This window comes from Canis lupus, chromosome 6 (assembly GCF_011100685.1).
Source record: "Canis lupus familiaris isolate Mischka breed German Shepherd chromosome 6, alternate assembly UU_Cfam_GSD_1.0, whole genome shotgun sequence".
Classification (NCBI taxonomy): Eukaryota; Metazoa; Chordata; class Mammalia; order Carnivora; family Canidae; genus Canis; species Canis lupus.
This window is the reverse complement of record NC_049227.1, coordinates 64,284,637-64,572,994: the sequence shown is the minus strand read 5'-3', so window position 1 is coordinate 64,572,994 and position 288,358 is coordinate 64,284,637. Positions and strand designations below refer to the sequence as shown.

The 288,358-nt window shown below is 37.5% G+C and overlaps 1 protein-coding gene and 1 pseudogene across 5 annotated transcripts; both read right to left on the bottom strand.

The window, feature by feature from the left end:
• Nucleotides 1-102,337: 102,337 nt before the first annotated feature.
• TTLL7 (tubulin tyrosine ligase like 7) lies at nucleotides 102,338-256,303 on the bottom strand. Of its 5 annotated transcripts, none has more exons than XM_038541576.1 (22): nucleotides 256,167-256,303; nucleotides 246,719-246,888; nucleotides 199,563-199,758; nucleotides 199,227-199,358; nucleotides 194,686-194,807; nucleotides 193,772-193,839; nucleotides 191,381-191,539; nucleotides 186,258-186,474; nucleotides 181,254-181,418; nucleotides 176,324-176,482; nucleotides 171,205-171,299; nucleotides 168,915-169,062; nucleotides 168,756-168,829; nucleotides 167,606-167,741; nucleotides 160,688-160,774; nucleotides 155,939-156,137; nucleotides 151,996-152,201; nucleotides 150,879-151,013; nucleotides 148,433-148,513; nucleotides 133,785-133,945; nucleotides 118,824-118,997; nucleotides 102,338-107,135 (listed from the first exon to the last, which is right to left on the bottom strand). In XM_038541576.1, the coding sequence occupies exons 3-22, from the start codon at nucleotides 199,585-199,587 to the stop codon at nucleotides 107,018-107,020; spliced, it is 2,661 nt and encodes an 886-aa protein (XP_038397504.1). In that variant the 5' UTR covers nucleotides 199,588-199,758; nucleotides 246,719-246,888; nucleotides 256,167-256,303; the 3' UTR covers nucleotides 102,338-107,017. The 5 variants fall into 5 exon arrangements, 4 of the variants coding, with proteins under 4 accessions (XP_038397504.1, XP_038397503.1, XP_038397505.1 ...); XR_005361349.1 differs by lacking the exons at nucleotides 246,719-246,888; nucleotides 256,167-256,303 and adding exons at nucleotides 118,614-118,728; nucleotides 245,815-245,960 and having other exon boundaries at nucleotides 107,005-107,135; XM_038541575.1 differs by lacking the exons at nucleotides 246,719-246,888; nucleotides 256,167-256,303 and adding an exon at nucleotides 245,815-245,960.
• Nucleotides 256,304-267,271: 10,968 nt separating this feature from the next.
• Nucleotides 267,272-268,693, bottom strand: LOC100684020 (annotated as a pseudogene).
• Between the last annotated feature and the right edge of the window lie 19,665 nt (nucleotides 268,694-288,358).

Here is a 288,358-nt window from a genome sequence, read left to right as displayed (position 1 = left end):
TTGTGACGGAGCCATATATACTGACCTACACCTTACACCCCGATGCCTCCTAGGTAACCTTCTTTTCTATCACATCCCCACAACACCTCCACCCCCCATTACCCTCACTCCAATGTCCCAACTAGACCACCATCACTCTTCTATCCGAGCAGTAGGGACAGGGGCTGCGTAAAGAGTCCACTTAAAACATAATATATAAGGATCCAGGTTTATAATGTAGTATGGAGTGTGGAATTCAAATAAAACCATGGGGGATATTTCTTTTATGATGCTGGGTATGATGTGGAACTGTTACTATCAGCGGGCGATGAACTTCAGCATGTATCGTATGTAATGAGAGTCAGCATTGAGACCGTGTTTATTGTGTGTCAGGCACTGTTCTAGGCAGTTTACATCCATGAGCCTATTTGACCCTTTCCCCCATTCCGGTCGGCAGGTATCGCTATTGTCCCCACCTGATAGCTAATAAAACTAAGATGCAAGAAAGTGACTTGCCCATGTCATGCAGCTGGAATGGCTGTGCTAGATTCAAACTCAAGGAGTCTAGGCATAGAGCCCAGCTATTCCTCACTCTGCCTCTGTAAACTACATTGTACTGAGATTAAAACTGTCTGAACGATTAGTGCTCACTGGGGCCCCTCCTATGGATTACACCTGTTCCACCCATAGGCTCTAAGTAAGCAGGGTATCTCTGGTTTCCTTAATCTTAAATTTAGGAAGGGAAATGAATCCTCTCACCCTCAATCAGTACTTCTCCTTCCAATTCCACTGCTTTTAGATAAAAGCAGTAAAATAAATAAATAAATAAATAAATAAATAAATAAATAAATAAATAAATAAAATAAAAATGTATAATTGGTGTCTTTAACACAAAGCTGAAAGGAACACAGGAGCAGCCCAGGAGCCTCTGATGTCCCCGTTCTTATGGTCCTTGTGAGTTTAGGATAAAGCCCAGAAGATAAAGGACTTGAAAAGCAGGGGATCATTGCCCAAAATTTTAAAAGGGACCTTCCCCTTGAGGTTGCCAGAGCCCAGATAGAAGGCTTGGTGAGAAGGCTCACCGTCTTGGGGGGCGCCCAGGTGGCTCAGTGGTTGAGCGTCTGCCTTTGGCTCAGGTCGTGGTCCTGGGGTCCTGGGATCAAGTCCCTCATCGGGCTCCCCACGCAGGGAGCCTGCTTCTCCCTCTTCCTATCTCTCTGCCTCTCTCTCTGTGTCTCTCATAAATAAATAAAATATATTTTTAAAAAGGCTCACCATTTTCACTGAGCATCCTATACAGGGTTGGGCTGGTCCAAGGTGGAAGAAAACATACGGGTCCCTGGAACCTGGCCCAGGGAACCCTGATGACAAAAGCACACATTTCAGGAATGGAGAACTTTGTTTCTCCCAAAGCCGGGACACCTAATCTGCTCACCAAGATAATGGCAGCCCCAGGGGCTGAGGTTGGGGAAGAGTTTAACCAGGTATACAAAACGTATCAAAGCTGACCCATAAAATTGCAAGCCTCTGTTTCTCCCAAAATGTCTTGTCTCCATCATAAGGCCAGGTATTGGTTCTGAGCAGACTGCATAGAGGGCAGCGCCGAGTCATTTCTTGAATTGCAACTCACGTGTTCACATTAGATTTTTGACCACTGTGGCTCCTCATATTCAGTCATATATTGTCCACTAGGCGTTCTGGAACTGGTTTCTACAAGCAGGCCACCAGAAGCTATAGGCACATTTGAAAAAAAATAAATAAATAAGGTAACATTTGGTGATAGAAATACCATATATCTTTGTTTAGAAGTAGTGGCTTCTATTAAATTTAATTACTTCCCCTGTGGCTTTAAATCAAGGGCAGCTTCTGTTAAATTTAATTACTTTCCCCTGCGGTTTACATGGCAAAGGTGTCAGTGCTACTTGCCGAGTGCTTCTGGCCAAAGTAAAAGCGTGGGTATGATTTACTCCATTATACCAATGCCTTCCCTCATAATTTTACTTTCTCCCTCTATCCGACATTTTTTGGACATTTTATTCATGAAATCTGCCTTTGGTATCATGAAAGTTATTCAATTAGTAGCATGTGATTGACAGCCGAAGTCTGAAGAAAAAAAGAAATTCTAGTAAATTTCAACCCAAACCTAGCCTGGATTTATTTTGCCACTTTTTTTGTACAAACGTTTAGCATTTGTCGCACGCCAGCACATTAAAAGTACTAGGCAGGATCTGCATAAGGGTGCACTTCCTTAAACTCTCTGAAGAAGGCGGTTACTATGGCCTTTATTTTTTTAGTTGCATGCCCGAGCTAACAATTTTTTTACTACTGATTATGTCAACACCAATTCCAATTGCTCTTCTGCCCCCTAATTGTCAAAGTGCACATGCAATTGTAGTTACCTAGGAACGTTGCCCTGTATTGAATTGCCATTGGAATGATTCAACAGAAGTGAATTCCTAAAAGTTTGCTTCTCCCAAGATGAAGTGGATCTTCATTAACATTCTGAAAATGAAATGCAGCTTCATAAAAAAATAAGGCAGCTTTCAGACCATTTTAGAATTTCAGAGAAATTTTGCATTATCTTTCCCATGATTCTATGCTGATGTCAGGCTGTATTTCAACTGAAATGACAATGAAATCATTTCAATTCCATGCAATGTGCAAAAAAACAGTCAATTTTTCACTTGGCAAGCTGAAGTCTAAAGTAATTAAGCACTGCTGTGTGGGAGGCAGCTTCCTGCTCTGAAGTCAGCCTGAGATAATTACCATATTAAAGTCAAAACATCATGTGCCGCACTGATAGATAGATAGATGGAGAGATTGGGCATCTATTAAATGATCCATTTTGTTATGCTTCCTGGGAAATGTGCCATTGATGCCAATTAAGAAATATATATTCCAAGTGAGTATTTCTAAGTGACAAAACTTCTATCCGGTAAATTGAATTTATTATTTACTGATCATGAAGTACTTAAAGTCATAAAATCTAGATAGAGAGCAACCTATGAGGAGAATTACATGCTCTGCCTCGGTTTACAAACCCCTCATTACCCAATTGCCACGTTAGCATAAAGTTCTTCGCGGTAACATTTCTAGCCAAGGTACTGAGTTATTTCTGTCAGGAAAACTCAAACTGGAATAATAATAACAGGATATTGCAGATAAAGGGTAAGCACTCAGAAATTTCAAAGGCACAAACAAGTTAAGTGTTTATGTTTTATATGTTTTAAGAAAGGTAAATGAAATACACTTTAAAGAGTAATCTTTCTTAGATATCTTTAAATTTCTGCTCTTGGCATTGAAAAATGAAATGACCCCCCTCGACACTGAGGTTGGAGAGTAATCAATTAACACAGTACAGCTGAATGCACCACAGCAAGATTAAATTATGTCAAAATTCTTAGCACTCTCATTTATTAAAAGTTAATAATTTATTAATATTCTTTCTCCAGTGACCAAACATGTGGTATTACTTATGCCTTTATAATGGTACTAGGTTAAGAATATACTTCATAAAGCCGTTTGGTCTGTGATTTAAATCTGCCCCTTCTTTATCACAGTTCGAATGTCCATGATAGACGACAATAAAAGACAGTTTATTTTCGTGTAAATATTAGCAAAAGAAGAGAAGAATGTGTTGGATCTCTGAAAGAAGAGGGCATCTCCAAGTCAGGATCTTTTTTTTTTTTTTAGTAAAAAAGAATAGGCACCTCTATGTCTGCAGTGAAGGTTATGTTTGATCTTCTCTAACTACTTTCTATGGGATTTATTCGCCACCATTTCCACTGGCTTATTGATACCATAAAGGATGGAGAACTAAAGCAATAGCCCTTGAAAATCAGAGACAAGAACTTTGAGGATCAAAACTAATATTTCTCTTGTTGACAAAAAAAAAAAAAGTAGACTTTAAAATACAAAAATCCACCCATATAAAGATTAAATGATAATTATTTTCCCAAGGAGGCAATCTAAAGAATCAATAGGCTGCCTTAATATCAGATTCCTTCCATGCCCTGGGCACATCACTTGATCATGGGGTCCCAGTGAGTCGGGCAGTCATTTGAGCAAGGTTGGCATCGCTCAATTTCAGGCTGTTCTGATACAGTTTCAGGCCTTTGCTGTGTGCTTCAACAGAAATCCTAAAAATGAATGCAATTTTAAATTACCTTGTGTGGGGCAGAAGGAAAAAGGAAGTTTTTATTAGGGCTGGTTTCTGTGCCCTGGAATTCAACAGGGAAGTTCACTACCTGACTTATTGTCGTCTTCCTCCTGGCATTTTTAGCAACAGCATTCTCTTCACCTATAGATGGCTAGAAAAATTGAGAGAAAGTATAAGGGAGACAAGAGTAAAGATTTCCTTTGATTCTGTGTATGTGTGTCTATGTATTTGTGTTTATAAAGACAGATGCATGCACATACACACATGCATAGATGCAGTAAAAGCTTTCCATGTTAAACCAAAAAAGGGAAAGTGTCCGATTTAATTAAAAAGGAAAATCAGTATGTTTTATTTTGTCCTTAACAGGAGTTATTTCCTAGTGAACTATGAAATTTTATTTTATTTCTACTTTGTTTCTACTTTCAAAATTTTCTTAAATGAAGACATATAGTCGAAAAGATAGATTCCACTTCTCAAAGTTGGTTTTTTTTCTTTTCTTTTTTTTTTCTTAGCAAGAAATATTTAGTCATTTTATAATACAGTCCAAAACAAAGGGAAGCATATAGGCTTCAGGGTGGGGGAGCCGGCTCTGCATCAGACAGTCCTGAAAGAAGAAAACAGAAGATGGTGCGAGGTCTCCTCCAAAGCAGTCAGGGGTGGGAAGCCAGCCCAGCCAGGGGAAGAGCGCTTATTGAGCGTGGGGGGGGGGGGGGGCTTGTGTTGCATTTTGCAGATGCAAATCAACTAATGCATTTAGAATGCACCAGAGAGAATGGATTTGGTTCAGTGATGAGAGCTGTAGTCTGGGAATCCTGGGAATCGGAAGATATCCAGGTTTCTGTGTCTAACCCTGCCACTGAATCACTTTGTAAATTGGGACGGTTTAGAACTCCACTCTTCTTTTTCTCCGTCTGTAAAATGGAGGCAGGACTGGGCCCGGCTTACCCCTTAGCAAAGCAGCATTAGCAAACTGAGAAAGAGCATGTGCACATTCAGAGCATGATTCGTTCTGAGAGAATTTCGGTTCTTCATTGTGAATTCTAGCATCGTTTTCAGCTGCCAAAATCCAGGTGCTATTTAGAGAATTCAACCTCAAACATTGCATTTATTTTCTGCCCTTTAAATGTCCATGGTTTTGAGGGTTCTCTCACCATATTAACTGCAACAGTGAAATTAGATTGTTCAGCTTCAGTTTATAGCCCATTTCATTCTTTAATTTCTGTGTTCAGAGATGATGAGTTTTGGTTTGCATTCACACTGTTTCAGAAAAAAAATAACAGATAAAATGGGTTTTCATTGAAAACATTTAAACTTCATGAAAAAAAAAAATCTGGCTTTCCCTGCTGCACTGGAGTATTGTGAATAGAAGCAGAATAATACACGTGAAAGCAGTTTAGGCTTTTCTCAGAACAGAGTCCCCGGCTCTCATCCCTGCCTCCCAGCACACACTTTTGTACAACCAACACCGAGTTAAAGCTACCTTCCGGAGTCTATTTTGATATATTTTGGTTATGTATGGGAAAGCGTGCTTTTAAGATAGTTCTCCTAACATGCTAAAAAATGAAATAGATTAATTCCATCTCAAACTCCTAAATCAAATAAACAAGACATCAATGCATGTAACCTTTCATTCACACTCCATCCACCACCTCATCCTTTACTCTGCTGCCCTTCACCCACGGTAATCTTCCGTCTCTCAACAAATGTCATATCCAGTAACTCAATCATACATCTTCATCAAAAGCAATAAGTGCAGCACCCGACATGAAAGAGCGCCTACAGAAGCATAGTCTTTTGTGCCTTCAAGTCTCTCTCCTACTGACACTGTTAACACAAGACAGCACTTCTCATCACTAGAAACACGCCCCTGAATCCGTTAAGTGTTCAACACCTCCTCTGACATCATGGAACGCCAGCCAGCCGTGGTGTCATCTGATGTTAAAGCCAGCCTGGCACTAAAGCAGTTTAGGCTTCGGAATTAGGAAGAGATAAGGGAGTGTTTCTTTCAATACCAAGATCGTTCCCCAAGTTACTAGAATAATGACCTGACCCTCACATACTCTTTTTATGTATAATTTGTCCAATCACTCCCGGTGACTAAAGCGATCACAGGGATTGTCTTCTGCCTTCAAATTTCAAACCAAGGCAAAGAAACAAGATTTTTTTTTTTTTGAAGGGATGTGCTACCGGATTTTCATCAGATGGAGTTTCCTGCCATTTTCATGCACGCCGTCACCTTGGAAAGTATGACCATTTTCACCTGGGTGGAGTAAGAAATGCGGTCATTCTCTTCCTTCTTGTATTTTTACAACTTGATTAGCCTTCTAATACTGGGGTGACATCGCCTTAATAGTCAAGAGGATACAGACAGAAGGAAGGACACTAGGATCTCTGGAGCCTCTTGCACAGAGTAGTGCCCTGCTGGGTGCCTTCAAGCATCTCAGGACAATTCTCACAACAACTCTGTTAGGCCAATCTTGTTTCTCTACATTTTTCACAACAAAGAAAGAAAAGCATTAAGCAAACTTAGAGGGAAGCAAGCAGGTCACAAGCTGGAAAGTGGGAGCACCGGGCTGAATTAGGTACAGTATATTCCAGGTCCAGGAATATCTGTTAGTCTGCGTAGGAATCCATACCCAAACACGTTCTGCTGCTCAGCACTGTGCTTTTTCGCTTCAGTGTGCAGTGCCCTACCCCATTACCTTACACCACCTAGAAGTTTAAGATGATTTACCCCCATTGTACAGGTGAGGAAATTAAAGTTCAGAGAAACTGAACTAGTCACCCAGCTAGTTAATGTCAATACCAGGGTCACACTTGGGTTGCCTCTTCGATGGATGATCTCATCCACGAATATTTATGGAGAAAAACAGACATGGTACCGCCGACCAATAAATTTAGCACTGGAGAGAAAAGTGATGTCTGTAATGAATCCATTTGATATTTTTTTCCAATCTGCATCTCTCATAGGCATGATTATTGACTCGAGCAGACTGAATGTAAGGTCAAGAGATTTGGTTCTAGTCCTGACTGTGCCATTTATTGCAGATACTCGGTTTTCTTGTATAGAAATGGAAAGTAAAGTGTCTCCTTCCACTTTGGCTATCGTACATTCCAGGCATTAGTACTGGAATAAAGCAAGTCCACAACCAATGATTATTGAATAAATACATTAAATAATTACTTCACAGGCAGCTACACAAACAGTGCTTGCTCTAAGTAGAGTTGAGGGTTCATAACCCCACATCTCTCAGCCTTGGGTTTTTGTTTTGGGTTTTTTTTTTTCCCATTGAAAATTCGAGTTCCTAAATATTTATTTATAGAAAGCAGCTGCCTTTCAAAGTTACCCAAGACTGCATATTTGTATAATTTATCTTTTGATAGTTCATTTGGCCTGATTTTTACATTAGTCTTTATTATACTTTAAGCCAGTAATTGTCTTCTTACTAAAGTCAATGCAAAGATTTAGGTCAGGGGTTGACAAATTTTTTCTGTAAATGGCCAGATAATAAATATTTGAGTCCTGTATGCCATATGGTCTCTGTTAAAACTACTCAGCTCAGCCACTGGAGCACAAAATCAGCCAGACGATATGTTGACAAGTGAATGGGCTGAGTTGGGTGCCAATAAAATTTATTTTTAAAAATAGATGGCAGGCCAGATTTGGGGCTGTGTAGTTTGCCAACCCCTGATCTAGTGTCTCAGTGACCACCAGAGAGCAGCGTGTCATCATTACCATGTTGTCTCAGGTGCTTTATAGGTAGGTAGAGCTCAGTACTACTTTGAGGAACTAAAACAAATTTTGAGCTGTGCTAGGCACCATGTTGTGCACAGAACATAAAGGAAAAAGATGATGGCCTCGATTTCTTATGTCTGATGGCACATCTGAGGAAAGAGATTATCAAGAAACACACCCAGGAAGGCTCATTGATCCACACAGTCCCTTCCTTGATAATGTTAACACAGGCACCCGAAAGTGTTATAATCGGGTGTTCCTTTTAGGCCTGAGGGCACATTCGTTAATCTACAATATATTCAAGTTTCTGCAATAATAAACTATGAGTTATATTATCCCACCAATGACAAAATGAGAAGCACACCTGAGTGATCTTTGTCAAGTCGAACACATCAGGAAAAGCTTTTAAGCAGGAGCTGATTTTAGAGCTGTTTTTGAGAGCAGAGTATGTAGAGGGGAAGCGGAAAAGAAAAGGCATCCCAGGTGGGAGGGGAAACATATGCAAAGCCATAGAACAAAGCAAAGTATAAGACAAGTAGATTAGCTTACATGAAACGGTTGGTAAATAACTAAACAGTATCAAGGATTTGCACAAGACCTTCCTCACTCAAAGTTCCTCTTCTTTGTATACATTATTTAACTAGAGAACTGGAACTATAGTCTAACAAAAAGTTCTAAGAAGCTAGCCAGTGCAGAATGAGATGATTTGTGGAAATGGTTCTACCTGAGCGCATCTGCCGCAGGTGAATTTTTTAGATGGTGGGGAGTAGACTAATGGCAACAAAGGAGTGACACTCATAAAGAAATCTCCTGCTGCTACACTAGCTTTAACCAATCAAAGTTCCACCAAGTAAAATTCTACACAAGCAGAGGGTATCCCAACTTTAAAACCCAAGCACAACAAGAATTTCCTGGACGTGCCAGCGATGCTGAATGACCGCCAAGCTATAGAACATGCATGGCATAGTAGAAGGTGCCCCCTGGACAGTCTTGAACTGACAGTACTTGCAACAGGCAACAGCTATCAAAAGGCAGCTGGCTTTAGTGGGCAGATAAGCCTCAGTAGCCAAATTTCTTTTTTTTTTTTTTTTATTTTCACTTTCATAGAAAGCAAAGTTAGTTTTTAACGCAAGGGGCAAAAGAGTCCACCCATTTGCTCCCCACTTGGAAAAGCCTCCTGTTTGCCCTGGGGTTAGAGCTTTGGCCTTTCCTCACGAAAAGCTGTTCTCAAGGCTGAGAGTATTCAAACGTCTCTCAGGTCAAGGCAAAACATATGGCTGGGAGATGGGATCTCTCTTCACCATTCATTCTGGAAAAACAAGTGTTAGGGTAGAATGTGGGAAGAGGCCTCAGTCCATAGACTCATTTAAGAGTTTATTAGCTTTTTTTTTTTTTAAGACTTTTTTAGGTAAAAGAAAATTTTGGTGCCTGGAGAGTGCCTCGTAAAATACACATTTCATTTTCCTAGCAACTCAAGTTGGCCAGATTTCTAGTTTTGTAAAGTCTCCGACTTTGCGTAATTCAAATGAGAAAATGAAAGAAACCTAATCAGTGAAAATTAGAATAAAGAAAAAGCTGAGCAAAGAAAAGCAAAACCAAATGGACAATAAATAAGCCATGTCATTGTAAGGGCAATGGATTATCTCCAAGATTCCTCTCCGGCCCTGTCATCTCCCACCCACTGCAGCTTTATAAACCAGAGTCATCCCATTCCCTGGGATGCTTGAACAGGTGGACTGGAAACACTTCTCGGATGGACATTAATTACGATTAGTAAATTGCTTCATTTCTTTTAAAACACAAGCCTTTTCCTGGAAGACCGAGGTGGAATTTGTCTCTGATGGGAGGCAGAGCAGCCGGTGCTCCGACTGGGCCAGGGCGCCCAGAGCAAGCGCCAGCCTCCCGGGCCGCAAGGGCCGCAGCGTGCATTCTTGAAGGCAGAGTGACATCTAAAGGGGTTTTGAAATAGCCAGGGCTGCTCCATGGCAGCAATACTGACAAAGTCAAGGGCATGTCATATTTTGGAAAACTGATGAGTTTTCAGGTTTCCTGTGCTTGATTGTCCCAAGTAACCATGAAAAGAGGATCAAATTCCGATTTTAATGACATGCCTCAGGGTGCCCTCAGGACAAGTGCCATTTTTATCTTAGATTCTGCAGGTCCTCGGTGAACAAAAGGGGGGAAAATCAGCTTTGAATAGATTCCTTACGCTCTTGTCAAAAGTAATCCAACTCTGAATATCTATATCCCAAAATATCATCATGCGGGCAGTTTTTATTAACCTAAAGAATTAATAGAGCAGAATATTTAAAATGGGGTTTCAGTTATTGATTCTCCAATTAGATCTTGTGGTCCCCAGGTGCTGTGCGGGATGCTGGCTCGGGCTCAGCGCCCGCTCCTCTCCTTCTCCGGGTGTCTCTGTGTTTCTCATGAGCGTGCATGCGCTGAATGCACATGTGGTGCATAATGACCAGATCTGGGAGGCGAGGCTGCATTCGCGGGGTCCCATTATGCTTTTGAAAAATCTCCCCGACCCCCAACGTTAGTCCTTTCCAAGCTTCTAATCCCCCGCTCTCCATCCTTCTGCACAAAATACATTTTTCTTTTGGAGTTGACTGTCCTGGCGCGTGGCAGCTTAGCCAGAGAGCAGGGCCTGTGTGCTTGTTAACAGCGCCCTGATGTTAACAATGAACTAATTACTTTTACTACTGATGCGCTCTGGGGCATTATTTTCTTTCGGGTCCGCCTTCCTCCTGAACCATTGTCATTACTCCATCAGGGGACGGAGGGAAGCAAAAGCAAACAGCAACGGTGACAAAAAGTGAATGCATCTGCCTTCACGGGGCCGAAACCGTGGTCCATACCCCAGGTCTTGTTTCTCTCCGCTTTCTCTCAATTGTGCATTCCTTGGGAAGTGGGAAGGCCTTCTGATGCGTTTTTACTTATTTATGAAAAATAGCAGAAAATCGTGCAAGGCTCCCGGGATACTCTATCACGTTTATAACCATGATGCCCCAGTGAACTGCTTAAGCACGGATCAGCTGCAGACCGAGAAGTTCCTCTTTCTTCTTTACCGAAGCTGCGTCCAAGTGGTAAAACAGTTTGTGGTGTATTCCCTTTCTGCTAAAAAGCGCCTCTGGAAAGGAGAAGTGTGTGCGTTTCTCCATTTGCACCATAGTATTTCCAGTTTTATTGGAGTTGGGGGGCATGGCAGGGAGGGGAAGCGATGAGAAAGGATCACATTAGCCCAGAGAAAGCTATGATCAGAGAACATTTGCAGTGGGATAGCATTTGCAGCAAAAGTGTTATTTTGCCTGAAGATAGAATTTGCTCACACAACTGATTTTCTGTGATTGTTTTTATATAAAACACCCACCCTAGACCCATTCGCACATCTACCCAAACAACAATATTTCACTTTCATGTCAAAAGAAGTTGGCATAGAAAATTCAGAACAAAACATGGAACCTGAGGCATTGAAACGACAAATAATGACAGGACCTTTCAGCTAGTCTTAATAAAGAAGATTAAAGCAACGTGTAACATAAGATGTATGTTAATAAAACAAGCGGTGAAAAATAATAACTTGACTACCCTAATAACAGACGCATATCTTTACATTTCAATTAGTCTTTTGCCATCGCTGTCTTTTTTTTTTTTCAACACTTAGGAATATATTGCAATTGTAGAAAAATGATGATTACCAAACCCCAGTGTTCTTGAAAATATGACTATTTGGGTGGTTGTTTTAAAACAAGGCATCTTTCTCCTACGGTAACTTTTCATTCCAAGCCATCTCAATTAGAGCAAGAATCAATCATTGTGTGTTCAGACGCTGCTCAGCTTCCCAGACCTGTCAGTGCCCACAATCTGCTTGCCTCAGAGGGCTGGAATTCTGATAAGAAATCAGAAATATAAAGGCGGGGATGAGAAATCTTGGGGCGGGGTGGGAGGGGGGCAATAATAATTAGAATAGTCTTTATTGGCTCACAGACCGGCGTTGAGGGCCAGAAAGAAATCCGCTCCCTGTGAAGGATGCAGCTTAAACTTCGTTGCTAAAATATTTCTTCAAGTTAGAGATTCTCATTTTGATCCTTTTGTTCTTCCAGTGGTTATTTTTGCACTAAGATGTTAGCTGTTTTCCGGCAGGAGAGAAACTATGCTAATACAATAGGTCTTTGTTCCTGCTTCTTTACCGAGTTGAGCAATAACAACGTGAAAAGAAACAGGGGAAGTAAGGAGGTAGATGGATGGCATCCCTCGGCCGGCACGCTGCCTTGGCTTCACCCACCAACGTGGAAGTCTGGCTCAGTTCTCGTCCTGATGTGAAAGTAATTTTAGGTTGCACTACCAGAATTTTAGGAAGTTGTTTCTTCTCTAAAGGAAGCATCTGGAAGATGGGATTTATCAAAGAGCACAACAGTAAAGCAGTGAAAACGGTATCTATCCGGAGAAATACAATCTGCAAAGGGCTACACTAAGCTATCCCACTTAGGCCTCTTTCAAGTGCTGTAAATAGGATCACGGCACTAAAATGTGGGCCAACGAAGAAAAAAGAACCCTAAACTATGTCAAAATGTAAAATCAAAGCCTCCCCGAAAGTCTGCTGACTTTGGATTTTTAAAGAGGTTAAAAAGCCTCTGATTAGAATTCTTAGAAAACAGGTAAGTTAAAGATTCTCTGGCATATTTCAGCGAGAGGGGGAGACAGCAGAGCGCAAGAGCGAGAACATTTGGGAGTGAGGCTGCCGATTCTTTGCCAGCTGCAGTTTTATTATTTAGCCTCTGTGGATTTTTTTTCCTACGTCGTAGAGATGATAGACTTGACTTCGACATAAATTTTTTATCTTGGAAAAAATTAAATAAGGCTTGAGCAATACCAAAATTCAAATAATGTTTTTTAAACAGATTGTCTCAGGAGTTTCTACAAGTTTACGCCTGAATTGTTTGGCCTCTATTTGGACGCTTTATGATGAACTAAATCTGCTTTTGTTGGTGTTAAAACAATAATCCAAAATATTCCCATGCATCACGTGCCATAATTTTTTAGATTGTATATGATTTGGGCAACACTGGGGTAAGAAGCCAAAATGAAGGGAAGGACGAAGCAGTTATCTAGATGGCTCTAATTCCACGAGGCTCCCGTGGCCCAGAGCAGGGTCCCAAGCCCTATTTTTTCCTTGATGGAACAACAGTCAGCAACGTCCAGGGAGAGCACATAAAAAGTGTGTTTTGAACAGACTGTGATCAGTTTAAGTCCTAACAAACGGAATGATGCAGAAATTGATGAATTCCACACCAGGCGTCTCCCCATATTCATCCACATTGTGAATGGAAAATACAAGATATAATTACAATGTTGGCTGGGCTTGGCTGACACTATTTCTATCCTGAGTCACCAACCACTTCCACTCCCTGCTACGCAAGCCCCCCAACCCCCCAAAGAAGGGTATCTTTTCCCGGTTCTAATTTTAACTTGAAAAATCACATCTCAGGAAACCCAATATCCCTTTTAAGAGTAAGAACAATCAAAAAATGTATAATATATTCAGTTCATAGCAGAGTGAATCATTGAGGCAACTTCCAAGATATGAAAATGTATCTGTTAAAGCTTAGACTTGGCTTTGTCAGAAAAGCAGTATTAAAAATAGCAAGCTGATTATATAACTGTGGGAGGGAAAAGTAAGACATTAGCAAACAATGAATGAAGGGAAAAAATAAATCTAAATACCATCTTTATGAAGGTATCAAGAAATGAATTGTCCCAGAACAAGAGTATAAGTTTCCAGCCAATAAGTAATCCACGAAAGAAGATAGATGTATTTTCTTTGGAACTAATGAAGCACAAGTTACTGATAAATACTTGATATTGCCTCGTACCTTCTCTCAAAGCATCACCCTAGGCTACTTTATTTCTTGTCATGAGTGTGCATTTAGAACAGGTGTCCTTAGCACCATTTTGCAGAATGACGAAGCTGAGGCCTACATTTAATCCTCCTAATTTTCTTAATTTTCTTAACATCAACTCAAGCCTCTTATCCTTTTCCTTTCTTTTTAAATACTTCAAATCCCCATCTAACATAAAAGACACATGCATGTTTTCTAAGTGTCAGTTTAATGAGGAAATAATTTAATAACTAACTCTGTAGACGAGGATGTGCAGAAGGATGTTCTTAAAGCCCATTCCAAACTTCTGTCTCAATTATTTTTTATTATAGATGCTACCAGCAATCAGAAGACATCCCAGATTGGCCACAGCCTTTATTTATTCAACAAATATTAATCGACCACCAGTGGGTGACAGGTATACAGACACAAAGATGACTATACCATAATTTGTGCTCTCGAGAACCCCAAAGGACTACGAGAAAGTGTCCCTATGGTTATAAAATGATATGATAAGCGTAATAATAGAGACAGCCACAGGATATTATAGTAGTTCAAAGGAAGAATACAAAATACAGAAGGAAAGTATGGAAGAGGTTCAGAAGCAGCTCCCTGGAAAAGGTTATCGAGGTAAAAACAGAAGGGCAAAGGCATGGGGAAGATTTCAAGCAGAGGGGTCACACTCGGGTCCCCAAGACTACCAGGTTCTCTAAGAAGACAGATGGACTGAGCATATACTCACCACTATGATTTCCTATAGTGAAAGGATGGATACAAAGAGAATTTGGCAAAGGGAAAATGTGCCTGACAGTCCAGGGGAAGCCACAAATAAGCTTCCAAGAGTCTTCTCCCAGCCGAGTAACACAGGATCCATTTAAATGTTGCCAACCAGGGAAGCTATTGGAGACATAGAACCCAGGATTTTTTTAACTTTATTTTTTTTATTATCCTGAGGGATAGTCACATAGGCATCCTTTATCTAGAACATAACAACATTCCTTCCCAGGAAGATAACGGGTGTACAGCATAAACCATATTATTTGCATAATTATCAGCTCTAGGAATGGTTGAAACCTTCCTAAAATCCACATTTCCAGATACCAGCCAGGGACAGCCTTGTCACCAGGCCTTTCAAATGATAGCTGTTAGGTATCCTAGTTCAACTCTTTCTCGCAAGGGATTAGCATGAATAACTTCAGATAAGCAAAAACTCGCTAGAAGTTTTTAAGAGTGAAAGGAAGATCAATTAACTATTATGCTAGAATGAGAACTGCCCTGGCTATGGACACATGAAGCAATAGTTCCGTGTGGCTAGCGAGTATGAGTCAGGCAAGAGTTGGCTGGGGCTAGATGAGGGAAGACTTCAAATTTTAAGAAGTTTCTATTTTATCCATGAGAGGTGGTAAACTAATGAAGAGTTCTCAATAGGAGAGTGACAAGGCCAATAGTCGTCTGGAAAATCCAGTATTTTTAATTGATGAGAAGAATCTCAAAAAAGAAATTGCTCCTCCTTTTCCCTCAGGTTCCAAGGCAATATAATGTGTGGGGAAGAGCATAGACCTAAGGCCCAGATCCACTACCCATGAGTGGTGAACTTGAACAAGTTAACACCCCCATGCTTCAATTTACTCACCTCTAAAAATGGATAATAATAGTTGGTCACTTCCTGGACATTTATGTGGGAATTAAATGAGCTACCTAATAGTTCATCAATTAGAGTCACTGTCAACTGTAAGACACATTAGACCAAAGAAAATACTACCGATTAAACTATGGCTCACTTCCTTCTTATCACTTAACAATTTTTGTCTTAGTTATGATTCAAACATAGCTTTTCTCCAATATTACTATTATGCATACATGAAAAGGAAAACACAATGAAATAAGTTGGCTGTTGCTTTAGAGGAAAACATCCAAATTACGAGCAGTCCTCCTGCAACCTTCGCTTCACTAACACTACATTTTACTGTCTTTTCTTGCTTTTCTGAACACATGCTATCTTTTGGTTTCAACACTGAATCATAATGTAATCATTTTTACAACACTTACTACTGAAACTCAGGGTAGGTACCAAAACTGCATACAGCTCAGCCAAAATGGTAACAGTGTGAACAGCCAGCCCTACCCAAGGTCCTGCACACATAGGCAACAAACAACTGGGCCATGACTTTTGCCTGGCTGACAGCAATTACAAGATGCCTCAGATTGTAACACATACTCCATTTCCAAAGATGTTAAAACGTGGGGAGAGGGGGTGGGGGGAAATGTGCATCTCAAAATAAATGAAAGGCCATAAAAAAAGGAGTGAATTATTATGAGCCTAAAGAATCTTCAGCCTACCAATCATAGTTCCTTTCCAAAGTCCCACCGGGAACCCTAGGAATGTATTTACACCGTCACATGGGTTTGAAAATTTTGCTTATATAATAAAAAATAAAAAATAGTTAAAAACCAGTGACCCGAGGTTTTCTTGAAGAAGCTAGAAAAAGAAGATCATGTTAGACCAAAAGTGAATAGGAAAAACAAAAACAGAAATGCAAGTAAACAGAGAAAACAATGCAACAAATTAAGAAATCAGTGAACTAGAAAACAGCTGAAACATAGAAAAAAAATCAACCAAGTCAAAAGTTGGTTCCTTGAGAGGATTTATAAAATTGATAAATCCTTAGTAAGACTGATCTAGAAAAGAAATGAGAGAAAATGTGTATCGTTAACATCAAGAATGAAAATCGGGGGATCACTTGACAAATATTTAAAAAGATAAGAGGATACTATGAATAATCCTAGGCCAATGAATTTGACAACCTAGATGAAATGAAAAATTCCTTGAAAACCACAACTTGACAAAACTGACATAGGAATAACTGGAAAATCTGAAATAGCCCCATATGTAGTGGACAGATTCTAGTAATTACCAACGACTATCCCCATCTCCTAATACTCATGTCTTTGTGTGATGCTCTTCCCATCAAAGTGGGTAGGACCTATGACTCGCTCCTAATAATAATATTAAGGCAAAATAGAGGGGATGTCGCTCCCTTGATTATGTTATATAAGATTGTGACTCCAGGTTGTGCCAGGGGACTCTCCAGATGCTCTCTTTGCCGGCTTAGTGAAACTGCCATGTCGAGAGGCTCACATGACAAGAAACTGAGGGGAGCCTCCAGCCAACAGTCAGCAAGTAATTGAGGCCCATATTTCCTGAAAGGAACTAAATCCCATCAATACCCAGATAAGCTTGGAAGCAGATCTTTCTCTCGTTGAAACACAGATGAGACCTCAATCCTGTCCAACACCTCAACTGCACCCTTGTGAGAAAGTCTGAAGGAGAGAACTCAGCTGAACCAAGCCTGCCTTCCTGACTCACAGAAAGTGTGAGGTAATAAACATCTGATGTTTTGAAGCTGCTAAGTCTGAGGTAGTTAGTTACACCTGGAGGACAGGCCTTGGTGAGAACACGGGACGTTGTCCCCAAGCTTCCTCATACCTGCCACCTTTTCCCACCTGGTCCTGTTCATTTTATTTATTTGATTTTTGAAGATTTATTTCTTTCAGAGAGAGAGAATGAATGGGAGGGACAGAGGGAGAGGAAAAAAATCTCAAGCAGACTCCACACTGAGCACAGAGCCTGACGCAGGGCTCGATCTCAGGACCCTGAGATCATGACCTGAGCCGAAACCAAGAGTCAGATGCTTTACTGACTGAGCCACCCAGGCACCCCTCCCCATTCCTGTTCAAACAGTGAAAACTGTCCTTTCTTAGTCTGATCAGTCTATTTCCTCAGGTCACAGGGTGACTTCTCCAGTATGGGGAGAGATGAAAACAATTCATGGGGGGACAGGGCATCAGTTGGAGTCGGGGTACCTTGGGGATGTGGGGGTGTTAAAGTTCTCCCTGGAGGCAGCACAGGGCAGGGGAAGCAGAGACATGCCCAAGAGATGTCCTGCTCTATCACTTAGAAGGCCATTCCAGCAATTCATTTTTTATTGAATGTGCAATAATGTTCTCACTTCAAAACTTCAGGCCCAGAAGACTTCAGTGGTGAACCCTATCAAACAACTAAGGAAGAAAAATACTGATCCTACAAAAAACTTACTTCAGCATACAGAAGAGGATTTTATGAAGCCAGCATAACCTTGAAAGTAAGATCTAATTTTTTACATGAGAAGAAAATTACAGACAAATATATTTCCTGAAGATGGATATAAAAAAATCTTTAACAATATATAAACACATTAAATCTAGAAATATGTAAAAGAGAAAACACACCATGACCAAATAGGTTTTTTTTTTTTTTTTTTTTTTTTTTTTTAATATTTTATTTATTTATTTATGATAGTCACAGAGAGAGAGAGAGAGAGAGAGAGGCAGAGACATAGGCAGAGGGAGAAGCAGGCTCCATGCACCGGGAGCCCGACGTGGGATTCGATCCCGGGTCTCCAGGATCGCGCCCTGGGCCAAAGGCAGGCGCCAAACCGCTGCGCCACCCAGGGATCCCGACCAAATAGGTTTATTCAAGGAATGGAAGTTTGGGTTAACATTCGAAATCAATTCATGTAATTCACAGCAGAACAGTGTGGGGGAGGGAGATCGTCTAGAGCAGGAAAAAAAATTGGCGATGTGATCTACAATAAAAACTCTCAACAAGTTAAGAATAAAAGAGAATTTCCTCACCCCGATAAAGGTATGTAAGAAAAACCAGTAGCTAATGTCATATTTAATGGCTAAAGGTTAAGAGTGAAGATAAGGCAAATATGACTGTTCTCAGCACTTCTTTTTAACATTACATTAGAAGCTCTAAATAATGCGATAAAAGAAGACAGATACATAAAATTCGTAACTATTGAAAAAAATAGTAAAACTGGAATTAGTCATAGACAACACAATTGTGTACCTACAGAACCCCATGGAATCCACAAAAGATGACAACATAAGTGTATAAGTGAATATGTGATAAGTGAATTTAGTAAGATTACAAAAAACAAGGTCAATATTAAAAATCAATTTCATTTCTATATACTAGCAATGAGCAATTGGAGCATGAAATTTTTAAAAATGCAATATATAATAGTACCAAAAAATATCAAAATGCCTGGGAAAAACTTTAATGAAAATGTGCAAAAGTGCTATAGCAAATATTATAAAACACAGCTGAGAAAAGTTAATAAAGACATACATAGATGGAGGGATACATCACATTCATGGATTAGATGACTCAATAGTGTTTCTGTGCCCATTCTCACCCTGTTTACCTGTATCTTCTACCCAATGCAATCCCTATTGAAATTCCAGCAGGCTTTTTTGAAGCAATTGACAAGTTAATGCTAAACCTTAGATGGGATACAATAGATCAAGAATAGCAAAATATATCTTGAAAAGAAGAATAAGCTGGAGGTCCTGTGTTGCCTGATTCCAGGAATTATTATGAACCACAATAATCAAAACCCTGTGCTCCTAACATAGGATATCAAATCAATGGAAAAGTCAGTTAAGAAATAAACCCTCATATATAAGGTCAATCGATTTTTCACCACAGTACCAAGTTAATGGGGAAAAGAAATCTTTTTAACAAATGGTGCTGGACCAACTAGATAGCTATATGAAAAACTAATAACAAACCTGAGTCCTTATTTCCCTCCATATACAAAGTTAATTCGAAATGGATCATTGACCTAAACAAACAAAAAAACTCAGACCCATGAAGCTTCTAAAAGAAAACATAGATACAAGAGCATATTTCTGCAACCTTGAGCTAGGCAAAAATATCTTGGACAGGACACAAAAAGCAATAGCCATAAAAGAAAAATTTGATAAATTAGACATCATCAAAATGGCATTTTTCTGCTTATCAAAAGACACCATTAAGGAAATTAATAGGCAAACTATAAACAGAGAAAAAAATATTTAAACATGCGTATATACTGTACATATATTTGAAAGGCTATGTTAATATAGACATATATAAAGAATACATAAGCAACTCCTACAAATCAAGAAAAAAAAGACAACTAAATTTTAAAAGAGCAAAAGGCTGGGACACCAATAACCACCTTTCAGTGCTCAATAACAGGAAAACGCAAATTAAATCCACAGTACATTTAATTAATTAAATCCACAGTACATCCACATTATGCCCACCATAATGAAGAAAATTTAAAATATTGAAAATGCCAAATATTGGCAAAGACATGGAATAACTGGAAGTCTCACAGCAGTGGACATGTGAAATGGCACAACCACTTTAAATGTAGGTATACATTCATCCTACAAACCTGGAATTCCATCTTAGGTACTCACCAAGAGGATATAAAAATTATCCACACAAACAATTTTACTAGACTCTCAATAAGCCAAAACCTAGAAACAACTGAAACGTTCATCAACAAAACAATGGATAAACAAATTGTATTATATTCATAGAACGGAATGCTACTCAGTAATAAAATAGTAAAGTACAAATTCAAGCAGCAACACAGATGAATTTCAAAAACATTAAGGCGAGGAAAACGACCCCGATGCAAAAATATACTGCATGTTTTCATTTGTCTGAATTCTAATAACCGGCAAAACCAATCTGTGGAGATTGGAAGTAGGAATTCAAACGTGGTGGGACTTGAAGAGACATGAGCAAACTTTCAGGGTGGTGGAAATGTTCTATTTTTGATGGGAGCAGTGCTTACAGGGTTAGAAAGAATTGTCAGAGCTCATCAAACGCATAACTGAGATGTGTGGATTTATTTCATTGTATGTTAATTATATGCCAGGTAAAAATTTAAATTCCAAATCGGTAAGCATATATTGAAAACCTACTATTTAGAAGGGACTTTAGTACAGTGAAAATGCCACAGGTTTTTAAATTGAGAGGAGCGTAGATAGACATCCTTAGCCGGGTAGCCTTATTTCTACCAGCTGGTTAATGAACAAGTTTTATCAAACCTGTGTATTCACACCTAATGCACAAATAGGAAATATTTTTGTTCTTCAAACTCAGAAGAAAAAACAATCAGACATATTCCTCCAGACTAAATGAAAAAAAACACCTGCCAAGGAGTTATTTTCCTTGAAATGAAAAATCCAGGGCATTCAAACAAGTATTAAACATCAGAAGTAAATAAAAGATCAAGAGGAAAGGAAGGATAAGTCTGATCACACAAAGGCCCTTTGGCTAGAGGATACCTGTGACCTCTCCTAGTCATAAAGTGACTGGCTCTATCACTGTTATCACCCAGGGCTCCCACCAAGTTTCTTCTCATCACAAAGTCCAAGGCCTTATCCAATTAGCGCTCCCTTTGCAAGTAAAATAGTGGGACACCTATTCCTCGAGCTTTCAAAACCCTACACTAGGTAATTTCATTTGACTTTTAGTGTCTTAGTCATTGCAATAACGGGGTGAGGGGGATTCCTTATGGAAGGATTTGACCCTAAGTTATCCTAAGTTTTTATTTTGGTGTGTGTGTGAATTTTTTGCTGCTGCTTAACTTAAATATTTTGTTTTAAAAAGAAATCAGTTGGGATCCCTGGGTGGCGCAGCGGTTTAGCGCCTGCCTTTGGCCCAGGGCGCGATCCTGGAGACCGGGGGTTGAATCCCACGTCGGGCTCCCGGTGCATGGAGCCTGCTTCTCCCTCTGCCTATGTCTCTGCCTCTCTCTCTCTCTCTCTCTCTCTCTGTGACTATGATAAATAAAAAAAAAGAAAAGAAAGAAAAAAGAAATCAGTTAATTCCAACATTTTCTGGGATCAAGCCTTACAATGCTCTCCTTTCACATTTGATTAAACACCTTTGCCACCACTTCTTCGCCCTTCTAAAGAAGGCTTTCTCTTGTTGAGGAAATATTGTGCACTATTTTATAATCCACGTAGAAACCATGGGGACATGCCACTTGGTACACAATACATAAGTGCCCAATAAATATTTATTGGCTGAGTAAATAACCAAATGTCATAGTCACAACCAACATTTCAGAATTCCCAGTCCCAAATCCAGAACTGAACATGGTTCAAAATACTGCTCGGATTATGGGCTTTGCGGTCAGACTCTAAAATCTTGATTCCCAGGTTTTAAAATTATGAGATTATGGGCAAATTTCTTAATTCTTTTAGTCTCAATTTTATCCTGTGTAAAATGAAGAATAAAAACTGTTCACACCTGAGGCGCCTGGGTGGCTTGGTCATTTGAGCATTGGGCTCTTGGCCTCAACTCAGAGACTCACCATCATAAGTTCAAGCCCCACACTGGGTGTGGAGCCTACTTGAAAAAGAAAAAAGAACTATTCATATCTAATATGATATTTATAATGTTTACAAAGCATTTTTGTAGCTGGCCTGTAAAAATCTCTCAACAAGTACTTGTTTCTATTATTTTTAAGGTGCTTTCCATCACTGTTTTGTATTATTTGTTATAGTGTGACAGCTAATAGCACAAACTCTGGAGCTCATCCTCTGGCTATTGGTTTTCACATCTATAGGATTACCGGTATTGGTAATAATACCTAGTCATAGGGTTGTAATGAGGATCAAATAACTTGCTAAAGTGACATGCCTAAAATTATCAAAACATCAGTAGAATTAGTTGTTCATGTTGGTGGCAGTGGCACTAAGGGATATGTCCACCTGGGTAAGTATGCTTTCCCTGTCATCTGGGTTTGAAACCCACCTCTGCCCATTACTTTGTTACATGTTCTTGAGCAAGTTAATTAAACAGTCTGTGCCTCCATTTCTTCATGTGCAAAGAGAAAATAATAACAGTACCCATTACATGAAATTATGGTTAGGATCAACTGAGAGAATGTACATGAAACAGATTAGGGCCCCATGGAAAACAAGCAAGTAACAAATGTTCGCTCATATTGTTAGGGCGTAGCTATCATCATCACCAACATCTCTGCCAAAGGAATCCATACTTATAGTTGAAAATGTAAACACATAGAGCTCTGTCTAGAATGAGCACCCAGACAAGATTCTCATATAGCATTTCTTACATTCCCATACTAATAGTTCACTGTTTCAAGATCCTAAATCTCTGAGCTGTTTTTCCATTTTCCTATCCACCTAGATAGTTCAAAACCTCCTTCCATCAAAGGCAACCCTTCCACATTAGCTTTGGAGGCCATTTTCTCCCTAATTCAGTTATTTCTTTAAAACTAAAAATGTAAAAAACAAACAAATAAATAAATAAATAAATAAATAAAATAAAACTAAAAATGTAAAAACTGCTAATCCTGCCCCATAAAGTCCAAGACATGTGAGTTCTGTTCCTGAAATTGCCACTGAATTAAATGTCCTTGGCTAACTCATCATCAGTTCTCTGAATTGCGCACATTCTTCCCCAGTGTTTCCACCAACTAACCTATAAACTGAGGTACACTCAAGGCTGCATGTAAAAAATAAACCAACTCAGCATCAAACAAATACTCTACATTGGTTGTAATGACCATCGTTAAAATTCCAAGAAACTGCATCAGGGATGTGGCTGTAGTTGACCTTCAGCATTAATGGCCAAAGCTGGCTATTGCTAATTTGCCATGCCTCCTTAACTGTATCCAGTGGACAAGCATTATTTAATAGTTACCAGGAAAAAAATAGAATTAAAAGACCCCAAAGTTGAGCTGGAAGAGCTATTAGAGACCAACCTGGATAAGGACAGAAAATGAGACTAAAAGATGTTAAATAACTTAACCAACACTATAAATTTATTTTGGGTAAATTTAGAAGTCAAGGGGCACCTGGGTGGCTGAGTCAGTCAAGTATCCACCTTTGGTTCAGGTCATAATCCCAGAGTCCTGAGATCAAGCCCTACATTGGGCTCCCTGCTCAGCAAAGAGTTTGCCTCTTCTTCTCCCTCTGCCTCTTCCCCGATTTATTCTCTTTCTCTCTCTCTCTCTCTCTCAAATAAATAAAATCTTTTTAAAAAATTTAGAAGTCAATTACTAGTGATGGTAATAAGAATATCTTATTCAGAAAGCCCTTGACAGCTTTCAGAACACTTTTAGACTGTTGTATTCAATCCTCATGGCAACTTGATGAGGTAGAAAAAAAATAAGTAGTATTATCTACATTTTGCAAGTACAGAAATAGGCAAAGAGTGGTGACATGATTTAACCAAAGTAACCCAGCAGATGCAGAGCAGAGATCAGAAGTCGGTTTACCTGGATTCTCTCCTGCTTTTATCTACTACCTTAGACTATAATATCAAGTCATCTAATAAAAGAAGAGCTATGTGCTATTATGGTCTGAATGTGCACACTGAAAATTCATGTGTTTGATATCCTAACTTCCAAAGATGATGGAATTAGGAAGTGGAAGCTTTGGGAGGTGCTCAGGTCCTACAGGAGAGATTCGTGCTTCATGAAAGAGGCTCCAGAGAGATCCCAAGCTCCTCCCACCATGTGAGGACACGGCAAGAAGGCATCGGCTATGACCCAGGAGGAGGGCCTTCAGCAGAACATGATCATGTTGGTGCCTCGATCTTAGACTTCCCAGAACAGTGAGAAATGAATATCTATTGTTCATAAGCTCCCCAGTCTGGAGTATTTTGTTACAGCAGCCTGGAAGATTAAGACATTATGTTCAAGTGTGGGGCTTCACTATTTGTTTTGTGGCAGGAAGAATACAGAATATTTCTTCTGTATTTTCCTAGTAGTGTAGAGACAGAGGATCTCTGAGACTTTATCTGTTTTATCCTTCTGTATCAAAGCATAATTTCACATAGGTCATATCTGGCAGACCAGGTCTCTATTTGAAGATAAAGCGTTTCTCAAAATCCTCAAGGAATGTAGTTTCAACCAACTTCATCCACAACATATTTTTTTACAAAATAATTTGACCAAATTGCTAAGTCTTTTATGCTTTGCCTAATATTTTATGGAACCAATGGAAAACTATGATTTCTCCTGTATTCTAGTTCAGAATAATTCAGCTATTTTCAAAGTGCTGAGTATGTATCAGTATTAATATATATTTTGTTTTAAAACAGTAAAAATAGTTGGTGGTTTAAATACTTTTAAAGGTCCTGATTAATCTAATCTTATCAGTGAAACGCATCTCCTGGCCTATTGTGATTGATTCAGTGATGGGCGCACAACCCAGTCTGGACCAATGAGGCAACAGGAGATGGCTTATGAGGCTGTTAGGATAGGAGAGAGGTTTTCACTTGCTGCTGGATGTGGAAGAAAAGGCATAATGCTTCAGGAGCTGCTCAGAGCCACACTGAGTCAGCCAGCCTTGGGCTAGAGCCACCATCGGAAGTTTGGAAAACAACCGCAATAACCAAACCAGGAGTTTAGTGAAATGGTTGATGCACAACACACAGCCTTGCTTAAGACACATCCTATTTATTCATTTTAAGTGGCTGGAGCCAATAAATGCCCTTAATTTTTAGTCTTTCTGATACCAAGTTCCTGGTTTAAATGCAATGTATGCAGTGTGTGTTTGTGTGTGTGTGTGTGTGTGTGTGTGTGTGTGTAGCAGGAAGCAGATGCTGGCCCTTTCATGAGGCAGAGGAAACAGAGAGGGAAGAGATCTTTCTCTGGCCACACAGACAACTACCAAGTGACGTTACTAAATTGTATCTGGTGGCCGGGCCTGCAAGACACAGCCAGTGATACACTGGCAGGACCCAAGGGGGATGGGAACACTGCCCACTTCTTTCGGGAGCCTTCCTCTCCCGCCCAATGGTCCAATAACACAAAAGATGACGAAAACTCAAGCTTTGGTATTAAGGCTTTTAGGAGCTAGTAGATCAGGCCACCGTGACCTAGCGACAGAAAACACTTTGCTACTCAGTCATACCCCTAACTATTGATGCCTGAGGATAAGATGTGCCTCCAGATGGAGCAGCTGTTCCTTTATTGCATTGGGAAGGCCGCCGTTGTTGACAGATCACGTTTCCAAAGAAGTGCCACCCACCCTAATAGAAAGCTGCCAACTCCAGCCCCAGTCATGCTTTAGTCCTTAACCACCAGAAGGGGAAGGGTGATGCTCAAAGTGGCTGGCTGATTGATAGGGCATTAGAGATGAATAGCCACAGTCCGAGGGGCTGACGGCAGGGACAAAGACCAAATTCTAGACTGTTCCATTAACTTCCTACCCTGTGCTAAGCCCGCTGATCCTTTCCGAGCTATCAGTAGTCTAATAGACCACTGCCATAAAATTGGGCATGGCAAGAAACTGGTGCTTTCTATTACCTGATGTCCATTTTTCCTTTGTTTCCAGGCTTTTATTAATCAGAATCCCATAATCCCTATTCTGGAAAACCCAGGCTTCCTCTTGCTCTAAACTCTTTTCTGCCATCATTGTCTACCTACCTCTCTTGCTGAGCACTGCATTCCCCTTGCTCTAATGTCAATCCCTACAAATTCTTAGGTAAGTTTGTTTAGCAATAAACTTGAAGAGTTAGGCCCATATTGCAAATAAGATTATACAAATAGTATAGAATTTACATTTTATGTCCTTGTCTCTCTCCAAACCCAACAACAAGTTGTTCTATAAACTCAGAGAAGGAGGTCATCAAGCCTTTCGTTCTCCCTCTAAGGATCACAGATCTTTTCTAAAGAATGGGTATCCTACTTTTTCCAGGAAAACCTGTTATCCATGTGAATTTACCTGTCTGAGATCATTACCAGTGCTCAATGATCCCGCAGTTCCAAAAAGATAGTCTTTACAAAATGAGATGTCCAGGACACCTACACCCTTATCGATATCTGGTGACAAGTAAAAGATGATTTTCAAGTTTACCACCATCCAGCTTTTGCTGAACAACACCTTAAATGGTCACTCACACCAAGAAGGCATGATCTGATGATATGCCAACACGTTTGGTCTGGGCTGACATCTCATGATCCCGAGCCTTTATCAACTACATGATGACACCACCTCTAGGTCAACTCTAAGATATGCGTATTTGTTTTTTTTTTTTAAGATTTTATTTATTTATTCATGAGAGATGAACAAACAGAGAGAGAGAGGCAGAGACACAGGCAGAGGGAGAAGCAGGCTTCATGCAGGGAGCTCAATGGGGACTTGATCCTGGGACTCCAGGATCACACCCTGGGCTGAAGGCGGCACTAAACCACTGAGCCACCCGGGCTGCCAAATACGTGTATTTGAAAATGCTGAAGTGGTGTTCTGGAATATAATCTGTCCACCAGAAGGTTCCCACATGGTTCTGCCCCAGATGTCATTAGCTATGAAGTGGAGTCAGGGCAACAAAAACACCCGATCGCTCCAGGTTTCACAGGTCTCTGGCTTTGGCTATTTCCTCTTCACTGTTTTGTACATTTTTCTCTAGTAAAATTTTGGTTGCTAGTGTGGCTCAAAGGCCACTGCTGCGTCCTAGGAAAGGAAAACCTTTTTTTCTTTACCCCAAACATCATGCACTCTCCCATACGGTAAGTAGGCCTAAAGAAGCGCAGTACCTCTATTTCCACCTGAGTTAGTATTCTTCTGGATGTCTGACTCCTGAAAATTTCACATCGCCTCTTAGCTTATCCCATCACAGGCTACTTTAGACTATAGCAGGTGACTTTGTCCTGGAATCCCAGTGGCGGGGAGAGGGGAGGGGTCCATCATTTATTTTTTGCTCTTTTTCTATTTTCATTTCACAAGTATCGGGTATCACAAAATAGTTGATAAAAGCCCTACATTGGAAACAGAATATGAGAGAAATTTCATCTCCACCAACCTGCTCCTGCCACCCTTGCTTAATGAAGAGACTGCCTACTTCTGTGGCGTGTCATGCTGCAGAAGATTCAACTGCAGCTCCTAGAAGGTCTTGAAGCTTGTAAGAGGACTGTTTAAAATTGTCCACATTTTAATTTACCCACCCTAAGACTAACAATTACTGGAAATTGTATCCTTGAAGAATCACCCCACTGCCCAGTTCCTGTAGACAGCAAACCCAGCCACATGCTTGGCTTATATAACTCACCACACTCCTCAAAGCACAGCACTCCCTTTAACAGCAACGAAAGCTTACAGCCGTATGACCCCTCCCTTTCCTCACATTACATGCAGTAGGAAATAACATGTCCTTAGAATGACCCTTAGGAAATCCTTGGGTAAGCCCAGGGATCGGATCATCATTTAACAGAAGTTCTTGGATAGGATGTATCATGGGAGATAGTCTGGCTTTTCTCTAAACCCATACACACCACTAAGCCCCAGAAAGAAACTGAGGAGGGATATATGTGGTTTTTCAGTAATGCTTTTGGTCTTCCAAATACAATTTCTTTGTTCCCCAAACATTCCCTCATATTCTGTTCACCATATTCCTACTTAACAATGGGAGCACTCGGTGTTCTAGTGCTAGTGTTCTAGTCCATTCAGGCTGCTATAATGAAGCATTATAGACTGGCTGCCTTATTGATGGTAGAAATTTATGTCTCATAATTCTGGAGGCTGGACGTCTGCGATCAGGGTACCAGCATGGTCAAGTTGTAGTGAGAGCCCTCTTCTGGGTCACAGACTGCTGACTTCTCCTGGCATCTTCACACAGTGGAGAGCAGAGGGATGCAAGCTTTTATGATTGTTATAAGGGCACTAATTCCAATCAGGGGGGCTCCACCCTCACTATTTTCATCTAATCCTAATTGCCCCCCAAAGGCCCCACCTCTAAATACCATCACATACAGTGTCTGTGGGAGGAGGGAGTTCAACATATAAGTTTGGAAGGACACAAACATTCAGTCTATAACAACCAAGATACCTTGAGATGTCTCGGACAGCTTAAACACTCGATCCTTTTGAAAACAGGTAGCCCAGATTGCCAGATGTAGGAATATGACTCTAACTTCACACTGGTTTTCATGAGGTCTGAACTCTGAGTAAATCAGAAAACCCTCAGTCCATTTATACCTTCAAGCTAGTTCAGTACTCTCAACAGCTATAATATTTTGCTTCCTGTTTGCCCTAAACATGTCTTATCTTATTTCTATAATATATAGCAGATAGTTTCACCTGTTTTCAATGTGTTCCCTAACACTGAAAATGTAGTCCCAATCTAATTTTTAAGTATACTCACTACGGTTATGTATTTCATAACTGATAGTGTCTAGTTTAAAAGGTAGCTTTCTCTCTATAGGGAACATTTTCTCGATTGGGGGCTGCCCCTCACCAGTTTGTAAGATCCACGACTATTTTTCTAGAAAGTAAGTAGACTCTCAGAGGAGCAGAATGAATATTAGACATTGACACATTAATGAAAGGTATATAAATAATGGTATCAATATATGAACAGCAACTTTGAGTGAGTCATAAATTCTTTCTATCACTTAAGCCCAGAATAGACTGGCACTAGGAAAAAAAAGATCAGAGACTCTTCTTTCCCTTCTTCCTGTAATTTTCTTGCAAATAGCATGTTCACTGATGTTTTTGGAGAGCTCAGTTACTAGAATGAAATCTTAGAAGGAGAACTAGGCTTTAAGATTAAAATATTAATTGATAGTTACCATATTTCCTGCAAGAAATCATCTCTTTCTCATGTTCAGAAATAAAGCTAGAATATCTTACTGTTTCAGTTAACCAAATTCAAATAGTTACTAGGCAATTATGTACAGCACGTTGTAGGCCATGAAAGGAAGCAAAAGATTGTTTCTGGTCTTAGAAGAACACAAACCTGGTCAGAAAAATAGGAAAGGTTTATAAATGATAAAATATAGACCTTTTTTTTTTAATTATTAAGTAGAGAACCACATTCTTTTGAGACCAACATAAAAGGTTTTAAGCTTTGTGGAGATGGAAACTTGAAATCAGGTCTTGAGAAATTACATAAGATTTCCAGAAGGAGCACTCTGGGAAAGATCGAAGTAAGTCAGTGAGGAAATAAGTAAATTCATTAATTAATTAAGTTACATGTTAACAACTGAACTAAGAAGTTCCCAAATGAGAGAATAATAAATTGCTGCATGTAATAAATAAGTAGTATATGCACGAGAAATACACACGTGAAACTTTTCAGCTGTTTTGTTTGGAAGGATGTTGCCCTCAACAAGAACACTCGATGTTACCCTCTGGCAAGATGCAGCTGCAACTGTGAAGTTGAGTGCCAGTGGTTTAAATTAAGAAACAGCTTGTGATATTAAAATTAAGACACTTTTGAATAAAGCAACAAGACATATCACAAACTTCACAGAGCTATAGAGTCTTTCATATGGTTCAGCAAACATAGGAGCAAGGATTCTCTTTATTTATTAATCTGATATGCATTCATTAGGTACCAACTGTCTACCCCATATTGCACTGATTACTAGGAAGATGTAAAAGAAAGCGTGGAAAGAGTCCTTTCTTGACAGGTTGCCTAATATCTAAGAGGTGAAATAAAATGTGTAAAAATAAAGTGGGAGGAAATTTCTGGACAAAATATGAGAAATTGAGAAATGCAAATGCTACCTACAGTTTTTCTCTCTCCCAGGGGGCTCACAGCACATCATAATTACCTGGCAGAGAGTATCATTCTCATAAGCATTTTGCAATGTGATTGGCAGGGATGCAGAGAATCTAAGCAATCTGCATAAAAACCTTGCGAGCTGAGTGGGAGAACTAGAAATTAGTTTTCTATATGGTATATTGTCAGGGATATTGGTAGGTCCAGAGTCAGAAGTCCTCAAGGTTATTTTCCCCTCTAGTTTTGAGGCTTGAGGTGATTCCAAGGAAAGTTATTTCACATCTCTGAAATAAGGATTCTCCATCTGGGGATGATATTCTGGGATACTTACCTTACCTACCTCACAGGGGTCCTGTGTGAATTGAATGAGTTGAGGGAGAGGGTGGGGAATTTTGAAGAGCTCCATAATGCACGAAGCTTTTTGTAAATATATGGTAAAATATCATGATTGATCGATTGATTGACTGCTTGTGAGCTATACACAATGTAGGTGAAAGGCGAAGACTGCGTTCTATAAAGACTGACCATCTAGAGAAATCTGCTCTTCCAGTTGGTAAGCATTCCAGTAGGCACAGTGTTAAACTTTGGGTGGCAGAGGAAGTGAGAAGAAGAGCTGAAAAATACATTTAAAAGCCTCAGGTGCCGAGGCACAAATGCTAGAGGATAATAGAGACAGCTGTGGAAGTGTCTAGATTACAGAGGATCTGGGCAGCCTCACTGCATCTCTCTCAACTACAAAAAAAAGCACTGAAGTCTTTCCAATCCCGCAAGATGGGTTCATAAATTAACTGAAAAAGAGGGAAAGCCAGCTGGCCCAAACGTGACACCCTGGTTGTCACAGAGGAGTACCGCAAGAGAAAGCAGCAAAGACCACAAAATCGGGGACTGTATAGAAACAGCGGGACCTGGCTGCTTGGTGAACACCAGCATGGAGCAGTGATCATGCCTGAAGACCTGCTCCGGCAGGGACAGACACCACTGAACGGCCGATTAGCTTCCAGATGATGCCATCTAGCCATGTAATTCCCTCGGAATTTTGATGCCAGGAAAAGTGAGATGAAAATTAAAGAATGGGAAATTGTGACCAACTGAGTTTCAGTATGAAATAACTAAGAAAAACATGAAGTGACCAGGATCAACTAGAATGAGCTCAAGACATTTTCCACCATGAGAGAGTATAGAAAGCCTGACATAGAAGTGAGGTATGGAAAAATCAGAAGTAAAAGGGTGACATAATCAGATCTACGTACCATAAAGAAAGGCGCAGGAGGATGTTGACAGAAGGAACCGGATGGCCCAAGCACACTATAGGGCAGCCCCTGGTAATCTAGCTCAGTGATCCTTAAATTGTAATGTGCACACAAGCTAGCGAGGGGGCTTGTTAAAATGCAAATCTGGATTTTTTTTTCCCCCTGATCCTGAGAGCGTCACTACATTCTCCGTTTCCAGCAAATGCCCAGGTGACGCTGGTGCTCCAATCCATGGAGCATTTTGAGTAGCAAGGGTCTAGGTGACAGGTGACCCAGACCTGAGCAAGGCAGTGACAATGGAAACACAGAAAAGAGAACACGGCTGGGAAGCAGTGAGGAAGTAAAAATGACAAGGCCCCGGGACTGATTAGGAAAAGAGGAAATATTCACGATCACTCCCAGATTTTTAGGCCTGGACTATAAGGCGGATCTTAGTGCTATTAACTGAGTCTTTGGTAAATAAAAACTTGTGCAGAAACACCGCAAGACCTTTACACATGTGTATTTCACGCATATCTATTTCTGCCAAGTTACTGGGCAATACTTCTACCGGGTGAGATTGCTTTCGGAGTCGTTGGAGATGGGATCCATCTCTCTTTGCTTAGTGGGTTTGGGCTGCTTTGTTTTCCTGGCACGTTGTTCATGGCTTGCCCCTGAATGACAATAAACCACTGGGGAGCTTAGCAGACATGGAACCTAAAAGGACCCTGGTGAAGCATGAGAACTAGAAAGTGAGTCCTTCTAAGTAAGGAGGAAAACATGCCAAGAGGTGTTTTAAGATTTTCCAAGCGGTGGTCCGGGGAGGCCCAGGGCTCCTGCAACCATCTCCACTCCCTCGTGCGCTTAGCTCCCGGTGTGGGAGGATGGCAGAGAGATCTGGAGAGGCCTCAGCTTCCGCAGAAGCTCGGGGTCATTGCAGGTGCAGCAGAGTCCAGAGTGTCCACGTGGTGGCCAAAAACCATCCGTGGAGATGAACTTTGGGAAACGGTCATGAGATTTTAGTTCTTGTTTCAGATTCTTAGTGAAGTCGGGCCAGATTAGACTCCAGCCCTAGTCTGTGCCGTGGGAGAGCGTTAGGAGGGAGGGGGGCATGAAAGGGGAGACCAGGGGCACCAAGGGGGGGCGGTGGGCCTCTGCAAACTGGTTTCCCCGACCCGCACAGAGGTAGCACTTACAGCAGCTCACGGCTTCCCGGGGAAACCATTCTAAGTGGGCCACGTGCCCAATGGTTTCTAGCCCAGTTAAGTAAATAAATGAAATATGTTAATTAGCACCCTATTAGCTCACAGCAGGGAGTAATCCATGGCATTTTGATTGGAAAGATTCCTGTCATCCAAAAGACTGGTCTGTAACAGAATGCAAACTGGCCCGGTTTCCTCCCTCCCTTCCTCGTGGCAGTTGTCCAAATGTCTAAGAAGCAGCCCTCACCACTGGGTGCAATTCCAAGGGTGTCACTGCGCCCCCCGAAAGCACCTCGAGGCCTCCACGGCCCCTGGCGCTGCGCCGCGCTCTGAGAGTAGGTTTATATAAGCCAGAGCTCAGAAGCATCGAGCAGGTTTGGGAGGGTCTTTATGGGGGCAGCTCTTATTTCTTTCCTTATGGGAACATCCCCACTTTATTCTCTGGCCCGCCCCGACTCCAATCAGGGAGGCATTCTTCAGCTCAGGTGCGCAGGCATAGTCAGTCCACAGCGCAAATGATAGGGCTGTGGGGTTTTAGTTGGGAAAAGGCAAGCTTGGGGAGGTTTCCCCTCTTTATATTTTTATCGTTTCAGCTGCAGGGAACTTGCATCCAGCTCCTGTTTTCCTATTCCGATTGAAACGCCTCGATTCACATCTTGCCTACGTCCTCCCACTTTGCAGAAGGAGGGATTTGGGGGCAGTGTGGACACTGAAGGGAAAGCTCAGGACAAAAGCTGCATGTTTTCCAATTTGCTCTTTTAAAACATCCACTTTCCAAGAGCTCTGGGTGTTTAAAGAGATTAGACATTATGACACATCTGTCAGGTTGCCTCGGAATTTATCAGAAATCCCCATCCGAGTGGGACTTAGGCAATGAAGCTTACTTATATCATGGCGAGGCTTCTAATGCTTTTTCTGTTCTTGATACCAAACGTTACGGGGATCACCTTGCATTTGCTGACGGCGTATTAATAGAAGGGGTGGGGTGGGGAGATAGGGTTTCTAATCATCTGATGTTATAGAGGTAAGTTGCCAGTTTTTTTTTTCTCAAGTTTAGTCCCCTGTATGATGACCTACAAAAGCCCAACAGATACTGAATGCCTATGACAAGCCACATGAAGACACTTTTCTCTACACACTCTTCTGTTTCCTCCCCAATTTAAAAAAAAAAAAAAAGTGATACTTAAAGTTTAAAATTTTCAATGGAATGTATTGGTTATGAATATACCACTCTTTTTCTCCCCAACCCCATCCTAGTTTTTATCTAGGAAGAGAATCTATTTATCGTGATTAGATATAAATTCAAATCGAATGCCGAATACCAGCTGTTGTATCAGCAGCTTTTTAAAATTCAACTTTACATGAAATCTTTTAGAAAGTAAGTCCAAGAAAAACCTCAGAGTAAAATTTGTGTCCCCCTCACTAACATTACTATTCCACATTGATTGTAGTACCTGAAGAAATCGTTAGGCACCATATGACACTGATGTCTGTTTAGAATGTTATTTTTTTAAATCCTGTATTGAAAAAATAAAGCACATTACCTAAATGATTCAAATGGGAAAAAAAAATCATTCCTGAAAGCCATCTGTGAATTGGCATATGGGTTTCTGGAACCCAACATCTTGGTTCTGTGTGTGAGTCAGAAAAAAAAAAAAAAGAAGAAGAAGAAGAAGAAAAGAAAAAAAAAAAAGGAAAAAGAAGAAAATGGGAACCTGTCTTTAAATATGAACCATGGAATGATTTTCTCCAGTCAAGAGGACTTCAAAGAAATGAAGCAGTCAGCTGGACCTCACAGCAGCTTGCCCCAAGACTGGTCCCAAGAGCAGTCACAAAACTTTAAGTGAGCCAAGACTAGACTCTGCTAATGGAAAAATGTGTTCCTGAGCCGGGGCTCTGTAAATCTAGGCACGTTCTGTATGCAATATAGGATCTGCTGCTTTGGCAAATCTGTCTTGAACTGGAAAGCAGTTTAGTAAGGAATCAAGAGGGAATGGATATGAGTTAAAAACAAGAAGCCTAGCAGTGGTAGCAGCCACTGATACTGGCAGGCAAGTGTTGGTGAGCATTAAAAGACCCTCATCTGCACCACTCCCTGCCCCCAGTCCACTTGTCAAAGTGTAACTTTTCTGCTTGGTAAAGGGCTGAATGTTCCAGTTGCATTTATCAGATACCGTGTATGTGGCTTGAATGTGAAGTTGGGATAACCTAGCCAAGTCCTGCGGAGAGAGGGATGAAGTTCAAATGCTTTTACATATTTTGGGTTTCTGGGGAAAATTTTTCCTTGAAATTCACATGTTCCAAATATCTGTCTTACTTTGAGCCTGAATTCTAAATGGAGAACTCACAACCTGGGAGTAAGAACAAAAGACAGAAATAAACTCTCTATTGACACTTCAAATTAGACGTGGCTGCAAGGCCACTCAAGATGACAACTACCCCCACCGCAGACCCTGGTGACAGATTACAAGCAAACACGCCTGCTACCTGGTAACTCTACCTGCTAATTACTTGGAAAGATTCAGATACTCAACAACTGGCCTCAATGTTTTTGTGAGTTTGAGGACCAATTAGGGAGGGGTGGGGGAGGGCGTTAAAAAAACTACACAGTGAGGTTGACAGTCAGAAGCTGTTGAAATTCTATCAAAAATATTCTTGCGGCATAATGAAGCTTTTCAGGCAGTCAATCTCCCCAGACTTTTGCCTTTGCCAACAGTTACAACAATAAGGAAAACTTTATTAGTGGTGTGGCAATTTTGTGTGTGAGTGCTGACTATAAAAACACCCACTGAGCTGTTTGCAGGCTCTGCCAAGTGGCAAGTGTGCAATGAATTTCAGATAAGAGAAGACTTTGGATCTCAGCCCTAAAGTGATACTTGGGAGGAGCATGAGTGTCTTTCTTCATGGAAGGGAGCAGACGGCTGTGTGTGTGTGTGTGTGTGTGTGTGTGTGTGTGTTAGGGAGGTAAGGAAAATGAAAGAAGCAGATGAAGAAATGCAGAGACAAGCTGACATTACTCCTTTTGCTTGTTTTTGTCCTACTTCTTCTCAGTCATCCCAGTGGGACAGCATCCAGTGAAGTCCTGGGGCGCCTCCCGTGATAATGGCAAACATTAGTGCTGTGGCTGACTCTGGCTGTGAAAGAACTGACCCCTGCAGGGATTCCTGGCAGTGGAGCATTAGTTGGGGCAGGGCTGGGAAATCCAGATGGTGAATGACTTGGCAAAGGTCAAGCAAGTCACCATTCGAGGTAAGAGTAATTAGTTCATTCATTCAATTGACATTTGCTGAGTGCCCATGATGTGCTCAGTGGTAGAGATATATGGCCTCTATATGCAATTTAAGTACAATCATAGCTGCTATGGAACTCATTCACTAAAAGGAGAAAAAAGCACAGTTCTCTGCCTCAAGGAAGCTCATAGTTCTAGAAATAATAGCTATCTTTACGTGCTTACTTTGAACTATAACAAAAGCTATTTTATGGAATCCTCACTGTGCCCCTTATAAAGTAAAGATTATTAGCCCATAAACTTATAATTGAGGAAAATGAGCCTTGACCTTGCTTGTAGTCACAGAGCTAATGAGCAGCAGCACCAAAACTCAAACTCAGGTGTCTTGATTCCCAGTGTCTGGAACAACCATCCCTGCTGTCTGGACTGTGGCACGCCGTGAGCTTTGATGTAGCAACACTCAATTGAAATTAATACTTGAGATCTCCAAAACCCCACTGGAAGCTGTCCACACTCAGACTATGCGCCAACTGCTACTACAAGGGTTCAAGAAGAGACACAAAAAAGACAAGAAAGATCTCAAATCAGTAATTTAACTTTATAACTTAAGGAATTAGAATGAGAAGAACAAACTAAACCCAAAGCTAGTGGAAGGAAGGAAATGATAAAGATTAGAACAGAGATAAATTAAATAGAAAATGGATAACTAACAGAGAAAATCAATAAAGTCGAAAGTAGGTTCTTCAAAATGATCAACAAAATTGACAAAACTTTAGCTAGGTGAACTAAGAAAAAAGAGAGAATACTCAAATTATTAAAATCAAAGATGAAAGTGTGAACATTTCTGCTGCTTTTACAGAAACAAGGAGAATGATAAGAGAGTATGATGATACTACTTAATTGAATAACCTAGATGAAATTAAAAAGTTCCTGGAAACACAAAACCTACCAAGACTAACCCAAAAACAAAAAGAAAAATCTGAATAGACTTATAGCTAGTAGATAAATGTAATCAGTAGTCGAAATCTCCCAACAATAACAACAAGAAGCCCTGGAGCTGATGACATCCCTCGGTGAATTCTACCAACAATTTTAACAAGAACTAACATCAGGCTTTCTCAATTTTTTTTCAAAAAAATTGAAGAGAAGGGGCCACTCCATAACTCATTTTATGAAGTCAACCAAATGTGGTCAAAGGTAAAAAAGAAAGAAATAAAGAAAAGAAAGAAAGAAGAAAGAAAGAAAGAAAGAAAAAGAAAAGAAAGAAAGAAAGAAAGAAAGAAAGAAAGAAAGAAAGAAAGAAGAAGAAAGAAAGAAAGAAAGAAAGAAAGAAAGAAAGAAAGAAAGAAAGAAAGAAAGAACTATAGACCAATATCCCTTATGAACATTGGTACAAAAATACCCAACAAAATATTAGCAAACCAGATTCAGCAGCATATTAAAAAGATTATACACCAAGAGCAAATGGAATTTATTCCTGGCTTGAAAGGATTGTTCAACATAGGAAAATTGATCAATATAAAAATACCACATTAACAGAATAAAGGGAAAAAATCCACATGATCATCTCAATTGGTACAAAAATTCAACATTCTTTCATGATAAAAGCATTCAGAAAACCAGTAAGAGAAGGAAACTATGTCAACCCAATAAAAGCAATATATGGGGAAAAAAAGAAAGCACAGCAAATATACCCAATGGAGTAAGACTAGAAGCTTCTCCTCTAAGATTGGGTACAAAGTAAGATGCTTGTTTTCATCACTTCCATTCAACATAGTATCTGAAATCCTAGTGAGAGCAATTAGGCAAGAAAAAAGAGTAAAATGTGTCTAAATTGGAAAAGAAGAAGTAAAATGATTCTCTTCACAGATGATTGATCTTATGTATAGAAAATTAAAGATTCCACACAACAAAACCCTGTTGGAACTAATTAACAAAGTCAGTAAAGGAGCAGGATACATAGTTGACACAAAAATCAGTTGTATTTTTACACACTAAGAATGAATAACCTAGAAACGAAATTAAGAAAACAATTTTATTTATAATAGCATCAAAAAGAATAATACTTAGGAATTAACTTAACCAAAGAGGTGAAAGACTTCTACAATGATAGCTTTAAATCATTTCTGAAAGAAATTAAAGAAGACAATTAAGTGGAAAGCTACCCCACGCTTGTGGAATGAGAGATTTAACATTGCTAAGATGTTGGTGCTACCCAAAGCAGTCTCCAGAGATAATGTAATCCTTATTAAAATCCCAATGATATTTTTTGTAGAAATAGAAGAATTCATCCTAAAATTCATATGGTATCTCATCATCCTAGAAGGGAAAAGCCTGGAGAACTCACACTTCCCGATTTCCAAACTTACTATAAATCTACAGTAATCAAAATGGGATATTACTAGCATAGAGACACACCAGCAGACCAAAGGAATAGAATAGTCTAGAAATGCACCCTCACATATATGATCAAATGATGTTCTAGGGCACCTGGGTAGCTCAGTTGGTTAAGCATCTGACCCTTGATTTTGGCTCAGGTGATGATCTTAGAGTTGTGAAACAATGCCCCATGACAGGCTCCATGCTCAGTGGGGAGTCTGCTTGATATCCTTTCCCTCTGCTCATCCCTCCACTCATGTATACTCTCCCTCTGTCTCTAAAATAAATAAATAAAATCTTTAAAACAATGATGTGGTGCCACAACCATCTGATGATGAAAAGACAGTCTTTTCAATGGATGGTGCTGGGCAAACTGGCTATTCACATGCAAAAGAATGAAATTAGATCCTTACATTATACCATACAAAAAAAGCAACTCAAAAATGGGCCATGACCCAAATGTAAGACCTGAAACTTATAAAAAAATTCTTAGGAGAAAATACAGAGCAAAAGCTTCATGAAATTGGATTTGGTAATTTTTCAGATATGACCAAAGACAAAAGTAACAAAAGAAAAAAATAAAAAATTGAGGATGTTATGAAACTTAAAAACTTCTGGGCTTAAAGAGATGATAATAGAATTAAGATACAAATCACACAATAGTTCACGAGGTCACAATCAAGCTGTCAGCCAGCAATGCAGCCATCTGAAAGCTTGATAAGACTCAAAGATCTGCTTCCGAGAAGGTTCCATCACATAGCTGGCGGCAGGCATCCTCGGTTCCTTGTTGTCTGTTGGCAGTAAGTGTCAATTCCTCACCAAGTGGGCCTCTCCATAGGGCTCCCTGAGTGTCCTTTCAAAATGGCAGCTGTTTTCCTCCCGAGCATATGGTTCAAGAGCAAGGAGGAAGCCACACGCTTCCAACGACCAAGGCTCGGAAGCCCTACATTATCACTGCTACCACATTCTGTTTGTTAGAATCAAGTCACCCCGTCCAGCCCTCACTTAGGGGGAAGAATTAGCATGTATCTTTTGAAAGGAGGATTATCAAAGAATTTGTGGATATATTTTAAAATCACCATAGTAATCTTACTATGGTTAGAAGTATTTTTTATTAACCAATTTATTGCATTTTTACAATAAAAAAACTTGAAAAGATAAACTTGCATTTGATTATAAACATTATCTCTGTATATCAATGCACTCGGCAAACTTTTTTTTTAAAAGATGCCTCCAAAGGTCAAATTCAACTCTGCTAATGATACACACCCTCTGAAAATAATAGCCACACGACAGACAGTTCATCTTCAAATGGCCACCGTACTCTGAGAGAAAGGAAGATTTGGGGTAACAAGCCTAAAGGACAAGCCTCACATCTACTCCCTGAGGCATTCCTGTGTCTGCCCATCCATCCCGCCAGACCTCCATGTCAGCCGCACTGCCCTTAGAATTGTCTTATTTGCACAAAACCCCTGTACCTTTAACTTTCTCAGTTCTTCTAGGAAACAGCCATATGAACCCTGTTATTATAAATTTTGTAAATCTGTTTTCAAGGACACTAAATATTGTGCCTCTAGGTGCCAGGTATAGAAGATTCGATTGGACAGATATCTTTTAGAATGCACTGCCATGAGAGAATTGCTCCCGTGAAGAGTAAGTGTGCTTAGACATCTCTTCGTTATAAAGTTTGACATTTTCTTCTTCTTTTTTTTTTAAGTTTGACATTTTCTTTCTTCGTGTTGGCTACAAGGAAACTCACAGTAATGTACTGTATTTGCAATTAACATGGGACTTTTCTTTTACATTATGTTGATTTTTACAATGCTGTAACCTTATTTTACATCAGCCTTTTATTCAAAGCCATGGAAAGTATATTTTTAGAAAAAAAGCAGGTAGGCACAATAGCTACTATTTTAGTGCGTGTCATATGTTAACCACTAGCTAGATCTGTATATTTGTAGTGAGGTCTCTAGTAAAGGAGGAACTTTTATATACTTTCTTTTTAAGCAAGAGAAGTACAATTCAGGAGTGGTTTACATTTTTCCGTTCTACAGATAGAGGCCTTTGGAACATCCTTTTGGGGGTAAGAGACTGAAATTATTACCAGGAAACTGTACTATTAACAATGGAAAGCAAGTTCCTATTCAGAGTTTTTTGGGAGAAAAAAATGGACGTTGCCATAAATTTTAATGATGATGAAACTAAAATAGTGAGTGTTTTGTTTACTTCTACAATATAAACTAGATTGATCTTTGGGGTGCCTGAGTGGCTTAGTCTGTTAAGGAGCTTCCTTTGGCTCAGGTCCTGACCTCAGGGTCCTGAGATCTAGCCCTGTATGGGGCTCCCTGCTTGATGCGCAGCCTGCTTCTCCCTCTCCACTGCTTGTGCTTTCTCGTGTGCTTTCTCTCTCTCCCCCACCCCGCTCTCTCAAATAAATAAATAAAATCTTTTTTTAAAAAGTACCTAACTTTCTAAATAAGTAAATAAATAAACTATGCTATATCTTAGCAGATATTGAGAATTGTGTTTCCAAAATATAGATTTAGACTGGATTTTAGAGCCTGCACATAACATTGCTTAAGTTGGAAAAAGCCTACTTTTTGAACAATGTACTCTCAACTTTTGTGATTGTCTTGTCAGGACGTGGGACCTGTCCTGCGCGGAAGCCAGTGGGGAGCAAAGCAAAGACCTTCAAATGTGGGTCAGAGTCTATAAACCCCCAAAGTAATTACCATTGGCAGTAGTGTATATCATCATTTTTGTGTCTTCACTGAACCTTTATTGAGGACTTCCTCTTAATTAAGTAATGTGATTTTTATATGTACTTCTAATCCATTTAATGTTATTGGCCACAATACTGACTCATATTTGTCTCTTAAATATTTTCCTCAAAATAAAAAAACTGAGAACATAAGCATTTATTGGCCACTACTATAGTCCATATACTACCATGTGTATCATACAGGAGAGGCAGGGGTGCCAAGGAACAAAGTGTTCAGATGCTGCAGACACTCAAAGAGTGGAGCACATTCTGTAATCTCCACTCCTCTGCTGTTTCTCTTCCTGCCATTTACTTTTGATGTAAAAAAGTAAATGCAGTTTTGATGCATAATAGCTGGCAAAGATAAGCAAATGAAGCGCTCAATTTGCCACAGAGAATGAGAATTATACTCAATTGTTCAAATGCAAGTTTTCTGGCCAGTCAAGGATACAATGGAGCAGCCCAATATTAGCAGGCAGGGTCTTTGGTGGGTCTTTTGACATTAAGAAGGATTTTATAAATATCACTGCCGAATGGACGGATATATCAACATTCTTATGAATGGTACCTATGAGAGACTAACAGCCAGAAACATGCCATAGCCTCTCTACTCTTATACCCCTTAGAACGCTAATTTCATAACAACCCTATTTTTTTTTTTTTTTGCATATTAGAAACTAAGAAACCCAAAAAGTTTTAGAAAGGGCTGCTGAATGTTTCCAGCTAAGAATTATTATACAGCCAGTGTTTGGACATAAGCAATCAGACTCTAGAAGCCACTTAAGGAGTCACCTTAACTGCCTTCAGCTATCTGTAATATTATTTTTCTATTCTCTGTATTCAGTTAGACTTCATCAAAGAAGACTCAGTGGTTTTGAGCTGGGTGATGGTGTAACGGTAAGGGAGTGACTAGGTCCATGTTTAGAGCAAAGTAGAACCGGAAGCAAGAGAACCTAATGAGAAATTACTAGTTGCCTACATCCAACATCCATTTTCCCCTCTTCCTTAATAATAGAATTACCATAAAACCGTGGACCCAGCTAAAAAGATAACATCTCTGTTTCCTCTTCAGACACATGTGTCATATGATTATTTTTTGGTGGATAAGATTTATGCATAATGATCCTTAAAAGCCCAGTGGCTTGCCCACTTCATCCCCTCCTCCTTCCTACTGATTAGAACTTGGATAAAATAGTGTGGGCTCCACCACTCTCATGGGCCATCAGATGACCCGGACGATGGAAGCCGCATACTGAGGATAACAGAACAGAAAAACAGGAACCTTGTGCTCTCATGACACCATCAAGTGGTCAAATCAGTCCTAGAAGGCCTGCTTCGTTTGCATGAGCCAGAAATAAACTATTACTTTGGTTAAGCCAGTATTGCTTTGGGATTTTCCATCACATGTAGCAAGGGGTTACCCTGTTGGTCATCGTTGTATTGTTGTTTTTTGTTTGTTTGTTTTGTTTTTTGTTTTGTTTTTATTGCCCAAAAGTATCTGGCTGAATAAGAAGGATGGGGCCTGAAATCCAGCCTCAACAACCATGAATCCTGAGATGGAGCTGAGTGCATTTGGATAAAGAGAACACCATTTTCTCACTAATCCAAAGACCTAGTCTTATCATGGAGGCCGTAGCCCTAGCTAGAGGAGATACTTTTTGCTGATGCACACAAAAGCACCATATGGACTAGCTGTGGCTTCATTCTAACTGATTCAAGCCCAGAGAAGTCAATTATCCAATGGCATGAGGTTACAGGGGATATCTGGAGCAGACATCTTCCAGAGAAATAATAACTACCAGGATGAATTTGCAGGACTTGTATTTTTTCCAGTATTCCCAGAAATAGCTTGGGGAAAGGGGGATCTTTCCCCCTTGGAAAACTAGACTTCTTCCAATCCCTAAGATAAGGGCTGAGGGCTAATTTATGAAAGGGAATGTGATTTTACTTTTCAATCATGGGCTATTGTGCAGTCATTACCTCATTTAATCCTCAAAACTACTTTATAATCATCATTGTCCCAGTTTTACAGAAGAGAAAACAAACCGAGAGTAAATAAATCGTCCAAGAACACAGCTAATGAAAGGCAAAGCCAGGATTCTAAAGTAGATCTGTCTGGCTCCCAGCCCTGCACACTTCACCACCACTCTATATGGTAGCCTGGCTGCACCTAAGTTATCACGTGTCCAAATTAGTGAAGTCCTAAATCTGGTCGAGCTTGTGGAAACTCGAAAACACTTTATAATGGGCCCCACTGATGTGTTAGATTCCCGTTGTTTAGAAAAAGAGGTTGCCTCGCTACTACAGTTATTCCTGTTTCTGAGAAGAGGAACACTCCACAGATGTGTGAGGCAGCCAGGATTCCCACTCAGCATGACACAGCCCGCCCAGCTTCAAGAAGCCAGACTGAGAACTCTCCGTGGAAAGGGCAAGTCCTCTTTAATGAAATTTCTCCTCTGGAGGTACAGCTTCCTTCCCTCTGGCGCTCAACTCGAGTTCATCTTGGGATCACCCTACCCTAAGTTATTTTAAGGCAGTATTAATGTTTTATGACTCATTTCCTAGTTTCCTGCTGGGGGAAAAAAAAAAATCACAGCCTAGGCATTCAGTCTCAGACACTGAAAACAGCTGACGTGTAATTTGGAAACGTGTATTTTATTGTGAGTGGGAGGATATGCAAGAAATAGGAGATTATTTCTGTTGGAGTAATATCTGTTCTTTGTCCTCCCTTTATCCTGGTGCCCCTGCAACCACACGCACATACACACCAGGGCTTCTGTAGACCTCTGCGCTAACATTTCCTATAGGACTATACAGTTTCCCCTGGAGAGACAAAGTTTTGTTATTGAGCAATTTTTGCCTCAAAAAGTTGACTCAAGATCATTTCAGGGATATGTCCTTGGAATATCTTATTTTTTTATTCCCTCCAGATCTTCTTCAGCCTCAAATATGTGTGTTTGGATGTATGTGTGTGTGTTGAACCATTTGAAATGATATATATTTTTTCCTCCAAATAAAAGCTGATGTTAAATAAGAATATTAATGAAATTGCCCTAGTACCTAGGTGAGGTCAGTAATGCATGCTTTTGCGTGTGGTTTAAGAGAAGTGGTTGCAGTTTAAGAGAAGCACATGAACTCTTAGTATCTATCTCCTCTGAGTGACACAAAAGGCTCTGGAGCTCCCCCATTGACCTCGAGCAAAGGCAAACCAGCCCATCCTTAGGCCTTCTCCTGGAACTATTTCTCTCCTGTCATTTGGATGGGAGAAAAAAAGCTTTCTATGGGCAATTGGTGCGAATTTTGCTAAAAACAAAACCAAAACCAAAGACAAAACAAACAGGAGGATAAAATCAGTAAGAGGGGCTTACAATAACAAATTCTGAAGAGTCACTCACTCCACTCAAGGGTCGAGACCTGAAGGTGTTATGGCCATGAACCTGCCATAGTCAAAGCTGTGAGGACGAGTATAAGTCAGAGTTAAAAAGCATTTTATGGAGCAGAGATCTGCCACCATCTTACATCTGCATGTCGGCAAATCTGTACGAATTTCTACAGACTGGTATAATTTTAAATACATATCCCAGAGAAAAGTATTTCCCTGTCTCATGTTAGGAAAGAACTTTGCGGGGATGGGGGACCAAGAGCTGACTGTCTTAATCCTCAAATACTTAGGTCCTCTTTTTTTAACTATTAACAATTGTTATGTGATGACTTTATGCTCATCACATTATATATTATTTCATCTACTCATCATATTGTACATACCTGACATTGGTATTATTTTTCTCCCCTTTTAAGGGATAAGGAAGCTGAGGCATAGAGACTAGGTAACCTATTCAAGGCCGTATACACTTGAACCAGACCTGTCGTGTTCTAGCTCTCAAGTTTCAGTACCCAGACTCATGCTCCCAGAGGCTTTGTCTAGATTTCTCTAGCAGGAAAAGGTGGGGCAGGGGGGGACAGAATGTTAGAGCATGTGTTAGGGAAAAGACTCAAATTGTAGGAGGACCTTATATCACACCATATTCTGTGTACATCAGTAAATGAGAGTATAATTTTCATGATGCACTGTCTTAGTACAGTAGTTTAAAGACTGAACATTTTCTTTGTAATAACTTTATAATAAACTATTGCACATTTTTCCACAGACCAAAGTGATAAAATTATAAGCTCATGAATGATCACAACAACTTGTAGATTCCTACTGAGCAAGGCATCATAATGCTCAATAAATGGAAACTATTACATTGCTGTTGTTCTTGTTCTTATTACAGAGACATAGTATCTTGATGTCTTTAGAGCAAAAGCATTTCAGCAGTCCCCTAACCAAACCAAGGAACATTTCAGGGCTAATCCTAAATTAATCTATCTCTTCATTAGGTCACCATTTATTGAGGGCCTTCTCTAGGCCTGGCACCTGGCACTATTCTAGGCTCTGGAGATATTGCAGTGAAGGAAATAAAATCCTTACATTCTAGAGATCCTACATTCCAGAGGCTAGGACAAGCTTTAAACAAATAACGAATGTATGTGTGTATGTATAGACAAAGTAAGCTGATTAAGGGACAGAAAGCGGTAGTGTTAACTAGCTGGCCCTAATATAGACAGGGAAGTCCACCCTGAAGAGGTGATATTTAAGCAGAAACTGGAATAACGTGGCTATCAGAGGGGGGGACAGGGAGGGGGACAGGCAGGCATGGGAAGCAATGAGAGGGAAAGTCTTAAGCTGGGACCTTGACTTCTATGTGGTGGAGAAACAGCAAGGAGGCTCTTGAGGTTGGAACATAGTGAATAAGGGAGATGATGAGATGAGGTTGCAGGGTAAGCAGACTCAGGCCCCTTAGGGGCACATAGGGCATGAGATGTAAGGCCCTGACTTTTATTCTAGGTAAGGTGGGGAGTCCCTGGATGGCACCAAGTGAGAGAGTATTTATTATCTAACAAACTTTTTTTTAAAAGATTTTATTTATTTATTCATGAGAGACACACACAGAGAGAGAGAGAGAGAGAGGCAGGAGACACAGGCAGAGGGAGAAGCAGGCTCCATGCAGGGAGCCTGATGCAGGACTCAATCCCGGGTCTCCAGGATCACACCCTGGGCTGAAGGCGGCGCCAAACCGCTGAGCCCCCCGGGCTGCCCTATCTAACAAACTTTAAAGAATTACTCCACTCTGGCTGCTGCTTCAAAAAGAGATCATAATAACTTGTGGTGAGCATAGCACATCATAGAGACTTGTCCAATCAGTATGTTGTTCACCTCAAACTAACGCAACGCTGTGTGCCAACTATACTTCAGTGAAAAATAATAATAAACAAACAAACAAACCATAATATCTAATGGTACTCATGATAGGTGACAGCCACTTAGTGGTGTGGAGGTGACCGTGGTATGAATGTCAACTGCACTGATTGCTGGTGTCTCCACCCTTGGCACACACGGAAACTGAGCCAAGGCAATTCAAACCTCCCCTAAGGGAAAATCTTGAGGTGAGGGGGTATGAATTGCACAGGAATGTGAACTTGAATCATAAATGTGAACTTAAAAGGTATACATGTATTTTTTTTTTTTACTTGAAGATTTTAAAAAATGTATTTATTTGGGAGAGAGAATGAGCATGTGCAGGAGCCAGGGAGCAGGGCAGAGGGAGAGGGAGAAGCAGGATCCTCGCTGAGCAGAGAGCCCTATGCAGGGCTCCATCCCAGGACCCCGGGATCACTGCCTGAGTGCCAAGGCAGACGTTCAACCAACTGAGCCACTCAGGTGCCCCAGGAAGTATACACTTGTCTACTGAAGCCATTATGGTACAAAGTAACGGACTTCTGTTCTGGCCGAAGGTGACCTAGGGCACCTCCAGGAATCCCAAACTCTTACCTCCCCGATGAGGTGGACAAGGAGACACTGACCCAGTAACACAGGAATGGTCCAACTGTGGAGTGAGCTAGTGATTATTTATTTGCCTCAGGTTAGGGCCAGGAGAGCAGGGGAACAGGGAAGGACAGGCATGAAATAAGAAAACCAAGGTGATGGGAAGCAAAGCAAAGCAAATTTCCTACAGAAAATTAACTAGGAGGAAATTCACACTGCAGGCCTACTAGGTGCTGGGCGCTGTTCAAATGCGATCTCGTTGAGCTGGAACAACAGCCCTGTGAGGAAAATGAGGCTCAGATAGATCCAACAGCCAGGAGATTGCAGTCCAGGGTCATGCAATTGGTGAATGACAGAGCAGACTTTTAAGGTCAGGCTTTTTTCTTTTTCCCCAAAGCTTTTATATGCAACATCTAGTTATACTGATGGTGCTGGCACAGTGACAGTAAGAAGATTGTCCTAAATAAATGTAAAAATAAATCTTGGGCTATTCATTACCCAAGCTTTACAAACAAGCCATCATCCCTGTGGCAGGACTGAGCTACACTAGAGAAATCTCAGTGCACACATAAAGTAGCATCATTTAGTTTATAGTGCCCTCACCTGCTAGATGGGAGGGGTGGAGCCTGGAGGAAGAAATATCCCCAAAACTCTTTTACCCGGAGCCCAGTAATAAAAAGGGAAGCAGAATTCCAGCTAGTGAAACAAGATCTCTCACATCAAGCTCTCACTTGCATTCAGGAAACATTGTTAGTTTTAGCCAACTCTTATTAGACCTCTATCTGCTTTGGAATTCCACGGAGAACGAATTTTAAAACGTTTTTAAAACATAGTCAGCAGCCTGAGTCCACCCCCATGAATAGCATCATCACAGGTTAATACATTCGTTTATGCCTTCATTCAAGGAATGTTTATTGAGCATTAATTTTGTGCCAGGCACCAAGGTAATTTGGCAAAGATATTTCTAAATCCTGCCGGCGTTCATTCTGAAGGAACCAAGTCCTCCTGACACATCACTAATTCTTAATAACAAATACCAAACAGAAAGACCCCCAGTTAAATCGTATATAAAATCTATTGCCTTTGGAATTTGGAAATTTACACTATAAGAAAAAAATATGACATACAGTTTATTGCCCTTTATTTTTCGGTAGTCTTGCATCTTGTTCTCATTCTCTTAAGTCTGGTTATTATTAAGTAGAGAGCATTCTCAGCACACTACGGCATATTAATTTTCTTTGGCAAAATGTCAACTGGAATGACTGATTTTTATGTGTGGTTGGCATGTGCGTGGACGGAGGTTGCTAAAGCTTCCTCATGAGTTCTGAAGCTCAGACGGCCCTGAGTGTGGGGAGATGAGAATCCCTTCGTGGACCAGTGTTGCCCATCTGGCTCGTCACCTTCTGGCTCCATCAGCAGCTCCAGAATTAATATTTGGAGGCCCTCCAAGGAAATGTTCTCTGTGGCCAGTACCCAATTGAGCCTCGAGTCACGCTGCTGGAATTATTCATGCCAGAAGAGAGTATGGATTTATCTCGAAGGCCATCGCTGTGCTATTACACCAGGGTGTGCTCCCTTCCTGGAGTTCTGCATGTCAGAGACACTAATCCTCCTGCCTGAGGAGAATTACATGAGGCCAAGGTGACCAAACTGCCAAACCAGGCAGCACCACATTAGTCAGAGACCTCCCTGGGATAGCTAGATACAGAGAACTGAGAACTTTGAAACAAAGACCACCACAGAGCTGATGGCGAGCTAAAATGCATTAACGAAAATGGAATCAGGGTGTTAAATTTGACAGCTGGGAGGGAGTTATGTCATTTACAGATGAGGAAAGAGCCATCCAGGGGGAGTAGGTGCTTCGTCTAAAGGCATTCCATGTTAAACTGCATGGCAGCCCAACTCCACAGCCCAAGAACCCCACCCCAGCTGTGGACTCAGAGCCATCCCGAGCCAGTCCCCTTGACACCATATTTTCCAGAGCTGCTTTCTCAATGGGCCATCCAAGAACTCCCCACTAACATGGTAACTGATAACATGTTTAGGCCTCTCCATAGGGGCTTCTCTCCCCCAACTTTTTTTTTTTTTTAAATAATCTCAAATGTGTAGAAAAGTTAAACACAGAGTATAAGGAGCTATTTTCTCTAAACCATTTGAGAATAAGTTGCTAATATTATATCTTGAATCCCTAAGTACTTGAGTTTATACGGCCTGGAAACAGAGAGAAGTCTCCTGTATTATTTTTAAGAATTTCAATATGTTTCTCCTATATTATCAAACACGACCATCAAAATTAGGAAATCAACACTGATACATTACTACTACCTAATCCACAGATTCCATTCAAGTTTCCTCAGTTTCCCAAAAACATCTTTTATAGCAGAAAAGTCCAGCTGCACTCACGAAACACATGTGGTTGTTATAGTCTCATTCAACACGGAGTAGTTCCTTGGTGTTTTCTTGACTTCCGTGACTTCAACACTTTCGAAGATTCCAGGGCAGTTTTGTAGAATGGACTCACTTTATCTTTTACACTCCGGCCAGGCTAGCAGAGAAATGATGCTGCGTGTCTCATTGTATATTACCAGGCTGCACACGATTTGGGTTTTTCCTATTCCTGATGATGTTAGCACTGATTACTTAATTACAGTGGTTTCTGCTAGGCTTCTCCACTAAAAAGTGCTTTTGCTCCCTTTTATAATTAATAAGTATTTTGTGAAGAATGAATCAATCTAAGTAGTTGTCCCATTCCTCATCAAACTTTCAATGTATTCATTCAGTTATGTAAATCAGCCTGAGTACTCAGATTCCTCGTTTATTCAGAAGGTTACAAATAACCTGTTACCAGTTGTTTTCTGTTTTGACACTCAAGTTGCCCAGGATTGGCCAGTGGGAGACCCATCAAGCTGGAGCCTATGTCCTTTCAGTGTTCTCATCCTTTCTTGAACTCACTGCTTCTGAACAAGATTTTGCAGACTCATCTTGCTCTTCCCCTGACCAGCTATTGAATCAGCCAAAGATCTGGGTGTTTGGTGCGTTCGTTGCTATAGGTTTTTGACCCTCATTGTACAGGACTGTACCAAAAACAAAAACAAAATCAAAACAAACCAAAAACAAGGTGTACTCTTATATTCGTTCCGAATCTTTCTCTGTGTATTGAACATTGCGAGTTCACATTGAAACCCCCAATTCTAATGCAACACTGTCGTGTTCAGTCTCATTTTCTCAATCCCATGTGTGGAATTCCCTTCTCCAGGAGTGGAAAATCTGCCTCGTGTTATACTGAATATATGTACTTATCTGATCAATCTCTATTGCAGCCACTGCAGTCTCCTCCTACAAATACCTTCCTCCTGCGCTTGAGTTCTGATGCCCCATGGAGACACTTCCATGGGCACCCCTATTTGCCTCGCTTTGGCTCCAACCCCCCGAACTGAGCTGTGACTAGCTGGGTGGACACTTTTCTCCCCCCTGGTTGGAAGGACCACAGAGGCTTCCTCTCACCTCTTGGAGACAATTAGTAGGGAGCGCCTGGGCACCTCAGTTGGTTAAGCATTCAACTCTTGACTTCAGCTCAGATCATGATCTCAGGATCATGAGATGGAGCCCTATGTTGGGCTCCCTGTGGCTCTGTGCTGGGCATGGAGCCTGCCTAAGATTCTCTCTCCCTCCCCTCTGCCCCAATCCCTGCTTGTTCTCTCTCTCCCTCTCTTAAAAGAAAAAAAAAAAAAAAAAAAGATAACTGATAGACTCAGTCCTCCCTAAAGGTTATGTGGAGAATTGATCAAGAGGGAAAACAAAGGGAGATAATGAAGAAAAAGAAGAAGAAACCTCCCCTTTTTTTCCACATGACCAACTCCCATACTCAGCTCCAGCCTCATACTACTCCATGGTCTCCAGAATCCCCCATCACTCCTTTCCTATGTGAAAAATAGCATGAATTCCATTGCATGATGATCATTGGCACACGTATCTGTCCTTCTCGCTGACTCTGACCTACTCAAGGCAGAGGTTATAGCCTACTCATTTTTTATACCCATGATCCAGCATAACACTTGACATAGAATAGGGACATAATATATATTTGCTGAATAAATAAATAAAACATTACCTAAAAGAATGGGTGAACACTTAAGTTAGAACCATCTGTTCACTCCTTAGAAGCATCTTCCTTTTAACTAATGTCTCTTAAAGATTAAATGTTTTCTAGAGCCAAATGAGCACAATAGTTTGCTCATTGTAGGAGTAGACAGGTAGCAGATGTCTTAGTCCATCAGTTCATTTGGGCTGTTATAACAAAAATACCATAAACTGGGTGGCTTTTAAACAATAGAAACATTTCTCACAATTCTGGAGGCTTGAAAATTCAAGATAAGGTACCAGCAGAGTCAGAGTCTGCTCAGAGTCCACTTCCTCATTCATGGATGGCTGTCTTCTTGCTATATCCTCACATGGCAGAAAGGGAAAAGCTGTTCTCTGGAGTCTCTTTTATAAGAACACTAATTTCACTCATAAGGGCTCCATCCTCATGATCTAATCACCTCACAAAGGCCAAACATCCTAATACCATCACAGTGGGAGTTAGGATTTCAACGTACAAATTTGGGGAGAACACAGATATTCAGTCTATGGCAGTGGGGATGATCTCTTTATACAGGGCAGGGATTGGGGTACCTTGGCTCTCTCGAATCAATGATTTTGTAGGAACTCCCTGCTTTGCCATCCTGAGGGGCTAGCCATGTGATAAATACTGCATTTACGACGCTTGAGACACTTAATAAAAAGGTACTCGACCTGGTGCTTTACATTTCTTGTTTTCTACCTGTCCATAAGCTACTTGACCTTTCAGACCTAGATCATCCTTCATGTCATCCAACCATGAATCTTTTCTCAATGACTATAATCCATAAGAACTCCTGTTGCCTGACTTTCTATTGCACTTAGAGTCAGTACCACAAAGCCAGCACTACATTTTTATTTAAACTCTCTCTCAAAATAGGCTATAAATACCTTCGAAGCAGTGACCATACTTTAACTTCTTTGTTATTGCCTACAGCATCTAGAAAAATATTAAGTGCCTAATAAATATGTGATTGATTGGATGGTTAGTTGATTAACATTTAGTAAGTGGCAATAGTGGTTTTAGTAGTCAATATCTTTTAACCTATTGCTTTAATACATATCACTACTTTAAATAATTTCAGCTGTCTCTAGGATAGAGGGGCTGTCCGTGGTTGTTTGGTACCTGGCCCAGAGTGTGAGAGCCTAACAAGTGAGATGACTTGGGATGTGGATTTAATAAATGGTTCGATAAAGGGAACAGAATGGTCTCTCTAGTCATGGCCTCAGAACTGGGTCAAGACAGTATTTTTTTTAGAAATTTATTATATTAAAACTTACCGTTCTAAAAAGAAATGGGCAATCAAGCCATGAAAAGATACAGAGGAATCTTAAATGCTGCTAAACAAAAGAACCCAATCTAAAAAGTCTAGATATGGTATAATCCCAATTGTATGACATTCTGGAAAAGGTAAAACAATGGAGACAGTAAAAGGATCAATCAGTGGTTGCCAGGGGTTAAGGAAGAGGGTGGCATTGCCAGGCAGGATGCAGAGGAGTTTTAGGGCAGGGAAACTCTTATATTTGTCTAAATTCCACAGAATGTACAACATCAAGAGTGAACCCTAATGTCAACTGTGAACTTTGGGTGATCATGGTGTGTCAGTGTAGATTTGTCAGCTATAACAAATATACTATTCTGGTACAGGATGCGGGAGGTTGTGTGTGTCAGGAGTATATAGGAACTTCCTGTACTTCCCATGCAATTTTTCTGTGAGCCCAAAACTGCTCTAAAAATAAAAGCTATTACTTTTAAAAGAGAAGGAAGATATGAAAGTCATCTAGAAACAAAAAACTAAAGGAGTGCTTTCCTCCAAAAATCAAGAAAGAAAAAATGGTGACAATTATGACACCATTATGCAATGGAAAGAAGAAAGATGGTGAAGGAACCCTGTTATTACTGAAAGACCATCTAGAAAACAAAACCAGATTCCTAGAACATTTATCGGAGGCATGCCCCAATGCCAACCACCACAAGAAGCGTTCAAATAATGAGACATTGTCTCCTGTAATCTCATTTTATCCTTATTCATTCCTCATGTAAATGTGTTATTAACCCATTTTAAGATAAAACTGGGGACCGAAGTTGGTAGGTGGCTTGCCCAACTTGATTCATTCAAGAGAGCAGGGCTGTCTCCAGTGGACCAAGCAATGCACTATACTGAAAAGAACCCACAATAAGTACGAACCAACCTCCATAGAATTGACAATTTCAAGAGAAGGTGGCCATCCAACCCACTAACCGTGCAGCATTCAGGGCATAGGAAATAGAGAAATGCATGGAACAGAGTTCCCTTGGAAGGCCTAAGAAGGCTCCCTAAACAAGGCAGCATTAGGGCTGGGACTTGAAAGCTGAGTACAATTTCTAATAAGCACGAAATGTAGGGAAAAGTATTTCTGATAGGAATAATGGCAAAGGCAAAAAGGTATAAAGAGCAGGTGGCCCAGAGTAGATGAAGTATCGCCCCAAAGAGAGATAGCTACTGGGTCCTGTGAGGAGGAAGGCTACCCAGTTTAATCTATAGTTCGGTGATATTATTTATGGCAAATATCAAACATCCTTTGGACTGTCACTGTGGCGGTGTAGGACTGCCGATTATAAAGAAGTGTGGCTGGGGATACGTAAGGAGACCAGCAGGAGGCAAGGGTGCTACAAGGACACCCAAGCAAGACAAAGGCAGAGCAGGGCTCATGGAAGGATATAGATTCAGAAGTACCGAGGTTTGGGGCTGCCTGTGGGTAGCTCAGTCTGTTAAGCGTCCAACTCTTTTGATTTCAGCTCAGGTCATGATTTCAGGGTCGTGCGGTGAGGCCCGAGTCAGGCTCTGCAGTCAGTCTGCTTCTCTCCTTCTCCCCCTTCTCCTATTCATGCTGTCTCTTTCTCTCTTTCTCAAAAATAAATATATAAAATCTTAAAAAAATAGAAGTACTGAGATTTTACTCAGAAAAAGTAGAGTACGCCCTTCAAATTGCTTCTAAGTAACTTTTACCTCAAATGTTTGTCTAAATGTCACTTTCTCAATAAGGTCTTTTCTAATCACCCTATTTAAATTTGCAACTTCGCCATAGACTCCGGATCCCCTTAATCTGCCTTACTCTTTTTCTTTTCATAATACTTATATCAATATAACTGCTAATATTCTATATAATTTACATTTATGATTGTTTATTGTTTTTTGGTCTGTCTTCCCTTACCGGAATATAAGTTTCATACAGAAAGACATGTTTGGGAGCACATGAGAGGCTCAGTTGGTTAAGCCTCTGACTCTTGGTTTCAGCTCAGGTCATGATCTCACGATTGTGGGATCGAGCCCCGCGTCTGCCTCTGTGCTCAGTGCAGAGTCTGCTTCAGATTGTTTCGCCCTCTCTCTCTGCTCCTCCCTGCTCCTGTGTGTGCTCTCTCTCTAAAATGAATAAATAAAATCTTTTTCTAAAAAAAAGAAAAATATATTTGGTTTATTGATTATTCCAAACACCTAGAGCACAGCCTAGGACATGGTAGGTATACAACAAATATTGTTGAGCGAGTGAATGAACGCATGTGTGAGTTGGCTCGTGCCTAGCAGTACTTTAACTTAAGCAACTGAGATAGTATAAGATCTATAAGGTATTAAGAGATAAATTACTCTCTTTTAAAACTTTCATACATGTACCCATGGAGAAATAACTAGAGAAGGGACCCGTGATTAGTAAACAGCATATAATACCAGTCCAGGAGACCATATTTTTACATGTACTAAAATCTTCTTTGGTCCTAATAGTCTTGTAGATTGTAGTGACTGATGACAAGGAGGGATGCTTTAGGTGTGGGGATTGAGTCATGGCAAGATCTGAGAAGCCATAGTTATCACTTCAGCATGCCAGGCACCAGATTTACTTTTCACATATTTTATCTCAATTAGTCTTTGTGAAAGCAAGTCATCACTATAAGGTATTGCTATTTCTATTTGACGGAGGAGGACACTGTGAGCCATAAAGGCAACTGGCCTGCCCAATGACATGGTTCGAACAAGTGCATGGGTTTCAATACCTATGTGCTTATCACTATGCCAAGAAAATTGTAACGATAACAAGGAAAAAAATATTTATTCTGGACCAGACACTGTGCTCCTCACATCACAATTACTCTATGAGATAGTTAATATTAGTTTACCATTTTACATATGGAAAGTCTAGCAGAGAGAGTTGAGGTAAACCGTTCATGAGCGCATCTCTAGAAGGTTCTAGAAGTAGAACTCAAACACAGGCCTCATGGACTCTAATGCCCATACTCATAACCACTACACTATATTGCCAAGTGGAAAACAAGGATAATGCCAGATGGAACAGGCTGAGGTTTTGCTGATTTAGGGGAAAGGGAACTAGTAAAAGATCGGTTTCCACAAGGCAAGTGCAAAGAGATAAACATTTAGCAAATTAATGCAGTAATTTGAAGGGTAGTTTGAGCAGATGCCATGTGGAAGTTACCAGAGAAAACATCAGTTCTTTAAGCCAAATGGTATTTTGAGAGTATGAAAAGAATGTAATTATAAGATTTTTTACCATAAAAACAAATCCATATACACAAACACTTAGCTAGAAGGGGAACAGGGCATATTGCTGAGAATATTACATTAAACAAGTCTTTTACTAATTAATAAGATATTGGTCATCATGAAATTACAAGTGCTCAAATGTGGTGATATTGGCATTTGATGTACGATTACTGATGTTAATGTGTGAACAGAAATATGAATCTTCCCACTCGCTTCTCCCAGCGGAGGGTCCTGCGAGAATGTCTCCTCCGTGACAGTTCTGGGCCCGCCAGCTCAGGGAACGGAGCCAGGAGCCGTGCAAGAAGAAGAAGTCTGAAGGGAGCTGAAATCAGTCCCCCGAAACAAGGACGCCGCGGCGGCGACCAGCCCCTGCCTGCAACAGATGCTGCGCCCTGCACGTGAGCCATCGCGCCCCTTGCTTTCATCTGCACGTGGGGACGCAGGAGCTCTACAGGGCCAGGTGGTAAAGGGAACGAGCTAAGGGTTGACAAAGAGCTCTGACATGTATGAATTATCGTCCTGGACGATGAATGATTCACAGGCGTGAGTAAAGCTAATCCATCTTTGTTACCCCAGCTCCTGGGGTGGGCCTAACAAGTTGCTCAGCGAAAGTGTGTTGACTCAAGAACCAGTGGTCTCATTGATCCACCCATCTGTGATGATTCTTTTTTTTTTTATTATTAAGATTTTATTTATTTATTCATGAGAAATAGAGAGAGAGAGAGAGAGAGAGAGAGAGAGAGAGAGAGGCAGAGACCCAGGCAGAGGGAGAAGCAGGCTCCATGCAGGGAGCCCGACGTGGGCCTCGATCCTGGGACCCCAGGATCATGCCCTGGGCCAAAGGCAGGCGCTCAGCCGCGGAGCCCCCCAGGGGTCCCCCAGGATTCACTAGTCTGACTCGATGGGTCTAAGGACGTTGGGATTCCACGTCTCGCGTCGGGTGCTTGGCAGGTAGTGAGCGCAGGTGTGCACGCGACACCGCGGCCAGCCTGGGGCACATCTGCGCTGACGTTGCCGGAGCGGACACGCCCGCCCGCGCAGGGAGGAAGCTCCCGGAGGAAGAGCTGTCCGTGCCCCGAACCGCGAGGAACGCGCAGGCTCCCGCGCCCTCCGCGCTCGGAGGAATGGAAGCAAAGACAGGCTTTCCTCCTCCCCTTGCACTTCTGCGGGCAGCTCACGTGGCGGCCCGCGGCCTTCTGAGTGCCACGCGCAGATGGAAGTCTGCACCGCGTAAAAAAAAAAAAAAAAAAAAAAAAAATTGTAAGTTCGAAGTGGGAAGAGAGGGGAAAACCACCACGGGGCCCGAACAAAATAGCAGAGAAGTACTGGGCAGACTGCAAGCCCACAAAGCGACTTGCTCGCCTGTAGTGCGCTAGTCATTTGCAGGTCGATCTTCGGAGAGTTAGAGGTTGAAACTACTGTAAACGGTCAGGCGCCTACGGGGCCCCCGGCTCGGGGAACATCTGCGGAATCACTGCGTTTCTCGCCGCTGCGGCAGGACCCCGCGCCCCCAGATGAAGCCCGGCCAGCTCTCCTCCCGCCGCTCCCGCGAGCCCCCGCGCCTCCGCGCTCCCCCCTCCTCCGCGCGCTCCTCCCCCTCCGCGCGCTCCCCCTCCGTGCTGCTCCTCCCCCTCCGCGCGCTCCCCCTCCGTGCTGCTCCTCCCCCTCCGCGCGCTCCTCCTCCGCGCGCTCTCCTCCGCGCGCTCCCCTCCGCGCTGCTCCTCCTCCGCGCTCTCCCCCTCCGCGCGCTCCCCCTCCGCGCTGCTCCTCCCCCTCCGCGCGCTCCCCCTCCGTGCTGCTCCTCCCCCTCCGCGCGCTCCCCCTCCGTGCTGCTCCTCCCCCTCCGCGCGCTCCCCTCCGCGCTGCTCCTCCTCCGCGCTCTCCCCCTCCGCGCGCTCCCCCTCCGCGCTGCTTCCCCTCCGCGCGCTGCTCCTCCTCCGCGCTCTCCCCCTCCGCGCGCTCCCCCTCCGCGCTGCTCCCCCTCCGCGCGCTGCTCCTCCTCCGCGCTCTCCCCCTCCGCGCGCTCCCCCTCCGCGCTGCTCCCCCTCCGCGCGCTGCTCCTCCTCCGCGCTCTCCCCCTCCGCGCGCTCCCCCTCCGCGCTGCTCCCCCTCCGCGCGCTGCTCCTCCTCCGCGCTCTCCCCCTCCGCGCGCTCCTCCGCGTCCCCGGGGACGGCGTCCACCAGGGCCGAGCTTGGCCCCTCGCTCCTCCTGCTGCGCCCACTCCGCGCGTGCGCTCGATCGCGGCCTGTGTGGGAAGGATGCCCATTCCCAGGCGCCGTCCCCGGCCTGCACTCTCCCCTGTGCGCCCACCCCTCCGTCCCCTCTCCAGGTCCCCACCAGCTCTGCCCCTCAGCCTTCCTTGTCCAAGCCGGTCCCCCCAAGCTGCTCACCGCCACCTAAACCATACTAGTCACTCCCCTCATTACTTTGAATCCCCCTCACCCCAGACACCGCCTACGGTGGACGCGTCACCTCTCTCCCCTGCACCTCTCTCCCCTGCACCGTGGGTCTCGGCTCCCTTTTCTTTCTTTCTTGTTTTTTTAAGATTTATATATTCATGAGAGACAGAGAGAGGCAGAGACACAGGCAGAGGGAGAAGCAGGCTCCCGGCCAAGAGGGGAGCCGACTGGGGGGCCCGATCCTGGGACTCCGGGACCATGACCGGACCTGAAGGCAGACGCTCAACCGACTGAGCCGCCCAGGCGGCCGTCCGCTCCCTTTTCTCCCCTCGGCTGCCGGGTCCTTCCTGCCCCACGCCAGGTGGCTCTCTAATCACTAGCCATTGGAGCTGCTGGGGACTCCAGCGTTTCCTGCCTCCCGGCCTTGGCTTTCATTGTTTTCCTAAACCCCACTCCCTTTCAAAGATTCGGTTCCCGCAGCCCCCACCCCACTCCCATCAGCCCTTCCTGAGCTCCCCCCAGCCCCTTAGACCGGGGCAGGCACCCCACCCATGGTCCCCTGTGTCACACACACGGCTGTCACGGAGTTGCCGCGCTGCATGAAGGTAACCTGTGAGCAATTCCTCGTCCTCCAGCAGAATCTGCACCGAGAGAGGAAGAAGACCGCATTTAATTCGGCTTTGGCTTTGGGTAGTCGACCCCTGAAGTTGGTATCCGGCCCAGAGGACAAAAAAGCTCAATAAGTTTTTTGTTGAATAAAACTGAACTGATGGTTGCAGATGTGTGAATTAATTAGCATCTCAACAATCTCTGAGTGCGTGATTACTCAGAGCACAATCAATTATTCCATTTTCTAAATTCCCCTGAGGAAGGAACTTGCCCCACTCAGGGCCTTTCAGAGGCACAAGTGCTTGAGGGAGACTGTCAAACAGGGCCTCAGGTAACCAGAAAAGTCCCATTTCCCTCGGCTGCGAAGATTCCCAGCTACACAAAATGACCACACTCCTGGCCACGTGGCATCCAGTGCTGTGCGGAGGCCTGGCTGAGCGCCCTTTGAGGAATAGTGTCCCGGGCCAGGAGAATAAAGCTGCCACAGGTAGGCCTCCTGTTAACTTTGCTGGAATTCTTTGCTGGACCCTTTCTGGGTCTGCACCCCGCGTGCAGAAATAAGTTGCCGATTTGGTTGGTGCAAGCACATTCTCAGACAACTTGAAACCACTCCAAGTACCAACAGCCACGTGAGAGGGGAAAAGATGAAATGTAGTTGGTGGGAAGTAAATTCTTGATTATGTCGGCATTAAAGGGTATATGCTGCGCTGCATTCTCAAGAGTTGCAGAGAAGAGGCCCAGCAGTGTTTTACCCCCCGTCAGACACAGAGCTGGCAATTTACTGTGCAAACTAAACAGATGGAGAAAAATAGAAAGGTGGTATCTCTGCTTTTTAACTACATTCCTCCAGGGTCATCAGGAAGAGAGAAGTAATAATTATAGCCAGTGAGCGGGTGTTCTTTTGCCTCTTAGAAGGCTTTATAGGCCAGTTGTTTACTGCTAACTTTTGGGTGCAAGACTAGTTTAAGTATATCAAAGCTTTATGGCCTGAGAGGGAGCCATTACATATGGAAGCTGACCTGACTGCTACTTACCAGGGGGCCAGAGACTGGTATTCGAAAAATAATAATGTTGCTATTGCAAAGAGAGAACAAGATTGTCCTAGGAGATAGTTTTGAGGAATCAAGGCACTAGTTTTGTGCCACCTCCATATGCAGGGACAATATGTGTGTTGACCCCACTGATAGAGAAAAAGGGAAGAACCTCTACCCTGAGAATTGGTGAGTGGCCCTATATTTATAGAGTTTGAAACAAGTCACGGCTAGCATGCAGGGCTCACTCTGAGGTTACTGAACACATATGAGGTAAAACTCCAAACAGCCTGAGGTGTACTAAGAGCGTGGCTGACCTTCAGCTCTTTGCTAAGCTGTGACGCATATACAAGGGTGGTGGACACGGAGATGTCCAGGTTTTCTCAGTCCTTTGTGCTCCTTCATGGCCTTTCCCGTGGTTCTGAGCTTCATCTAAGACCTCATCATTTCAGACCTGTTTAACCGGCCTCCTACCTATAGACTTTCCCCTTTCCAGTCTCTTCGTTACAACCTTACCTTGGTCGTCTCCTTAAATATTATTTGGGTAGCGCAAACATCCCCTCCTAAGCGCCTCACCTGGAGGGGGCTAGTCATGGCATTCCATTCCCTTTGTCACAGTCAGGGTACATGCTCAAACTTTTTTTTGCTGGTAAGAAATCAGTAGAGTTGGAGACTTCTGCACAGCTGGATTTACTGTGAAGCTAAAGAGATTGAATCCATAGGCCCCATTATCAGAACAGGCTCCTGGGAGTCTTGGACACGCTGTGGTTACAGAGTGTCCTAGTGGGGAGGGAGTGAAGGTGGCAATCATGAGCATTTCGATGTAGGCATTGCCAAAAAAAAAAAAAAAACAAAAAAAAAACAAATTTTCAAAACAAAAACAAAAAACAAAAAACCTCAGAGAAGGTAGACCTGAATCTTCAAGGCTCCAATAATTTGGTGAGGATTTTTTTTTTCTTATTCTAAATAACTTCTAATTTATACATGTAAATTTACATCCACAATTTTCTATTTTTTTATTAAAGAGGATCCCTCAAATTCTATAAGCGGCAGGCTACTGTTCCAAAGCAGAGATCTATGTGTCTCATGCTTCGAAACCTCCTCTGAGATATGTCCCATCCCCAGCCACCTTGCTCACCACCCTCCTGCCCATGTGCATCTTGGGTGCCACCCTCCTCGCCTCCTCGCTCCTCCAAGGTCCTGCACTTCCCAGCTCAGTCTTTGCACACCCTCTCCACCTGGGAGCACCTACCAGGGGTCAGCCAAATACCTAGCCCAGCAGGGGGGGCCCTGCGAAAACCCCACCTCCTCCATGAGGTCATCCCAACTTTTACTTTCACATCCCGAATTTTACTTTTACTGTCTTTCCGTGCTCCTTGTAGAAAGTGAATAAATATTTGTTTAGTGAAATTGGATTAGGTTAGGCGACTCTTCACAATATGCCTTGCATTCGTTACCTGCGTGTCCATTTTTTTCTTCTTTATGAACTCCTGGAGGTCAAGACTCTATTTGCTTCAAGGTTACATCTCCACAGCCCCCATCCCGGCTCTGCACAGAATGAGAGCTCAACAAATAACTGAACTGAACTGAACAGATGTGCTCATTAAATGGTTGCTGATTGACTGGAAGATTTCTATTTTGGCATGTACACCCTGAGCTCAGAGTCCCGGCGTGCTGGCATGGAGGCAACTGTTTCTTTCCATTTTTCAGATTTTCCTCCCCCAGCCCAGGGAAGCACACAGTGGGAAAAGAGGCCTAGCAGCCTTGTGCTCTGTGGAGTGGAAACTGAAGTCCTGTGTAAATGATCTCCCCTCACGATCCCAGCCAACGATTATAAGTCATTATGCTCCTGCGGGTCCCGGCCTAGCACGGGTTATTGGTTTGTAATATCTCCTGGCAATCAATATCTTACCTACTTACCACATTCACTAAACAAACCTCGCTGGAGGATATTGGAAGAAAGGCATAGCCAGGGAACCTGGGGGGGGGCGGTTGACGGGCAAGGCCAAAACCACTTTTCCAAACCCTCCATTGAGGGAATAAAGACCATCTACATAAATAAATAGCAAGACCAATCACGTCTCATCGTGGCTAATCGACTTCTACTCAGGGTCTGTGAAGGGGAAACAATGAAGATTGTAAATTGTACACGGGCCTGGGTTGCTCTGGTCAGATTTGAGGCACATCACCTGGGGTTATGGGGGGGGGTGTGATTTGATCACCATCTTCTCAGTTTTTGTTTAAAGACCAAATGTTCTTCATGCCATTCTTCAGTCCAGAGCTCCATGGAGGGGTTCCTATATTGTATAGACTCCTCATGAGGATGCTGTTTGCATGGGGCTATTTCCTTTGTATGGTTGGGACTTGAAGCTCATCCCTCTGCAAGCTCAGGCTCCAAGATGCAGCAGGCATCCTGTCCTACCGGCCCGGGGAGCTCACTTATGATGCAGCGACAGTCGTTCAGACAGCCAGGGGAGTAGCTAGGCTCCGCAGGCAGAAAGGGAAAAAAAAAAAAAAAGGATTCCATTTTGGGCTCGACCTCTGTAAGTCCAGGAAGATTGAGTCTGCTATCAGTATCTGAACAAGCTCCCAGGGGTGAGCGAGCTTTCCCATTCGAGGCTCCCCTTTGTCACAGGGTAAAGAATTTATTAGTGAAAAATTTCAATTTCAGGCCTTCAAATTGTCTTGCCTGGCCTCGAGTTCTGTCCAGACCATGTATTTATAATACACTTCCTATCATTGTTTGAACATCTTTTTTCACCCTATAATCCCTTCCATGTTTGTTTACAAAAGGGATTTTGTTTTAAAACAGAGGAATTATTACTTCATTTGAGTGGTTTTATCCGGTGTCCCAAAGGGATTGTAACAGGCCCGTGGTAGCTCTTCGTGGACTTAGTGGGGAAGGAAGGGTGCGCGTGCACAGCGCCCACAAGCTGGTCAGTCTGCCGACAGTGGAACTCTGACAGTGGAAGGATGGGGCGGAGTGTTGGGACTCTGCTCCCTGCCCTCCTCTTCACATGTGAGTGCCTCTGTGTCCACATTTCTCCTTTTTAGGATAATACCAGTCAGATTGGATTAAAGCCCACACTAATGACCTCATCTTAACTAGTTACATCTGTAATGACCCTGTTTGCAAATAAGGCCACACTCTGAGGTACTGGGAGTTAGGACTTCAACATACGAATTTGGATTGGGAGGGAGACACAATTCAAACCGTAGCAACCACCAAGGAGATGCCAGGAGGCCCTTGGAAAAATCCCACCCTATGTGTCAAGACTATGTGTCATTTATCAATGACAATTTTGAGCTGCTGAGAAGAGATCGGGATATGCTTTGGTAAGAAGTAACTCATGGCTTAACATAGTAAAGCTTGATTTCTCACTCGTATCAAAGTCTGATGTGGGTCTGGTAGCTTCTTTAGGAATAGGGGAGAGATGACTTTCCTTACCAGTGATTCAGGGATCCTCCAGGCTGCTTTCACCTTGCATCTCCAACACCTCAAAGTTCTTGCTTTCCGGCCTTGCAGATGGGCAGGAAAGAGCATGGAGCACTCACCCTTGCTCTCAACTAACTGCTTTAGGTTAGAAGTGACACATATCACTTCCACTCCAAGTGAATAGACCCGAATTAGTCACATGATCTCAACTGCACAACAGGCCAGAAAATATAGAGAGGCCAACTACCCTTGCCATATCTTACTTCACCCAGAACACTGTAGGTTTGGTAAGCGATTCTAGAAGGTAGAGCAGAAAAGCATTAGTTTAAAACCAGGAATTTGAAGCCAGACCAGGTTTGAATGCTAGTTCATCACTTAGTAGCTAAGTGTATCGACCAATTCACTTCATCTCTTTGCCCCTCGTTCTCATCCCTATAAAATGGGGATAATAATACCTCGTATCTAGTGAGCTTGTTCGATGTGTTTTAAGTTTTTAATATAAGTGTTTCTAGAACATAATACCACAAGAATTGAGCCATTTCATTTGCAAAAGATGATCTACAGATCTTAAACAAAAAAGTGGGAAAGGGTCACATGTGAAATATTTTCAAGTTTCAAATTTCATGTTTCCATGTAGCATGGATCCTTTTAATGGGTAAATAATACTCCATTGTATGGATTTACCATGTTTTGTTTATCCATTCATTAGTAAATGGACTTTTGAGTTGTTTCCATCTTTTGGATATTGTGAATAGTGCTGCCATGAACGTTCATGAGGTTGGATTTTTTAAAATATCTGTTTTCAATTCTTTTAAGTATGTATCTAGAGATAGAATTTCTAGGTCATATGGTAATTCTATATTTAACTTTCTGAGAACTGCCAAACTCTTCTCCACAATGACTGCACCATTTTATATTCCCACTAGCAATGTGACACTGTTCAATTTCTCCACACCCTCATCGACATGTCATTTTCTGTATTTTTTTTTAATTGTAGCCTTCCTAGCAGATATGAAGTGGAAACTCATTGTGGTTTTGATTTACATTTCTCTAATGTTAATGATGTTGAGCATCTTCTCGTGTGTTTATTGGACATTTGTTTATCATCTTTGGAGAAATATCTATTCAAATCCTATGCCCATTTTTAATTGGGTTTTTGTCTTTTTGCTGTGGGGCTGAAAGAGACTTTTATGTATTCTGGGTACTAAGCCCTTATTATGTATGATTTATAAATATTTTCTTCCACTCTGCAGGTTGTATTTTCATTTTCTTGATAGTGTCCTTTGATGAACAAAGTTTTTAATTTTGATGAAATCCAACGTATCCACTTTTTCTTGTTGCTTGTGCTTTTGGTATATCTGAAAAAGCCTCTTGGAAGATATCTATTTTTTTTTTAAGTTTGACTTACAAACTAATGGGAAAGAAAAACTAATTTATTAATCAAGACTCAAAAAGAGTAAAGCAGTTTCTGTGATCCTCACCACTTATCTTTGATCAAGAATTTACTAAAATTAGTTTCCAATTTGTAAGATATTTCCCCAAAATCCATATCTGTCATTAGTATCTCTTTGTAGTTTTATGGAGAATCAGACAGGTATGAGAAATATGTGGAATACAATTCGATGTCATTAAAATATCTGTAAGTGCTATGGCCCAGAGAGGCAAGGAGAATATGAAAAAGATCCAGAATTTAATCAGGAAATTTAGAAAATAAAGAGCAAACCGTTAGCAGTTCATTATATCCTGATTGGGGGCAGAGACTGGCACCTAACCAAATTAGCTGAAGCAGGTAGATAAAAATGTATCTTGAACCCAGAAGATAGGAGTTGCTACACGAACTTCATCTAAAGGATGGAACTTAAAGTCTTCGTTTTCATAGCAACTACTACAAAGGGCTCCAAGTGTCCATACTTGAGATAAAAAGAATAACCCTAACATGCAAAGTGTCAGATTCCACATCTGACATGAAAAAACTATTCCCTTCGTAAGTGTCTTTCCAGATCCAGGATGGGTTAGTATTAATTATACCGATGATGAAGTATTAATACTTTTGTGTCAAGTTCAAGAATAGGTGTTTAATCATTGGGACAATCTGTGTATATTCAGTATTTAAAGTGTTTGTAATGATTTAGGATTGGCATAATAGAGATTCTGACAGATTAGCCTTGTGATTCCAATTTAAAATATGTAATTGACTTGTGATTCAAGTTGAAGGTATAAGACTTCTTTACTAAGTTTGTAAACAGAATATGAATGTTAAGAGAACAAGATTTACTATATTTATAAGTTTAATAACTTATTAGATGGGAAGACAGTTTTGCTCATTAGAGATTTAAACTTGTCTGTCTGGTCAAGTACCTAAAGTGCTTAAAAAGAAAACTGAATATATTACATTTATAGCTGTAGTTTAAAATGCCCACATTTGTAAATGAGACTGATTGTTTAAAGAGAAATTAGTTTGTTAAGTTGATCAGACACATACTCAATTCCTTAAAGTTATAGTTCTTAATTACTAAAAAAATTTACACTTTTAACAACAACAACAATATTTATCAATTGAATTTCGAAATTTAGGAAGAACTACAAGGTCTTAATTTTAAGAATTCAATACTAATTGAAATTATGGGTACAACATGCGGGATTTTGAAATTCTCAAATTTTATAAATAATGAAGGTGGTTTCCAATATAGAGAATCTCTAGCAATGGGACTAATGGATATTATAAAATAACTTCTCACTGATCTATTTTTGTTTGGATTCCATTGTTTAGAAAGAGCCAGATAACTTTCTGGCTAGCAAACCATAGATATGATAAACTGAAGATGGTTCTAGCCCTAACTTACATTTGGTATGAATGATAGGACTTAAGTGCTTTTTTGGTCACAAAAAAATCAAACAGAAACTGAAAGAGAAATGGTCAAATCTTCAGATAGGCAATATATTTGAAGCATCCCCATCCACAAGTCATCTTCTAACAGATTAGAGTAATGGAAGATGCTCTTCTGTTGTCATGTCCATTCAAGCTGTTTGTTTAATCAAGGAGCGGTGCTTCTGGCATAAGAGAAATGCAATTAATGAGCAAAGGTCAACACGAGATAGACTGGGTGTGGACACTTCCACATAAGTTAGGGAAAGGGGAAAGGCTTAACTTTTTTTAAATAAATGGAAAAGTCAGTCTCTTTTCAAGCAATTAAAAAAAGAAAAAACAGCTTTAGAATAAGGTATTGTTCTCTGAATTCTGCTAATGGAGAAATATAATTGCTGCAACTAATATGTGTCTTTGAAATGCTGGTGACCAAACTAAATCTCCCAGGAAAGACAAGGTCTTGACATTCAGGATGGCTGAGCTCAACATCCTTTTAAACTGCTTGCATATGACTTTGTGATTTTAAAATGGAAAACCTTTAAAGACCTGAAGGAGTGAGTAACTGATATATTTCTCTAGTGGAAAATGAAGTGCCATGAGATGGCTTAAAAGTATGACTCTGGAGTCAGATACCTTGGGTTCAAATCTTAGCTCAGCCACTTATTAAATGAATGACCTTGGACAAATCATGAATCCTCTGGAAGTTCCGTTATTTAGTAGAGCCATAAGTAGAGAAGGTAATAACTATCTCTTAGGGTTATGAAATATTGTAAAGAGCTTAGCACCATGATCAACCCATAGGAACAACTCAATAATTTATATTGCTGCTTTCACTTACATTGTTAGATGTTAGGAGATTTCTGTAAAAGGACACGAGTCCCCCATTTACATGGTTGCAGTCGTTCTCTGTCTTCAGCCTCCGGCCAAGAAATATACTTTAGTGTTTTACATTAAGTTTGTGTTTTTCATACTGCTTAAAGCAAATTGTCTCTTTAAGAATCAAGAGTGATACACTGTCATCTGTTAAAAATTTTGAAGAAAGGACATAAATGCTGAAGGCTTTTATTAAAATGTCTCTAGATGTGAAATAATATTATTCTCATCGAATGGTCATAAATTGAGAAATATGAGGAAAACCAGTTGGCACAGCCATGAACATCTACTTGTTGTAAGGCAAAAGTTGACTTTTAAATGCTTTATGCATATAGAAAACTACAAAATTATTAAAATGTGTGATAGTTTAGGAATGTTAGACACGATTTGATTGTTCTCTTAATTGGTGTTTCAATACCTCACTGTTATTTAAATTAATTCTCACAGATCAGCCTTGACCAGTTAAAAGCATTAATAAAATGAGCAGGGTCATACCTTGTATGTTGTTAGGTAAATTCAGGAGCCTGGGATGACTATAGGGAGTGGTGTCATCTAAGGTCTCTAAGGACTCCCTGGAAAATAAGGCTTCTGAAAACCACCACATGGTTCACATCCAATTACTAAATTTCCATAAAGGCAGTCTTCTTTTAAGAAGACTGCTCAGCTCAATACATATTTATTACAATGAGACTTGAAATTTGATTTAGTGGCAAGTGACATTTTTCAAAACAATGTGTTCTCTATGCTTTCAGTAAGTAGCGATTGTTACTGAACTTACAAGAAACTGGGATTTAATTTTATCATTAATTAAGGAATATTTCAAATAAAGAAATCAGGATTTCCTTTTTTAATCATTTTTTATCCTGAATAAAGGAATTGTATACATGTATGGACCAGCTGCCCTTGATCTTTCCTAGAAGGGGGAAAATTAAATTAGGAAAGGAAGCCCCCAAATGCACAGGACATTTAAAGGATGAGAATAACCGAAGAAGGTTTTGGAACCTCCAAGCTTGGAGGTCTTCCAAAGGACAATCCACAACCCACCCGGGGTGACTAGGTCCTCCTGGGCCAGATGCCATTGCAAAGCCCCAATTAATCTAAATATTCCATTTTTGACAGATATACTCTTGGGGTTTCTATGACAGGAAACTGAAATTTATAGTTGAGAAGTGCATCTATGATTGTTAAGCACTGAAATATCTGCCCAAATTAGCCTGACCCAGGATGTGGACTTTGATCTCAAAATGCTGGAATCCTGAAAATACTGTCATTGTCTTTAAAAACCCCAAGAACTGGAGACAGCTTTTTAAGTAGTATAATTAGTGTGGAAGCATAACCTTTGATGAACCTGAGAGAAGACTTCATCACACCCAGCAACTGGGATGGTCTTCCCTAAGACTCCCACGTACCAAGTTAAAAAAAAAAAATTTTTTTTTTAAACTAACCACGGCACACTTAGGGCTCAAATACTGGAGCACTTAAGAGGATTTATTTAAGTCTCCCAAATAACAGCTTGAAAACAAATCCTGTTAAATGCTCCATTTCCCTATTCTTGTCACAAATTTTTGCTTGGCCCTTTGCCCTTTTATTAAACTGTGTAACTATTCATTATATTGCAACATAACCCGTATGGTTGTTAGCAATCACCTGCAGCTACTGGCATTTCTGAAAGCAAAGCCTTAAGACTGCCCACATGGTAATGCTGGATTATGAAGTTATGATTCATCAGAGAAAATAAACAGGGAGGGTTTTTTTGAAATGTTGTGAACACACGCCATCTTCTTCTGATCTTCCCCCCCCCCCCCCCCCCCCGTTAGCATCACCTGCAAGAACTGTGTGCTCTATAGGAGGTTGCCAAAACCAAGTTTTCAACTGAATATATACTACTGCAAAATCCGATGGACTTTGTTTGTCCCAGAGGCTGGTAAGGAAGGCCAGCCAGGTGTTATTTGCAAGAAAACTCAAGGAGTCAAGGCAGCCTTAGAAATAGAGACTGACACTCGATGGCCAGGGCTAAGATCTCTGCACTGTTTAGCAGTGAGGCCTCCCACAGGCCACAAGCAGTACACCTGGATAGATTCTGTGAAAGGATGAAGATGATGCTAATGGTCTGATGGGGAAAAGGAGCCTTCCCAAGAAGAGAAAGTGGAAGTCTAACACTTGACCAAGGACATGATTGAAGGGTGGGGTGGGGTATGGGTGGTCACAGGGGATGAATGACCGAATATCTCTCAGTTTGGTGACACTCGTTATCTTCAAAGGAAAATGCTTATATAAATATTGAATCACACGAAAGAGTCAAGCCATCAGAGATGAGAAAGGAACAAAGCCAGAGAGAGAAGAGAGGGTCTTCCCACTTCCATGTGGAGACCATGGACGCAGGACCAAACAACAACTGGACATAAGCTACTTGAAAATAGCAAAAAAGAATACCACAGACACCTGGGAACATCACAGCCATGGCTGAGTGTCAGAGCCGAAATAACAAGGTGAGACACGTAGGTGTCAGCTGTATCAAAAGACTTGGTGAGACACCACATGATGCTTCTTTCATAGATGGGAAGGATTTTGGGGGAGAGTAGGGTTCCAGTGATTTCACTTGTGGGTGCTAAGCCAGAGATTATTGTTTCCCACCATTATTGTGATCTTGTTGGGAGTGGAGAAAAGAATCCCATGGAAAACAAGTATAAGTCATATGCTGAGCAATCTGAACCATAAAGGGCTCAGTCCTGTTGCATATTTTCTTACAGGGGAGATCCTCTCTGACGTGATTTCTTCTAATCTCCTCTCCTTATCTGCACCTCCTTGCTGCTGGTGTCCCTTCATCTGGCACTTACCCTGCATCCTAACCAGATGGTACAAGCCCAGCGAGCTCCTACTGAGCCCTACAGGTCCAAAAGAAATTCATAGACCCCCTACTAGGACGAACTATAGTGTGACCATAGGCAGTATTTCCATTCCCTCTTTCCTGACAATATTTCATTCCTATCTCTTGCCAGCTTCTTTTCCCTTCATTCAAATCATCAAATCCACTTTATATGCAGGTGCCCACATGTAGAAAAGAAGCCAGTCTCCCTTTTTTTAAAGCCCCCTTACAAATGTAAGAGGTTCCCTTAGATCTCCCCTCCCTTGATTCGGTGGAGGAGGTAGATGCTCCAAGAATGTACTTGCCCACTAAGCTGACAGATTCTCTGGTTATTCTTCTCGACTCCTTTATAAAATGGGGAGGATGATAGCAGAGCTAGTTTGGCCATTTTTTAAGTTGGTTCTGCAAGGATTTGGGGAGGCTGCATTTAGAATGGGAAGCCTACTGTTCTCATTTTAGGGGATTTAGCTGCATATCTGAACTGAAACAGTTCAGTTTGACCTCCTGCTACGTCCAGTAGACACCTTAGTAGAGAGATGTCAAACGGGGCAGCAGAAATGCTGCTACTCAAAGGAGCAGTCTCAAAGTCTTTCTTAAGGTAATGTCACTCTTATTCTGTTAATAACAAAATATGACAGCAATAGTATTTTTTATCCTCATCCTATGGACAATTAAAGTGGAACTCAAAGCTTAAGCAGCATGCCCAAGATCACACAACAAGTAAATAAGGGGTGAAGACAAGACACTCACTTCTGTCTTGAACTGAACTTTATGATTTGACTTCTCATTTGACATACTATCACTGCTATCTCATACTTTGTCCTCTTTATTGTGAATTTCTCATTTGATTAAATCAATGTCCATGAATTGATGTGTCTGAATATTTGTCACTAAAAACATAACACCTCTAGTAGATGTTATTTGGACATTAACCTAAACTTACAGCTTAGACCCTCTGTATCTAAGGGACTAAGCATTTGTAAATTGATTCTTCATGTTCTAACTCTAATTATTTTGGTAAAATTGAGTATTCTCTATTCATGTGAGGAGGGCCCAGATTCAATAAGTATGATAGTTCTTGTGTAAATATTCTCAACTCAAGACTGTCTCATACTGTATATCCTCTAACAAACAATGGGCCAATTACAGGACAATTAGGTAGTGGAAAAAAATCATTAGTGAAACTAGATCTAGCATATCTGGCTTCCCAGGCAAATACCTCTGCAAGAGAAAAAAAATTATTCTGACCCAGCTTGACCCTAAATAAACTGCAATTATATTTATTCATTGTATCATGTCCAATACAGCATATCATCCTAAATACTGGTGAACTTTAACATTGTGTCTAGAAATATCCCTAAATAACGACACATAGATTTAATTAACTTTGTATAGGTTAGCCAACTTTTAATGTTTTTTTCAGAGTTTTAGAGACATTGAGTTTTTTAAAAGAGTTAATCTTTTAAATGTATCTATTTATTTATTTAGAGGACAAGAGAGAGCATGAGTAGGGGGGAGAATCTCAAGCAGGTTCCCCACTCAGCAGAGAGCCCAACATGGGGCTGGATCCTACAAACCTGAGATCATGGCCTGAGCTGAAATCGAGTCAGACACTTAACCAAATGAACCACCCAGGCATCTGACATTGGGGGCTTTTTTAGAGATTTTAGTCTCAGAAAAATATTGAGAGGAAGGTACAGGAATTTCCCATATACTTCCTACCCCCACATATACATAGCCTCCTGCATTATCAACATCACTCATCAGAGTGGTACCTTTGTTACAGCTGATGACCCTACACTGACACATCATAATCACCCAAACCACACAGTTTACATTAGGGTCCACTCTTGGTCTTGTACATCCTGTAGGTTTGAATGAGTGTATAATGACATGTATCCATCATTATGGTATCACACAGAGCAGTTTCACTGCCCTAAAAGTCTCTGTGCTTCACGTATTCATCTGTCCCTGGAAAACACTGATTTTTTTTAAAGACTTTATTTATTTATTCATAAGAGACACAGAGAGAGGCAGAGACATAGGCAAAGGGAGAAGCAGGCTCTCTGCCCTGAGCCCAATGTGGAACTCGATCCCAAGACCCCAGGATCACGCCCTGAGCTAAAAGCAGACACTCAACCCCTCGGCCACCAAGGCATCCCGGAAACCACTGATCTTTTTTCTGGCTCCATGCTTTTGTCTTTCCAAGAAAGTCACATAGTTGGAATAATACAGTATATAGTCTTTCAGGTTGACTTCTTTTTAAAAAAATTTTTATTTAAATTCCAGTTAGCTAACATACAGCATAATATTAGTGTCAGGTGTAGAATTTAGTGATCCAGCACTTACATATAACACCCAGTGCTCACTTGGTAAGTTTCCTCCATGTCTTTCCATGGCTTGATATCTCATTTATTTTATCCCTGAATAGTATTCCATTATCTGGATAAGCCAGTTTCTTCATCTATTCACCTACTAAAGGACATTTTGGTTGCTTCCAGATTTTGGCAGTTATTAATAAATCTGCTATGAATATTTGTGTGGACAGGTTTTTGTGCATCCATAAGCTTTCAAGTCCTCTGGGTGAATACCAAGGAAAGCAATTGCTGGAACATATAGTATGTTAGTTTTGTAATTAACCCCAAACTGTTCTAAAATGGTTGTCACATTTTGTATCCTCATCAACAATGAATGAGAATTCTTGTTGCTCTACATCCATTCCAGCATTTGGTGTTGTCAGTGATCCAGATTTATGCCATTTTAATAGATATATAGTGGTATCTCATTTTATTTTGCATTGCCTTGATGACATAAGATGTGGAGCATCTTTTCATATACTCATTAACAATTCGAGTATCTTCTTTGGTGAAGTTTCTGTTACAGTCTGGCCCATGCTTTAATCCAGTTGCTTGTTTTCTAATCGTTGAGTTTCAAATACATAAAGCGATCTTTATGTATTTTGGATAACAGCCCTTTATCAGATGGGTCTTCTGCAAATATTTTCTCCAAGTCTGTAGGTTTTCTTCTCATTTTTGACCAACTTTTAATCTTGTCGTGAGTTTTTCTAACATGACTCAGGACATGGGAGACAAAGACCAATTTAAGTTCTTAAGATTTCAAGGGTAGGGGCCAGGGCCTGAGCCAAAGTGAATTCACTAAGACGAATGCCACTTTATGAGTTTGAGAATGAAGAGGCTTTACATATAATCAGTCTGACTCCATCTCAACCTCTACATCAATTATTAGTATCCTATTACATATCACATATGAAAAAGATTGAGCTGGTGGTTTCCAAACTTGGTTTTATATCAAAATTATCAAAGAGGTTTAAAAACAATACAAGTCTTAGACTCCCAGTCCTGGAAGGAATTCTGAGGTGGGCTTAGGAATCTGTATATTTATGCAACCTCTCTATGTCACTCTGATACATCCCACTCCACTTTCAGGCTATCCTGAGTATTAGAAAATTCTTCCTTCTATTGACTCAAAATGTATTAAACTGTAGATTTATATCCATTGGTACAAATGAATAATAATTCTTCCCTCTTCTCTCCAAAAGCTTTCATATATGTGAAGGTAACTGCTTTGTTCTCTGATGTCCTCCACTTTCAAACCATCTCCAGACCAGCGATTTCCAGCTTTTCTAACCTTTCCCTGCATGCCAAGATTTAAGTCCCTTTATCTTCCAGCTTGTTTTTCTCTGATGCTCTTCAAGTTATTCTATTAGTTTTAGACATTTGATGCATTAAGACAATGTACTCATTTTTACAAACAAAGATCACATTAGCTTACAGGTGGCCATATCATACATGGTCCATTGATTAAGATCTCCCGAATCATTTTTTTTTAGCAGAACTTGTTGTCAAGCTAGTTCCCTGCCTCTTTCCCTAATTATGTATCATTGTAGTTTGTTGACTTTTTCTTTGGACCCACATGCATGACCTTACAGTTAACTCCAATAAAAACTTGTCTTCTTAGATTCTGCTTATCCCTTCAGCTTGTCGGTATCTTCATCCATACTAGTAATTTTGTCCTCCAAATCAAAGTGGCTGCAGAATTTTTACACACGACAGTAGTGTAACTGTGGCCAGGAATCTACTTGGAGGTGAGTTCTTAAAGAAGCACTTGCTGAACATGTTTCACAGGACTAAGAACATTTCTGATGGAGGCCAATGACACGTGGAGGATCAGTCTTCCAATTCATCTGTTGGAGTCTCCATCTATCAAGTATTTGATAGTCATCTTATTGGCAAATTTGAAAATTACACCTTACTATTTTTAAGCAAACTACTAATAGAATGTTATACAGAATGTTTGAAGACAGAAATATTACAAACTTGTTATCAGATTAATATTGGTTCATTTATCAGAAATATTTGTATATAATCACTCAACTCATTATGACACTAATTTCATGTCCATGTAATCCTTCTGTCTCCTCAATTTAAATTTATTGGGACACAGCTGGGAAAAGTCAAAATAAAATAATACATTTCTACATCTTCCAGTAAAATAATTTTTAAAAAGACAAAATTAGATGAACATGTTTTCCTTTTTAGTAAATCCATCCAACCAATGTCTGTTCTAGAATTTTGCCTGTAATTGATATTAATTTCTAGCATTTACCTTTATGTGTAATATATTGAAATCTGCGTGAAAACAAGGACCCATAACTGCCTTGTGTCCTTTGAGCCATGTACAGTGCCTAGCAATCCAGTAGGTCCTCAATAAAAGTTGGTTGGTTGGCTGAATGAATGAGTCTGTGTTTTAAGTGAATTTACTTTTTCCTTTTTTGAAAGATCAAAATGGCAATTTTCTATTTCAACTAGTTGTCCAATTTGTCCAAGAAGTTCTCCATTCCAAATGTTCCAGAAATAGCCTGCAGTTACAGACAGGATCAGCCTTGAATAAACTCTGAGATGATAACAAAGTCCTATCCCTCCCAACCAGTGAATTGTGTCTGTAGCTCTCACACTCTGTGATCCTATAATAAATTTTGTGCCCTGAATATCTAAAGGAGTTCTGACCTCTGGCCCTTGGATTATGTGCTAGTATATGCCTGACTACTCTTATATCCAATTTTTAACTGGAACTGAGGCTTGTCATTAATCCCTATACTTGGGGTACTGGATTTTTCTCTTTATTGCCATCCAGAGACTAGATTCTGCTTCTGATATTCCTTTTACTGACTTTATTTTTTTTCTGACTTTATATAGCAATATGACTTACCAATTACACATTGTTGCCACACTCTATCTACCACCTCAAGAGGCCTCTCAGCATCATCAGAGTCCTGGCTAGAATTAGAATTTGCTAACCTTTCTTATATTTAGGATGACTGTTTGGCTTTATCATGGATAGGACTAACTCTTCTGAAACAACAAGTGTTAGCAAGGATGTGGAGAAAAAGAAATCCTTGTATCCTGTTGGTGGGAATGCAAACTGGTTCAGGTACTGTGGAAGACAGTATAGAGGTTCTTCAAAAAGTTAAAAATAGAACTGCCCTATGATTCAGTAATTGCACTACTGCGTATTTACCAAAACAAAACAAAAACAAAAACACTAATTCAAAGGGAAACACGCAGCCCCATGTTCATTGCAGCATTCTTTAGAGTGCCAAATTATGGAAGCAGCCCAAGTGTCCGTCTACAGATGAATGGAAAAAAGATGTGGGGTGTGTGTGTGTGTACACATATATACAATGGGGTATTATTCAGCCACAAAAAAATAATGAAATCTTGCCATTTGCAACAACTTGGTTGGAGATAGAGGCTATAGGGCTAAGTGAAATGTGCCAGTCAAAGAAAGACAAATGCCATATAATTTCACTCATATGTGGAATTAAATAAATGACCAAAGTAAAAAAAAAAAAATCCAGAGAGAGAGAAACCAGGAAACACAGGAAACAAACTCTTAATTATGAGAACAAGGCTGGGGGTAATGGAGGAGTAACAGGTAGAATTGTTGAATCACTATATTGTACACCTGAAACTAATACAACACTGTATGTTACCTACACTGGAATTAACATAAAAAACTTAATATAAAAGAGTAGCTCTTCTGGAAGTTCTTATGTATTCTGCTTAGTTTCCTTAACTCCCATTCATCAAATCTCTAGGTTCCTAACATGTTCCATTGTCATGGGAACGATGACATTTAGACTATGACCTCTGTGCTGGGAGACACAACATCATGTAGAATATCTTGGTTTTCTTAAAATTTCTTTGTCTTCTTGGCTCTATTTTCAGTATAATTTTAGTTCTTCACATTTAGTTTCAAGATTAGTTTCCTTCACAAATAACAAGCAAATACAATCAAGGAGGTGGTTCTGGAGTATTTTTTTTAAAGATTTTATTTATTTATTTGAGAGAGAGAGCACAAGCAGGAAGGAGGGACAGAGGAGAGAGGGAAGCAGACTCCCCACGGAGCAGGGAGCTGGACACAGAACTGGATCTCAGGACCCTGAGATCATGACCTGAGCTGAAGGCAGAGGCTGAGCTGACTGAGACATCCATGCACCCTCTTTTTTTTTTCAATATTATGCCACCAGGCCTTAACAATTAAACAAATTTTGTGTTTTAATCTGGTTAGTATTATTAGTATAGGTTGAGTCCACTTTCTTCTAATTGTGATTAAATATCCTTCTTTCAATAATTTATCCATATCCCTTTGATCCACTTATTCTAAAAAAAATATTTCTGGGAGCTTTCAATTAGCCAGATCCTCTTCTAAGCTGATGATACATTTATGAACAAAACAAGAACAAAGTTCTGTTCTCTGGAGCCTACATTCCTGTCTGAGGAGAGAGAAATCAGCAAACAAGTATAAATATAACATCAGGTGGTGAAAGTGCTATAATGAAAAATAAGGCCATGTGAGAGAGAAAACAAATAAAAGTGATGAGGGAAGGCCTCTCAAGGTCACATTTGAGCAGAATGGAAGTGAGGGAATGAGTTGTAAGGATTTCTGGTGGTCGAACTTAAGAGGCAGATAAAATAAAAGTAAAGCCTTGAGGTGGTACTGTTGAATTTGCTCACTGCAGTACATAAACTAGAGTGAGCAAAGTGGGGGTGGTAAGTAAAATAAAACGGAATACTGAAAAATAGAAAAGGAATACAGGGAAAAATTAAAATAAAAGTAAACAGATGGAACAAATAGAAAACAAATAGCAAGATGGAAGATGTAATCCAACCATATCAATAATTACATTAAATACATATGGTCTAAACCAATTAAAAATCAGAATTGTCAGACTGGTTTAAAAGCAAGACTCAACTATATGCTATCTGTAAGAAACAGCTGCGTATAAAAATCTTTAAATAGAATGATTCAATAAGATTGAAAGTAACAGCATGACAAAAAATATATAATCACTAACCATAAGATACCTATTATGGCTGTATTAATGTCAGAAAAGAGACTTTAAGGCAAGAAGCAGTATCAGTGTAAAGAAGGACATTTTATAATATTAAAAGGGTAGATTAATCAGAAAGACATTTTCCATTGTGATAAAATGTACATAACATAAAATTTACTATTTAACCACTTTAAGGTATACAGTTCAGTGGCATTAAGCACATTCACATTATTATACAACCAGGACCATCATTCATCTCCAGAAATTTTTCATTTTCCCAAACTAAAAACTTTACACATTAAACAATAACTTCTAATTTCTCCCCTACCACCACCTTACCCCCCAAGTAACCACCATTCTATTCTCTGTCCCCATGATGATTACTCTACATACCCCATATAAGTGGAATCATACAATATTTTTTTTGTCTGTCTCACTTACTTTACTTAAGGAAATGTCTTCAAATTTCATTCATTTTGTAGCATGTGTCAAGATTTCATTCCTTTTTAAAGCTGAATCCTACTCCATTGTATGTATACACATTATGTTTATTAATCTTTCAATAGGCATTTGGGTTGCTTCCACTTTTTGGCTATTATAAATAACATTGCTATGAACATAGGTGTACACGTATCTTCAATTACCTCCTGACAATTCTTCTGGGTATATATCCAGAAGTGGAAATACTAGACCATGTAGTAATTCTAGGTTTAATTTTTTGAGAAATAGCCATACTGTTTTCCACAGTGGCTACACCACTTTACATTTCTATCAGCTAAGCACAAGGGTTTCAATTTCTCCTCCTCTTCATCAACACTTATTTTCTCTGTCTTCTTTCTTTTTCTTTCTTTCTTCTTTCTTTCTTTCTTTCTTTCTTTCTTTCTTTCTTTCTTTCTTTTTCTTTCTTTCTTTCTTTCTTTCTTTCTTTCTTTCTTTCTTTCTTTCTTTCTTTCCCTTTCTTCTTTCATAACAACTGTCCTTAATGATATGTAGTAGTATCTCATTGTTTTGATTTACATTTCTCTAAAGGTTAGGGGTGTTGAGCATCTTTTCATGTGCTTATTGACTATATGTGTCTTCTTTGAAGAAATGTTTTTATTCAATTCCTTTGCCCATTTTTCAGTTAGGTTACTCATCTTTTGTTATTGAGCTGTAGGTGCTCTTATATATTCTGGATGTTAATCCCTTATCAGATATATGGATTGCAAATACTTTCTCCCATTCCATTGGTGGCTTCTTCACTCTATTGATCTTGTCCTTCGACATACATAAAACAATCTTGATAAACTTAAATATGTGAAACAAAAATGAACCAGACTGAAAGGATAAATAGACAAATCCATGATCACAATAGTTTTTTTTTATCATCTCTCTCTTAGAAATTAATGGAACAACTAAACAAAAATACCTGTCAGGATAATGAGTATTTGAATAACAAAGCTGACCTAATTGACATTTACCAAAAAAAAAAAAAAATCTAATAACTGCAGACTAAAATTTTATAGAGTATGTCATCTGAGCATAATAGAAGTAAATCAGCCATCAATAACAGAAACAGAAAGAGAGCTACAAAATGCCAAAATATCCTTAAATAACTCATGAACCAAAAATAAATAAATCACTGTTTTAGTTTGATTAAAATAGATTCTAGTTAAATATTTCGTTGAATGGCAACAAAAACACAACATATCAAAATTTGTATGTATGCAACTAAAGCAGTGCCTATAGGGAAATTTATAGATTCAAATACATATATTAGGAAAAAACAGGTGTTAAAATAGTAATCTAAGCTTATACCTTAAAAGGCTAGAAAAGAAAGTGCAAATGAAAACCAAGGCAAGTAAAGGGAAGGAAATAATAAATATTAGAGCACTAATCAATAAAATTGAAAACAAACAACAGAGAAAGTTAACAAAATCAAAAGATGGATTGTTTGATAAACTAAAATAATTGATAACGTTTTAGTGGACTGAACAAGAAATCAAGACAGAAAAACAAATGAGTAAGAGGAGCTATCACTCCAGATCCTATAGACCTGAAAACTATATTAGGGCCATTCTACTCCTAGGTTACATTAGAATGTTGCAAGAGACCATCACTCACTCTACCAACCAAAACAAGGTGAATCAGATGAACTATAAAATCATAGTATTATAAAACCAATTAAAATACTGAAAATAGAACTACAAATGAGTTTAATACCAGAAATTGAGGAGCCATATTATGTAGGAAAGGAAACACTCTCAAGAGCTCTCATTCCAGGCAGAAATGTGAAGGATGAAGAGTCTACCCTATGAAATTAGGATACAAGATAATAAATGCAATTATATATCTATATTATGGTAATAAAACAATGGAAAGTAAGAGTTTTAGCAAAAATATTGGAAAGTAAATTTTCCATTTTAAAAGCACCAAAACTTATAATGCTTAGCAGTACATGTAACAAAAAACAAGTGAGACATGTTTATTGAAAATTAAAATTATTCTGAGAAATATTTAAGAAACCCTCAATAAATAGATGAATACACCAAGTTTATACAGTAGAAGACTCAATACTGTTAGGATGTTGACTTTACCCAAATTAATGTATAGATTCAATGTAATCCCAATTAAAACCCCAGAAGAATTTTATTAAAATTGACACACATATTCTTAAATTTATATTTTAATATAAAAGACTTAAAATAGCCAAACAACATCAAAAAAGAAAAAAAAGCAAAATAAAGCTGGATTTTAAGACTTCACTATAAAGTTACAGTGATTAAGTGATATGCATGTGATATTAGTGTAAAGATAGACCAAAAAATCTATGAAAAAGATATGTGAAGATATATGTGATCAAAAGACTTTTGACCAAAGTACAAAGATGATTTAATGGGGGGGAGAAAAAAATATCTTTTCAACAAATGGCACTAAAACAATAGGACATCCTTACAGAAAAATCAATAAACTTCAGCTTCTATTTCACTCAGTACACAAATTTCTGATAGATAATAGACCTAATTGAAAAACTAAATCTATAAAACGTGGAGAAGAAAACATAAAAGAACATTGTCATTACCTTGCAGTATGCAAAGGCTTCTTAAATTGGACACAAAAAGAAATGCTGGCAATAAAGAAAATGTTGATAAAGTAGGCAGCATCAATATTAAAGACTTGTTCTTAAAAACATATATCATTTAAGCAAATACAAAGGCAGGCAATGGACTGCAAGAAATTACCACAATACATACACCTAACAAAAGATTTGTAAACAGAATATAAAAGGAACTAGTGCAATCAATAATTTTAAAAAAAGCCCCATTTTTTAAAATGGGCAAAAGATTTGAACAATTTACAAAAAGAGATATGCAAATGGACAATAAGCATATGAAAGGTGCTCATCAGGGAAGTGCAAAATTAAACCAAAATGTCCTACCACTTCACACACATTAGACTGGCTAAAGTTAAAATACTGACAACATCAATATGTTCATGAGAATGTGCAGCAACTGGACATCTCATACACTTCTGGCAGGAGTATAAAAATATGACAACCACTCTCAAAATTAGTAGTTTCTTCTACAGTTAAACATCTACCCAATTATCTAGCAGTTCCTCTCCTATATATTTACCCAAGGGAAATAAAAACACATGCCAACAAAAATATTTGTACAAGAATGTTCATAGTTGCCTTATTCATAATAGCCCAAAATGGAAAAAACGCAAATATCCATCAACAAAAGGATAGAGTACAAACAAACAAATTAATACAACCATGGCGTAGCCATACAATGGGGGACTGTTGAGCATGACAAAAAGAATGGGTTATTGATACAAGCAACAATTGGATGACTCTCAAAAACATTATGTTGGGCAAAAAACCTAAATACATTCTTTATTATTCCATTTATACAAAATCCCAAAACAGGCAGAACAAATCTAGGCATGAAAAATCAGAACACTGACTGACTGCCTGTGGGGTTGGGGAACGCTCAGATCCATCTCAATGAGAGAGACCTAGGAAAGGAGAGAGCAGCAGAGAGAGCAAACGAGAGAGAGAGAAAATAGGAAAGAAGACAGTGCCAATGACAAGTAGGGAGAACTCTTTAGGGAAGCTCTGCTCTAAACGGATTCAGAAAAATGATGCATGAAAGAAATTCATGCATGAAGAAATTCAGGATAAGGTTATTCTTTTGGGGCGCTTGGGTGGTTCAGTAGGTGAAGTGTCTGACTTCGGTGCCGGTCATGATCTGGGTCCTGGGATTGAACCTTGCATTGGGCTCCCCTCTCAGCCTGGAGGCCGCTTGTCCCTCTCCCTTTGCCCCTCCCCCCACTTGTGAGTGCGCATGTGCCCCCACCATCCCCCTTCAAATAAATAAATAATTTTTTTAAAGATAAAGTTGTTTTATAAAGTTGGGTGATATTCTAGAATTTTTGTGCCATGATTTGGAAAAGAGGGAGTATATGAAGATGCAGGGGAAGAGGACACAAATGTAGAAGTGATGTTTCTGAGAGGGCGAAACGGGGAGGATCCAGTATGTGAGCGGAGGGGCTTTTCAGAAAGGGCTTTGAACATCCATCCTGGTTTCTTTAAACATCCCAAATGAAAAGAGATAGCACACTTGAAATGTTTATTGCAGTTATAGCCAGTTGTCGTCAAACAAACCACTATTGCCGTTCCTTTTTCTCTTCTGTGATTACACCGATGACACACCATGGGTGAGATTTCACAACAGCGTATCTTGCTTCTAGCACGCAAAGAAAGCAAACTCTGTTCGCTAATGAAGGATGATGAATTTGGGTTAACGCACTGTGACAAAGGTTTCTAGAAACTGATAACTTTAATAGCTATTCTCAAAAGACAAGCGCAACAAAAAAAGGGGAAATGTAGAAAACTTCTTGGTCCAATTCAGGTTCTAGAGCTGAATTAAGGTTACAGGAGAACAACTGCTAATCATCCTTTTCTCATTTTGAACAGATTAAAAGCTCCCACTCTTCCATAAATGCTGCACATATCCTTAACTGCCTGTGGTTTCTGCAAGCCTCGCTGGTTTAGAATTAATATCAACACTGCATTCTCACCACATACAGGTCTCTCTCTCTCTCTCTCTTTCTCTCTGTCTCTGTCTCTCTCTGTCTCTCTGTCTCTCTCTGTCTCTCTCTGCCCCTCTCTCTCTGTCTCACACACACATACACACACACACACACACACACACACACAAAGCCTGTGCTCAACATCGACAAATACCCACAGCTTGAGATTAATAGTCAGGAATTAGGAGGGCAGGAACCTTCGATAAAAGCCACATGCAAAGGCCAAAGTGGATTTTAATATTGGGGCCAACAAGCATTAACTAATTTTTCCTACTGGAGTGCACTGTCCTTTAGTCTCTATTTTTGCTCCTAATTGTTCCTGTAGGTAGTAGGTTAACACGTAACGGTACTTAGAGAAGGAAGCAATTGAATATGGCATAGATACTGAAAGAAAGGGCTCAATAAAAGAGCAGCATGTGCTCTAATCTGGCCTTTTACAACATCCACTATCAAAGAGCTTTGGGGGTTTAAGGGGATTAGATACCATAACCCATCTGTCAGGTCATTATGTAAGGAAACACTCCTGCTGTTTTCAAGGGAAGATGCCCTACTGTATATTATTATCATTAAGCATTTACAGAGTACTGTAGACTCGCAAAGCTCTTTCAAGGCATTTTTATTTGTTGTTCCTTACAAGATGCTGTCGACTCTAAGTCTTATTTACAAATGAAGAAACTGAGGTACAGGAAGATGATGGCAAACACTTCAGTCCCCCAGGGAGTAGCAGGAGCTATGAAGGGAACTTGGAGCCCTGAGAAAAGAGCTTCCTATATCCTTCTACCGAAAAATATGCCAAAGGTTTTTGGAATTTCGTTTGTTTGCTTACTCTTTTGAAAGGCAAGATCACTTCTCTTGTGTTTTCCTGCAATCTTATACATTATTCCATAACAAATACTTAGGGGTTATTTTCCGTAGACACAAGATGTATCTTAACAACAGTTGTACATCATGATTGACACTGTTCCATATGGGAGGAGAAGCAGGACGCGTTCAAGCATGAGCACGTGTAAGGATGGAGTGATATATCGTAGCTATCATTTACAAAACTGGAGATCCCAAATCTAAAGCATAATGAGGCAAAAATGAAATACTACATGTCCATTCAGCCATGCTGCTTTTAATTTGCTGGAGATAATTTCGCATTCTAGTAAACCCTAAGCAAGCACCTTGGTGTACAGGGGGAAAAACACAGAGACCTGCTGGAAAACAGCAAAGCTATCTACTGTGGGCTCCCTGGAGAGCTCTAACACCTCACAATGACATGGATGCGGTTACCTGATAACATTTATTTTTCTGGGGTTTTCCCCTACCATTTAGAACAGAATTATGGGACTCAATTTTGTGAATTGTAACACGGAAGGATCATAGTTTTTCTCTGAAAGAGAATAAATCCCCACTTCAAATAAAGGAATTAATAGCACAATATATTTAGACCTTAATGTCAGAAAATATATCCCTCAATCGTGCAAAATTGTACAAACATACTGATCAAACCTGAAGACTTAATTAAAAGACCATGTCTTGTATCTTTTAAAGTTGCTGCCTCTTCCCCCAGTAAGAAGGAAAAAAACTCATACCATTCTTTAATCGTGAGTTGATGGAGATTACTGACATTCGCTTATTTATTATCTACTGAGGACCTACTATATTCCAGAGATAATTCCTTTCCTGAGGAGTCCACAGCCTGATAGAAGAGATCCATACATCTTTATACAAGTTACTTTAAACAAGTTCTTTATCCAAGAAGGAGATGGCGCTATAAGTACATAATATAGGTAAGTTATTCTGGAATTTGGGGAAAGTCCAGTGCTGGGTAGGATTACCATTTCTTTCACTGGAGAAGGCAGGGCAGGGTCACATGAGTAAGGAGGAACAATGTGGGAAAACTTTACATGACAGATTTCAACGGAGGTGGTCCCCCAAGGATGTGTAGGAATTGAGCCAGCAGGAAAGGAAGAAATAGATCATTCCAGGAGAAGGTAGTGGCACATGGAAAGAGGCCAAGAAGGTACCTGTAGGGGAGCACTAATGGTGGTGGGAGTAGTTCATAGTTAGCCCTTCAGCCTAAATGGTTAGGCGGGATCCCAGCTACCTGTGAAGGAAAACAGAAGAGAAGGCAAAGCCAGACCAGTTAGTGCTATGGTTCACGAGACTGGTTAACCACCAAGGCAAGTCCCACTGAGGTGGTCTGGGGTACGGTGTTTGAATCTATGCAGCTCTAATTATCCACAGGCAATTGGAAACTCAGCCAGTGGCTAGCGGAGCCTTGGCTACTTCAGTTGTCTCTCCAACGGTCTCCTCAGTGCATAGCCACTCCCCCCGCCCTACTTCAGGCCTTGGTTATGGGTCACCTGGAGGAGGGCGAGTGCCTGCCGCCTCTCTTCTCATTATTGCTAGAATCATGCTTCTAAACTGTATGTATGGTCCTCATCAACCCACTTCAAAACCATGTATGGCTCCACATTGCCTATTACAAAGGACACGGCATCCTAGGTTAGTCGAAAGCTGGCCCAACCTACCTTTTTTGCTGTATCTCCTTCCAGCACAAATGTGCACACAGGCACACACACTCCCAATGTTCCAGGAGGCCTATTCAGCCTCTGTTGGAATGCTCGGTGCTCCCCTCCCTTCCCAGTAAAACTCCTAATGACATTTAGCCTTTTACTCCTGGAGTTTATTCTAAAGAAATCATCTAAAATGTCTATGTTAAAATCAGGTTACACTGTCTCTCTTTAGCCCCATCTCCTATCATTTCGCACCCTACTCCCTATTTCCATGTATAAGGAACTACTCGCAGTTTTCACTTGTCTTCCTGCCTTTGCACATGGTCTCCCCTCTGCTTGGTGGCTTCTTGCTGTCTGTTATTTCCCCCCTTGCTTTTCACTTCTCCATATTTTATCCTTAAAGGACAAGTTCAAGGTCCCTCTTGACAACCTGTGTCTGTTCTGCTAAGCAGTTAGCTATTCCCTTCACCAAACTTCATAGCACCTTGACCATATCTCCACTAGCACACTCATCACACTGCATTAGAATGGTGTCCAGCCCATTGCTCTCTAAACCAGCCCATGGCCCAGAAAACAAGACACATGACTCGTCCAGCTGTGAGCGTCATCACTTCCACCAAGCCCTCCAACATTTGTGAATAAATTAACTTTTCAATGAGAATCGTTTTGCAGAGGGATATTTTGGGGGCTGTTGCTGAGATAGATTTATAGTAGTCCTCCCTCATCCACGGGGGATACATTCCAAGACCCCCAGTGAATGCCTGAAACTATAGATAGTACCAATATATATATATATATATATACTGTGTTCTCTCCACATGTGCATATCTATGATAAGGTTAAATTTATAAATTATGCACAGTAAGAGATTAGCAGCAATAACAAATAATAAAATAGAATAATGAAAAAATAGAATAATGGTAACAATATACTATAACAAAAGTTATGTGAATGTGGTCCTTCTCAGAATGTTGTATTGTATGGTTCTCATCCTTCTTGTGATGATGTGAGATAATAAAATGCCCACGTTGTGAAACGAGAAGCGAGGTTTATGACCTAGGTGTTGTGATGTAGCTTCAGGCTACTATTGACCTTCAGAGGATTCTTCAGGAAGAGGATCATCTGCTTCAGGACCACGGGTAACTGAAACCAGGAAAAGCAAAACCATAGGATAAGGGAGGGCTACTAGGTAGGTTCATTGCCTGTTAAATGTGAGCGGTAAAGCCAAGTTGATGTGTCAAAGGCAAAGTCAAACTTAAGTGATGATGATGATGATGATGCTCTCATCAAAGGAAATCAGAAAACATAGGTTGAGAAAGAGGCTACAAGGAGAATGTTGACAAATTCAGCCTCCGCTTGAGAAGGCACAGAGGGAGAGTTCTGGGCTCCAGGCACAGAATCAGCTCATTCATCCCTCTCCCTAGGCTGGCAGATCCGGAACCTTCCTGTGCTCTGCTTACAATTCTCCAATCCTCTGTCTTCTAGCTCTCGTGCTATTGAGATGCGGTGTGGGTTGTTATTAGTCACTGCAGGAATGACTACATAAGAATCGATAGATGTGAAGCCAGTTTATTGAAAAGGGCTGAACGTAATGAGTACAAACAGGAAGCAGCTGTATTTTCCTCGTACCTCTGCCTTTCAACATGTCAGGTTCCCCTTCCCCATATCTTAATGACATTTCGGGCAGCTCCACAGCTTTCCGGAACTTTTCAGCAACAGAAAAAAAAAAAAATCAGTCTCATGTCAGTAATTATGACTCACTTCGAGGTAGGAGAAGGCTGTTAAATTTAAGACTTCAATCTCACATCTCATTCGAAGCTTGTCCCCTCTCCCAGCGCAAGCTCAGGCCCAATCTGCCACTAGGATCCTGCTACGGAGAGAAGCTGGGCACCGTCTCTTTCCTCCCTTTGGTCTCCTCCACCACTGACTTCTGGCTTTGCTAGAGTCTGAGCAAAGCAAGGAGTGTGTAGAGAAAAGAACAAAACATTTTCACTTAGGTGGTGCTGATTATTGTTCTGTGTTGACTCTTCTTACTTATAGGCCCTCTGTATGTCCGTGTTATCTTTTTTGCAGGGTCTCTGTGGGTATTACAAGCCCCTAATGTGCTGATGTGGGCCCTCTCCACCTAACTTCTTATCACACACACATACACACGCATGCACACACACACACACACACACACACACACGCCCCTCAAAGCAGCTGGAGCCTGGTTACTCTGAGCATTTGCTTTACAGAAAATACATATTTGCATGACACCAGATGACGGGAACAGAGGCTTGTCGTAATGCTGTCCCCTCTCCCTGCACAGGTGGCTCCATAAGCCCCACAAAATCCTGATGAACCCATCACTCAATAATGAATAGCCTTCTTTGTCTCTGGGAGATCAGCCTTGTTATAACAGGAGCGAAAAGAGAAAGAAACAGTCAATGCTTGGTTTTTAAATTTTAAAATAGATTTGTGAAACCGATAACAGAGACAAAAGTGTGAAGGTTCTTGCAAGCTTTTCCTTGCAAGAACCGGGCTATTTTGAAAAAAAAAAAAAAAGATAGCTGTTTTGTTTTTGTTTTTTATTTTTAACTCAAAAGCATGGTTTGGGGAATTGGGCAAAGAATAAGAAGGAAAAGCACTGAAGAAGCTCAGGACATAAAGTTGATGTCATAAACACTCATTAGAAAGACCAAAAAAGAGCTCAGTGACGGCACTCCGGAGGAGATGCGGATTCAGAGGCTGGAAGAGGAGAGTGTGGCTGGCGGGAGGGGGCCGGTGAAGTCCAGGATAAGAGCCTGAGCCTGGGGGGGAAACGCAGTGCACCCAGAAGCTGCCCAGCCTTTACCAGATCAAAAGCCATCTTTTACCAGCACCAAAAAGGCATAGAGAAGCTTCTCATTGGCCTACGTCTATTCTAAGAGCATCCAACGGACCAGCACATGTCACGTAGGCTGAGAAATTCCATCAGCTGCTCCTTCATCACCATCTGGGAACTTACCATGCACAGCAGTGTATTTACCACCTGGTGATCGAGCCCGTGTGCACAGTCCCATACCGAATCACCCTTTGTAGATAATCCACACCCTCCCACTGGCCCTTCAGTAACTCGGGACTCTTGAAAGTTCCAACGTGGTGCCCCAGAGTCGTCAAGTGATAGTATCCCCATAGAAGGAAGCCCCCAGCTTCTACACATGGGTTGTACTGTGATTATTTTCCCCGAACACCCCTAGCAGCAACCCCCGCCCCAGGCCCAAACACCACAGTTATATGTTGTTGCTCTTAGGATAAGGTATAGACATACCTTAAAACAATAAACCATGGCTCACCTAGCAGAAGAGCATAGCAACAACAAAAATAACAACTGCCAATTTTGGGATCCCTGGGTAGCTCAGAGGTTTAGCACCTGCCTTTGGCCCAGGGCGTGATCCTGGAATCCCAGGATCAAGTCCCACATCAGGCCTCCTGCATGGAGCCTGTTTCTCCCTCTGCCTGTGTCTCTGCCTCTCTCTCTTTCTGTGTGTGTCTCTCATGAATAAATAAATAAAATCTTAAAAAAAAGAAAATCTTAATTTTTTTTTTTAAAAACCTGCCAATTTGGAAAAAGTAGAATGAGGCAAGATAAGTCTCCATCCTACATACTACAAGTTCTTCACAACAGCTATCATAACCCACTTCCCCACCTGAACATGCAGGAAAATGGGCTTTCCTGGGGAGCTGGGCTTCAAACCGATTTCTCTCTTGTCGCATATATTAAGAACAGGATAAGAAGAATGCTTCATTCCTTTCTAGAAGCTCTAAGTTATGTCAAGTAGGTGTCTTGCTTTATCAAAAGAAAACCAAGAAGGAGGAGAACATGTAGAAGTGGTATGGCTAAGGTGATTTCCAAACTCAAATCAACACAGGTATACTGAATTTGGTAATATTCCATTTTCCAAAGTAAATACCTAAAATTTACCAGGTCCTAGAAAATACTGATATATGCATCACTCAGCATTTCTCTAGATATTCGCGAAGTACATATGCCATTCAGCCTTAAAGACATTTTCCAGAAATTTTTTTTTTTTTTTAATTCATAGACACACAGAGAGAAGGCAGATGACACAGGCAGAGGGAGAAGCAGGCTCCATGCAGGAAGCCCAGAGGTGGGACTCGATCTCCGAACTCTGGGATCACACCCTGAGCTGAAGGCAGATGCTCAACTGCTGAGCCACCCAGGCGTCCCCAGAAGGTCTTTTACAAATCACTTTGTATCGATGACCTCAGAACCTAACAGTGCTGACCCCAACAATTCCAAGTCACAACTCCTACCTCCCAATCGCTTTCCACATCAACAGGGTGAAGTGCAGGTGGAAAATTTTCAACATTCAGTTAATTTCCAGGCCTTGGAGGCGTGACTACACTTTTCATAGTCTACTCATGCCTACAGTTGTGAGGTACTTTGTAAGCTCTAAGATGAGATGGTCCTCATAAAATTGTTTTCTGTTTTTTCCACATTTTAACAAGCACTTACCAAGAACCTACTTTGGTGTGCTAAAAGCTAAGGACACAAAGATAAATGAGAAACAAGCCTTGCCTTTAGGAAGCTCATAATCTCTCTTATTTGGTGTATTTATATGGCATTCTCTTCTTTTTTCTATTCAATTTATCTAGATAAATGAAGTGTGCATGTGAAACTTTGCATTTGTACTTGCATCGCTGTGTTTAAGGAGAAATCTGATTCTCCCTCCCTCTCTTCGTGACTCTCCATATAAATGTCTGAGGTCTATTTCTTTTTCTGGTTCTCTGCCTCCGTCCACCTCAAACGTCCTCGTACTGATTCTGTCTTCATGGATGAGTTTAGTGAAAGTGCATTTTATTTGTTAGATTTCTTAGATTTTTGTGTTCCCTGATCTTAAATTTTAATTTTTACACTTTTTTTTCTTTTACTTATGTAGCCCTTGCATGATTTTCTCCCTCTACTGAGCTGACAGGTTGGAGGTTTTTATATGTATATGTGTGTGTGTATCTCTATGTTTACATTTTATCCCAAAATAGGTCCCCATAAAATACAGTGATAATAATAAAAACCCATAAATAGTAGAGGAATGATTACATTCTTTTCTCATTTCTACTTATTGCCTGATAGCAAAAGTCCTAGTCTATGAGTTTCATTAGGCTTGACCCGATTTCTTTTATCTTCAGAGTAGGTGAGCCAGGATAAAGCGATTTAATTTGAGAGCAATAAGAGATACCCTTAAAAAGAAATCAGGAAATGGATGGATTAAGAACAAAAGGAAAAATTCTGTAATACCTAGAAAATAGCATACGAACAAACCGGGCTCAATCACCGTTTTACTTTACTTCATGTCCCTATATAATTAACTCCCTGGTACAAAATGAAATCAAGTTTCACAAGTATATTAATTGCACCCTAGTTTCTGAAACTCTAACATTCTAAAATCAAATTAATTCACTTCATTCATTCTTGTCTTGGGACTCTTTATTTTTAAGCCTTAGCCTTAGCTCACAATACTGAGTGAATATATCATAATTGGTTTCTTCCAGGGTCAGCTGGGTGGCTCAGTGGTTGAGCATCCGCCTTCGGCTCATGTTGTGATCCTGGGGTCCTGGGTTCGAGTCCTGTACCAGGCTTCCCGCAGGGAGCCTGCTTCTCCCTCTGCCTATGTCTCTGCCTGTGTCTCTCATGAATAAATAAAGTAAAATTTAATTTAATTTAATTTAATTTTATTTTATTTTATTTTTATTATTTAAAAATATATAACTGGTTTCTCCCAGAAACTTCACCTCTAATCTGTTCGTGAACAGCTACCTGCCGATTGCTGCGGCTCCCCGGCTCTCTGAGGCTGCACACAGGTGAGTTCTCTCTGTGGGGGCCTTGCATCTTTTGTTCTGACAGCTGCCTTCTCCCCGGGTCGTGTCACCTGTCTGCATTTGGAGTTTAAAACAGAAGTGGATGCACCGCTTGCCCGGCTACCCCGAGCCTTCCTTGAGCCCCAGCATTCCCAGAGCTTTGCTTCTCCCCACCCTGGTCGGTGCTGGCTTACAAAAGGCAGGAACCTTGCTGCAATCAATTAGCACGCAATTTAATAGGAGGAAAAGGATGTGAATCATCACGCAAAAGCTTTAATGCAACTTTAGAAAGACCTACCAGCCTTGACATAAGGGACTGGGGCAGTTACCAGTGAGGATGTTAGGGGCAGGGAGAGATTTCACCAGATTTCAGGTAAAGGGAATGGCATTTTATGTAAGGAAAAGTAAGGAGAAGGAGATAAACACCAGCTTCTTCCAAGAGTTGCAGGAAACAGATGTTACAGATAAAAAACAGGTTCAGAGGTTACATAAAAGGCTTAAGACTGTGGAATACTTGCCTTAGGATGAGAATTACTGCTCAGGTCTGACTCGAGTCCGTGCTCGCCCTACCATTGCCTCAGAACAGAACGTGAGTCACTGTCCATGTCACGCGTAGACAGCAACACGAGCCGTCTTCCCAATGCTGTGGCCTGGCTTGTGTCGCCCATCGTATGCTCCATCTATTTTCAACAGCTCCCTTCCCCATTGCTGCATTGAAACTGTTCTTGTGATGGTCACAAACAGCCCCAGGTTATCCCACCCACCTCTTTCCTCAACTCACCCCACATCTGTGGAGCTTTCATTTCGTTGAACTAATCTCTTCTCTTGGCTCCTATGACCCATTACACCCCCGGCTTTCCTTGGACCCCAGTGGCTCCTCATTTTCAGTCTCCTTTCTCTCCTTCGCCAGATCTAATGGAAGAGTACACAGGCATGGCTGTGTGTCTTGCTACCCTCTATCTAACTTCTCTTCCAAACTGAGCTCATTCCAGTACCACTGTTTTAAGTATCTCCAACCCTATGTACCCAAATGACAGAGGAGTGGCCAAAAGTGTAGACCCTGGAGCCAGATTTCCTGGATTCAGATCCCAGCTCCACTGACTAAACTAAGATGGTGGCCTTGGGCTAGCTGCTTAACTGCCCTATGCCTCACTTCTTTCATCTGAAAATGGAGATAATAGTAGCTGTTTTTATATATAACCATCTTCTCGACACTTCCACTTGACCATCACACTGAACATGTCCTGAATAAATTCCATATTCCCTAGCCCTCACAGACATGTTCCTCCCCATGTCAATAAATGGCACCATCATACACTCAGATGTTCAAGTCAAAAATATATAGAATCATCCTGATTCTTTTCCTTCACAGACTCCCAACACGAGCAGGTTTCATCTGTTCATGTCCCAAATATATTCCAAATTGATCATTTTCTTCACCTTCTCTCTCCCGCCCTAATTAAAATTACCATCACCTCTTACCTCAACGATGTTAGTAACCTTCCAACTGACCTTCTTATACTTACTTTTGCCATCCTACAACCTGTTTTCCACATAGAAGTGAGAATTACCTTTCTTAAAAGGCATAACAGCACTTCACTCCCCTGCTTTAAATTTCCAATAGCTCTCCACTGAACTTAAAATCTGAGTCCACACCATGGCCTAGAAACCCCTGTGTGTAGTCCCTTCTTATCTGTCTCACCCATCCTGACACATAGTATGTGCTCAGTATGTAACTGTCTTTTGTTTTTTGGGGTTTTTTTTTTAAGATTTTATTTATTCATAAGAGACTCACAGAGAGAAGCAGAGATATAGGCAAAGGGAGAAGCAGGCTCCCATGGGGAGCCCGATGCGGGACTCGATCCCAGGACGCCCTGGGCTGAAGGTAGACACTCAACTGCTGAGCCACCCAGGCGTCCCTAGGTTTGGTTTTTTTTTTTTAAGATTTTATTTATTTACTTATTCATGAAAGATACAGATAGAGAGGCAGAGACATAGGCAGAAGGAAAAGGAGGCTCCCATGGGGAGCCCGAATGCAGGATTCAATCCCTGGGCCCCAGGATCATGACCTGAGTCAAAGGCAGATGCTCAACTGCTGAGGCACCCAGGTGCCCCAGTATATAATTGTTTGATTGATTGCTTGATTGATTGAGGGTTTTTTAAAGTCTATAAATCAAGATTTCATTCCTCTAATTTATAGTTTAAATTCTTTAGGGGAGCTTTCTGTGTAAAGGAACTCTGAAGTAAAATATTTTTAAATGTGGAAAATAATTCCTAAATTATAATTACAAAACGGTGACTTTTTAAGTTAAATAGTCATTTTGCAGTTATCATAGGGTATCTATCTATCTAGGGATGCTTTAGAAAAAAGTAGGCACCTAGCTCATTGAATACATAAAATTCATTATATTCTAAGGTAACCATGTCAAGTATGGAATTAGACCCAAGGTCTTAGATATAATTACTGTTTTTTCAAAACGAAGTATGAAAGGACAAGAGCAGTACCAGACCTCAAGGGTACAAAGACACAGGGCAACGCCTCCTTGTGGCATTAAAATTCCTAACTTATGCCTGTCAATATTTCTGAAGCAAGCTACAGAAACCATGCAAATATTTACACAGAATTTTTTAAATCCACAAGCTTCTTCCTATAAAGTCCTTCTAAAAATAAACCTTTTAAAAATAAATGCCTTAGATGTATTTTAATTTTTAAAATTTTTCCTGAATTTAAAATAACATGAAAACAATTTTCCTGAAAGCACAGAATTAATACATTTATTTATAGCCATGACCTTGTTTTTTTTTCCCTTTTCTGCCCCCACCTGGTAAATGACCCCCTAGGGGTTGACAAATATCTAAAGATCCATAAAACATGAATTTAATAAGTATAACAAATCATTTGTCACTGGCATTTTTAAGATTTGGCCTTATCGAGTTTTAACTGATATGTTTTGCAGGTACTCCTGCTGTTATATGGAAGCAATATAAGTTTAATATTTAGTTACTACAACCTAAAGACACCATGTTTTACTGAAATATGAAAACCTTGAGAGGAAGTAGTGTCCCTAAAATACTTAAGGTAAGACTAAGCCACAAATCCAGCAAAAATTTTAAAGTTAATTATAATTAATCCTTTGAATGTACAGATTTTATTGGTGAAATCTTCATACTTCTGTTTTATGGTCAAATATCAGTTGTTTATATTCAGAGTTGTGAGTACATTTAATAGTACTAAAATCTTCCGAAAGAAAATTTCCAGACATGCCAGTTTTCTTAGTTAGATATTATGCATCTTGGTTATGTTAAAACAATATAAAGATTAAAAATCCACCACTTATACACTTAAAACTCTTGCAGTTTTACTTAACTTCATTATACTGGTTGGAGAAAACAGCTCCTGTTGAAAACCACTCCTGAGACAGGAAAAACGCCAATATTCAGAATTCACATGGATGATAAGTGAAATCATAAAGAAGAAACACATTGCGCATTAAAAAAACCTGAAAATAAAAATATGATCCTTACAGAATGCATCGTCAACTGCCATTTTCCAAACTAATCACTGTGCCTTGTCCATCAAGTTCAGAGGCAGGTAAAGTAATAGGTTCCTAAAGAAGGCATGGACACGATGCCACCACTCACGCTGTAAAATGACCATGGAAATGTATTTTTGTAAAGTGTGCTTATGTTGCTCTCTCTTGGTGAAAAAGTAGTACTGTTCAAATTGATTGCCACTGATTTTTTTAAACTTTTTTTTTAAGGTTTCCTTGTTGAGAGAAACAGTCTATTTTGATACAGCATTTTCAGTGCCATTTGCACAAATTAAAGTGCTAATTGCTAACCTTAGAACAGCTAGAACTACTTTAAATAATTCCAAGTTTCTAAATTGACATGAATTAAAAGCCAGTTAGAGCACACACTCAAACGTTTTCATTTATGGACTCACAGGAAATTCTGCTTTGAAATAAACAAAGTAGCAAAGAGAATGAATAGGAGGGTACTAACTACGTGAGAAATGTTTTGTGAGCATTGAAACCTAATTCACTGGAAGAAGGTAAAAATAATTGCAGTCTTGTAAGTGCTCTACTGATTTAACATGTTTGCAGCAACAAACCACAATCCATTTGAAAAGAACGTTTAGCGGATAGACACAAGTAGTGGCAGAAGATTCAAATGTTTAAAAAAACAACACTTGGGTGATGACCAGTTTTAGAATCAGAAACAGTGGCTTACTGGAACCAAGTGGTACCACCTTGCGAGAGCTGACTGTACTCATACCTTCCCAAATGCGTTTAGTGACATAGTTTTGACAGTTGAAATCTGTCATGGGGAGGAAGTGTTTACACCACAGAAATCAGCAAATACTATAAATTAGTTTTGTTTGTGTGTGTGTGTGCGAGTGTGTGTGTGTGTGTGTGTGTGTGTGTGTTTGGGGATTTAAACATTTACCAGCACACCACTAGAAATACCAAAATGTGAAAGACCATGCCAAAAAAACCTTTGCCTTTGTGTAATAACTGATATCAAATTAGCAAATTTTCCTAATTGCAATGAGTGTGAATACTGAATAAAAGACCTCTCAGAAGTCATTACATGTTCACATTGTATAAGTGAAGATACTACGAAATTTAGCATAGTCTCTTGAAATGAAAGGGCATCTTCTCCCCCTCTTTAATCCATCTATAAGTCCAATGATATGTAGCATGTGTTGTCAGAATGGAAACTATTTAAAATGACTATTTCTTCATGTCCTTTCCTCCAAATCAGGAGTCTTTCAGAGAAGCACTCCAATTGTAGTTTTAAACAGATCTCTGCAACAAACAGAGCTGGGTAACCTTTGGGAAATTTTTAATTTATCAAAATGCCACGCTCAACCAAAGTGAGGTGTTTTGTATGCTTTTGTATTTTTAATATGAGACCAAATAAAGTAGATGTTCAATGGCATAAATGAAGGCATAAAAGATGCAAGCCAAAGTCTATTTGACAGAGACTTGAAAATGATGTTTCATAAGCCAAGGCCTTTGTGTGCTCCCTGGGTTACACTAGTCTTTGGGAAGCAGGAGTCAAACCCTTCAGTCTTCCTTTCCTTTGGAAGGCTTACTCGTACATTTAGAGAAATAAACTCAGGAAGCCACTGTTAGGCTATTTAAACCTCAGAGCAGGGTTCCTCTATACAAGACATGAAAATGGAACTTCTAAAGCATCAGAGTCTTTTGCAGCTCACATATGTCAAGGCACTGAAATGAGCTCATCACACATGGCCTAGCGGCCTACGTCTGTATGACGTCCAGCCCACTGTGTGGGGAGGATGATCAAGGAAAGGTTTGACTCATTATGATGCCAGTTCTGCTGACCCCCTGGACCCACTTGAAGATGTTATACCTCAAGGTCACTATTTTATTGAAAATAGTCTAATATTAATTAATTAATGATTACATATATATAATGAAAAGAGACTGATTGATACTTCGGCTAAATGGCTCCAACAGTGTCACTAACAGTGACAGCACAGCTGAACAATTGATAAACAGCAGACATCGAGGGCAAAAATAGTGCCTTTTAAATTAATCTTTCCGTGCACTTCTTCATGAAGAAAACCAACAGCAAAAGCGTATTTTAGATGAAAAGATGTTAAAGAAGATATAATCAAAGCAGCAAGAGTTGTCTCTTTATCCAAACCTTGGAATGGAAATATATCTAGTGATGTAAGATTGTTTCTAATATTATTGACAGAAGGACAGGAAGATCATCGTCTCAGTAACATAGAAAGACAGAGCTATCGTGCTGCAAAGAACAATCAATGGGAGAGCAATTTTCAATGTTACAAGTCTTTAAAAGTTGAAGATGTATGAGAATCAGTTTTAAATACAACATATCATCAGGATCTATTGTGGAACCATTTAATATAAAGATAACTTTTTAAAAACTGCACCAAATCAGTAAGGTATTTATTTCATAAAATAAAATCCTGACTTCTGGTACTGTTATTTTGAAGGTGATTTATCATAAAAAATGAAAAGAAGACTTCATCTCATAATGTCTTCAGAAGGGCACAAATCAATCTTCATAACCACCCTATGGCTACTATCACTATTATCCCCATTTTTCAGATAAGGAAAATGAGAAACCGGGTATTGTGGAACTTACTCAAGAGTAGGCCAGTAGGAAGCAATGGGACTAAGATTCAAATCCTGCAGTTCAGCTCCTGAATCCTGCCTCTTAGCTACTATAGTACATACCTCTCGCCATTTGGATTAAAGATCAAACTATAGGAAGTCCAGGAGTCCATTCTGAAGAGAAAGTGTACCTTGAGCTGGTTTGGACCTCTCAACAGTCTACAATATTGAATGTCAATCATGCTTTCTGTATTACTCATAATACCTGATGCCTATAAGGGCCACTCCATCTGGGAACCAGAGCTAGGGTGTCACACTACATAGAGGTGTTCTGTGTAACAGCAATGGCATGTTTGATACGAGTCCTTACATATACCTCTGTTATTTATCCTTATTAACATTTCATTATAATGATTTGTTTGGATGACTTTTTCCGGTACTAGAATTTGAGCTCATGGAAAGTGAGGATGTTCTCTTATTACTAATTTGTTTCTCTGGTATTTAGCATAGTCCCTGACACAGAGCTGATATTCAATACATGTTTGTCAAAATGAAATTACATGCCATAGCCAAGGTAAGCAGCCTTGAAAGGAACAACTTTAGCCTGCATATTAAATACACATCATTTTTTTACACTAAATTTTTTTTCACAACAATGAAAACACATTTAGATAATTCCTTGATTGCTCTTCTTCATTCCTCATACGAAGTAGATAAAAAAATCTAAAGGATTATTCCTCAGAAATGTCCCTTAAATCTGGATTATGGCCATCCCACCAAAGTTCTGGTCCTTGTCCTAACCTGAATGTACTGGAGTACATTCAGGAAGTAGTGTCCTCCTTCCCTGCCCCCAAGGTCCATTCTCTTCCCTCTCCACAAGGCCAATACAGGCAACATTGTAACATTCAGATCCCATCTCTTCTTACTGGATATAAAAAATACCCCTTGATTCCACTGTGTAAAGGGTAAAATCCAGAATCATAAAAGTGGTATCTAAGGATTTTGTAACTTGGCCCCAACTTCTCTTCTTCCATCAATACTCCAACCCATGTTTATGTGTGCTTAGTTTCTCTGTTCCTTGAGTAAGTCAGGCAGGCCCTCTCAGCCTCTGACATGCCCTGTGTTTGAATGCAACCCTCACCCTCTTTTTATCCCATATGTTGAAACCCTACTCACATACCAAGACCCAACTCAAATGCTCTCTTGCAACACTGGCCCCAGGACTCCCATACAGCGTATTCATAATTTCTGCTATACTCCTACAGATCTCCATTGCATTAGTATTACCTAGCCGTGAGTGATTATGTATCTTCCCACCCAAAATGTTAGCTCTTTATATCGTAGAGGTCAGTTCAGCAGTGCTTGAAAGATTAAAAATCTTTCATTATTTTGATTGTTCTGTACACTTCTCGTTTCAGAAGAGGCATGTCTGTGGTAATTCTATAACGTTTATACCTACCATTTTCTAAGAACAAATATGACAGTTCTTCACAGATTGTTCGATTCACCCTTCAATTCGCCCTTCAGAGATCTCAATGGTTAGAGGAATTTTTTGGGAATTGAACAACTACATTGTCCCCTTGTCCAAAACTGACTTGTCATAAGAGGCAGAACAAGGTGGAGAGCAAGGCTAGAAAATGTGTGATGGAAGAACCGAGAGCATGGTCCAGAATACCAGAGTAGCTTTAAGAGTCCTTAATCCTGAAATATATCAACAGAATTGTGTTTCTCTGGAGACAGTAGAGAAAGTCATGGGAAAATAAAAACAACAACAAATATTTATTGAGAAGCCTGTGCCAGCCTCAGAACTCTACATGGAACATTCCAATTATTTCCCTTCAACACTATGGAGAAACTCCTACTTTACCATGAACAAACTGAGGCCCAGAGTCATTGAAATCCAGGTCATCTGGCATCTGAGGTCACTCTTCATTAGCATCTTACTTTATTGGGAATAACAAAATCTAGGGGTTTGGGTTTTGTTTTGTCTAAAATTCTTGGCTGTGTAAATAACTTACTTTGTGACTTCAAGAGTGAATTTAGTGGGTTCACAAAAAGTTTTTATTGAATGAAGATGATTACCACCTGGTAACAAGTTTCCTAGTCCCATTCTTGAAGAACCTGAAGCCCAATGATATCCCACCAGATTTAGAACTATAAAGTAGTCTTCGGATCATCGGTGAGACATTTTTTATATACAATGAGGAAATTACAAGATTTTGCTACAGAGACTAATGCTTCCTATTTTCCTTATGACAAATGACAAACTCTCATATGTAGACAAAGTTGCTATTATTTTTTGGAAATGAAGACTTTCCCACCCAGCTAGTTCACAGCAGAATCAGGGTTGGAACTCAAATCATCTGCTTCCTATTCCAGGGTATTTTCTATTACATAAGAGAAGTAAATAATAAAGTAGATAAAAAATAATAAACTAAGAAAAATAGTAGAGACTCCAGTCTTTGCGAGGAGCTTCATTTCATTTCCCCAAAGCCTTCGGATTACTTGGCAAGGTGTTATGGAGTCTTAGAAATCTGTAATCTCCATTTAATAATTAGTTACCTAAGTCAGATCTGGAAACTGCTGTGGAAATTTCTAGCATGTGCAGGGAGAAGAGAGATCAGTATTAGAATATTTCAGGTCTAGAGGTGGGCTTCTCGTGGTTTTCCAGGACATACGTTCTCAGAGATTCTGAGCAGCCAAAGAACTTCAGAGAAGTTCTAACCATTTACCTGTTGCCCAGAGAAATGGGGCACTAGAACTGTGAACCAAATTGGTAAAAAAAAAATATTAATCCAAAAGTGCAAATAATAATCCAGAAGTGGATCTACCTTCATTCTTTCCATACACTTATGATAATAAATCAATGTTTTAGTTGAAATAATCAAAATGGGCAGCAATTATTATTCTTAAAGTGAGAGCACTGTGGCAATGCTTCACATGGGAAAAGTGGAACTGAATGATTTGAAATGGAGAAACTTAAAAATGGTCAGAAGAAATTAATTCAAAAGCAAATTATAAGTAATCTTTGGCTGAGAAACCTGAGGCTAAAAATATAAAATTAAGCTAGTTTCTGAGGAGTCTACTTATTTGTTATTTGTACTGTTTTATGACAAGTCTATTGCTTCAGTTTGGGAAGAATCAAAAACATAATGGAATTAGCTAACATTGCTTATTTTAAAAATCTGTTCAATTTCTTCCCCAAATTTGAGTTTTCTTTTGTACTTTTCACATTATGATGTAGAACATTTACTGGATAAATACCAATTTGAGCTAAAATGATATTAGGTTTTGATGATCTACCTATTTTTAGCCTAAGGACTAAGTGATTTTCTGAACTCACATTTTCATCATTTTAATGAAAATGAAGTAATATGCTGAAATGGTATTTTCTTAGATTGTCTTAAGGTTTACATACTTTAGATTTTTCACATACACTGTGTCATATATTTTTCCCAAAGTCAGATATATTACAAACATGCAGATACATTCTTACTGCTAACAGAATAATACAGGCTTAAAAATGAATTCTATTATGTTCCTTGACCTTTTTAAAGTTATTCATTCTAACTCTAGCAACAGCCTATGTATAATAGAATAGAGCTTGGCTAAATTTATATAGTTTTGAATTATCCTTGCAAGTTTTTGTCACAACAGTGTCAGTTTAGTACTTAATGGGTTTATGTCTGCTTGCACCTGTTTTTGGACAAAATTTGTAATTTGCTCTTTCTTATTGTATGTTTTTATTACTATATCAAATATTGAAGGCTGGCCTGCTATAAAGATATAAAAATATGTCATTTCTGTACAACAGTCAAGGCATTACTTAGTAAGTCAAAATTTCAACTACTTTGATAACTATGTAAAATGGTTCAGCTTAGGCCATTATAGTACCATTCAGTATATAACTGTAGATACACTGAATAGTCATATAGATACTACATTTTCAAAAGGGAGATTATTTGGGCAATATTTCACATGGGACAAAACAGGACTAAGTGTGATGAAACTTCTTAAGGCTTCCAAAGTGTCTAACATACTGTAGACATGGGAAAAAATTTTGTCTCAATAAGTTTTGTCTCTCATAAGTAATACAACAAACTTTTAATAAATTCCAGCTTTGAAGGAAATTTATTATAAACTAACAGACCTTTTTGTTTGTATAAGAAGATACTTTCAAATAGCAAGTGCTTCTAGATATACACAAAACTTTTATCTGCTGATGGACAACAGATTCTCATTAAAGACAAACTTTTATCTTGTTAGATCCAATAAGTCATTAACATATTTTCATAAGCACTTGGGCCTCATTCTGGCCACATCCTAAAGCATTTTACATCACTTTGCATATCACAATTATGTTGCAAATGTCTAATATAGCTCATTTTTACTAGTAAGGCAATTTATCTAGGACTATCATTCCTGGGTCAAACCAGCCCTCTTGAACCCTGGTCCAAATATTCCTCTGGAAATGACCAAATTCTCAAATGACATGTGTAAGTAAATTCCTACCCTATATTTGTCAGTATTCATAATTATATCACCAGTGCATATTTGATGAATGATTAAATACCTTATTTTATTAATAAATGAATTGGTTTAGTTTATTGTTTTTCAGAGTTTGGTCAATAGAAGACTAGTCCTGGGAGATGCATTTCAATTAAAGCTATCATAGAGAAATTGGTTTAGAAACTGATATACTTTGTAGTCTCCTGCTAAAGGCTCTCACCAGATCTTAAGATACTAAAGACTCAAGAGTGAATGGGTGACGGGCACTGGGGGTTATTCTGTATGTTGGTAAATTGAACACCAATAAAAAATAAATTAAAAAAAAAAGACTCAAGAGATCCTGAAAGAAGAAAAACACAACCAATTTTTCCACCTAATGTTTTATAAATCTACTTGATCTTTGGGATAGGCTTTGTTGTCACCATATGCTGTACATACATGAATAATCATTGAGATAACTCTCTGCAAATTAATTTAAAGATTTGTTATTTTCCTCTGCAAAAGAGCTAAGTGTTAATTTTGTTTTAAGGCACTGTATGAAGTTTTCTATACTTGAAATTATTTCATGATGATTTATTTTATAATGTAAAAAGATTTCCAGTCATTTAATTGAATGAAATATATATGTATATATATCTTACAAATTATGTAATAAAATAGGGAGATATCAAACTACTCACATTGGCTTCATTCTTATCTGTCACTGGAAAAAAAGTCAAAAATTAACTTTTAAAGCATTCATAGACTATTTTAACCTTATAGAAATAATGACATATTTAAAGATATATATTTTAAAAGTCAATATTAATACCATGTGGTTATCAATTCTAAAAACTAAGGCATGCATGGCATTAATGTTACTATCACATGATAGGATTTTTAACCAATGTAATTGCTTTCCTTAAAGGAAAAACAATCTAACTTCTTTCTATATAATCATCCTAAAGAAAAATGATATGAATGGCAATGAGTAAGATATGCTTCTTACTGAGGCTTAGTATGGTGTTTTAACGGTGATAAAATTATAAATTCCTATAAAAAATGAACAACTAAGATGCTGACATAATTCTATTCAGATTAGTAGTGCTATTGTTATAATCAATGATACTAGAGAGATATAAAAGTGTCATTTCTAAATTTTAGGAGGGTCTGCCTTTCAGCTAACTAGGAGAAAAATTGACACCAATTTTGTTTACTCGACCTGACTTTAATAGCAGTAAAAGTTATCCCCATAGTGCCTATTACTGTCTGTACAGCAGAAGAAAATTACTGTGAAAACATATTTCATCACCTGAAAGCTTAATTAGAACCAGTCTCCTCTACTACTGAAAAGTTTGTGTGTGTGTGTGTGTGTGTGCGCGTGTGTGTAAAACAGAAATAACCATTTGATGACATGTTGTGGCTTTCTTATGTTAAACATTTTTTATTATAGTAATTGAAATAACTTCACCATACAGATATCACATGCTGAAGCATGACAATGCAATATTAATTGCACATTGTGTTGACATTTCAAGCATATTTTTTGTAACAACATTTGCATTCATACACAGGTAGTAAACACATGGGGATAATTTGAGTCATGATTCATGGTAGCAAATGTATTGCCTTCAAGCTAATCTTGAAACCCAGAATCTTCAACAAACCTATTAATAGTTTATATTGTAACATGTACAGTAGTAATTTTATGAACCAACCAGCTCAGGACCAAGAAGTGCCATTGTTAACCTTTGAAAGAGAAATATCAGGATTATCTGATTACTTTTACAAGGTAAGTCTTCTTACTAATTTAAAAAATATTAGTCTATTGTGTAATGACTTTACCAATAGTTTTCAAGTTAGTAGTGGGGATAAAATAAAAGTTTTATGTAGCCCTTCTTAGATAATACAGCCCTGTTAATACAAAATGTATTACCTGAATGGTTTTCTTTCAATATACCTAGGCCCACTTATGACAAAGCAAAAAAAATCACCAAAAAAGGGCAGCAATCTCAGAGTGCAATAAGTTTTAATACACCATTTTGGGGTTGCAAGATTGTTACTCGTGGCCATGTATCTTGGTTCAATTGGTCTAGACAATTAATGCTTTTGGTTCTTAAAAATCTCAGCAGACAAACTGAACTTGGTCTAATAACATACTTTATCTAAATTTTATTGTTGCTGAGGTAAAAATACACCACCATAAAATACAAGGAAAACCAATATTTAAAAGGCAGGATTTATCTTTTCTGGACTTTGTCCATCAAAGGTCAAAACTTCAAGGGACCTTAAAGTGAAGCAGAAGAGGAAGAGGTGAAGGAAGGAAAAAAGGAAGAAAGAAAAAGCAGTGTAAGGAATAAAATTTTGATCATAAATGTATTTCCAAATTTTTTATTTATTTGTAAATAATATTAACCCCAAATATTTAGATAACTAATCCAGAACTTGAAAACATAAACTTCTCAATCTAAAAAGAAAAGCCAAATTTTATTTTATTTTATTTTTTTTATTTATTTTTTTTTGGCATTTTTTTTTAATTTTTTATTGGTGTTCAATTTACTAACATACAGAATCATTAGGTCATAGCAACACAACTAACTGAAGTTACACTTTTTATTGCTTAACCCCTAGACCAGGCAAAGTAAGACTCTGAATGTAAATTACCACTACAGAACAGAAAAGGAAGGTATTTTCTGTCACTCTTCTCGAGGTATTTGCAATTTTTTTTAAAGGAAACACATTTAAGAATGAATCAGTGCTTTGCAGAAACCTAGAATAGAGTCTATGCAACTATTAATTTTTTGGTACATTTGAAAAGGTCAGACATATGTATGTTTAGATTTAAAAACAATGTTTACATAGAATGGCTTTGACATGCTAAAGATGAAAGCATTTAGATTAATCTATATTAAAATGTGAAATTTCAAGTTAGATAACAAAATTCTATAATCATATGCTTTCCAAATTAAAAAGAGAATTAGAATGGAGTCCTGAGTCTAGATACCACTATCATCTAGTTGCTTGCAAATATTACACGAAAAGAAAGTTGGGTTATTATGTTTATCTGAGTTTGGTTCAATTTGGTTTTAGGGAGGAGAAATTAGTAGGCAGTTTTTGTGTATTTAGACCTAATTCAGATACATGAAAAAAATCTGTACAAATCTTTGCATCTGACAGAGGTTATCTGCATATTTGATCCTATTACAACTTCATTTTTATACATAAAAGCTAAATGAAATGCTAGTAAAATAAAATTTGTTGCTAGTAAAAAACATAATATGAATCATAATAGTTCCTTCAACAAATTACATAAAGCAAATGGTAACTAATTACAATGCTGGATAATCAAAGTGAAAACAAATCTGCCATCTCATACCATGTTCATAGATGACAATTTAAAATAAAGGTTGCTTTTTATATAATTCTGGAAATCACTGCAATCATATACAGTTCTGGAGAGCATTCCGATCTTAGATTTACAGAATGAGTAGGGATATGTTTTTTTTTACAACAGAAAGAAAATACACTTTCATCTTAAGTAAACCAAATCCCCTATTAAAAACTCCTGGTAATATTAAATAACTTCTGGAGTTTTTCAAATAAAGTTACTTTCTCTCCTGGAAGAGAGAGAGAATCAGACCCGTACTATCATTTATATTGATATGTTTTCACCCTATGAATAAAAAATTTATAATAAAAACTAAGGAATATTTTATACCTCTAAAACATTTCTATGGCCTCTAGAGACTTTCATGGTTTACTACTGTATCTTCTCTTCTTAGTTTCTCATTAGGGAATAAGCACTATAGCAACCATAGTCCACAGCATACCAGGTAGTATATATAAATAATGAGCACATGGCTTTTATTCACAACTTTATCACATCAAACTAGATCGATATAAATATGCAAATGTGAGCAAGAAAATTCTAGTGCTCAAAAAAGCCAGGTCTAAATAGCTAGAGGAATGAAATTTGTTCATTAGTTGAGTAGTTTCACACATTTTAACTTTTTTTTAAAAGGTTCTTAAGTGTGTGTGTGTGTGTGTGTGTGTGTGTGTGTGTGTGTTTTCTAGAGGGAGAGGGTTCATCCCCATGTTCTTTTTTGTCTTAAATAAAAACTTCACTCTTTTATTACTAAAGACAGAAGTCCCAAAGCACCCACTCTGGCATACTAACCATTTTGATTTAAATTAATGCAAGTTAGTGACCAAAAAACTGGGTTGATATCATATACCAGACACTTGAAATTATATCTCATTCATGGACAAATCATGAATTTAAAAGAAAAATTATTAAAAATACTTCATGAAAAGACCTACTTGCTGATCACTCTTACAATGATTTTGAATATCCCAATTTTTGCATTATTTATTCTAAGAAATCTATAAGATATTTAAGAATTCACAAAATGTAGTCACACTCAGAGTTATACTGTAATTTCCTTTATCCTGACATCCTTATCCTCTTTTTCCCCAAAGACAGTAACAAATTCTTCTTCGGGATGCATTTAGCAAGGAAAAGTATCTATTGGAACATGGATGTAGGTAGTCATAAAGAATCAACTAGGGATAATTTAAGGAAAAACCCATGTTAGCCTATCACAGCCTTAGAATATGGCTTTAAAAGCAAAATATATCTAACTTACAACTTTAGACTGCCAGTTATCCATTTGCGAATTAAACTAGGATAGTTTGCTTCTCAGTTTTCCCACTTTGGGGCCATTTCTTGACTTACTGGAAATAGTTTCTAGGATAATAAAAGGTAAGACATTCCTAAATTTTGCCAATAATTAGCATCTGTGAGAAAATAAGACTGTTGGGAGAAGTGTAAACAAACTTCTAAAAGATGAATATTGCAACTTATAAGGATTTCCATGTCAATGACAGTGCTGTTTATATTTTTATGGGAAACTGAAAGCTCACTCATTGCTTTTGAAACTGTTAAGGAAGTAAACTGCTATGAAATGTATGCATAACTTTAGATACAAAGAAAACTTCATACTCTATTTTGATTTTAGAAAATTCTCAAGGGTACACCCATGACTAATAATATCTAGTAATCAGAATCTTCTGTTTGCAATTATTTATTTTCTATGCTGCAATGTGACACTTTATATTAGACTTTGCAATATGTTTGTCTCAACATTAAGAGACTTATAAGTGTGAGACATTATCCCCTAATACCAAAATTAGTTTGAAATGTCAACTCTTCTACTTCTGAAGAACAGAAGAAATTGTATCTGACCATATGTACCCACTGGAGATATGTTTTCCAAATAAAAGTGAGTAGTATGAGATACAAAAATCAGATGGAAAGATTTTGTTATTACCATCATTTTCTGTTCCTCTATGTGACTCCCAATGAAAAGTAGGAAAAAAAAGCTAGTTTATGCTTTGTTTACTTTTAACCCACTGGATTGTCTTCCATTTTAGATCATTACATGATCTTACCAAAGCCTTACTGAAAATGTACATTATCACAAGCAGCTACATTTCCACATAGAGGAATAAAAATATCGGGAAAATCAGGTTGAGATTTTTATAGTACTCTGCAGTGTGCTACAGTAATGACAAACCCGTTTTATATTTAATCCTATCATCAAGCAACACCAGGTTTCTAGCTTTGTTTTTCATTTTAAATGGCTACTATATATATAAGAGAATTAATAAGGTATTATACTAATAATGTTTTTTCAAGTCAAAAGATGTATTATCTAGAAAATAATTTAACACTGAAATGGGATCTTCAAGATCAATTCTGTTTTATATACTCTGCAGCAAAAATAACATTTCTAGTAGGAAGGTTTTAATTATAAACCTAGCAAATTCTCGACATTCACATATTTGTGTAAACAGTTTAACATGGTTTATTACATTTCCAGAAATGTTAAGTCTTATATCCAGTTTTCTGTAACTCTTCTTTCATATATTATAATAAATATATATGTGTTATTTGAGTGCACGTGTATATATTTTCAAACATATATGTCATATATACATAAAACAGCACTTAATGGTCACGTTCTTTGCATGTTTAAATTGGAGGGGAAAAATGAATTGGTATTATGCATAATCCATGGCAATCTTCCTTTCTGTTTCACAAATGGCCATATCGGGATGTAAACAAAACATTGGAGCGAGTCATTCCAGGTGAACTGTATTTCAAGGTGTAAGTTGGTGTTCTCATGAAGAATTGTGTACTTCCTGGTAATAACCTACAAATGACAGTTAAAAAATTATACTTTACAGACAAGTTAGTATTAACATCTCTCACTAAAGCACTGTGATTAATAATTTACATATGCTATGTGAAAAACAATACTATGACAACAATGCATTCTACATTTAAAAAAAGTTCTCTCCCAGACTGAGGTGGGGAGGTGGGAGATGGTCATAAAAGGCCTCACCTAAAATGCTTAAAAAACAGATGCAACATATGATCTTAGTATCCTAAGACATTCCATAAAGAGCCATTATACTTATGTGCTAGGAAATTATTTCCACAGTTCATGTTAATTTGAAATTCATCATTAATCTCTATAAATAATATGTAAAATCAGTCAAATATTTCTGAAAAACATGTGATATGAGAAGTTGGTTAGCCACATTACCAATAACTGCTTGTTTCAAGGATGTTGGAACCATTAATTATATTAATATTTCGTCAATGTATTATGACTATAGGTAATCTAAGAGAAAAAGTTAAAGACTAAAATTCATAATTGCAAAATTCATATTCCAAGACTACATGGTTCTTATGATAACAGTACATCAGAAATAATTGTGATTATAGGTAACCTGCAATACTTGCAGCCAAATGTATTTTAGAATACATGAATTTTCCTGATTTTAGAACGATATAGTGTATATACTATATATAGTATAATATTTCCATTGGGGCCTTGGGGCAGCATTCATACCACTAAGATAGCTATAGAGAAATGTATGAATACTCACAATAAGCAGATGAAAACAATAAATAACTTCATGTCAATTCAGGTCAAGTCAGATTTATCAATAAAAAGGTTACTCTTTCTTCCTTTTTAGTTTTCAGAGATTGAGAGCAAGGAATTCTAAATAAGAATGTGCACCTGTATAATTGTCTCTCTCTGGAAAAACTTTGATTAGCATTAGGCTACTCCAATCTATATATCTAGAGAAAAATGAAAATCCACAAAGGAAATTCATATGAGCAAATAAACATTACTATTAAAAGTATAAATCTTGGTAAAGACTAGAAGGACATGCTATAGAGTCAGGACAAAGACATGTATAAGGAATTTCCAAAATCAGAAGTAGCAATTGAAGGAGATTTGAAATTTTTGAAAAAATAAACAATGGTAGAGCACTAACTCATTTATTTTTTTCACTTGACATTAGAATTTTCCAGTAGCAGTATCATATTCCATAGAAACTGAGAGCCAAGAGTACTATTAGCTACCTATTTTACATTAAGTAATGTTAACTGCTATGCTTCCATGCCAATGGAAAGTTACATTTATAGTTGTGTTATATGAATTTTGTAGAAAAATAGGAATTCATTATGATCGAGCTGCATACAGTATTCAGATTAAAATGGAAGAATTCTGTATAATATCCATAAACATCATTTTATCATGAATTATCTAATAATATCTTCTAAATCTACTACCTAGTATCACAAACTATAAATAATTGCTCAAATCATTAAGTTAATAGAGCAGTAAAATAATACACAACAAACCAAATTAGATCAAAATTGCACAATGGGTGATGAATAATGAAACAATTGATTTCTCACATCACGGATTATATAAATTATTTTCTTAATATCACTTGGGTAATTTATATGGATTAATTATTATGTCAAGAGCTAGTGGAGTCATGATGAGTAATATGATATCTTCTGTCATGAAAAGGCTCCCTTCCTATCTAAAGCAAAGGTGCAAAGGAAAATAAAGTGTTTGATCAAAATTCACTACTTTGTATTAGTTGAGAGTTACTCTATCTTCTATTGAAAATGCATTCTGATTATATCAATAACTCTTAAAATAGACAATAACATCACCAACTTTTTTTTAAGATTTTATTTATTCATTCATGGGAGACACACAGAGAGAGGCAGAGACACAGGCAGAGGGAGAAGCAGGCTCCATGCAGGGAGCCTGATGTGGGACTCGATCCCGAGACTCCAGGATCACGCCCTGGGTGGAAGGCAGATGCTCAACCGCTGAGCCACCCAGGCGTTCCTATCAACTTCTTTTTGAAGAATATCCAAGCAATAGTTACTACTAACATTACAATAACATTCACATATCCTTTTGAGTTAAAGAGCTCCAGTTCACAGAGGAAAAATAAAAGCACAAAGTCCAGGCTTACAGCTAAGCTATACTATTTTATTTAACACTATGTAATACTTGAATAGTGTTTTCAATGTACTCAGCACTATTCTAATAGCTTTACAAATATTAACTCATTTACTTCTCATAACAATTCTATACAGTAGATATTATTGTTTGCTTCATTTTATAGATGAACACGCTGAAGCATACAGGGGTCAAACGTGTTGCCCACAGTTACATAGCAAGTAAATGGCAGAACTCGGACTCAAACCCATGTGCGCCAACTCCAGAATCAGTGCTCCTAGCAACTATACTATCCTGTTATTCTCTGTATGAATCTCAATTTTAAAACTAATGGATCCAATGATTATACTCATTTTATCAAAACTACAAAGTATAAAATAACCTAGAAAGTAGAAAAGGATTATATATCCACAATAGAAGCAGAAAAAGCTCAAATGAAACTTTTATAAGAAAAAAAGTTCAATATGAACTAAAAAAAGCAGATGAAATCACATTGGAAGAAACACTTTCTTTCCCTAAAGCAAGTGCTGTGGGATGTTTTAAAGCCTTACAGGGAAACACAATGGATTATTTGCCTTAATATCTCCATTAATATCTCTTGGGAGATCCCACACTAGCTGAACATCAAAGATTATTTTTGAAATGTTCTTTGCAATGAAATTAAATAATACAATTTGATTGTTTTTTAGCAAGAAGAATATCTCTGGGAAGTACATTTATAGACTGTACATATATCTAAAGGGTTTGTGTTAAAGCACCAAAAAATGTGAAAGTTTACAGCTTTCACTTTATTCTAGCTTACTCTTGATGTACAAAACTAGCTAACTTGTAGATGCCAAGGAGAAATACCTCAGACTACCCTATGTGCTTCATAAATGTATCCTCACTCCCTCATCATTGAGGCTTAGGTGTGCACAACTTCACATATCCATCACATAAACATAAAACTTGCATTTGCCTAATTCCTACTTAATGTAGAATTGGTCTGTCATGTAGCAACTTATTGGTGACCACGGAGGATCTCTAGAACATGAGCACTTCAAGACTGGTAGGAAATTAACCTTGAAAACTTAAGCTATGCCCACCCTCTGAGATTTTCCTGGAGTAAGATCAGGACCCCCGTTCCCCCCAAAATAAACTCAGCTTCCTGGTTTGGAGAACAAAGGTAAATAAAATTCATCACAATATTTATCCTGTGTTTTACATTTTTTTCTACTGTGGTATAATATATATAACATGAAACTTACTAGTTTTATCATTTTAAAGTGTATAATTCAGTGCATTAAGCACATTTACAATGCTGTGTAGCCATCACCACAATCTCATTCAGAACTTTTTCATCCCAAACAGAACTCCTTGCCCACTGAACACTAAATCCCAATTTCCTCCCCATCATTCCCTGGTAATCTCTATTCTACTTTCTGTCTCTATGAATTTGTCTACTCTAGGTCCCTCGTATATAGTAGAATCACCATAGTTGTCCTTTTGTGTCTGGCTTATTTAATTAACATGCTTTCAAGGTTCATCCATGTTGTAGCATGTGTCAGAATTTTATTCTTTTATATAGACTGAATAATATTCCATTGTATGTCTATATCACGTTGCATTTATCCATTCATCTGTTGGTAGACACCTGAGTTGTTTCCACCTTTTTGCTATTGTGAATAATGTTGCTATAAACATCGTTGTACAAGCATCTGTTCGAATCCTGTTTTCAATTCTTTTGGGAATGCACCCAGGAGTGAAACTGCTGGGTCATATGGCAATTCTATATTTAACCTTTTGAAGAGCTACCCAACCTGATTTCCATAGAAGCCACATCATTACACATTCTGAGACAGCAATGCATGAGATTCCAACTTCCCAATATCTTCCCTGACACTTATTTTGTATTTTGGGGATAATGGCCATCCTACTGAGTGTGGATTGTCCCATTGTTTTAACTTTGATTTGGGCCACAGATTAGAGGGAAGCTCTAATTTCAAGTTCCACCTCTGCCATAGCTAGTAATGTGGATTTGGAGAAGCCATTTAATTAATCTCTTCAGGCTTCAGTTTCCAGTTTTCTCGTCTGTGAGGAGAGTCCAGTAGTTCCTGCCATGCCTGGCTTACAGAGCATAGAGCTGATGAAACAGTGCACATGGGTGAGTATTATTTATGTGTTAGGAACATCAGCCTCATGAAGCAAGACCATCTCTGTTCTGAGACAGATGTTTCAAGCTAACTTAGCCTAGGGCCATAATAGTACCATGCATTTAACTCAATTGTAAAGTATAGTACACATTTGAAAGTGCATAAAGCACAAAATGTCCAGCTTAATGAATATTATAAAGTGATTACCTATATAACTGCTACCCAGGTTAAGTAACTGAATATTCCTAGCGTCTGTATTCCTGCATTACAGCATCCTCCCTTCTTCCCAGTATCTTCTCCATTTCTTTATAAAGTGTTTGGTTTTTTTCTTAGAAGTTTTTGGAGTTCTTAATGATCCAAGAATCTTATATAGGTTATATGGATTGCAAATATCTTCTTTCCTTTACTGGCTTGCTTTTTCACCCTCCTAGCAGGGTCTTCTAACGAATATATATTCTTAATTTTAATGTAGTAAAAAAAATCACCTTTCACTTAATGATCTGTACTTTTTGGTCCTACTTTTTGTAATCTTTGCATACCTCAAAGTCATGAAAATATTCCTCTGTATTATCTTCAGTAATCTTTGGTTTTGCCTTTCACATCTGTGTAGTCAATTCACTGGAGATGATTTTTGCATATGGTGTGGGCAAAGTCAAGTTTCTTGTTTTTATTATTATTTAGAAACCCAATTGTCTCAGCATCTTTTAAAACAAATTTCTTTTTCCCATTTGTCATAAATCAAATGTACCTCCTTTTCTAATAAATCAGATCTTTATGTATGCCTGGGTCTACTTAAGACTTTTCTGGTTTCATTAGTCTATTTGTCCTTTTGCATGGTCTTAAATTGCTTTAACTTATTAGTCTTAGTACACTATAGTTAATAAATCCTACCATTTTATTTTTCTATTTCAAGAGTATCTTATCTATTCTTGGCCCTTTGCTTTTCTGTATAAATGTTAGAACAGGGGCAGCCTGGGTGGCTCAGTGGTTTAGCCCAGGGCAGTGATCCTGGAGTCCTGGGATCAAGTCCCACATCGGGCTCCCTGCATGAAGCCTGCTTCTCCCTCTGCCTGTCTGTCTCTCTCTCTCTTTCTCTTTCTCTCTGTCTCTCATGAATAAATAAATAAAATTAAATTTAAAAAAATGTTAGAACATTTTGGTCAAATACTGTGCCGCCCCCCCCAAAAATTTTGTTGGGATTTATGTTATGATTATACTGACTTTAGAGATGTTCAGAACTATTTAAGAACTGACCTTTGATGATATTGATCCAATGGCAAATATGGTATATCTTCCCATTTTTTACATTTTCCTACATAAAAGTCTTGCACATTTCTATCACATTTATTATTAGGTATTAACTATTCTTTGGTGCTACTAAAAATATCATACCTAGAATTTCATATTCTAGCTGTTTGCTGTTGATATAGGAAAAATATAAGTTATGTTCTTATCTTGACCTTGATTTCATTAAACTTGTTAAATTTAATAATTTATCAATAAATTTATTTAAATTTCTATGAACACAATCATATCCATTAGTAAAGAGTTTCAGTTTAGTGCCTTTTATTTCTTTTGCTTGCCTCATTGAACCAGCTAGGACCTCTAGTATAATGTTAAATAGAAATGGTAATGAATCAATCTTGTCTTGTTCCTCATCTCAGAAGGAAAGCCTTCAGCATTTCATCATTGGGTATGTTTGTTATAGGTTTTGTGTAGTTATTCTTTATTAGATTAAGGCATTTCTCTCTTGTTTGTAGCTTGCTAAACATTTTTAAAAACATAAATATATATTGAATTCTATCAAGTGATTTATCTGTATCTTATAAAATGATCTTTTATCCTATTAAAATCACATTGATCACTGTTTAATGTTATTGCACCCTTAGATTGATGCAATAAACAGAAATGGATACATTATCCAATTTAAAGTTGCTGGGTTCATTTTGCTGATATTTTATATTATTTTATTTTTTAAAGATTTTTTTTTTATATTTTAAAGATTTTATTTATTTATTCACAAGAGACAGAGAGAGAGAGAGGCAGAGACATAAGCAGAGGGAGGCTCATAAAGGGAGCCCAATGTGGGACTCTATGCCAGGACACCAGGATCACACCCTGAGCCAAAGGTAGATGCTCAACCAATGAGCCACCCAGGTGCCCCAATTTTGCTGATATTTTATTTAAGACTTTTGCATATATGTTCAGGAGTAACACTGAACTCTCTCTAACCTTTGACATAATGTCCTGGTTAGGTTTTAGTATCAAAGGTATGGTAGCTTCATAAAACAAATTAGAGAATGTCCCCTCCTTTTCTGTTCTCTGGATGAGTTTAATTGAATTGGATAGTGAAGACCTATGAATCTAAAATTATCTTTGTGAGAGGGTTTTTAATTACTGATTCAATTTTTTCAATAGTTAAGACTATTTAGTATTTCCTATATAGGACTTTCTAACAGAAAGTTGTGCCATTTTTGGTAATATGTGTTTTTCCAAGAATCTGTTAATCTAAATTATCAAATTTATCAGCATGAAATTGTTCATATTTTCTTATAAAATTTTCATTGTTCGTAGGATCTGTAGTAATGTCCCTATTTTTGTTCTTGATGTTAACTATTTCCTTCTTTCATATTCTTGATCAGTCCCATCCATGGTTTATCAATTTTATTTGTTTTTTCAAAAAAAATATTATTTCACTATATCATTAATTTCTGCTTTCATTTTTATTTCCTTTCTCTGTATTCTATTTTAATGTCATTTTATCACTTTTTGAAATGATTGTTGATATCATTTAATTTTTGCCTTTCCTCTTGCCTAATATGTTCATGTAAGTCTATAAATATGCCTATAATAATGATTTGTCTATATACTACAGTTTTTTGTTTGTAAAATTTGTGTTATCCAGTTCAAAATATTTTCTTAAGTCCATTATGATTTCTTTGATTCATGGGTTAAAAGTATTTTTTTATCTTTCCAAAGTATGAATATTCTGATTCTAGCTTTTGCTTTTGTTGCTAGCTAAATGGAATGGGATCGAAAAACAACAACAACAACAACAACAACAAAAACCTTGTATGATTTAAGTCTTCTGAAATTTGTGGAAATGTGTTTTATTATTCTACTATATGACTGGCTTATAAAAGTTCCTGGTGTGCTTGGTGTTTTATATTCTGAGATTATTGGATTCATTTCTTTATTTGACAGGTCTATTATGTTGTTAAAATGTTCTGTATCTTTAATTTTTTAAAAAATGCATATATATCAAAATCTGCATCTATGGTTATAGATTTATCTGTTTTTCCTTGTTTTTTTTTTTGTTTTTTGTTTTTTTTGTTTTTTGTTTTTCCTTGTAATTCTGTTAACTTTTGCCTTACAAAACATTGGGAACACAGTTACTCCTTGGAATCTAAGGTGTTCACCAACATCCCCATCTTTGTCAGGCCTTGAACTTCTACTTTTTCCCTCAGGCCCATGAGTCTATCAAAAGTACAACAAGCACTCAGTAAATACTTGATTAACTCATCAATGTCTTCAAGCAAAGGTTTCAGTATTTCGTCCAGCTTTTCTAGTTGTCACTAAAGGGAGGATTTGTCCAAAAACCTAGTGCTGGGATCCCTGGGTGGCGCAGCGGTTTGGCGCCTGCCTTTGGCCCAGGGCGCGATCCTGGAGACCCGGGATCGAATCCCACATTGGGCTCCCGGTGCATGGAGCCTGCTTCTCCCTCTGCCTGTGTCTCTGCGCCTCTCTCTCTCTATGACTATCATAAATAAATAAAAATTAAAAAACAAAACAAAACAAAAAAACCTAGTGCTCTATTACCAAAGGCAGAAGTTTGAATTCAGTGGTTTTTAAAAATGTTTTTAGCCATGAAGCCCCTTGAGAAATGAGCTTTTGTGGAAGTTCAGTACATGAAATACAGAAACACAGAGATGTTGAAGATGAAGAATGTTTGGAGGGACACCTGGGTGGCTCAGTGGTTGAGCATCTGCCTTCGGCTCAGGGTGTGATCCCGGGGTCCTGGGATCAAGTCCTGCATCAGGCTCCCCATAGGGAGCCTGCTTCTCCCTCTCCTTATGTCTCTGCCTCTCTCTCTGTGTCTCTCATGAATAAATAAATAAAATCTTTAAAAAAAAAAAAAGTGTTTTGAGTTCCCAAAGCTTTCCAAGTACCCAAAGCTTTCCAAGTAAAGTATCAAGCTGGTCCCAAGAACTCTAGTATCCTGGAGATAGATATAGATATAGATATAGATATAGATATAGATATAGATATAGATATATATCCATCAGGGTTTATATATCAGTTCTATTGCTTAGTTATGAGTCTGCCTCTGAAGAATGGCTTTCCACTTGGTGTGCCTATTAAGTTATTATTATTTTTCTAAGACTGTAAGATTCAAGGCTACTCTCTTTCATGGAATGGGTGGCATGTACACTTTAAAGCCTCTGAAGAAAGATCATGCAGATCTTTGGTCAAGATAAACGTGGTGCATAAACTTGATTGGTGTTATCTCTATTTTCTTCTCTTAATTTTATAGATAAATTACCTAAATATATATCTCCTCATAAAATACTTAGGTATACCTCATACATCATTTATATTAGGCATACACATTAATTTTGTAAATAGTAATTTATACTTTACTAGGTATACTTCATAAGTGAAATTTATCTATTAATAAATATCAAATTAAGTGACTTCTACATTTAAGTAAAAAGCTATAGGTTCCTAATTGATGAGGTTAAAGAAGATATGGCCAGTTTTCACATGTTTTTAAATTAATGTGACATTGACTCAGATTTTAATTGCTAAGTATTAGGAGGACATATTTATTTCTCTCTCTTCCTTGTGTTCCCAAGTAGAAGAATTTCCACCAAATTTCTGGCCTTTTATCAGAAGTGAGTTATCTGATTTTCAGCTTTAAAATAAGGAACCAGGTATGCTTGGCTAAGTCCCTTTCTCCATGGATCATCCTATCTGCAGAAAGGATGCATTCTTACTTGCTCACTAGCCAACACTAACAGAATTAGACTTTATGGGGTAGTGTTAGTGGAAAGTTTGGGTTGATCTAGCTCTGCGCATGACTGGATCAGTACATTTAATTCTAGAATTCAATTTTAGAGAACTTACTTGGCTCAAATCTACACCATGTCCCTCAATATAGCTTTATGCAGAAATGAAGCTACACTCTCATGATCATCTGATTCTTACATTTCTCTCTCAAATGGATCTGAACTTGGGCAGGAATAAAGGGTGTGTTTTACTAAACTCTCTTCCCTCAAAATGCTTATAATCACCATACTGGGGTTATACTGAGCATTTATCAGAAGTCCAGAACTCAAGATTCCAGAGAAGGAATATCTCTTCTGACCACTAGAAGGGAAAGAAAATAAAAAAGCCTAACATAATTGTAAGGTGTGACTTCCTTCTCCAGAGTAACTTCATTCTATTTTGCCTGCCTACCAAAATTATAAGAGCCCTCGATAGAAAATGTGTTATAAAATCTATAATTATAAGAGTGATATTAAAGAGTTTGAAACCAGGATGCCTGGGTGGCTCGGTGGTTAAGCACCTGCCTTTGGCTCAGGATGTGATCCTGGAGTCCTGGGATCGAGTCCCACATCAGGCTCCCTGTGTGGAGCCTGCTTCTCCCTCTGCTTATGTCTCTGCCTCTCTCTGTGTCTCATGAGTAGATAAATAAGATTAAAAAAAAAAAAATCTAAAGAGTTTGAAACCACCCTTCCTAGACTGAAACTTAAGATTTTCCTGATCATGTTCCCAGAGTATCACTCCTTAAAATGAAGCCTCTTCATTTATATTTGTAATGTCTTAATGATGACCATCATTCTTTTAAATATGAAAATATTAATGAAAGTAATATAGTAGTTTGATTTCAATAATTTGCCTCAGCCAAATCATTAAACTGTAGAATATTGCTTTGATATTTACATATTTCAAATATTAATGGCTAACTTTACCACTACCATTGTTGTAATCACTCAGCTTCTATTTGCAGGGGAAGAGTTAAAATAGGTTAAAGGTACGACAACAGTATAATGTCAGAATCAAGATTAAAAATTAAAATATTTAAATTAAGATTTAAATTAAAGATTAAAAAGACAAAGATTAAAAATGCATCTTTCAAATAATTTTTGTGAAATACATTCCAAGCCATTCTGCTGTTGCTGGTCAGTTTTGCAGAAAGTTAGCTTTATTAATATACTCCCTGGGAAAAAAAAATATATACTCCCTGGGATCTTTTAATAAATACATAAATTTCTAGGTGTTTCAAAACCCAATCCCAGTTATGGTGGTTCTTTTACCTCATTTCCTATTCAACTGTTAGTTGAATGCTATCGTTATTTGACTATCACTTAGTTTTTCATGGTTTATTCTCTTCTAAATAGTACTGCAGCTTATACACACTAAAAATAAAGTCACATGTTCATCTTTAATTCTAATGGGCACTCTGTACAGAGAAATGCTAAAATGTACTACTTTTTCACTCTGTGTATCTTTGCAGCTTAAAAACAATACTAGGGATCCCTGGGTGGCGCAGCGGTTTAGCGCCTGCCTTTGGCCCAGGGCGCGATCCTGGAGACCCGGGATCGAATCCCACGTCAGGCTCCCGGTGCATGGAGCCTGCTTCTCCCTCTGCCTGTGTCTCTGCCTCTCTCTCTCTCTCTCTCTGTGACTATCATAAATAAATAAAAATTAAAAAAAAAATTAAAAACAATACTATTCGGCAGCCCGGGTGGCTCAGCAGTTTAGCGCCACCTTCAGCCCAGGGCATGATCCTGGAGACATGGGACCAAGTCCCACGGCAGGCTCCCTGCTTGGAGCCTGCTTTTCCCTCTATCTGTGTCTCTGCCTCTCTATCTCTCTGTGTCTCTCATGAATAAATAAATAAATAAAAACAATACTATTTTTCATGATTTGGAAAACTATCTACTTTAACTGGACAGTATTTATTAAAATTCAATTTTTAAATGAAGCTTAACAAAATTCACCTCCCATAGATGTGGGTCATGATGAAAGGAGTAAAAATTAAACTAAAGGCATCCTCTCAACTTATCAGGCTGAAGGATAAATTTGAAATCTCTATATTAGGGGAAAAAAAGTCAAGTTTATGACCATTTTTGGATGCTTTTACTTGGCTTTTGAATGCAAAAGTATATAAACCAAATAATCCCATTTCCAAATAGGTTATTTCTGTCACCTTCATGTTTGTGGTTCTTGTCCTTGTTTGTTGCTTTAAAGGTAAAGATTGTGCAAATTAAGTCTTTTGTAGAGAACAGCACATATGAATTTTCAGTCTTTAGCTTTTTCTCTAGCTATATAAAAAAACAGAGAGAGACTTTCGATTTCAATCCTCACTGTGGCATTACTTTATATAAAATTCACAGGGTGTAGAAATGTAAACAAGTACCTGGAATTACCCCAATCAGTACCAATGCCTGAGAGTGATCCTCTTGAGTCAGTTGCATATTTGTAAACCACTAGCAGGCACTGTTTACAAAGTTCAACCAGGCGCTGGCAACATTGGAGCTGCAAAGGAGTCACCACCTCCGGGCTTTTACTGAAAATACTCTCCCAAGAGGATCTGTTGGCATGGAAACAGACATGACCTCATGTGGCTGTTAAAATGACAACCAGTTTTATCACTTACCTAGCAACAAACCAATAAGGAAAAGTAGAAATGGCCTCAGACATTTGAAGTGACTGCAGATGGTTGAAAGGTATAAAACAAATATATATTTGAAAATTAATCTTTATATTAAAAACCACAACACAGAACTCATATGCTGTTTGTCTTTAAAGACTTTACTGATGCCAACTGGCGTTGCTATCAGGATGGCTTCCCAACACCTCCTAAAAAAATTGAATTACTCTATATTAAAGTATATGTAAAATACTGAGCTTATTTCTCAAAAGTTAGGCATCTTAAATCTTCAGGTTTTCTAGAAAGCTATCTTTACCTTTACATTGATAATGATCCCACAAAAGAATTTAAAATTTGCTGCAATTTCATTTGCGGCCTCTCTGTACTAGGAGAATTTAAGTTCATCCTTTGATTATGATCACTCCTCTCAAAACACTTTGAGATGTAATGACATCCACGATATAGAGCATAGGTTCTGTATTCTAGAAGTAATGTTGTCTCAGTGAGTACCACCTGACTATAATCGCAAAGAGAGCGTCCCTCCTTAAATGCATTCAGCTTATACCAAAGCAGGTAGTGGTACACACTTTCTTGGTAAACTTCAAGTGTATGTGTGTGTGTGCTTGTGTGTGCATGCATGTGTACAGGTACACAAATACATATAAATGTTCTTACAATTCCTAAATTTACCATAATGATCCAAATCAGGAAACACCTCACCATCCCCCACCACTAGAAAGAGAGAGAGAGAGACAGAGACAGAGAGAGAGAAAGAGAGAGAGAGAAACTTACTTATTTCCTTAGTGTAAATGAAACTTTTCAAGTCTCAAGGGGAAAGTTTCATTTGAGATTTGGTAATGATTCAAGTCTCATTTTACATAAACCAGTTCACTTAACCCTCAGAGAAAGAAAAGAGTAGATTTTCAGAAAGAAAAAAATATTAAGCAAAATATTTTTCTGAAGAAATGTACTTCCCAATGGGAAATTCAAAGACTCCATTTTCAATCTTCTGTGGATATTTGATATCTTTGGAATTTTTTTAAATGCTTTAGAAACTCAGAAAGGTATTTTTTAGTAGAAAGGCTACTGTTTATTTTTTCAGGAGAAACGTGGTCCTAAAAAGATAGCATGTCATCTGTGAATGACAGGTTTTCTTAAAAGTTATAAGACTCAAATGAGTAGACTGAAAGAAATAAATTTTCTTTCATATTCTGAGATGTTCAGGACTAAATACAATACTATTTTAATTTTTTAAAAATTTATTTTCATTAAAGAAAATGGTAGTTAAATTAACTCTAAAAATAAATTTTAATTTATTACTAAATATAAGAAAAACTGGATATAATACATATATGTTTGCATATGTCCATATATACCTATACATGTGTAGGTAACCTAATTTCATCATGAAAGATGTTGGAGAATACCAATTAATTAGAGAATGTGTTTATAATTAATATGTCCTAATTTCAAAGCCCTACATGTTTAGGCCCAGAGAAATGAAATTTCATATAAATACAAATACATACAGAAAAACATCCTATGTTCTGACTGTCTGCTTAGCACTTTCCTCTCCACTGAAATTTTGAGCATTGCTACATCCTCTCCTCTCAATTTGGATATATTTTTATTTTGATCCTTTGGAGCCACTTGATTAGATCCACTATCAAGTTACACACATCATGGTAATTTTTCTTTTCCTGATTTGGAGTATAGGGTTAGGAAAAGAACAAATAAAATGGAAGAAAGATAAAAGAGCTTCTTCAATTACACTCTAATTTGATGTAACATTTTGAATTCTATGTAAGTTATAATACGACCAGCTTGGCTTCTCATTCTCTCATTCTTCCTTAAATATTTAAAATAAACATAGGGGGGCACGTGGGTGGCTCAGTCAGTTAAGCGTCTGCCTTTGGTTAAGGTCATAACCTTGGGGTCCTGGGATCAAGCCCCACATCAGAGTCTCTGCTCAGCAGAGAATCCTTTTCTCCCTCTCCTCTCCCCACTTATGCTGTCTCTCGCTCGCTCTCATATAAAATTTTTTTAAAAATTAAAAAAATTAAAATAAACATACGGACCAAAGTCTTTTACTAGTTTTTGGTGTTTATGTTCACCACCACTGGCTAAAGACCACATTCTACTCTATTAAGTCATATTTAAGTATCAACATACCAGAACTACTCATAAAGAAAAGAAAATGAATGGACTTTCTTCATTTGGTACTAGGTTAACTTTTTCTGCACAAAGAAAACCTATCTCTCAAACTGAGTATATTAGAACTATGTCCCCCACCTCCTATCCACCACCTCTGCCATAGCTGAGTAAATGTGCAATGCCTCTATAACACCATAGTATCTCAATTTCCAATACTAACACAACCATTTTTAAGGTGAAAGGATGTAGAAATAATTTATAATACCAATGCCTTTATCAAAGAACTTAACATCTTATCTGCCTTCTTTCAGAAGGCCTAAAACCATGAATTCAAAAGGAAAAACTAAGTGGTTAAAAAGTTCCACTTTGTATTCCCTAATCCTCAGAGATTTATAACAGGACACAACTTTAAATGGTACTTTTTAGTAATATAACAATATGATAGAGAATACTAAATACTTCTGGTAACAAAGGGGAGTTATTAATGAAATCTAGAGACTTGAAAGGCCCCCTATTATCCAGCAATCCAATATTTTCACCAACTTTCTCATCAAAACATTTAATAAGCAATTATCTAAAAAGTAAAACTGATTCATTTCTTTCTCCTTCTCTGGTAGAAGTCCGAATGGCTGACTGAGTGGACCAAAGTTAAATAGCAGAAAGGAGAAAGGAAAGTAAACACAAAGCAAAGCAAAACAAAAGAGAGAAAAACTGGACTGCATCAACTGGATAAACAACAACAATGAGCCGAAAAGTACTAACAATAACATATCCATTGAAAGTGATATGAGAACAGTTAGATTCAGGTCATATTCACTCTGTATGTCATGCATACATTTTTAAGTGGGATAGTAAGTCTAGAAGCAGACTACTTAGAATAATTCCTTATCATTTCTTCCTGCCCACAGATTCTAAAAGAAAAGCTTTTCCATGACAAACTTCCACTGGAAAATGCCTTTGGATAAAGGATCCAAACAGATTCTCTTTTTTGGAGCTTACATATCATAGTTTTGAGTGGACAGAGGACCTTTCCAAACAATACATTTCTTCTCCTGTACTATCCCTTGCCTCCTCCTTTTTGTTTTACCTGAAAAACTTCTTCCTCTTCCTACAAGTCTCAGCTGAAATGTTACAACCTTTGGACAGACACATTTCCTGGGCTCTCATCCTGAGTTTGGCTCCCATAGCATCTAGACTTCCTGTATCCCAGTAAAACATGCTGGATAATTTTATTCATGAAAATTCCAAGAGCTAGTCTCCTGCAAAGAACATATTCAGAATGTGGAGCCTCATGTGATAACAAGAAAAGGTTCCATATGATAACAAGGGTCACTGAGCATGAGCTTCAGCAGCCTGGAAGAATAAGAAAGAAGAATAAGAGTTTGTTCTTTGTGATATATCAGTAAAACTCCTGGGCCAACTCTAGGGAAACTCAGCACAAAAATCTTATATTCTTTGATGTTTCTGGATGTAGATAGGGAGTGTTTTTTTTTTAATGATTTTATTTATTTATTCATGAGAGACACAGAAGGAGAGGCAGAGACACAGGCAGAGGGAGAAGCAGATCGAGTCTGATGTGGGACTCGATCCCAGAACTCCAGGATCATGACCTGAGCCAAAGTCAGATGCTCAATCACAGAGCCTCCCAGACTCCCCAGGGAGTGGTTTATTTATTTTGTTTTGTTATTGGGGTGTTGACAGGCAGAGGCAAGAATCAAGGTAGCCCAGAGTTATTTGGGTTATATTTTTCAAAGATTTTACACCTAACCGTGAAAGACAATTGTTCTTTTTATTAAAATCATTCCTTTAGAACCGTGTTAAGAGTAGATTTTTACCTTGACTACTAGGCTGTTGGGCCAAAAGTTAAAGTTAAAGAAGGATGTATTAACTGGACACGATTCAAAGGATTAATAGAACTACTTTCAGTCCAAACTGGATTCAAACCACACAACACTACGTGTTTTCATTAAATTGAGGAAACCTAAGAAACCCATTTGGAAGGCCACAAAATACAAATGTGTTAAACTCATCTCTATAAACCACCAACGTTTTAAAGAAGTGGATGTAGAATGGAGGTCAAATTGGACTGTAAGCTACTCCTGCTCTACTTACTCAGGTGCAATGGAGCTGGGGATTTGGCTAAGACTACGGGAATTGCAATCAAGCAAGCTTGTCTACCACTGGGAATGCTGCTTTGAGGGGAGTCAATAAAAACACAGTTAAGAACTTGGGCAAATTGTATGCTCTCTTTATTCTTTAATTTCCTCATCTGCATAATAATAATAATTTACTTAAAATATCAAAGTGGCAGTTATAAGAATATTTAATATATAAAATAGTATCAGGCATTTGGTAAGTCAAATGCTATTAACTTTCATTATCAATACTAGTGGTAATAGATACCACCAGAGAAATTTAAGGGGAGTATTATCCAAGGAACAAGAGGAAAATATTCTGAATCAATTAGAATATATTACCAAAAAAGTTCAGGGAAGAGGAGTCCCAGAGGCATAGAAGAACCACTTTATGGGCATCCTTAGGGTCTGGAGTTGGAGATTATCTCATGGACTTAAAACTACCAGCACCAATTTCAGTAGCAGACTATCTGACTGCTTTTCCTGCTGAAGAATAGCTAGGATTCATATACAGCATTCCTACTGGTATGTGGGGAACAAATGAAATATAGGTAAAATTAAATTTCCTTAAAACCTCCAAGACACTGACAAATACTTGAGGCAAGCAGAGTTTGACATTCCTCCAGGAACTCCCAACTGCCTTAATGTTAATGTTTTGCTAGAGGGAAAAACAACCTTAGCTTGACAATAGCTGAGCCTCCAGGAGTCTGTGAGTCTTCTTTAGCATATGCAAATCTTTCTGGAAACTTTCCTGATCTGTACCTCCCCCAACTCCACAGTATAAAATTAACTACTTCTCACCATACCAAACATGGCAGCCCTTTCTGCCCATGGATCCTGTCCCCTCCACCCCAGTTTAATAAAACCATCTTTTTGCACCAAAGACATCTCAAGTAGTTTTCTTGGCTGTCGGCTCTGAACCCCAACATTTCCACATCACAATCAATGGATCAACAAACAGAAACAAAATTCCAATTATGAGTCTAGATTGACAGAACTTCTACAGAGAATCATCAGCTAATGGGCCATAGAATATAGTTCAAATGTTCCACTTAAGTCTCTATAGAAAATAATTTATAGCCAAGATTACTCTCAGATTTTACCACAATACAGAGTAGCTTATAAATTCTTCCTGTTAGTGAATGGCTACCAAGGAAAATGGTAGTGGTGAGAACAAGTCTACAAATGGTATGAATGAATCAGTATTAGATAACTAGAGTATATAAATGGAGGACATTTGGAGATCATTTCAGACTGTGATAGTCTAAGATATTACCAAAAGGGGGCTATAGTCTGTGTCTTTACATTGGATTTAAATAATGCAGAAAGGATTGGAAGGATGGGGTTGTAGAAGGCAACCCAGTCAGATACTCAATGACATCAAAAGCTGGGAGGAAAAAAAGAATACACTGCAAAGATATTTGAAAAATAATGAGTTGGGATCCCTGGGTGGCGCAGCGGTTTAGCGCCTGCCTTTGGCCCAGGGCGCGATCCTGGAGACCCTGGATCGAATCCCACATCGGGCTCCCGGTGCATGGAGCCTGCTTCTCCCTCTGCCTATGTCTCTGCCTCTCTCTGTGTGTGATTATCATAAATAAATAAAAATGAAAAGAAAAAAGAAAAGATTTGTGATCAATAACATTTAAAAAAAAATAAAAGAAAAATAATGAGTTTGTTTTTCTGGAACAAACTTTAAGTAAAAGTGTAATGAGATAGAAGATTAGAGAAATAAGAAAGAACCAGCATGTTAAAAAGTGTTGTGTCTCTAGATAAGAAGTGTAGACTTTAATAATAAATGAGAGAAATTACTACAGATCTTAGGAAATGATTCTGACAGAAGCATGGATATGGGAAACAAATAACTGGAGACAAAAATGTTTAGAAATCTATTAATTTTACCTAGCCCTTCTACCAAAAGGTTCCTCCTATCAGAAATCCTATAATACTTTATCTAAGTCTCTTTTATTTTTTTTAATTTTTTTAAATTTTATTTATTTATTTATGAGAGACACACTGAGAGAAAGAGAGGCAGAGACATAGGCAGAGGGAGAAGCAGGCTCCCTACAAGGAGCCCGACGAGGGACTCGATCTTGGACCCTAAGATCATGCCCTGAGCCAAAGACAGACACTCAACTGCTGAGCCACCCAGGCATCCCTCTAAGTCTCTTTTATAGTCATTACTTCTATATATACCTTATTTTATCTACTAGTGGCATGTTCAGACCATAAACTCTGGAGCCAGTCTCCCTGAGTCCAAATCCCAGTTGCACTAGGTCCTTAGTGCCTACCTGTGCCTCAGTTTCCTTGTTTGTAAAATGGAGATAAATCACAGAACCTGCTTCAAAATGTTGTTAGGAGGATAAATCACGCAATATACATAAAGCATGTAGAACAATGCCTAGCACATAGTAAGTAGTATAGCTTTAGCTATGATCATTTTTAAAAGTCTTGAGGGCAGGATCTGTGTCAAAATCAACTTTGTATCTCCAAAAGTATTTAACACAGTAGTAACTACTGGATAATTGTTAAGAACAATGAAAAAGAATCTAAAGGAGCCACAGTGGGAATGTGACAGAAAAACTACAGGATTTAGCAAACTGAATAAAGACTGGAAAGGAGAAGGAAAATGCAGATACCCCTGAGATCAAACCTGCATGACTAACAATGAGATTAAGGGAAGTTCAGAAAGGAAGCTTTTTCTGAATGAAAGGGAGGTGCAGAATGTTTGGATTAGACATCCTAAGGCTAAAGTGACAATGAGTCACAACAGCTTTGGGAGGTCTGAAATATTGGAGAGGAACAGAAGTATAGCCATATTTTGGAAGCCTGTTACATGAAAGCAAGAGCAGAAGAACTTTAAAGATAGATTTGTAATTGAGATTTTTCATTAACTAAGACTACCCTGGCAGCGAAGGGGGGGAAGAGTTCCAAGATGGTGGAGTAGTAGGGGAATCCTGAACTTGCCTTGTCTTTTGAATACAACTAGATCAACCTTCAACTACTTTGAACAATTAGGACGAGGACTGGAGGAATATGGAAACAATCTGCAGAGTTGCAGGGAGAGAATTTGGCAGAGGCAAGTTTCAGAGCCCTATATTGGGAGATTGGGAATCCATGTGGCCGAGAAGAGGAGGAAGCCTCTAATCCACTAATCATAGTGGAGCAAAGTCAGGAAGATGGAGAAGGTAGGAAAGATTGCAGTGGTTTGTAACTGATGAGGGACTAGTTGAGGGCAAAGAACAAACTCACGTTCTGCAACTATATAATCAGCCACCTTTCACAATCCCAGTATAGTAGCTCTTTCTGCCCATGAGTCCTGTCCCCAGGCTTTAATAAAACCACCATTTTTCACCAAAGACACCTCAAGAATTCTTCCTGGGTCGTTAGCTCTGGACTGCATCCCACAAAACCTCACCTACATTCCTAAACTACATTATAACCACACAATAAGCCATGGTGAGTGGATCCCTGGGTTGCTCAGGGAGAGACTGCTCCCCATCCTGGAAGGCATTTGGAGGAGCATATTTGTCCTCTCTAGAGACAAAGAAAGCCATTGAGTAGAGCTCAGCACAGGGTCAAGGGGAGAGCAGAGGGAGAAAACCTCTTAACTTTTCAGTGTGAGCCACAATAGGCTTAAACCTCTGTGCATGAACCAACTGGCCACTTTTCTGGGACTGACGGAGCAGAGTGCAGAGACCGGAGCAGATTGTGGATAACCTGGCTGTTGCTTTTTGCTATATGCCACAATCAATTCAAGCCTCTGTGATGGCTTTTCTGGAACAGAGGGGAGTAGAGGACTGAGTCGAATGCAGATGGCTGATAACCTGGCTCCAGCTTTTCGCTGAGTATTACAATAAACTCTAGCCTCTGTATGTGCACTGTGTGATGGCTTTTTGGGGACAGGATGATGCTGGGCATGCCCTGGGCCTCCCGGTCAGGGACAGGAGTGGGCGTGTACATTCTAGTCCCTTTAAAACTTGGAGTTTTGAATCCCAGCCACTGGCCAGAGATAAAATACAAGAAATCTATGGTTCTGAGTGTGCCAACAAGCTGGGTACAGACAGGTTAGGACAGGGAACTGACAAGGGCCCAAGTCACAGGAGATGGCTCACTTTTGTGAGAGGGCTTCCTGAGTAGCAGCTGCTGGGAGATCCACTACCCAGAGACAAGAGGGAGAGGGAAGGCCATATTTAGCCTCCTCTACCACCCCTCTGCACTTCCATCCACCAGCACAGTCTGACTCCAGAGAGAAACATAGTGCCTCTAGTGGAGGCTGGAGCTCCCTACACTAAACCCCCTGACCTGGCAGGAGCATCTTTAGGAGGGCAAGTCAGCTTGTGAGCCAATATGGAAGGCCTCTCCCTGGGACGCCTGGGTGACTCAGCAGTTGAGCATCTGCCTTCTGCTCAGGGTGTGATTCCAGGATCGAGTCCCACATCAGGCTCCCTGTGGAGATGCTGCTTCTCCCTCTGCCTGTGTCTCTGCCTCTCTCTCTGTGTCTCTCATGAATAAATCAATAAAATCTTAAAAAAAAAAGAAGGATTCTCCCTCAGAAGACCAACACAAACCCCCGCATCTACCAAGTCTACTGATTAAAGAAAGCTCCAAAACATCAGCTTCCAGCTTAACTTCACAAACAAATCAAAGCATACCTACTTAGAGGAACAAACATTTGCCACTACAAGTAAGGAGGAATTATGTAGAGAAAGGACCAGTGGGAAAAGAGCAGTCAAAACACAACAGCAGAGTGTACACAATATAAACCAGAATCAGTCCCTGAAGATATTATTGTTATTGATATTATTATAGTTGATTTTGCTGGGTTCTTTTCTTTTCTTTTCTTTTCTTTTCTTTTCTTTCTCTTTCTCTTTCTCTTTCTCTTTCCTCCTTTCTTTTCTGGACAAATTGACTAGATGGAGAAATTCACAGTGAAAGAAATTTCACAGAAAAGAAATATTGTTAAAATGTCAATTCTACCCAGTGGTAGTAGTCTACCATAGATTTGATCAATATGGATACAAGTAAGATGTCAGAACTAGAATTCAAAGCAATGATTATAAAGATATTGGCTGACCTTGGAATAAAGCATAAAAGCCACTACAGAATCCCTTACTGCAGAAATAAAAGAACCAAAAACCAATAAGGCTGAAAAAAAAATGCTATTACTGAGATTGCAGTAAAAAACAGAGGCTCTAACTGCTAGGGTAAAATGAGGTAGAAGAGAGGGTCAGTGATTTAAAAGACAAAATGATGGAAAGTAACAAAGCTGAGAAAAAGAGAAAAACAACTACTTGATCATGAGGAGAGACTTTCAGAGATCAATGATGCCATAAAACATAATAATATTTGAATTATAGGGATGCCAGAAGATGATGAAAGGGGGAGCAGGTTTATTTGAGCAGATTTGAACAAATTCTAACTGAGAACTTCCCTAATTTGAGGAAGGAAATAAGCAAGCATTCAAGTCCAGGAGGCACAGGAGAATCCCCATCAAAATCAATAAAAATAGGTCAACACCCCAACATCTAATAGTGAAGCTTGCAAATTTTAGAAATAAAGAGAAAATCCTGAAAGCAACTCCAGACAAGAAGTCCTTAATCTAGAAGGCTAGAAACATAAGGCCAGCAGCAGACCTGTCCACAGAGACTAGGCAGGCCAGAAAGGACTAATATGATATATTCAAGGTGCTATATAAGAAAAATATGCAGACAAGAATACTTTATCTGTCAAGGCTGTCATTCAGAATGTTAGGAGAGATAAAGAGCTTCCAGGACAAACAGAAACTAAAAGAATTTGTGATCATTAAACCAGCCCTGCAAGAAATACTAAAGGGAATCCTTTGAGCAAAAAGAGAGCCCAAGAGTAACAAAGACCAGAAACGAACAGAGACAACATACAGAAACAGTGACTTCATAGGTAATACAATGGCACTAAATTCATGTCTTTCAGTAATTACTCTGAATGGAAATGAACTAAATGCTCCAATCAAAAGATACAGAATATCAGACTGGATTTTAAAAAAGAAGAAAAACAAGACCCATCGATATGCTGTCTATAAGAGACTCATTTTAGACACAAAGACACCTCAGATTGAAAGTGAGGGGGTGGAGAACCATTTATCATGTTAATGGACATTGAAAGAAAGCTGGGGTGGCAATTTTTATATTAGAAAAATTAAATTTTAAACCAAAGACTGTAATAAGAGATGAAGAAGGACACTATAACATAATTTAAAATTATATCATAATCTTATTGTATATCCAACAAGAAAATCTAACAATTGTAAATATTCATGCCCCTAGCTTGGAAGCAGTCAATTATATAAACCAACTAATAACAAGTTAAAGAAACACATTGATGATAATAATACAATAATAGTAGGGGACTTTAACACCCATTCACAACAGTGGACAGGTCATCTAAGCAGAAAGTCAATAAAGAAAAAGTGCTTTGAATGACACACTGGATCAAACGGACTTCACAGATACATCAAAGCATTTCATCCTAAAGCAATAGGATACATTCTTCTCAAGTGCACATGGAACATACATTCTCCAGAATAGGTCACATACTGGGTCACAAATCAGGTTTCAATCAGTGCCAAAAGACTGGGATTATTCCCTGCATATTCTCAGACCACATGCTTTAAAACTTGAACTCAATCACAAGAGAAAATTTGAAAGGAACACAAATACATGGAGGTTAAAAAGCATCCTACTAAAGAATGAATGGGTCAACCAGGAAATTAAAGAAGAATTTAAAAAATTCATGGAAGCAAATGAAAATGAAAACAAAACAGTTCAGAAACTTTGGGATGTAGCAAAGGCTGTCCTAAGAGGGAAGTACATAGCAATACAGGCCTGTCTCAAATATACAAACTAACCTTACACCTAAAGGAACTGGAAAAAGAACAGCAAATAAAGCCTAAACCCAATAGGAGAAGAGAAATAATAAAGATTAGAGCAGAAATCAATGAAATAGAACAGATGAACAAAACCAGGAACCAGTTCTTTGAAAGAATTAATAAGACCAATAAATCCCTAGCCAGACTTATCAAAAAGAGAAGAGAAAGGACCCAAATTAATAAAATCACAAATGAAAGAGGAGAGATAACAACCATCACTGAAGAAATACAATTTTAAGAACATATTATGAGCAACTATACGCCAACAAATTAGGCAATCTGGAAGAAAGGATGCATTGCTAGAACCATATAAACTACCAAAATTGAATCAGGAAGAAATAGAAAACCTGAACAGACTCATAATCACCAAGGAAATTGAAGCAGCAATCAAAAATCTCTCAACAAACAAGAGTCCAGGGCCAGATGGCTTTCCAGGAGAATTATACCAAACATTTAAAGAAGAATTAATACCTATTCTTCTGAAGCTGTTTCAAAAAAACAGAAGTGGGAGGAAAACTTCCAAACTCATTCTATAAGGCCAGCAATACCTTGATCCCCAAACCAGACAAAGACTCCACCAAAAAGGAGAATTATAGACCAACATCCCTGATGAACATGGATGCCAAAATTCTCAATACTAGTCAATAGGATCCAACAGTATTTTAAAAGGATTATTCACCACAACCAAGTGGGATTTACTCCTGGGCTGCAAGGATGGTTTAACATCCACATATCAATAAATGTGATACACCACATTAATAAAAGAAAGGATAAGAACCATATGACCCTCTCAATAGATATAGGAAAAGCGTGTGACACAATACAGCATCCTACTTGATTAAAATCCTCCGCAGGGTAGGAGTAGAGGGAACATACCTCAATATCATAAAAGCCATCTGTGAATGGCTTTTTCCCCATTGCAAATAGGGGAAACATAGTGAGCTTTTTCCCTAAGGTCAGGAACATGACAGGGATGTCCATTCTCACTACTGTTGTTAAACATAGTACTAGGATTCCTAGACTCAGCAATCAGACAACAAAAAAGAAATAAAGGCAACCAAATCGGCAAGGAAGAAGTCAAAGTCTCACTTTTTGCAGATGACACAATACTCTATGGGGAAAATCCGAAAGACTCCAACCCCCAAATTTCTAGAACTCATACAGGAATTCGGCAAAGTGGCAGGATATAAAATCAAAGTACAGAAATAAGTTGCATTTCTATATACTAACAATGAGACAGAAGAGAAATTAAGGAATCGATCCCATTTACAACTGCATCAAAATCCATAAGATACCTAGGAATAAACCTAACCAAAGAGATAAAGGATCTGTACTCTGAAAATTTAAAATACTCATGAAAGAAATTGAGGAGGACCCAAAGAAATGGAAAAATGTTCCATGATCATGAAATGGAAGAACAAATATTGTTAAAATATCTATGCTACCCAGAGCAATCTATACATTCAATGCAATCCCTATCAAAATACCATCAATATTTTTCACAGAGCTGAAACAAATAATCCTAAAATTTGTATGGAACAGAAAAGACCCCCACAGCTAAAGGAATGTTGAAAAAGAAACCCAAAACTGGTGTCATCACAATTCCAGATTTCTTTTTTTTTTTTTTTTTTTTATTTATGATAGTCACAGAGAGAGAGAGAGAGTCAGAGACATAGGCAGAGGGAGAAGCAGGCTCCATGCACTGGGAGCCCGACGTGGGATTCGATCCCGGGTCTCCAGGATCGCGCCCTGGGCCAAAGGCAGGCGCCAAACCGCTGCGCCACCCAGGGATCCCACAATTCCAGATTTCAAGCTATATTACAAAGCTGTGATCATCAAGACAGTATGGTATTGGCACAAAAAAAACAGACAAAATAGATCAATGGAACAGAACAGAGAACCCAGAAATGGACCCTCAACTCTATGGTCAACTATAGACTATAGAGTTTGTTCTTCAACAAAGCAGGGAAGAATATCCATTGGAAAAAAGGCAGATTCTTTAACAAATGATGCTGGGAAAATTGGACAGCCACATGCAAAAGAGTGAAGCTGGGTGATGTTATTACACCACACACAAAAATAAACTAAAAATGGATGAAAAACCTAATCGTGAGACAAGACTAAAGGAGAACACAGCAGCAATCTCTTTGAGTGGCAGCAACTTCTTTGCGAGACACATCTCCAAAGGCAAGGGGAACAAAGGCAAAAATGAACTATTGGGACTTCATCAAGATAAAAAAGCTTTTGCAGAGCAAAGGAAACAGTTGACAAAACCAAAAGACAACCCAAAGAATGGGAGAGGATATTTGCAAATGTCTTACCAGATAAAGGGCTAGTATCTAAAATCTATAACAAACTTATCAAACTCAACACCCACAGAATAATCCATTCAAGAAAGTGGCAGAAGACCCGAACAGACATTTCTCCAAAGAAGACATATAGATTGGTCAACAGACAGCTGAAAAAATGTTCCATATCACTCAGCATCAGTAGATAACAAATCAAAATCACAATGAGATACCACCTCACACAAGTCAGAATGGCTACAATTAACAGGTCAGGAAACAAAAGATGTTGGTGAAGATACGGAGAAACAGGAACCCTTTTATACTGCTGGTGAGAAGCTGGTACAGCCACTCTGAAAAACAGTATGGAGGTTCCTCAGAAAGTTAAAATTAGAGCTATCCCATGACCCAAATACTACTAGGTATTTACCCAAAAGATAGAATAGAAATGCAGTGATCCGAAGGGGCACTTGCACCATATTATATAAATATAACAGCAATGTCCACAATAGCCAAACTATGGAAAGAGCCCAGGTGTTCATCAACAGATGAATGAATAAAGATGTGGTATATGTGTGTGTATATACACATAATATATATATAATGAAATACTATTCAGCCATCAGAGAAAATGAAATCTTGCCATTTGCAAGACATGGATGGAACTATAGAGTATTATGCTAAATGAAGTAAGTCAATCAGAGAGAGAAAAATATCATATGATTTCACTCATATGTGGAATTTAACACACAAAACAGAGTATCATAGGGGAAGGGAGGGAAAAATAAAATAAGACACTGAAGGTTGCTGGAGGAGAGGGGATAGTGGGATGGAGTATCTGGGTAATGGGCATCAAGGAGAGCACTTGATGCAAAGAGCACTGTGTATTACAGGCAACTGATAAATCACTGAACTCCACCTCTGAAACTAATAATACAGTATAGGTTAATTAACTGAATTTTTAAAAATTAAATTCAATCAAAGACTACCTTCTCTCCACTGAATACAAATTAGTCAGATATTGTGTTCATATTCATTATAGTCAGATATTATGTTCATATTCATTATCTCATCTAAATCAGTTTAACTGCTATAAATTATAGCCAAATTAAAAAAAAAAACTATATGCAGTAAAGAAATCCTTATTTTAACAGATCATTACAGAAACTGAACCATTTTATTGGGCTTCTATATAACCAGACAATAAAATGTTAAAAGTAACAATGATAAGAAGTAACGTAGAACTTACCCTGAATCACAGAAACAGTTCCACAGTCCTTGGCCATGACTCCAGAGTAAGCGATTAAAAACCCGGTTGAAAATTCGATATAAACTTACTTCCTCAGCATCAGGTACCTTCCAGATGCGTGGAAGAATTGTTCGAATACTTGTTTTTACTATGTCCAAAACCTAGTGGAAAAACCAAAGTTATTTCAAGATCTAGGTGTGTGTGTCTCTGAAATTCAAAGATGAATATATGTAAATCAAAGATACATACACACACTCATTCACTGAATAATAGCACAGAGTAAAAATCCCCAGATATAGGTCCAAGCATTTATGAAACTCTGATTACGACATAGGTAGCAAGTTAGACCATTGGAGTAAGAAGAGATTAAGTTTAAAATTTAAATTTAAGTTAAATTAGTAAATGGAGACCAAAAAAATAGTGAGTTTTATTAAGAAAATAAAGTTGAATTCTCCTTCACTCAATTAACAAAAATCAACTGCAGAGGGATTAGGGCCTTAAGTTTAAAAAATAAAACATTAAATATCTTAGTGAAAAGTACTAGTGAGTATCTTTTAGTCCTTAGGTTAGAAAAAGATTATTTTAAGTCACAAAAAGGTATGAACCATAAAATATTATTAATAGATTGATTATACTTAAATTAAGAACTTCTAGACACCAAAAGATACCTTAATAAGGAAAATAAAAGATCAAATTAAAAAATGGGAAAAAACTCAGTGGTTAAGCATCTGCCTTCGGCTCAGGGTCTGATCCTGGAATCTCCAGATCAAGTCCCACATCAGGCTCTCTGCATGGAGCCTGCTTCTCCCTCTGCCTATGTGTCTGCCTCTCTCTCTCTCTCTCTGTGTCTCTCATGAATAAATAAATTTAGAAAAAAATAAAAATAAAAAAACCATGTATCTCCAACAAAAGATTAATATCAGAAATACATAATGAACATCTGACAAATTGTTGACACAAACACCAACAACTTAGAAAAAAAACAGACAAAAATATACAAAACTGGAATTTCACAAAAGTGAAAATGTTTGCCCAATACACATAAGAAATAAGTATTAAAACTATAATAAGATATCATTTTATGCCATTTAACTGACAAAAATTCAAAGTCTGACAATACCAAGTGCTAGAGAGCTAGGGATATGCAAGGTCTCTTAGACATTATTAGTGGGAGTCCCAAATGGTAAAGTCACTCAAAAATAGCTTGGCATTACCTCCTAAAGTTAAAAATTCATATACCTTATAACCTAGCAATATTATTGCTAAGAGAAACTCTCTCAGGGGTTAAAAACAAGAGGCATGTATAAGAATGTTCCAACAGCTGTTCACAATTACACCTGAAAACAACCTAGTTGTCCTTCAGTGGGAAAGTGAAAAAATCAACTGGTACACTCATTCCCTTGAACTATTACATAGTAACCAAAATGAATGAAATACAGCAACACACAAAACACAGAGCACCTTAGTAATATAATAGTACATTTCTAAAAATGCAAACTTGAAATTATATACAGTATGAAACTCTTTTAAGAGAAGTAAAAACAACTAAATATTAAAAATACATGTGGGGAATAAACACAGACATTATAATTTATAAAGAAAGAAAGGAACTGGTGAACCCTGAATTCAAGAAAATGGCTACTTGAGACATGGAAAGGATGACCAGGGGGATGGAGGAGAGTCATTTGATTAGATAATAATAGATCATTGCCAAGAATATAGCTTCTGTTTTGGGTGTTGGGGGTCACATATGGTAAAATTAACCTTAAAAACGCTAAATAAGAGCAGGCCAAAGACATACCAATAATGAGAGAGTACCATGAAATAAGGACTATGATTAATTCAAAACAACTGAAATCCTAAAGGTTTTTTAAAAAAATTATAAACCCAAAAAGTGATTTTGTTCAATTCACATGTATTTAACACTTATGTAGGTATTTCCAATGAAATCTTTTTTAAAGTTTATATCTATCTATCTGTCTATCTATCTATCTATCTATCTATTTATTTATTTGAGAGACACACAGAGAGAGAGGCAGAGACGCTGGCAGAAAGAGAAGCAGGGAGCCCGATGTGGGACTTGATCCCGAACTCCAGGATCACGCCCTGGGCCGAAGGCAGACGCTCAACCACTGAGCCACCCAGGTGTCCCCAGTGAAAACTCTTTAAAAAAAAAGTAAGCACCAACAAATATAGTTATTCAAATTTCAATACACCAAAGTAGATTTTTACTTTTTAAAAATTTTTTTTCAGTTTTTGTTTTTTTTTAAAGCAATCTTTACATCCAACGTGGGGCCCAACTCACAACCCTAAGAGTTGCATGCTCTACCAACTGAGCCAGTGAGGTGCCCCAGGTTTTTACTTTTTATTTTATGTATCTCACTGAAGGAACTGCCTGTAAATATGTGAGTGAGTGGTGAGAAGGGAAAGAAGCTTGCAAATATAAAGGCTGAAGGAAGATAGAATTTCTCTCAATTGGCACATATATAGAGAGACTTGGAAGCAGATAAAAGGAAGAATTTAATTTGTCTGTCTTTAAAACAGCCATCTTTTAAAAAGTGATACTAGTTATCTCTGATGAGGTAAATGTAGAATAAACATCTGTTTAAAACCAATTCAGTAAAAAATTTTCAGAATAACATTTTATTTAGAGAAGAATGTCAGCTCCAGCTTCTCATGATGAATGGTGTGAGTAGCCTCAGGCCTTCCCCTCCTGTTCCTGCTTCCTTCACCCTGAAGTGGGAACAGTACAGCAACTCCCACTGCAGGTCAGGGGCCTGTCAGATGAGGAGGCAGAGAATAAGGAGAGAAACTGCAATCTGTAATAAAGCCACTTGGGAAAAAAAATTATCCTGGAAAGGCTTGTTACTACAGATAACAAATGCTTAAGCATTAACAGGACATTTTTTTTAACTCTAATATGAATTATTCATAATAATGCTGTTAGGTCTATTAGGCATGAATTCGTACCTTTTATTTTTTACGATTTTCATTTAATCTATTAGTTTAACTCTATATTTTTTCAAGTAGAAAGCAGTACTCATGACTAATGTGATAGAGGAATCCACACTAGCAGTAAATGATAAATTTAAGTCATTTCTCAATTTTCATTTCTACCTTCTATGTATAATGAATAATAATAGGCCAAAAGTTATAATGTAGAGAAAAGGTAAAAAGTAGCCATGGTAACATTATTTTCATATTCTACTTTTTTTTTTTTTTTTTAAGATTTCTTAATTTGGAGAAGGGAGTAGGACAGGGGAGGTGAAAAGCACTCCCCACTGGGTACAAAGCCCCACACATGACCCTGCGATCGTGACCTGAGCCAAAATCATAGGCAGATGTGTTATCCATTGTGCCACTGGCCCCCTTCCTGAGCCAAAATCAAAGAGTCTTCCACTCAGTCGACTGAGCCACCCAGGTGCCTCTTTCATATTCTATTATTAAATAATTATTCAACTTTACAGCGTTCGAGATGATAGGTTATTTATTTTTTTGAATACAGTTTATGGAAAAATGCTTATGATGTGCAAGAACAAAAGAGAAGGGCAACTAACGGGCATCGCCTGCCTGCTCTATACCAAGCACCGTACTAGGTACATTCCTTAGTAGGGACTCTCTTGGCCACTATTGTGCACATGTTTTATTCTTAGTTTAGAGGGAATTTTCAAAACATGACGGTCTAATATTCTAGCCCACACATGACTAAAAGCAACTTCTGAAAGTGGCCAGGGTGTTAGAGGTGGAGAATGCTTCTGCTCTACTCCTAAGGTTTCCTCCAACATGAAGAGATGAACAAAATATCCTAGGCCTCTTGTAACGCAACAGCATCTCTGCCTTAGTGATTTCCCAGAATCGTGAGACTAGCATGGTCTAGGCCACCCAGAAACTTGCCCCTTCTTTCCTGAGCAGCTCACGGGGAGCACACATTGTCCTTTGCTGCTCTTTGCCTTCAATTTTAAAGGAGGCAAGCCCCCTGACCTTGAGGAAAGGAATGAGTTAGAGAGAACTATAATTTGGAAGGCATGAGGGCATGCAAACCAAGGGCCACAAGAACCTGAATCCCTCATCTCCACTCTGAGCATTCACATACACTCTTTCCTCTGCTTGGGACAGTCTTCTCCTACCTATTCACCTGGTGAACCTACTCAGGGTGACCTTTACCTGCCACTGACCTATGATCCCTTCATCCTTTGTTTTTCCCCTATTAATAATTAGCTTCCTTTATTTTAATTTCCTGTTTAATATAGACTGTTATCTACATAAAGGAAGGGATTACGTGCATCTTGGTAAAAAACTTATGTACCCAAGGCTCAAGACAGGTCTAGCACTCAGCAGGTGTTTTATCTTAGTGAAACTGTTCCTTACAGCAAGGTGAAACCTATGCAAACGAGGTAAAAATCAGAGCTAACACTTACTGAGGGCGTCCTATAGACCTCCCTGTGGACCAGGGACTATTCTAAACACTTTTATATATAGCAATCCATTTAACCCTCAGAACAAAAATGTAAGGTAGATACAAATTGGTCTACAGTTCCTTTTCAAAGAATCTTGAGGCTATATTCCACAATCACACACATTACTATTTCTGCAGGAAAATATGTGACTATTCAAACCAAGAGACAAGACAGAAATAACACATAAATTCCTGTCAGGTCACTGTCACCAAATGAATTCAGGTAGGTTAGGTTTGGCTGCCTAGTGGTTATGAAAATTTTTAGGTTTTGAGGACATTTCTGGATATCATTTTATGGATGGGAAAACTCAAGCATGGAGCAGATAAGTATCTTTGCCAAGATTACACAGCTAGTAAATAGATTACACAGCTATGTAGACAGATCTATGCTCCTAAGCACTACCCAACACTGCCTCCAAATTAATTTGACCTGTCCAAGTGTCAATAGCAAACCCTAGAAAAGAATCAAATTGTCACTTCTTAGATTCAGATTTGCCTCTACTCAAGTAATACTTGGGAAAATGGATGGGATCTCTGTGTATAAGCAAGACTGCCGGGCAGTCCGGGTGGCTCAGTGGTTTAGCGCCACCTTCGGCCCAGGACCTGATCCTGGAGACCCGGGATGGAGTCCCACATGGGGCTCCCTGCATGGAGCCTGCTTCTCCCTCTGCCTGTGTCTCTGCCTCTCTCTGTGTGTGTCTCTCATGAATAAATAAATAAAATCATAAAAAAAAAAGACTGCCCAGGCACCCCCTCCCCTCCATCAGGGCCATGGCAAAGGGTCTCATCTGCTTAAAAGGCTATACAGGGCAGCCCTGGTGGCTCAACGGTTTAGCGCCTGCCTTTGGCCCAGGGTGTGATCCTGGGGTCCCGGGACTGTGTCCCACATCAGGCTCCCTGCATGGAGCCTGCTTCTCCCTCTGCCTGTGTCTCTGCCTCTCTCTCTCTCTCTCTCTCTCTCTCTCTCTGTCTCATGAATAAATAAATAAAATCTTAAAAAAAAAAAAAAGGCTATACAGATGGGGAGACAGGGACTGTATCTTTAGCAAAACATCCACTGAATAATTTTAGTAAGGCAGAGAACAGACAGGTAAAGAACCAGATTGGAAAGAGGTAAATTAATGCCAGTTCGTTTGTAATGCTCTTTTGGATATCCAGGTGCTTTGGGGTTAGAACAAAATGGATGGAAGATGAATAATTTGTGAAACACAAAAACAAATGGTCAGCACAGTGCCCTTCATGTTTATCTGTGGACTCAAGTGAGGGTAAGTTATAGAATACAAGTATCCATTTCCTGACACTGTGACTTTTAAAAGCATCCTGAGCCAACATTAAGCTCTCCGAGGGAAAAATAAATGGGAGATTCGGTCAATGAAAACATTAATAAAATGAAAAGAGTTGTCTTTCCCATATGAAATATAGCATGTTTGAAAGCATAAAGTACACAAATTCATATTTTGCAAGAATATACAGATGTTGAATGACAAACTGCTCCATATGGCTGAACAGTTGGTTCTAAATTAAAATAATGGCATGAGGTGAGGGAGGTTTAGAAATAACATTAAAATCACTACATGCTGTACTAATGATGCATGCAGCAGCCATGGCTATAGGGTAAAGGCATTTTTGCTGATGCAAAACGAACAGCTCTGTACAGCATCTATGTCAGCCCAAATGAAAAAGAGACAGAAAATAACATCAAAATGTATGCAGAAGCAACTAGAGTAGGTATTAAAAAGAAATTGCTATTTAGAGAAGAAACACTTGATAAACAAAGATCTCTTAGAACCCCCAAATAAATGCAAATATAGCATAAGCTTAACATCACTATGAATTTCTCTTCATCCTCCAATCTTGGGTTATGCCTAGATATCACATCAGAGAATAAGCTTTTCAGAAAATTTGGCATTCTTCACAGCCCACCAACACTGCAGTATTTTCATACTTCACATATATTCCTTATAAATTATATAAAGCAGCTACATTCTTGGCAGAAAACTACATTATGCAAGTGTGGAGTTACCACAACATGATATTAAAAAGGATTAGCTATTTCCATTTTCACCTGGTGAGGATTCTTTTCAGTATCTAATTCCCTCATCCTTGACCTTTGAAGTTTACATCCATTAAGGAAAATTTGAAATAAGGCATGTGAAAGAGTTTGTGTGGGTGGGTTCTAATCTTAGAGTTTTATAACATTTTAATGAGCAACCAGAAAATGCTTGGATCCTGGAACAGAAAAAGTGAGATATTTCAACAATGGTTTATAAATGGAATTAAGAGATTTTAATGAGAGTTTTACACATTCCACACCTAGCATAGCGCGTGGGACATGGTAGTCCCTCAATTAGTGTCACTGAATGCATGCATGTTAGAGTGAGCAAATAACTAAATGAACGAATGAACAACTCTCAAAATCCCCAATGTGCTTAGCTTAGTTCTTGTACCAAATAGCAACCGATAAATGCCTGTCAACTTAAATCGTATCACACACAGCCTTTGTGGCATGCCATTAGACTCAACCTGCTTCCAAGACTGCAGCTAACTGACAGCCTCCCCATTCAGGATCCACTGCAACCATCAACTTCATGCTCTCCTCTGCTCCCAACCAAGGGATTGAGCATGGATGGGATACCAGAGAGGGGTTATTCCCACCTAGCACGATCCCTCTAACAGCTCTCTTTGTTCTGGCTCCCTATCAGCCCGATGAGGCTCTCTTAGAACTTCACAAGTCTGAGGTTCTTCCTCCCCAGCCCTCCTGCCCTCCCTTCACCACTGTCAGACCCAAATTGCAGTTTGAAGGCTCTTCTTATCTACTTGAACTCTCTCTCTTTTATCTGTCTTGGGTGTTTTCTCTTATAAATCTCTTTCACTTCTAATTCTGTCCTATGTCTGCTCCCCAGGCAACAGAACTGACACAGCCTTCCAGTGATTATTATCATCCCAGACAAAAGAAGGATAGATCTGATTAATCCACATCTAGATGTAAATTAGTTAAGTCTTTGGCCTTCTAAATAGGTAACTTTTTATAATATATAATTCTACATTCCACAGCTGACCCACATTCTAGGTTTCTCAAAAAACTGGATGCAGCTTTTGGCTTTATAAAGCAATAGGACAGGTTTCAAACAGTCAAATAAATGGTTAAAATATTACAACCCAACAATTTTTATATCCCATTTCTACATATCCTACCTAAAATAATTCTGCATATGAAGAATCCTTAGTACAGTAGCCTCCCCTTATCTGTGGATTCACTTCTCACAGTTTCAGTTACCTGCGGTCAACCACTGTTGGGAAGTAGATGATTCTCTTTCTGACGTATTGCCAGAAGGTCAACAGTTGCCTAACACTGCATCACTCACTTCACTTCATCTCATCATATGGGCATTTAATCATCTCACATCATCACAAGAAAAAGGGTGAGTACAGTACAATAGGATATTTTAAGAGAGAGAGGCCATATTTTCAAGACTTTTATTATCATATGTTATCATTGCTCTATTTCATTATTAGTTGTTAATCTCTTACTGTGCCTAATTTATAAATTCTACTTTACCAGAGATATGTACATATGAGAAAAAAGCCTGGCAGGAGGCTCCTTAGTAGGAAAGAAATCAGCCTGCATTTTACCCTTCCCATGCCTGAGCACCCTCCCATATATAATGTGTCACTTCTTCACAAACCGCACCCCCCCCCACTACTTAATGTTACAAATCTCAAAGAAGTCCTGAGAAGTTACTTGCCCCAAGTAAAAGGCTGAGATAGTAATGAAACCAAATCCATGTGACTACAAGTCCAGTACCTCTTTCCACTAACAGTGCTCCTTATCAACATATAAAGCTTAAAAATTTTTTTTCAATGCACTTTTCAACTCATTGTTATATTGGCACTCATATTTCAAGAAAAAAGTCTTTCTGTCAATCATTCTCTGATCCCACTTTACCTCTGATTTCATCTGAAATAAAAAGATTGGGAAGAGGTAGAGTAAAAAATGTTTATATATATATAGAGAAATCAGACAAAACATATTTAACTTTGTCTCAATGATTATTTTCACAATATACATCTTTAGGGACGCCTGGGTGGCTCAGCGGTTTGGCGCCTGTCTTCGGCACAGGGCATGATCCTGGAGTCTTGGGATTGAGTCCCACATGGGGCTTCCACATGGAGCCTGCTTCTCCCTCTGCCTGTGTGTCTCTCTGTGTCTCTCATGAATAAATAAAATATTTTTAAAAAATAGAAAAACAATATATATCTTTATACTTGTCTGAGCTAAATTTTAAGTATTTCACTTAATTAATTGTAATGCTACTGATTAAATGAACAGAATGTTAAATATATGTATATGTATATATATATCCCAATTAAAAATTCTTTGTTTATGTTAGAGCTCAAGACCTCTGCCCCTGGCTGGCCTGATGATGTGCATTCATGATGTGTGTATTTGTTATGCTTCTTTTTATGATCATGGGTGAAAGAACCTAGAAACTTGGCAGGGTTAATTTTACAAAAAGGAAAAGTTTTCCAAAAATTCATTTCCTTATTATTCAAATAATTACTCATGGGTAAGAGCTCTTCAATGACCCTTGCAGTAAGGGCCAGAATGCCATCACACTAAGAATGCTGCTGAAAGCTGCCTTCTGTTTCTTTTGCTGGGAGCATTCCACCTTCTACTATGCATCTGAGAATAAAGGTCTGCTTTGGAAAAAGGGTTTTAAAGAACAAAATGGCTGGGGGAAGAAAAGGAAACTCAGTGATCATAACCATAGTAAGAAAACTGCCACAAATAAGCTGCACATGTATAAATCCTGGGCTTTCCCATTCTCATCGTAGCCCAGGCCTACCATCTCTGAGCCAACTCTAAGGGCCTCTGTGACAATGGGCAACTGGGCAGGATACACGTGCTGTAATTAAGATCAGCTCTTATTGCTCCAAGAGTCAAAATTCAAGCTACAAATTCGTCTGCCAAAAATAGAACTAAATTACCTATGTAAAAGTATTACTATAATTGCTTGGGTATTGTAAACTGTGGGACTTTAACAAGCTTTGTATTGAAAATGGGAGGTCTTACTACTTTTTACAAGGACAGAAGACATATAGTAATTTCGGTTTATGCCAAAATGGAAGGAGTAATAAAAGGGCTCAAAGAAAGGGTAACTAGATACACAAGTTGTACTACAAACCATGCCTCCGCACATTGGTGCTTCCACTCCTGTAACACAGCAGTGTATGATAAACCTGGAGATGTGGAGGAGAGGATTACACAAACATAACCCACTCCAAATATTCTTAGAGTAAATCAGCAGAGGAGAAATAGATATACTGCCAAGAGTACTTGCAAGTAAATTTATAAGCAATCATTTAATCTTACTCAAAATTTATAAACCAAATTGAGCATAACAATCCTAAAGTATTAAATAGTTTCTTCTAATTCACAAATATTACTACTATTCACACACATCATTTGATTATCCCCTACAATGTTTATCAGACCTTCTCAAATCACAGGTAGGAAAACAGAATGACAGTGTCTTAATTTGTTGTTGCTGTTCAAGTACACACACATTACTAGTGAAGAAAAAAGGAAGCAGAAAGAAGCTAGCCCGCCATTGACAGAGTTCATAAAAGAGTCTAGAACTGAGTCAACTTAATAAATTCTTATAGAAATCCTTCTACAGGTAACTACAAAGTAAGACAAACCCCCGGCTTTTAGAGAAGTGGAAAAAAATTAGTACCAAAACCTCTCAAGGCAGACCGTAAATACAACTGAGTACAAAGTGCCACGAGGATCTACAATACAGAAAGATAACATCTGATTGGGGAGGAATCCAGACAGGCTTCACAGGAATGCCTGTGTCTCCCTATTATTCTGCCATTTTAAAAAAGACTGTTTTAACTTGAAAAAAAAAATACAGAGAAACATACAAAAACAAAGAGAAAAACAACACCAAACGTCACCACTTTCATTCCCTTGGCTCAGTGAGCCTACCTACCCTCTAGAAAAACATCATCTTAACAACTTGGTACCTAGTTTGTAAAAATTTTTAATGAAAAAAATTTAAAATAGTACATATACGTCTGTCATTTAAAGTGGGCTAATACATATTATTGCACAACATGACATGTTTGTTTAATTTACTATCTTGATAGCCTTTTTGGATGGCATATAGAAGGAAAAAATTGAGAGAGGCATTATTTCTTTGAGATGCCCATGGCAATGATGCCCAAGGCAATGATGACCTTACTGGACATTCCTGCAAACCCTCTAATGTTATTTCTCAGCGGGAAGATAACTGAGAAAGTTATTATCTAAGAACATATTTAGAAGGCTGCCCTGGTCTGCCGAGCTCCACACTGTCAACTACAGTCCCTACTAGACACATGTGGCTATTTAAATTTAAATTAATTAAAAGTAAAAGTTTAGTTCCTCGGTCATAATAGCCACATTTCAAATGCTCACATGGCCACATGTGCCCAGTGATCACTGTGCTGGACATCACAAATACAGAATATTGCCATCTTTGCAGAGAGTTCTATCAGACAACATCCATGGTCTATCAGACAACCTTTTTATTTCAGCTGGCTACGGAATGCAAGTTAGTCACAAAGACTACATGGGTGAGTAATGGGGAAGGAAAATGAAGGCCACCCAAATCCAGAAGGCTCCCTCTGTATTAAGGTGATCCACACATAGTTGGCATTTATTACTTTGAACCCAGAATGTTTCTGGACATTTGAAAAGGAACACCTGAGAGCTGACGGGCTCGTGGGCTCCGGATAACTGCTTACTGATCGTATCCTTCACTCACGATTAGTAAAGTTTGGCTCATTTTACTAATGTACGTTAGTTTCCTAAGTTGCAAGTCATAATCCTGTGCTATCTCTCAGGTTAAGAACTATGAATGCAGCATAGGATTCAATTTAATGCAACTGAATAGTGTGGATGTGCTATAATTTATTGAACCATAAATCTATTGATAAGACATTTAGGTTTCTTCACATGTTTTGCTCTCACAAATACCATTGAAGTGAATGCTCACGTATGTCTATCTTTCATTTACTCAGACAATTACTGGGTATGATAAAATGCTGTAAGTAATTTTGCTGAGTCATAAGGTTATGAACATTTGTAATTTTAATAGATACTGCAAATCACCTTTTTAAAGAGTTGTAGCAATGTATTCTCCCTCTAATAGTAGAGCAAAAGCTCTTTTATCCAGACTATTTCCATCACTGGTATTATCTGTCTTATTAATTTTTGTCAATATGATGGTTTTTACTTGCTTTTCCTTCATCATTAGTGAAGCCAAGGATCTATTTACATGTTAATTGGGTATTTGAAGACACATAAATTATTTTTTCATGGCCTTTTTATGTACTTTGCCATTTTATTTATTAATATTTATAGGATAGCTTGTCTCTTGCTGGTTGATTTGTAGGAGGTTTTGGTTTGTTGGTGTCAACTTTGTGTTTTATGTACCACAAATTTCTGTCTTCCTCCATACTCCTGCCCCCTTCTCCTCACGGCTTCTGCTATTTGTTTTAAAGTTTTCACGTAATCAAATCTGTCAATATTTGCTTCAAGACTTCTGGGTTTGAGGTTTTTCTTAAGAAGTGGTTCTCCCATTCTGAGATTATAAACATATCTTTTTAAACTTTTAATATTTTCTTTTTTTACATATTAAGCTATAATCTATCTCATATTTATAATCTATCTCGTATTTATTTTTGCAAATGGTGAAAGATAAGGCTCCAACCCAATTTTCTTACAGATAGGTAGCCAATTGCTTTAGTAATTTTGGTGGGGGGAATTACCTTTTCTCCACTGCTTTAAAACATCCTATTTATCATGTATTATGTCTTATAAATACTTTAATCTTCTTCTGGACTATTTCAATTAGCAACTTACCTACAGTCTTCCATTACAAAAAATACATGGACCTGAGGAAATTTAGAGTTCTGATTCTAATAAAAAGTCCTTATTTTGATTAATCGAGGCTACGGTCAGTAACTTAGCAAACATTTATTTGGGGCTTATAATATGTTTTCAATTTACCTCTGGATCAGCTTTGCTATACAGTCCTCAATGGCAGCCCAGTATTTGGCATGCGATAGAAACCAAGTAATTAGTTGTTGAATGTGTTAATGCAAAATTGTGAGTTCAGTTCACCCAGATGAAAGTACATAAAAAAGTCATCATCTGAACAGTGTCAACTTTCAGCTTATTAGCAAAAAAAAAAAAAAAATATTAAAAGAGGAAATGATAGTTTGTATTCCTGAAGGAATACAACTTCATTAAAACTACTAAAATAGTATAACTCCCCCAAAATTATGTTGCAATGCATTTGATGGGCTGCTCAGGCTGCTGGCCATTCCTGTCTCCTACTGTCCAAGATAACAATCACATACCTTTTACTGTCTCCTTAAACCTCTAAAAGCCCCTCCCCATCAGAAGAAAACCTTTACATCTTCCCTGCAGGATGCTAGACTCTGCCTTCCGTCCTGTTAGAATAAATGCTCCTGGTTAGGACAAACTGCCCCCAGCTTACTTACACAAGGATTTTCTATCACCTCTCTTGCCTGTGCCATTCCTGTCTTCTAGATCATTTTCATCAGCACACAAACAACTGCAAATATCTTCATCTTTAAAAAAACAAACAAACAAACAAACCTTGTCATTAACCCCCATGGCTCTCCAGCTACCATATTTCCCTTTCCTCTCTACAGCACAACTCCTTGGAAAAGGCTATGCTAGCTGTATTTTTTTTCTCTGTGCCTTTTATCCCTTGAAACTAACTCCACTCAAGTTTTACTCCCTACTATCCCCCTGACTTGTTATGATCAGGTCACTATTAACTTTCGCATTGCCAATAACTGCAGTCAGGTCTTCCTGCCCCTATCAGCCACAGCCGACTCCGCTCTTCACTCTGTCCTTAAAATAATTCCTTTACTTGGTTTCAGGGACACCCAGTTCTCATGGTTTTTCACACCTCACTGACTACTCCTTCTCGGTCCCCTTACGTTAATCTTCTTCCTTCAACACACACACACACACACACACACACACACACACACACACACTTCTCTGGTTTCTACATGTGGAAGTGGCCCAGGGCTCAGTTCTTGAAACTCTTTTCTTTTCTAACCACACTCGCTCTCTAGGTAATCACATCTGGTCCTGCCAGTTTAAATATCCTGGTTGATTCTTAAGTTTTGTATCTCCATACACAACCTTAGCTCTGAAATTTTTAAAAAACTATATATACAAATACATACTCAATACTTTCAGTTGGATTTCTAATCAATATATCAGCCTCAGCATGTCCAAAACCAAAATTAAAGTAAAAAGAAACAATGGTAATAATAGGAGGAAACTCCTGCTCTTCCCTGGCATCTGCCCATTCAGTTACCACCTTAACTAAGCAACCAGTAGCTCTTGCTCTATCATTCCAAAAACCTTCTAGTTGGTCTCTACTTCTATTTTGCTACATTCCCTCTACCCCAGTTCTATTCTCTACACAGCAGCTCTCATAATCCTTTTAAATTATAAACCAGACTCTGTAATTCTTCTGCTCAAAATTTTCCAGTGACTTTCCATCACTTGGAATAAAAGCCACAGTCTTTCTAGAACCTATGAGGTGTGATCTGACCCCTGCTCATGCATCTAACTTCAGTGTTCCCCACCACTTCACTCACTCTTGACCAGCACAAGCCAACTATCCTATAAACAAGGAAATTAAATGATGCTTTCTGCGCCTTCATGGACACATCAATCTAGCTTCTACCTCAGGGTAGAAGCTCTTCCCCTCCACCTGACACAATCTAGCTGTGGTTATCTGCATAGTACTATTTTATTTAGGTCTCTGCTCTAAGGTAACCTTCTCTCTATTTTTCAGCCACATTTATTTTTCTTCATGATACTTAAAACTAGCCCACATTCTATTACATATTGTTTTATTATCAAACACCTCAACTAAACTATAAGCTCTATGAGACCACAGGGCTTTTCTTAAATTCATTTTTTAATCCTCAGAACCTAGGACAGTACCTGAAACACAGTAGCTGTGTAATAAATATTTGGTGAAGAAACGAGTAAACAAATGAACATGTACATAGTTTAATTATGAATACAGTTTAATGGTCTTAATACATAACACCAAAAGGCAAACCTATTTTTGGCATTACTCACTTTTCGTTGTTTTACAGAGTCCAATTTTATGAGCCAATATGAAGCCACTTTTGTTTTGTGATACTTCCAGTTATCAATGATCTGTTTTGGGGAAGAAACATTAAGAAATTAATCTAAAATTTTCCACAGAAGTAACAAAAAGTAAATGAATGGGTTGAAGTCAATTTTACTAATTAATTTGTGAAACAGAGGTACTATAATATTACTTGCAACAAAGAATGTGTACTTTCATGGGGATCCCTGGGTGGCTGAGAGGTTTAGCACCTGCCTTTGGCTCCTGATGTGATCCTGGAGACCTGAAATTGAGTCCCACATTGGGCTCCCTGCATGGAGCCTGCTTCTCCCTCTGCCTATGTCTCTGCCTCTCTCTCTCTCTCTCTCTCTCTCTCTCTCTCTCCCTCTCCCTCTCCCTCTCCCTGTGTGTCTCTCATGAATAAATAAATAAAATCTTTTTTAAAAAAAGAATGTGGGGATCCCTGGGTGGCGCAGCGGTTTGGCGCCTGCCTTTGGCCCAGGGCGTGATCCTGGAGACCCGGGATCGAATCCCACATCAGGCTCCCAGTGCATGGAGCCTGCTTCTCCCGCTGCCTGTGTCTCTGCCTCTCTCTCTCTCTCTCTCTCTGTGACTATCATAAATAAATAAAAAAAAGTTAAAAAAAAAAATTTAAAAAAAGAATGTGTACTTTCATAAAGACATGTGCAAAGACTCCTAAGTTAAAGAAGCTATCAGAATCCTAAGTTTTCTCTTCTTGCTGTAAAAAGCATACAGTCTCTAATATATGAAAGTCAAATGTCTTCAGGTACATAGAATTTGGGAAGAAATCCAAAACACAGATTTTTCATGTTAATTCCAAGAGCTATCTTTACCACATCACCCATAATAACAGAATATTGAACGTAGGCATTAGAAGATAGCCTACATATAATTAGGATTCTGTTATTCTTTTGTTTTGTTTTTTTGGGGGGAGTTTTATTGGTACAAATCTGCAGTTTCTGAATATATATTCTAGTAATATGCACTGTAGAAAACAGATTAAAATATTTCCTGCATATAGTATACATATAGTCAACAATCTAATGTCTTAAATAATTATTCATTATTTTTTATAAATTATATAAGCTTATATATATTCTTTATAAAATAATCACATCAGCCACGAATATTAGTTCTACTCTCTGATTATCTAATTTTTCTTCTACTTGATTCAAAAGGGTGGTATATAACTAATATCTCTAAGAAATAAAAGTAAAATGCTACAAAATTTTGCCTTTATCTAGAAAAAAGAACTTGATTGAATAATATGTAAATAAAAACACATCTACTTAATGCTTGAAAACAAATGTACATTTTTCCTTTTCCCATGATGTAACAAATATCAGCTTGTTTATAAGTAATATATATCATTTTCACTTTTAAAAATAAACATCTAATAACATAATGTATAATATTGGGGGGATTTGGTTATAACTATGTCATGATTACAAAATAGAAATTGCTACTATTAATTTTTTAAACTAAGAAAGTTAAATCTTTATTATTATTTGTTTTCTGTTTGTTTCTAGACAATTGCTTCAGACGTGAAAAAAGCGAAGTACATTTCTGGTTTCTATCCTACAATTGGCCACTAGATGGTGCCTTCTCCTCTGGAACAGCAAGAGCAACAACAAAAAAACAAAACAAAAAGCAAACAAAAAAACCCAAAAACCAAAGCTCCAAACAAAACAAAACAGGGAAGCCAGAAAACCACCTCTGTTACTGAGGGATTATCTAGGAATGTCAACTTGAAACAAATGTAAATATGAAATCAATCTTTGAAAAAAAATCAATCTTTGCGTGAAGGAATGCTCTTTCACAGAAATATCTGAATAACTTGGATCTTCCTTCTAAAATAGCAGTAAGTCATTGACTTTAATGTGAATTTTTAGGACTGTGTCATTTTAGAATGTTCCACTGGGTGGTGCAAATGTGTTTATGACAAGAAAAACATTCAAGCCATTTTGAAATTTGACAAAAACCACTCAAGGTCTCACACTGAAATATTCTTGACATTTTATACCCAAGGCCCTACTTTTTTTCACTACAACACATCCCATGTTATGTCCTTCTAAATCTTTATGAAGGAGGCTTAACTTTGATACTTCTTTCATCATTAAGAAAGGTAATTATTTAACAGTAATTATTCTCACTTGATGAGGCAATTGCATCATTAAAATAGGACTATACACTAAAAGGTATTTTGCATTACTGATTATGTGATCTCACTGCTCATGAATCATAATAAGTAAAATAACCCTTGTGTTTTCTAAAGCTTGTGGAGGTTGAAAAGAATATCAATTAAGTTTACCATGTCATTGAGAATAATGCCATCAGGAAATAAATTTTAATATTTTAAGAATAATAAAAAGTTGCGAATTCCTTGAAATTTCGTATATGTCAACTACTCACATCTTCTATCAGAAGTAATGATTCTGCATCTGATTTTCCCGGAAACCGGATCTTCATGTCCTTGAGGACAAATAAGGTCTGACTTGTTAGATCATCTTCTTGTTCCTTTGTTCTCAGTTGCCGCAAAGACTCACTCTTAAATTTGAAAGAATACAGATATTTGGAGGGGGTCTTATTTCATTGTGCCACTATAATCTGAAAGATATTTCTAGGTAAAAATGATGCACTTTTAATTGAAAAAAGAGACAATGAAAAAGAAAATAATTTCTTTTACATTTATTCTTAGGATTAAATGGATATGATTTCTCAAGAGTATCTTTCATACTTCCACACAGTTATAGTTTACTTAGCTCAAAATACTAAAATAAAAACAAGTGTTTAAAAAAAAGACTCCCTGGTCAGATCATTTGTTACATATACCTTAGGCAATTCTCTATTAGAAAAAATAACTACTGATTGTTACCAAGTGAAATTTATTCATTTGTATTTTCTAAACTTTTCCCTTTGCAATCATTATCCACATTACATAAACAAATTAAATAAATCGCTGGCCTATGGTATATAAAGACATCTATCTGAGCATCTACAAGTAAGCTTGGTTGCAAAATAAATTCCCTGACTTCTTCAACAGTGAATCTCTGGAATTCATGCTAAGGAAAAAATACTATGTGTTAAGTTACTATACAGAACACATTATCAACAATGTTAATACTTCAGTGCTTTAAGGATAATTTATCAATGTTTTGTTTTTCTGGCCTATTAATCAATAGTCCCATTAAGGAAAATTTGCCATCCAACAAATTCCCCCAAATTTACTGCACAATATACAAAATGATATATTTATTCATATGATTTTCAACAAAATTATCCCACACCATCAGCAAATAGAAAAAAATGCTATTCTTAGTGTCCATCTCCAAGTTCCATGATATAATGGAGTCTGCTTTTTAAGTTATAGACTAGGATAGATGAATAATCCAAATTCCAGAAGACCATGAGCTGAATTATATCAAGGATCTTTAGTTCAATCTGTCCTCCGCCCAGCTGATCCGTCTGCCATCTAAATCCTGAGTATAGTGTTTCCTGTAATCTCAGAGGAGCAAAATAGATGACTTACCATCTGAGAGTTAGGAGAGCTGGCATCATTAGTGTGAGGCAGATGCCTCATGTAGGAGGAAGCACGATTTAAAGAATGTGACCGAGACCCTGAAGTTGGCCGGGATGCTGCTATCATTTGTTGAGCAGAAAAGGGGCGGTTGTCCACACTGGAAGGTGACTGAGAAGAGATGGACCGAGGGCAACTGACTGAACGCCTAATGGAGCCTATTATAATGAAGAGGAATAATACAGTAGTAAAGTTAGTACAAGTTTTCCACTGTACTGGGTTTATTTAAACTAACAATTAGACCACATGGGAGTAAAACAGCAATAAATGTAAAAGCATAGACATTTCCATGAGACTATGAGTTTGAAGTTAATTCTTCAATTTAAACAGTGAACTTGCAGGACCCCTGTCATGATTAAGAATGACTACCATGAGGGCACTTGAGTTGCTCAGTGGTTGAGTATCAGCCTTCAGCTCAGGTTATGTATGATTCCAAGGTCCTGGGATCGAGTTTCATATCGGGCTCCCCACAGGGAGCCTGATTCTCCCTCTGCCTATGTCTCTGCCTCACTCTGTGTGTTTGTCATGAATAGATTAAAAGATAAAATATTTTTTTATGAAAGAGAATGGCTACCATGAGAACGATTTTTTAAACAGTTCCATTCTTAAAACATGACATAAAAGAACCAGAATAAAGGAAAACTAACATTTATGGAACATCTTCTATAAGCCAAGCATCTTGCTAGATGCTACACTTTTATCTTAATCCTCATGAAACCCTCTGAAGTAGGAATCTGCATTGCTTGGAGGCTCATAAGAACTTTCTAAAGGTCCCATGACCAGAAAGTGGCAAAGCTCAGGTTTAAGTCCTGGCCTTTATAACATCAGTGTCCTCCCTCTTTCTAAAGCATGATGCCATCTACTATCTTTGGATTAGACTGGTTATTTATTAGAATCTGTGTATTGGCTAAAAATATAATATTTTACAGCAAGATTCATAGGGAGGTATGGAAAGGAGTCTAGAGAGTGGCCAGAATAAAGGGATGTTATAGAACTTAGGGCCCATGAGAAAAAAAATAATAAAATAGAAGAAAAACATAAAGATTATCCTAATGGAGTTTAAAACATATAATTAGCTATTACAAGAGTAGTACTAGATGGATAGTCTTCTTATTCACAGGAGAGAAGAATTAAAAAAAAAAACAACTAGATTTAAGTTCCCATAGTAAAAGATTTAAGTCAAGAAAAAATGTCTGGATCTAGACAGTTATTATCAACACAAACTAGGGAAAACCACATAATATCTTCCCCAATGCATACTGAGACCATTTTTAAAAAAGAACTAACTATTCCAGGTAAATTTTGATTCCTGACACAGGGAAATAGAATATCACTCAACATTATCAACAATTATTTCCTTTTTAGTTTATATGTTGTGTATGTCCTCTGTTCTATATTCTCTCTCTGCTTGGGAAATATATCAATCTTCTTTAATTAAATAATTTAATAAAACTCACATGAAGGCGTGTTGAATACCCAAATATTTCTCTTCATTAGCTGTTGAAAAAAATTTAAACCTTTATAAAGGCAATGGACATAAACCTTATATTTAGGGATGTATTTCTATAGGATATTTTGAGTCGATGATGAACCTAATACCATTAGTTTCTGGAGAGTACAAAAAATATACTCTCGTAAACTATAAAAAAAAAAATGCTTTAAAAAGAAACCTTCCATTTGTTCCAATTATTATTTTCTTCTGAACCTAAAAGGCCCATCTGATTTTTTTTGAAAGGACTATCCTTCTAGAAAAGGGCTATGTGAGGAACATATCACTAGTAGAAGATTGACTAGGAAAATACATAAAAGCATGTGCTACCACCTACATCCTTATCCTGCTCTCCTTAAGGACTTTAAGTGATAGCTTGGACATGTATAACCTGATCACAGGTACAGAAGGAAAATATCCTTTCTCTTGAATCATCACAGATTCTCATTTCCCCCCTGCATACACTGAAAATTCAGACAAAATAATTAAATCACTAGACATTCCAATAATACTTAGGTAAATTAACAAAAAATGGTTGTAACTTGCATAAACAAGTTACAAGAAAAAATATTTCATATAGTTTGTATACGAACACCTTCTATCAACTCAAAATATATTTTTGAAACTATAGCAAGTTTAAATTTCCTAAATTAGCTCTCTACACCAGAAAACGCGACACTTAATCTGAATTTTGTCCTCCATCCTTAGCATCACTTTGGAGAGAAAACTCAAGGAGGGTATGTGGCTATGGTATTCCTTAGTGTGATATTAAAGAGAGAATACAAAACAAATGGAATCCTTTGTGGTAATTCCCTAATGACTATAAAAATAAAATATAACTAATAAGGAAAAATATATATAACTGAATTAAGCTAGCTTTAAAATGTGAGTGTACACTTAAAAACATTTTTAGTACACTATTTTTCTGACCTCAATTTGTTTTAGGTCTGAAAACAAAGAACAATCTCAGTGCTATAGAAATCTTAACAACATTTTCTCAACCCTACCCTAATCCTCTGTTGTCTCACGCTCTTAGGGATGCCACCTTAAACAACAGAAGAGGGCTTAAAAAACTGATGAAATCTGGACACAACAATGTCAGCTTCCAAAAGAGAAAGAGAGCCATACTTACAGAGTCACACTAAAAGTACTTAAGGCATCTTTAAGGAAAAAATGAGGTCATTGATAAAATAGCTTGCAAACTCTAGAGTAGGTGCCTGATAGACATCTTAAATAAGTAAAAAATAAATAAATAAATAAATGAAATGGAACATAATACATTATTTCCCCTCCAAACACATAAGCTCTGAAAACAGGAGCATTAGTACATATCTTTATAAAATATTCACTAAAAGAAAGTAAAGGAAAAGGAAAAGAAAGACCATTAAAAATCTTCATGATAGTTTGGTACAAGAAAGATAATAAAAAATATTCATCTGTTCATGCTGCATTCCTCATGGCATTTTGCCATAAGTATGGAAGGTCAGGTTCAAAACATACTCATTACCAGGAAACTAACATATTAAATAAACCACTGCTGGAGACCAACAAAGGCTCACAGTTGTGTTTACTGCAATGACTGAACTGATCCCTTTAGTGGAGCCCTGGGACAATGGAGCACACGGCAAAGACAGGAGAAAAGGGAGTTAAGAAAATCTCTGTCTTGGAGGCAGCATGGGTAAGCAGTATCCAAATGAGCCTGAGAAAAGAGCAATACCATATTGGACATTTGGGGATGAGTAAAGAATCGTAAATACATTTGAAATAAAAAAAGGAATGAATGACAGAATGGAAGAGAGAGAAAAAGTGAAAAGAAATAAAGGCAGAAAGAGAAAAGAGGAAGGCAGAAAGGAAGCCAACAGAGCAGCTGATTGGTTACTGTCCTGAATACATGCTGTATCCTGAAAGGCCCTCACTTGGGTGTGTAGCCCTATGAAAACAGGAAGGAACAAAACTTCAACTATTTCACAGTTGTGTGGTTCATAGATATGTTCAAGTCAAATACCTAGAGAGATACACATTTTTAAAAATAGGTGACCATATAAAATAAAATTGGTGACCAAAAGGGAAGGAAAGTGGGGGGAAACGGAACAAGTAGCCAGCAGATCAGCAGCCAAGAGGCCCATTTCATAAAATTTATGCAAAAATCCAGGACTTAACAAAAACTATGAAATATAGAAGAATGGACTCTAAGAGATCCTTCATTCGACCTTTTTGTTTCCCATTTTCAGACCCTGAAAGGGATTGTGGGGTGTACCCAGGTCACATCGGGGAAGGAAGTGGGATAGAATCCACGTTCCCTCACACAAAACAAGGGTTCATTTGGCCCAAGGTCTTTTATTGAGCTCAGTAATTTCAGTTCCATAATTCTTCATATAACAATGAAATTAGAAGATATCAACTTACTGGATTGTTGAATTAATTTGTAGTTGTTGGACTGTTTAAGGTTATACATAACTTGCTTTTCTCTTTTCTTATTTTGGTACTCTTCTTTCTCATTTTCATCAGATTCTGAAGAGCTGCTGCTACTGTCATAACTGCTGTCACTGCTGTAGTATTTCTGTCTTCTCATTACCTCAGAGCTCTCAGGCATGGAAGACAGAGGCTAAAAGAGAGAGAAATATGTTCTGTTAGAATCTGAAACAGTATTAGCAAATTATTAGCATGACTAGTTACCATTTTTAATTTCCTGCTTATGCTGGCTGCTTTTCACCAAAGCCTGAGACTCTCGCAAAGCATGACAGCTACCATGCTGCTGTTAGCCCATCATGCTAGTCGCTGATTGTTCTGTTTCTGCAAAATGTTCCTTTTTTAAATGATATAGTTCACTCATGATGAGGAAAATGCTGTTTCTCCATGACTTGAATAAATGACCAGAGCATCCACAAAGAACAGCAAGATAAAATATTTGAGATGAAAATGAAAATATAAAAATCAGAAACATAATCAGCTTTTCTTCATTCCATACAGAGATTACTCATTACCATCAAAACTCAGAGATTACTTTTGTTGTGTCATTGATGTTCAGAGTCACTCAATAAATGTGTGTGTGTATGTCTGTGTGTGGGTGTGCGTGTTGCTTGTGAGAGACAGACAGAAAAGAGAAGGGCGGGGGAAAGAAAGGCAGAAAGAATAAGAAAGCAGCAGCCAGTTAAACCAGGATAAGTAAAATGAGATAAAACACTGTCACCACATCGTAAAACAGAGCTTATGAGCCTATCCACTCATATAATGTGCAACACAAAGCAAGGTATTCCTCACGTGTCTAATTTCCTGTGCATATTTTTACAAAGAAAAATTTTTAGTTAATTGTCTACTTTCCAATTGATTATGAACAACTTGTGTCTCTTCTTATAGAATTTCTAAATCTGACATAGACATCTGGCCACAATGGAGCGACACTGCTTTTCATTGCCCATGCTACATAAAAACAGTGATATTATGTAAAAATCAGTATGGCATGAATTTTTTGAGGATAGGTGCCATGTAGAAGGGTAAATCTGTAGTGATTTAAAATGCCCTGTTACTATGTTCCAGTATTTCCATTAGATTTACTTGTCTCCAAGCCACTCAATCAATGTGTTTCCAAGGATGCCACCAAAGGAATGAGAGATAAGGGAAGTAAGACAGCTTCACTTCAGAAAAAATGTGTACAACCTAGAACAAGACATTTTTATGATTTAGTCATTTTAAGAGACTATTTATTATACAAACCATATGCCTCTTACTCCTGCTGGGAAAGGTTCCTGTAGCTGTACACTAGATTCTTGTTCTCTGTTAAACAAAAATGCTTTGATGCTAACATACACCATGATGAAACCCTTGGTTACCATGGGATTTCACTGAAATAAGGTGTATCTTCTCATGTATCAGTGTAGAATGAAAGATAAAGAGAGAAACAGCATTTCACGAAGTGCCCGGAAGACACAGGAAGCCAAAGCATGATCCTCTTAGAGTTACCGCCTTTGTAAAGGGTAAAAAATAACCAAAGCAGGGAAGTAATTTAATACACTAAGGCACCAACTCGTATTTGAAAGTATGTTTTTCTTTTGATAGACTAGTATTTACTGAGCACTAACGATGTTCAAAGACATATGCATTAAAAACACTGACTGGTGCACACAGCCATGGAACATTCTGATAGTCTTGGGGAATATGAATTCTAGAGGAAGCATGTTTCTTCAGAAGTCCTGCAGACCCCAAAGAAACAGTGGCACAACCAGGCTTGCCTTCTTTCATGTAGCCAGACAGCTTTAAGGTTTCTTAAAGAGCTTCACTACATGAATTATTTGATCTTATAAAGAATCACGAGGGGAAATGGATAGCTGAACCTTTGTGTCATTTATAAATTTGGGACTTTCTGACCAACACACTGTTCAAGCAGTAATTATCAAGAAGTGAAGCAGTGTGAACTTCCAACAGTGCCTTAACTACAAAATGGAATTTGTGAATTGGCATTGAGTTAGGACACAAACCATACTACTTATTCTTATGTCCAATTTTATTCTGAACTAGGTCACACACACAAAATATACAAATAGCATAAAGATTAATAAAACAAATATTTATGCCCCTACCACTCAGATGAAAAAAAGAAACAATGCTGATACTTTATGCGGTATTTATTACTTATATAGCTAATTAATATTTCTTAGTTTCTCAAATAAGTGAAAATTTATTATTTCTCCTAGTACAAGTTTCATTTAACCTTCACTATCTTCAATTATTCTTCTACCATAAACACACTGGAAAGTAATGCTTATCATGTGATATCATCCCTCTAAAACGGAAGGCTAAATGAAAGCCTGCTTTGAAGTTTGGCTCACCCCAAGCCCTCAATGTGTATCACATTAAAAGTTATAAAAATGCTTTCACTTCTGACTAATTATGCAGCTTTCAACCACTTTTAAATATTACTGGCATAAATATCTACAGAAACTACCCAATTCATCGCATTTCAACAAATACAGTTAATTTCTACTACTTGCCTAGAATAAGAGGAGTTGAAAAAAATATACAATGTGAACTCTGCCTTCCAGGAGCTTATATTTTTATTTGGATGATAAGCCTTATTTGATGAAGCAAAGAAAAGTATGATAGACAACTGTCTCAGGGCCTTTTCATTTGCCATTCTGCCATAAATATTGTGCCCCCAAGTTGTCTCTCAACTCGTTTGCTGAATCGCAATAATTAATACATAAAGCTTAGAAACTATTCACTTTTACAGATACTCTAAAATATATTAGAGGCATTATCAACAGCATCATGAACAATTCTTCAGTATCAAGCCCATATTTCAGAAGAACAGTGCCTGACCTCCAAGGTCTCTGATCTCTACCAGATACATGTCTTTCACGAAGTTCATCTTGTGCTATTTCACTACCCAGGAATCTTACATTTGAGTGACACCAAATTCTTTCTTGTTTCTCCAATACTCTATGTAATATCACACCTCCATGTCCTTGCCTTAAATATTCGCTCTACCCTGATATCCTTCCCCTGCTTCTAAATGTTTAGAACACTACTCATTTTTCAAGACCCAATTCCAATGTCACTTCCTTTATGAAGCCATCTATAGTCTAGCATTCTCTTTCTTCTCTATGTTGTTGTAGCACTTTCCACTCCCTTTATTACAGCACTTGCCACTATGTACCCTGGACTTTGCCTCACCTATCTGTTCTTCCACTGGCCAATGAGATCCTTGTAGACACATTCAACAAATTTAACTAACAGGCTTTGATAACCTTCTAGGTGTCAAACACTGTGCCAGGTGCTAGAGATGACAATGGGCTCACCCTCAAAGTACTTACAAGTTCATACTAAAGCAAACATGCACACAATTGTCACGAAGCAAACATGCACACAATTGTCATGACTGCTCTAAAAGTGTTATTTGTAGCACAGCAGAAGAAGGAAGATCTAAGTCAAACTAGGGTGTGGGGCTACCCAGGTGGCTCAGTGGTTTAGCGCCGCCTTCAGCCCAGGGCCTGATCCTAGAGACCTGGGATCGAGTGCTGGGTCAGGCTCCCTGCATGGAGCCTGCTTCTCCCTCTGCCTGTGTCTCTGCCCCTCTCTCTCTCTCTCTCTCTCTTTTTCTCTGTCTCTCATTAATAAATAAATAAAATCTTAAAAAAAAAAAAACAACTGGGGTGTGAGGAAAGATTTCATGAAGGCAGCAATGATTCAGCCAGATTAGAAGGTCTATAATCAATAAAGAAACAAAGGGATTTTTTTTTAAATAGGAAAGAATTACAGACACATGGAAAAAGAAAGCATAACAGAGAAGGATGATGTATATAAGGATACAGAGATTGCTTTGGTTTTTGGTTTTTGGTTTTTTTTTAAGATTTACTTATTTATTCATGAGAGACAGAAAGAGGCAGAGACACAGGCAGAGGGAGAAGCATGTTTCCCGCGGGGACCCTGATGTGGGACTCGATCCCAGGACCCTGGGATCATGACCTGAGCCAAAGGCAGATGCTCAACCACTGAGCCATCCAGGTGCCCCCAGGGATAGCTTTGTATTGCTGACATGTAAACTAAAACAACAACGACAACTAAATAAAAAGTTTCCAAGATTTTACAAATTCAACACTTTCCTACTCTACTAGCAAAGACTTGGACATACTAAAAAGGAACATGTAGATCGTCACTAAAGAGAGAATGAAGGTAAGGCAAACACCTGTCCATTTTTGTTTGCATGATAGCTTTCTGTTTATTCCTAGAAACCATACCTATTTTAACTAACACAATTTTAATGCTGCTAGGTCAGCAATAAGTGGGACTTCCCATGAGGCTCTTCAGGGTCATGATTTGCCTTACCTATAATGCTACACACCTCTGATGATTTTTAAGTCTAGAGATTTGAGAAAAATCTAATACTGAGTATGGAATAAGGGTGCTAGTTTTATGTCCCTCTTGGCCCTACCTCATAGGGCTTTCACTAGCATTAGGGAAAGAATTTAAAACTGAGGGAAACTAACAAAACAAAACTTCTCCTGAGTATATCTCCCTAACGCTATCTGCACTGGACACATAGTCCGTATGGTTCCTTGAAAGTGGCATCAGTCATTCTTACAGTAAGAACTATAAAGGTAAAATCTACTGCACTTGGTAGCATCTACTGCGATACTTAAGAATGTAGAGGTACTGCACCTTTGGTCCTCGAAGCTTGGAAGTTTTGCCCATCAATTTTTCATCATCAATTTCACATTGTTCCAGAAGGTCCAAAATATCTTCCTCCTTAAAAAATATTAAAATTATGATCACTAATGGCTCTAGAATTTTTCCAGGTTCACTAATCTCCATAAAACAGTGTACAACAAGGAGTCCTAGAACTATTCAACTAAAATTGCTCAGATCAAATGAGAAATAGAGTCATGGAAAAATCTCTTGAAGAAACCTTCAATAAAATCTGGCAATATAAACAATATATAGCTGAAATCTACTATATATTAATATCATAAACAAATGTATCCTCTAGTACTATTAAAATCTTGAGTATAATACAATTCAATAAATTAGTCTATTGAACATTTTTAAATTTCTAAAAGTTCACTCTAGTTTTCCAGAGCACAATTTCACCAGTGATTTCTATATTATTAGTGTATATAATATTACAACATTCAGAAGAAAATTGATGATTGGCCTAATAGTTTCATTTAGAACGATCTAATATTAGTATTTGGTAAATGGGCACAATTTAATTAGACTTTCAAAATTTTAACTATTGTGCAAGAGTATCTTTAGAACTTTGTGAAAGATTTTCATTCTATGGGCATAATGCCTTCTTATGTTCTTCTAAAGTCATTGTGAAGTTAAGGGGAAAAGTTACAAAAACATATATACTCAAGTAAATGTTGACCCAACCAGAGCAATATGAGTATAATACCTATGCTGAAAGAGGTATAATCAATAACTTCCTTGAGCTATTTATTCAACCTTTAAAATATTACATCTTCATTTATATATTTAAGACATATTTCAATGTCTTTTTTTAAAAAAAGGTTTTTGAAGAAACTAGAAATCTCACTGTGCAATGGAAATTTGTAAAAGAAGTTACTCTTCATCCCAATTCAATAAAGCTTAGCTATTAGAATACCAAAATACTTTTTCTATGATTTTTTAAAATATTTTATTTATTTATTTGAGAGAGAGAGAGAAAAGGACCATGAGTGAGGGGAGGGGCAGAGGGAGAAGCTGACTCCCTGATGAGCAGGGAACCCCATGAGGGGCTGGATCCCAGGACTCTTAGATCTTGACCTGAACTGAAGGCAGCCACTTAACTAACTGAGCTACCCAGAAGCCCTTTGCTATAATGTTTTGATTAAATAATAATCCTACAATGAATTCCAGTGACAGCAAACCAAGATAGTTCAAAAGAAACTCAGAGTTCTGTTTCTGTTTAGGAGAAAGAAGGTCATAATAGATAACACTTTCATTATAGCAGCTAGAAAAAGATAAACTAAACAATCATATTTTTTTAACAATCATATTTTTTAAGACATCAGAAAGTTGTGGATAAAAAATAGTTTAAAAGAAACTGTATATCAAAGGGGGAAAAGTTCTAGGTAAGCAAAGATAAGAAGCCACTTTCTACTTTGGGATCATTTGTCCAGTCTGCACACAGATGGGTAGAGACCATGTCTATAATAAGCAAGGAGATGCTGCTGGAATAAAGAGAATACAATAGAGTTTTCAACGATCATGTGTCCCAGTGCAACATCTAAAGAAATCCACAGAGCTGGTTCTCTTCACCTGCTGGGTCTCTCTGACAGCAATTTTACTGCGTATGTAGTGGAGTAGGAGGATACAGGCATGTGAAACCCAGTAATATCTTACAGTTTTTAGATACCAATAGAAAATGAGCTCTGTAACAAACACTGATAAATTTCATCCTTAAGGCACTTGAAACAAGATGGTAAACTAAAAATACTACAACCCAGACTGAACCAAGTTCAATTTTTCTTTCTTTTTTTACTAATAGAAATAAATTTGACATATAACAGTGTGTAAAGACACATTTATATATTTAATATGATTGCCATTGTGGTAATAGCTTCTCCATCATATCATATAATAATCATTTCTTTTCTCTGATTGGACTACTTAATATTTCTTAGCAAGTTTGATTATTAGAATACAGTATTGTCTATATTCATTATACCGTGCATTAGGTCTCTAGGATTTATTTACTACTAGTTGCAAGATTGTATCCTTAAACAATCTCTCTAGCATTCCTCCAGTCTCCAACCCTTGTAGATACCATTTTACTGTTTTTATGAGTTTGGCTTTTTTGGATTCCACATATTGGTGATATCCTATAGTATTTGTCTTTTTCTGTCTGACTTATGTCAATTAGCATAATGTTCTCAATGTCCATCAATGTTGTCACAATTTAGGACTTCCTTCTTCCTCATGACTGAGAATATTCCACTGTACATATATACCACATCACCTTTATCCATTCATCCACTGACAGGCATTTACATTGTTTCCAAATTTTGACTACTGTGAATAACACTGCAATAAACACGAGAGTGAATTTATCAGTTGGATATCCTGTTTTCATTTCCTTTGGGTATATACCCATAAGTAGAATTGCTGGATCATATGGTAGATCTATTATTAGCTTTTTGAGGAACCTCTATACTGCTTTCTATACTGGCTAAACCAAATTATATTCCCACCAACACTGTACTAGTGTTCCCTTTTCTCCACATCCTCCCCAATACTTGTTATCTCTTGTGTTCTTGATGACAGCCACTCTAATAGGAATGAGATGATAACTCATTGTGGTTTTGATTTGTATTTCCCTGACGATTAGTGATATAGTGCATTTTCTGATGTATCTGTTGGATTTTTGGACGTCTTCTTTGAAAAAAAATGTCTGTTTTAGCTATTCTGTCCATTTTTTAGTTAGGTTGTTTTTGTTCTTGGTATGTGATTGCATGAGTTCTTTATATATTTTGGATAGTAACTGCTTATCATATATATGCTTTGCAAAATTTTTCTTCTATTCTGCAGGTTGCCTTTTCATGTTGATTATTTCTTTTGCTGTGCAGAAGCTTGTAAGTTTGATGTAGTTCCACTTGTTGATTTTTGCTTTTGTTCAACTTTCCTTTGGCTCAAAGTGATTAGCCCCTTACCTTAGCACTCTGAAAGATGAAAGATATACCTTTTGGGGGGAGAAAATAATATCAGCTCAGTTTTTATGATTTTTTTTATAAACACTGTCTAACAAATAAAAATTGTAGGACATTCAAACTAACAGGAAAATGTGACCCATGATAAAAAGGAAAAAGAAAATTTAAAAAGCAGGTCCTTAAATGATCCAGATGCTAAAATTAACAATCAAGGATTTTAAAATAACTACTATATATATGTTAAAGAAAATTGATGAAAAATGAACAAAATGAATGGAAGATGCAGAATTTCAACAGAAAAATAGATTTAAAAAACCAAATGGACATTCTTGAGTTGAAAAATATAATCAAAAATTAATAAGTGATTGAAGAGGCTTATGGCAGACTGGGCACAGCAAAGATACGTTAGTGGAAATTATCCAAACTGAAGCACACAGAAAGATTTAAAACAAGGAAAAACAGAACAGAGTATCAAAGATACATGGGATGCTGTCCCTGTCTCTAATATATGTGTAATTAGAGTACCATAAAGAGATAAATATAAAATAATGCAGCAGAAATATCTGAAGAAAAAATGGAGGAGGATTTTTCAAAAATAATGAAATACATTAACCCAGAGCTTCAAGAAATTAAGAAAATTAAAAGCAGGATTAATACAAAGAAAGCCACACACAGACACATCAAAGTCAAAATGCTGGAGGGGAAAAAAAAGCAGCCAAGGAAAAAGACTATTACATTTAGAAGGAAAGCAAGAATAACGATGGTTGAATTCTGAATAGAAACAATAGGATTTAGCAGACAAATAAGTGATATCCATAAAAGTCCTGAAAGAGAAAAAAAAAAAAAAAAAAGAAAGAAAGAAAGAAAAGGCTGCCAAGAAAGAATTCTATATCCAGTTAAACTACCACTTAAAAAAGAAGGCAAAATGAAAGATAATTTCTGACCCCCCCCAAAATAAAAGAGAGACACAGAGAGAAAATTAATCAACACCACACTTATGCTACAAGGAATATGAAGTAATAAAGAACGTTTCTTCAAGCTGAAGATAATCCTTGTTAGACTCTGCATGACAAAATGCAGAACACAAGAAAGAGTATATATGTTAATAAATAGGAAAGGTTAGTTAGAAAACTATTAGACTTAGACAACCAGTAAGGATGTGAAAGGATTAAGAAACAGATAGGGTGAGACTAAATTTCAAAGCAAATATGACCCAACTAAACGGTATTTACCAGAGATATTTTTAAATATAAGAACACAGATGAATTGATAAATAGATGGAAAAGATAGTCATTCAAATAGTAACCATAAGAAAGAAACTAGTGTGACCACATTAGTTACACAAAGTAAACATTAAGACATAGAGTACTACCCAAGGGAAAGAAAAACAATTCATAATGATAAAATAAAAAGGATGAATTCATTAGAAAGACACCTTCATAACTTCTAAGTATATGAAACAAAAATTGACAGAACTAAATCCACAATCACAGTTGAAGTTTTAACAGTCTTTCTCAGTAATTGCTAGAATGAATAGGCCAAATACTTAGGATACAGAATACCTGAACAACACTAATAGCCAAATTCAACTCTATAACCAACACCTGTAGTAACACATTATTTTCATGTATATTTGGAGCATTCACTAAAATAAGTACTTAATAGAGCTAAAGCAAGTATCAGTTCATTTTACAGTAGGGAAATCAGAATGTTTTCTAACACCAATGAAATAAAGTTGAAATTTTCAACAAAAATAAAAAGAGAAGTTTTTAATGTATGGAAATTAAGCAATGAGTTTCTAAATAACCAAATAAAAACCAGAAATTAATTTAAGATGGCAGTTAGTAAAAATATAATATGTAAAAATTGCTAGATACAAGGGCAATATATAAAAATAATCAGATGTTTACATCCTAAGAACAAATTTAAAAGGGAAAAAATGTAAACTATATTATTGTCAATAGTAGCAAAAATATCAAATACTTAAGAATAAATTTAATTAAAGATGTGCAAAAACTATACATCAAAAGCTATAAAACAGTTGAGTAATTTAAAGACTCAAGTAGATGGAGAGATATGCCATATTAATGGATCAGAAAACTCAGTGCTGTTACTGCCCCAGAACTTATTTTATAGATTCTTCACGGTCCCAATTACAATCCCAGCAGCCTCTTTGTAATACAAAATTAATCAAAATATAAAATCAAGTCGATTCTAAGATGTATATGGAATCATAAAGGACCTAGAAAGGGCAAAAGCAACAATAATGAAGATAGTGTGATATTTGTATAAGAGACTCACAAACCAAAGGAATAGGACAGGCAAAGTGATGACATTTAAACCAGATTTTGAAGAATACAAGGAAGAGAATTAAGATTTGAAGCCTATTTTGTGACAAGTACTTTAAATCGACTATCTTAATTAACCTCCATTTTATCTTAGAAACCAACCTTTCAAGTATAGTTTTAATACTACTATATTAGTGATGTGCAAGCTATTGATCACATAGTTTATTCTAAAGTTATAAAATTAACACATAAGGGAGCTGGAATTTGAATGTAGATCTATTTAGCTCCCAAACCCCTAGGTTTTCTAGCAGAAAAAGAGGGGTTGGGGAGCATAGTAATGAGAAGATGAAATAGATGTGTATCCACAGAAATAACAAATAACAGTACAGAACAGGTGATGAAAAATAAACAAAGGTCTCCCACTCTTTTGATCAAGAAAACACAGGGCCACAGGATATAATTCTAATGGTGGAAACACTGGTGTATGTCAAAAGAAAGACTATTGGAAGAGAAGAGCATTGAAGTATACACATAATTCCTTCTGCTTCTGTCTTTTAGGTGTAGCCAACTGGAAAGTGGCTTTTCATCTTTTTGCAGAATTTGCATGAAAAGTAAAATCTATAATAAGCTTTATAACTTTAGAATCACTCAATATAACAAGGCATCCAAGAAAATGGAAGGTTATCACTATAGTGAAATGTCCAGTAATATAAAGTAAGTATAAGTAATATAAGTAATTTGATAAATAAGTCTACCTACGCTTATTAGTCCAATGGGACATTAGCAAACACAATGCAAGCAGGCAGAGGCTTGATTAGCACTTGTCCTCTTGAAATGCTTCCTTTTGAAATTCCAAGCTATCATGTTACAAGATCTGGCTACCTTGCTAAGAAGCATGTAAAGAGAAAGAGACACTGAGCCAGCTCCCCAGATGTTCCAGCTATCTTAACTGAGGCTACAGCCATGTGATGAAGCTCTCCTGGATTTCCAACCCCAGTTGAACTTCCACATAAAGGAAAAAAAAAAAAAAAAGAACTTCCACATAAATGCAACTAATAAAATTCACTCCAAGGAAGCCAAGCTGAAAAACTATTCAGCTGAGCCCAGCCAAGATTACAGAATATGAGCAAATAAATGGTTTATTATGCATCAAAAGATATTGATAAACAGATTACTCTGTGTGTGTGTGTTTGTGTGTGTGTGTTTCAATTACTTCTCACATGCCAGGTATATGCAGTGTATCAGGGAAAAAATACTGTATAATGTCACTTACAATCCAAATAATGAGAGCATCATAAACAATTAGGTTAATTCAATGGATTTTTTATTCAGTTACATATACACATCTCTGTAAGAAAACATGTTTATTATGATAGATTGATATGACAACGTAATATCAACATCTACTGTATAATTTGTCCTGTTAGACATCTTATTTATGAAATCACTTGGTTGGTTATGAAATACTACCATCTGTTAAAATAAAAGGAAAGTGCATCTTAAAACAAATGTTTTTATATGTGGGACTAAGGTGGGTTGTTTTTATTTTTTATTTTTTATTTTTTTTTTTGTGGGTTGTTTTTAAAAACATATTATTTGGCTTCATTCATTTTTCTCTTTATAAACATTCATTCTTTTACCTTCATTCTTTTCAAAGGATTATTCAGCTCTCGCTGGAATGAAGCTGCTCTTCCTGAAAGGAAGGTCTGAAAGGCAACAGCCAACAAATTTTCATACTTTTCAAGCAGAGTTTTATCTTCAGGAGGATAAATTCGTCTACAATAAATCAGACAAATCAACTTGTTTAAAAGAGGCTATTGTAGTGCAAGAGTTAAGTCCAATTACCTAGATACTCCTTGACAACCTACTCTCTGCCAGTTACTCTTCTAGGTTCTAGAAATAAAGAATTCAGTTATAAAAAATTCACAAATTTTCACCAGTTACCTACAAAAGTTAAAGTTTATCTAGAGAATGGTCATTAAACAATAAAGCTTCAGAGGGCATAGTATAAGGGTTTGGTTGTGGAGAGGTGGCTGGAGAATTGCAGTCGAAGAAATACAGATCTTCATGGGAGAGAGCAGGTGATGAGAAATAATCTGGAAGTTGTGCAATCACCATGTGTTTACTGACGTATACAAGAATGTGGGCATTAATCTTGATATTCTCTTTTAGGGTGGTGGAATGTGCCTCTCTAAAGGAGAGAAGAGGGTAGACATAGAATGAGAAGAATGTGTTCTCCTTGTTGCTGTTGATGGAAAGAATTGCTTGTTGTTGCAGTAAAGAATGTTTCACCAAGAGAGTAAGAAGCTCTGTGGCCCCCAAATCTCCCAATTCTGTTAAGCTAATGCCAAAGCTTGAGAAGATGGGCAGTCTTTCCAAAAATACAAGGAACTTGGGGGGAGGTGTCCTTTTTTAACCTGTCAAAGGATACCGTGGAGGGGTTCCAGTGCAACACAGTCCACACCCCTCTGTATTGTCTCATATCTGCCTCCTCAAAACATTTTCATTATTTGCCTGATTCCTGATATATCTGGGTTTAAACAAAGTAGAGCAACCACTCTGAATGGACAGAAAGAAAACTAGGAGACCTAAAACCTGACTTTCTCAAAATAATACATTACAAGTAAATAAGGTCACAGGATAGTATCAGATTTAAAAGATCTCATACATCCACCCATGAAGATGGCTAGCAGGAATGAAACAGTGCTCAAAGTAAATCTAAAAGGCTAAAAATGTAGAACAGTTGTTTTGACACTTCTTCAATCTGTATGAAAATGGAAGCACAGTTACCTATAATTTCCCATATGCCGATTTTCATGTTCTTCTTTTAAAATCTGCTTTCGTACTTGAGCGAGTCTCTCTTTCTAGAAATGAAGAAATTTTACAAATAAAATCTGAGCAATGAATTATGCAGTTCAAATTGTAGGTATATTGTGAAAATTTTCATACCAACTCTTCTTTCCGCCTCTCTAACTGATGTCTCTGCTGTTCCCAGTCTGAGGAACCTGGTAAGAGCCTTTTTATTGAATTTTGACCATAAAGCCTCCTTTGAGCCTCAGCTTTTTGTTTGGCCAAGTTTCTCCTTTTATCACTGGTCCTGAAAAATAAAACACAGGAATTCAAATAAGCCCTGATCTTCTCCCTATGAGGAAAATTAGCAGAAGAGGAGACATAGTGGAGATATGAATCAATGTTTTTACTAAATAAAATATATATATATTTAGTATATATATGTTTACTAAATATATATTATATATTATATATATTTATATTATAAATATATATTTATAATATATTTTTATATAATATATTATATTTATATATATTTAGTGAACATATATATAGTAAACATATATATATAGTAAACACATATATATATATATATACCCATACATCATATTCATCTAATCATCCATCAAATGTGGGTCTCCATATAGTAAACTGGAGGTTCCATACTCCCAGGGGTTGTGATGGAATACTCTGAGCAGTGTACCTTCTTTTGGATTTTCTTCAGATTAAAAATGTATGCTTACAAATGAATTTTGGGATATACATGGAGCCATACTAAAAGTAAAACATTGTATTAAGAATTGTGCAGATTTAAAAGACAAATCTAACACATATATGCCCATGGCACACTCCAACTAGGTAGAGTGAAAAGGCACATCTGCAATGTAAACTTCATCAGCACATGCTCTAAATGTTAAGAATTGTACTACATTCTCTTAGTGGAACATTACAAAAAATAAGAAAAATGAATTCCAACTTTCCTTTACTTTTAAGTCTAGAAATTTCTCACTATCTCACTTTTAAGAAGCCAAAAACACCACAGATTTTGTCCTGAATTGGTTGGCAAAGACATCATTGGCAAAGTTACGCAAAAAAAAACAAAACAAAAAACATAAGGCCTACTTATATAATAATTGTAAACACAAAAATATGTATAGGTATACTTTTGAATAATCTAAAATATTTGATGCACTCATGTAAGCTAAATAAACAAAAATTCCACTTTTTATATATCTTCTATTCATTTCTTCTAGGATAATTGAAATGTCAGTTAAATTTAGGCAAAGCATTCTTTGATCAAGCAAAAGAAGGGGCCATATGAAAATTTCTTACCAAGTTTATCTATCAAACAAAAAGGAAAATTATTATTTTCTTTTAATAATGCTTCTCATATAAAGCTACTTCAAGCAAGCATCTGCTAAATGCTTGGGACTATTTACAGTAAATAAATTGCTTGGGAGCATCCCACAACTCTTTAAGAGTTCTTTAAATGACGATAAGAATCAATTGAAATCATAAAATCCCTGGGTTTAAATGACCTCAGAGGTCCTTTAATCCAACACCCCAAACACTGTTTGAACACTTAAAATGGCAGATGACTCATTATTTCATTAGGCAGTTCAATTAAACTTCTAACAAATTTCTTTCATAAGGAGCCAAAAGCTTTCCTACAAAATAGCACTTCAAATATTTGAGATCCATGATCATGTACACTACAACCAGCCTAATAATAATCCTGTTAGTGGAGCAATCCCCCTTCCAAGTATATATCCAAAGGAGTTGAAATCAGGATACGAAGAGAGTTCTGCACTCCCATGCTCACTGCAGCATTATTCACAATAACCAAGACATAGAAACAACCTAAATGTTCATCAATAGATGAATAAAGAAAATCTGGTATATACATACAATGGAATATTATCCAGCCTTAAAAAAAAAAAAAAAAAAAAAAAAAAGGAAATCCTGTCTATGCTTTTCAACGGGAAGGTTAACCCTGCCTTAACAATTGTTTCTTTCTTCTCTTTACCCAGGCTGCGTGATACAGTGGGAAGATCTCTGAACAGAAAGGTAGGAAATCCAAATGTTTGAGGGTTGTTACGTTTTTAACTTCCTGAATGACCTCTGCTTCTTCTTGTAAGGTGAAGAAGATAATCTAGAGATTTTCCTCAGGTATTCTCCAATTCAACCTTATGCTCTGTATTGAATAATTATACCAACCCTGTTATTTAACCATATTTACTGTAGATTCAGAGCATGATACAGAGAGAAGGAAAAGCAGTCTGTAGAGAGGAAAGGATATTCAAAAAGAAAACATAAATGGGTTTGAAGAATGAAATCAAGAAATTCAAAATACAAAACATGAAAAAATTACAAAACAATCCCACATACAAGTGATTGTTCTATGCCAAAAGTGAGGAAAACCTTCCAAATGATGGAAGAAATACTTTACCTGATGTTTAGTAGCTTCAGTGCATTTAGCAGCACCCCTCTTTTTACATCATAGTCTATTTTCTGATCAGTTCCAAAGCTTGGAGCTCGATTAATCTGAAATTTACAAAGAAAACAATGAGATCAGCCACATTTTGGTAGGTTAATTAATATTCAATACATATTTGTTAAACCACTGCACGATCCCCAACCAATAGGAAAACTATAATAATCTCAAAGCTCTACATGGTAGATGGCCCAGTTACCACTGCCACACCTCCCTTCCTCACCACCCTAAATCAAGGAGTTGAAAGGAAATGAATGTTGTTACCACCCCTTTCCCCCTGCTGCCTTAGCTCAGGATCTTAGGTCAGCATTTGTGTCCTCTCCCTACTCGCCACTGTCTCCAGCCCAGTACTCCATGCATTCTTGGTTGTAAGTTAAGGGAAGTTACAGGTGACTATCTTGACAAAAAGGTTAGTGGACCAGTATTAACAATAACAATAATGATGTAACAAAAATAATATGCATGATACCAATAAAGTAATCATTTATGCATTTATTTAGCATGTAGAAACTAACAGTGCCCTCTTTTCACTGCTTCAGATCTCCTGGATGAATTCGTCTATTGCTGCCTAAAAAAATAAATTATTTTCTTCCTATCTGGATCAAACAATTAAATCATCAATTTTCATTTCCACTGATTATATAATTCAGAAGATACTATTTAAGGTAGCTTCAGACTAACCTCTATGAGCCTCTCTAACTGTATAAGGACTCATGGGAATAAGAGAGCCATTTGTGAGTGTTCTTTCCAACATCATTTCCAGGATTTCATTAAGATGAAAAATAAAAAGTAAAGTAACTGAATATACCCTGAAATCCATTATACAATATAGTACCACTTCAAGAGGTGGAAGTTTTGTTTTTGTCTTTGTTGCTATGAAAATGTAACTGGAAAAAAAATGTAACTGGAATAGCAAGTGTTTATGAAGACTACCTAATTAACTCAGTTGGCTAGAACACTGCTGAGTTCAAAACTCCAGCTTAGCTTCATGACCACCACCTAAGTTCACAGCCTATCTCAAAAAAACACGATGTCACTATAGTCATAGAAGAGAGTTGTCTTATATAATTCCATTCCACAAGAGACAAAATAACTGATGGTATGCAGTTTACAACTGGCAGCTATAGAAAATACAAGTAGTAGTATGCACATGGAAGCTAAACAAACAACAAAAAGATCCCCTGTAATCCCATCACCTCGTAGATTGTTATCCATTTGATAAATGGTATTGCTAACCATTTGATAAATGATAAATATTTGCTATGCATATATATTGGTATATTTATTTTACCTTCCAAATACATACCTATACTAACAATACTATTCTATAATCCAAGTTTTTTCCCTTAACAATATATTATGAAAACCTTTCATGCCATCATCTTGATGCATGGTATTCCACTTATAGGGATAGGCCAAACTATATTATGCCTTTGCTGACTGCTGATTTAGGTGGTGATGGACATATTTCTGCCGATGCAATGTGGTCTCAAGGAGAAGGGAGCAACTAGGTAATGGCAAGAACATCCATTTATTCCAGGCAAAATTTAATGCAGGTAGTTTATGAATCTGCTTCGAAACTTCAAAACTCTTAAGGATTTCCTCTTACAAGTGTGAAGAAAGGGTACAGTAACACATTTTATATGAAAAAATTTCAACCGGTCCATACTGATTCAAATCTCTGGAATTTGTAATACAATTAGCAATAGTTCTGTTGCTACAAAGGATAAGGTTATAGAATGAACTAGGCATTTAGAAACCAATGATTAAGCGGTTCACTGAAATGTTATCTATCTTTATAGAATTCCTTAGATGCTCCATTCCAAAATTGCTATCTGGAATACTACCAGACATATCCCTCCTCCAGGATAGTAGTAACCTCAGACACTCTCTCTTATCTATCTCATAATATTCCTGCTATTACCATAAAAAAGAAATTGGTCTATGAAGAAATATACTCACACAAGATAAACTAATACATGAAAAAGTAGAGAAACTTTTTTCAATTCACATCTTGGATTTTTCAAAAGTTTTATGAGAAAGTAAAAACTAGAGACAGAAGAAACTCTGAAAATCAAGGTTCCATTCAGTCAAAATCCTACTTTGGGGTGCCTGGGTGACCCAGTTGGTTAAGTGTTCGACTCTTGTCTTTTGCTCCGGTTGTGATCTCAGGGTTGTGAGATCGATCCCAGCATTGGACACCTCTCTCTCACAAATAAATTAATCTTTAGGGCAGCCCTGGTGGCCCAAAGGTTTGGTGCCACCTTTGGCCCGGGTTGTGATCCTGGAGACCCAGGATCAAGTCCCACGTCAGCCTCCCTGCATGGAGCCTGCTTCTCCCTCTGCCAGTGTCTCTGCCCCTCTCTCTCTGTCTCCCATGAATAAATAAATAAAATCTTTTAAAAAATTAATCTTTAAAAAAAAATTCTACTCTGTGATGTGGATGGCTTCTTTGGTTCTCATTTCCTACCCCAATTCTAGAACGAACAAAGTTCAGTAGATGTTAGAGTCTTAAAGTTCAGTAGCTTGTAAATGCATGCAAAAATTGCAAACTATTAGAAAGCAAATTAAATTAATAAATACTATTTATTGACCAACCAAATCATAGTTTTACTATCAAAACAAGGGCAATCATTTCATGCACATATCAAAGTATCCATAATAGATTCTATGCTCCCTAATTAGTGCTGTTCTCTCTGCGTAATTTCTTCCCACCCCAACCCCATCTCTCCCAACCTCCAGTCCCCACCACACCTTCTATAGCCTTAAACACTCTGCTCAGGCGTTCCCTCCTCTGCAAAGATTTTAAATTGTGAAATACACACCTGTACACAGGGAGATTAATCACCCTATTTGTTCCCTACTTATCCTTGTAACTATTACCATGAGACATATCTGAGTCCCCACTCGGCCAGGATAAATATTCTGTCTTTTTGTATCTCCACCCCCGACACAATGACTTATTGAAATTAATCCAAGTGTAATTAAAGTATTAGCAGTATATTCATACCCTACCCAATTTCCATATTTTTCCCCAAAAAAATGTTTCTGTGCTTGAAAATTTCTGCAATTTTGCTACTATGAATCATTACCTGCAATTATTCCAGTTAACTAAAAGTTATCATATTCTCAGATGCACCTTCTATCTTATTCCACTTGATGGTGCCAAAAGGTTTTTAACAACATATGTTAGAACCACTACAATTGCAGCTGGGAGAAAACACAAAGAAGCAAGATCTAAATAAGATTCTTTTAATTGTTTTAATATAACAAATGTTCATTATCCATAGTTATTGCTTACTGTAAAGTTTTTGTAATGGTTCTGACTGATCTGGAAAAATGATGAAGTAATGAATCAAAAATGAAAATATGTTAATGCAAACAGTGCTGTCTAGCTTTTGATTATTGTCGGGTTTTTAAATGGTTACTGATCTGGACGTGATGATGAAGAGGAGAGTAGAGTATGAAGAAATATTAATGCAAACAATGTTTTGAGCCTTTAAAAAAAATACAGAATCCAACCACTCAGTCAATTCCGATTTACCAAGCTCATACAAAGCTCCAGTTAGATAAATGCTTTAAACACTAGTTATCCATAGTCATTATTCCCTGCTATAGTTTCAATTCCACTTCATGCATGTGCCTTCACTTCTTCCCCACCCCATCAAAGATAAAAGGCAAGTAGCAGGAGCAGGAAAAAAAAAATAAAGTTAAAAAACAGGAAGGGGTAATTGCAGACAAAGAAGGAAACCTAAGGAAGAAAATGTCACGCCTTAGTAAGGTACAGAGTCAAATGCTTTCATATCTAAGTAATGAAGGAAGCAAAATTATAAGCAAAATTCCTTACATTTATCTTATTTCTAGGACTCACGCAAGAGCAAACTTTGAACATCTGATGTCTGTATTTGACTGGAAATAGAATATACTTTCCTGGCACATAGGAAATTGAACATATACACACATACACACACACACACACACACACACACACACACACACAAAACCATGAGCCCTCAAATTGGGAAAGTGTTCTTTCCTAAAAATATATTTTGAGTGTCTTGATTATCTATCACTTATTCAATTTGCTTTTTCAAGTTACAGATGGAACTTCCAACTTCAAAATCATTAACAAAAAATAATCAGCTTAAAATGAAAGGTACTTGTTGATTGGACCCTCTATAGTAATATGTTCCATAATGTAACTAATCTAGTAAACACGAGTGTTTGGGTATGTGATATTTTGCTGATAAAGTTTCCTAAACACAGTGTTCTGTGCCAATGCACTCCATGACTCCAGATCAGGGGTCGGAGAGGGAACTACTGAATGGGATAGTACTGGATCACAAGACTTCTAAGTTTTCTTCTGGATGTAACATAAATATGACTGGAAGGGAAGGTACAAAAATCTTGAACAGAGACTATTTTTATTTTTTCCTTATATCATTTCTTTATTTCCCTAATAGTAAATGATAATGAGAGAAAAATAATGATGACTCTGACCATACCAGAAGCTGGCAGCAAACCCAAAAGCACACAGTTAACAGTCTGGACATGAGAGGAGCCCCAGGCATATTATATGGCCTTAAGGAGAATCCATGCCAGCTGGGGTATGAGGTACTGAATACTGATTAATGAACCAATCGGAGCCTCTCTCTTCTTGGAGAGTTTGAATGGGGAACCCAATGAAGACAAGGAGGCTGTGGTCCTGAAGCCCAGGCACCCACACAGAGGAAAGACAACATCCAGAAGTCATGAAGTGGTAGAGGCCGTGAGGCTGGGAAAATAGTGGAGAAAGTAGATAACAAATCAGTAAAAGCAGATTCACACATATATTCAAAGTCCTGGCTTAGAAATTCAATCGATCTTAGTTTGGGAAAAGTAATATCAAACACATATCCGTCAATTCCTGGAAATGTTCTATTCTTTGAATTTTTGTTTTCTTCCTCCCACATGCTCCATTCAGGCCTCTTTCTGTTCAGTTCATGAGTCAACTATGCCAAGTACACATTGAAAAAACATTTGCGTTCATGCACAAGAACAGTAGTAACTTCTCTTTCTTAAAGAAATGCCTTACCTCCAGAAGCCATGGCTTTAGTTTTCTGTCCAACAAAATATCAAATCCCAGGACTTCGAAACAGACACTTTCACTTCCTGGAGGTTGGCCAGGTCTGCACATTCGATAGGCATGCAGGACATGAGGTTCTGCTACAATCAAAGTCTTTACAACCAATTCCTGCACGTATAGTGATTTAAAAAATAAAAAAAAAAAAGGTAAAAATGCCTTACTTTTTTTGTGTCTTGTTTACATATATGGAAATAAGGCCTGGACTTACAAACCAGCACCCTGGCCAAGTTCACAAAGCTCTATGGCATGTGGCCCCTGCCGCTGCTCTGATTCCGTTTCATGCAACTCTTACCCTGCTCATTACATTCCAGCCATGCTTGCCTGCTTAGGGCCCCTGGCATTAACTGTTCCCTCTTTCTGGAACACTGTTCCCTATACTCCCACACCTGGCCTTGACATTCAGAAAGGCCTTCTGTGACCCTAGAGTCAAAGGTAGCCACTGTCATCTCTTACTGCACCACTTCACGCAGAGTAGAATCAGCTGATCTTTCTCGTTTTGTTAGAGCCATGTCCTTGTGCCAACACTAGTGCCTGCCATTTAGTAGATGCTCAAAAATACTTGTGAACAAATAAGTAAAATAAAATGTGGCTTCTGTCTGTTAAATAAAGAAGGCTAGGATCATATGCTAGCCTTCTCAGAAACCATACAGAAAGGTTTAGGAGTGGCAGGGGAAAAAAATTCTAAGGAGAGTAAAGCACTCTCCTTACAACAAACAACATAGACAAAAGCTGTAAGGGCGGGAGGGACAGAACCTAGGAGAGGTGGGCTTCTGTGTGTGGTGATGATTTTGCAATTCACAAGGTTTATCTGAGATGAGAGTCCTGCTGACTACAGAAATAGCTGTCCACAACTGCTGGGAGGACACACAATACTACTAGAGTGAGTTACTAATGCTAACAAAACAAAGAGTTTATTGAAGTTTAAGAACAAGCTATGGATTGTGGAAAAACTGCTTGCTGGGGTTTTTTCTTAGAATATATTGTCTTTTTAAGTCCCTCTCTACAGGTACAGGCGATATAGCATGGCAGGTAAGAACTCGCCTCCAACGTCAAGCTTTCCGGGTTCATCCCTGGTTTGCTACTTGCTATATGTACAACCTCAGTCACGTTGCTTAAACTTTGTGAGTCCTACTTTTCCCAAAGGTAAAGTGGAAATAGTAATAACATCTACTGCAAAAGACTGATGTAAGACAAAATGAGACTCCATGTAAAGCTCTTGGCACAGTGTCTAGAACAGAGTAAACCTTCAGCGTTAACTACTACCATTGTTATAGTTTTCAACCATTCCTCCAGAACACTACCTCATACGTCAAGTCAAAGACAAACATTCCACTACATGGTGGGAGCAATAGTCACTACATGGGAGAAAAAAATGGGACACAGAAATTAATTCTGCTGTCACCCAGAATCCCCACCCAGATCATATTTGGGGTATCAGAGATGCCATGAAAGGTTATCCTCAGAACATTTTAATAAAAATAAAAAACTGATGGTAATACTAAAGTATATAAAGATAAAAGACCAAAAACCACTTCATGTAAGTCTTTCAATACATTAGTGAAGCCACGGGAGAATAAGAAAAAAAAGAAAGTTAAAACTTTGGCTAATAAGTGTCTGCATGAAACACCACAGGCAGGATGGGGAGAGTGAATATTAATAGACCCTGAATTATAAATCTGTGTTTATTCTACATAAAACACACATTTGTAAGGAATGCAAGGCAAGACTGCAGGTATATTTGAAAATCAGCGATGATAGAACCAAACACAAATCAAATTCCACTAATGCTTCTGAGAATGTCCAGCATAGTGTCATTGCTTTGAAATATGATTTGTAGATTTGTACCTAAAATATATAAAAAGCACTCAGTAAGGATGGTTTTATGAGTGATTATAATTGTAATCACCATGGCTTGATTTTCTATTGATTTCTTATTCGTTCTTGATCTGCACAAAATACATATCTCTGTGCTATATAGGGGGTACTATAAGTTAGTTTTCATAAATAGTTACTTTTTAGATAAATTACCCCTCCCAAGAAAGGTCATTAGAAAAAAAAATTTTTTTGGGGGGGGGTAGTCTTAAGTTAAATTCATGAACTTTGTAAACTGTGACATTAAGAGAAAAATTTACTGATTGCCTTCTCAAACTCTTCCCTTTTTATATATTATTTCATTAACTCATGCTAAGCATATATCTTTATATATAATTCTTAATAAAAGTAAATATAATTATAAAATATGTGCTTGGAAAGTTAATAAGTTTATTAAGTATTAAATAATTGCTTATTTGTAGATTGTTACTATACATTCTAACTAATGTAGGCAAGAATAATACAAAATTTACCCATTTATAGAAGAGATCATAAATGTTTCAGAGCTTAATAGATGCACATTGGCCATATTCCAGCTATATATGAAAATTATACTTTAGGCTCTAAAAGAAAGGTTCCTTTCCCTACCCTCTTATTTATATTAGTCTTACTTCTATACCTTCTATCTAATTTAATTATGTAGAGGAAGTACCACTTAAAACCAATTTTTCTCTCTGATTAATTTTCTCTACACATTCTTCACCAAGGCAGCTCAATAAATTCCACCTTTTCACAAGGACTTACTTCTCCAAAGAAGTGAAAACCCACATGGAAGTGAAAAATTGCGTAAAGAAAAAGGAATATCACATAGCATATAAAACTTTCTTGTTCTCACTGAGATCAAATGATCTGTTCATTAAATCATCAGGTATCATCATAAATGATCTCCCATCAACAAGCTACTGCCTCAAAATAACAAATTTCACCCTTTTGATGCATCTAACTTGCTATATAATAAATTATCATTATTAAATATTTTTATTATTAAATATTAACATTATTAAAATATTTTTTAAATTTCTGCAAAATAGGCATTGGTAGTAAATAAGTAGATAAACACAGCATTATCATAATCAAATTTCTTATTTGGATGTATTTAGACTATCAGGAAGATAGAATAGAAAGTTAACAGGTTGGTGGGTCTCTAACAAAATCCAGCTGACAAACATTTTTGCTGGAACCCCTGAATTTCTAAAAAGTTTTGAATATGCTGCCAACATTTATTTATAAATCAAGAGACTTAGAGCTTCCACTGACAAATTAGAAGAATGAATCACACTAGACCCAAAATACCATGTGGCACCAAAAGGCTGGTGCTGAATAGTATCCACCTCCTTCAGATGTCTTACACTCTTCAAATTACCACAGTTCCCAGCACACGCTATTTACTTCTATCCAGACCATTTCACTCCTTTTTACTTGTCTGACACCCAACAGTCTCTGGATTTACATTCTGTGATATATAGAAAATAAGGTGTAAAAAATGTCAACCAACAAAACAACAAAGAGATAAATATAATAATGCTAGCTTTTCTGATTTTCCCGAAAGAACCAAATTCAGCTATGAACTTTCATGTCCTTTTTCATGGTAGATTTATTTAAATTATATCGTATTTGCTCCCAAAGGAAAGCTAAATCATATTTCATAGTCTATCATATTAAGTCCTCTTCTAACTTTGAATACCATTGTGATACTTCTGTTAAGATTAATAAACAGTCAGTTTCACCTAGGTTACCTCCTCAGATCTGCTTCCTTTTCTCTCTTTACACATATCATTTGCAATGGATGCAATGTCATCCATCCATTAATTAATAATAATTAATAATTATTAATATAATTATTAATCCATAATTAAAGCCATGGCTTTAATTATCAGTTACATCCCAAATGTACACTTTTAACTGACTACTTAATCTTTTTTACCTGAGAAAACATTTCAAGTTCAATAAGTCTCTGTTAGAACTCATTGTCATAGCCTCATAATCTTTTAAAAATTTAGTCCAGGCATCAAAACCTCCAGGCAGCCCTCCTCTTATTCTCGCCCACAGAAAGCCACCATATGTGGTCTTCCTCTACAGTCCCACAGAATCCAATGCATGCCTCTGTTGTTGTACATGCTAAATTACATTTTATTAACAATTTTTGTGTGGGTCTTTCCTACCAAACTCTAAGTTTTTTGAGGAACTGTATCTTCTAAATCTTCAGATTATTAGCCAGAAACAAGCCTATACTACGGGTTCAGTAAGTGTTTACTGAATGACTGGATGAAATGAATGAACAGAACTCTTTCCCTTCACTTATAAAACTAAGCTCTACCTCTTTTCAAAATAAGTTCCTTTCTACTCTATTTCAAATAAAGCCACATCCTTCTCCCTATAATTCCTCCTTAAAACTGCAGAGGAACATTTGAATGCTTCTCCCTGATTTCTTGGACATTGAGTTAACCTCAAAGTTGACCTGTCATCTCTTCTACTGTGGTTCATTTTGGGCCATTCTTTTCACTTAAACTTCCTCTAGGTGCCTTCCTCTACCTACTCTTGGTCTATACTCGAACCCATCCTATACCCATTTTTCAGACTTATCCTTTAAATTCATAGGCTTTGGCCTTATTACTCTCCTTTCTGAAAATCTGGAAGGAATGAATCCTTACTGCTTACACCAAGTTAAGCTTTGATCTTTCGGACCTAAAATTTTGCCTTCATATATTGTCTCAGCCACAAATCCCCAGAGAATTCCCAAAAATACCATCCATGCCAACCCCAGCCACTTATCACTCTTCTTGTACATCTACGCCTTTACTTATGCTTTGTTTGCACCTAGAACTCCCTCTCCCCCATCCCTAGCAGTAAAAATACTGCTTATCAAGATCTGTTACAATTCCCACTTCCTTCATGAAAATGTTTTATCTGCCCAATCTAATGTAATCTCTTCTTCATTTAAAATGCTGATGATCCTTTAAATTAACCTGAGGAAAGAGTTATAATTGTGAAAATGGCATAATCTTACTGAAATATCACTCCAAAACTTAGCAACATCATGTTGATTTGCTTGTAGGAATTCTGTAAACCACTTGATGGAACGTTTGCTGCCTTTATTTTCAGTCTCATCCCTTTCAAAACGCTCATTGTGCTTGTTCACAGAGTAGTTTGTTAGATGCATGTATAACTGGGTCTGTAACAAGTAAGAACCAAAGTTGTTATCACCTATGAGACTCTAGAACTGTGAGGTTTCACAGAATAAGGGAACCAAGGATGAAAGACAATTTTAAGCATAAAATATATAGATCAACAATTTCAGGATGATTTAGGTAATTTTCAAATTAAATGGAATGGCACATTTCCAATAAAAGAATTATAAATGTAGTCATCTACAAGGTTACTTTACATATTATTCAAAAATATATCTACCATAAATAGTATTAAAATAATAATAATAAATAATTACATGAAAATGTGAAATTATACACTGCTAAGTAAGAAAAATGCTGTTTTTGTTAATTTGTTTTTAATGTTTTTAGTCACAGTTCTCACCCAAACTTGTTTTGGAAAGAGAATTTTCTGAGAGAACATTCTATGTTTTTTTCAAAGAAAAATAAAAAATGAAATCTCAAGTAAGTAGTATAAACTAAAAGGCAGGCCTACCAAACACAACCTCTGCCTTCCCATAGGGGCTGGGAAGCCACTTGAACTCATTCAAGAGACAGAGTGCACTTAGAATCAGCAGACAGAAGCACCACCCGATGCTGTGGAGTCATTAACAGTAATCATTAACAGTAAATTTATAGTATTCCTTTTAGGAGCTATTATGCCTTACTCTCTTTACATTCTTACATTTGTTGATACTGTTATCCTCAACTAAGCTTGAAAAAGAATCCAAAATTTAAAACCTCTCAGTATTGTCAACTAATACACATCTAATGGTTCCATATCAACCTAGCATAAACATTCATCAAATCTATCTATCCTACCCTCATGATTCTACTCCCAGAAATTACTTTGGATAGCAATGTTGCATCACAACGAATATATACTTCATGTACATTATCATTATCTTGGTTAAGATACAAATAGCCAAGTATATTTGTATCGTATTTTATCTTCACCGCAATTAACTTAGATCTACAGTAACATTTGAAGCAAATGTGCAGAACTGATCATTTGAGCTACATGTTGTTTACTAACCCAAGTGCTCATAACTAATTAAGAATTTATTTTTTCATTCACTAAACAGTATTTAAGGCGTACCTATTTACTACCTGCAGGAACTGGTACTGGGCACTGTAAATACAAAATAAGCAAGACAGACATAGTCCCTAACCTAACAAAACTTAGAAAAAGCTTTAAATTAAGTGATATTTTAAAAGAAAGAGCATAAATCTTCCGCTTGTCTAATCATAACTGCTTGATTTGAAGAAAAAGGAAAGGAATCAAACCATAGCCCATAGCATTTCCTATATAATGCTAAAATATAAATCATTTTTCAATTTTAAAAAAGGTTGGAAAGTTTTTGAGGGGCTCTCCATTTGGCAATAATTTCTTAAAATAAAGAATAACAACAATGATAAAAACTATAGCTATCCTAGTGAAAAAATGAGTAAGAAATGGAACTGTGCATTTTTCTTAAAACAGTATCTTTGTAAGTAGGATTGGAAATTCCAGTTTCACATCTACTTCAACAAAAATCTTCTAAGCAATTCATTGCCAGTTGGACATTGGCCATAAGGAGTGAAGATAGCTATAAACCAAATAGCAACCTGCAGGGAATGAGAAGGATATAACTATTCTCTACTCTTTTTTTTTTTTTTTTTTAGCATGTAGGTTCAATACAATGAATTGGGATATACAAAACTTTTGAAGAACTGGCCGACTGCTAAACTGTTAGCAAAAAATAAATGGTTATTATATTTCAATGCCTGAAATTCTGTGTCTTATGATCTCCATACGTGTAGTTTACCAATATTTAATTCTTATAAACATACACAACTCTTCATAAAATACATGTTCACTATTTTAAAAATTGGAAACAGGAAGAAACAAATATGTAAGAGTATGCAATCCAAAAACAAACCAATGAGAACATTTTGATTTATTTTTTCCAGCCATTTTTTAAGCTTACTTTCTACATAATTGTGATCACACTTTAGATAAAATATTTTGTATTTCATTTTTTTTTTCGTATCTTAATCTAGGAATTTGATTGTGAAGTCAAAAAAGGTGAACGTTGAAATTTTAGAGATATATTGGGACACCTGGGTGGCTCAGCGGTTGAGCGTCTGCCTTTGGCTCAGGGCATGATCCCGGAGTTCTGGGACCAAGTCCCACATCGGGCTCCCTGCGTGGAGCCTGCTTCTCTCTCTGCCTGTGTCTCTGCCTCTCTCTGGGTCTTTTATGAATAAATAAATAAAATCTTTTTTAAAAAAAGAAAATTTAAAGATATATAAGGAACATTGACACTTACACAGGAGAAGATAATTCTTTGTACATGTGAGCCAAAGCCACAAGATTACATGATTCAAAAGCACTTGGCAAAGTGAGACACAGAGGCTACATTTCCTGACTTCCAAACTTTCCTTATGATTTCCTTATGAATGTGCTTAAGCAAATCACATACATATAATTTAAGATATTAAGATAAATCACTTTACCATCTAAATGAGCTTCCAAATCTTACTCTTTGCTATATCTTCCCTTACTCTTTTCTCTCAAAACATGACTATCTGCATTAGAATGTATTATAACCCATTCTTACCCCACCAGTTATTTTAATTATAATTTAAGAGCTGACAAGTCTCAAATTAGGCCTATAGTTTGGTTCTCTCGTGAACTCCAGACCTACGCTATACACCCAAATACTTATAGCATAGCTCCATTTGGAGGCTGCTCAGGCATGTCAACCAAGCACACCAGCTTTCTGCAAGCCCTTGTATTTCCTGTCACGGTGAATAATTCCCCATCCACCCAACTGCCCATGCCAAAATTCTTGAGTTTTATCCTTCATTTCTCTCTCCCATTTCCTCTTCTACAGATCCAACCTGTCAGTATATTACAGCAATATTATCCATGTTATCATAGATATATCTTAAATCTAAGTTCTTATTCTTAGGCTAGCCCTACTGCTATTACTGCAGATAAGGCCATCTTTCTTCCCACATGTGGTTAGACTAGAAAATACCTTCTCCCTTACCCTCACCTCTCCATCCATCTACATCTACATCCATCTCTCACATTCCCCACACTACAGACCAGATGACCTTTTTAAGACAAAAATCACATTCCTCCTTTCCTTCTCTTTTTCCAGGCTCTTCCTCCTCATCTCTGAACACCCACCCTTCATAGTCTGTATTTAGCCATATTGAACATGACTGCTTTCTCCAAACACACCATACTATGAGCCATTTTTCTCTATGGACTACCCTACCCACCCTACCCTTCCCTCAAACTGGCTAATCCTTTATTATTCATATTTTGCTTCATAAACTCCTTCTTTAAACTTTATCTCCAGCTGGGTTAGATGTCCTTGCTATGCACTGCCATAGCACCCTCAGTGTCTTAGACCATTACACTTACCATCAGGTATTATAATTGCTTATTTTATTTTCTGCCTCCCCACTAGACTGTTGCTTTTGAGAGGTCAAGCACTGTATCTGTTGGTCACTGTTTTTCCAAAACCAGCAAAATGCCTAGAATGCAGTAGAGTTCAAATATTACTTGGTGGCTGGATATATTCACACTTTATGACCTTTAAAGAGATTATTCTTTTATCTTCCTTTCCAGTAAAAACTTTGACAGTTCCCTTATTCTTCCCTTGCCAGACTTACAACATTTTTCAATTAATTTAACATATAGCAATGCTTATGATCAGTCATTATGTAATTTTTAAAATATGAGCACTTTTTGTGCAGTTAGCTATGCACATAACATTGGAGGAGAAAAATAACCAGGCTTTTGACAAAATGGGAAACAATACTTAATTAACTATAATTTTTACTACAATTAGGAGGTCCAAAAATAGGGTCGAGGTTAACTAAACTTTTATTATATATAATAAATTGAAGTTTTTTACTTTCATGATAAATTATGATAATAAAGTGTTACAGTTTGACCTTCATAAACCATAAACTTCAGTTATGACTTTCATCCATGAATATATGGCTGCACAAATGAAATCTTAATGGAAAAATATCTATAGAGCAGCACCTGAGTGGCTCAGTGGTTGAGTGTCTGCCTATGGCTCAGGTTGTGATCCTGGGGTCCTGGGATCGAGTGCCGCATCAGGCGCCCCACTGGGAGCCTGCTTCTCCCTCTGTCTATATTTCTGCCTCTCTCTGTGTCTCTCATGAGTAAATAAATAAAATCTTTTTTTAAAAAGTTCAATTTAATAGATTTTAAAAAGCACACTGAAACTGCCAATTTATGTCTTTAAATTTGGTCAATGTAAATTTACCATCTTTTCTTTTGTGAAAACAAAAATTAATAACTCTACTTTCTGATGGCTCTTGCTTTCTCTGTTTCATATACTTTCTCCCACACCCTACATGTTAAACCATACCTTTATATAAAGCTTGCTCACATACTCAAATGAGAAGCTGAACACAAACTATCCCTATATTCAACTCCATGATACTTTGTCCTTCTCAATGAGACACTTATTTATATTTCTAAGTAAGTCATTTCTATTCAGGATCACAGCATACTCATATGCACTCTGAAATCCATTTCTATAAGGGCCACTGTATACACGTGTACATGTCATTTCTATACAGGGCCACTACATACACGTGTGCTTTGATCCTTGTGCTCACAGCGCCCTGCTAGAGGAGACATTTTTTTTTCTAATTTTCACAAAGCTGTCTATAAACTAGAAGCAGTCTTGTTTATGTACACAATTCCTGAGTATAAAAACTTGAGAAGAGCTACTTTGATTCACATAATCTTTACACACAATGCATGCTTTAAAAAGTACAAGTTGAACAAATGAATAAAGCCATCAATTCTGTCTGGTATCACTTACCAAATTAGACTCATTAGGTGGAATGTATTTCTCTGTTCCCATTCGCACAAGCCCATCATGGTACAGAAATATTTTCAGTGGATCACACGATGTTACCAGAATATAAATTCGTAAGTCAAACTTGTAGCCTTCCATTAGGAAAGGCTTTTCAATGTATTCTTGAACAATCAAATGATCCTGAGATGGAAGTTTGTCACCATTTCTTATCAAAGAAATTCTAAGTTTAAAAAAAAAAGAGAATTAAAAGAATAATTTGATAGGGGGTCAAGATGTTAACAAAATTACAGACAATACTCAAGAGGAAAATGGTGCAGTAGGGAACTCCAAAGTCTGTCCCTCCACAAAAGCAATGAACAGCCAAAAAGTTATCAGAATCAACTTTTTTGGAAACCTCAAAACTGACCAAAAGCTTGTAACAACCAAGTAACAATCAAAAAAAAAAAAAAAAAGAGAGAGAGAGAGAGGAAAAATAAAAAGCCAAATCTATGTAAAAGAGCTTTGTGGCATTTTAACTTATTTTGGTCCCATCCCCCAACCTCAACTCAGCAATGGCCTTGAACACAGCCCATGTTCCCAGTACAGGTACTGGTTCTGGAGGGAACAGAATAGACCTTATTCTTGTGGTAGTTTTGTTGTTATTATTGTTGTTTTACCTGCCTGGTGGCTTCCTGAAGAAACTCAAAGGACTTGCTTTTACCTTGCCTAAGTAGGAACTCTCCTAGTGTTGAGGCAGCTGCTTGAAGGGGTTGCAGGCATTATTGAAAACATTTAAAGACAAATGAATTAGTTCCTGCTGCCTATGGCAACCAATAAAGGTTGGGGAAAACAATATATTAACTAAAAATATTGAGAAGAAAGATTGAAGTATGAGAATCTTTGGAGGAATAAGAGTTTTGAAAACCTCTTATTTTTGGGAATCTAGAATGCCATGTGCATACCCAAGGCTAAGTGCATGCTCAGGAAAGACCTATAAGTCCCTAAGCTCTTATCTCTGGCCAACCAACAGGCTCTGCACAAGGAGGAAATGAAGACTAAAGCTGAGTTTTAAATTGCCTAGTTAAGTGTTGATGGCTTGTTCCAACACACTCATATACCCCATCTGCAAGGACTGGGAGTTTTGATTTGGGGAAAGTTTTTTTTCTTCATTTGTTTTGATTGCAAATATTTGAAGAAATCTCTGTCCACTTACTAGCTGAGCACTGACCCAACAGAACAGTAATTTCAGTGCCACACAACAAAAAATACAGACTCCACAAAATTATTTCAGAAAGATCACTAACCCAATAAGCAACCATAATAAGCAGCAAAAAAAAAAAAAAAAAAAAAAAAACCTTGTAGAAGGGGGAAATCTGATTTTCAGAGTTGCTACATTATAACATTCAAAATGTCTAGTTTTCAACAAAAAAAATTATGTATCATACAAAGAGAAAAGATAGTATGGCCCATACACAAGAAAATTACCAATTAATAGAAAGACAGACACTGGGCTTACTAGAAAATCAACTATTTAGATCAACTGTTTTAAATTTGTTCAAAGGGATGCCTGGGTGGCGCAGTGGTAGAGCATCTGCCTTTGGCTCAGGGCATGATCCCAGAGTCCCAGGACCGAGTCCTGAATCGGGCTGTGTGTTTCTCATGAATAAATTAATAAAATCTTTTTAAAAAATTAAATAAATTTGTTCAAAGAATTAAAGGAAACCATATGCAGAGAACTGAAGGAAACCATAAGAATGGTATCTCACGAAATAGAGAATATCAATAGAGATATAGCTGGGGTTTTTTGTTTTGTTTTTTTGTTTGTTTGTTTGTTTGTTAAAAAGAGTGGAGGGACCCAAACTGAAATTCTGGAGTTAAAAAACACAGTAATTAAATAAAAATTCAATAGAGAGGCTAAACAGAAGATACAGGAAGTCAGGGGGAAAAATCAGTTAACTTGAAGGTAGGTCAATTGAAACTAGTCTCAGGAACAGAAAGAAAAAAGGATGAAGAAAAATGTACAGAGCTTAAGAGTGTTATGGAACACCATCAAGAATACCAACACACACACATTGGGAATCTCAAAAGGAGAAGAGAGAACGGAACAGAAAAAATATTTGAAGAATTAATGGCTGAAAACTTCCTAATTTGATGAAAACTATTAACTACATCTAAATACATCTAGGGCAGCCGGGGTGGCTCAGCGGGTTAGCACCACCTTCAGCCCAGGGCGTGATCCTGGAGATCAGGGATCGAGTCCCACATCAGGCTCCCTGCATGCAGCCTGCTTCTCCCTCTGCCTGTGTCTCTGCCTCTTTCTCTCTCTCTCTCTCTCCCTCTCATAAATAAATAAAATCTTAAAAAAAATAAATACATCTAAAGAACTCAGTGAACTCCAAATAGGATAAACTGAAAGAGATCCACAGTAAGCATATTATAATAAAACTGTCAAAAGCCAAGACAGAGAGAATCTTGAAACCAAGACTAAATCTTCTTATTACACTTAAGGATCCTCAATAAAATAAATATCTGATTTCTCATCAGAAACAATGGAGACCAAAGGCAGTGAGATGATATATACAAGGTGCTGACAGAAAGACAGAGAAAAACAAAAACAACAACAACAACAAAAACGACTGTTAACCAACAATTCCATATCTAGCAAAAGTATTCAAAATCGAAAAAGGAATTAAGACATTCCCATATAGGGCAGCCCGGGTGGCTCAGCGGTTTAGCGCCGCCTTCGGCCCAGGGTGTGATCCTGGAGACCCGGGATCGAGTCCCACGTCGGGCTCCCTGCCTGGAGCCTGCTTCTCCCTCTGCCTGTGTCTCTGCCTCTCTTTCTCTCTGCGTCTCTCATAAATAAATAAATAAAAATCTTTAAAAAAAAAATCCTTAAAAAAAAAAGACATTCCCATATAAAAACTGAGAGTTTGTTGCTAGTATAGTTGGCCTATAAGAAATGCTAAAAAGAATTCTTCTGACTAAAATGAAAGGACACTAGACAGTAACTCAAATCCACATAAAGAAATAAAAAACACTGGTAAAGGTGACTATATAAGTAAATATGAAAGTCACTATTAATGTAGTTTAGATTTATAACTATTCTTTTTTCCTATATTATTTAAAATGCAACTGCATTCAACAATAATAAATCTATGTTGATGGGCACACAGTTTATGAAAATGTAATTTGTGACAATCATAATATAAAAAAGGACAGAGCTATATAGAGGCAAAGTGAGGTCTTTTTTGGTTTTGTTTTCGTTTTACTATTGAAGCTAAGTTGATATTAATCTAAATAAAACTGTTATAAATCAAAGTGTTAGTTATAATACCAGGGAAACCACTTAAAAAAAAACCCTCCCATAGAGATTCAAAGGGGGTACATGCAACCTGATGTTTATAGCAGCATTATCAACAATAGCCACTATGGAAAGAGCCCAAGTGTCCACTGACTGATGAATGGATAATGAAGATGTGGTCGACATACACAATGGAATATTACTCAGCCATCAAAAAGAATGAAATCTTGCCATTTGCAGCAACGTGGATGGAGCTAGAAATGTATTATGCTAAGCGAAATAAGTCAGTCAGAGAAAGATAAATACCATATGATTTCATTCATGTGTGGAATTTAGGAAACAAAACAGATGAATGTGTGGGAAGGGAAAAAAGAGAGAAGGAGAGGAGGGAAGCTAACAATAAGACTCTTAACAATAGAGAATAAACAGAGGATTGATGGAGGGACGTGGGTGGGGAATGAACTAACTGACGATGGTATTATGGAGGGCACTTGTTATGATGAACAGTGGGTATTATAGGTCAGTGATAAGTCAATAAATTCTATTCCTAAAAAAATAATAAAAATAATAAAAAATTTTAAAAGCTCAAAAATATATAGTAAAATAAATGACAAAATTAAAATGGCACACAAGAAAATATCTATTTAATACACAAGAGAGTAGAAAAGGAGGAATTGAAGAATGTTAACTATACTAAGACATAGAAAACAAATAGCAAAATGGCTGAAATCTTTCCTTATCAATAATTACATTGAGTACATTAACTCTCCAACTAAGACAAGCCTTGCAGAATGTATAAAAAAAAAACCATGATCCAATCACACACTGTCTACAAGAGATTCACTTTAGATTCAAAGATTCAAATAAGTTGAAAGTGATCAAATGGAAAAGATACTCCATACTAAAGGTAACCAAAAGAGAACTGGAGTGATTATACTAGTACTAGACAAAACAGCCTTTAAGACAAAAATTGTTATAAGAGACAAGGAAGAACAATATATAATGATAAAATGATAAATCAAAATGTTAAAATAATATGTTTTTATTAAAAGCAGCCTCAAAAAAGTACATTGTAGAAAACATTAGAAAGCAAAAGGACATATGAATATTAAGTTGTATAATCAGCTAACATGTCTAGTTTGTGGTACTTTAGCTTAAAACGTGTTTTAGTGATATTCAATTCAAATACTGTGGCTCCATAAGAAAAAAGCTTATTCGTAAAGCAAAGAGGATACTTATTTTGCTTTAAGTTTCTAGCTTCTCCAAGTCAATTTAGCTCTACTATATCAACTGAACTTTACCATCCAAGCTTACTCTAAAATTATTATAAATGCAAATTTTGGGTGCCTGGGTGACTCAGTCAATTGAAGTGTCTTCCTTTGGCTCAGGTCATAATTCCAGAGTCCTGGGATCATGTCTTGTATTAGGCCCCCTGGTAAGCAGGGAGTCTTCTCCCCCTCCCTCTGCCTCTCCTCACTGCTCATTCTCTCTTTCTCTGCCTCTCCCACTCTCTCTCTCTCAATTTCTCTCTTGAATTAATAAAATATTTAAAAAACAAAATAAATGGAAATTTTCTGCTTAAGGAAAAATTAGAAAACATCTTTTTTTCTCTTATTTTATTGTCTCCAATTATCAGTCTTTCAACTGATTTAATTTTTAAATTTAATTCATTAAGCCTGTGGAACAACGTAAAAGGGCTCAATAAATATTTAGTTCCAAAAAAGCAACAGAGACCCATTTTATTTTTTTTTCATAATAAACCATGAGTGAAGGCTCACATTTATTCTTTTCCCCCAGTTTTTTTTTTTTAAGCTTTTATACATTCTAGGTGAAAAATACCTACCCATGACCCATTGCACCATTAGCTGGTTTTACTATAAAAGTTTTCTGCTTTCTTTTTTTCTTCAATTCTTTCATATAGTTCTGGAACTGTGTATATTCAGCAGGGAATATCCATGTTCGAGGAACAAAGGTATAATCCAAAGGCCGGGACTTGATCATTCTGTAAATTAGAGATAATATGAAAAGTAATTTCTATTCAAACTTTTCTAAACTTTCTTTCTCTATGCTGCTGACATTTACTACAGAGATTTTAATTCCCACCATTTCTTCATTTATTGATTCATTCAACAAATGTCTATAAAGCACCTATTTTGTGCTAGACATTATTCTGGACATTGAGGATACATCAGTGAAAAAAACAGACAAGATTCTCTGTTCTCTATACTAATTCATATATTGATAGATCATTCATTTGAATACATACTTTATTACTAAGCACTGGGATATAAAGACAAATTAATATGGTTTCTACCATAAGGAATTTATATATAGGCTATTAAATACAATGTGGTTAGTGCAATGAAGACATACATGGCAAGTTAACATATGGAAATAGTCATTAACTCTGCCTATGGGATGAGAAGGTGGGTAGCAGAAAATGGTTCACTGCCAGGTGCCATTCATATTGCTCCTTTAAAAATGATTTTGAGTCCTCTGGGCCACCCATAAGGAACAGCTTTGATCATCTTTTACTCCACTGTTTTTGAAGTTCAACTACTTTTCTGAGAAAACCATGTGAAGCCTCTGAGTATACTAAGTCTTGTTTTGTTTGTTTGAAACACATGTTCAAAACTTTGCAGAAGTAATTCCCTTTCCTCTGAAGTCCATTCTTCCTATAATCCCTGTTACTAAATTGTCCCACCTACACAATCTCCTAAGCCAGAAACCTAGCAGTCATCTTGGACACTTCTTTGATTCTTATATCACAGCAGCTTTCCATTCCTGTCAATTCTGGTTTTTTCCTATTTTCCATATGTATTTTCTCTTCCCCATTCCCACTATCTCTCCTTTCATTTATCAGATGTTGACAATCACCTCCTTCAGGGCTTCCTCCCTCCTTTCTACCTTCTTTGAATCCATTATCTACAGGCCCACCAAGATTTTGTAAAACATATCTTTTCTTAAACCCATTAAAAAACATGTCATTTCTCTCAGGATAGACAGAAATATTTCCTGAGTAGTTAAAGAGGTTAAAGAATCAATAATTAAATGATTGAATAAAACACAGTAACATGGCATATGCAGCCTGACCTTCATATTTATCTGCAGCATCATCTGAGGCTGAGCCTCCTGACACCTTATAAAACCACAGAAACTGCTTAGAAGTTCCTGAAACATGTTGATTTAAGTCTCCATATAGTTTCTCCCATTGTTGTCTTTGCCTAGTCTCCTTGCCTCCTTCTCACAGGGTGAACTCCTACTATACACTTTTCAATATCAATTTTGCATTTGAATTCTTCAAAAAACCTCTCCTAGAAATGACGTCTGTTATTATCTTTGTCACTGCCATACATTGACTCTCCCCTAACATACTACCATCAAACTGTATTATATGTATCACTCTTTCTCCCTTAATAAAAATTGATTTGTAGGCAGAGACTAGGCCTTATTTATCTTGTTTACTTGCTAGCAGTCTCTACTCTATAGTAGACACACAAAAAATATTTGTTGAGTGAGTGGGTGTATAAGCTTTCACAGGATGCACACAAATATTTGATTACATGCCAGTTTGCTAACCTTTCTCTGTTTGAGTTGTCTTTTTTAAAAACTTTCTCAAATTATCACTCAACTTCCTTAAACTAAAAAAAAATTAATCAACAGAATATAAATCATGAAAAAATTCTGCAGTTCATTTGGTATAATACTTGAGAGCCTTCAAACAGTTTTTCCCATAAAAGCAGACTGTTACTCCAAATAGTCTCAGAAATAAATATATGTACATGTATATCCTTGGGTGGAGATATATACATGTGTCTATGTGTACGTGTGTACACATATGCACCTACTATTGTGCCTGGCACATATTAGATGCTCAATAACATACAGATGCTCAATAACCACTGTATGAATACACACACACACACGTATACAGTGTATTATGTTGCTAAACTGCAGTAAAAAGAAGCCTGAGATTCTGGAGACCAGGATTCTGCTCCAGCTCTGCTATTAACTATTTGTTTGACTTGTGCAAGATACTCACTTCTCTGATTCTCAGTTACCTCCTCTACAAAGTGAAGGAAGACCAGGGAACCTCTAAGACCTGCTATCGCGAAAATTCTATCTCTTCCATCAAAATATTATTTCAAATCAATGTAACCTGGTGAAAGATGCACTATAATATTCAAAACAAACTTTGAAAAGGTCTTCTCTATTATAAGAAAATGAAGATTACTTAGTCATATTTCTTGCTAAGAAATCCTTTCTACAGATCTCCCCCATTCCTGGAAAATGGTTGATCCTCTGGAAAATAAAAAGGTAAACATTAATATTCTCATGGACTTAATGAAAACATTCATTTATACTACAATAGAGTTACATCCATCCTGCGAGTTTAATGTTTTTTTTAAGAACTGATTGTTATTAATGTAAAATAGTTAAAATTAAATGACCTCTAATGACTTTATAGAATTAAAGAATCTACAATAAGCAAAGAATAAAATTGCAAATTTTTTAAGAAATCAGACAGTGTTTACACAGATATTAAAGTTACAATTTTCTGTATTGAATAACTGGTAATTCAAGTTCCAAATTATTTCTAGTATTTCAAAGTCACTATATTCATACAGATAAGAATTGTAGAAATATTGACGAAAATAGCCTTGTTTGTTCCCTATTGTATTGTCAATTCTGTATTACACTCTATGCTAACAAACTATACAAAATGTTGACTATCTACAATTCTGTGTATTTGGCTTTTCAGTTTGATGTCTATTTTTTTAATATGTTTGCTTGACATTCTAAAAATAAAAGAATGAAGTCAAATTACACATAGCAGACATTACAAAGTATTTCCACTTCCTGATACCTCTGTGCAATGTATTCCACATCACTTGTAATGCAAAGCACCCATGTGGGAAAAGTTTTCTCCTATTAATTCTTCCTTAAAGATGGAAAGAGGTTAAAAGATTGGAAGGAATTCAGGCTTTTATGCAAACAGTAAAACTGGACAGCAAAAAACAGGCTATGAGGCTATGTAGGTAGGTTAGAAATGAAATTTAATGTCAACACATTAAGAACCCTAAGTAAAATTATAATGGAATTCATATACTCTCCTGAAACCAATAATTGGTCATGATTAATCCCCACCTGGTAATTTTGCAGCTCTGCAATCTTCTCCTGCTGAACCGCAGAATCACACCATATAAGGTTACTTGTTTCATCCTCATCTGGAGTTTTCATAAATCCCATTTCATCTATTACTAAGCGAACTGCAAGTAAATGATGAAATTAAGTGAAAATTAAAATACTTCTGAAATATATTCGTTGTGGAAACATTTTTTGATATATGCAAATTTTATCTCACAGTATTTCATTTGCAAAATATCCATTAGTTATAGCATACCCTTATTTTTAGTAACGACAATTTTTCTAGGGCCAAATTATACTCACAGTAACTGAGAACTGTTTTTAGATTGCACTCAAAATCTTTGGTTTCAACCCTCTGAGATTTAGCGGGTACACAATACTGCTAAAGAGTTCAGTGACTATTCATGGCACAGTGAAAACATACACACAGCTGAGACAACACCTCTACTCAGGAAAATGTACTTCATGGCTTTTTTTGTGACCTTGGGCTAGGTACAAAAGGGAAAAGGTAAAAATAGTTCCTGATCATTAGACCCATCCTATACTTTCAACCTCCCCAGATCAAATTATTTTTAGCAGTTAAAATCAAGTCAGCTGGGTTAATTCAGGATATGGAATAATGAAGTAGAATTCACAGTAGAGATCTGGAAACTGGCCTCCTATCTGCTTCTAACCCTTTAATCCTATTGAAAAAAAATTTATGCACAGAGGAAAGTTTGTTTTTTAGTACAAACTATTCATATGCTCCTCTCTGATTTGGATATCACAATTAACATACTAACATTATTCTTCTAATGAATTTCAAGTTTAGAATAAGGATAAGCAAAATATTTAGGATAAATTTGAGTTCCAACAGAATTCTGAGTCTTAATAGAAAGGTGTAATTATATAGCAGCACTTCAATATTTTTATTTGTAAATGTTTTCCTTTTACTGTGTATCTTATGTATGAGGGGAAATGGTAAAAGGGGATCAATTGTCTAAATTTACTTGGCTCAAGTATAAAACTGATAAGCAGACAGACACCTGTTGGTCTCAAGTCCTAGAGATTCTTGATTGCTTTTTGGCCAACGAGAAAGAAAGGACTTTTTATGCAATGGTTCAGAGCACAAGCACAAAAGAAGAGAATAGTGATGATCTTGGGGCAGAGGAGGAATGCTGAGCTGAAGTTGCAGTTGTCCATGAGAGCCATGGGGCTGTTCTGAAGGTCCAGGTGACAAGGTACAAAGCAAGAGTTGGGATAAGGGATGTTCTCTTGTCTGCCCCAGACTACCATGAAGCTTTGATGACTTGAAGGCTCGGGACCTGCTGTGCACCCAGGCCTAACAGGAAGGGCAAGGGCAATAACCACAAAGCCTGGGAGACTCCTTTAACTCACTCCTAAGCAGAAAAAAAATAATAAAGCCAGAATAGCAGCTTAAGAGCAGACCTGTCCCTGATTGCAGGGGAGACATTGTTTGGGGCTGCTCAGAAATAACTGAGACGACCTTACAGAGAGAAATGGAACCGGTGGCAGTTACAGACGGAGGGAGTATAATGAGCTACTAAAAAGTGGTTATGACTATACACATGAACCAGTGAGGCTGGGACCATTCAGGTTACATAATAGTGGGAAAGATCCATTCTTTCCTTAGATTCACAAAACCAAATCTGTAAGGTTAGTCATATATAAATCCCTTTTATTATGAAATTCAGAGCTTGGAGAACTAAGTTGAACTTCAAAGGAAAATACAATACCGGGTATTAAAATGTCACTTTTCTCAGGTAAGCTATTTAGTCAAATTTTTATTTGAACTGAAATTTTAGAAATCAATTGGAATCTTTTAAGGATATCATCCTCCACTGCATGGAAAAGAAATCGCTTTAACGCATCAGTTCCAAACAGAAAGCTGATGACAGCTAAAGCCTAACTCTACGCCTTTAAATGCTAATATTTTAGGAGCTCTCTTTTAAAAGGGGGTGAAATAATAGCCTCTGTACTGAATTTCTACCAAACCAAATGCCCTATTGGTAAAATAGTGATAACCATATAAACTATTTTCTCACATTTCCCTTTACATACTTACATATCCCCTTCTCCAATCCTTCTTGTCTCCGTTTAATAAAAATTACCAAAAATACATTCCTCACAATTTGTCCTGTGATCTTTGGCCTTGACCCATAGAGCTTTCAGAGGCTGCTCAGGAATTTTAAAAATAGGAATCCATGAAACTCTCTGAATTTTAGATACAGAAGGTACATTTATGTTTCTCATTTCAAATTTCAATTCATATTTTATTTAAGCAGCATGACACAGTAAATAGAAAACTGAATTTGGAACCAAATGAATTTGGGTTCAAGTTCCACTTTTGCCATCTGTGTGAACTTGGGTAAGTTGCTCACTCTCACTGGGCTTGTTTCTTTAACTCTACTATAAAGGATGTATAGAGAACTGGGTGTTATAGGCAACTGATAAATCATTGAACACTACATCTGAAACTAAGCATGTTGGATAATTATATTTAAATTTTAAAAAACCCATGTGGAATTTCATAATGTATTAATTATAGAACTACTGAGAGAATGCACTTCATTATTCCACAACATGTCTTCATAAGAAATTTCTCCCAAGACTCAGGAATACAGAAGTCATATCTCCTTTGAATGATCAGTATGATTTTATCTTCTGCATTCTATAACTGATTATTTTTAAATATTTGCTTTGGTTGCCAGGAAGCTCTGAGTCAAATCTATGTCCATCTCCAACTATAGAGACTCTCACGGAATGTATTTTGTATCCTTATCAGCCACAAGATTCGTCTTATTTTGCTCTTTATTTTTCCATGTTTATTTTCTTATGACTATTAGCCACTTCCAATTCACTATTAGAATGAGGAAAGGCAGGAGAATGGAAGGAAGGGAGTAATGCAGCCTATTTTAGAGGGTTTCTGGAAGAATTAAATGAAGTAATGCATGTGGAAATGTTTGGTCAATGGTTATAAAAACATGACTATTAAAACTACAGCAAAGTATTCTACATGAGGGAAACAGGCAACACCTAGGGCAAAAACACAGGTGTCCTAACTATGGCTTGAGTGTATTTCCATTATATAATTCAAACTGTTAAGAAAGCAGTAAGAAGTAAGCTGTTGTATATCACTAGCTTAAATAAGGGAAAAGCAAGGAAGCACTTCCTCCCTGACACATGGCCAATTCTCCCTTTCCCTCCCCTCCTTTGTATTCTCCCAACAGTCCCTGATCCAAGGACTGAGTAAGAAATTCTCTTAAACCCTGAGCAGGCTCAGCAAGGAGGTAGGAGTCAGTATAAAGAATGCTAAGGCAACTTCAGCCCTGGGAAAGTGAGAGGGAATTGCACTTAGACCCTCTCCTGTAGATCAGGTTCCTGATGAACCCCACCGGAATCTTAAAAGTAAGTAAGAGGATAAATTAGCACCACTCATCAGTCACTTTAACAGTGGTCACCTTATTCTTGTTTCTAGAAAACATGCTGCAAATAAACCCTGAATCTTGCCATCTCACCCTCCCATGCTAACCTGTTTCAAGTCCCTGCCTCTAAGGACCATTTGTTGAAACACAGTATCAGGAACCTCAATTGCAGTGAAATATTCCACTGATTGCTCAAGAACTTTGGTGAATTACTGTAAATGGAAATGAGACTCTTAAAGACTAATAAGGGTAAGAATAATTAACATCCTTGAAGTTCATATGATTTTCCTTAACTCTTTTAATGCAAAATGGCTAAGAGGAAGATTGGTTGAGTACTTCTGGTATTTGTTAAAGAGTTCTGCAATGGTGGGCAAAAATATCTTTAAAAAAAAAAAGATTTTATTTATTATTCATGAGAGACACAGAGAGAGAGAGAGGCACAGAAACAGGCAAAAGGAGAATCAGACTCCATGAAGGGATCCTGATGTGGGACTCGATCCCAGGACTCCAGGATCACACCGTGGGCCGAAGGCAGGTGCTAAACTGCTGAGCCACCCAGGGAACCTCCTGGGCAAATGTATCTTAATTTAAAACAATTATTCTTCTTATCTATTCTGTATACAACAGAGAATACATAAAACTGAAATTTCATTAATAAAAAAGCAACAGCATCATCAAAACGATTTCTTAAAACAGAGACAAATGTTTTTTTAAATGTGTTTTTAATGTTTTTAAATCAGGTTCTCATTGTTTAATAAAAATCTCAAATTTTGTACTTTTTATTTTTATTTTTTTAATTCAGTACTTTTTAAATTTTACATCTAATACTTTAATCTATTTAATGTTTATTTCATACTTGATTTAAAAACTAAGTATTAATCAAAACCACATATATTTAATACCATCCCATTAATAGCTACAGCTTTTCATTTACATTGATGTTCTACTTGATTAATAACATGTTAAATATCTCATAAAAAGGAACATTTCATAGAAGGCATTTAAAAATCAATTACACAAAAGATAATTATCTCCCTGAATTTCTACATTGTTTTCAACATCAAATCAATTTTTCCAACAATTATGAAAACCTTATGAGATCCTTAGAAGACCTACCAATTTCAAACTTTGTTCCAGCAACATTTGCTGTGATGGTTCCCTTCTTTTTCTTCTTTCTGACTTTCCTTTTCATTGTGCTTTGATAAGGCAATTCTGTATTCAGATCCAGGGGAGAAGGTCCCTGAATAACTTTAAAAGAAATGTAAACCAACCAAACATCATTAAAATAACAAAAATTCCATAGCAGAGAACACAAATGCCCCCCCAAAAAAGGTAAAACTGTAAATTCTAGTTCTTTGAGTCCTCAATTAATTTTTAATTCTTAGAAAAAATTCTCAGTGATGATCTATAATATATTCATGTTTTGTAATGTGATCACATCAATCTGCTTACCTCTTTCTTGAGGCAAAGATGGCATTATTGCCTGTGCCTGTTACAATGTGTGCTGTTGTACCAAGCTTTCAGGAAATCTGGAAGGCCTGCATTAGTCTAAGTAGGATATGGCTCCAAATCACTGAAGGTTCCTATCATATTATCTTGATGGAATCCTCAGATTTCAGGGCACTGAAGTTCTGGGATGAGAAAGTACCTGTAGGGATTTTAAAACAAAGTCATTTAGAAAAGGACTTTTATGGAATTTTTCTGTTCTTTTTAAAAGTCAAGTGAGGGCAAAGTTAATCAACAAATGTTTGTCAATTTTATTAAACCTTATGAAAAATGCCAAGTGATAGTTCCCTGTCCTAAAAAGTGCACAGTCTGGAAGGTTTTATTTAAGTTATACCATATTTACACACAATAAATAACATGCCATACAAAAACAATAATAATAACCACATTCACTACCATCTATTGAACACTTACTATTGCTCCCTATTGTAGTCACTTAAGCCACTTAATCTTCCAACAAAACCATGAGGTAGAAGCTTTTATCCCTCTCTTCAGTTAAGTAAATTGATCTCAAAAAGGACAGATCTTTACACAAAGCATGACAAAGTGGAGATTAAAATTAACATCTCTCTGATGTCAATGGCAGTGCCCTTAACTATGAACCCACACAACTTTCAACCCAAGGTCTGAAACTTAGGGGCAGCATTACTTTTAATATGAAACAATGTGTCAGGACAGACATCACATACCAACAGAATACAGAGAAAAGGGATTCCTCATTAAGGAAGAGGGGCAGTGGTTGATGGGGAGGAAGGTGACAACTGCATAATGCAGACCACATTTGAATTGTGACTTAAAAAATAAAAACAATTTTGAAAGGCAGAAAACAAGGAGTCTTTATTACCATGACCTTATTTGGGCACACACAGGAATGCAATAAACATTTTTTAATGAACTAATTTGATTTGGCTACACCTTAGCATGGCCTACATGACACCTATATTTTCACTCGGTATGTATGAACCTAGGTATTCATGCCCTGACTACACTACACTGCCCAATCTACACTATCAACTTTCTAATTTCTCCCTTCACATTGTAAGAATCTTTGAATTCTTGTAATATGTCTCTAAACACAATGAAAAATTATATAACCTATCATGATAAAGGTATGGGATTAATATCTTTATCAGGAGATTATCAGGTTTATCAGAAATTCAGCTACATAAAATGTGACTCATATACATCACATCCAATAGTCATTTTTAATAATAAGATTCATTATTAAAGGGACGCCTAGGTGGCTCAGTGATTGAGTGTCTGCCTTTGGCTCAGTGCATGATCAAGTCCCGCATCAGGCTCCCTGCATACATCTCTGCCTCTCTCTCTGTGTCCCTCATGAATAAATAAATAAAATCTTTAAAAAAAAAAAGATTAAAAAAAAAGATTCATTATTAAAGAAAATTTAGAACGTAGTTTGTTCTCAGGTACCAATTAAACTAAAATAATTATCTAGAACAATTCAATATAAAAACTAGGAACTCTTATTTATTATAGACCAACTGTGGGCAGGCACTGTTAAGAATCTAAAATATCTTATCTCGTTAGTTTAGATACCATTTCTGAAGTTTTCCAGATATGGAAATTAAGGCTTTCTAAGTTAAATAAATCAAGGTAACAGTTTATAAATAGAAAACCTAGGCTCTGAACCCTGTTCTGTCCGATTGTTCATACTATTCACAAAGCCCCACTATTTTCAGACACTGTGCTAATACACTATAAAGATGTAAAAAACAAAAAACAAAAAAATCTTGGCAACTCAATTGCAGTACAAACTGCAAGATATGGGTGTATTGTGGGAAATCACAATACTTCAGACCAAACAGTGAAATCACAGTGAATATCCCTAGACTGATCTCAGCTCCCAATTCCAAGCTGGAAATAGACTGGATTACCTTTCAGAATAAAAGAAAGGAATGGTCTAAAGTTCAGCGTGATTTCTTTCTGGAAGCTCTGTGATACCTCAGGGAGGTAACTATGTAGGTTTACAAGTCCTTGTCCAACACCTTGTTACCGGAGTAAACAAAGATCCCCTTATGGTAACAGAGTACGTGTTACATTGAAAGTAGGTGACAAAGTCAACAGGAGTGTGAGACAAGGTCTGCCTAACTATACTGACACTACGTTAGTAACCGTCACAGGCTCTAAAAAGAGATTTGTTAATTTCTGACTTAAATAAAGTGCCTAACTACTCTGATTAGTGTAGACCTCAAAACAAGCACTGTTACCTCTTCTCCCACCGCACAGTAATTTAAAGGCCTTAAATTTAGTCTTTTCATACATATGCCTTACTACTTAATTGCACTTATGTTCTGGTGAATAACAGTAAGAGTGCTTTAACAAACTCAAGAACTTCATTCTACCAGTGAATTCTAATCATTTCACTTTATTCTTAGTAAGAGATAGGAGACGACAGACTGATCACACCACTCAAATGAGCCGTAGTTACCTACTTTTCAGAAGTACACAGCATGTTTCAGTTACCTCCGAAATACTTGGAGCCAAAGGTTTCTTAACCTCAGCTGCAAAATAAATCACTTAAGGAACTTCTGAAAATCCTGGAAACCAGGTCACACCTTAGGCCCCGGTGGGGCCCAGGTATCGGCCATACTTTAAGTTCTCCACATGACTGTATCATGCAGCCTAGACTAACAAACTCTGTTCTAATGACCCTGAAGCAAATAATAGTTAGTTATACACTTATCAGAAACAAATAAAACAAAGGAAAAAACTTTGGAACCTATATAAAAAGAGGCCAAATATTTAGGTGAAAAGCACCCATTAAATCTTCATTTCTAGTTCAAGTAAACAAATTGGGGGGTCCGGGGAGGAATTAGAATATCAGCAGAAATTAAGACAATAAGCAATTTTATTTTGCAAATAAGCCATTTCCAAAAGGAATCAATTTCCCAAAATGCCAAGCAAATGCGAACCTTAAATGTAGAGGCTCCAGTGCTACCATGCAAAACAATAGATACATAGGACTAAAACAAAAAAAAAAAATTCTAATTCCGATACATTTGTGTTGGAGTGCTCTTTCTTCCCCATTCTTCCCTTTGGATTACAACCCATCATGTAAAATCCAAATAAATTTCCACTTTTCCCCTACAGCCTCCTCTGACTATGACTGAAGAAATTAATTTCTCCCTCTTCTAGTCTATCACAGAGACCATTATTTGTACCTATCATATCACCAACCACAAACTCTGAAGGTAAGTGTGTGAAGACATGTGGTTTCCTTCTCTCTTGTTCACTCCCCTGCTCCCAGAGCTTAGAATATTTCCTGACATAATGCTAAATAAGCACTTGTTCATGATGCCAGATGAGAGCAACCAGAGGTGGTCACGGAGCTCTGAGAAGCAAATACGTATCATTTACAGAACACTTTCACATTTTTAAGTGAAAAAAGCAAAGTACATAAAAGCTTACATTTGGGTAAAATAACAGAAGCATATGTGGAACACAGGCATAGAGTAGTGGCGGCCTATTGCAGCTGTGGACAGCACATAGAGACTTACTTTTATGTACAACCTTTAGTGCATGTATTGCCTATTTAAAAAGTAAAATACATGTGATAAAAGTTTGTTTCAATATTACTATGTTAATAACAAAACCCATCAAACTTTGTATTTCATTTGTTTTCCTTAAAGATGTATTTATTTATTTGATAGAGAGCATGTGTGCACATCAGCGGGTGTGGGAGGCACAAGGAGAGAAGCAGTCTCCCCACTGAGCAGGGAACCCCACATGGCGCTCGATCTCACCACATTGAAATCATGACTTGAGCCCAAATCAAGAGTCGGATGCTCAACTGACACCCAGGCACCCCAAACTTTGTATTTCATTTAGATGAAAGTATAATATGGTAAAAAGGGCACTGAACAAGAGGTTAATTTGAATTCTTATCCTTTATAAGACAGACTTACCAGATAGACAACTTAATTTCTCAATGTGCATAAGGAAGAAATTGGTTTTTCCCAGACTTAGTCTAAAATGCCAACCAATGAAGAAAGCATTGGTGGTATTTTTGAAACAGGAACACAAGACATCTTTTGTGTAAATCACCTGAGAGAAACTCATACCTTCCCAACAAATCCCAGAAATCCATGCCTTAGTGAATACTATATAGAATGGGTTCTTCGTACATATTGGTGAAATTTTAGCTTACCATTGATTACTAAAATGAGTACTGAGTGTTATGCTGTATGTTGGCAAATTGAATTTAAATAAAAGTTTTTTAAATAAAATAAAATAATCTTTATTAAAGGTCAGTGGAAACCAAAATTAGTGTTAAGGTGAAAATACGTAAAATAATTTAAGTAAAAATTTAATAAAAGCCATTTTTATGGTGAGGAGAGGGAAGGAGAAAGAAATAGAAACTAGTACCTACTATGTACTAGGCATTTTCACATAACTTTGTATTTAGTCCACTCAATAAATGCCCCAATATGTTTTATTCCAATTTTATATATAGGAAAATTTAGATTTCATGGCTAAGTAACTTGCCCAAAGTTACACCTAATAGGTGACAATGAAGTGGCTTATCTCTAAATTCCATGACATATCCTACTTTGTATGCTACCATCAAAATTCAGTCTTTAAATAGGACATATTGAAGATTTCACAAAGAAGCTTAATTTTGCTTGCTCTCATTCCCTTTAAAAGCTAAGGAATGAGAACAAGAGAATCAAGCTGTGGTTTAAAATGTGGTTGAGATCACAAAGTTGCATCAGATTTAATCTATCTTCTTAGAACATCAAGGCAGATATCCATGTCCAGACTCTGTCTTCCTGTCTTTTCCTTCCTGAAGATACTGTAATTCAAAAATACCGTTATGTATCAGCATCTGTTCTCAGTGACAAAACAGATAAAAATTTTTCTTTCTTTGTGGTGCTTGCATTCTAGTGTGGGGCAAACAATAACAGCAGACATATTAAGTAAACTACAGAAAATGCTAAGTACTCTGAAGGGAGGAAGCACAACTGGTTAGAAGATCAAGAATGTGGGGAGAAAGGAAGGAGAAGGGTTGCAGTTTTAAATATTGTATCCAGATAGGCCTCATTGGGAAGGTGATATTTCAAGAAGGGTAATGACTTGTCCTCACAAGTGGAGTTGATTAAAATCTGATGCATGTGTACATATATATGCATGGAAGTATGTGAGGACGTGAACACGTGTGATGGGGAGGGAATGGGGAAACAGCATTTCTGTGGTACTCAACAATCTTAAAGCCCTCCAATATGGTTCTTTTTCCTAAATCCTGGTGTTCCTAGATATTTATCTTCTACATTGATTTTAATCTACATTTACTTTTTTTTCACACTGATAAGGAGAACACTCAGGTTTCACAGTGTATATAACTAGTTTTATATACTTTTGATAGTATATCACTCTTCTGGTGGACAGGGAGAGAGGAGGGGCAGGGAGATCCCAACCTCTCCATATACTTTGTGTCCCCAGTACTGACATTAGATTTTCACACATTGCTGATGATTCTCTTTGGTTCTTGTTTCTTAGCATCATAGTTTTTGACATCCCCCTTCCATATTTGATATCCTATTGTATGAGTTTTCAGTTCTCAAAACCCATCAAGAAGAATCTCTGTTAGTCAGGACAAGCTACATTTCAAGACAAGAATAAACATCCCCCAAATCTCAGGAGCTTAAATACCTAAGGTCTATTTCTTAATCATGCTGCATATCAACCAAAGACTGGCAGGGGTGTTCTGCATTTCATAGTCACACAGGAGGACCCAGGCTGTTAGAGCAGCCATTATCGTAAAACGAGTCACTGTGGCAGAGGGAAAGGGTTTTTTTTTTGTTTGTTTGTTTGTTTTTTAATTTATTTTTTTATTGGTGTTCAATTTACTAACATACAGAATAACACCCAGTGCCCGTCACCCATTCACTCCCACCCCCCGCCCTCCTCCCCTTCTACCACCCCTAGTTCGTTTCCCAGAGTTAGCAGTCTTTATGTTCTGTCTCCCTTTCTGATATTTCCCACACATTTCTTCTCCTTTCCCTTATTTAGAGGGAAAGGGTTTTGGAGGATCTTGTATATGCAACTAATGACACAAAATTTCTACTCACAGGTCAATGGCCTGAATAAGTCACATGACCCCTGCCAACAAGAGTTAGGAAGTACAATCATTCTATATGACCAATAGGAATGAAAGCCAGAGGGCACCTGGGAGGCTCAGTCAGTCAAATGTCTGACTCATGATTTTGACTCAGGTCATGATCTCAAGGATGAGACTGAGCCCTGTGTAGGGCTCCACACTGGGTATAGAGCCTGCTTAAGATTCTCTCTCTCCCTCTGTCCCTCCCCCCCACCTCATGAAGGAATGAAAGCCAGTAACACTAACAACCATCACTCATAACAGACTCCAACCAATTAATTATTCCCTATTTGAACCTTGCCACCTACCCCTAGACACGATTTTCTAGTTTTCCATAGCTCCACTTTATAGTAGTATTCTCTGATTGAAAAAAAAAAAAAAAAAAAAGTTTGCTGAGACTTGCACTGGGCCCAGTCTGTCCCTTGATTTTATACAACAGATAATTAAACTTCTCTCTCCTTAGCTGTTAAGAATTATAATTACGCTGATGAGGAAAAGGAAGAAGACAAGGAAGAAAAGGAGAAGGATGAGGTTGATGCAGTCACTTAACATAAAACATGCTATGTGCCCAGGCATTCATCTAGGGTTTTTTTTGTTTTGTTTTGTTTTGTTTTTCATCTAGGTTTTTTACATATAAAACTCTGATCTTCACAACCATAGAAGATGCTCTGTTATTATTAACCCCATAGTTACCTAAATATAATGAACAGGTATAATGAACAATGATATTGAAACACAAGATATTAGAAATTTTTTAAATGATAGTTCTGCAAGTCACCTCAAAATAATGCTCTCTGCATTTCTATACTGAAACTATTTGATGAAAGATGTTTCTACTACTTCAAAATAATTGGAAGATAATAAATGTAGCTAAAATTATACCAAATTAAGCTTTTACTATGGGGAAAAAACACTCTCCACACACATAGTGTGTTATTGGAGAGAGGTTATTCCAAGTAGCAGTCAGAAATCCATTACTTCATGAAAATATCAAAATGAAGCAGTTGTTTTTTTGTGTGTGAAATAGTTATATTACCAGACATCAGGTCATGATTACAATTGTGTCTATTTTTGTGCTATAACACATCATTAAATTTTAGCACTTGGTCCCCAAACCAAATTTGATATTTTTATTTTCAAAAATTTAGTGCTTTTTCTTATGTACAAGTAAGAAAATGAAAGTAAGTGAAACATGTGCCAAGGTTTAAACATTAAAATCTAAAATGTTTCTTATTGATGTTATCAGGAATGGATTTAATGTGAGCTTTAGACCAGGGGCTTCTCAAACTTAATGTGCATGCTAATCATCTAGGAATGTCATTGAAACTCAGATTGATTCATTAGTTCTGGTGAGGGGGCCTGTGAGTCTGCATTTCTAACAAGTTCCCAGGTATGCTAGTCCACAGCTCATACTTCAAGTAGTGAGGCTCTAAATGACCACAGTGTTTAATACTATACTGACACAATTTTTTTAACTTATTGTCCATCTGTGTAACATGTGAAAATTACAAAATTATAAAATGATTTTAAAATTCATATAAGTGATGTGAAATTGCATATTAATGTTATAGGGCCCCATGAGTCAAATAATAAAATAAAATAAAGATTAGGAAATGTTGGCCTAGAGTAGTGATTCTCAAAATATGGTCTCAGCAACAGCTGTATCAGCAACACCTGCAAACTTATTAGAAATGCACATTCTTGCGCTCACCCCCGAAATTTTTTAATCAAATTCGGGGGTGAGGCCCAACAACTGACAAGCCCTCCAGGTGATTCTGATGGAGGCTAAAGTTTGAGAACCACTGGACTAGAGAGCCAACAGCTGGTAGCATGGGCAAACTCCAGGAAAGTGGAGGACAACACTGCTACAGTCTACTGGAGTCTATTCCCTCCCCACTAGTCTTCTAAAGTAGAATCACCTGACCAGGAAAAAGTGCAGGAGAAAGTATTTGCCAAGCAGGACTCTGAGCAGCTAGAAAGGAAGACATTTGCTACAAAGGATCTCATTTACTGGAAACAGCCCTGCTATGTAAGATGTGGTTTCATTAATCTAGAAAAACAGTTTATACCCTTTGTTTGAGCCCAAACCAGCTACCAATGTTGATCAAATAAGACATCCATTTTAAAGATAATCTATCAAAAATCATTAAACATATAAGGATTAACAGCAACCACAAAGATTAACAATATACCCTCTCCTCCAAAGCATTGGGCCAGGAGCATAATAAGTTGATCTGAAAAGGTCATAGCTGAAAAATGGGGGGGGGGGGGACTCCAGAGGGAAGAAGAGTTGCAGATGAACATCAACACTGTACATTGTGTACATTGTTGGTGCACACACGCAGTGAAAGTACTATACACAAGTAAAAATAAATGAACTAGAACTACATGATGAATCACACAGATAATGCAGATAAAAAAGTTGAGGAATACAAACAGAAGTGTATTATTCATATAAAGTTTAAAATTACATAAAATAATAACATATGGTATACATTGAGAGAGAGAGAGGATCACTTAGGAATTAACACATATAAAATAAAAGTGTAAAGAACTACATGGGGATGATAAACACTAACTCTGACACCTCTTGAGAGAAAGGAGTAGGATGCAACAGCCAGGCTTATTCTACAGAGAAAGAGCACCAAAGATGTCATTCTTAACATAAAGAATGAATATATACTCTTATCATGGTTTAGCCTTCTAAAACAGTAAAATAAAACAGTCAAGATTCTTTTGTTTGAATCAGTGTACTTTTTTTGGAAGTATTGTGTTCTAAGTTACACTGTTGGAAACTTAGGTCTGATCCTGACTCACAAGTAATATGGAGTCACTTTAGAGCTTAAAGAGGAGTAACACAATCCAACTTTCTTATTAATAGATTATGCTGACAGTAATCATGAGCTGGATGGAAGAGAGAGAAGAATGGTGATAGGGTCCTAAGAGGGTGTTACAAAAGTCCAGAAGAGAGATGGTATGTGCTTGATCACAGATAGAAGCAATAGACACAGGGCAAAAGAATACTGCTACTACAGAATAAGAAGTTGGTAATCAATAAAGGAAAATAATCTCAGACGACTTGTAGGAACTGGGTGGTTCATTCACCAAGAGAATGCCTGCAGAAAGAAGAGTCATTTTGAGGGGTAAGATGATTTCAGTTTTATATTTGCAGAAAAGGATAGAGAGAAAAAAAATAGAAAATAACACAACAGAATTAGAGATTGTAAATAAGGAAAACCTCCACTTTTATAAATAAAATTGTTTTAATTAAACACAGAAAGGTCTGCTCCAAAGCTAACTACTCCTATTTTTGTGTTCTCTGCCAAGAAATTACAATAGATTTTCAAAATGCCCAGCTGCCTGACTGGTGAACAAATGACATCACCCAAACAACTGCCCTAACAATAATACATTGGCACCACTCATTGTGTGTACAAATTAAAAAGGTTTTCAGAGAATCTACTTACTCCCTGAACACAGAAACTTTTGTATCCCTTTCTCAGACTGGGTATATTCCCAAAAGCTAGATCTGCAGTGTTTTCGACCTGAAAATAACCATTTGATCAACCACTTCTAAAAACCTGAAAGAAGGCCAAGTGTGACATTATATAAGAATAAACAGAAGAACTATTTATTCATTCTAGTTACAATTAATATTGACTTTGAGCAATAGTTGTTCCCACTAATGTACTGCTTGTTTTTCAAATTGCCTTACCCTGCTTAGTATTTCTTCAATGTTTTTTGGTTAAGTTACAACAGCCATAATAAAATGCCCACTAAACTATGTGGAATGTCTTATCTTTGAAATTTAGCCTACTATGACACGAAAAAATAGAAACTGATAAATAGGAAATGTAACAGAGCATATCTTGAAGGCATTATTAATAGTTGTTTCATTTTCAATACTTAGCATAATGAAAAGCGCAAAAAGCTTATTCAGTAAATGTTGAACTAAATAAAGTTCGGAAAGGTAACATCTATAATTCAGCTAATAAAGTGACAAAAGACAAGGTGATTTCATAATGTAGCCATCAAATAGTTAAGTAGAATCAAAAGGTACGTTTCCTCAGAATGTAATACTGAGGTTCTATCTAATTCTCCAGTAGCCTAATGAAAGTCTCACTTTTTATTGACAGTTGAACATCACATCCTCAAAACACCCAACTTATGTTTCACTACATCAACATTTCTCTTGTTCTAAGCTATGGAGTTAGAACTGTGGTCCTGTGGACCCAGCTCTCCTTAACTTGCAGTAACATAGATCACAAGGTGAAAGAAGGGACTAAGGGAAGCGGAAAATTTCTAAAATATCCAGTTCTCTGTTCTCTGCCAGAAAATGCACAATAGATATCAAAATGTGCAGCTGCTTAGCTGGTGAACAAATGACATCATCCAAATGTCATCTGATAGCAACATTTATAGTTTTAAATGTCCGAAACTTAACTCTTTAACTTCCACTGAAAACCTGGTACCTCCTCTTTTGTTCCTTATCTTGGCAGAGGACATCACTATAGCCAAACATCCAAGAGACAGATAAATCAGAATCATCTTTTTTTTTTAATTTTTAAATTTATTTATTCATGAGAAACACAAAGAGGGAGAGAGAGAGAGAGAGAGGCAGAGACACAGGCAGAGGGAGAAGCAGGCTCCAAGCAGGGAGCCCAACACGGGACTCCATCCTGGGTCTCCAGGATCAGGCCCTGGACTGAAGGCGGCACTACACTGCTGAGCCACCCAGGCTGCCCCAGAATCATCTTTTTTTTTTTTTTTTTTTTAAGATTATTTATTTATTTATTTATTTGAGAGAGAAAGAGAACCTACTGGGGGAGGGGCAGAAGGAGAGGGAGAAGCACCCACAGCCCTGAGATCATGACCTGAGCCCAAGCAGATGCTTAACTGGCTTAACCACCCAGGCACCCCAATCAGAACCATCTTTAACTCTTCCTTTAACCTTCTTATTTGATACCAATTCAATGCATACTTTGTTACCAATTTTAGAGTATAAGTAGTTTTATTATTTTTATTTCTACCTACTTCTAAAATGAGTTTTAAATCTAAAATATATAAAATTCATTGGGTTGTTGAATAAGCCCCCATTGTCATCCATATCAGTTAATAAGTTAACACATGTCAAAAGAACACTAGCCATTCACTAATTCTTCCTTACTAACAAAATACTTACTGGGTTGTTATGGGTGGCATTGTGTCCAATCTGAATAACCACATTTCCTAGACTTCTTTACAAGTATATCTGGCTATGTGACCAAATCCTAGTTAATGAGATATAAGTGGAAGTTGTTGAGCAGCAAGATAGACAACTGACAGATACTCATTTACTTGCTTTCCCCCCACCTCCTTCCAGCCTGGAATGTAAATGTGATTGCAGGAGCTACAGCAATTCAAAAAGACACTGGTTTTATTATGGAAATGATACGTCAGTCTTGGACTGCCTACATCCAGAGATAAACCTCCATCTTGTTAAGGCATTATTATTTTAATTTTCTGTTACCACCATCTAAATGCGCGTTATAATGGACATCTTATTCCAATAGAAATTATTGTTTTGGTTTCTGAAAAAGATATACCAGCCTAAATACAAAGTCATGAGCACAATGCCTTTGGACATTTATCATTTTTGCCACAGCCTACACTTACCCATTTTCTGTGAACAGTAATCTGGATATTTGCTGGTAAAGCACCATCCCCCATCAATCTACATGCTTTAGATGGGGTTGATGCTGATCCTGGGTCCAAGGCTGGACAAATGACTTAGATCTAAAATAACTGTGAAATCTCATCTCGTTGGGCATGGAATTGGTTCAGAGATGAACACAGGATCCAACCAAGACCAGCAAGAATCAAGCCCCGAACTCATTTTCAGATTCTTAAAGAATATAGCTCTCTTTTGAGCTGGATTCGAATATGAGAGAATACACACTTGCTCACACCTACACAAAACCTAAGGATGCAGTCACATAAAGAAGAGAGAAAGATAACACATCCCCCAAATTTTCAGCAACAGAAACTAAAAAATTTCTTTTCTGCTTAAACTTGGTTTATAACCTTATATAAAGTTGGTTATAAACTTTGTTTATAAACAAATAACAATGTATTTAGGTTCCGCTTTTATTTTGTTTAAAGAAAGAGAATTACCTCAAAATGTCCTTGCATAAAATGCCACAACTCAAATGGAATAAAAGGAGGCTTCATTGTACGTTTCCTCCAGGAGACAAATGGCTCCCAGGCAGCAGCTTTAAAAATGTCTTTTAATTTACATGTTCTTCAATCTCAAAGAGCCTGAAACATAGGAGCTAAATTGCTGAGCTACCATATCAGAGGGATATTATTTGTTAGGAGGTTTTGAACTTCAAATAAGAAATTTTCAGTTGTGGGCAGCCCAGGTGGCTCAGCAGTTTGGCGCTTCCTTTAGCCCAGGGTGTGATCCTGGAGACCCGGGATCGAGTCCCACGTCGGGCTCCCTGCAAGGAGCCTGCTTCTCCCTCTGCCTGTGTCTCTGCGCCGCCTCCCCCTCTCTCTCTGACTCTCATGAATAAATGGATAAAATCTTAAAAAAAAAAAAATTTCAATTGTATTAAGTTCTAGAATCAAGTAAATCTGTCACAGTTTTCAAATCTCTGTAAATTAAATTAAATCCCATTAAAATTACGCCATGGTCTGAGAGTCGTGCAAAGTTTAGAAAATCCATACAGAAAAAAGAAAATATACAGGTCGAGCTCATGTAATGTTCTGCATGCTTCCATCAGCTAAACTAAGAGGTGTATAACTATCAGATCTTAAGGAAGGAAAGAACAATAGGGCTATTTTGTTGCAAAGTGCAAATAAAATAGGTGCAAAGTGAATTTATAAGATCACTCTTTGTTAAGAAAAAAAACATACCAACAGCCTTCATCTAACAGACCCAGTATTAAGAAAACTAGTTAAACAACTATATTTCAATAAGTTTAGCCTTTTTTTAAAATAAAAATATTTCCCAAAAGTCGTTCCAGGCACTTAAAAACACTGTATCTATCTGGCACCATGATCTTTGAGGTGAAACTAGTCCTTTTATGGAAATGCAAAGGAGGGCAGCCTGGGTGGCTCAGAGGTTTAGCGCCCCCTTTGGCCCAGGGCGTGATCCTGGAGACCTGGGGTCGAGTCCCACGTCCGGCTCCCTGCATGGAGCCTGCTTCTCTCTCTGTCCCTCTCTGTGTCTCTCATGAATAAATAAAATCTTTGAGAAAAAAAAAAGGAAACGCAAAGGAAAGATCTTTGTCCTTTATTTTAATGAACAATAATGAAACGCAGAATAGAAGCGGTGCCTGAAGTTAACCAGAGCACAGTAATATGATATCCACAGATGCTATACTCTCAAATAGTACTATTCTCTAACTGATCTTTCCTTCTTGGCCTCTACCTTTCCTTCTTATATGAAGTAAGTAAATACTATAAAGGTGTATCACAAAGCTGTCTAAAAGTTTGCTTATCCCTTCATTATTTCATTACATTTCTAATTAAGGCAATAAATACTTTCTAATGCTAATCATTTTATTAGGTGCTCTTGTGAGGGAAAAAAATGCACCTAGCCTTCACCATATACATTTTCTTTTAGAGAAGGTATCTAATAAATACCCAAATACCCAAGAATTCATCCAAAATATATATGATATACAACTATATCAACATAAATACACTCAAGAATGAAAGTTGAGGGCAGCCCCGGTGGCGCAGCGGTTTAGCGCCGCCTGCAGCCCGGGGTGTGATCCTGGAGACCCAGGATCGAGTCCCACATCGGGCTTCCTGCATGGAGCCTGCTTCTCCCTCTGCCTATGTCTCTGCCTCTCTCTTCACTCTCTCTGAATGAATAAATAAATAAATCTTAAAAAAAAAAAAAGAATGAAAGTTGACCCTAAATATCTATAACATTATGCATGTAACCATATATCCATAACATGTATTTTGGTGTTAGAAGTTAAATATTATACTAAATCGACAAAGCTGATTTTCAGTTGTGCCTCAACTTTACTATTTTTTAATCTTATCTATTTTCAAAATTATCCATATATATTAGCCTGGCTAGAAAAAAATGTGTATTCTTTGGAACAACTTTAATCAACATATTGCATAATGATTGTCTACTTTTTTAAGAAAGATTTTATTTATTTATTTATTTATTTATTTATTTATTTATTTATTTATTTATTTATTTATTTATGAGAGAGAGTGAGAGCACAAAGATGGTGGAGCAGAGGAAGAGGGAGAAGCAGACTCGCCACTGAGTGGGGAGCCTGTAGCAGAGCTTGATTCCAGGCCCTCTGAGATCATGACCAGGAACAAAGGCAGATGCTTAACTGACTGAACCACCCAGGTGCCCCTTATCATCTGCTTCTGTCTTAAACTGGCTTTGGTGACTATTGCATTGCTGGACCTTATACTAACAGATTATTTTTTAAAAGCTTCATTTATTTTTCCCAATCAATCTATTGAAGAGACAGGTTGGCTTTCATTAAGAATATGAAAAAGATAAATCTTACAATAATATATACTTGGTATGCAATTTTAAATATTGTCTCTACCTACATTATTGTTGTCTTCTGTTATCTGTTATTTGATTAAACATTCACTTGAATGTCTTCTTTAAACAGCTATAATATAAGCTGCTGTGTAGTATACGTATGCTGCATTCTCCACAGCACTTCACATCTTTAATATATGGGTGGGCCTCATCCAATCAGTTGAAGGCCTTAAGAGAAAGCACATTGAGGTCCCCAAGAAAGAGGAAATTCAACCTCAGGTTGTCTTTGGACCTGAGCTGTAACATTAACTCTTCCTTTGGTCTCCAGCTTGCCAACCTACCCTGCAAATTTTGGGCTTCTCAATCACAGTGACATAACCCAATTCATATACATTCATTTCATTCATTCTCTCTCTCTTTTCCCACTTCCATCTCTTCCTATCTCCCTATATACACACACACATACACATACTATTGGTTCTATTTCTCTAGGGAACCCTGACTAATACATTCATTATTCCATAGGGTCAGCTGTATTTCATGAGACTGAAAATCTATTTTAAATACTCCTGAAGGCTTCCTGAAGAAGTTTCTGAAGGAAAATATATACCAGCCTAAATACAACCTAGGCCTAAACTAAAGATGGTATATTATTATAAAAAGAATGAATGGGACAATTGTATAAAGAAGAATCTATGGGATTAATCTCTAGAATGGAAGGGAGGAAATGAGTAGATAATATAGACTACTCCATAATTACCACCATATTTCTTTGATTCTAAGCCATACTGTGTTGTTTTTCAACATTTAAAAACCTCTAAAATCGTGATGCACCTTATAGTCACTGTCAGCTAGGTGGCAGTCCTGAAAAGCTACCATATGCCTGTGCATAGACATCAAAATTTGCAGAATCCATGCCAGAGGCTGAGAGAAAAATTCAGATATATAACAATAATGGAATATTCTTTTTAAAAATGTTGCAACAATTACTCTTCATGACACAGAGGATGATGTTGCCTGGAAAAGCATGCGCTGTGAATGAAGAAGAGATTCAAGTGTTTGTCTTTGAATTGGAAGAACTTTAAAGAATGCTTTGATCCATTTATTTTACGTACAGTTTCCTTTTTTGTATGCATAAAGTAATGACACTTTTATTTTTTTTAAGATTTTATTTATTTATTCATGAGAGACAGAGAGAGAGAGAGCCAGGCAGAGACATAGGCAGAGGGAGAAGCAGGCTCCATGCAGGAAGCCTGCTGTGGGACTCAATCCGGGGACCATGGGATCACACCCTGAGCCGAAGGCAGATGCTCAACTGCTGAGCCACCCAGGCGTCCCAGTAATGACACTTTTAAAACTACCTTTCAAAGTCTCTTCCAATGTGTATACAATTATACTATGAAAGAACTGTTCCATAATTGGAATTGCAGAGGGGTTTTTTTCCAAGTAAATAAAAGATCAATGTGTCTTACAATGAACATGATCTTAACTATGATGAAAAATAGTAGTGTATTGGCTATCAGAATGTCAAGTATGTAGAATTAATGACAACTTCAATGACATGTAGGCCTTTACTCTATGCCAGCAGTTCTTAAAATTAAATATACATCAGAATCTCCTTGAGAGCTTAACTAGGGTTCCCAGGCCCCAAACCCAAGCTTGCAGTTCGAGGCAGCACAACTCATACAAGACCTCACTCAACAGCAAGGTTGAGAATCTTCATGTACTCTGATTTGGGCAACATCAGCTCAGAGGCAGAGTTGAGCCTGTAGAGAAAGGATTTCAGTATCTGCCCATGCAGAGGGAAAGGGGAAGCAATGACTGCCTTGTGAGTGATCCACTTTCAAACCCAATTCTGACACCAACAAGTCTGTGTCATAACTGCACAAGGCGCTAACGTTTCCAATTATTAATCTGATGACAGAAAAAATAGAACTATGACCCTCTCTAGATCTAATATTCTAAAATCATTGGCCACATACACACACACAGAAAGTTTAATTTATAATTTAGGGCATTCATGATCTGGAAAGGTTTTCTACTCAGGCCTCACTCAAAATATAACTTCCAAGACTGCAATTAAAATTGGACCCAGAATGCAGAACTTGCAAAATAGTGGAGTGAGGAGTTCAGCAACTCTTCTCTCCCAAAACAATAATAAAACTGCACAAAGTTGTCAAAACTCTTTCCAGGACCCTGGAAAATGCTCAAAGCCATAAATGAAAGCTTTATTCAACAACAGCTACTGAACTCAGGGTAGTAACAATGAAAGAGCCATCTGAGTGTGGAGCCATCCAAGGGTGACACACCATCACCCTCCACTTCCATCAGTGCAGTTGTGCTACCAGCGCTGGGAAAAGCAAGAAAGGCAGCAGTTTTGCTGCTTGAGGGAACTGACCTGATTTGGAGCAAAATGTCACAAAGCACCACGTCCACAGGCATTGTCACAAAGAATAGCAAGCTCCATGGCAAATATTAGAGAAGGCCAATATCATAGCTGCATGTGGTTGTGACCTTAGCAAACATTATTGGACCAGAAAAATACTGGAATCATGGGTACCTACCCACCATCATACCTAATTCCCAAGAAAGTTGCCTGCCAGTTTCTCTGCTCTCCTTACTCACCACCTTCACTCCTCACCCACCTCTAAGGGGATAAGAATTTTAGTGTGAGATCCAAAGGCAAATAGGTTAAACCTAAATTCATGTTTCTGATGAAGACAGTACTCCACTTCGGCTAGGCAGGAGACAGTTCTATCTACTTCTTAACTCTCAATTGAGCTCTAGTAAAGCAGCTGAGTTCCAAGCAGAACAGTTTTATTATTAAACACTAATAAACGTCAGCTAGGTCACTGGCCTGGAAAATTATCATTTCTTTTGGCCTTTAGTGACACTGATGCTAGGTAACAGAAATATTTTTCTCAACCTAGGACTTCCTCATGATTATCCCTCCCACAGAAGTCCCATCTTCTGCCATCAAAGAAAAATGAGAATGCTGTGGAAGGGGAGGAGGGCGGGGGGTGGGGGTGAATGGGTGACGGGCACTGAGGGGGGCACTTGACGGGATGAGCACTGGGTGTCATTCTCTATGTCGGTAAATGAACACCAATAAAAATAAATTTATTATTAAAAAAAAAGAAAAATGAGAATGCCGACTTCATAATCTCAATCTACAACACTGTGAAGTGGAATTTCCCTTCGCCCAGAGAGGTAGTAAGCTGCAGTGAGGAATATTCATAACAAACATTAAAGACATAAAGTTAATAATAAACAATAAAGAAGTTCACCCTGCCAATGCTTTAATTTTGTAATTTATTTTATATAATTTATTCTTCTTACGAATGAGTTAAAGATTAGCAGATGTTTATTACAATATAAAATCTATGTTCTCAGAATGAGAACATTCTCATTCATCACAGTAGAAAATAAGAAAAATTTACACAAGAGTAATTTCCCCTCGAATACGCAAACACTTTGAGAATCACTGGTACTCCATAATGTCTTGAACTAAATTAATAATTTTAAACAATTGTTGCAAAAAATTTCTATTCAATTTCATTGTTTACAATTATTATCTGAAAGTAAACATGAATATTCTTAGAAATTTATCAAAGACAACCATTTGATAATATTCAATGTTAGTGCTTTCCTGGTTACATTACTTTACTCAGGTTTACTGTTAGTAAAATGGCCATGAAGTAATCAAGTAATTTGGTAAATAAAATGTTTAGGTCTAGAGAGAATGCAAATACACTAGAACAAGTTAGTCATGACAGATACTGGTTAAATTTCACGGTTTACTCTCTAGATAATACTGATTCCAAGCAATGTTACATCAGTAAATTTGAAATGTTATTTATAAGTAATATCTCATATAACATAAAATTAAACATATTGCTTTCGTGTACATAAATTATCTATCACTTTAATCCATTGAATGTAGTACTATTAACATTAGAAAACTGAACACAACAAATTAAAAGCCCAACAACTGAAATCAAACTCAAAACAATTTATATTATTAGCTTACCCAGGTTAGCTTATAATTTTCACTCACTAAAATATTCCAGAAAACAATTTAAAAATACAGCAAAAACCTAAACTATATAATGTGTTTATGCTCTTGACTGGATAATTCCAGGGTAGGAACCTATCCTAATAAAAATCACCCAAATGTTGAGGCATGTTAGTGAACAAGGATGTACATCAAGGCACTATTTACAGCTGTAACGGAAAATAACCTAAATGTATCCAATTGAGAAATTTAGTAAGTTATGATATAGCCAAACAACAGGTTATCATGGTCATTGAAACTGGCTATGAAAAACTTTTACTCATGTGAGAGGCATATAATTATTTGAGAAAGAATATGAATGATTCACAATAATTTAAGTAATACATTTTCTTTTACCATGAATGGATGAGTGATAAAATTAAAGAACATCCATTTTAACTTATTAAACCTAAACAAATATACCACCACTGTGATATTATATTCACCATCTATCTGCCTTACACATCACATTCCATTTGTTTTGTGAAAGTTCAGAATATTTTAAAGCCAAGAAATGGACATCATCAATTAGGAATCATATGTCAGGATGAATTTTTCTAATAACAACCTCTAAAAATAAATCTATAAAATTGGCTAATTCCAAAAGAGACTGATTCCTAAGTAGTACACAAGCATTACGAGTGTGAATTATATTTTGCATTTATTTTGGTACTTGGAATATTTACTAAACTAACTCTAAGGTTAACACTTCTAGAGTAAATAAAAATGTAAACTAAGTGATCTCAGATTCCAGGAATTCAAGCCAAGACTCAGATCATCAAGTAAAAATAGTCAGCGGTGAAGTTACAGTACCAGTTATATTTGCTTGAAGTGCTATTCACACCCCAAGTCAGAGAAAATTAGGAACACACAGCACATACTGAATTCATTTAAAAATTGTTCCTTTTAGAAAAGAATGGAAAGAAAGTAAACTCCTAGAAATCCTCTTTTCCTAATCAAAGTGGAAGCATTCTGTTTTTTAGGTATTGATTTCAGTTTGGTCATATCAGGTTTGGGATAGCAAACAGCATGTCCACATAGAAACCCCAGGCAGAAGTCAGAAATTAAAATAACAGCTCTTCTTCCCTTGCTTGCCTTTTCCTTATGGGTATTATTCAAAAGATCTTAGTCTGAGTTCCCCAGAAAAAAACCCTAAAATGAGGATTCAAGTACAAGTAGTTTATCTGGGGGAGTGCAGGAAACAGGGGAGTGGGGAAGTGAGACAGGGAAGAGGAAGGCAGCCCATAAAGGGTGAGTGACAAAGCCAGCTACACTGGGTGGCTAGAGTTTAATCCCTGAGAGAACTCGGATGACCAGCATAAAATACATCTGCTTCAGAGTGAACCCAAACAGGGGTCAATCATTGCTTGAGGGCTGCTATAGGGGTGCAGTGGGTATTAATTTTATGGCACTTCCAGCCCTCCTGGGGAGTGAGAATGAGAGTTGGGGGAAGGAGGCCTGCACAGGCAAGGAGTTCCTAGTCCCATGGCTTCTGGAAAAGTCCTCTTAAGCCCCAGGGAAAGAGATGTAGACACTGGCAGGCAACTGTAAGTAAGTAAGAAGAGTATAATGAGATGGGAAGGTGCCAGGATTATGGGCAAGGCACTGAGGATATCAACTAAAACAACTATCCCTAAATTACATTATTTGTGCCCAAGACTTCAATTTCATTACCTAATGATCCATCCCAAACATGGCCTTTACATTCAACCAACAGACCATCTACCGCAGCCCAGCTACCATGTAAAAACAAGTTAAAACATTAGCACTGGTTCTTAGCAAGGTCTGGGGTTCAGTTTCCATACAGACAACTTAAGAACAACAATCCGATTTAGGTGGGTGGTGCCAGAAGATTTGATATTGTATAGCAAATATACTATAGTTTATATTGTTTCTTTGTTGTATTCGCATAGCAGGTTTCTGTATTAACTTAAAGTGTGTGTGTGTGTGACTTTGATGGAGTTGATGGAGAATGGTCACATGTGGACCCCACTCAGTGGCACACTGCTAGAACCTTAACTGGCTGTCAACTCTTCTGCATGCCAGGATCTGCAGGACTCGGCTCTGCACCCCAGCCCTGAATGCATCTTCTGGACCCTGCAGCAGTACAGCTCACTCAGTGTTATCTTCTAGCTCTTGCCACATAATCCTTGGTTCTCCCTGCTGTTAAGGTTTCAAGGCCTCTGCCATCTCCAGTAACGAACTCCCCATTCTAGTCCCTGTACCCTGTAAAATCCCATCAACAGTCCTAGACATCCTAAAAATAGAAGGTAAGAGAAGGACAAAGGAAGAGATGGAAAGAAGGGATTTAGACCAGTTGAACCTCTAGTTCCTAACTCTCCTTAGAACACCAGATTCTATTGCCAAGGCTTTTCCCTCACATTTCATACTTGGTGTCATTTTCTATTGTATGCATTCCCAAAGCAAGCATCTTTGTGTCATTTTCTATCTCAAAACATTAACCCCAATAAGCGCATGTCTACCAAAAAACCGAGGCAAGAATGTTAATACCAGCTTTAGTAATAGCACAAACCAGAAATTGTGGTATATACATGGAATTACTTAGAATACAATACTTAACTTACAATACAAAAGAATGAACTACAGCATACTATAGTTTGCAACATCAATTGCTAACAGCATACTAATGATGAAGAAAGCTAGGTACAAAAGTCTGTGTCCATATATTCTGCATGATTTCATTTAGATGAGGTTCAAGAATAGGAAAAACTAAAACTGGACCACTTTCTTACACTGTATACAAAAATAAATTCAAAATGGATTAAAGACCTACATATGAGACCTGAAACAATAAAAATTCTAGGAGAGAACACAGGCAGTAATTTCTCTGACATCAGCCACACAGTATTTTTCTAGATATGTCTCCTGAGGCAAGGAAAATAAAAGAGAGAGAGAAAAAAAAAAAAAGAAAAACTACTGGGACTACATCAAAATAAAAAGCTTCTACATAGCGAAGGAAACAACAAAACTAAAAGGCAACCTACTGAATGGGAGAAGATAATGGAAATGACATATTCAATGACAAGACAAGAAACAGAATCTTAATTATAGAGAACAAACTAATGGTTACCAGAGGGGAGGGAGGTGGGGGGAATGGGTGAAATAGGTGATGAGGTTTAAGGAGTGCACTTGTCATGTTGAGCACTGGTGATGTACAGAATTGTTGAATCACTCTATTGTATACCTGAAACTAATATGACACTGTATGTTAACTATAATAGAAGTAAAAGAGGAAAAAGGAATGGGAAAAATTAAATCTAAAACATTAGAATAAAGGCCAACTCTGGGCAGGATCAGGGATCATTGATTGAGAATAGTCAAGAGGGAACATTCTGGGATGCTGTAAATGTTCTGTATCTTGACCTAGGTGATGTTTACATAAATTTATACATACTTAAAATCCATCAAACTGTACCCTTAGGATTTGTGCAGTTTACTCTATATATTACATATATTTGTGTATGCCATTTCAAATTTTTACAGGGTAGTAATATATAACCATCAGAAATAGGAGGAGAATGAAGAGACTCTAGAGTCACAGAATTCAAAGGAGAACAAGATTTCCAAAAAGGTACAGTTTAGGCAACCATATGAGTATACAGAAGGGAAGATCCAAAAAGAAAAAGACCAAGAAGTAGTCATTTTATTAGAAAAGTAGAGGTTGTGATAATTTTGCAGGCAGCAACAGAAGATTACTCCCAGTTTACTAAATAGGAGGAAGAGATTGCCTTCAAAAAGTAACAGGGGAAAAAAAAGATACCATGCAGTTTAATGGAAAGAAGGTCTAAAGGAAAGATTTGGATTTTCTAGGGTTTTTTTGTTTTTTTTTTGGTGGAGAAGGATATGATAGGGAAAAAAACCTAAATATGTTTGATAGACAGTGTATTAAAAGTAATTAAAAATACAAGAGAAATGAAATGCCTAATAGGCTAGGCACACACCAAATCCACCACTACTTGTTTTATAAATAAAGACTTAGTGGTACACAGACACTCTCATTTGTTAATGTATTGTCTAAGGCTGCTTTTGCCCTAAAAAGGCAGGATTGAACAGTTGTAATAGAAACCATCGGACCACCTTCATTTATTGATCCCTTAATGAAGATCCTCTAGGAGTCAAGAAGAGATAGAATTAATGGAAGTAGAGAGGTTACCCTGGGAAAAGAGTAAAAAATGTGTGATTATGACAACATGTAGTGAAGAAGCAAAGGAGGGGTATAAGGAATTAGTCCTGGGGCACCCAAGTGGTGTGTTGGTTAAACACTGCTCTTGGTTTGGCTCAGGTCACGATCAGGGTCTTGAGATAAAGCCCTGCCTCAGGCTCTGTGCTCCACACAATCTGCTTAATACTCTCTCTCTCCCCCTTGTCTCTCTCTCTCTCTGTATCTCTAAAATAAATATTTTTTTTAATTAGTCCTACTCTATTCTAGGAAATGAGCAGACCACTGAGTACCCATAAACAGTCAGAAATGGTTTCAGCTTCCCAGAAACTAAGCCAATTATAATAATATTAACAACTACTACTGATGCATCTACAACTACAGTAATGACTAATGTTAATATTATACAGCTTACTGAACAATTCCACCTGGATATTCTCAATGCCACCACAAATTCAAAATATCCAAAACAAACTCACAATGTTGGCACCTTCCTCTCCCTCAATCCCTAGTAATTCTATCCCTAAGTCCTATTTTATTTATCCTCTGAATATCTCTGGAACCCATCTACTTGTTACTATCCCCTCAACCTCCACATTTAGTCCTAGCTACCATCCATCTCTCATTTAGACCACTGCACTAGGTTCCTAAAAGATCTACTAATATCTGCCATTAGTCCCCTGCAATCTACTTTCTACAATACAGATTCCGAAAAATATACACATACAATGGAACATTACTCAGCCATAAAAAAAGAATGAGATCTTGCCATTTGCAACAATATGGATGAACCAAGAGAGTATTATGCTAAGTGATGTAAGTCAGGCAGAAAAAGACAAATACCATATGATTTCACTTATATGTGGAATGTAGAAAAACAAATGAACAAAGTAGAAACAGACCCATAAATACAGAGAACAATCTGGTGGTTGCCAGAGGAAAGGGGGTGGGGAGAGGTGGAGTGGGAGATACAGACTTCGTTATGGAATGAATAAATCATGGGGATGAAAGATATAGCATAAGGGATATAATCAATAGTAATTTAATAGCACTGGTGATGTATAGAATTGTTGAATCACTCTATTGTATACCTGAAACTAATATAACACTGTATGTTAACTATAATAGAAGTAAAAGAGGAAAAAGGAATGGGAAAAACTAAATCTAAAACATTAGAATAAAGGCCAACTCTGGGCAGGATCAGGGATCATTGATTGAGAATAGTCAAGAGGGAACATTCTGGGATGCTGTAAATGTTCTGTATCTTGACCTAGGTGATGTTTACATAAATTTATACATACTTAAAATCCATCAAACTGTACCCTTAAGACTTGTGCAGTTTACTCTATATCTATAGTGACATGGTGGCTACACTTGTGAGCATAGCATAAATATATAAAGTTGTCAAATCACTATGTTGTATACCTGAAAGTGATGTAAAACTGTGTAAACTACACTTCAATTTTTAAAAATACAAATCTAATCATATATCATGTCATGTTACTCTCCCATTTTCCTTCACCACACCACCCTAGCAGACTTAAACTCTCCTTTGATAGCTTTTCAATACTCATCCGATAAAATCCAAAAGCCCATTCATGGCCAAAAAAGACCTTTCCAAAAAAAGTCCTTCATACTAGTCAATTAAACTAGGCTAACAATATTTCCTAGAAATTAGTTCCAGGTTAGTTAGCCAAAAAGAAATCTGCATGCAATTTTGAAGACACAAGTAAAGCAAAAGGCATTGTGCTCTGAAGGTCAGTATGAGGCATCATGCACTGTTTACTTGTACATGTTGACATTGATCTGTTTGCTCCTCTTGTTGACATAGGAGGCATCTGAGCCTGCAGTTACTCCAGCTCCTTGCCAGATCTTCAGCTTTCTGAATCCCAGCACATCTAGCTTCCCTGGCCCAGGCACATATGAAGTTTGTTGAGACTGGAGGGCGCAAGAGTTAGGTATAGGCTCTAGTTTGTTCTTATGGGTTCCAATTTATTCTAGTGGGATCTGGTTGCTACTTCTGATTGCTAACCCTGCTGACCCACCACCAGATACAAGATATAAGCCCTCTATGAACTTCTTCTTATCCCTATCATAAATGTCTTATTCTTTATCACTCTTAGTGATTCTGCTTCCCCGATGGAACCCCAAGCTGACATAAGTATCTAGTAGCCTGCCCATCTTTCCAGCCTGATTCTCAGCCACCTTCTCTGTCACTCTGTCTCATAACCATGCACTGCATAGTCCCACTGCATAGACTGTAAATGCTATTCTTTCTGACTGGAATCCATCCTCATTTGTCCCTGGCCTTCACCTAGTTAGGAGCCCACCTTCCCTGATGTTATTCTACAGCATCAGGTACCTTTCCTTCGCAGCATTTATTGTAGCAATTATACATTTATTTTTAATTAATTCTATCCCATTGGCCTATAAAATTGCAAAGAACAGGAATTTTGATTCTGCTCACAGGTGTATTCCAAGAACCTAGAAGAGCACCTGGGACATGGTAAACTGTCAGTAAATATTTGTTGAATAAGTGAAAGAATGGGTGAATACTGGCTCCATGCTGGGCACTATGTTAAATGCTTTATGTAGTTTAGCTCATATAATACTTATAAAAACTGCTTTGAGACCAGTACTATTATCCTTATTTTGCATATGAATAGATGAAATTATGTTGCTACAAGTGGTAAGACTCATATCCTTCCATTTATGTCCAAAGAAGAGTTTTACTTGGGCATTCACTCTCTTAATCCCTTTGCCCTTCACAACACTATAAGACCAGCTAAATAGGATTGTTTATTTTTTCCTGTGACAAATGAAGAAGCTCATATTTAAAAAGTTATTTAACTTGCCTAAGGCCAAGCAATGAACCAGCTACAGCTAGAACACAGATCCAACACCAACTTCATCAAGTTTTTTAAAAATTTGACCCCTCTACCTCCTTGCACCCAGGCCCCAAATTTATTTCTATACTGCCATCCACATTCAGATTCACCAAATCTCAGGATGCCTGGGTGGCTCAGCGGTTGAGCATCTGCCTTCGGCCTAGGGCATGATCCTGGAGTACCAAGATCGAGTCCCACATCCGGCTCCCTCCATGGAGCCTGCTTCTCTCTCTGCCTATGTTTCTGTCTATCTCTCTCTTCTCTCATGAACAAATAAAAAAAATCTTTTAAAAAATAAAATAATAAAATAAAAAGATTCACCATATCTCTCCTATCATGACAGACATCCATAGTAAACTCTCTATGAGCATTATCTTCATTTTAGAAATCAATAAAGGTGACGGGAAAACATAGCATAGCACCTTAAACAACACATAGTTGTATGCTAATGTCCAACAATGCCATGGCTTATTTTTAATCAGGATCATTTTCACATATCCTAAACTCTTAAAAAAGGGAATGGAGAAAAATATGTATCATACCATATTTATGTGAAAAAAGGTTTTCAAAAGATGCAGTTAATTTTCCATAAGAAAAAGGAAGAAGAAAGAAAAAAGAGTAAGGAAGGAAAGTGAAAGGAAGAAGGTGGAGGGAAGGTTTGAAAGTTAAATTTTCCTTCCAAGCAAAATCAAGCCAGCTTTTTCAGTCACATAGGGAAGTATGATTTCATTAGCCTCTACACAATATGCTTAGTCATTAATCCTAAGTAAAGCACATGGCCCCTGACAATGCTGTCCTAAAAACCTGTGTGACACATTCTATATTTCAATTTTCAATCACAAGAGATTCTTATATAGTTCCACAATGTCAAAGGAGATAATTTGAGAATGATGACAGCAGAATAAGACGACAGGGCAGATAATCACATTGACAACACATGTCAGTCTTCGTAAAACTCAACTCAACAGTTTAGATACTTCTCACAAATTCTAGAATCCAATCCGAGTCAATTATTCCTAGCTTGGGTTCTATCATATTGGAATGCCCTAGAAACAATCCTTCATTCAAAATCTACATTCAAAAAATGTTCTTCCTTCTGTACTAATGTTTTACACCTCCAAACTGTTCTATGGCGTTAAGTGAATTTAATCTTGCGTCTACAAAGACTAAAAATGTAAAAGGATTAAGCACTTCTTCAGGCTTACAATTCTTCAACTTTCTTCATCTCCTTAATAGTAAAGCTTTTTAAACTAAAGTATCTATAAAACCGGGATCCCTGGGTGGCGCAGCGGTTTGGCGCCTGCCTTTGGCCCAGGGCGCGATCCTGGAGACCCGGGATCGAATCCCACATCAGGCTCCCGGTGCATGGAGCCTGCTTCTCCCTCTGCCTGTGTCTCTGCCTCTCTCGCTCTCTCTCTCTCTCTCTCTCTCTCTGTGACTATCATAAATAAATTAAAAAAAAAAAATTAAAAAAAAAAAGTATCTATAAAACCTCAAAAAGGTAATTTCCCAGACACGTCGACTTTAAATATTTAATTTCAACTTTGAATATGTGATGCCTGTTGGTTTATTAAGCATTTAATTTTTAGGTGCACTGACAAGCAGGAAGGCAACTTTTATTCCCAGTCACAAAACTTAGTTCTTTAATTTCCTTTGCAAATATATGACTCTCCCATAGTACACTTGTGCATTATGCATTTTTGTAAGTCACCGGCACTGCCAATGAATAACATGTACTAAGTGCTTACTAAGCACCAGGCACTATTCTAGGAACTTTATATCCATTAACTCATTTACACTGAAGACTATATGTACCCTATGAATGAGTTAATACTTAATAGGTAGAAAGAAAACACACAAAGGAAAGAGTAAGATAAGTATGCATATCATCTAAGCAAAGTTGATGTAGCAATTTAAAAATCTATTTACTGGACAGAGGAAATGGTTTGTTGTTATTTGAAGATGTGCTAAATGTAAAGAACACATACGTCCATGAAAAAAAGTATGCTTCCTTTTTCTTTTTTTTGGTTTTATACAGTTTTTAAAAGAATGCTTTCTCAATCATCATTATAGAAGCTGTTATTGAAAACCAAGAAGCAAACTAAAGAGAGAGGCAGAGGCACAGAGGGAGAAGCAGATTCCTCACAGGGAGCCTGATGCAGGACTCAATCCCAGGACCCTGGGATCATGCCCTGAGCCGAAGGCAGACACTCAAATGCTGAGCCACTCAGGAGTCCCAAAAGCACAGTGTTTTCTACATGATATGAAGAGTATTTAGCACATTGCCTAAAACATAATAAGCATCACCAAAAAAGTAAGCTATTCATAATTGCTGATATTATTAACCAAGGGAACCAAACATGATACAAACATGTACCATGTTCCACACATTGCACTACAGCCTTTATAATTAAGCATTTCAACACAGACTGCACCAGAGGAGCTTTAAATAATATCAGTGCCTGTAAAATACTTAGGAATAAATTTAACTGAGGATGTGACAGCTGGAAAACTACAAAATATTGATGAAAGAAATTAAAGAAGACACAAATAAAGACATCCCATGTTCATAGAATGGAAGGATAAATACTGTTAAAATGTCCATACTACCCAAAATGATTTACAGATTCAGTGTAATCCCTATCAGTCCAACTCTTGATTTTGGTTCAGGTCATGATCTCTGGGTAGCAAGTCCTGTATGGACTCCGTGCTCAGGGCAGCATCTGCCTAAGATTTTCTCATTCCCTCTCCTTCTGCCCCTCCTCCCCCACTTGCAATCTCTCTCTAAAATAAATAAAATATTTTTTAAATAAAATAAAAATGAACAAAAGAAAAATCAACAACACAAGAAATAACAGGTGTTGGTGAGGGAGGATGCACAGAAGGGGGAACCCTCTTGCACTGTTTGTGGGAATGCAAACCAGTGTAGTCACTCTGAAGAACAGTATGGAGGTTTCTCAAAAAGTAAAAAATAGAGCCACCCTATGATCCAGCAGTCCTACTTCTGGGCATTTAGTCACCAGTCACCATAGAGCCACCCTATGATCCAGCAATTGCACTATAGGTATTTACCCAGAGGGCACAAAAATACAGATTTGAAGGAGTACATGCACTCTAGCCTTGGAGAAATGTCTAATCAAGTCCTTTGCTCATTTTTATTTATTTATTTATATTTCCTCAAAAAGTTAAAAAGAGAACTACCCCATGATCCAGCAGTCCTACTTCTCAGTATTTATCTAAAATAGTTTAAATCAAAGTCATATAATATTACATTGTGTGTTAAAAAAAATACATTGTGTGTTAACTAACTAGAATTAAAAAAAAAGAAACATTAAAAAATAAAATAAATCAAGGTTACAACATGAGGTATGTGCATATTCACCCCAGCATGATTCACAAAAGCCAAGATGTAGAAACAACTTAAAGGTCCATTAGTGGATGAGCAGATAAAAACAATGTGGTGAGGGTGTCTGGGTAGCTCAGTCAATTAAGCACCTGCCTTCAGATCAGGTCATGATCTTGGGGTCCTGGGATCGAGCCCCATCGGGCTCCCTACTCAGCGGAGAGTCTGCTTCTCTCCCTCTCCCCCAGCTTGGGCTCTCTGGCTCTCTCTCTATATATATATCAAATAAATAAAATCTAAAAAAAAAAAAAAAAAAGAGGGACACCTGAATGCCTCAGCGGTTGAGCATCTGCCTTCGGCTCAGGGTGTGATCCTGGGATCCAGGATTGAGTCCTGCATTGGGCTCCCTGCAATGGAGCCTGCTTCTCCCTCTGCCTGTGTCTCTGCCTCTGCCTCTGCCTCTCTCTGTGTGTGTCTCTCTTGAGTAAATATGTAAACCCTTAAAAAAAAAAAAAGGAATGTGGGGTATACATACAAATGGAATGTTTTCAGCTTTAAAAAGAAAGAAATCTTGCCATATATGACAATACAAATGAACTTTGAGGGTACTATGTTAGGTGAAATAAACCAGTCACTGAAGGACAAATATTGCATAGTGCCATCTTCATGAGGTATCTAAAAATGCCAAATAAGTAGAAACACAAAGTGGAATGGTAGCTGCCAAGACATAGAGGGAGGGGTATATGGAGAGTTGCTATTCAGGAAGCATTAAGTTTCAAAAGAGAAAAATAAATAGTGATGGATGGGTCCCAGCCCCAAACATTCCAATTTAATTGGTTTGGGATGTAGCCTGGGCACAGAAATTTGTTAAATTGTGATTTAAATATACAGCCAAGTTTGAGAACTAATGTTTCAATAGATATGTTATTTCATTTAGTCCTCATAGATCATATTATTAATTCCATTTTACAGAACAGAAAACTGAGATTCAGAGATACAGTAACTTGACAAAGACTTAGACCTTTTCAACTCTCAAAACCTACCATGTTGCCTTCTGAACTGTAAATATCTGTTTCTTGCAACCTTCAAATTCTGCCAGGAAAAAAGTCAAATAGTTGCTTTGCAAATCTGCACAGTAGGTTAAAAGGCCTCCTTATGAATTTTGAGCTCTGGTACAGGTTTTTGTTTTTGTTTTGCTTCCAAAAACAAACCTTAACCCACAGACGGTCATGAAATCAATTTACTGAGATTCAAAAAGCATTTTTAAATGAAATAAAAGAATTGATAAAAATATAACAGTGCCAGACTGCACTGCATGTAACAGAAAAAGTATTAACTATAAGTACTGAGTCTTGAAATTTTTATTCCTATGTGTGTGCACCTGCACGTGTGCCTGTATATGTGTATGCGTGCACATTATGGCAAGTAGTAAATCCTATCTCCTACCATGAGTTGCACCATGAGTTTCAAACATATTTGATGTTAATAGTTCTTCTAGGTAGAAATAAAATCATAGGATAAAAAGATAATCCTGAAAATGTTATTCATTTTCTCTTTTTTTTTTTTTTAAGATTTTATTTTTAAAATAAACACACCCAATGTGGGGCTCAAACTCATATCCCAAGATCAAGAGCCACACACTCTACGACTGAGCCAGGCAGGCAGCTGTTAGTCATCTTCTGATTTGTGTACACTCATGTTTTTCTTTAATCTTAGAATGTCTTCCTTCGCTCTCCAGCATTCAACCACCGCTTAGTTGTCCTCTCCCTTCCATCTCCTAGGCAGAATTAGCTGTTCTTTAGTGCATCACCATTGTTAACAACATCTACCATATTTTTAAAGTATTTTATTTAAAGAGGGCAGTGTCTCATTCCCAAAAATATGAACAAAACAGAGCCTGATACATGGTGGAGCTTAATTTTTTTTAACAATTAGGGACAGCAGCTTACTATTATTTTACTCATGAAATTTTGATGATACAAAATATAAATTAAGAATGAATTGCATCTTCTATCTTCCTGAATAATCACAAATTAGCACTAAAGTTACTTTAATATCGGGCTTATCCATATCTAGTCTAGATGATACTCTTGTCTGCCAAAGCCTGTATCAAAGAAAAAAGAAGACAAACTTTGAAGTTAGCTCTACTGGATTAGCTTACATTGTCTATACCAGTCTACTCTCTTATCTATTTTTTTAAAGGTTTTATTTATTTATTCATGAGAGAGGCAGAGACACAGGCAGAAGAAGCAGGCTCCTCACAGAGACCTGGATGTGGGACTCGATTCCGGATCCCAGGATCACACCCTGAGCCGAATGCAGCCACTCAACCGCTGAGCCACCCAAGCGCCCCACTCTCTTATCTCTTTTAACATTAAAACACCTTCTCCAATTCCTATTTCTATACTTGCTATGAAATTAAATTAAAATAGATTCATTAAACACTTACCAAATAAAATACATTAAATAAATACACTTACCAAATAAAAGTACATTCCATTTTATGAATAACAGGGAAAAAAACAATTTTACTAAAAAAAAAAAAAAAAAAACAATTTTACTAAAATGCAAATCCAAAGAAAACAAAAAAGCATTTATTCTCTCTCAATCTTAACTTCTTAACACCATCAAAGTCTTTTATTCATCTGTAATCATCTAAATAAAGGCAATTTAAGTCTTTCCTATTTCTTGACTGTATTGAAATATTGGGACTATTTAATTATTCAAAAAGGTATTTTAAAAATATATATTATAGGGACTCTTGGGTGGCTCAGTGGTTGAGCATCTGCTTTTGGCTCGGGGCCTGATCCCGGAGTCCTAGGATCAGGTTCCACGTCAGGCTCTTTGCATGGGGCCTGCTTCTCCTCCCTCTGCTTGTGTCTCTGCCTCTCTTTCTGTGCCTCTCATGAATAAATAAATAAAATCTTAAAAAGAAAATAAGCCTCTCAATGTTTTAAAAAAACAAAAACCAAAATATATATATTATATATTCAAGTATATAAGCATATGTATACAAATATACATACGTATGATTTTAATATCTTATATTCCTGACCAGCCTAAAGTCAAATATTGTCACAGTAATCTGAGTAACTAAGACATTTAATCGAGTAAGTACCAGGGAGCATGGAAACAACATACAAATTTAAATAAACTAGAATTAAAATTTACTTAACATTAGAAGTAATTTAAATTTGTAATAAGATAGAAATGAAAATTAAAATTGGAAGAATGCCAGAGAGCATGCTCCATAAAAATCTATTTCAGGAATCCATGGGAAAAATTCTGCCAGTTTTTCTGCAAAGTGAACCTTCGAATTTTTAGTTATAAATTTATGCAATCTTAACATGTGAAAAAGAAAATCACATACCATTTCTTTGTTTCAAATTTTTGACCCAAATTAAATGGCTCTACGATCTTCTACATTATGCAGCTTCACCTAACATTATGGGCCCAACTATTAAGAGTCAAAGCCAGCCATGGATGTAGCTAACCGGCAGACAGCAACGCTGATTCATCTCGGGGAGAAACAGGCAGCAGCATCCACAGATCTGATGATGCCCAAAGAAGGTAAAAATTGGTCATAAGCCAAGTATTTCCTTTTGGAGCACAGACAGGAGTACTGTAAGTAAACATAACTCAGAGCTTGCTACATTTGAATCTTAACTCAAATGTGGTCCTTTGGGGCTAGGCAAAGAGGTAGGGGAAGGTACATGTAATAATTTCCAAAGCCATACTGTTGTCTCAAGATTGGAAAACTCAGGTGTACAACTGTGTTTTCCTTATTCATTTAATTCCATTAACAAGAGTTATGTGACTATTTCACACCAAATATTTAAGTTTGTACATTAAATATAACTCCCTCCAGGTACCCTATAACAAAGCAGTGAATTTCTTACTTTCTTCATTTCAGTGCATTAGATTTTGTATAACATTTATCTCACCTACTAAATATATAACTAAACATCACAGAGTTAAAATAGTAAGCTTTCGTCTACTATGGAGTCTGAGGCAACTGCTTAAGCAGGCCATCAGGATAAAAAATGATGCAGACACCAACCAGAGAGGGAGATTGAGTTACGAATGTGCCCAGGGGGACTATATGAACCAGCTCTTCTTTCTCAGCTTCCCAGTCCATTTAGCTGGCTCCTCAGACAAAAACCCACCAATTAAAGGATGCAACCTAACCAAGGGACCCTAAGCCAGAACCATATCCAAAACTCAAATAAAGATAGATAAATTACAGTCATTTAGGAAGAAAGAAACAAACAAAGGAAAGAAAAAAAGGAGAAAGATTGCCCCCCTTAATCACTCTTTAAAATGGCATACTGGAGATTTTACACATAATAGAGAAGAAATGCTCTTTGCCAAAAATCAAACATTCATCTAGCTTTCCTGTAAGAAACTATCAAATCCAACCATGAAAGCAAGATTAATAATAAATAGGTGGCATAAATCTAATCTTTCAATCCTCCAATATTTTTATAAATGACTTTTATAATTCACCTTATAATGCATTTTTTAAGAATCACATTAAATCAAAAGCATACCAAAAGGTATCCCAATAAAGCAAGATGTGTTTTAATATTTGCAGAAGTAAATGAAAACTAAAATTTATTTTACTATACATATAATACTGCATATTAGTAATTACTAATAACTAATAATTATATAATTAATAAGATTGTATTTATTATAAATAAATGAACCTTTATTTCATTTTTTTTAAGATTTTATTTATTCATCCATGAGAGACACAGAGAGAGAGAGGGGCAGAGACACAGGCAGAGGGAGAAGCAGGCTCCATGCAGGGAGCCCGATGCAGGACTCGATCCCGGGTCTCCAGGATCAGGCCCTGGGCTGAAGGTGGCACTAAACCGTTGAGCCACCCGGGCTGCCCAAAATGAGCATTTAAACCTGGACATTCTAATCTGGCAGTGATGAAAATGGAAATTTCTCATATGAAAGACATTTGGCTATGTTATTATCAGATTCGTTGCTTATAATTTCAGAAACAGTTATGGGGGCTAGGATATAAACTTGATTCTAACTCATTCATTAGTTCAACACATATTAAAAGTACCTAACTGACTCCAAACCTAAGACCATGACTTTCCTACTAAATTAGTTTGGACAAGAAAGATCTGGGCCTTTCATGGTCTTGCAAGCCCTAGGAAAAAGAAAGGAAAATTTGCTCTAGCCTCAGAAGCCTACAGACAACCACAGTGAATCTGAGTTAGTGCTAGTGGGTAGCTCTAGAATGCTTTTAATGATGTAGAAAATGGATACAAACTGTAGGACTTGCTTAAGGCATTCTCAAGGGATTACAACTGAAAGAAAATTCTACTCTAACAAAGACTCAAAAGATTTTAAAAATCAAACACCAATTACATTGTTTTGATAATTAGCTTTAAAAGACTACTTAAGGAAGAAAACTAACCTTCTGGAATGCTTGCAAAATTACTACAAACTAATTTTACTGCTCTGTTCAAAAAATCCAGGGCCTAATTCAACTTTTACAAAGTGAGAATTTACCAAACCCCAACAATTTGCTCTCAGGCTCCCTCTACAGAGATTGATTGATGGTTTAAAAAACATTCTAGAAAAAAATATTTTGGCCTGAAGAAAAAAAAAATTACACTTCTCTGCAAAAGAGGTAAAAGTGGTAGCTCCACCTCTTTTATTTGTATATAAGGCTGTGCTACCTCAAATAAGCATTTAGAGCCATATTCCACATCATAAATTTGGGAATTGCATCACCCACTCTCCTGTGCTGCAAAACTGACTTCAAGGGAAGTTTTAAAACTAGTCTAGGGACATTCCTTTAGTCTACTTTAGTGCTGCAATAGACTTCTATTTAGGTAACATATACTTGGTAGACTCCTATCAGCCCAGCAGATTCTCAAACCATGAGATTCTTTACTTGACTGAAACAAATAATTTGAGGAAACAAAGCCTCAGATGCATTGCCCCTCAAAATAATATGCATGAAGGAATTCCTAAAAGATATGCAGAACTTTCATTCTTTGAGATACTATAATGTCCATTCCTGGATTAAGCCAGGTTATCAGAGAGCTACGTACCTGGGCCGTACCTCATTGCTGGTCACGGCCACCCTAACAGAACTGCTTTAAGAAAAAGAATAGTTATTTATTGAGCACATACGCTCTTTACTCACATCACAATGCTCTTGAGATGGATGTTATTTTCATGTTAGAAAAGAAAATAATCAGATCTTGAGAGGTTATTTCCCCCAGAGACACAGAGCCTAGATGAAGGACATTATAAAAAACAGCCCAATGAATCCTGCTGACTTTCAATGTCAGGGCATTGAGGAAATTGTATGACACTATACTGAATCCACTCTTAAAGAAACTATAGCAGATATTTCATTCTGGATTCTAGACAGAAACAACTGTGTTCCTCTTAGGCAGTTAGTTTGTTTTTCTCATGGATGAGTTTTCCAACCACTAAATTTTTTTGCGTTTTCCTCTTTGCCTGGAAGTTAGAAAACTCAAATTAAATGTGTGCCCAGCTCTAATAAACATACAGGATTTCAGAACATGGATTTTGTGAGCTAATGGTTCCCCTAGCTCATTTCATTTTGTTGTTTTCTTTACTCATATTCTCAGATTCTTTTTCATCTCACCTTGAAGTTTATCCTATTACAAACTATTTATTTTCAAATGCTATTTATCAAAATCTTGTAAAAACTCACCAAGTTCTACATTATACAATATATAAGTTATACTCAATAAAGTGCTGGGGAAAGGTACAAAAGAAAAGCCATTACAATAATCAAAATCAAAGAACAGTAATTCAAATATGTCCTAGGCTATCTTTGAGTCAATTCTTTACAAAATAGTCTAAATTACTTCATTCTTACATAAGCAATCACTGAATTAATATTTTTATTCTATTTATTATAACATAACTTAAAATACAGTTATATATAGATACATGGATTTATTAAATTTAGAATGGGGATAATTTTGAGGAATTTCATTTCATAAAGATTGCACTAGAAAGTTCTATTCGTCTTTTTATCATACTTATCCTAGGGAAGAGAAGTACATATTGGTGAGTAAGTGTGGAGGAAAAAGCATCTTTTGTGAAATAAAAGTATTAGTGGAGAAAAAGGAAAACAAGCACATGGAACAACTTGATAAAACCAATGCCTGTGTGAGATGCACATGTCCATGCCTTTGGTTTCACTTTTCTCTGCCTTGGTTCTTAGTAGTGGTTCTCTTTTTTTTTTTTTTTTTTTTTTTTTTTTTGATGTTGGAATTCTTTACCCTCTTTAAATTTTGTTGACTTTTAGTTTTTGCAGGTTATACCCATCAATACTTACCCTATTAGAAAGTAAACCTGATACATGTTTAAAACCATTAAAAACCATTATGCATTTACAAAAATATTTTATTTTTAAAAAAATTTTTTCAAAACAAAAAGTGGTGCTTTGTACTTTTAAAAAATATCTTTAACATCTTGATTCATAGAGCACAGATTCTCATATCTGCTTATGCATTAATTCTGAGAAGTTGTTTTAGGTGGAAGCATATGAAAAAATTTGGCCTCACAGAGATATGTAGTTGGAAAAAGAAGTATTTTAATAATCTGCTCAGGTAATTATAGATATTTGAATTTGACACAACACCCAAATTCAACAAATTGTAATTTCTTAGAAACACATGAGGCTGGTAGTATTTTAATAACCAGAACCAAATAAAGAAAGCACAACTGAAAGCACAACCAATATCTCTCATAAAGTTAAATGCAAAAATCTTTAACAAAATTTTAGCAAATTGAATGCAACAATATGTGTGTATATATGTGATCAAACAGGATTTATTCCATGTGTGCAAGGTTCATTCAATATTCAATAATTAATCAATGTGGGCAGCCCTGGTGGCACAGTGGTTTAGCACCGCCTGCAGCCCAGGGTTTGATCCTGGGGACCCTGGGCATGATCCCTGCATGGAGCCTACTTCTCCCTCTGCCTGTGTCTTTGCCTGTGTGTGTGTGTGTGTGTGTGTGTGTGTCATGAATAAATAAATAAAATCTTAAAAAAAAATAAAGTCCACGTGATTATTTTTGAGACCATGTAATTATTATGACTAATGTAATTAACAAGTGAAACTGAATTTTGATAGAATGTTTATTTTGGAGGAGTCACTTTTTAAAATGTCCAGTGTAAAAATTAGTTGCTATAATTTAACCATATGTTAATAGGAATTGTGTTAAACCCATACATCCATTTAGGGAGAATTGACGTCTTTACTGTGTTGATTCTTCCAATCTATAAACATGGAATGTCCTAGGATTTAGGTCTTCCTTAATTTCTTTTATTAGCAATTTATAATTTTCATTATACAGATATTACCCGTGTTTTGTTAGAATTATACTTAATTATTTCATTTTGTTTGGAGCAACTGTAAATGACATTCATTTTAAATTTGTTTCCATTTGTTGTTGTCAGCAATATATAGAAATGTGATTGTTTTTTTGTGTGTTGATCTTGTATCCTGAAACCCTACTGAAGTCACATTTTGGATCTAGGTTTGTAGATCCTTTGAGAGTTTTTCTTCTTCTTTTTTTTCATCTGCAAACCAGGATACTTTCTTTCCAATATATTAAAATTAAAATGAATCTTTAATTGTTTTTCTTGCCTTATTGCAAGTGCTAGAACTCCTGGTATTATGCTAAATAAGAGTGGTGAGAGTAGACATCCTTACCTTGTTCCCAATTTTATTTTTATTTTTTTATTTTTTAAAAATTTATCTATTTATTCATAGACACAGGGGGGGGGCAGAGACACAGGCAGAGGGAGAATGTAACATTATTAAGCTTTAAAAGGGAGGGAGATCCTCATATATACTACAAAATGGATGAACCTTTAGGGCATTACATTAAATGAAATAAATCAACCAAACAAAGACAAATACTATATGATTTCACTTATACGAAGTATCTAAAGTAGTAAAATTCATAGAAACAGAATATAAAATGGTGGTTACTAAGGGCTTGGGAAGGGAGAAAGGAACTCATTGCTGTTTAATGAGTATAGAATTTCAGATTTGTGATATGAGAAAGTTCTGAAGATCTGTTTCACAACAATATAAATATATTTAACACTACCAACTGTACTTAAAAATGGTTAAGGGCAGCCCGGGTGGCTCAGTGGTTTAGTGCCGCCCCTGTCCAGGGCGTGATCCTGGAGACCCAGGATCAAGTACCATGTGGGGCTCCCTGCATGGAGCCTGCTTCTCCCTCTGCCTGTGCCTCTCTTTCTCTCTCTCATGAATAAATAAACAAAATCCTTAAAAAAAAATGGTTAACATGATAAATGTTATGTAATGTGCTTTTTAACACAATAAAAAATTATATAAAAATAATAACAGTATTAAGTGGAAGAAAAAGCTGCATTTGTAGAATGCCTATGTCAGAAATCACACAAATACATAAATCACAATATTCTCATATTACTCTGAAAGAAAAAGTTATTACCTTTTTCTTCTAGAAAGCCTGATAATCCTTTTCATAATACCATAATATGTACAGTTATATCAAAGAGAGGAAAGCTCCAGACCATTAGGTAATTTTATTTGGAAATCTAAATATACATATTTATAGATATTGCTAAGTATATTTGCTAATTTTATTCCCAGTAGAAGCTACACTTTAGGAACCTTAGTTCATATTTATATTTTTTCTGATTCCTTATGGATTCTAAAAACAAAATTCACAGGTATACTCTCAGGCATGTTATTGAAGTAAACATGCTATACTATAACCAAAGAGGAACACATTTAACTTTTAATTCCTTAGTTAAAGATGAAAATAGCTATCACATATTCCATGCCCAAGATAAATTTTTAAAAAAGAAAATGCCTCTTATTCTGAAATGACAGCCCCCTCACATATGGAGCAGTAAACTTTTCTTTCTTCCTAAATACTCATTTGGCACTGATTTTTGACAAGTGAAAATGCTTTTCCACATACATACAGTCCACTTGATTTTAAGAAGCACTGATAACCCCTTTCAAACTTTCCTCAGTATTTAACATGTCTACTTTCCTTTAATTTCTGTAGCAAGTTACAGAAAAAACTTGTTTCGATTTTCCAATAATAATGGGGTGAAATGTGTGTGTTGGCCAAGGGAGACACTGATGTGAACTAAACGTAGGTGTCAGAGATTATAAAAAAGTATTCAATGGGGGCACCTGAGTGGCTCAGTCAGTTAAGCATCTGACTCTTGATCTCAGCTCAGGTCTTGATTTCAGCATCATGAGTTCAAGTGCCACATTGGGCTCCACACTGGGAGTGGAGCCTACTTAAAAAATAAAAAATAAAATCTGAAAATAAATAAATAAACAAACAAATAAATAAATAGGTGAATAATCACTGAGTTTGACAAGTTATTCTTTCCTCAAATACCCTTAAAGAAGTAAACCATTAAAACTATCTATTAAATGAATAAAAGTCATCCTTTTATTTACATATAATAGTAAATACTAGCATCTATTGTCAAAATTGGTATCTAAAGGAGCAGTTAGCTATAGATCAATTTTTAATCCTACTATGATTGTGCTTGCAAATTACACCTGTATTTTTCCTCTCACTTGATTTTTTATATTGTTGAAATGAAGAAACAGTATCTAATATTCTAGATTGAGACATGCTAAGCAACTAAGTATTATCATCTTGCATGTGATCAAACCTAAAGCTAAATCAAAATGCCCCCATCTGATTTCATGTAAATTAAGCTGATTATAGAAAGTGTCCAATTTCTATCATTTCTCTCCATAAAGTAGCAAGCACATATTTGTTGAGTAACTGCAGACTGACTGATTCTAAATATAAACTGAGACGTGTGCTAAAATTATTGTCCTGATTTTTTAGCAATCACTATGAATATCACACATGGTTACAGATTCTATTTATTAAGTACCTTGAAAAAAAATAGTTTAAATATTAACAAAATTACAAGTGAAAATTTTCCTATCAAATGCAATGATTCTAATTAAATTCACAGTTGCTAACTGTTCCTACCAATACTCCACACATATGGCCATTCATTTCACAAAAGCTGTCAAACCTAGTATTAGGACTACGTCAATTAAAGCAAATTTTACACAAGCAAGTTTTAAGTGGGGTCACTTCTCTTACAAAAGAAAGATGGTTTTACCTTAAAAGAGAGGTACATCTAAGCAGCTCTAAAATTCTAATCCAACAAAAAGCCTCAAAATAATCTTGAAGCTGTTTCCTGGATTACTACTGTTCCATCTTCCAAATCTACAAATGCTCAATTTACTTTAAAAAGTCAATTTCATGAAAATATGCTAATGGAGAAAGGAGAGTTTATGTAAAAATAAGCTAATGCCATCTTGTTGAATTAGATGTGACGCAGGCCAGACTTTGCAAAGTAGTGAGTAAAAGAGATAAAAATGTTCAAAATAATCCTTTGTCAAACATAATGTTCCATTTCACATGGCTAAGCGGAAGAACAAAATCACATAGAAGTTAGGAAGCTCCGGAGCCACAGCACAATCTTTAAAAATCAAATAATGTGGGGACACACCTGGATGGCTCAGTGATTGAGCACCTGTCTGCCTTCAGCTTAGGTCATGATCCTGGGGTCCTGGGATCCAGTTCCATATGGGGCTCCCCACAGGGAGCCTGATTCTCCCTCTGCCTATGTCTCTGCCTCTCTCTGTGTCTCATGAATAAATTTTTAAATCTTTTAAAATAAATAAATACATAAATACATAAATATCAAATAATGTGGATGGTTCAGCATACCCAGCGAACCAAGAATATTATCAATTTCAAAAGGAAGGAGTCCTCAGAGACGTTCCAGTCAGCCTCAGGGAAGACCCAATGATCACTTGACTACCTAACTCTAAACCTTCAAAGGAGTCAAAGGAACTCTCTAGGCCAATCAGTTACTTGCAAGTAAAAAGTGAAGGAAAAAAGAGTAAATTTATCACTCACCTTCCCAGAGCCCAAAGAATCCCAACACTTTGGCTTTGTCAAAAAGCCAAACATACTCCTAATGTATTATGGGCAGGAGTATGTTAACCAATAAATGTTCAAATGGGAATTAACAGAAATAGGGTAATGGAGAATAAACAGGCAAGCCTATTTCAATTTAAGTTTTTAAACTCTAAACTAATCCTAGGAAAACTGTTGGCTAAGCCCAGTTCAACTCTGACAGATAATGCCTAAAAGGAATGTAAATAAATAAACCACTTTCTAAGAGCTTAAGGAAACTGCTTTAAGTAATAGGTCTCAACTAAGCTCAGGACAAATTCTTTTCAAAATACTGTGTACCTCAATGTCCAGCTTCCACGAGGAATCATCTGTCAGGTCTTAAAAGGGGGGGCGGGGTGCCTATTTTGGATTTGTAAAGCTGATGCTTCAATTTTCATTTCCTTTCAGGTCTCCCAAGACTAATGGCACGTTATAAGAACCTGCCTCTGCTCTCTACCTGTGCCCTCAAGATAAGTTCATATCCCAGTGACTCCCCTTCCACTAGTCCTCAGAAACTCCGAGACAATTAATGGCCTCCCTGCCTCAATGGCTTCTGATATTCCAAGTAGGATAGGGGTGGGACCCCAAGGAAACATGGGTGAGAGACTGGGGTAATAAGAGACCTGGCCAAAGCAAAGGAGATAGTGTCACTCATCCCTACAACTGGTGTGGTAAAGGAGGCATAGTCTCTCTCCTCCTTGAGGGGAATCTCCTTTGGTGGAGGGTTACTGGGAACAAAGGGAAGGAAGCATATGAATGCCCAGGGGACTGGGAATGTTGTGTCCCTCAATGGCCACCTGTTCTCAGAGGCTGTCTCTAGCAATATCCAAGGGGGCAGAAGTCATCAATGTCCACTATACTCTGTTGTACCTTGTAACCAGGCTTCTGCTGAGAACCAGAAGAAGGTCAGAAATTCCCACCCTCATCTATGTGGATTCTCTAAATTACAGTGCAGGAGTGAGTTCATATGCCTTGCATTGCCAGGATATTGAAGCTGTGGAGACCTGGGAATCTGATAAAGGAAGACGGAAGAGGTTGAAATTTGAAAGAGATAAGGGTGGGAATAGATGCCTGAGGGGAGGAAGTTAAGGTCCACAAATACAAAGCTAAAACCAGAAAGTAGTCCATCATATAGTGCCTTCTCTGACTGGCACTTCTCTTGCAAGTGACTTCTCTTGCTGGCTCTCACCAAACAGGATCTCCAACTACTTACATCTTCTCTCCTCGGGCCCCAACTACTCACCTTTCTCCTACTACTCATGATTTTTTCAACTGGCAGACAATATTACATTAGTTTTGGGTGTAAAACAGTGATTCGACAATGCTATATATTATGCAACGCTCACCACTATACCAAGTGTAGTTACCTTGCAAAGTAATTACAGTATTATTGACTATATTCTTTAAGTTGTACTTTTCATCCACATTACTTATTTATTTTATAACTAAAAGTTTGTACCTCTTACTCCCCTTCATCTATTTTGCCCAGTAGCCATGATTTAAATAGTTTTGTTTTGTTTTTTTTCTAATCAAAAGAGGTTGCCTAAAAAAGTGTAATCTGAGGAACCACAGACAGGAGTGAGTACCACTAACAATAATATGTCAATATCTTAGAGTTAATTTGTAATGTTAGCCTACCTAATAGAAAATTATCTAAATATTTTTAAAGTTCACTGTCCAGTTTTAGTTAAGTGAAAATCAATGTTATAAAATTTAAGGTAAAAATATTTTAAAAGTAATATACATACCATGATTAAAATCATGAACAGAAAAAATAATGGAAGAAAATACCAAAATCACATCAAAATATTAATAGTGCACGTCTTTAGTTACAAGTATGATCATTTTTTCCGTTTTATATTCTTATAGTTTCCAATTTGTTCATAATTCTATAATGGAAAGGGAAAGCGGGAAAGCTTTTTAAAAAAAGCAAGCTTCCAGCAGCCCGGGTGGCCCAGCAGTTTAGCGCCGCCTTCTGCCCAAGGCCCAATCCTGAAGACCCAGGATGGAGTCCCACCTCGGGATCCCTGCATGTGGCCTGCTTGTGTCTCTGCCTCCCTCTCTCTCTCTCTCTCTCTCTCTCTCTCTCTGTGTTTCTCAAAAATGGGTAAATAAAATCTAAAAAAAAAAAAAAAAAACCTTCTTTGAAAGAGGAAAAATGTTACTTGCATAGAAAACTCCTCCTGAAAAAAAAAAGAAAAAGAAAAAGAAAACTCCTCCTGGGTTCACTTGACAATTAGTCCTTTTTTTTTCTTTTTTTTGACAATTAGTCCTTTTAATATCAGTACCCAAGAACTATGCATTTACTGGAAGGGCACCTGGAACAAAGAACATGGAGAATGTGAGCAAGACCAGCCAAAGAGAAACTTGGCCTGCTTAGTAACCTACACTACTAGCTCCCTATGACCACCAGACGAGGAGCAGATTTCAAAGCCTGATATGCAAGGTTCTTCACAATCTGTCACTGTATATTCAAACAGTATATAAGCACTTAGCTAAACCTCCTTGTCTGACTTTTTCTTTTCCTATCAAAATCTTCCCATCTGGCAGAATGATTTAATTCACTTCCATCCATGAAGAGTTTCCTGATTCTCTTACGAAACTAGCCTCTACAATTTCTCCTTCTTAAGGTGTTGATACAGCATTTATAGCACCACTTTCTCCCAGTACTAGGCCAATTCTAATTATTTTGTTGATTACTCATGTGTAAGTAAATACCTCCCCAGCTAGATGTTAAGTTCCTTGAAGTCAAGAATTTGAATGGTCTGCAGACCGTAGTCATTCAACAAATGCATATACAGAAAGAGAGAAGAGTGAGAAAAGATGCAGTGCTAAAACCAGGTTGGTGTTATATTCATACTTGGTGATGTTACCTAAATAAAATGTGTTGCCTCTGTTTTAAAATGTTCCCACTGACCCTTCATCACTAGGACATGTACTTTCTTTTTTTTTTCAAATAGCAGTGGGATCATTTTTGTTTTTGTTTTGTTTTCATAGCTTATTTATTCATACCAATTCTGCCATTCTCCTTGTAATTAAACAGCCTGGACTGCAAGATGCCTCCCCAAGGTTCAGGATATAGTCTACAGCCATACAAAGAACAAAAAGAAATTACCTCCTAGAAATAAAATTTAAGAGTCATCACAAGATCCTATTTCTCTTATAGTCCTGTGTGAACAACATATTTGTGCCTCCATTTTATGGCCTTATTCAGGCAATGGGCTTTAGTCTATCAATATCCTCATCAAGAATTCTCCAATGTAAATAGTTCAATACTTTAGAAATGACGGACAAATATAATTATGTTTCTATCTGCCATCAAATACTATTCCAGTACTTAGAGATAATGAGCATTTGTACTATAGCAACCTGCCTCTGGAGACATCAACAAGAGTTTCACATCTTAAGGGAGAATACATAAATCATAAATGAAAGCAAATCAAATGGCCAAGCAACAGACAAAGAAAAACCCAGCATCCATTATTTTTTCAGGAAGAGCACGCGGGTCAATATGATTGTTGACTCTGAAGGGCCGAGCAAAAACAAATCAATGCAGTTTCCCACTATACAGAACTTCGTTTTGCTACAGCACATATATTTTTTTGTAAGTCAATACTTGTCCAGATTCCACCACTTACTAGCCATATGATCTTGAACCTTCTCTGTATTTCAGTTCCTTGGTCTGTAAAATGGAGTTATCACTTCCTAGCCAAACCACAGTCAAAATGAATCAAATAACATTAATAGTCTGGGTTTATCTATCACCCTATCATGGGATGACACATCTCACAAAAACGGTTCAGTCACACACCCACGAACTAGGTAACTGTTCCTGCAAATGTTTCTGCTAAGTTTTAAACAAGAAAAAGATTTCCAGGTGTTCTGGTCTTTTTTATTTTTATTCTTTTTTACTTTTCTAATTGATTTTTCCAACATTTGAGCACCCACCATATATCACTGCCAAAAATGTGTTAAACATCTCCTGCTATGACCTAGCTCTCCTTTGCAATGTAGTCCAGATATTATTTTTTGGCATGTGCTTTCTAAGAAAATAGATTTTTCTCCCCACCTAATTCAAAGCTCTTTCTTACTAAAAGAACAATAATTCCACATACCATAAGTTTACAGGTTGTTGCTATTGTTTGAGATCACACTTAAGAAAATTAAGTTTATGTTTAATACCGAATGGACGGACCATCTCTATGTTCGCTTACACTTGGACACACAACTCCTTAAAACAGTGGAAGATCCGTGGGCTTTGGAGTCAGCCAGGCTTGGATTCAAGTTCCTGTTCTGTGACCTTGAGCATGTAATTTAACTTCCAGGCTTCCTCACTCTCCACCTTCAGTTCTGGGCTGTTGTGATGACTTAAAGAAACAATATACCTGAAAGGAAGTGTCTAGACTCTGAAATTATTATTTCCCACTCCCCTTAAATCTTTCCCTCCTACGCCAAGACCAAGCAAACCTACTCTGAACACAAGACAACTTGGACACAGCATCTATTTCACACTCGGGGAGGAGGGGGGGATGCTATCCAACGAAAAATTGAGTGGACGATGCTTCCAATGGAGCAAGAAGTAAAGAAACTGACAGGGGTAGACCAGGGCCCCCTACTTCTCTGACACGTACGAAAAAGACACTAATGTGACACACTTTATAAAGGTTGCACCGCACACTCACGTTGGTTTGTACCACGCTCTGGGAAAAGGACGGAATCAGGGAACAAGCAGCAGGGAGCCTCGGGGTTCAGCGACCCGACCCCGCCCGCCCGGGCGGTACCTCTGAAGCCTAGAAACTGGGGGGAGCGCGCCGCAAACTGACCTCGCCCCCCACCCCCTCCCCCATGTGCCCGAATCTCTCTGGGGCACGGATGGTGCTGAATCACTAGCTCCAGCAGTGGCAGCTGTCGGCTCCGCTGCTCCCGCGGGAGCCCGGTCCCCAGGGCGGCGACCGTCCCGGGGTGGGGGTGGGGGTGGGGGCGGGGGAGGGGGAGGGGGTGCGGGGCCGACACCCCGCGGTGGGGGGCCGTGGGAGGGGGTCGCGGAGGACCGGGGCAGCAGGTACTCACCGGGGCGAGGACAGCCCAGCGCGGTGGGCGGCTCCCCGCTGCAGGCGGCCCCTCTGCGGCTGCCCCGCTTCCCCGTCGCCCCCGGCCCGGGGCTCCCCTCCGCCCGCCTGCCGCCCTAAGCAGCGTCGGCTCGGGGCTCGGGGCTCGGGCGCTGCCCCCGGAGCAGCTGGAGCAGCTGCGGCTGCCGAAGGGGGTGGCGGCTACCGATCGGCCAGACCATCCGCGGGCTGCGGCCGGGGGAGCGCGAGGCGCGGAGCGGGGCGAGCGGGGCGGGCGGGGCGGGCGGGAGGAACCAAGGCCGGGGCGCGGGGGGCGCATCCTCCGCCTCCCGGGGCGCCGCGAGGGCTCGGGGGCGCCAGGCGCCGCGGGCTGCGGCCCCAGCGCGGGGCCTGGCTTTTCCGGGCGCCCCCCTCCGGGTTTGCCTTGGTTCGGCTCGGGGCTCCTTCCGAACGCGGCGAACAGAGGACCTAGCGACGGGCGCGCCCCGCCTGGGCGGCGTCCGCTCCCGCTCCGCAGCGGGGCCCCGCGGCGCCGCGTCCTGGGCGCACCGACCCTGGGCGCCGTCCGAGTCCTCCAAGGGCATCTCTTTCACCCAAGCTGCTTTGTGGAGCGAAGAACTCAGCGGCATCCGAGCCCAGCCGGAAAGTTAGCAAATAAAATCCAGTAGCCACCCCCCGCCCCCACCCCACCTCCGTGTCCCGCAGGTGCTCTTTGGAGGTTCGGGGGGAAATAAGGATCCCAGAGTTGGAGCTCCACGAATGTCCCGTCCTGCCTTGGAAAACGTACATCTAGGAGACCCTTCTCACGGCTCTATACGAGATTATTAAAGAAATGCAGAAACGTGTCAGGTTCATTGTTGAGCATTTTAAGGAGAAGTGTCTTGGGAGTGGGGAGGAAATCATACCTTTATGTGAAATGCACTTTCATAGAGCTGGAGAGCGAAGCTCCTGCCATGACATCCCGTAGACTTCTGTTGAGAGCGCTTTTGTGGCCTCTGACCCGTTCACAACCAGGCTCGAGCAAGCAGGTTCATTTTCAGAGCATGGTGAGGATGGAGACAAGTGTACAGTTTTCCTTATGGGAAGAAAAAAAAAAAAACACAGTTGACAACTACCTTTAAAATATAATTCAAGGGAAAAAAATATATATATAATTCAAGGGGGCAAAAAAAAACTCTCCAAATAACTCCCCCCCCCCAAATAAATTCCACAGTTCAGAGCCATTCACTCTGAATGAAAGCTTTGTCCTTTTTTTTTTTTAGTTAACATGATTTTTTAACATGAATTGAGCACATACGATGGACCAAACACTACACTGAGAGTGTTTCCAGTTTTATTCCTTCGTTTACTCTAAAAACTCCTGTAAAATCGGTGATATCATCGCTATTTTTAAAATAGACTGAGCTCAGAAAGTTTGTTGTGCTGAGTTCACCATCTCATGGATGATGAGTAGCAGAACAAGCACTGCAATCTGGAGTTTTTGACTAGTGCCTTTCCACTTAGAATGCTCCAGGAAACATACACTAAGCCTTACCATATCCATGATTGGCCCTTGAATGTAAGTTTATTAATCCTTCCTTTGTGAAAACTAGGTTTCATGGTGGAGAAAGGGACATTTAAATTTCTAAGGTGGACTCCTGAGGTTAGGAATAGGGATCAGAAAGAGGAGGCTGTATTTCACTCAGAATTAACCTGGAAACATCATTTAAAAAAAAAAAAATGCATGGTTAGGGTCACGTGAAGGTGAGGAGGAACTTTTTGTTATCTTTTTGTTAATCCAGTACCTTTTTAAAGTCATTTTTAGATCATCATAGACTCTACATTGTGCTTTATACTACACTTAAACTATGATTCTATATTACACTGTGCACTATTCTTCCCAGAAAGGAGTAAGAATTTTTAAATGGGCTTAATGCCATAAGTCCTCATATACTTTACCAGAATTTAAAGTAACAAGGCATTAATAACTCTCATACCATGTTAAGGAAGCTTTTTGAAAAGAATAAGTGTAAAACTAAATTGTTACCCTACGCCGTGCCATTGTTACTTGTGTTAACTGTTATTGTAAATGTTCACACATCAGTACCAGCAAAACAGAAATCCCCAGAGCTCCTTGTTGCTGAAGAACTAGGTGCTTGGATCCCTAGTGAGGCCAGGCATGTGTGACTCAGGGCCAGGATGGCCTCAGCCTCAGAAATGTGTGATTCTTCTCTCCACATACAGCTGTTTCACTTTCAAAGGAGACAAGAAAAGAACAGAATTGGAATAGACAAGATGCCTTTTGAATTAGTATTTTCTCTCTGATTGACAGGGACATAAGAAGGAAGGATATGGTCTCAGGTGGCTTACCTGAGACCAAACTGGGATTTAGAACCTGGTTACCAGTGACATCGCTGGCCATCTGTTGATATAACTTGAACTTCTTGGAGGGTATGTTTCTGAATGAAGAAGGAAGGGGATATTTTGTGCCAGTGGCCTTGAGAAACTGTCAAAAAGAATGAAGGGATAGTGTGATGCCTGCATTCCCTCCTCTCCCAGAGACATCAAATGCTTTTGAACCCATTAGGGAAAGAAGCTAGGGCCAGAAACTGAGGAATTATTTTCATAAATGACTTTGCAGGATTCCAAGTATAAAAAATACTACTTTGGACTGTAGTGACACAGAGCTAGGGGAGGGGGTCTTCTCTCACCCATTCTGCCATAGACCTTCATGCAACCTTGCCACTAATAAGGAAGGGTACTGGAGATATATTCTCATAAAGGGCATTGACATCCAATACATGGTCAAGATAACTTGACTAGGAGCCAGAGCAGCAGAGCATAAATGGAATTGTTCCTGAGCACCTGGGAAAGGCAGCTGAGGATTTCTTGTCATAAATAAGAGAGCTTGGGTCGGTTAAACTTAGATGATTATTAAACCTTATTTAGGTAGCAGTATTAAGGTGAATTTATTTGTATTTACAAAACCAGTGTGACCTAGGGACATTCAAATACTACTACTTTTTAAATGACACTGATAAGAGAGCTAGAGAGAAAGAAAATAGTTAACATTTTTGATAGAACTACAGTGCAAGCCATACCATGCTGAACTTCGATTCAAGATTATGAAGTACCTGGGGTTTCTGGGTGGCTCAGTTAAGTATCTGACTCTTGATTTCGGCTCAGGTCATGGGTTCAAGCCCCCAGTTTAGTACACATAGGTACTGAAATCAATAAAATGTATATCTAACTGTGGATTACTGTTTAAAAAAAAAAGAATATTAAGTACCTACTATGTGTTGGCCACATACTAAGGCATGTGGTGACATTAACACCCTAAATTACTCTTGGGAATATTTAATAGTGTTATTTCTGTTTGCTTTTAGCTATCACTTTTTCAACCTTAGTATTTCTGAGGTACTATTATTATGTGAAGTACTATTTTCATCCTCATTTTATAGATAAAGAAACTGAGAATCACAACAATTAATTTCAAAGGTAACAAAGGCAACACAGCTAGAAAGTGGCAAAGCTGGGTTTCAAACCCAAACCAGTACATGACATCACTCTCCACATACTTTTACTGCCTCCTGCTACAAGCAAAGCAAGTTGTACATTGCATTTTTTCCTTACAATAGAAAATCTATTTTGTTTCTGTTTTTTAAAATCTATTTTCAACTTTCACTCTTAAAAGGATAAAAGGAAATGCATCGTTTCTCAAAGACGATTTAAATGACAGTCCTCCCAGTGGAAACATTGGATATCCTTTTCCAGGTTTCTGTGCTCAGAAAAGAGACTCTGCCACAAGAAGTGATCATTGGAGCATAGAATTGGCCAGTGATTTCTAAATACTTGCTGCAGACTCTGATTCCAGGAACTCTTGGGTAAGACCTTGGAATCGATATTCTTATTAAGCACGGTAAGTGATTCTTAATGCACAACCATTTGACCAGTTTGACCACACCATACAGGACAAGAGCAACGTGGGTCTCACAACTATCCAGTCTCCTAGACTTAACCCTTTAACTCCATCACTTGTTGAAAAGGAAATGGGAGGCTAGTATTCACATTTATTTTACAGAAATGTATTTATTAAATTGTTACTGCCTTTTTCAGTATTAGTTTGGTCATTCTGAAAAGTTTTCAAATAATCCTCAAGTTAAAGATTATCCTCATTCACAATTACTTTTCTATGTGGATATTTGGAGCTTTACATAAGAGAAAAAAGAGCCTAATTAGAACAGCAATAAATTTAAGTATTAACTTTTAGAGAATTAGCAGGTTTATAACAGTAAGTCATTCCATCCAACATAATAGATTTCATTTGTTTTTATTTTATCTTGCATTTCCCAAGAATATTTTTATAGTTTTTTTCATATGTGTTCTACAGCTTTCATACCAAATTATTTTTTTGGCATTTGTCTCCCAAATGAAATATTCTTCCCATTTCCTTTTCTATAAGATTTTTGCCTGAATAGAGATTGGTTGCTTCCGTAATTTATTTTTTACTAATCCAACACACTAAATTCTATTATTACTTGTTTTTTCATGAGAATCTCTTGGGTTTTTTAAGAAAACAGGCATATCAACAGCCTCTGGAGCTTTATCTCTTTTCCTGTTATTTATACCTGCTATTTTGTTTACATTTGCTAGAATCACCAATCCAAGTGTTCATAGTGATTGATGCCTGTCTCACTCCTGATTTTAAGTGAAAGATTTAATTTTTGCCATTTAAGATTTGTTATTGGGCTTACTTTATTACATAAGTAATTTCTTTCTGTTCCTGTTTTGCTCCAAGTTTCCCTTGGCATCGCTTGCTTGACCTTTATCTGATGTCTTTTAACCATCTATTGATGATGGTTGGGTTTTTCCCCTTTAATTTTTAATGTAATCAATATGTAGATAGACTTCCTGGAATTGAACTGCCTTTCCCTCCTCAAATAAAGCCTGTTTTGTCATAGTGGATTAGTCTTTTGACTCATTCCTCTATTATACTCTCTAATATATTATTTAAACATGTGGCTTTTATAGTTAGAGATGAAATTGGCCCACACTTTGTTATTGTTGTTGTCGTATTCCTTCTTTGGCTTTGCTATTTGAGATCTTCTGAGTTCATAAAATGAACTGGAGAACTTTCCGTCTTTTTCTAAGTACCACACAGCTTAAATAATATTTGATTAGATTAAAAATTCAGATTAAAAATTCAGCTGTGAATCCATTTGCCTGCTGCCTCTTTCAATGGGAGACCATTAATCACTTTTTCCATCTCTTCTATAATAATTGGTCTAGGGTTTTTTAAAAAAAAAATAATTGGCCTACTTAAATTTTCACTTTTTCTGTATTGTTTTTGATAATGTATTTTTCCTAAGAAACTATTCTTTTCTTCTAGGTTTTTATTTTTTTAATGTACTGCTTCAGAGTCACCTTTAGTATTTAACTTTTAATAACTTAAAATTTTACTTCTTTTAATGTCTTTCCTACTTTCACATTGTTAGTCTTGCTTAATTTTTATTTCACTCTCTTCTCCCTATCAGGATCACATAGTAGTGATCTATTTTATTGGTATTTTAAAAGAATCAGTCTTTGAATTTATTATTTTCTGCTATTTTATTTATTTTAATAATTTTAATAATTTCAGCTTTTATCAATATTTATTCTCTCTTCAAAAGTTTTGTTTTCGTTGTTATTTTTACTTGGATTCATTAAGTACTTAATTTCTTTATTTACACCTTTCTGCTTCCACAATTAAGGGCAACACATTTTCCTCTGAATTCAATTTTGCTGTTCCCCATTGTTTTAGTGTATATTGTTTAGTTTTCCAAAGCTTCTTTTTTTTAAAGATTTTTATTTATTTATTCATGAGAGACACAGAGAGAGAGAGGCAGAGACACAGGCAGCAGGAGAAGCAGGCTCCATGCAGGGAGCCCGACGCGAGACTGGATCCTAGAACCCCAGGATCACGCCCTGGGCCCAAGGCACATGCCAAAGTACTGAGCCACCAGGGACCCCTAGTTTTCCAAAGCTTCTAAGCATTTCCGTATTTCTCCTTGCTATGATCTGAATGTTTTTGTCTCTATCAAATTGGTATGTTGGAATCCTAACGCTCTAGCCCCTCTTGGTGTATTTCTATGCATTTCCATTGTTATGTTTTGTTTAGGTTAGTTGTTGTTGGGTTGGGTTGGGTTTTTTTGTTTTGTTTTGTTTTGTTTTGTTTTGTTTTTTCCATTCTTTTTTAAGGTTGAAAGAAAAGGAAACTGTGTTCATGTCAACCTATGCCCGGAATCTCCCTTCAGCCTAACTATATGTTTATCTATAATCCAAATTAACTTTTATTTAAATTTCTTAGTCCATCAGGCAGTAAAGATTTAATCTCAGTCAATGCAAAATCTTCCCTCCTTTTCTCTGGAACTGGATCATGGTTCTAGAGTTTGTATGTGGTGCTGAGATGTCAACATAGAAGTGAACATGTGATCTGAGTCATCTCTCTTATTTTGCAGGCTCTACCTGCATAAAAAAAAGACTATCTCTGTTAGTTATTATTACATGTTCTAACACCTCTTTTCATATTGTAAAAAAGGTTACATAAAGGGCAATGAAGCTAGGGTTCCTACCTAAGCCCAAGTAGTCCATGCTCAGTTAGGGCTTCTCTGGAAATCTAATATCTGCCAAGAATATATCTGAATGACAGACTGAGGAATTTCCTGGGGAAAAAAAAAAAAAGATTCATCCTGAGGCAAAAATAAATACATAAAAATAAAAGAAACAAACAAAAAACCTCAAGCACACAAGCTTGATTCAGTAACCATTCTTCTGTGCCAGAATTGGAATATAGCTTGATATCTTTTGCTCACATTGTTGTCCTCTGGTCCAACTCTCAGGTTCACATCCTGGAAAGGTGAGGGCTGAAGAAAAACTAAAACCTGATTTATTGGGGGACACTTGGGTGGCTCTGAGCATCTGCCTTTGGCTCAGGTTGTGATCCTGGGGTCCTGGGATTAAGTCCCACTTCAGGCTCCCCAGAGGGAGCCTGCTTCTCCCTCTGCCTATGTCTCTGCCTCTCTCTGTGTGTCTCTCATGAATAAATAAATAATAAAAAATAAATAAACCTGTTTTATTGGAAACTCAATTAGGCATTAAAGGCACAAAATATTAATATTTGGGACCTCCCTGAACAAAGATGGGTGGGAATATTTTTGTTTAATTTGGGGTTTATTGCTACTTGTTTGTTTTCCTAATTTCAGCTGGGCCCATTTTAAGGATAGTAACTTATTGCAGGGATCAGCAATACTGGCAAACTAGAGAGAAACACTACCCAAAGTGGCAACAGAATCTGATTTCCTGTAAGCTCAAGCAGAGGGGAAGGGAAATGGCAAATGCTCTAGAATAACTGGATGTCCTAAATTCTGAGACAACTCCAGCCAAAATCATTTCTCTCCCTGAAGTGACTGAGGAACACACTGAGTGCAATTAAAGGTACTTCATGAGAAGATGAAGAAAAAAAACTAGAAAAGATGGAACAAGAAGGCAAGAATACCAACTGTTGTACTTACTGTGCCTCCATTTTTGCCCACAGCTGCTGAAATTTAAGGAAACAATCTTGTAATCAAAGTTAGATAGAAAAGAAAACTGAGGCCTATTTTCCAGAGTCAAATAAGAAGTCAAAGTTTGGTCCAAGTATTAAAGTTTAGTTTATCTAGTTTATAACCCATAATGTTATCCCTCTTTCCTTCAGGAAGGAATGATTCAAAATCAATTGCCATCAAGGCAGATAAGAAATAAAAACTCTCAAATATTTGTCCTACTGACTTTGACTCTATGATTTTATGATTGGATTTGAAAGACTACAAACTTATCTGATTCAAGCAAAGAAAGTGATCCTCAGACTTGTGCAAAGTTCCCATACAAGAATGGTATGATTTGAAGAAGGAACATGGTCCTTCCTATCCAGGGCAACGCCACTTCTTCACTTCATCAAGGATGTTGTTTAAGGCTTTCTGTGTGCTACTCCCAATGACAGACACCTTTTTTCTTATAATTTGCCTGTCTAGTTATTTTAAGGATGAGACTATAACATCAATTTGTTAATAACTTTAATAACAGGACTTTAGTCAAGTTCATCTCCAGAAAAAAATTGTAAATAATTTAACCTAAATCATCCAGAGAAATATGATCCTGGTAGAGATTATTATAATAAGGGAGCTAATATTAATAGTTATTTTTTATAATAACAGTTCTTTTTTATTCACTTTTCAATAAGCAAGATACACTATACTAAGTACTTCATTTACTTCATTTAATCCTCACTTAAATCCCATGAAGAGACCACATTACTACCATCTTATGGATTTAAAAACTGAAATTTTAAGTATATTAAGTAACTTTCCTGATATTACAAAGCTAGAAATTGCCAAAGTGGGACTTAAGTCCAAGTTTTTCTAAATCTAGCTCTCTCTGATTCCTAAGCTCCCATCCTCATTGTTCCACCCTACTGCCTTACTAAGAGAAACTGGTATATTCTATCCTACTTGTGGATGCAAGTATCCCAGACATATGACATTTTATCACCAGGCCAATTCCTTAGGAAAACCCATTCCATTTGGCAAGCAAATAATACAAAATTAAGCTTGCAAAACTTTTGGCTCATTCTCACATTCCAAGAAGAGTAATTTCCTTAGAAGTACAAGGAATGAAAATATGACTCATAAAAAATAATTCTATCAAATATATTTCTGTACTGCCTCTGACCTTGCTTTTTGGCTTAAATCACTGCCAAGACTAACAGATTCCATAACACTTTCAGGATATAGAGAATAATTAGTGAAATTCATCTAATGATACAAATTTTAAAAGTGTTTTTAATATGAGGTAACATTTATCTTCCAAAGGCTATTATTCTCTTTTCCTTAAGGTATCAAATAATAATCCACATGATCACTTTGCATTTTTAGTGAGTAAAAATAGATTCGCTAACATTATTGCCTATTCTTTCCTTATAACTCACTGCCAAAACAAAATAGATTAGCATTTTACATGCTCATTATCATCTAAATATTAAAAATAAAACCAAGAACATGGAAATGAGCAAAACCAGACTATATCACAAAAATGAATCATTTAATTCATAAAAGATTATTTTGTGGTCATTTGTCCATAATTCTCAAAAGAACATTGTCTTCCATATAACAAATACCCAATAAATATTTGTTGGACAAATAAATGAAATCTTGATTATAATAGATTGGAATCAGTAAATCAGCAACATTCATAGGCAGAGTAGAAAATTGTTTTTCTTGCCTGCTGCAAATATATTCATCCTATACCAGTAACATAACACCTATTTTGGTGCATTTCTGTCTCCCATTGGTATAAACATGGTATCTTCTTAAAACCAAAAGATAAACATGAAGGCTAAACTGATCAAGTAAAAATTCTCCAAGACTTTGAATGTAGAGAATAGTTGGAATCTAGGAGGGTTGGAATTCATTCCTTCCAGTTAACGTAATTTGACTAGATAACTAACTAGTCCTTATTATCTGGACACTAGGAATTACTCTAGTTCTTGTCTAATGTGTGCTTGCTTCTTTACCTTATCTGCAGATTTTACTGGTTCCCCAGTATCAATATGCCAATATGCCAAGATTTTCTGCTTAAATTATCTGGAATGAATTTCTATAACTTAAAAATGAAGAACACAATAATTTAGCTTCTACTTAGGATGTACAAAATTGTAAAGATTATCACACTAAAACTAAAATCTGAAAAGAAAAAGAGTAGTTTATCTCAAAGGCATAACTTTCCTTGAGGTTCAGAGAGTTGAGATCACAAGGCAACTGAGTAATCTTCCAATGAGGCCACAAACTCTTTCAAAGAAAGATGGAACACATGAATCTTTTTATCTATAGCAGGATAGGGGAAAAACTGGCTGCCACCATGCAAATGGATAAGAAAAAGAATAGCCAAAATTTTTAAAAAATGTTACAGACACTTGTGGGCTGATGCATCAGTCTGAGATAACATCAGTTTGGGATAACCCAAAAACAAAGGGAGATGGCACTCATCTTCAAGTTTTCCCACAAGCCTCTCCAAGGTATTCACAAAAAGAGTGGTGGCAGAGGAGATTTGAGAGAGCCACATCACTAATGCAGGTATGAAGAAATAATACGTGATTGTTAGGAAATGAGCACAAGGCCTTACTTGCCTCCCTGTTTTCTTCTCTCCTATCAAGCAAAATATTTAAATCGCTGGGAGAAGGGGCAGCAAATCCTCATGCCTACAGGTTATAGGCAAAAACTCAATGCATCTAAGGAAGGAACAGGAGCAAAATTCACCTACTTTTGGAGGAGAGGCAAAAAAATTTTGGATCTTGAATCTTACCAAAGTTCTGCTGCCATTGGAGGAGAGACAAGAAACTCCTGCACAAGACCAGCCCCAGATATAAGGCAGAGTTTGGTTGCCATGGCCAGAATGTGTAGACATACTGAGAAAGGTCAACTTCCAACACTCAGCTGTATAAGGCCTGCCAGAGAATGAGGTTGGAACTGGACAACAGAGAATCTCTCTTGCAACAACATTCTACTATTGGGGGAGGGGCAAGAGTATGAGTAGAGATTGAAAGCTGAAAGTGGAGCAAAACCAATGAGAGAAACCCTTTAGCACTTCATCTCCCATCCAAGGCACAAAGGAGTAGTAGCTCAACTGTTAGAAAACTTGAGGCCTTTGGTACACTGAAGGCAACAAAAGCAAAAAATACACCCAAACCCAGTTCAACTTTTGGCTATATTGATTCAAGCCCCCACTAAAGGTCTAACAGAAGAAGAGGTATTCCTCTATCCAGGAATGAATACTATTTACCTTAGTCTCTACTGTCCTGCACATAATGTCTAGCAGTCAATAAAAATAATTACAAGACTTTTAAAAAGCAAGAAAAAACAACCTACTGAAAGGAGATAAAACAATAAACAGGAATAGACTAAGATGACACAGATGTTGCAACAATCAGAATCTTTAAAATAATTATGATTACTATATTAAAGGATCAAATGTAAAAGGGAATACAAAAATCAATGAGGAATTTCAGCAGAGAAATAGATCAAGAGCATCCTAAATTTCTGAGGAAATTATATTATCAAAGAGACTATGAATGCAGACTATGACAACATTTAACTCTGTAAGATTTAAAATAAACTTCAGGCTCCCAAACTTGCACCAGAAAAAAAATGAGCTGTGAAAGCAGAACAGGATTGTCCAGGAGAATTTGCTTATGGAGTGGACGTGGGATACAAGAGAAAGAGAGGAGTCAAGAAGGTCCTATTCATTCTGACTAGTGGAAGTATGGACATACACTGATTAAAGAAGCATATTGGAGAAGATTTGGTGGTGATGTAGGACAGGGATTGGGGGAGGCAATAAGGAGTTCCATTTTAGACATGTTAAGCTTGAGATATTTATCAGACATTCAAAAATGAAGTAGTCAAGAAGAAAGTTGAATGTATGAGTTTGGAGTTGGGAAAGATGTCTGGGCTTGAGAAATAAAATTGGGAGTTAAAAGCATATAGATGGGATTTAAAGTCATGAGTCTAGCCAAAAGTATTAAAAGAATGGATATTCATAGAAACAGTAAAGGCCCCCAAACTGAGTCCTAAGGCATTCTGAAGTAAAAGGTCTAGAAGGAGGAGGACCCAACAGAGGTTACTGATCCATTATGCCTAGATATACCTGATTTGTATGGGGGATTGTATAAATTCTGAGAGACTAACAGTTATCGCTAAGCCATATTTGATTGGTCACTTTAAAGATCTGGAAATATGCTTTATTTAAATAAAAAGTCATAATATATTTTTACCTGTACTAGGTTTTTGAGCTATTTATTTTTTTAGCCAAAGTTAAATAATATAATATGAAAAAATGTCATTTGCTGTTCATACAATATTTTTTTAAAAAGGTAGATGGTTAATTTTAAAACAATCTGCATTTAGCTATATGTCATACAACTTACACAAATCTGTCAATGTAACAAATGAGATAATAAAAGCAGAAATAAAAAGTTTTGCAAAATTTATTTATTTATTTTTAAAGATTTAGGGACACCTGGATGGCTCAGTGATTGAGCATCTGCCTTCAACTCGGGGCATGATCCTGGAGTTCCAGGATCGAGTCCCATATCAGGCTTCTTGCATGGAGCCTGCTTCTCCTGTCTCTGCCTCTCTCTGCGTCTCTCATGAATAAATAAATAAAATCTTAAGAAAAAAAAGATTTTCTTTATTTATTTGAGAGAGAGAGAGAGTATAAGTGGAGCAGGGTGCAGAGGAAAAGAGAGAAGCAGGCTCCTGGCTGAATAGAGAAGCCCTATGGAGAGGGCTTGATCCCAGGACCATGAGATCATGACTTGAGCCAAAGGCAAATGCTTAGCCAACTGAGCCACCCAGGCACCTCAAGTTTTGCAAAATTTACACATAAACATGAAATATTCCAAATGGTAGTAGACAAAGTACATTTGCATGAAAATTAAATGATGGCTTTTATATATTGATGAGAAAGAACATTAAAGTTTTTCAGTTTTCTATATTTTGAATATGAATTGTGGCTGGATATTTTTCAGACTCAGTTATGAAGTATGACATATTTCTGTGCAATAATCATGCAGTCTAGCTTCTTTATTTTATTTTTTATTTTTATTTTTATTTTTATTTTTATTTTTATTTTTTTTAGCTTCTTTATTTTGATGCTTTGCCATCTAGAGCCTTGCCTAACCCTGAAGGACTACCTCTCCCAGGGACAGCTAATTCCTAGAGATTCCTAGCAAGCTGCTAGCATGTATTTCGAATGGAAACTATCAATTTAGAGCCCACACATCCAACCACTTCTTCTAATGGACTCTCAAATTCAAGGTGACTTTTACTTTGCCCTAACAACCCCAGGGCCAGATATCAGACAACTAGCCCGTTATCTCCCACAGACTGCTGAAATTATTCAAACTAACAAATCCTATACCTGCTGAACCCTCCTCCCTTGTTCCTTCCCTCAGAAACAATAGTAAGGTTCTTACCCACATTTTCCCCTTTCCCTTTGCCTCCCCACAGACCATGATATTCCCTATGTGGACTTGCAGAGTGTGCTGGGCCTTCTCTCTCCAGGGATCTGTGGGTATAAACTTCCTTCATAACAACCATTTCTGTTTGCATTTTACAATGTGTAATTAAAACAAATCTTAGGTAACAGATTAAAGCATTCTGCATTTCACCTCACAGTAGGAGCTTTGCTATAACAATATCAAAACACAAAAAACTAGCTCAGAAAAGGCAAAAGTCTTCCCAATTCTAGTTTTTCTTTTTTTCTTTTTTTTAATGATTTTTTATTTATTATGAGAGACAGAGAGAGAGAGAGAGAGAGAGAGAGAGGCAGAGACACGGATAGAGGGAGAAGCAGGCTCCATGCAGGGAGCCCGATATGGGACTCAATCCAGGGTCTCTAGGATCATGCCCTGGGCCGAAGGTGACACCAAACCACTGAACCACCCAGGCTGCCCCAATTCTAGTTTTTCTTAATGTCTGGCTGGCTTCTTACTTTGAGAAACAAATGGCATGTTGTCACCTCTGGTTTGCTGCAGGGAGTATTTGTTAAATTAGGAAAATAAAGCTTTCCACTTTCATCATGTAGCATAATTGAAGACGTCAAGGTATAAGGTTTTCAGTCGGTAGAAGCCTTTGTCATTTTTCCTTTTTCTTTGAGTTACTTTTTTGATTCATCTTTGAAATGATTCAAATCTTACTCCCGTTCTACCATATTTTCCAGTTTTCTTTTCTGCTAATTCTGTGCAGCCATTTTATTTTTACCTCTGTTATGTATATCTCAAATTAACACAAGTTGAGTCTTACTGAATTGCTCCTTTGACATCCTTTTATTGAAGTCCTTAATAGAGGAAATTAATGATATTTTAATATGGGAAAAGGGATGTGAAGAACTTTTGCCCTTAAGACATCTAAAGTGAGATCAAATGTTTATCTTTTGTGAGAGGAGATGCCCTAAGTCCCAAAAAGATTTGACTGCTGTGTCTAAGGAGCACTCTGGTGTATCCTTCCAGGGCCTCTCTCTGTCCTCCACTTGAGAGTCACTGAAGCCGTGTGGTGCCCGTAGATGGAGGTTCCCCTGAGTGTTGTTGCCATGCCACACCATACTCTGACTTACATTCAAAGAAGTGCCAGGAGTCAGAATCATCTCATGGTGCTGGTCTTTGGGGTGGTTTTAGCTGAAAGCTTTATAAAATGATAGATCACAAATAATAATGTTAATAATGATATCAATGTCAATATCATTTAGAAGTTCACAAAGAAATTAGCTGAAAGTAGCCAGGTAGAGGATCTTATTGTTCATATTAGGCTGAATACAAAATAAAATTCATCACCATATTAGTTTTTACTTTATCATTTATTTTTATAATAAATTCAAATTTATTATTATTTTAATTCAAAGAGTTCTCTGTCAAGTGGTTGGGATCTTCTGTGGGGAGGATGCTACCAAAGGAAGCCTTAAAACATTGAGAAAATTTAGATTATATTTACCTAATTGTTTTTCCAGTGAAGAGACTGGTGTATGTAAATAATAACTATTGTCAATTACTAATCAGTTTAGATTCTGGATTAGGTATTGAGGTGGGTGTCAACCACCTTGTCATTTTAAATGTTAATACACTAATTCTGGAGTGGATCACAGCTCTTCCAAATGAATTCTATTCTTCTGTATATTATTATCATATCATATTCTATCATATTATATTGTATCATATTAGGCTGTATGAACCAAGTCTGATAGAAAGATAGAAGTTTCAAGCAACTGAACCCAATTTAGAGTGATGAAGATGGAGCTGACAAGGAAGCTAGAAAGGTCAAGTAGAAGGGATGAAAGTATAACTGCAGACACTCCCATTGTCTTGCAAACTGGAAAGTCTGCCTGCAGAAGTATGAGAGCAGCTGGGAAAGTAGGAGATGCTGCTGGTTGACTTGGATGGAATACAGCCTTCTCATACAGCTACAATTGAGCTAAAAAAAATCTTTCCCTTACCCCTCATGGGGTTGTTTTTGTTATTCTTTTTTATGTTTGTTCTGTTTTACTAACTCATATTCTTTTGATCACTATCTAAAATTAAACAGGTCATGACTTAACACAGGTTTGTACCTTGCATACAAAGTTGAGTCCACATCTCACTGGGACAGCAATTGGGTCTGCTGTACTGGGCTCTGGGACTTAATGCTGGAGCTTCCTGAGAGGTCTTGCTCCTTGCTCCTTCTCCATCCCTTTCCTGCTTCACCTCTCCACCCACCCCACCTTGGGGTACGGGTAGGGGCAAGAGCCCAGAAAAGTCTTATGAAGCCCTGTCTCAGATACACTGCAGCTTGCTTGTCAATTTGCAAATTGAAAAAAATTCTTAGAACATTTGTAGTGCACCTCAGGACTATGTTACCAATTGTAAGATTCCTAGAGATAGCTGAAAGACTGATATCAATGCTAGACTAGGTCCAAAGACACAATACTATTCATTAACAATAATTACAATGAGGGACTCCTGCCTGAGTGGCTCAGTGGTTGGGCATCTGGCTTTGGCTCAGGGCGTGATCCTGGTCCCAGGATCGAGTCCCATATCGAGCTTATTGTGAGGAGCCTGTTTCTCCCTCTGCCTGTGTCTCTGCCTCTGTGTGTCTCTCATGAATAAGTAAAATCTTTAAAAAAAAAACAATAATTACAATGATAGCTGGTATAATTATTGTGTTAGACACGACATTATTTCCTCCAAGCATGCTAAGAATTTTATGAGCTAAGTACTATTATCATCCCCATTTTATAGTTAAGAAAACTGGTTTAGAGAGGTAACCCAAGATGACACAGTGTGTAGCAGAGCTGAAATTCAAACCCAGGGCTACACAACCTCTATCTCTACTTCTGCACAAAAGATATGGTCATTTATTCCCTAAAAGTCATTCTCAAAATTTAACTCTCTCTCTTTATGCCAACATTGTCTCTTACACAGACTATCCTAAGTCTCCTAATTGTACATAGCCAAAGTTTATTCCACTTCTTATCATGCACGTTATTACCTTTTTTTTAAAGGTTTATTTATTTATTCATGATGGACAGAGAGAGAGAGAGAGGCAGAGACACAGGCACAGGGAGAAGCAGGCTCCATGCCGAGAGCCCTACGCGGAACTTGATCCCGGGGCTCCAGGATCGGCCCCAGGTGAGCCACCCAGGAATCCCGTTACCTTTTTTGATATTTGCCTTCCCTGAGCTCTCTAGAGAACAGAACCAAGTCTGCCTTACTCCTCACTCTATCTCCCAGGCCAACCACTAAGCAATCACTCAATAAAAGCTTTTTGAATATTTTTAAAGTCTCATAATATTGGAGTCTCCACTTTAAAAGACATGAAAACATACAATGCATGCATCCTTTGCTATATGTATTCCTCATGAGATGAATATGTTAAAAACAAAGAATATGGTTCCCTATGAATAAAACTCTTCTTATAGCACTCATATCTATAGAATCACAAAATATGGCTGAAATGATCAATTCTGTCATTTAAAAATTAGGACCCAGATCAATTACATGACTAGACCAACATCACATAATTATGCATAGCAGAGCTAGAACCAGCATCCTGACTTCTACGTTAATAATCTTTTGAAGTCCACCTATCACTTAATTCAGTTGGCAGCTTCCCACTTATGGAAATAAAAATTCAGGGGATTTTTAATTGTAGGGGGAAGCAATCTGATCAGTGAAGCTTCAGAGAACCTAGTACCATGTGTACATTTAAAGAACCTGGGAGATGAAAAAGGTACCAGAATAATACTGGCTGAATTCTTAAATGTATTCGATACATTCAGTGTCAAAGCACAGTATAGAGACCAGGTGCTTGGGTGGGAGTGTTGGTAGTAAGGCAACAAAAGAAACATGGACTTCTTTGTGAACATAAAAATGCTTTTTCCCTTTTTAGTTTTACATTTATCTTCTCTGCTTCTTTAGCATTGTGACTATTGTTGCATTATGTTACACAGCTTGGAGCCTTTCATACACATCCAATATGCATAATGTGGGAGCAGACTCCTTCCCGTCTGGCAAATAAATAGAGTCCTGTTAGTGCTGGTACCAAGACAAATACTCCGTGATGTGATTTCTGAGAGAGCCGTAACACTCATGAAGCCTGAGCATCTTTTAAAAACTTACTTAACAAAACCCCTACTTTGACTCACAATGTATTCATTCTGCCAAAAGTCAAATGTGTGAAATTCAAACAATAGACATGCACGTTACAAAAGTGTGATGATTTCTGTACCAAAGGAATGAAAGCTTAATTACAATCATATTTTTAGACACCATCTTTGAAAGATACATTTTTATCATTTGTATGTCTTTTAAAAATGTGGGAGTTTTTTTATAGTTGATTGGCATTGTACCCGGAATTTTATGTCATGTATTAGGCTTACTTGCTATATTCTCCTTAGAGAAATATACTTCACTCAACTCTAACTAAAAAGTCATCTAGTTTGTATAAGATTCCTCAAATTCCCTACACATTGCTTTCTCCCTTTTTTGTTTTCCTATAGCACTTTTAGATACTTCTATTAAGCCACTTATCACACTGCATCATAGTTATCTATTGATATGTCTATAAAAATTCCCATGGGAGATGCTGTCAAATTTAAATTTTTATTCCCTGAACTTTTTAGCTATGCGTTTATGGTTGCATGCAGGCACACTTATTACATACCAGATGCTGTGCTAACAATTCTACATGTATTATCTAATTTAATGCTTATCACAACCCTATAAACTAGGTATTATTATTATCTTCGTGTTACATATAAGCAAGTAGAAGCTGGAAAGGGTTAAATAACTTGCCCAAAGTGGCACAGCTAATAAGGAGGAAGAATTGGCATTTAAACTCAGATCTGGGTGACCCCTGGGTGGCTCAGCGGTTTAGCGCCTGCCTTCGGCCCAAGGTGTGATCCTGGAGTCCCAGGATCAAGTCCCATGTCGGGCTCCCCGTATGGAGCCTGCTTATCCCTCTGCTTGTGTCTCTGCCTATCTCTCTCTCTCTCTCTCTCTATCATGAATAAATAAATAAGATCTCTTTAAAATAAATAAATAAAAAATTAAAATAAAAAAATAAAATAAATAAATAAATAATAAATAAAATAAACTCAGATCTGTCTTCCTCCAGAGTTTATTTATAGCAAATTCAGTAAAAATTTATAGTTTGGGTTATATGTTAACTTTTCAAAACTCTGATGTCATGAATATAACAAAAAGTACTGTTTCAAATAAAATATTATAAAGTAAATAACCAAGGAATTGGCTTAGCAATCATTGCTCTAGAGCAAGTCAAGTCCCTGCCCCAAATCCTTCCCATTCCTTAGCAGTCCTGGTGGTTCTTGCTCATTTGGCTTTCCTCTGGGCTACTGCCAATCTCTGCTCCACTTCTTGGTTAGATGCCTCTAACATCCTCAAGGCCTGTTTTCAATCTTGTTGGTCCTGCTTCTTAAAGCTTAAATGTGTTGCCTTTTAAAACGTATTAATTTTACTGGAATGACTGGGTATCCACATGCCAAAAAAAAAAAAAAAAAAAAGGAATCTAGGCAGATCTTACACCCTTCACAAAAGTTAACTGAAAATGGATCATAGACCTAAATGTCTTTTGCTGGCAGTCACCCCTGCATCACCCAATGGGCTCATGAACAAAGTAGCCATGATGACAAAGATGAAGGTTGTACAACATGGACTTCCACTCACTAAGACTTACCTGGCTATGACCACTGCTGAGTACCCAATCTATCAGCAGCAAGAACTAACACTGAGCCCTCTATATGATACCATTCCCCAGGGTTATCAGTCAGCTACCTGGTGGCAGGTTGATTATCTTGGACTGCTTCTATCACTTTCTTCTTACTGGCATAGACACTTAGTCTGGATACAGATTTACATTCAACACTTCTACTAAAACTACCATCTGTAGACCTATAGGATGCTTTATCCACCATGAAGGTATTCCACACAGCATAACTTTTGGTCAAGGAAATCCACAACAAAAGAAGTGTGACAAGGGCACCATGCTCATGGAATTCATTGGTTTTACACAATCCCCACCATCTGAAAGTTGCCACTTTAACAGAATACTGGAATGGCTTTTTGAAAATTTGGTTATGACACTGGCTAGGTGGCAATACCTTATAGGGCTGGAGCAAGGTTCTCCAGAGACTGTATATGCTCTGAATTACTGTGAGATATATGGTGTTATTTCTCCATAATCAAGGATTTATGGGTCCAAGAATCAAAGGATAGAAATGGAAAAATACCACTGATAAGACCCCTAGTGCCCCACTAGCCAAAATTTTTGGTTCCTTTCCCCAGGACATTATGCTTTGCTAGCTTAGAGGTCTTAATTCCAAAGGGAAGAATTTTTCCACCAGGAAACACACCATGATTTTATGAAACTGGAAATTAAGACTGCTTTGCAACCACTTTGGACTCTTTCATGCCTCTAAATCAAAAAGAAGGGAGTTACTGTGTTAGTTGAGTGATTAATCCTGACTACCAAGGGGAAATTGGACTGCTACTCCATAGTGGAGGTAAGGAGCAGTATGTCTGAAATACAAGAGATCTCTTAGGACATCTTTTAGTATTACCATGTTCTGTGATTTATGGTCAATAGAGAACTACAACAATCCAATCCAGGTAGGACTACCAATGGCCCAGACCCATCAGGAATGAAGATTTGAGTCACTCCACCAAGTAAAGAACCAAGACTAGCTGAGGTGCTTTCTAAAGACAAAGGGAGGAGATCCCTGGATAGCTCAGCGGTTTAGTGCCTGCCTTTGGCCCAGGGCCTAATCCTGGAGACTTGGGATCGAGTCCCACATTGGGCTTCCTGCATGGAGCCTGTTTCTCCCTCTGCCTGTGTCTCTGCCTCTCTCTCTCTCTCTCTCTGTCTCTCATGAATAAATAAAATCTTTTTTTAAAAAAAATAAAGACAAAGGGACTACAGAATGGGTAGTGGAACAAGGTAGTTATAAATACCTGCTATGACCATGTGACCAGTTTTTAAAAATATGGACTTAATTGTTATGAGTATTCCCCCTTATTTTGTCATAATATGCTTGTGTATGTGTGTATATATATTATCAAATGTCTCTAATTTCTTTTTTCTCTCATTCTCTGTTCATGACGTATTTTAGACTTATAAAATATTATTAATCTTACACCATAGTATTTATGTTATGGGATATGAAGGAAAAGAGTAACCATTATTTAAGGACATTATCTCCTTTATTGAGGAAGAGGTTAGTGCTTTTCAGTTGCAAGCAGAGTAGTTGTATCATGTTAGGTGAAATTATGGCCTTATGTTGTCTTTATTTGGAGATTAAGTATGATTTAAGGTAATGTATATGGCTGACAAGTTGACAAGGGGTGGACTTGTGATGGCTAATTTTATGGGTAAACATTTTTTGATTATTTTACTTTTTCATGAAAAACACACAGAGAGAGGCAGAGACATAGGCAGAGGGGAAAAGCAGGCTCCTTGCAGGGACCCCGATGAGGGACTCAATCCCAGGACCCCAGATCAGGCCATGAGCCAAAGGCAGACTCTCAACCGCTGAGCCACCCAGGCATCCCTATGGGTAAACTTCTGATAGTTAATTTCATGTGTCAACCTGACTGGACCAAGGGATGCTCAAATGGTTGTTAAAACATTATTTCTGGGTACGCATGTAAGGGTGTTTCTAGATGAGATTAAATTTAAATTGGTAGACTGAGTAAAGCAGATTACCCTCCTCAATGTGGGCAAGGCTCATATAACGTGTTGGTGGCCTGAACAGAACAAAAGCAAGGTATAGGAGATTTTTCTCTCTATAGTTGACTGTGTGAGCCAAGTCATTGGTATTCTCCTTTCAAACTGGGATTTGCATCATGGCTTTCCTGGTTTTCAGGCCTTTGGAACTACACCACCAGTTTTCCTGTGTTTCCAGTTACAAACAAAGATCATGGGACTTTTCCATAATTGTGTGAGCCAATTCCTTAATATTTTAATTAATTAGTGTAACATGTACATGCATACACTCTGTTTCTCTGGAAAAACTCAACTATTGGGGTGGGTAATTTTCTTCAGGATGTAAATTATTTTCAAATTCAAACATCCATCTGGCTTTTAATCCTTTTCAAGGACTATCTTCTCACTTTTTTTCCTTCAGCACTGTCTGGATATAAAGGAAGTATCTGGATACAAAGGAAATAAAATCTTGAATCTATCAAATTCTAGCAACCTTAAATTTTCTGTATTTCATTGCTTCATCTTTATTAGTTTTTTAAGAAGTTAAAAAGGACCACAAACTTTACTAAAAGTAAGTAAGGTAACATATAATATATACAGATGGCACATGGTGCCAATTTTATTTGCAGATATTACAGTACTGCAATTCATGTTTACAAATTACACCTTTGCCTCAGCCTTGGCTAAATCTTGAACTATTGCAGAATTTAGCTGTGCCAGAGTGCTGATCTTAGCATGCTTAGATGTGGCCTACTTGCTCTTGATAGTTATATGCTTTGTAAGCCTATGATTCACCATGACTATATTCTTAGCCAGGTGTTGCATAACATTTAGAAAAGATTCTTCAGTGTATGACAGATAATATTGTAGAGTTGGTGTCCATTCACCATTATCGAGAATTTTCAGCACTAAGCAAAAAGATCCTGCCGCAATCGGAGAAGGAGGAAAGGGCACCATATCATAATCCAACATAGATAGTTCCATCAGGTATTTGGCCAAAGTATGTTGCTCAACATCAACCTCTGCAATCTTAGATGCTCTCCAAAGGAAATGCAGGCTTAGACGGCAGCACAGACCAAAATTTAAAGATCTTAAATCTTCATTTCCATCTGCCTGATCTGGTGTTTAAGTATTTTCAGTCACAAAGGCAAAGTCACCAATTTCTGGAGGGTACATATCTTCATTTTTGCTTGCAATAAACATGGCAGTGACACCAACCAGCTACAGCATCTTCTTGGGCACACAGTTATTCTGCATGAACTGATCTATAATGGAAAGAGTCATGTAATGGTCTCCTACAGTAACCTGAATTTCATTTGAACCTGTACTAGCCAATTAGGATGGCTCTCATGTTTCCAGTGACTTTACGACCCAGTAGGTATTTTGGTTTGACTGCTTGTTCTTCCTCAACTTGTCTCAGATAAGCATAAATATCTTTCACATATTCATTACAAAGGTTTGGATCAGCTCCATCTTCTGCATTCACACGATTCACTGCAAGAATTACATCAGAGAAAGCCTGACAGAGGTATTCTTCTGCAGGGGCACATCCAGATGTTTCCATTGGGCTTGGAGAGGGAGTATCAACCAAAACAGGCTCAGAGAAAGTTTTTCTTCTTTAATGGGCTCAGGTTCCAGCTCTGGTTCCGGCACAGGTACAGGCACAGTCTCAGGTGCCTTCTCCAGAGGCTTTGGTATTTTTTTAGCAATGACTTTTCCAGGAACCGAAGTTTTTGCTTCCTTTTTCAGAGGCAATTTGGCCTGTGGTTGTTCTCTGACTTTGTTACCAATGTCTCCAAAAGCAATTCTTGGCCTCAGTCGGGGCTTGGAGGCTACAGCAGTGGCCAGAGGCATGCGCTTTGCGCATGCCATACTGATCTTCGCCATATTTTCAACAATAACTTTTGTGTTGCTGGTGACCCAGAGCGCCATTGGCTTCCTCTTCACCAGGTGGCAGCTCAGTGGGGGAGAAGCAGACCACGGAGCCACCTGAGAGGGGACCTGAACCCTCCACAGATCAACAGCCCTTCCTCCAAGGCACACCCTCATTGCCTCATCTTTAAAACAGAGGCAATAACACTACTAAACCCATAGATTGTTATCAGAGTTAAATAGATAAAGCATGTAAATGCTTAGAACAGGTTCTAAAACATAGTAGATGCTCAGTAAATGTTAGCCATTATCATTGTAGTGGAAGAGGGGGCTTCTGGTTCTCCTTACTTACTTCTGCTGATGGTGTAGCTTGTCACCTGATATATGGAAGTGAGTAGGACTGGATTATTATCCCAGGCATCACTGGCTCTCATAGGCTTGATGGTTCTTTGAGACTCAGCTGAATCCCCATCTGGTCTCCCTATTTTGGGTGGTCTATCTGTGGCTCTTGCTTACAAGGTTTCCTGGCATCCTGCTGCAGAGGCTCCCTTGTTGATATATTGACTTTTTGATTGACAATTATTTTCTGTGCTTCTGAGGAGCTGATGTCATATTCTGCATTTTGCTCTGTTTACCATTTATCTTTTATAATGTCTGTGCTCTTGTCATATAGGCTTTGGCTTTGATGATCCAAACTAAATCTTTTTAGAAATCAAAACAAAAACTTTCCTCTGAAGTCTTAGCCCTTAAGAATCAAAAGTGCTTTGGTTTCAGAATGTGGTGCCTGCTGAGTGTTTTAAAAATTCCACTTAGCATTTCTACACACTTCTTTGGTGTAGAACTTTATCTACTTTGCCCTGAAGCAATGAATATTAAAGCCAGTAAATGGAGAATTTAGAAGCAAAAAATATATATGTAATTTCAAGGAAAGAAACAATTCCCAAGTAATAAAAATGTGGTAGATATGATGGACTGACCTGACATAGAAGATATACCATGTACCTGCTTTAAATGCATAGAAACACTGAATAAAACGCAAGATATTTTTTCAACTTATTGGTGAACTCAAAATTAAGAAAAGGAAAACCTGAAGTGCCAGGAATCAGCAGAAATTCAAAGTTAGAATGGTAAGTAATAGCTTGTAAGGTTATCAGGACTCAATATAGTCCTTAAAAGCAGAGAGCTAGAATTTTAATGTTTGTATAAGGAGGAAAATCCATGACATAGGAATCATGCAGGGGTAACAATAGAGTTGAGGTAGCTACATAAAACTGGGTAAGGGGGTGCCTGGCTGGCTTAGTTGGTAAAGGATGTGACTCTTGATCTTGGGATTGTAAATTTGGTCCCTACATTGGGTGTAGAAATTACTTTAAAATAAAATCCTTTAAAAAAGAATAAAGCTGAGGAAGACTTTATGCTTTCCTTCACCATGGACTTCCCAATGGTTCAGGAAACCACCCAAAATAGGGACACCAGATACCTACATACATACATATAGAACAGACATGTGGAACTAAATGAAAAACTCAGAAACAAATGCATGACTATGTGGAATCTTGGTATGTGACATGTGTAGAATTACAATTATTGGTGAAGGGATGAACTATTCAATAGATGTTGCTAAAAAATTGCTACTCACATGAAAAAAATTACCCCAAGTGCAAAAATATACTCAAAATGACTAAATTCACTAAATAAAGAAAAAAAAAACCCTTAAAATTCTTAAAAGATAAAAAGAAAAATAACACAAGGTGTTTCTCGTATGTAAGGCCAGGGATGTTAGATTCTGTCCTATAGGTTGAGGGAAACATTGGAGTGTTTCAAGCACAGACATGACCCATGCAGAAGATAAATGTTCCTTGAAGAATGACAATGGAATACTGTAAAATTAATCAGATGTTAATGTCAATTGCAGTGCCTGCTCCATATGAAGTTCAACATATCCCTGAGCCTTGTATGCAAGCTGTTGATCCAGCATATGCTTTTATTCTCTAAACCTATTAGGAATACTACCAAAAACAGTTTATTTTTGGCTATTAGGGCCAGCAATGTACCTTCATGCTCCTACCTCATTATAGCAACTCTTTATCCCATGCCAACATCTAGTCTTAGGGACTTTAGTGGCTTTTACATTGAATAGGACATTACTATGTTATATTTCATTGATGATATCATGATGATTGACCTGGTATGCAGAGGGTAGAAACTCTTCTGGACATTTTGGTAAGAGGCAGGAATGTCACATAGTAGTAAATTCACAAAAATTCAGAGGCCTCATACCTCAGTGAATTTCTAGGATTTTGATTTCTAATTTCTACAAACATGTTAAATTACATCATCCAAAGTAAAGGATGAGTTGTTGTATCTGGTTTCTTTAGTACTAAGAAAACAGTATAACAACTAGTGGGATTCTTTGGATTTTTGGAGGCAATACATATACTCATTTGGGTATGCTATTCTGACCTATTTACTGCATAATTAGAAAAGTTGCCAATTTTGAGTGGGATGCAGAAGAAATGCAAGCTATTCTTCCACTTGGGTCATGTAACCCAGCAAACATGTTAGTGCTAAAAGTATATGTAGTAAACAGGATGCTGCATGGAGCCTTTGACAGATATCTATAATTGTATTACAGTGCAGACATTAAAGATTTTGGAACAAAGCTATGCCACTCTCAAAATATAACTATACGTCTAAGAAACATCATCTGATTTGTTAGTGGGCCTTAGTAGAAAGGGAATACTGACTTTCATGGGCTGTAATGTAACATGCAATCAGAGCTATCCGTCATGCACTGAGCATTGTCTAATCCAAAGTCATAAATGTTGGGTGTGTACAATGGCACTCTGTCATAAAATAAGTTATATAAATGAGACTCGTCTTGAGAAGGCCCTGAAGATACAAGTAAGTTGTAGGAACAAATAGCCCAGATACCTATGGCTTTTATTTCTGTTATAATTTCTCCTTCCTTTTATGGGATGTTCCCTATGGCCGGTTGACTTAGGGGAAAAAAGTGATTAATTTTACATATGGTTCTACATGATATGCTGACACTACACAAAAACGGACTGGGCCACTACAGCAATATAGCCCCATTCTGGAAAGGCCTTGAAGGGAAATCCTGCCAGTAGGCAGAACTTTTTTTTTTTTTTGAAGATTTTATTTATTTATTCATGAGAGACACAGAGAGAGAGAGAGAGAGGAAGAGACACAGGTAGAGGGAGAAGCAGGCTCCATGCAGGGAGCCCGATGTGGGACTCGATCCCAGGTCTCCAGGATCATGCCCTAGGCCGAACGCAGCACTAAACCGCTGAGCCACTCAGGCTGCCCCAGTGGGCAGAACTTTAAGCAGTAAATCTGGCTGTTCATTTTTCTGGAATATTAGAGGCGGAAATCTACTCTACATCATGGACAGTGGCTAATGATTTAACTAGATAGTCAGAAAATTGGTAGGAACACAATTGGAAAGCTGGTGACAGGAAAGGAGATATGTGGATAGATGCCTCTGGAAATGAAGATATTTATGTCTCAGGTAAAAATGCTCATGAAAGAACAAGCTCAATAGAATAAGCTTCCAATAAGCAGGAGGGCATTATGACCAATTCTGTGGCCATCAGTCAACCTCTTTCCCTAGCGACCTCATCCTCATCTAGTACAATCATGTCAAATTGTCCAAGGCAGCAGAAATAAAGGTTATATATTTGCTTAGCAATACAGACTTCTAATCACCAAGGCTGAGCTGGCTCAATAACCTAAAAACCAACCATAGGGGATCTTCCCCAGGGGACTCAGAGAACCTCCTGACTGATTGTATTGCCTATTTATATCATGAAAGACAGAGCACTTTGTTCTCACTGTAACAGACACTTACTCAAGATGTAGATTTGTCTTCCCTGCCTACAACACTTCTGCCAAAGCCACCATATATGAACTTAGAGGATGCCTTATTTACCATCCGTATATTCCACACATTGCTTCTCACCAAGAAGTTCATTTTATAGCAAATGAAGTATGGCAACAAAACACACAGAATTCACTCCATCACCCTGAAGTAGCTGCTGGCCAATTAGGATGGCATAATAGCCTTTTGAAGACTCAGTTAAAAGCATCAGCTAGATGACAGCACTTTACAAAGCAGGGGTAATGTTCTCTAGACTACAGTGTTAATTCTAAATCAGTGACCAATATATGAGGCTCTCCCATTTCCAAAAGTTTATAGGTCTGAGAAGCAGTTGCCTGAAATGGGAATGTTTCTTCTCAATATTACCTCTAATCAGGGCTAGAGTTAGGATGAAATGAGTGAAGCATTCATATAGGGCACAACATTTGAGTGTCAAATACTTAGTAATCAAGATTAATAATATTTCATGCAATATTTTCAAAATCAAAATTAATGCAAAAAAACATGATAAATAATACATGAAAATTTTAAAGGATGTCTTTGTTTATTTGCCTATGACTCTATGTTACTGTGTAAAGGGAACAGTCATTTCCCATCAGCTCAAAGTTCCTGGGCCCATAAGGACATCACACCCTCACTAAGAGAATTACAATGGCATGCAAATAGATTAAGCAACTGTGGGCTATCTATATAGTCATATTTTTTAGTTTTTTTATTGCATATTTTCCCTTTATACAGAGGTACTTCCCTTTGTGATCCTCTATGAAAACTTTTGCTTCCTGTATTACTTTGGGCTGCTGATATAGAGTTTGGGCTCTGATGGTCTAGATCTCTTAGTTCCCAAGGGTGACATATTTCCATCAGGAGACACAGCAGTAGTTCCATTAACTTGGGAGTTGAGATTGTTGCTTGTCCATTTAGGGTTTGTTACATCTGTGAATCAACAAGAAAGAGAGTTAAATGTATTACTGGGGTGATTGATTCTGTCAAGGGAATATCATGTTGCTACTACACAACGAGGTAAGGAAGAGTATGTCTGGAATATAAGAGGTCTCTGGGAACAACTCATAATACTTTCATGTTCTATGAGATAACTAAAAAGAAAAAACTACCAATATATGTCACAACATAGATGACCCTTGGAAACATTATGCTAATTTGAAGAAACCAAATGTAAAAATCACATATTGTATGATTTCATTTATATGAAATGCCCAGAGAGGGCAAATCTACAGACTCAGAAAGTAGGGTTTTTGTTTTCTGGCTGAGAGTAGGAATGGAGGGTGTTTCCAAAGGGACATGAGGGATCTTGTTGGGATGATGGAAATGTTCTAAAACTGAATTGTGATGATGGTTAAACAACTCAGTACATTTACTAAAAATCATCGAGTTGCACACACAAAAAATAGTGAAATTTATGGCATTTAAAATATCTCAACAAAGCTGTTTCAAATAAGTTGGTGGAAAACTACAATTCAATATATAGGCAGGACTTTTAAGGACCCAGACCCTTCAGAAATGAAAGTTTGAGTCACCTACCAAAGAAAGAACCATGACCTATCAAGGTATGTGCTGAGGGCAAACAGGTAGCAAAAGGAGGTGACTATAGACACCAGGTACAACCATGTGACCAGTTGCAAAAACAAATGATCTAATGTAAAATGTGTTAATAATAGCCTAGCATTTCAGAATCTAAGTTATAGGCTCTCAAAAATGTATGTGATCCACCTAGAAAAAAAAAAGTTCATGATCCAAAATGTATAAGGAAATTTGTACCCTTTTTGGAAAAAGAATGTGCATGATTTTGATTTGTATAAGAAATATTTGCAACATGTTAGATGGAAGCTTGATTTTATTATGATCTTTATTTGACAATATAGTTTAAAGAAGTATGTACAAATGTTAAGTTGACAGGAAGTAAACTGTAGCTGTTTTTCACTGTTTTAGCTTAGCCAAGTTGGATCTCTTTCCTATAATGCCCTCTCCTGTGTAGTCTCAGGTTAGGGTTGGCCACAAGAGAAATTTCCTCAAAATCTGTATGGTGGAAAAAATTTAAAGCTACCATTTTTGTGTTCCAAAGTTTGGTGCAGGGTGCCATCACTCTGGCAGCTCACGGTTGCTATTGTTGACCTTGCAGTTAACCTTGACGCTGTGGGATACCATTGGGGTATACAGCTTTTCCAGCTTTCCTCAGATGTCTTGTAGTGTCCTGAGCCAGGTATATGTGAAACTTCATGGTAAAGAACACCAGCTTCGACAGCAGGTCTCTCACACCATTGAGGTTCATGTTGTCCTCATGGAATCAAGTTTGTTCTCATGGGTTCCATTCACCATTGCAAGATCTAGTTTGTCCTTTCTCTCCCCCAGTTCTCATCTGTCTCTCTTGAACTGCCAGCCCAGCTTACCTCTAGTGATATGAGGCTCCCCACTAGGTGCAAAGGCCATACATGTCTGACATAGACTTCCTGACTAGCTTCTTCTACATTTGCATAAAGTCTATCCCATAAAATAAATGTCTTATTCTATATAGTTTGTAGTTGTGTTTCTTCTCGGAATGAATTCTGCTGATACAGAAGAAGCTGTGGCACTAAGGCTGGCAAGAAGAAACCAAACCAAGAAGGAACCAACATTTTTTTTTTTTTTTTTTTTTTTTTTTTTTTTTTTTAGGAACCAACATTTTTATTTAGCATTTGCTTTGCATCATATGCTATACTAAGTACTTTGTATGATCTAACCCATTTTAATCTTCACAGGGATACCATAAAGTAGACACTAGTTTCTCTCATTTTGCAATGAGCTAAATTAGGGTTAGAAAGTTGATGGAATGGTAATATAGAACATCTGATCAAGGACTAGCCTTGAAAGCAGTACCTGTATCTTTGTTTTCAGATTTCCAGCTCTGTACTTATGCGCTACTCTTTTAGAGTTTTCTCTTCATGTTCTCCTCCTAGTAGGCTGGGATTACTTCTGAAATTTCCAGAACTAGACATAGCCCATGATTGCATTCTTTTAAAGACTTACTTTTATGAAATATTTAATCTAGCCTTCCAGATACTATTAAGTTTCTTTAGGTCATGGCCCATGTGCTACCCCATTATCTGTCTATAACCCCAGAAATGCAGTTGTAGGAAAATGCCATCTTAAGAGGATACTTCCATTAAAAATGCATGAATCAGACTTCAATGTCTTTATTTCATAAACTGTTTATATGCAGTCACTGATTTGTATTGAGAAAATTATACATAATGCCCTTTTTAAAGTTTCTCTTTCTAAAGACAGAATGCTTTCCTTTAATTAAATTTGAATATTCCAGATATGTTGGTATAGTCATGCTTTTCCTTGCTTTGATATTTCAAGAGAAAAATCATGAATTTTACATTTATTCATATCCTCTTATTTAAAGCTTAGAAATTATTTTCCTTTTTTTCCAAATTATTTGGGTCACTTATTTTCTAAAGATATAAATTGAATATTTTGATTTTTTAGAACAAGATAAATGATATAAGTTACTTACTGGCGCCATCAATTTATTTTTCTGAAACTAGAAAAAAATTAGTTGAGAATTCATAAATTAGACCTAGAATCCCAAGGGAATCACAAAACTCCTCCTCTGGATCTTCTTTCTTGTAAATATTGCATGTCTTTAAGTGAAGAGAGCTCTTGACCTTGTTAAGCCCAAGTAATATAAAAATTTTATTTCCATTCAGAAACCATTTTTCATCATTATATTATATCCTTTGAGCGTATGCAAGTTGTGATAAATTAGCCAATACTGCTATGAAAGTTTAAAATGCATTTTGTCTTAGTTACCGTTCCCTAGTATCTAGCCTAACTGAAGCCAAAACAACTCACACTTTGACCTTGTAATTGTCCTCAAAATCCAGTAACACACACACACACACGCACACGCACACACACACACACACACATAAACTCTAAGGGTGAAAAATTGATCTTTATTCTTATATTAAAGCTTCAAAGAAAAATTTTTAAAAGGATACCAGGGCATGGATCCAGGAAAGACATTATACTGATTGTTCACTATCATATTCTGTGTGTTCCCTCAGACTATGAGGCTTCTTATTTTCATCAGAACTGCAATATTAATCAAAAGAAATAGGTAAATGCAATTAAATCAACTACAAATGTTTCTTTCTGATTTGCTTCACTAAATTGGAAGCCTCAAAAAGACCAATCTGACTTGCAAATTATAGTATGAATCATATTCCTAAAGGAAAAATTTTACTATCAGATTCCACTTTTCATAAATATAAAATAGTCTCCAAATACCAGTCCAATCCAATTAAATTTTCTAATAAAAGCCTTAAATGCTCTCCAGAATTTAAACCCACACAACTTAATTCCTTCTGTATCCTAGCCATGTTTTATATTCTATTCCCAGATAGATCTGCATGTGAATGTTCCTTCATGAAAGTACTCCTAAATCCCCTTATCTAATCATGTCCCCAGCCATTCAAAACATCATTCTTGAATCTTCCTCTTTGTGGAACACCAAATACTATTAACATTCTTGTGCAGCTGAAATGAGGCTATGGAGTTTGGAGTTTATTTTATCAATAGTGAGAGAAGACTAGAAATAATTAAGAAAGGGAGTGATATAATAGGTTTATAAATTTCTTATCTTTACTGTAGTGGCCAGGCTTAAGGAGATATTTTTGAGAATAGTGATTTAAATTCCAAGATGTCCATTGAAAGATGAATGGATAAAGAAGATGTTATATATATATATTATATTATGTTATATTATATATTATGACATATATATGCTATATATGCTATATATTATGGAATATTACTCAGCCAACAAAAGGATGAATTCTTACTATGTACATCGACGTGGATGGAACTGGAAGGTATTATGCTGAGCAAAATAAGTCAATCAGAGAAAGACAATCATCATTTGGTTTCATCATATGTGGAATATAAGAAATAGTGTAGAGGATCATAGGGGAAGGGAGGGAAAACTGAATGGGAAGTCATCAGAGAGGGAGAAAAATCATGAGAGACTCTTAACTATAGGAAACAAACTGAGAGTTGCTGGAGGGGAGGTAGACTTGGGATGGGGTAATTGGGTGATGGGCATTAAGGAGGGCACATGATGTGATGAGCACTGAGTGTTATCTGTAACTATGAGATACTGAATACTACATCTGAAACTAATGATGTACTATATATTGGCTAATTGAATTAAAAAAAATAAAAAGTAAACTCTGAGCTAAAGTGATAAATAAGAATCTGATTTAGCCAATGATTCAAACCATAAGGAAACACTGCTTAGCAATCTTACTGGAAATGTAAATTTGTAGTTAACCTTATGATCAATTTTCTTATGACAGGTTATTTCTTAATTTAATATCTATTAACATTCTAACTATTACTTATCAAAATGAAATTTTAACTGAATCACAATGAAAGTATTAAAAGATAAAATCAGTGGAATACTATTGGCATGAGAATTTATTCCTAGTAGTTTCACTGGACAAATAATATCTTTTTTTTTAAAAGATTTTATTTATTTACTCATGAGAAACACACAGAGAGAGAGGGGCAGAGACACAGGCAGAGGGAGAAGCAGGCTCCATGCAGGGAGCCCCAAGTGGGACTCCATCCCAGGTCTCCAGGATCCGCCGTAGGCAGCACTAAACTGCTGCGCCACTAGGGCTGCCCATGGACAAATAATATCTATATCAGAGGTTAGGTGTAGGTCTTTGCTGGGTTTATATTGCTCTAAAAAAAATGTACTGTTTGCCTTTTCTTATCCCTATTTTACTTGGTAGTGTCATGATAGTCCTGATCCAGCCCCCCTTTGAGGAAGTATTGCTCAATGGGAAAGATATGACTCCAGTCGTTAGGGCCAGTGGTTGCCTCTTCTTGAGCAATCAGGAAGTAGGACTCAAACCTTTTTTTAGTCTCCTAAGCAGTATAGCAGATGATGAAGAAAGAACGTAAGAGAGAACAAAGAATAGAAAAGAGAGGAGAAAGGAGAGGAGGATACAGGAGAGGGGAGGACAGGAGAGAGGAGAGGAGAGGAGAGGAGAGGAGAGGAGAGGAGAGGAGAGGAGAGGAGAGGAGAGGAGGAGATGGGAGAGGAGGAAAAAGGAAGAGAGAGAAGAAGAGAGAGACAGAGGGAGAAGGAGTTGACTTTGGTCTTGTGACAGAGTTTGAGAATAAGACACTAATTTTGGATGCACCATGCCCTGAGATATCACTTTAAATGTCTTCTAGATAAGTATTTCAGGGAACTTATACCAGGTTCTTAGGTATAATGATAAAGTCTCCTAAGAAACGTGTACACAAAGGACAATTATATCTCTAACCTCTCACCTGAGCTCAAGATTCATATATCTGATTGTCTTTTTGACATTGATACTTGAATGTTTAATGGTCATCTTGAAATTTGAATGGGTTCAAAACCAGACTCTTGATTTCTACTCTCAATGCCCACCAAACCTGCTTCCTCTCACTTCTCCTATCTTAATTAATGTCAAATTTCATCTTTTGAATTGCTCTGGCTAAAAAAAATGATGTCTTCCTTGATTCCATTCCTCCTCCAACATCACACAACCAATTCATCAACAAATCCTATTGCTGACTTCTAATTTCATACCATTATAATCAGTAAAGGTACTTGGTATGAATCACTCTTCTTAAATTTGCTGAGAATTCTTTTGTGATCAATCATCTATTCTGGGTAATGTTCCATGTGTGCTTGAGTAGAATGTATATTCTGCTGCTGTTAGATAGAATGTTCTATAAATGTCCTTTAGGTCCATTTGGTCTAATGTGTGGTTCAATTCCAACATTTCCTTGATGATTTTCTGTCTAAATTATCTACTCATTGTTAAAAGTGGGTATCAAGGGCAGCCCGGGTGGCTCAGCGGCTTAGCGCCGCCTTCAGCCGAGGGCGAGACCCCAGAGACCCGGGTTTGAGTCCCACGTCGGGCTCCCTGCATGGAGCCTGCCTGTTTCTGCCTGTTTCTCTGTGTCTCTCATGAATAAATAAATAAAGTCTTTAAAAAATAAAAAAAATAAAAGTGGGTATCAAAATGCCCTACTATTACTGTATTGTTTAATTTTCCCTTCAAGTCTTATTAGTGTTTGCTTCATATATTTAGGTGTTCTGATGTTGGGTGTATATATATATTTAGGATTGTTGTATCTTCTTGATAAATTGACCCCTTTATCATTATATAATGACCTTTGTTTCTAGTTACCATATTTAGCTTAGTCTTTTTTTTCTAATAAAAGTATAGTTTCCCAAAAAAAAAAAAAAAAAAGTATAGTTTCCCCTGTGTTCTTTTATTTTTATTGGTATTGTCTTTCTTTTATAATTCCTTTGCTTTGAGCCTATGTGTGTCCTTAAAGCTGGAGTGAGTTTTTTGTAAGCAGCATATAGTTGGATCTTGTTTTGTTATGTTTTGTTTTTCTGTTCAACTACTGCATGCCTTTTTATTGGACAATTCAATCCATTTACATATGAAGTAATTATTGATATGCAAGGACTTATTAATGCTATCTTATTGTTTTTTGGCTGTTGTGTAGTTCCTTTATTGCTTCCTTCCTCTCTTGCTGCTTTCCTTTGTGAATTGATGATTTTTCCATTGTAGTATGTTCTGATTTTCTTCTCTTTATCTTTTGTGAATCTATTATAGGCTTTTGCTTTGCACTTAGCATGAAACTTACAGAAAATATCTTATAGATATAAGTCTATTTTACACTGATAGCAACTTAATCTTGATCACATATAAAAGCTCTACTCTTTTACTCCCTCCTTCCTGATTCTGATATCATGGTTTACCTATTTTTATATTGCATATTTATTAACAAATTATTTATCCCTAATTATATTTTTAGTACTTTTGCCCTTTAGCCCTCTACTGGGGGAGTTAACATACCACCATATTGCAGTGTTAGAGTATTCTGAATTTGACCATATATACATTCTTACCTTTATCACTGTGTTGTATATTTTCATGTTTTCATGTTACTAATTAGCATCCTTTCTTTTCAGCTTGAAGAACTCCTTTCAGCATTTCTTGTAAGATAGGTTTAGTGGTAATGAATTCCTACAGGTTTTGTTTGTCTGGGAAAGTCTATCTCTCCTTCATTTCTAAAGGATAGTTTTGCCAAGTAAAGTATTCTTGGTTGAGAGTTGTTTTTATTTTTATTTTTATTTTTATTTTAACACTCAGAATATATTATTCCATTCTCTCCTGGCCTGAACGTTTTCTGCTGAGAAATTCACTGATAGCTTGTGGGGATCCTTTTTAAGTTATAAGCTCCCCACCCCCAGGTGCTTTTAATATTCTCTTTTTGTTCTTGATTTTTTACATTTTTTTAAAGATTTTATTTATTTATTCACGAGAGACACAGCAAAAGAGGCAGAAACATAGGCAGAGAGAGAAGCAGGCTCCATGCAGGGAGCCTGATGTGGGACTAGATCCCTGGATTCCAGGATCATGCACTGGGCTGAAGGCAGATGCTCAACTGCTGAGTCACCCAAGGGTCCCGACAGTTTTTTAATAATGTGTCTTGGAGAGAATTTCTTCAACTGAAATTGTTTAGTGACCTATAAGCTTCATGAACTTGGATATCCAAATTTCTCTCCATATTTGGGAAGTTCTCAGCCATTATTTCTTTAAATAAGCTTTCTTTCCCCTTCTCTTTTCCTTTTGGAATGCCAATGATTTGCAAATTGGTCCTTTTGATGGTACCTTGTAGGTCAGGTAGTCTTTGTTCATTCTTTCTCATTCTTTTTTCTTAGCCTTCCTCTGTTGGAAAATTTCAAAGTTCTTGTCTTCAATTTCACGGATTCTTTTGCTTGATCAAGTCTGTTACTGGTGCTCTCTACTGTGCTTTTCATTTCATTCATTGAATTCTTCAGCTCCAGAATTTGTTTTATCCTTTTTTTTATGATTTAGGTCTATTTGTTAAATTTCTAATTTTGTTCATGTATTGTTTTCCTGATTTCACTGAAGTATTTTTCTGTGTTTTTTTGTAGCTCACTGAGTTTCCTTTAAAAAGCTAATTTGGATTCTTTATTGGGTAAATCATGGATCTGCATATCTTTGGGTTAGTTACTAGAAGATTATTATGATCCTTCAGTGGTGTCAAGGTTTCTTGATTCTGTTTTGTTGTTGTTGTTGTTTTAATGTTCCTTGTTTTTTGTGTTGCTGTCTTCTTATTTGAAGTAGTATCAGCTCCTCCAGTCTTTACTAAATGTCTTCTGGTGAGAGGTACCTTCCATCAGCCTTGCCAGAGATTCTGAAGTTTTCTCAGACTTATGAAATACATCTGCTCCATCCATCTTGCCCCCTCTTGTGGTAGACTTCTTAAGTTTTTATGCCTTCTTTCAATCCTGCAACACATTAGGTAGGCCCAGTGCTGACAGCCTCTTTTGTTTTCCCAAACAGTGGTGCTACAACTCAAGTTTGTGATCTCTTGCTCCTGCAGATTTGGGCCTGCTTTCTGTGCATGCTCATTAGCCATCTTTTAAAGCTTGCTTTTGCCCACCATCTTCAGAACCATGCACAGGTTGTTGGCCAGAGTGTAGAGGCTGTGTGGGTAAGGCACATAAGGTGCTGGGGTTGCCATTGAGCCAATTGAGGGTATCCACAGATGGGGGGTTTTCTCAGCACTTTGTGGGTTGGCTTCTTGATAAAGTTTATAACACCAATAATAGTATCCACTGTCTTTTTAATGCCCTCTGAGTCATATTATCACTTTCTCCAGACTTTTCCCACCCTCTAGTCATGGAGCTCTCCATTTAGTTCTCTAAATGGAGTGTGAGAGAAATGAGCTTCTTTGGCAGCATCCACACAGCTGGGAAAGCTGGGTGCTCACCCACACTCTCTCCCTTTCTCCCACAGGAGAAATCATGGGCCCAGGAAAAGCTCTCTTAGCCTTAAACTATACCACTTTGGCAAGGGTGGAGTTATTTGGGTAAAATCAAACTGATTCTCTTTTTCATTCCAATGCATCTAAACTCAAAACTCACACTCCTCTTCTCTAACAGAGTGCTAGATACTCTCTGGAAACCTAGACTTCAACAAAGACTCTCTCATCCATAGGTGAGTATCTATGTCAGTGTTCTCCAGGGGCTCCTGGTTTGTGGTCAAGAAGGGCTGGAGCTACTTAATGCATCAATTCACTATCTTTAGCCAGGATCAAGGTTCATTTGCTTCTATGACCCAATGCATGGGTAGGTGAGACTCCTTCTGGTGCCTTTGGACCAGAGCTATGGTGTTGGATCACACAGCTCTCACAAAGTCATTTTTATTCATGGATGTGTGCTGAATATTTGTTGTTAGGGAGGGGGGAATAACACATAAAACTCAAAACCAATAGCACTATTACCCATGCCTGAATGAAACTTATCTAACACATGTATTTTTTTATGTAAGGTACATCATAGCTTCCTTGCACTTAGGAACACATTTCTCCTCCCAATCCCTCCCCATATTCCACTGAGAGGTGAAGAGACTCCCCACCACCCACTTCTTAACAGCATTACTGGGGGAGGGCTACCAGTTTCTCAGATTTCACTGTCCTCATTGTAGTCCCCCACCTCATGACCCTCAAGCATGACCCAAGCAGAGCCTCAGAAGCTGTCACCAGCTCTGCACTCTGAAATAATAATTTAAAATCTTCCACCAATTCCATTCTCTAATCCAACACACTTCCCAAATGCAAGGAAAGGAGGATGGGATATCAAGAAACTTCATTAAGAGATAAAGGACAAAATGATTTTAAGTGATATCAATATTTTTAAAGTTCAAATTATGCTGCTGCTGTCAAACTGACAAATTAAACAACTCAACAAATGACCATGATGCAGGTCAAAGGGAACTGATGCTGTTCCCTTCATTGTGAGGAAGAGGATACAAACAACCATGTAGTCTTATGTCACCATAATGCTGATATCACTTCACCTTGGCTTTAAAATATATTTTAACATCTGATAAAGCTAGCTCTCTTTCCTTTTTTCCCACATTTTTGTGTTTCGTGTTGGTGACTTTTCTGTTTAAAATGGCCCCCAAGTATAGTTTTGAAATGCTATCCAGTGTTCTCAAGTACAAGAAAGCTGTGATGTCTTATAGAGTAAATATAGGTTAGATTAGCTTCATTTAGCTATGATTTATACTGTCTACTGGCTGTGAGTTCAATGTTAATGAATTTATATTACATATTAAATAAGGTGTTTTAAAATAGAAACATACATAAAGCAAGGTGTGTATTGATAAGTTGAGGAAAGTGTTGTGACTCCAGACTAACAGAAATCTAACCATATATTTATCCTACAAGTAATGGCTCTGTGACTATAGAAAATAAGTACCTCACATAACAAGAGTTGACTGCACCTTATATGAGAAAGGAATTTCAAGTTCCAGCTAAGTAGTACTTGCAGGAACTAGAGGAATACCTGTAGGAGTAGACTGGTGGTTGAAGGTAAGGAAATATAAGACTAGATAGGGAAAATTTTATTGATATAAGGAACATCTTCTCATGGCTTATGATTCGACATTCTGGCAAGGATCCCTGGAGCTAGTCCTTTTTTTTTTTTTTTTTCCTGGAGCTAGTCCTAATATGGTTTCAGACAACATTTTGAAGCTTGAACATAATGATGCCTACATAAATGAGGTGGGGATACTAGAAATGCTTTGGAATGTATTAAAGATTCAGAAAGCTCCAGATGTTAAAATTTTGAATAGATACTTAAAGTGAGATTGGAGAACCCACCATCTAACTTTCTTTCATGAAGAATCCAGAGGACACATCCTTCACTAAGGCAATGAGGAATCCACAAATGAGGTAGCTCAACAATAAAACATACTGTCATGGAACAGATTGTCCTACTTATTACTGGAAGAGTTTGTTTCATGACAAAAACAAAGACTTTATTTCAAGACTTGTAGCATACACAAAATTTGATCATATCACTGGCCATTAAGCATAAAAAATTCAGGGTGAAATAATGCAAAGAATGTACTTTGCAACAGTATTAGAAATTAATAGCAAAATCTAGGAAAACCTCTTAGTTTTAGGGTTACATTTATGTATATGATATATTTTGAGTTAGTTTTTCTATATTTTGTGATATATGTATCAAAGCTCTTTTAGTATGGACATCTAATTGTTGTGGAACCATTTGCTTAAAGACTATCTTTCTGCACTGAATACGTAACTTAACCTTATTACACCTTTATCAAGGATCCATTGAAAACATATGTATAGGTCTATTTCTAGATTCTCTATTCTGTTCCAATGATCTCTTGTCTATCTTTATGCCAATAGCACATTCTGTTGATTTACTGTACATAACATTTAATTTTATGTTTTGACTTTACTGGGCTAAGGGATGCCCATTTAGCTGGTGAAACAATTTCTGGATGTGTCTGTGAGAGTGTTGCTGGAACAGATTAGCATTTGAATCAGTAGACTGAGTAAAGAATATCCACCCTCATCAATGTAGGTGGGCATGATCAAATCTGTTAAGGGCCCAGATAGAACAAAAGGGCAGAGGAAAGTTGAATTCTCTTTTCTTGAGCTAGGGCATCCACCCTCTACTGCTCACAGATGACAGAGTTTCTGGTTCTGGGGCCTTTGCACTCCAAAACTTACAACAGCTGTGCCACCCTCTTGCATACTATCAGCTCCCTTGATTCTCAGGCCATCACTCAGACTAAATTATGCCACCATCTTTCCTTGTTCTCCAGCTTGCAGACAGTTATTGTGGGATTTCTCAGCCTTCAGCACCATGTGAACCAATTCCTATATTAAATTTCCTCTTATATGTATCTCTATATATCCTATTTATTTTGTTTCTCTTGGGAAACCTAATACTCTGTAATTTTACAATAAATCTTTAAGCCAGGTAGTATAAGTTTCCCAACTTGGTTCTTTTTCAAAGTTGTTTTAGCTATTCTAAGTCTTTTGCAGTCCATTTGAATTTCAGAATCAGCTTGCCAATTTTTTTTTTTAAACCTGCTACAATTTTGCTTGGGATTATACTGAATCTACAGATGAATGTTAGGGGAATTGACATCTCTTTTTTTTTTTTCTTTTGGGAATTGACATCTTAAACAGAGTCTTTTGATCCATGAACATGGTGCATCTCATTTATTTAGTCTTTCCTTAACCTCTTACAGAAATGTTTTATAAGTTTCAGTTTATAGGTTTTGCACATCTTTTGTCAGATTTGTTCCTAAGCATTCCATCTTATTTGATGCTATGGTAAACTGTATTTTTAAATTTCATTTTCTAGGGATGCCTGGGTGGCTCAGCGGTTTAGTGCCTGCCTTCCGTCCAGGGCGTGAACCTGGGTTCCGGGGGTTGAGTCCCACATCGGGCTCCCTGTATGGAGCCTGTTTCTCCTTCTGCCTCTGTCTCTGTATCTCTCATGAATAAATAAATAAAATCTTTAAAAATAAAATTAAAAAATTCTAATTGTTTATTACTAAAATATAAAAATATAATTGATTTTAAAATAATGACCTGGTATCAGGCAACCTTGCTAAACTCATTTATCAATTCTAAAAGCTATTTTTAAAATAAGTTCCACTGTATTTTCTACATAGATAATCTTCTATAAATAAAATATTACTTCTTCCTTTCCAATCTGGATGGATTTTATTATTTTTCTTGCCTAATTGCATTGGATAGAACCTCTAGTAAAATGTTGAATAGAAGTGCTGAGAGTAGCCATTCACATCATGTTTCTAACCTCAAGAAAAATATATTTAATCTTTCACCACTGAGAATTACAATAGCTGTAGGATTTTTGTAGAGGTCATTTATCTGGTTGAAGAAATTCCCTTATCCTAGTTTGTTGAGAGGTTTTTTTTTTTCTTTCCTAATTAGGAAGGGAAGTTGGATTTTGTCACATAATATTCTGCATTTACTGAGATGATTTTATGCTTTTTATTTTTTGATGTTAATGTGAATTACATTGATTTTCAAATGTTAAGAGAACTTTACATTTTTAGGATAAGTCCCACTTGGCCATGATATATTATCCCTTCTATATACTGTTAGTTTGACTTGTTAAAATTTCACTTAGAATTTTTACATATATATTCATTTTTGATACTTTTCTATAGTTTTCTTTTCTTGTAATATCTTTGTATGATTTTGATATCCGAGTAATGCTTGCCCCATAAATTGAGTTGAGAAGTATTCCCTCCTCTTCAAATTTCTGTAGAATTGGCATTTTTTTCTTTTCCTTCTTTTCTTTTCTTTTCTTTCTTTCTTTTCTTTTCTTTTCTTTGTTTTCTTTTCTTTTCTTTTCTTTCTTTTCTTTCTTTTCTTTTCTTCTTTTCTTTCTTCTTTCTTTCTTTCTTTCTTTCTTTCTTTCTTTCTTTCTTTCTTTCTTAATGTTGTGTAGAATTTAGCAGAGCTTGGAATTTGTGACTAAGGGTTAGGGCAAAAATTTGTTAGGTATGACACAAAAGCATGATCCCCCCAAAAAAAGATTGATAAATTGGACTTAATTAAAATTAATAATTTTTCTTCAAAAGACACTGTTAATAGAATGAAAAGACAAACTACAAACTGAAGGAATATATTTGTAAGAACACATCTGTTTAAAGACTTGTATCCAAGATATATAGAGAGCTCTCAAAAATGCAATAATAAAAAAAAGAGAGAGAGAGAAACCCAGTAACAATTAGGTAAAAAATTTGAACAGATATTTTGCCAAAAAAAGATACATGGATGGCAAATAGGCACATGAAGAGGTACTCAGTATTAACAATCATTAGGTAAATGTAAATTACAACCACAGTAAGATAAAGTACTTTGTTACAATGTCTGAAATGAAAAAGAATTGATTATACTAAAGTGCTAATGTGAAGCAAGTGAAACTCTCATACAATGCTGTTGGGAATGTAAAATAGAAAATTTTAGGAAAACAATTAGGCAGTTTCTTTAAAAGTTAAACAGGGATGCCTGGGTGGCTCAGCAGTTGAGCATCTGCCTTTGGCTCAGGGCATGATCTTGGAGTCCTGGGATCGAGTCCCACATCCGGCTCCCTGCACGGATACTGCTTCTTCCTCTGCCTATGTCTCTACCTCTCTCTCTCTGTGTCTCTCATGAATGAATAAATAAATCTTTTAAAAAATTAAAAATAAGAAATAAATAAAAGTTAAACATGTGTGTGTCCCATTTAATCCAGCCATTCTCTTATGTATTTACCAAGATAAATGAAAGTATATGTCCATATGAATACTTGTAAGCAAATATACATAGTAGCTTTATTAGCCAAAAATTGGAAACAGCCTGGAGATTGATCAATAGGTATAAACACAGCCAAAAATAGAATACTACTCAGCAATAATAATCAACTGCTGATACATGAAACAACATGCATTAATCTAAAAAATTTTTACACTAAGTGAAAGAAATCAGGCCAAAAAATATACATATTGCATGGGAACATTAGATAAAATTTTATAAACTTCAAATTAATTTATAATGACAGAAAGCAGATAAGCTACTGCCTGGAAACAGATTGGCAAGGAGAGGTAGGAAGGAAAGATTATAAAGGGGTGTGGTGAAACTTTTGAAGATGATGGATTTGTTCAATCTCATGATTGTGGTGATGGCCTCATGGGTGTGTGTTTATGTGTATATTTTACTTTTATTATTTATTTTTAAAGATTTTATTTATTCGTGAGAGACACAGAGAGAGAGAGAGGCAGAGACATAGGCAGAGGGAGAAGTAGGCTCCCTGCAGTGAGCCTGATGTGGAACTCCATCTCAGGACTCCAGGATCACACCCTGAGCCAAAGGCAGACACTCAACTGCTGAGCCATCCAAGCTTTTCTTGTATATTTTATTTTTTAAAAAACATTGTGCATTTAAGTGTGTGCAGTTTATTATATGTCAATTTTTCTTCAGTAAAGCTGATAAAAATTTAAATACATTAAAAATATCATAAAGAAAGCAAATACTCA

Coding starts and splice junctions, on each gene's coding strand:
- TTLL7 (XM_038541576.1), bottom strand. CDS start 199,587: ATGCCATCTTTGCCTCAAGAAAGAG. Junction 191,540..193,771: donor TTAGCAAGAAATATGACTAA/GTAATCTTCATT, acceptor TCTAATTTACAG/AATGATCAAGTCCCGGCCTT. Junction 176,483..181,253: donor AGTTTTGGAGTGATATTTCA/GTAAGATTATGC, acceptor CTATACGTGCAG/GAATTGGTTGTAAAGACTTT.